Source organism: Dasypus novemcinctus, chromosome 11 (genome assembly GCF_030445035.2).
Source record: "Dasypus novemcinctus isolate mDasNov1 chromosome 11, mDasNov1.1.hap2, whole genome shotgun sequence".
Taxonomy (NCBI): Eukaryota; Metazoa; Chordata; class Mammalia; order Cingulata; family Dasypodidae; genus Dasypus; species Dasypus novemcinctus.
In genome coordinates, this window is record NC_080683.1 from 14,107,070 (window position 1) to 14,376,254 (window position 269,185).

A 269,185-nucleotide genomic window follows, 5' to 3' on the forward strand; every position below is an offset into this window, starting at 1 on the left:
GCCGCAGAGGAAGAGCCACTCCGAGGTCTGCAGTCGCAGTGGAGTGAAAGTCTGACCATTCCTTCTCCCTTTATACCCCCCTGGAATCCCCAGTGCCAGTTTCTTTGCCCTGGGCAAGCATGACCCCCAACCCCTGGGGTACCCTGTGTTCCAGGCAGCAATTGCTTTTGTGTACTTTTCCCTTTGGAGGGTGGCCGCCAAGGACATTTCATCTTATTGACTTTTTAATATAAGCTCTAGGGGTCAGAGGGTGCAAGTGATAGGAAAGAACAAAGGTGCTGTAAAATGGAATGGCAAAGATTACTTTTCATCCAGGAACCAGGAGCATGATGGCTTTTTTTTTTTAAGGAGGTACCAGGGATTGAACTCAAGACCTCATACATGCGAAGCGGGCACTCAACCACTGAGCTACACCCACTCCTGATGTGAGCATCTTCCCCGACCCCCCAAATGGCTCCATCGTCTATTTGCTCACTGTCTGCTCATTGTTTTTTCTTGTTGTCTGCTCATCATTTGTCTTCTTTAGGAGACACTGGGAACCAAACCCAGGACTTCCCATGTGGGAGGTGGTTGCTTAACCACTTGAGCCACATCTGCTCCCTCCTCATTTGTTTTTTCTTGTTGTCTGCTCATTGTTTGTTGGTCTTCTTTAGGAGGCACTGGGGAACCAAATTCGGTACCTCCTATGTGGAAGGTGGGTGCTCAGCTGCTTGAGTCGCATCGCTCTCCTGTGGGCATCTTTGAAGTGAGGGACAGAGAAGACCAGGGGCAGGGTGAGGGGCCTGGCTTCTATAGGTGTCCCAGCCTCAGCGCGATGGAGACTTTGGGCTGGATAATTGCTGTGGGCACAATCCTGTGAACTGTAAGGTGTTTAGCAGCATTCCCTGCCTCTACTTTATAGACGTCAGCTGAAGCCCCCCTCGTTGTGACAACCAAAAATGTCTCCAGGCATTGCCACATGTCCCCTGGGAGGGCGTCCTGGGTCCCGGCACCCCCAAACCCTAGAGCATCTGGGAACGATGGGGTCAGTAGCTGTGATGATGGTGATGACAGTGGGGTGATGAGGGTGGTGCTGGTGGCGGACCTGGGGCCCCATGGCTGAAGTCAGAGCTGTTGAGGGCAAGTCGAGGGGCTCTCAAGAGCAAATGGGGGCATTTGGAGAAATTGTTGTCCTATTGGTTTTGTTTTTATTTTAAAGATTTACTTTATTTATTTGTTTGTCTACCCCCTGCCCCCTTTGTTGTTTGCGCTTGCTGTCTCTTCTCTGTGTCTGCTTGTCTTCATTTCAGGAGGCAATGGAAACCGAATCCGGGACCTCCCACATGGGAGGGACGTGTCTATTGCTTAAGCCACATCCACTCCCTTCCTGTTGTGTTTCTCATTATGTTTCCTTGTTGCATCATCTTGTCGCATGAGCTCACTGTGCCAGCCCATCAGTTAGCTCGCTGCCTTGCTCTTCTTCTTTAGAAGTCTCTGGGAACCCAACCTGTGGTAGGTGGGCGCCCAACTGCTTGAGCCACATCTGCTTTCCTCATATTGGTTTTTTTTTAAGATTTATTTATTTATTTATTTTTATTTCTCCTCCCACCCTCCATTCCCCCCATTGTCTGCTCACTGTGTTCATTTGCTGTGTGTTCTTCATCTGCTCATATTCTCATTAGCCGGCTCCAGGAATCAATCCTGGGACCTTCCGGAGCAGGAGAGAAGCAATTAATCTTTTGTGCCCCCTCATCTCCCTGTTCTGCTACATCTCTTATTTTCCCTCCTCTGTGTCTCTTGTTGCATCATTTTGCTGCACCAGCTCTCCACATTAGCTGGCACTCCTGTGCAGGGCCGCATTCCTGCACGGGCCAGCACTCCGTGTGGTCCAGCTTGCCCTCACCAGGAAGCCCTGGGCATTGAACCCTGGACCTTCTATATGGTAGGCAGGCACCCAACTACCTGAGCCACATCTGCTTCCCTCATGCTGTTTTATTCAACAAGTGTTAAGGACACATCTGCAATGTAAGCTGCACCAGCATCAGGCTGAATCTGTCTTACCTGACTGGAATGACAAGAGGCTGGGGACAGGGCCATGAGAAGAGGGGACACACCTGCCCCTTGCTCTGTTTTTCATTGTCTCTCTTCTCCTGCCCCTGTCTCTAGTTCTAGAGTCCCTGTCCCTCCGTTATCCTCCCAAGCCCTTGTGTGCCTTTTTTCCTGCCCCCAAGTGTGGCTTATCCTGTCCCTCCACTGTCATCTCCAGGTCCTGCTTCCCAGCCACAAGCTTCCTGCTTCCCAAGGTGACCTGGAGCCGACACAGCACCCACTACCCTGGCACAAGAGAACTCTCCATTTTGGGGTGAGCGGAGAAGCCCCCTTGCCCAGACCCTCTCTCCCACCTCCTACTCAGGGCCCAGGGCTTCTGACGGGTGGTGAGGCTCGCAGGCCCCAGGAGGAGGGCGGACCAGGACCGCCAAACGCCAGTGTCATCCAGCCACTGGGGGGTTTTCCACGCTGGCTTAGCCACCACGGCCCAGCCAGAGCCGCGGGGTCTCCCCCAGCCCTGTGCTCGGGGAGGAGGGCAACAGGGGCCTAGAGCTTGGCCTGGGGCTGGCACAGAGCAGGAGACCTGCCTGATTGGGTTCAAAGCCAAGCCAGCTCCCCTTGCTCCCTGCAGTCCCAGGGGCATGTGGGACTCTTACCTGGTGGGAGGGGGAGGGGGCGTCCCTACGTGTGGGAGAGCAGACAAGAGAAAGGTACAGGCTCTTTGGGAACTTGCCACATCCTAGGATTACAGCAGAGTTTCATGGATCCCATAAAATGAGACCTACCGGCCTCCCGAGCACGGGCCTCCAGGGACACCGTGCCCCTCCTGGTTCCAGGAGCAACCAGTCTGACGGCTGCCAGGCTCACGTTCCCAAACCCCAGTCTCACCACATCCCTCTGAGTGTCGCTGGCCTGCCGCTTCAAGCCAGGATCCCTGCGTGGCTGCCAGGCCCTTCAGTCCCTGCCTCTCCAGCCTGATGTGCCGGCTCCTCAGTCAGCCTCCCCGGGTCCCCCAGGCCTGCCAAGCCCACTCCTGTCTCTGACCTGCCCCATCGCCAACCAGCCCCCCATACCTGGAAAGCCCCACTTCTCTCTCTTCTACTTGTTCAAGTTGTGCCCGTCTTTCAAGGCCTCTCCTAGAGCCAGCCAGCAGTCCACAGAGGTCAAGGGTTCTTTCTTTCTTTATTTTTAAACATCTATTTATTTCTTTTCCTCCTTTCCTCTCCTCCCGCCCTGCTGTTTTTGCTGTCTGTGTTGTTTTCTTTTCTCATTTTTTCTCCTCTAGAATTCACCAGGATTTGATCCTGGAGACCTCTGATGGGGAGAGAGGTTCCCTGTCAATTGTGCCACCTCAGTTCCTGGTTTCTGCTGTGCTTCACCTTGACTCTCCCCTTATCTCTCTTTGGATGCGTCATCATCTTGCTGCATGATTCACTCACGCAGGCACTGGCTCACCATACAGATGCTTGCACTCACACTGGCTCACCGCACAGGTACGCCTATCTCCTCTTTCTCACCAGGAGGCTCCAGGGATCAAACCCGGGTCCTCCCATCTGGTAGGCGGAAGCTCTATCACTTGAGCCACATCCGCTTCCCTCAAGGGCACTTTAGAAGTCGTCCAGGTCCGCCTCCTACTGAGTGTGGACGCTCCAGGAGCCCGCCTGCTGGCTCCCACCCAAGTTCATCGTCTACCCCTATGCCCAGTGCAGTGGGCCCCCACCCCTTGGCGTTGGATCTCACACTGCCTAGGGCCCCTTTCCAAATGTTTCCAGAGTATGTGACCTCCCCATACACTAGAAGATCCTAGAGGGCAGAGACTGGGACAGCTCCAGAACTCTGGAAATCCTGAATGGTGGATGGAGCCCATGGGATTGTTCGCCCATACTCCATTAACCCGGGACTTTGATTATTACCACCCCACACCCCAAAGGGCTGTTGTCAAAATCCAGGGCTGGATGGTAATGTTTGGATATACTCATAGTGGCAACAATTAAAAACTACAGCTGGGGGGGTACTGGGTTCCTGGCCGGTGGTGCTCTGTCGTGGTCCCTAGGGGAGCAGTGACAGTCTCCCAGGTGCAGCGGCAAGGACCGGGAAGGAATGAGAGTCCAACAGTGAGCCCCTGACGCTAATGACTATGCTTGTGAGCTGATATGCCTGAAATAAGAACAAGGCCTAGAGCAGCATTGTGCCTGGGAATTTCCTTCTGACAGCCTTCATTTTACTCAAATGTGGCCAGTCTCGAAGCCAAACTCAGCATGTAAATGCAATGCCTTCCCCCCAGCGCGGGACATGACACCTGGGGATGAGCCTCCCTGGCACCGAGGGATCACTATCAACTACCAACTGATGATGCAACTGGAGAATGACCTTGAATGGAAGGTTCAATGCAGATCAGCAGAATATCCCTGTCTACATAAAATAACATGACTTTAAAATGCCGTTTGACCTAATATAAGGGGGAAATGGAAAGGAGAAATGAGTTTATATGGCTATGAGTCTCTAAAAAAGAGTCTGGAGGCTGTCAGAAGGATTGCCCTTATGCACAACTGAGCAGAGTCTAAGAGACAGATAAAGTAGATACAACCCCCAGGTATTGGTTCCTTTGAGGGCTAAAGAGGCCCATGGGTGCTATGGTCATGGCAGATGGGGTTAACTGCCATGTCAGATGGCCCTTCTTTGGAGCTGGTGTTTATGTGTGATGAATCTGGACTCAGATGGGATCTCTCTTCATAAGACTTTCATGCTACTGTGCTGGAGTTGTAGTTGGTGTTGGGGTTTAAGATATATTTAGGGGATCTGAATCTCTGGAGTGACAATATGATAGCCAGGCCCTGAGCCTCAATAGACTCCAGCACCTACAATCTGATTTATTGGACTCACCTCACTCAGCTAAGATGGAGTTGAAGAAGGACAATCACCACACCATGGAGCCTAGAGTGCCTACAACTGAAAGCGGGAGGATTGCATCCAGCATCCATGTGGAATCTGAGCCTCCTCTTGACATAGAGGTGCAATGGACACAACCAATCCAAGGTCCACAGAGAAAAGGTGGCATTGGAGTGGGAAAAGTGGACATGGTGGCTGATGGGTATGGGGAATGGCAGGAAGAGACAAGATGTGGAGGCGTCTTAGGGACTTGGAGCTGCCCTGGATGGTGCTTCAGGGGCAATCACCGGACATTGTAAATCCTCCCAGGGCCCACTGGATGGAATGGGGGAGAGTATGGGCCATGATGTGGACCATTGACCATGAGGTGCAGAGATGCCCAGAGATGTACTTACCAAATGCAATGGATGTGTCATGATGATGGGAATGAGTGTTGCTGGTAGGGGAGTGGTGGGGTGGGGGTGGTGGGGTTGAAGGGGTCCTCATACATATTTTTTTAATGTAATATTTTTACAAAATCAATTTAAAAAAAAAAATCGAGGGCTGGGATTCCCCTCCTGGCGTTGGTCTTCTAGGAAGGAGGCATTTCCTTCTGCCTTCTAGTCTAATTATTCACCACCTGCCTCAAAACTCATCCAAGACTCCCTGCGGCTAACTACAGAAACCCTGACTCATCACCCTGGTACCCAGGACGCCCTTGATCTGGCCCCCTCTGATGTTTCCAAGCTCATCTTCTCTTCTACACCAAGCTCTATCCTCTACCCATAGTTTCCTCCTTGCTTTCTCCTAAGGAGACATGTTATTTTCCAGCCTCCATGCCTTTATCCACACTATGCCTTCCATCTGGAATATGCCTCCCAAGTATCTCCTGCCTTCAGAAATCTCATCCTTCAATATCTCATGCAAATGCTACAAAGTTTTCCCTATTATGCTCACCTACCCTCATATTGTCTCCTATTGTGGAAAACTTTGTTTTTCCTCCACTTAAGATATTTGTTTCATTCCAGCTTATATCCCAGTGACTTGTCCCAAATCTTACAGGCTGTAACCAGAAGAAGAGGTCTCTTCCTGCATATAGCTCCTTAAATAGCTCATTCATCTGTCAGAGGTCTACAAAAGTGAAGCTGGGAGTATCTCTAGAAGAGATGGCAATTACGTAGTATGCACACCGTCCCTGCTCATCCTTCACCCAATGCAGACATCACTAATCTATCATGTCATTCTCTCACAGTGCTTAGACATGACCTTAGACTCCTTCCCGATCTAGTGCTCTGTGCATCCATACACCATCAATGAGGAAATGACAATTCTCAAACTCTTTCATGGAGTTGTTTGGGTTGTTTTTTTGTTTTTGTTTTTTAATCCTGGATATTAAATTTCTTTTAAAATTCTGTACATATGCCACTTTAAGAAAATCAAAGCAACTTGAAAGTACAACTATTTGTACTGTTCAGAATTATCGTCCAGCTCTTATTGTACCCACATAGATTTTAGCATAGCTGTAATCAGTGTGTAAATGCAATTTCTGTTCTGCCTCTGTATCTTAGGATTACTGCATGTGTTGAGATAGGTCACATTCTTATCACTCTCAGTAGCCACACAGTGCTCTTTCATCTTGGTACCAGGGATTACTTAGCCCTATTCATTTGGGCTGTGTCCAGTTTCTCACTGCTATCAATAGCACTTGGACTCACAAACCAAAAATAATCCAAAGGAGGGAAGCAGTGCTCCCCTGACCAGAACTGTTCAAGCTGAGGCTAAAGAAGCAGCTTTTGAGGGGTCTCTTGCGGTGGGTTGGCAAGGAATCTGAGTTTTCCCTTTATATTCTGACCCTTAAGATACGTTCACAGCTCTGAAAGCCTTCCCCTCAGGTCTCAATACGCCTTCCACCTCTGGCAGCCAGCTGCATCAACTGTAGTTACAGGATCAGCTATTGTCTTGTTTTCAAGTTTTTACCTTAAATTTTGTATATTGTATTTTATACTGACAACATTAGTGCAACCAAACCCAATGGGGCACCGTGGACCTGAGATTCTCCTTTGAAGTTTTTATTTTGACGTAATTTTATACCTACCGAAAAGCTGCAAAAATAGTACCAAGTAATCCTGTATTCCTTCCATCCAGCATTCCCTAAGGTTGACATCTTATTTAACCTTTGTACAAAGAGCAACCCCAGGAAATTAATCCTGACGTCATTCTATTAGCTTATCTACAGATCTTATTCGAATTTTATCACTTTCCCCACGAATGGGCTTTTCCAGGTCTGGGCCCCACATCTCATCTAGTCTTCATGTCTTCTTAGTCTCCCATCTGTGCCAGTGCCTCAGTCCTTCTTTGTTTCTGTGACCTTGGTAGTTAGAGTGCAGAGGGCTGATCAGTTATTTTGTAGCGTGGTCCTCAAGGTAGGTTAGTCTGATGCTTTCCCCTGATTAGACTGAGGTCGTGCTTTTGGGGGAAGTTGCCACGGAGGTGGCACCCTTCTCAGTGCATCAGAGGGTGCCCGATGTCGGTGTGCCTTACCAGGGGTGCTTCACCTTGTTCGTTTGGCTAAGGTGGGCTCTATCCAGTTTTCTCCACTGAAAAGTTACTGTCTTTCCCTCGGCACTTAGTAAGTATCTTCTGGGAGGCTCCTTTGAGACACGCGAGTGTCCTTTCCCCTTCCTTGCTTCTCTCTTCTCTTTCTCTGGAGCCTGCCTTTCTTCCCAGGGCTGACAAGCAGCAGCTGAGTTTTACATTTTCAGAGAAAGACCAAAACCCAAATCCCCAGGACAGTTCTCTGACGGCCCATCTCGGGGCAGGTACCCACCCCTGGGCCAAGCAAATGCGGCTAGCAGGCAGGGGCCGGTGGGAACTTGGCAGCCCATTCAGGAAGCATTTTGAAGAGTATGGGGAAAGGGTAGTGCTCAGAAAATATTAGGGGTATTTCTGGGCTAATAACCTGAGGGTTGTCCATGCTGATTGATTTCTGATTGACATTTGGGCCCTACCTCTAAGCCGTCATCCAGCCCCCTTGCACATATCGAGAAATGTGATACGTGACGTGCAATTCACTTGACTCTAGAAGCCCGGTCTCCACCACTTAACTATGTCCTTGTCCCCCCAGTTCACCTGAGTTTTCTTGACTGCGAAATGGAAATAATAATACCTGCCTGTCGTAGCTTCCTAGAGCTACTGGGACAAAATGGCTTAAAACAACAGTTCTGGAGGCTAGGAGTCCCAAATCAGGTCCTCCAAGCTATCAACTGGGTCTCAATCTTTTCCTTTAAGTCGGGGAGGCGGGTGGAGGTAAAGGATGAAAAGGGAAAAGGACCGCTGGGGGTTGCTGATAACATTCTATTTCTTGATCTGAGAACGGCTTGTGTAAATCTGTTCAGTTGGTGAAAAGTCAGAGAGCTGTGTACCCTCAGGATATGTGCTTCCTTAAAAAGTATTTTAAAGCCACCTTTTCAAAAAAAGAGTAAGAAGGAGGAAGAAGAGAAAGAGAAGAAAGGAGGCAGCACTCTTGCCCTCAGAAAACTCCAAGGACAAAAGGTGGGTAGTCCCTGCTTTTGGGGTGTCCCTGGGCTGAAGGGGATGGTATACATTCACCCATAATAATGTTTCCCAAAATGGCAGAGAGAACTTGAGATGAGAAAAGGACAAACATTTCTTCTCTTAGCAGCAATGTTTTTATTCCGATATATTTTAGCAGAAAGATAAAATAGACAGATCACACGCAAGATGGATGTATTATGGTTTAAAGACAAAGCCAGGGAAGTGGATGTGGCTCAACTGATAGGGCGGCGCCTACCATACGGAGGGTCCAGGGTTCAAACCCAGGGCCTCCTGGCCTGTGTGGTGAGCTGGCCCGTGTGCAGTGCTGCAGCACGCGAGGAGTGCCGTGCCACGCAGGGGCGTCCCCCATGTAGGGGAGCCCCACATGCAAGGAGTGCGCCCCGCAAGGAGAGCCGCCCAGCATGAAAAAAGCACAGCCTGCCCAGGAATGGTGCCACACACACGGAAAGCTGATGCAGCAAGATGATGCAACAAAATGAGACACAAATTCCCAGTGCTGCCTGGCGAGAATGCAAGCAGACACAGAAGAACACGCAACAAATGGACACAGAGAGCAGACAACAAGGGGAAGGGTAGAGAAATAAATAAAATAAATCTTAAAAAAAAAACCAACAGGCCAAAGAGGGGTTCCTAGCTGAGGAGCATCAGCAGGAAGCAGCAGGTGTGCAGCTGGCTCCTGGCGCTTGTCCCCTAGGCTGGAGTGGAATGAGGAGAGCACACAGTCACCCAAAGAATCAGGGCCCCCAGCCCTGGGTCCCGTGGGGAAGGCCAGTCCCCTAGGCCATGAAATCCAGCCATGACGCCCGGCCTGTCCCCTTACCAAGGCACTGCCAGGCCAGGGGACCTCCAGCTGACGGACAGGACAGCTGCCTGGGTGGGGCTCCACGGCTGTGGCTCTGTCGGAGCGCTCAGCTTCCTTCCTGGCTACTGTCCTGCTTGCAGACATGGTGCCTTGCCCAAGCATGAGAGCGTGGAGTGAAGGCTGGCGCTCTGCCCCCCATCCCAGCAAGTCGGCGGATTCCGACGGGGGGTCCCGTGCCGATCGTGCAGCGATCACGAGGGAGGTGCTTGAATGCCTTCACCTTGGGACCCCTTGACCCACGTGGAGTGCACAAGGCTGTCGCCTCCTGTCAGCTCCCCAGCCAGGGAAGCGGCTGTGGCTGCATCAGCTGGGCTCCCGTCTACCATACGGGGGGCCCTGGGTTCGCGTCCCGGGGCCTCCTGGTGAAGGCAGGCTCGCCCCCACGCCGCGGAGAGCCGACTCAGCAAGGTGGCGCACCCAGAAAAGGGAGACAAGCGAGAACACAAGAGCCCGCAGCGAATGGACACAGAGAGCAGACAGCACGCAAAAAAAAAAAAAAAAAAAGCTGCCGGGGCTGGGCTGGGATAAAAAAACAAAAACAAAACACTCCCCAGCCACCCGCCTTGTGCCCCAAAGCTGGAGCCGCAGTGCTTCTCTGCTTCGAGTCTCCAGATGGCAGGATGTGCGAGGTGAGAGAAGGCTGGGGTCTCCCCTGCCCTGTGAGTCCCAGAGACCCGGAGGCTGGGGGCTCCCCAGACCAGGGAGAGGCAGAGCCGGGCTCCACAGCAGAGCCGAGTGCAGCCTGTTGTCACCCACGCCACCGGCGGAGTGTAGACCTGAGGGGGACGCGGGCCAGGCCCCCGGGCTGGGCGTCAGCAGGTCAGTCTCAGCGGCTGCAGGAACGAGCCGTGGCTCTCCAGTCCAGCCCCAGCCTCGCTCTGGTCTCTGCGTGACCTCGGGCAGGTCACAACCTCGCGGAGCTCCAGTGCCCTCATCCAGAGGATGAGGGTAACACGCCCAGTGCTGGGCTCTGCCTGCTGAAGAGGAGCGAGGCAGGTGGAGAGAGTGAGGAAGGGACTTCCCGGCAGGCGGAGCAGCAGGTGCCCGGGGAGGGCGAGGCGAGGGGCTGGAGGCTGGTCGTAGGCGAGGGCGCAGCAGGAGCTCCACCGTGGGGCGCTGGGGCCTGGAGGCTGCGCTGCTCACAACCTACAGGAAGAAAGAGACCTCAGGCGTAACTGCAACACATGGTGTATAATTCAAACCAGAACCTCATCCCCCGCGGATGAACAAATTGTGGAGGAGACGCACGATGGAATATTACGCAGAGGTAAGAAGAAATGAAGTCGTGAAACATACGACAACACAGATGAACTGGAGGACATTATGTTACGTTGAGTGAAGCAAGCCAGACACAAAAGGACAGACTGTATGACTGCAATGAGCCGAATATATTATATGAAATATAAATATATCGTGAGATATGAATAGGGGTAGAATTGCATATGTAAGACCGTTTTTCTTTGAAGCTGAACAAATGTAAGTTAATAGTACAAAATGTTAATATCAGACAAAACGGAAAACAAAAAGACACACTAAGGGAAGGAGACCAGAGCACTACATATTATTGATTCCATTTACATAAAATGTAAATATAAAACAATTTATAGAGATGAAATGAGATTAGTGGTTATGTAGGTCTGAGGAAGGGTTGCTAAGGGCTGTGGAGTCTTTCCTTTTGGAGTAATGAAATTGTCCTAAAATGTGTGAGATGATGAAGGTACAACATTGTGGTTATACTGCAAGCCATTGACTACACACTCTGGATAGAAGAGCCAGAAAGAGCAGCCGTGTACAGTGGGGAAAGCACAGAGGGGTTAAGAAGTGAGGAATTTTCTTGTTTGTTTTTCTGTTTTTTGTTTATTATTATTGAAATAATGAAAACGCTCTAATAACGATTGAAGTGATGAACGCACAATTATGTGATTATAGCAAATACCGCTTTGGATGAATTGTATGCTTATTAATATCTATCAATAAAATTGATTTGTTAAGAAAAACTCTCATCCCTGATTAAAAAATCCTCACCCCTAGTGTATGTGAAGCACTCTAAAATTTTCTATTCTTTTTGTAAAGTGCTGGTTGCAATCAACTAACTTAACTTCTAATAGCATGCAAGCCACTTTGAAAAACGCTGCCGTGCCTGGTATTGGGCACGTGTGCGCGTGTGCCCTCACACACACACCCTCATGCGTAATCTTGCACTCTTAGCTGTCACTTCACACCAAGGGACTGATTGCAAGTACTTGGTGTCTCGTCCCGTGTCGCCCACAGAGGGGTGCCTGAGGAAGCCCAGTGCGTGGCCACGCATCAAGAGCAGGGCCGAGGAGACGCGGCGGTGGCTCAAGTGACAAGGCCTCCCCCTACCACATGGGAGGACCCAGGTTCCATCCCTGTGGCCTCCTGGTGAAAACGAAGAGAGGACGCCTGCGTGGAGAGCCGACGCCCTGGTGGCGAGCTCAGTGCCCACACGAGAGCGCAGGTGGTGAGCTGAGGGCCTGCGCAGTGAGCCAAGTGCCCGTGCGGCAAGCCGAGCGCCCACACGGTGAGCCAGTGCCCGCGCAAGGGAGTCACGCAGCAAGATGAGGACACGTGGAAAAGAGAGACAAGGGGAGTGTCAAGGCGAAGCGGAGCAGAAACCAGGGACTGAGGTGGCACAATTGACAGGGAACCTCTTTCCTCATCAGAGGTCCCCAGGATTGAATCCTGGTGAATCCTAGAGGACAGAAAATGAGAAGAGAAGACAACACAGACAACAAAAACAGCAGGGCAGGACATGACACTCGGGGATGAGCCTCCCTGGCACCGAGGGATCACTACCACATACCAGCTGAAGAAGCAACTAGAAAATGACCTTGAATTAAAGATTCAATGCGGAACAGCAGAATATACCTGTCTACATATAATGACATGACTTCGGGAAGCTGTTTGACCTAATGTAAGGGGGAAATGGAAAGGAGAAATGAGATTATAAGGCTGTGAGTCTCTAAAAAAGAGTCTGGAGGTTGTCAGAAGGAATACCCCTATGTACAACTGAACAGAGTCTAAGAGACAGATAAGGTAGATACAACCCCAGGTATTGGTTCTTTTGAGGGATAAAGAGACCTACGGGTTCTATGGTCATGGCAGAAGGGGTTCACTGCCATGACAGATAGCCCTTCTTTGGAGCTGGTGTTTCTGCGTGATGGAATTGGACTCAGAGGGGATCTCTTTTCACAAGACTTGCATGCTACTTTATTGGAATTGTAGTCGGTGCTGGGTTTAAGATATATGTAGGGGATTTGAATCTCTGGACTGATAATATGACACCCAGGCCCAGAGCCTCAACAGACTTCAGCTCCTACACTTTGATTTATTGGACTTACTCCACTCAGCTAACATGGAGTTGAAGAAGGTCAACCACCACAACATGGAGCCTAGAGTGTCTACAACTGGAAGCGGGAGGAGTGCATCCAGTACCCATATGGAATCTAAGCCCTCACTTGACATAGATGTGCAATGGACACAACCAATCCAATGTCCACAGAGAATGTGGAATGGGTGTGGGAACAGTAGCCATGGTGGCTGCTGGGTGTGGGGAACGGGAGGAAGAGATGAGATGTGGAGGCGTTTTCGGGACGTGGAGTTGTCCTGGATAGTGCTTCACGGACAATTACGGGACATTATAGATCCCCCCAGGGCCCACTGGATGGAACGTGAGAGAGTCTGGGCTATGATGTGGACCATTGACTATGGGGTGCAGTGATGCTCAGAGATGAACTTACCAGGTGCAATGGATGTGTCATGATGATGGGAGAGAGTGTTGCTGTGGGGGGAGTGGGGGGCGGGGGCGGTGGGGTTGAATGGGACCTCATATTTTTCATAATGTAATTTAAAAATAAATAAATAAATAAAAGATTAAAAAAAAAACAAAACAGCAGGGCAGGAGAAGAAGTGGCAATAATAAATAAATAAATTTTTAAAAAAATCTTCCCAACAGCCCAAAGCGGGAGGCACTGTGTTTTTTCTTCTTTACATACATGATAAAAGTGAGGCTCAGAGAGGTTACATATCTTCTCTAGGTCACACAGCAAGTGGCAGAGTAAGGATTCTAACCCTGGTGCTGTGTCTGTTTCTCCATATCGGCCTCCGCCCCACTGCCAGTATCCCCATCTTAGAGGGACCGGGGCCCCAGACATGCCAGGGGTGGCCTTGTGCTTCCCCTGCTCTCTTGCGCCCCTCCAGTCCTGGCCCAAGGCTGGCTCCCTGGAAGCCCCTGTCCAGTGATTGACCGGCCATTAGAAGGGCAGAAGAGGAGCTTCCGGGGGCGGCGTCTTCTCACCTGGCGAGACAGAGGCTGGGCACCGGCCCTGGGACCGGGTTCTGCTGCTGGGGCCGCCTGTGACCGTGGGGCCCCAGCCGCGGAGGGGGGGGGCAGGAGAGGCCCTCCATGCCCCCCGAGCTGACGCCTTCGGAGGTGGCGGCCACACTCGCAGTGGGTGGCGGTGGGGGTGGGTGCTCTGGGGCCCACAGTGGCCTCCGCAGGCTCCGGGGCAAGAGGGGGTGCTGGACACTCGCCGCCCACGGCCGTAGCGGGCACTGCCGGGAGATGGGGCTGCCCCCGCAGGACGAGGGGGCCTCGTGGGGCAGGGCGTGCGTGTGTCCGGCTGTCGGGGTCGGGGGCGGGGACGGACGATGGCCAGGACCCCACCCCTGCCGTGGGGTTGGCGGCCGGCCTGCCCCTCTGCAGAGGTTGTGGGGCGCACAGGAACCCCGCCCTCCTCTCTGTCCTCGTGGCTACGCTCCCGGGAGGTAGGGCCCGTCCCCCAGCAACGGCCGTCCACCCCTTCTCTGGGGCCCACGTGGGCCGGCCGGTCCCAGTCCTCGGAGGGCGCCCGCAGGCAGGGCCTGGGTCACCGAGGACGGGGCGCTCCGAGGGGCTCCCAACGCCCCCCTCCCTGGAGCAGCACACCTGAGGAAGGGGGTTCAGTCGCTGACGGGGAGCGGGGCCCAGGCTCAACCACCCACCCGTCGCCTCCCGCGCCGCCCGCCAGCGGCGCCTGGGGCCTGGCTCTGCCCTTCCAGATGACCCGACCCCCCGCGTCCTCACGACACCTGCCCGCAGCCTGGGCGCCCCCGCCTGCTCCTGGGCGCCGTCGGGAGCCCCGCAGGCTGGGTGGGGGCCTTCAGACGGCCGCGAGCACCCTGTCCTCGCACAGTGACTGCCGCCAGCTCTTGCGTTTTCCAGGGGATCCCAGGAGGGTGGGGGTGGGGGTTGACTTCACTCACAGTCCAGTTCCTCTCGGGTCCAGCCAACCACCAGGTGAGACCTTCCCCAGCTGGCGCGACAGTCCCTCTGCCTCTCTGTTGGTCACCTCCTGCTGCCATCGACGAGGTGTTCAAAGGGGAGACAGGGTCAGGCCTGGGGTGGGAGAGGGAGACGTCTGCCCTGTCCAGGGGGCGCCTGCAGCCTGGGAAGGGAGGGGCTCTTGAGCTTCGGTGGCTTCCAAGGCCAGGCCTGGGGACGCTTCCTCTCCTCCCTTGACCCCTCAGCAGTGCCCGCCCCAGGCCACGTGGGGACACGCCCGACGGCCCTTCAGAAGGGGGGCAGCCCGTGAGGGCCCACCTCCACCCCAGCCACGAGCCCCGGAGGTGCTGGGCCAGGGTGGGTGGGCCAGGGTGGGGTGCGCCTTTGTTGGCGAAGGGATGGGGAGGCTGGGGGGCGGGGAGGGCAGCCCCAGGCAGGACAAAGGGGGGCCACATGGGCTGGGGAGAGTCTACACTGGATTGTTGAGGTGCGGCCCTGAGAGCGGCCCCCGGGGAAAGGCGGGGGTCCCTGGGTGCCCTCAAGGCTGCAGAGCGCAAGGCCCTTAGGCCGGGCGATCTGGCCAGGGCGCCAGGTAACGTGCAGCCGCCTACGAAAGGGCGGCCCTGAGGCCCTGACCCCCGTCGGGAGGGGGTGTCGTGCCAGGGCTCCCTGCTGGCTTCCATTTCCCCCGCTCCCCACGTCGCATGTCCCATCACGGGCGCCCCTGTGCCCCGCACACTCCGCGCCCGCACGCCTCCCGCACAGGGCCTTTCAGGGCGGGTGTGGGGGGGTCCAGGACTTGGCATAAAGCAGGGCCAGTCATTAGGGGGGCGTGATGTTAATCTGGCAGAGCCTGATGAGGATTTCTTTTTTTAAATGCTATTGACTATAGAGTAGACAACGTCAGAGAGCGGCTCAGCGGAGTCGTCTCCGCGTTACCTGGGAGCCTTTGCCCTGTCTGTGTGCGCCTTCGTCCTGTGCCGGGATATAAACCGCCCCAAGCACCCCGCTCTCCCCGGCCGGGACGTGCGCTGCAGACCTCCGCGCCCTCGCAGGCCTGCGCTGGGGCGCACGGTGCCCACGGAGCCCGCGGGCCGCACGCCAGCTCGCGCTCCCCCTCGAGGCGTGTGTCCCTGTGGGGGGCGGGAAGACTTCCCCAGCCCTCGCCTTGCCTGTCCTCCTCTCCGTCCTCCTCCCAGCCGGCCTCCCCCGTCCCGGCGCCCCCAGAGGCCAAGCAGGCCCCCCTCCCCTGCCCGTCCAAGCCCGGGTGTGGGGGGCTCAGGACCTGCCCTCGGGTGGGGCCTGGGTGGGGAAGGCGGCAGCCAGACGGAGACTATTGCCCAAGGCAGAAGTGGGGACCAGCGGCCTGACTTTAGCACAAGGTACTTGGCATCAGGCCAGGCCAGGCAGCCCCGTTCCTGGGATCACCCGGGGGTCTGCACAGCCTCCCTCCGTTTCTCCCCAAGTGGCCTTCTGGGCACAGGGGCGGGGGACTTGGAGGGCCCACAGGGCTGTCCCCGCCGGGCCAGGAGGTGGGGCACAGCGTGTCCTTCGCAGCCCCTCAGGGCTGTGGGGGCGCAGCAGGCAGAGGCGGCGGGAGGGCTGCGGCGGGGGCGGGGGGCGCGCTTGGACTGAGCTGACCTTCCTCGGGTGTGCGAGTGGGGCGCGCTGGGGGACTGAGGCCTGGGTGGCAGGAGGCGGAGCCCTGCGTCCCGCTCTCAGCCGTATCAAAGGCCAGAGAATCTAATCCTCCGGCCCTGGATAAGAAGCAGGAACCGTCAGGAGCTGAGCTGGATAAGCGGCAGCAGCAGGACCCATTCCAAAGCTCCAAACCAAACAGTGATAAAGGGCTCCGGAGGCTCCTGCCCCCACCCCTGCCCCGCTCCCCCTCCCGTCCCTCAGCCCCTAATCAGGCCCGAGCCGGCCCTGGCCACAGGCCCAGCCCGGGAGCAGGCGGCCCAGCCCAGGTCCCGGCCTCCCTGCATGGGTTCTGGGAAGTTGTGCCAGCGCGTGCAGGGCCGGCTGCTCAGGCCCCTGGGGGGACCCCTGGGGTGAGGTGGGGGCCAGAAGGCTGAGGGTGGGCCGCCTTAGGAGGGAAGGCAGCCACACCTACTGTCCCCACCCTCCTGGCGGCCCCAGGGCCTGCTGTAGATGGGAGCGGGCAGGGGCCCTCAGCCTCCGCGGAGTCCTCAGCACCTGCGGGGAGGGGCGGCTCAAAGGCCTTCCCGTTGCTTTTGCAGATCTCAGGGGCATCTGGGAGGCCCCGGGCACCGTCTGCCCACCCGTGCACCCTGCTCACTGGGGTGTCACCCTGAGGCCGGAGGAGGATTTGGGAGGGTCTCCCCTCCGTCCCCTTTGCAGGAGCTTTCTTGGGAGGAGAGGGTGTGCCCACTGCTCAAGGCCAGGCCCCTGCTCCAGCGCCAGTCCCCCGGGGAGCCTCCGGGCAGACCTGCCCCAGGCCCGCTCGGTGCCTCAACGCCCCTCTCCCGGCTGCACAGAGGCCTCGCTTCCCCAAGCCCCAGGGTGTGACCGGCACTCCCAGGAGCCTCCCACTGCTCTTAGAATAAAATCCCAAAGCCACGCCCGGCCCCCGGGGCCCTGGGTGGTGGGAGAGCCGCAGCCTCTCCCCCTTTCAGCCCGCTCCAGCCTCACCTGCTTTTCCTTGAACCCTCCAAGCCGCCCTCCCTGCAGGGGCATTTCCCCACCCGGCGCTTCCGTCCCCTCAGCCCTTCGCTCAGCTTTCTCCTTAGCGCCCGCATCCCCTCTCCACCGCCATGCCTTCACAAGACCCCTTTTGCCTTTTCTTTAAAATGATCTCTTCCCTTATTAATGACATTGATCGAATGAACTGTTCATTTCCTTAACTTACTAGCCAACCAATTTCACCCTCAGAAGGATGCACGTTCACGAGGGCAGGCGCCTCGTCTCCTGTGATGCCTGCTGGGTCCCTAAAGCCTAGCACAGTGCCTGGAACACAGCAGTGCTCAGGAACGCTGACCACCGCCACCCGTCTGAGCCCTGCGCCTCCACGGGGCTCAGCCTGCCCCTCTGATCCACACGGGCACCCAGCTCCACTGTGCCCAAAACATGCCGCTGCCGCCGCCTTCCCCAACCATCTCCAGTCCAGCCCCTCCAGCCGGGGCCCCAAGAACTCACCTTCTCCCAACAGCCCAGTTTCCCCCCGCTCCAGGACAGCTCCTTTGGGCCACACTCCCCTTTTCTTGCCCAAATCCTTCTCATCCTTCACGGTCCACCTCCTTCAGGAAGCTTCCCCACACCACCCAGCTATTACCATGACAACCATAACCGGGCCGTGCTTGGGCTCTGTGCCAAGCACGCACAGAGTACTTTATGTATGTTTTCTTTTTTTTAACTCTGTCAACGAAATTTTGAGTTACGTATTATTAGTCCCAATTAATAGAGGAAGAAACAGATTCAGAGAGGTTGAGTGAGCGGCCCCAAGTCACACAGCTATCAAATGGCAAAGGCTTGGGTTCAATGATCCTGTCCTGGGCGAGCCTCCCTTCTCCAAGTGCTCTGGGAGCTTCTGGCAGCCGGGGCTTTGTCAGGGCTCAGCCCGTAAGACCCGGATTTTCTGTTCTAGACCCGTTGGGTCCAACGTAAGTTTGGAAAATTAAGGCCACTGTGGCGGGGTGGCTGTGCACCCTGCCCTCCATCCTGATGTATGAACACGTTGACCTGTTCCTCAGGGCCCTCAAACCCAGAGGAAAGAGGCGGCTGATGCCACTGTTAGGAGCCGCACGAACACCTGGCACTCTGCCCCACCCCAGCCCGGTGCCCTCCGTGAGCGTCAGTCAAGAGCCAAGATTAGAAAGTTCGATTGCGTTTATATTCCTTTTCCCCAGAGTCAGGACCTCCCATTTCCCCCCTCACCCCCCACACCTAGCCCCAGCCACACTCTTTCTGGGACTCTCTCCCCGACAAGGGGAAAGGGTGGCAACAGGGAGGGGCCCCCAGGGGACCGTGTCCCCCCAGCCAAAGGGCAGGACAGAGGGAGGGGGCAGCTGAGGAAACACCCCTTCAATCGGCAGCCCAGGGTGGGGCCAAGAGGCCCTCCCGTGCCCTGCTCGTTAGCTCAGTAATTACCTTAATAACCCCTTACGTGTGACATATGACAGCTTGCACCGTGCATGCGAGCGTACCCTGGCCTGGCAGCCCTCCACAGGTAGCTCTGCCTGGGGGCTGTGGCAGGAATGTCCATCCCCAGAGCCACCAGGAGAGGAACCCACCAGGCGAGCAAGAGAAGACCCTGCAGACACCAGGGAGGCTTCTTCCCAGCCACCTGCTGTTGGGATCGAAGCTTCCGGAAGAGGCCCCGGGCACTGGCTTCTGCAGCCTGACCCCTCGTGCCCCGCCCCCGTCTTTACTCTCCATCCACCTGCATGTTTACAGAGAGCAGGTGCCTCTCCACCCCGGGCAGACCCAGGCCAACCAGAAGAATCGTCAGCTGCGTGGAGGGACAGTTTGGATTTTGGCTTAAAGGTCAAGGACTCTAACACGAGATGGGGCTTAGGGGCGAGGGACGCTGCAGGGGTTTATGTGGCCAGTGAAGTGAACGCTAACTGGGGCTGCATTCGCAGAAGTATAACGTCTAGAACACGGGAGGTGTTGGGCTGAGGTGGCCACCCAGGACTGGATACTGCACCCGGTTCTGCAGGGGGGTGGACACAGGGTCATGCCAGAAGCAGCCAGCTAGCTTCAGGTGACACGAGCAACTGCCATTAATTGAGCGTGGTATATGCCGGAAGACACTCTGATTTCGTCCTCACAATCCCCGGTGGGAGGGACTGTTATCCCTCCCACGTGGCACAGAAAACTGAGGCGCAAAGAAGTCAAGTGGTCAGTAAGCGGTGATGCCAAATTTCAGAGCCGCAGCCTGGGCCGAGAAGCTGGATTAGCTGAGCCTAGGAGCAGAGCTAGAGCGCGGCGGGAGGGCAACTCGGGAGGCGGCGTGCTCCCTGGGCCTGCGCAGGTTTGAGCAAGAACCGGTGAAGTCTTGCGGGGAGCCTCTTGTGGGCATCCCGCGTGGGCTCCAGCTCAGGTGACCGGCCAGCCCCCAGACAGACGCTGTCCTGGCTTCTGGGACCCTGGAAATACACAGCCGGGGTGGGGGTGGGGGCGGGGCGGCCCTCCCTGGCCCCGCCCCGGCACTCCGGCCCCCTGCGGCCTCCCCTGGCTTTTCTGGAAGACAGAGGAGCCCTCTTTATAAACAACTCCACCTCTGAGTTGACCTCATGTGATAAGGTGGAGAAACCTCCCGAGCTGACGGAGGGAGCCTCCCACGGGGGCTGAGACCCCCACAGGCGAGGGGGAGGGTGAGGTCAGGCCTCTTCCCGAACCAGCTGAAGAGCAGAGGGGGCTGGGAGGGTGGGTGGGCTGTCAGGTGGGGAGAAGACTCGCCTTGGAGTTACCCCAAGGCCCAGGCTTGGAATTCCAAAGGCTTCCCGCAGGGAGGTGCTGGAATGTGGCCCCTGCTGCGACCTGCCCTGCTCCTGCAGGGGGGGGCTGCAGCATACTCTCCCTGCAGCCCCCCCCCCCCAGGCAGCCGAGGCCCTCAGGCCAGCCTGGACTCCCTCGGGGGAGAGACACACAGCTGGCCGCCTGCCCCAGCTCCCACAGCTCAGCGCTTCAGGGCCTGCCGTACGGCTCTTCACCTCTGGCGGGTTTCCTGCGCTGCCTGCGCTGCGGTGATAACAACCCTGCCCGCGTGCTCAGAAAGAGATAAAGGGCTTCTGAGGCCGAGTGGAAGTGCTGTCATTACCAAAGGGTGTCATTGGGAAGTGCTGTCATTACCAAGGGGTGGGCTTGGCGAGGCCCCTCTGGTCTGACCTGAAATGAACAGGATGCTGCCTCCAGGCCTTTCCCGAGGGCCGTCCGCGGGCTGGGCAGCGCCTGCTTCCCCAGGAGAGAAGAGCAGTCCTCACAAACATGCCAGGGTGGTGCCATCTCGGGGCCACGGTGGTGATGGAAACTGATCGCATCTGCGCGCCACTCCCTGACGTGGGCAGGACCGGCTCAAACACGCGAGCAGGAGTCGCCCTCCTGGGCAGTGCTCCCACCCACCCCTTCCTGCCAGGAAAGCCGCCCCTTGCACCCCACCCTCCCCACCGGAGGGAAATTCCTGCAACAGACCTGGTGGGTCACAGGCAGTGACCTGGGGAAGGGACAGGGGAAGGGACAGGGGAAGGTTGGGGCCTGCCCAGATGGCTCTACCTTCCAAAGGGTGTCCCTTTCCTCATCTCGTTGGCTACTTCTCACAACTAGCTCCACATTTTTTAAGTGCATAAACTGAGGCCCATTTGGAGGGGCCAAATGCTCAAGAGAGTGGAGACGGTGGCTGAGTCGGGACGGGAAACCGCGTCTCTGGACGCAGCCCCCAGCTCCCCCCAGCAGCGCCTGTCCACGGGGGAGGCGCCCGAGCAGGCCCACGACCGCAAGGCCAGCAGGGCCCCAGGGCCTCGGCCTGGCACTGCCATGACTGCCCCCCACTGTGACAGTCCCGTATGCAGAGACCACCGCTCCCAGCCAAAAAGGGGGACAGGGGCGGTATGCAAGGACATCCGTGCCTCCCACCGCCGCAGAGAGGAAACAAATGCAATGAATCCAGCCTGCAGGGAGCCATAAAAGCACAGGGGAGAAGGCGCTGATGCGGGCTTTGGGGTTCTGGCCGCTGCACCCTGGGGTCCTGTGGGGCCCCAGATGAGGGGCGTCTCTCACATCCTTCACTCGTAGGTGCTCCCCCAGGTCCGGGGTCTTGGGAGCTGGTCAGTCCAACCCCGCTCAGGGACTGAGGTGTGGGCAGTGGTGTCTGGACAGCAGGGAGTGGCGCTGGGGAGGGTGAGCCCGGCCCTGCCCTGTTTCCTGGGTGAGGAAGGCAGGGCTGCTTGCTGGACCTGGTCCAGGGATAGATAGAGGCGAAAAGGCTTTTCCCTAAGCCTCGAGTAGACGCCCCCTTCCACTCCCCACCCGGCCCCTGAGTGACTTATCACAGAAAGGGATTTCCTCTGGATTAACCGTAAAGGGGCTGAGACAGAAATGGAGACTTGGAGGAGGAGACACCGTGCTGTGGGAACCTACCGCTGAGCTGGTTCACAGCAACTGGCACCCGACGTGGGGCATGAAGGACAGAAGGCTCACAGCACCTGGTACCCAAAGTGGGACCTGAAGGGAAGAAGGATCGCCTCGAGCGAAACTGAAGTGGTTGTGGTGGCACAGAGCCCCGAGTGGTGTGGAAGCCTTCCAAGTGGAGGGTTTGCTTGTATTTCCCCAGGAGACGGAGCGTCCTGTGTGGGTGCCAGCTCGTCGGATAGAGCCGTACCATGAACACCAAGAGACGACGAAAGCTCCTGTGGGACCCAGAACCTCCGGTCGTGCAGATGGAGAGACTGACGCTGGAAACTGCATGACTGAGTCTCATTCTAACCCTAGAATGGCTTTACATCAAAGTATCTAAACTACAGAACTCGTTCATCATAAAGCAAATATGGCTTGGGGACAGAAAGATTAAGAAGGAAATTGAGAGGAGGAAAACTGGAAATGTTGAATTATAAAAGGAAGCAATGAAGAAATTCTAGAGTAATAGATTTGGAACTGCTTTTCTGTTTGTTCAATGTCAGTGTGTGTGTTGTAATTGTTTCTGTGTGTGATCAAAAAAGGAAAAAAGAAAAAGAAAAAAAGAAAGGAAAAAGGAGAGAAAGGAAGGAAAAAAGAAAAAGATGGAAAGAGGAAGAAAGAAAAAAGAAGAAAAAAGAAAGGAAGGATAAAATGAAAGATGTAAAAATTAAGTGAATATTGAAAAAGGTAAAAAGTTTGTGGGAATATTGAAATAGGTATAACATGCTGACATGTTATAAGGTATATTTTGTCCTAATATAAAATCGTTAATATGGAGATATGTGGGACATATAGCATATAGCAACTTGCACATAGCAAGTTGTAAAAGTATTGTGGTAGTGTTCAGTGAGATGTGTTTTGTAAAACAAGCCTGAATGAACACAAAAAGTGCAAAAACTGTGTGGAAAAGTCTGCCAAGGACTTTTGCAGTTCAAGGCTTTCTGCCCTGGCCTGATGGCAATGAATCTGGCTGCATAGAAGAAACCTGTGGCAGTGACCCTACTGAGAAACATCAGAGACAATGGTATTTTAAGGGCCTAGAAGAGGCAAACAATTGGGACAAGCTGAAAGGTCCATGCTGCTCAATCAAATTCTTAAATGTTTGGGTAAGACAAAACTATATTCTCTGCTGTAATTGGTAAATACAGTGTTTTCTCATGGTAATGGAGTTTGTGTTGACCTAGCCTGTGAATTGGATGTGGCCAGCGCTAGTATCGAGTACTGGCCTATATAGCCTGGTGAGTTAGGAATCTGAAGCCTATGAGAAATGAGAGACTACGCATTAAATGTCTGCGAGTTGGAAGTCTTATTGTTTGTTGTTGTATAATCTACAGTAGTTATGGATTATGTATAAAATGCTTGAATACTAATCAGAACTTTAATAATGAAACATATTGTGTACTTAAGTGATTTGATGAACTGTGATATATAAATGTACGTTGATGTAAATCTCGTTTTAAGTTTAACAATCCTGGGACTGAATATGTTGAGAAAAAAATTTAATGAGTATTGTTCAAACCTAAAAGTGAAAATATCATGCAGGAAGCTTTGTTAATCAATGAAACGTCATTTGCGTAGGCTTTGTAAAAACAAAAAGGGGTAGTATTATGGGAAACCGGCTTACCTGTTGCTTATTGTAAATGTTACACCTGTTCTATTGTAGAATGTTGCAGTTGTTCCCTATTATAGATGATGTTGCAGTCCTAATAGCAAACAGCTGCTTGGTAGTTTCCAATAAATACGAGGTGGAAACTAGGGTCGCGGCTCTCAGTCCCAGAAGCTTTTGAGTTCCCTGGTTCCATCTTTATTTCCTCTTGCGTCTCTCTCTCTGTCCCTTAGTTTGTAAGGTTCTACATCGCCCTCCCTTCGAGCCAGCCTATCACTGGGCTGGTTCACAGCAAGCCGGGGAGAGGTGGCCTCAGGACAGGAAGGGGCTCCCGGGCAGGCAGCACCAGGGCAGGGGCCCACGCCCCCGTGCACTCCCCGGGTTTCCAGGAGCGTGTTACCATGTGGGGCTCTGTGAGGGCCCTGCCGTAGGGTAGGGGAGGAGGCGCCCAAGGGTCCATTCCTGGGGGACAAGTCTCTGGGAAAGTCATGCTGTGCCAGCCAGATGATGCGGTTACACATTACACAGTGTTTTTCCCTTCTGCTCTCTGGGCTTTTGGTAAAGTCCTGTTTAAAGGTTTCCAGCCTCAGCACGGGGGAGGGGAGGCAAGGAGGTGTCCACCTTTGGGTCAAGGTGATAAAGAGAAGCAGCAGCCGGGGGGCAGAGGGAGAGCCTGTGAGGGGTTCTAGAGAAGGTGAGTCTTATCTAAGCCCTCCTCCTACCCATGGCCAAACTCAGAGGCCCAGGGCTTTATTTCACTAAACATTATTTCAGCCAACATTATCCCACCTTTGCTACTTTACGTCAACACAGCAAACATCCCTGGCAACTTTAAGGTCTGGGTGAGGGCCTCACAGAGGAGAAAGAGGGACCATCACAGACTCATCACAGAAACCAGAACTGCCCCGGTTTCCCAGATTGACCCCCCTAATTCTATTAAGCCGCCTCTACGTCCACCCCAGAACAATGCCAGAAAAGAGTTCATAAGATGACATCATCCATTGAGCCAGAATTTAAAAATAATTATAATATTAATAATAAATATGTTAAATTACATTTAAAACAATAAATAGAAAAATAAACTGATAAATAAAACCAACAGGTACAAAATGTTTCAAAATTTCAACCCAAAAACAAAACAAAACAAAACACACAGAAAGACGACAGACAAACAAATGGACGCCATGGTGCTGAACGCAACGTGGGGACCCGACGCGGAGTGCGTCTTGGCTTGCTCCTCCCCTGGCCCGGCGCACTCTTTCCTCCCCAGCCTGGAACCCAGGACGCTCGGGGACTGACATCTCTGGGGCCCCCAACTAGCTCCAGGAAGCATCCGGTCACATCTCCATGTCCTTCTGCAAAGGGACCCTAAGCCCTGGGGTGGGTGGGTTCGGAGGACCGGAGCGAGAGGTGGCCGCGGGGCCGCGGCGGGGGGCGGTGGCGCGCGGTGGCGAGGGCGGACGTCCCTACAGAGGCAGGTCGGTGCTGTTGTGCCGTGTTTTCCTGGCGGTGCCGTCGTCTTGGGGCAGAGCCCTCTGCAGGTTGGACATGGCCACGGTCTTTTTGAGGTCGATCACGGCGTAGGAGTCTGAGCTGCGGGCAGGGTGGGTGGTGGGCACGGGGGTGCGGGGGGCCGAGGGGCTCTGGGGCCCCTTGGGGCAGTCTCCAGCCCAGCCCTTCAGCTCCACCTGGATGTAGTTGAGCTGCCTGGGGGGCTCGGGGCCCGGCCGGCGGAAATCGAAGTTGAAGACGCGCGGGGACCCGCGGCGGCGGGTCAGGGGCACAGGGAAGCTGCCGTGGCTGCGGGTGGCGGCCCGGGTGCTGGTGGGCTTCTGCAGGGGCGTCTCGTCCTCCTCGCCGTCGGGGAAGCCGTTGGAGGAGGGTGTGAGCCCGTCCCTCGAGTCCCCGTCGTCGCCGGCCTCCTCGCCCGGCTGCTGGGCCTGGCTCTCCCACAGGGGCGGCAGGGAGGGCAGGTTCTCGTAGTGCAGCAGGGCGGCCCTGCGCTGGGCCAGGCCGCTCCAGCCCGGCTCCTCCGGGCTCAGTCTCCAGCCGGCCCCCCGCCGCGGCCCCCCGCGGACGTTCTCGTAGGTGCACTTGGGCTGCGCGGGGCACTCGGAGGGGCCCTCGTTGTTGTTGTGGTGGGCGGGGTCGCGCAGGCCGGGGCAGAGGCCCTGGCACTTGGGCACGTGCCGCCGAGCGGGGGCGGGGCCTAACACGAACTTCACCTGGCCCGGCTGCAAGAACACCTGTGGGTCCCGCTGCTCCAGGCCCTGGGCCTCGGCGGGGAAGGGCGCCTGGCCCTCGGGCAGGGGCTGCAGGCAGTGCCGGCTCCTGCGGGGGCCCTCCTCGCTGGCTGGCGTGTTGACGTAGGTGTGCGACTGGGCCGGGAGGGCGTAGAGAGGGAAGAGTCCAAGTGAAGCAAGGAGGGGCCGAGGGCAGGGAGGAGGGAGAGAACGAAGGGTCAGGAAGAAAGAAAAGAAGAACAGGGAAAAAGAGCTGGCGTTTCCACCTCCTCCTCGTCCTCCAAACCTTCCTGCAAAGCTGCCTCCCCTTTTGGGACAAGGGACCCCTCCCGACCTTCTCCTCCTCCCCCTACTGGGAGGGGGCAGCCAGTGTCCTGATCCCGCATCCCCACCCAGGACACCCAGGCAGGGGCACGGCAGCTGCTTGCTCACCTGCTCGTCGGGGGCAATGAGGACATGGGTGGCCTCCTCCCCGAGCGAGGGGTGTCGCAGGCTGCTTGTCGAGGGGCGCCGGGGAGCTGAGAACCGCGGGCCCTCTCCCGGGCAGCCAGGGAAGCCGTTGGAGAAGCTGGAGACAGTGTAGCCTAGAGCTGCACAGAGGTCACAAGTGAGGGTCATTTACACCAACTGACAGCCCCCTGTAACTGTGTGTGGTGTCCTGGGACTGCTCCAATCAGAGCGAGGCACTCTCAGGGACCCCAAGAGGGCACTGAAGGTTAGCCCAGCTGAACTTGAAGCTCCTTAATATTCTCCACCTTCTCTCTGCTCTTTAAATTCTGCCCTTCCTCTCAAAGCTCGGCCTGGACCTCACCTTTCCCATGACATTCGTACCTGAAACATCCAGGGCTCACCGACATATTCACTGGGCTGTCCCTCTGCCTTACTCTGCCTCTCCCAGTGAACCCCAGAGAAGCTTCTCAAAAGCAGAGGCTGTGTTGGGATGCGGACTTGGCCCAGTGGTTAGGGCGTCTGCCTACCACATGGGAGGTCTGCGGTTCAAACCCCGGGCCTCCTCAACCTGTGTGCAGCTGGCCCATGCGCAGTGCTGATGCGCGCAAGGAGTGCCGTGCCACGCAGGGGTGTCCCTGCGTAGGGGAGCCCCATGCGCAAGGAGTGTGCCCCATAAGGAGAGCCATCCAGTGCAAAAGAAAAGTGCAGCCTGCCCAGGAATGGCACCGCACACACAGAGAGCTGACGCAACAAGATGACGCAACAAAAAGAAACAGATTCCCATGCCGCCGACAACAACAGAAGCGGACGAAGAAGAATAAGCAGAGAATAGACACAGAACAGACAACTGGGGGGGGGGAGGGGAGAGAAATAAATAAATAAATCTTAAAAAAAAAAAAAAAAGCAGGGGCCGTGTTTTCTGACCCCCACAGGCCAGGGAGGACAGATGCCAGAGCAGAACTCAGTAGGGACTCAGTGAATGAACCAGGAGAAAACGTGGGAACATCTCCAGAAAACGATCATAGCCAGAGCCGCCTTCACCAGCGGCAGGAAAGGGATACGGGTAGGACCCAGTAGACAGAAGGAAGCAAAGAAGCCCACACTGCCATTTCCATGGAAACCCAGTGTCTTCCTGTCTGTTCCCCAAACCATCGGTCAGGACAGGGCCCGGGACCCCACAGCCTCAGCTTGAGTCACTGGCTTGGTCTGACCAGGACTTCTCCCACCCAAGGGTGGTTCTGAGGAGGGACCACTGTCCCAGAAGGGGGCTCACGCTGCACGCCCCCTGCCTGCTGGACTCCGGTGCCTCCAGGACGCGTGCTTCCTGGGTCTGTGCGTGGGGGTGCCCACAGGTGTGTGCCCGGGTGCCCGGGACAGGAGTCCACTCACTGTTGGGAGGCTGGGGGCCCCGGGGGAGGTCGAGCTCCGCGGGGTGGCTGTTGCGGGTGATGATGACTGGCTCTTCCATCACACTGATGCTGTTGCACTGCATCAGATCCTGCAGGAGGTTGAAGATTTCCTCGGCCCGGGTGCACCTGAACGCAAATATCCCTAAGGAGGAGAGGAGGAAATGAGGCTCCTTTGGCCCTGGGCCCCTTTGGGAAGGGGCAGAGGCGCTCAGGGGCACAGAGCTCGGGAACCGTCCCTGAGCTCCTCATCCTGAGAGCTCTTCCAGTTACACCCTAGAATCCCAGCCTCCTCCAGGAGCGACCTGTACCCAACACATGCACTAGCCATTACCATCATCTTAAGTCCAAATGTGGCAGCTTCTCACCCTTCTTGAGGCAAAAGCACTTTATCAAGGGTGTGCGTGTCAGGCATGGGGGAAATAGAAGTAAACAGCAGAGCAGAAAAGGCTAGTACTAGATGAGTGCCCACTCTAACCTCACGTGCTGCCCCCCTCTTCCTCTGCTCGCTACCTACTGTTCCCCAGAAAAGTGAGCCCCAGCCAGGGCACCAGTCCTCACCCTATGACCAACAGTCTCAAAGCTCTTTGAGGGCAGGAAAGTCTGTCCCTTTCATGGCTTCTTCAGTGCCTGGCCACAGGGTGAATGCCTACTGTGCAGGTGCCTGGCCTCAGGCAGCTTGAACTCTAGTGCAGAAAGGAAGGGCAGGCAGATGATCTCAAGGACAATATAATGGGGCAACCATGTGGCTCCTCAGTGCAGCCAACTTTAGAACTCCTCAAATGACAATGCAGCTCCTCCAAGTCCCTGGGGACAGCGGGGCTGGGCTGAAAACCTGCGACTCAGGGGATCCAAAGATGCCCTTGGGGAGTTGGGCCAGCCTGGGATTCCGTACTCCCTTTTGCAACAGTGGGAGCTGGGACTCCAGGGAGGCTACTTGGGGTATGCATATGTGCAGACAAAGACAAGCAATCTAGGCCTGGGTATGGGGCCACTGTGCTTTGCAGAAATGGGATAAGAAAGATATAGGGGAGGCAGATGTGGCTCAAGCGATTGGGCTTCTGCCTACCACATGGGAGGTCCTAGGTTCAGTTCCCGGAGACTCCTGGAGAAAGGAAGCTGGCGCAACAAGACGGTGCAACAAAGAGGAAAGACAACGAGAGACACAGTAAACCAGGGAGCTGAGGTGGCTCAAGTGATTGAGTGCCTCTCTTCCATATGGGAGGTCCCAGGTTCAGTGCCTCCTAAAAAGATGAGCAGACAGAGAGAGAACACAGCGAATGCACACAGAGAGCAGACAGCAACCTCAAGAAACAAGGGGTGTGTGTGTGGAGAATAAATACATAAAATAAATCTTAAAAAAAAAAAAAAAAAAGGAAGATATAGGGGAAGAAAAAGAACTATTCTGGCAAAGCACGTCAAGGCTAGAAAAGGCTGGGAAAGCCTGGAGTTTAAGAAGAAACTTGTTGGGGCCTTGGGCAGCCTCTTGGGAATCCCCAGTGTCCACCAACCACCATCAGGAGCAGGGACGCCGCCTGCCCCCCACCTCTGCTCGCCCAGCATCACCTGGCTCTGCCTCATGAGCTCTATGGGTAGGGTTCACAGAGGGGGTGGCTCCTCCAGCCAACACAACCTGAGAGACTCATGTATTGTGGTGGCCTCGTCACAAAAGCCCATTTATACCACCTCTACACACCATAATCCCAAACTGCAGTTAAGCCACGCAGGACCCCTTTTGCAGACCTTTGTCTTGCTCCTAAAAGATAAGCCCAGACCCTGCCACCCCTTCAAAGAGCCACGGCTTGACGTCATGGATGGCCCGACCACGACGGCCTCTGGCTGGGGGAGAGAGGAAAGAGAGAACACATCACAGCCCGCTGCCCACAGGCGAGAGGGGACAAAGAGGCACCTCTTTGCAGTGCAGACACGAGGGACCTCCGAACCCAGCCCCCCCGACCTATCATCGCTCAGCTGGAGCCTCCCGCCTGACCTTCCACTCTTCACGGGGTCCCGGCTGTCTCGTCCTGGGGCTCAGGAGGAAGCCTGGAACTACTCGGGGCCACAGGGACCCTTGAAACTGGAGTAACAGGAGGGAAAGAGTTGCTTGCTTTCACCAGGCAGGCTCTAGCCTGGGAGCACTGGCTCTTTCTCATGGGCTGCGCAATAAACTTAAGTCAGGTGGAAAGGGACCTAGGCCAGAGCTTCAATGACTGAAGAGAAAGAGCACTGGCCTAGGAGTCCATTTAGTTCTGCAAGTGACAGGCTGTGCCCCCTCAGCCAGGACCCTACCCCTCTCTGGGCAACCCCTGTCAAGTCTGTTGGCGGGTTAAATATTAAGGGACATGCTCAAATTCCGTAACGGGCTTTGCCACAGTCCCTGTGCCGCACCTGTCAGCCCCAGGCCTGCCCGGGGTGCCTGAGGCCCTATTCCAGGGTGGGGCAGGTGCTGGTACTCACCCTGGCCCGTCTGACACCGGCGACCACTCTCGAAGGAGAAGAGGTTGGAGTCGTAGCCATAGCGCCGCAGGCAGAGGTAGGGCCAACGCACAGCCTCGCGCTGATGCAGGTGCAACACCAGCTCGCTCTGCGTCAGCTCCATCACCCCAGAGCCCAGCTCCAAGCCCTCGTCATCTACATTCGTCACCTGGGGGTGGGGGCGGGGAATGGAAGAGAAGGGTCAGTGAGTGAGTGAGACTGTGGGTCCCGGAACCACTGGGAGGCAGGACAGTGCAGGGGTAGTGCGGGGGCAGTGAGGGGCTCGCCTGACCACTCTGGTTGCTGGGAAATGCGCAAGGCAGGACCACCGACCCGCTGCAGTTCTCTGGGCAAATCCCTTCTTTCTGGGCCTTACTGTTCTCATTTAGACAGTGGGGACAGGGACGATTAGATGACCTCCCAGGTTGATGGTTACATGACCAAGGCTACATGACGTTGGACCACCTGTGGCTTAGTGTCCAAGGACCAGACGTCAGTGGGGGTAGGGGTTCAGTTCCAAGTTAAAAATCTTAAAATCCTGGGGATGTCAAGCCCAAGACAGAATAGCTATGTATCATCTTCACTGCCTTCCCCAACCATGTGCCCTTGCTAAGCGCTCCCTCTTCTGGTGGGCAGGAAAACCTCTGCCTGAACACGCCCTGGGGTGAGGAGGCGGCTCCCCCTACCGGGAGGGAAGAGGGAGGGGTGGGAGGCAGAGGCACAGAGTTTCACTGGGCCTGGCCTTAGCTTCCCAAAGCAAACAGCACTTAATACAGTGTTACCGTGTGCTAAGCACTGTTTTAAATATTCTACGTATAACAACTCACAAATACAGACTTTTGTCATTTTTTCCCAAAAAGTTACATGCAAAGGTGCAAAGATATACCGACAGGGGTGAACGTTGTAAAAGCAGTTTTTGCTACTGTATTATGTCATTTTGTCATTCTTGGGGGTACCAAGAGCCTCAAAAGCGGCAGTGGCCTGGGACACCTCAGAGGCCAGAGTCTGAGACGTCTAAGGAGCCTGCAGCCCCAGCCTGCCTTTCACCTTTTCCAGGGAGGCTGAGGCCTGAGCCCAAGAGGCCACACAGGGAAGGTGGAGAGGAGGGGGCTGTAGGTACCTTGAACTTGGTGGGGTGGTTGTCTGGGACGCTGTCTCTGTTCAGGCAGCTGCAGCAGCTCCCCATGGTGTCAGAGCAGCCAGCCCACCCTGAGGAAAAGGATAAGGTCATCAGGAGAGCCCTGCTCTGGGAACTCTAGCAGAGCCACTTCGTCATCATCACCTACTCTCTCCAAGGAATTCACGCTGGGCAGACATGAATTCAAGTCAGAACGTGCTAAGGATGACTGACAGCTTCTCCGGGCCTGGAGAGGGACAAGGAGGGTGATGTCCGTAGAGATTAAGAGATCTAGGCGGCAGGAAAAGCACGGGTGAAAGGAGGGATCTGGAGACGTGATGCGCAGCAGGTGGAGGCGGCCACCAGCCCGAGGCCCTCACCCGCGTTCAGCCAAGATGCTGAAACCTGGCCTTAGCTTCCCAAAGCAAACGGCACTTATACAGTGTTACCGTGTGCTAAACGCTGTTTTAAATATTCTGATTTAAATCTGGGGATCCCAAGCACTCTGGCCTGAACCATTCTTTCCTCCCCACATCTTGACCCATCCCACATCATGCAAGGTTACTCTTCTCCCTCACCACAAGCCCAGCAGCCGCTTCAAATTTATCTTTCTGAGGTTCTCGTCAAAGGTACTACACAATGGACACAAAGATACATTCAAAAGATGAAATATTTAAAAATGGAGCACGAGTCTTACAGCCTTGTTTAGTGTTTCTTCATTTAAAGTATTTTCAGTGTGTTCCCCTTTGTCCAGAGGGGAGACCAGAGGCCTTACTCTGGTTTTTCCCTCCAGGATTACGGTGCTCAGATTACATTCCGCAACAGTCACACCCGGGCCAAGGAAGGAGAGGACACCACCAGGGCCTCAGTGCTCTAAGGGAGCAAGCCAATGCCTGGACCCATCTCAACCGGAAGTTAACGAACGTGTTTCAACTCAATGCCAGAAATGAGTCTGTAAGATTAGGTGTCTTTCTAGAACCCTTGCTGAATGTGTAAAGCCTTGAACAAGTTAGTGATCTACACCCTCCTGTCTTCCCAATGCAGAAAACTCCAAAACACTGGCTCCTGTACACAGCTCTTACCTTGCCCAGGCCATTGGGGAGCTGACCATGGGGAAGGACCCCCAATTTATTCCCCCTGTCCTGGGTAGGGCATCGTGGCAAGTAGTCTGCAGAGAAGTCCCCTGGATCCCTCTGAGACACGCTTGGGGCTCACCTAGCATAGAAGACAGAGAACAAAGGTGAGTGGAAACCTTCCATCCTCACCCCTAACGGTTAATGAAACTGGCCGCTGCCAGTCCCTCCTACTCGGATATCTTTTCTAGGTTCTAATGGGACAGAAACACCAATGAATAAAAAAGATCAAGGGCAGGAGAACTATAAATTCCAAACCCAGAGGCCCTGAGATGGAGAGACACCCCAAGTATCAATGAGTCTGAAGTCTGAGGCAGCCCACAGCTTTTAAAAAATTCTCCTCTAGGTCCCCTCTGAATGCTGTACAACCAATGTCAAAAACACCACCTTAGCTTTGCAGTGAATTTTAACTCTACAGAGGGCTTTCTCTGTTTTGTGTCTACTACGGATCTGGGAGACTGCCAAGTCAGTCCCCCACCACATCACACACATATGTACCCCAAGGCCTTAGGTTTTCCATATGAAATATCTGTATACTGGTATACTGTGAAGCTTCTAGCTTGAATAACGTTCCTGCAATTTCACATTTGGGAGCTTGATTGACTTTCTGTACCCCAAGCACTGAAAGCCTTACAATTTTAACATGCCAACAATAAACCAAAACGTCAGGGCACCTGATTCCGAGGCAGACAGATCAACAAGCCAGGACCCTGGAGACCCATGAAATTCCACCCCCCTGCTCTGATATAAACATCAGTTCCCTCGGCCTCTTTGACCCTGAAGCCTTGAGCAACTTCCCAGGAAAAAGGATCCCCACTCTCTTGGTCTGGTTTATTCTCTGGGAAGGAAGCAGCAGGCTGAGGGAAGTGTGCATGGCCTAAAGGCAGGTGGTTGGGAAAAATACTGAGGCTTGAGCCATCAACAGGACGCCTGGGGAGGAAACCAACAACTGCAGGGTGCACCCTTTCCTGTTCCCAGTCTCTTCTTAAAAGACTTCAGGACATAACCTCAGATTACTCAATGAGGGGGTGCACTGGGCAGGACTGGGGTAGGGGTCTTTGGTCTGGGATACCTGTGCATTGGAGGTCGGAGTTAAAGGCCTCAGGGGGGCTCAGAACGTTCGGAAGCGCTTGGGAAGACGGGGACAAGATTTTTGGATTTGGACATGATGCAAGGAGAATGTAGGTGGGGGGAATGCAAGAAGGTGGGTGGGTGAGTGTGAAGGATCGGAGGAATTTCTGAACGTGGGAAGGGCTTGGGGACATGCAGGACAGAGGCGTGGGCTCGGGGAATTCGCAGAATGAGTGAGGGGATTCTGAGGGGCCCCAGAGAGATGCGAAAATGTGCCAAGGGGGTGCAATTTTCTGGGGAGTGAGAGGCAGATTTAGGTTTTGGGGTCGTCAGGGGTATTTGTAGACACAGGGAAGGAATGCGGGGGAGTCAGGGCCGCGCGTCGTCTCTGGATCCACCGCCCCCAAACATGGGGCTCCACCGCCCGCCCGCCCGGGGCTTCCTAGAGAGGGAGCGGAGGTTGCGACGCGGCGGCCGCCTGGTCCCCGCCCCGCTGCAGCCCGACTCACATCGCCCCGCGGCCCGGGCGGCGCCGGGCCCCCGCTCCCGGGTCCCGCTGCAGCAGCCGCCGCCCGCCCGGAGCGCAGGCCTCCCCGCCCCGCCCCGCAGCCGCGGGGTCGGAGGTCACCCTGCAGCACCAACGAGATGCTGCGGGCGGGCGGACCGGAGTCGGGGCGACTGGTGCGCAGCCTAGAAGGTCCCTTTGGAGGACTTTGCAGTCGGGAGCAAGGAGCATGCGCAGACGCCAGAGGGCGCTCGGGGCCAGCGGCTTAAAGTGAGCTTTCCCGGGGCGGGGCGGGGCCGGGGAAGGACAGGGCGGAGCCTGGGGAGGGTGAGGCGGGGCCCGGTGAGGAGGCGGGGCCCGGTGAGGAGGCGGGGCCCGATGAGGGGGCGGGGCCCGATGAGGGGGCGGGGCCCGGTGAGGGGCGGGGCCCGGTGAGGGGGCGGGGCTCGAGGGTGGCAGTGAGGAAACCAGAGGGTGGGGGCTGCTCCGCGGGGCGGGAAGGGGCCGGGTTAGGGGGGGTGTGTGCTAGAAAAACACAAAAGAGAGGGGAGGAGGCCGTAGGGACGGAGGAGAAGAGGGCTGGGACGACAGGGGCCCTGGAGAGGGGAAGGGCCGGGGGGGACGACTGGAAGACAACGGGAATGGACCGGGGGAGCTGGCGGAGGGGGGCGGGGCTAGGGCACTCGAGGGAGGGTCTCGCGGGAGCTGGGAGCACCTGCGGTCGGGCAAGCGGGCGCCGGAAGGCGTTTCCGCGAGCGGCTAAGAACCTGGCGCCCCCGCGGCTTCCGGGTGGGTGCGAGGCGCTGGCGGGGTGCGGTCCCCGCGCTAAAGCCCTGGCAGGGGGCTCCTGTCACCTCGAGACCCGCCTCCGCGGGTCTCAGCTCCACGCCCCTCCCCGAGCCGTCCCTCTCTTCCCGCGGGCGGGTCGCCGGCACAGGGGCGTGGTGGAGGAAGGGCCGCGCCCCCGGGGCGGGCGCTGAGGCCCGGGGGTGGGGCCCGGGTGAGGGTCCAGACGGCCGGGTCTGTCCAGAACGGCCTGGACACCGGTGCGCGGCAAGGGTGAGCCCCCCATTGCCTCCTCTCAACTCCCAGCAGCCAGACTGGGAGCTACTCTGCGTCCTGCCCGGGGGTGCGCCCGCGAAGTCCAGGAAAAACTGGGGCTCTTTCTAGAGGTCGGAGGAAGGTACTTGGCGGGACCGGACACTCCCTGCCTCCTGCCATTGTCCCGGGAACTTTCCATCCCTCCTCCTCCCCAGTCCCCAGGGTCTCCAGGCTTTAGCCTCTAGGGCCAGGCTGGGCTGGGTGAGTGGAGCTCCTGAGCCAATTGCACAAACGCGGGGGCAGGGGAGGTGGGGCCAGCCTTCTCGGTTATCTGCGGTGGGAGGAGGACGGGTGTTCTGGAAAGGTTCTGGCAGGTCAGTAAGATGGGCTCACATGCTAAGTGGAGGTAGCATTAGGCGGGTGTGAGGGATGGAAGGATGAGCGTTGTTTCTGCGTGGGAAAGTTCCATGTAAACTAGGGCTAACCTGGAAAAAAGGGTGCAAATCCCATCTGGAACTGCAAATCCCACCCACCGCCTCCTGCGGCTCCCCACTCTCCTTCTAAGCATGCCTCTTGCTGCCTGGAACAGGGGCGGTGCTGCTAAGGACAGTGGCTACACCTGGCTCTGAGTGCCAACAGCCCATCCGGGCCTCTTTCCACAGGAAACCAGACCCCAGAGACAGAACAGGAAGGAAGCAGATGGGTGTGGAGCCAGGAAGGGGGTGAAAGGTGGCACAGGGCATCTGAAAAGTGTACTGGAGGCTCAGGGCTGGGAAGGGGTATTACTGTCATGGTCCAGCCCCTGGTTCCAACCCCAAAGCTGCGTCTTATGGAGGTGAAGAATTTGGTGGTGGCCCTCCTTGTGTGCAGCTCTCACATAACCCTTCTAAAGCTTCCCTTAGCTTTCTAATGTGACCTTGGTCACATTAACCTCAAGGTTTTTTTTAAAATGTGAAAGGGGATCATGAAAAGGACCTCATTGGCCTATTATGAGGATAGGTTATATTATATGAAATGCTAGAATAGTCCCTGAAACAGAGTAAGCATTGTAGAAAAGTTTTCTCTGATTATTTGTCTTCCCAGGCTGCTGGGTATATCTGCCAGAGCTCTGACCCCATTCTTCATTGTTTCATTTTTGTCTTCCCCACTAGACTGGGAGCTCCTTGAGGGCAAGCCCATCTCTTCTTCACCTCAGTAGTCAAACCCTCCCCCAGGTACCATGGCATATCAGAGCTTGCCCAAAAGAGGACTAAAGAAATGGGTTTAGAATTATCCAATGAAATTGCTATAGACAGAGGATACATAAGATTCTCCTCTGCCCTTGAGGAGCTTATAGACTAGATGAGGCACTGAGAGAGAGAGCAATGAAAGAAACGTTTGTTGCTAAATCTTGGGGTACTGGCTGTTCTTGCTTCTGGAAGATTAGGGAAAGGAGAGCTGGTATGGGCAGAGATACTGAGGAGGGATTTCTGTGAGGTGGTCCTTTAACGAGGTCAGGCAGGGAATACTGGGAGGTGAGTGCACTATGAGAAATAGTGAGAATTAAGGCTGGGGAGGAGAGAAGGAAGAGGCCAGCCAGGCTACAGGCTCACCAGAAAGGCAAAACGTCCTTTTCTTCCTTCCACTGTGGGCCTCTTCTTTCTCCATCCCAATCTTGTAAGCTCTGGAGCAGATAGGCCTGGCCTCAAGACTGGCTCTGCCACGTATTAGTTGTGCAACCTAGGACATACCATTTAAGCTCACTGAGCCTTAGTTTGGCCATCTGTAAAATGGGGATAACAAACAATACTACCTAACGCATGGAGTTGTTGGAAAGATTGAATGAGGTAATCCGCGTAAAGCACTAGCACTGCCTGGCACATTGTAAGGGCCTGATAAATGGGAAGTGTTCTTATTGTCGTTGGGCAGACCTTGCCACCGATGTCAGAAGTGAACTGTGGCTGGCCCCGTGGAGGGGAGAGACCCACCCCCAGGGAGCTGGGCCCACGAGCCAACTCAGACAGTCACCAGCCAAAGCGGGACCCAGAGGACACCTCTGCTCAGGTAGTAAGAGCCTGCCCTGCCCTCTGGGCCCACAGGCCCTTTTTCCTTTGGCTCTCCTTCCTTTTCCCTCACCAAGAGGCAGTTTTCCTTTGGGCCCAACCTCTTCTGGCCCTTTCCTCTTTTCAGGAATCCCCGTCTCTCAAGGCATGCCAGTTTGACTTTAAATTCTTTCACGTGAATACAGTTCCTCCTAAGGGGCCTGTGTCTGGGAAAGGAGACCCAGAGGCAAAGAAGGCTTCGGCTCCCAGGCGCGAAGCGGGTGGTTTCAAGCCTAAGAAGGGAGGCTGTTCTGGGTGTGGGGACTTCCCAGCCTCCCTCAACTCACACCACAAATGCAGGAGGCCTGCCTTGCCCTCAGTGAAGGAGGGTCCTCCAAACGGGGGTGGGCGGCATCGGAAGTGGTTTTAGAGTAGAGGAAAGGTGTCCATAAGGAGGGAAGGCGGGCAGGGGAAGGAAGGAGAGACCTCGCTTCACTCCTCCTTCTGCCTTTTCTCCTCAGGATCCTGCACTTCTGAGCGTGGGGCCTCCTCACCTAGACGCCAGCAGGCCCGGGCTCCGGACCCTTCTGCAGCAGCTGCCTCCCCAGGACAGCGATGTGGGTCTCCCTCTCCCCAGCTCTCCCTCTTCCCACTCTCTCCCTTTCTCACTCTCTCACTGTGAAAAGAACCTTGGTTTAGAATTCAGGGGACATGGGTTCAAGGGCCAGCTAAGCCGCTAATTGGGGACCGTCACCCCTACCCTAGCCTGAGTTTCCATTTCTACATAATGGGTGCAGTATTTTCTATGCTGCCCACCACAATGCTTAGTCTAAGATCAGATGAGAAAATGAACAGGAACGAGTTTTGAAACTGACAATGGAATGTACAAATGAAGAGAGTATGGTTGTTAAGTATTTATTGAGTCCCTATGTGTGCCCATTGTAAAGGCTTACAATACATTTGCGGAGGCAAGACAGGAGTATAAGAAATAATTAGAGAAAACACAAGAGCAGGAAGTGATGTTGAGCTATAGCTCATTGGGAGCAAAGAGTTAAATTCAAGGTGACAGGGCTAAGTGCTGTGGGGCTGTCACGACCAAAATAACGAGTCTTCCTGGGGAAGGTGAGACTGAAGTGGGCTTGCTGGAGCTCCTTTCCCTTTTCCTCTCCTCAATGCCTCGCTATGCTGTTACCTCCTGCACCTCCCTGAGGTTCCACAACCCTCCTCCAACACAGCTGTAAAGAGTCTTTGTACAATCAAACTTCAGCCCTTCCTGCTGGGACTCTCCCAGTTACCCTAGAGACGTGTTTCTGCAGGAGCGCTACTTCCTGGCCCTTGGGGAGGAGGAGCTGGCAGAGCTGCGGCTTTTCAGTGCCCAGCGGAGGCGGGAGGCTCTGGGACAGGGGGTGGCTTGCCTGGTGCCTCCCAAGCATGAAGGACACACCTGTGAGAAGGTATGGTGTCCCCCTTCCCACACACATTCCCTTTCCTCTACTCCTTGCCTTCTCATTTCTGCAGAAGTATTTCCTGGGACTCTAGCAGAGAAAGGGGATATGGGGATTGGCTATTTGGCTAACATTAGGAGAAAGGGGAACCAAAGTTTGGGGTTTCTTGGTGGAACCTTGCTGGGGTATCTGGAGAATTAGGTTGGGGGTGAGTTGGAGGCGTGGATGAGCCAGGTGGGAAGCTGGAGGGGTATTGCCAACTCTGATCCGCTCAGTGCCCCCTGCCTGACAGTGCAAGGAACCGCTGAGGCCAGGAGAGTATGCTGTGTTCACGGCCCTGGCTGGGAAGCAGCGCTGCTGGCACCAGCCCTGCTTTGCCTGCCGGGCCTGTGGCCAGGCCCTGATAGACCTCATCTACTTCTACCACGATGAGCATCTCTACTGTGGCCGTCATCATGCCGAGCTGCTGCGGCCGCGCTGCCCGGCTTGTGACCAGGTACTGCAGCGAGGCAGGCAGGGGTGGTGGTGTGTGCCCAGGGTCCAGACTGGCAAGATGTAAGGGAACATCCCCCTGTGCTGCAGCCTTTCCCAGTACAGAGGAGGGAGGTAGGAAGAACTAGGACCCAGTTGGGACCTCCCTGTTCCCTGTGCTCCAATTTGAGCTCTGGGGATGAGACTGCTGCCTTTATTTGGACCCTCCCCCATGGCAAGCAGAGTCCCCCAAATTTTCTCCGGCTCTAGAATTTCTCAGGTGTAGGGACGCTATCCAGTTCTCACAAGCCAGGTGCCCAGCGCTGTACCTGAGCATGCTAGGAGCACCTTAATGTCAGCATGAGAGGCAGCGCCAAGCCCTGGGTTGGGATTCCAGGCGGCCAGGCTCTCACTTAGGGCTGTGCCACCAGTTAGCTGGCCCTTCCTAGCCAAGCTAATCAGCGCCCCCCCATCCTAGAGTGGTTGGGGAGATCAAATGAGAATGTCTGTATACGTGCTTTAGCATTAACTGGCTCTAAGGCATGGTTATTGTAGAAATGGATGAGTGAATGAATGAGTGAACAGTTCCCCTCTCCCTCTCCCAGCTGATCTTCTCCCAGCGCTGCACCGAGGCCGAGGGGCGGCGCTGGCACGAGAATCACTTCTGCTGCCTGGACTGCTCCGGGCCCTTGGGTGGGGGACGTTATGCCCTGCCCGGGGGCGGCCCCTGCTGCCCCAGCTGCTTTGAGAGCCGCTACTCGCTTGAGGGCTCCAGCCCGGGCCCGGCCCTGGAAGGAAGGGCGCCCCCAGGTAAGGAAGGAGAAGGTGCAGATCAAAGGGTAGAGGGCGTCGGCTTGGGCTGGGCAGAAGAGTGGGCCCTCTTCCCAGCCCACGCCGACCCATTTCTCTAGAGCCCCCGTTCCCTCTCCGCAACCCCCAGACCCGAGCCTCGGGGCCCGCAGCTCTCACCGCGCGTCCCTGGCCGCTGCGCTCCAAGGGCCTCCCGAACCCACCTGGCGCCGCCGTCCGCGGTTGCGGCGCGGGACTTGCTTCCGGGCGGGGCACGCGGCCGCCCTCTGGTGGGCGGAGGCGGGGAGCGCAGTGGGAGCCCGAGAGAGGACCAGAGCGGGAGAGGACCAGCGGGGTGGCGACGCGCGGCCCAGGGGCGGGGCGGGAGGCTGGTCTCCCACTGTTGCTGGCTGCAGTGGGGTGCCCCACCCCTGGATCTGGGAGACGGCGACTCAGGGTTCAGAGAAGGACACTTCTGACCCCGCCTGGAACAGGGGAGGCGGGGCTCGGTCGGGTTAAAGGAGGGGACCGCGTGCCGCTTTACGCGGTGACCGTCTTCCGAGCAGCTCTTCTCCTTGCAGCTGCTGGCTGCAGCCCGAAGATCCAGACAGGGCGGCTTGGATCCAGCCCTGAGCAGGAGAGCCGAGCTGGGGACGTGACGGAGGCACCCAAAGGGTGGGCGCAGGGTCGCCTGGAGACGCCCCGTGATCCCAAGGAGGACGCCCTCTGCCCCACCTGCTCCTCCTCTTCCGACTCGGAACCTGAGGGCTTTTTCTTAGGACAGCGCCTTCCTCGGCCTGGGGAGACCCCCGTCAGCTTCCAAGCAGGGGACAGCGACACCTCCGGGAAGTCATGCATCGTTTGCTAGTGGTGCAGCCCAGGGGTGGGCGGTCTCTGAGGCGGGAGAACGAGTTTCTCCTTCCTCTATAAAAATCCTGGACTGAACGCAATCAGGCGCACGTCAAGAGTTTGGCGGCGAGATGGTTTTGGGAAAATGTGGGATGCTCCCCCTTCAGCCCAAAGCCAAAATGACTTTTGATGGACCCTTTCTCGGAGAACCCTATTCTCCAATGCCTCGCGTGCCCTGCTGAGCCAGCTCCTACCCCACAGGCTAAGACAGCCCCGTCTCCCCGCCCCCTCCTCCTGAGCCAGTGGAAAGACGTAAGCATGACCGCGACCGGCTGGAGGGCCGGAGGGCCAGAGCAAGCGGGAGCTGGAGCCCTGAGCAGGTGAGGACGGAGCTGGACCACGCTCCTCCCCTTGTGGAGCTAGTGGACGCACAGCTCCGGAGTTCTCACTCTTTCCGGGACCTAGTTCCCAGCTCAGCAACGGCGTCGTCAGACAGGCCGTCGCCAGCGGAAGTGCCAGGCCGGAAGTTGCGTGTCGCCGGGGCCAATACGGTGCGACGTGCTTGGCCTGTGAGCAGCCGGAAGGTGCGACCATGGCTTCCAGCGGGGTCGGCGTAGGCATTGTAGGGTCAGCAAATGAAGCTCCCGAAATCCCGGACAACGTAGGAGATTGGCTTCGGGGTGTCTTCCGCTTCGCCACTGATAGGAATGACTTCCGGAGGTAACCGAATTCGGGGTGCTTGGTCTCTCCGCACTCGTATACACTTTCCGTGTAGCCCCTTTGCGAAACGCCCACCCCCGTTTGTTTTTTTTAAACCGTGCCAACATTGTGGCCATTTCGTGGCTCCAGCTGTGCCTTGCTGAGGTCCTTGATCAGGAGAGTTCCTTTCGGCACAACTGATCCTTTCTACCACGAGGTTTTTTCTGGAGACTCTTAACTCTGACCAGGGGAACCAGGGAAAAGCTCTTCGGCCTTGGACTAATATTTAGTTGGCTTTTATGGCTAATCCTGCCCTTTGAAACAAGTCCCCACATGGGCTCGGATCATTATCATCTAATGACCAGCGCCCCTTCAATTCTAGAACAGTGCTTTTGCCTCGGGAAAGTGGTTTTCCTAGGATGGTTGTGCTAAGTCTTTCACCCCGGTATTTTTCTTAAACATTTCTTTTCCAGGAACTTGATCCTCAATTTGGGACTTTTTGCTGCTGGAGTTTGGCTGGCCAGGAACTTGAGTGACATTGACTTAATGGCACCCCAGACAGGGGTGTAGCAAAGTAAGTAGTTACTGCTCTGTATGTCTTAAAAGGCCCTAGAAACCAGGAGGAGCAATGATTTATATCAACTGTTAATGAAATATAGGGAAAAGACTTGATGTAAAACCTTTGGTTAATACTAGTTAAATGTGTTTCCAGATGTTGAAGGTGATTAATTTCCTTCCCATGTTTTTTACATTTCTAATGCCTCCCTTTGTCCTGATTGCAGACACATGGGACCCTGTGCTTCAGGAGCCTTCTAAAACAGTGTCCAATTCTGTGATCACCACAAGGCTTGCCCTGATGCAACTGAAGTTTGGTTCAGATGAGCATCTTTCCTTCCTTGCCTGGTTTTATTTCCTTCCTTGAGTCCACTCAGAACGCCATTCTCTGGTCAGCAGTGAGGCTTAAGCTAAAGTGTTGCCCTCTCTTCTGTAAAGTTCTGTATATAGTTTAAGTTTCTGCAGGGGGAGGTCTTTGCTGTTGTTTTGAGAAATCATCTAATGGTGTTTAACAAATATTTGAAATAAAGACTGAATACAAAGAGCCATTTTATTCTTTTAATAAGAAATTTTAGCTTACAAAAACAAGGTGTAAAAAGTCAAGATTTACAAAAATCATAAAAATGTAATTTATATCTCACACTCAAGAGAGACAAGAACAGGCCTCAAACATGAATTGCAATGGAGGTGGCTTGCTTTGTTGTAAGAGGGGGGAAAAAAGGTAAACTAACCACCATATATATTGATAAGATGGAGTTTATTCTTAAGAAATTGCCATTTTTGAGCAGTTTTACTGGGGGTAGAAGCCATTTGGTGTTGCATAGGATTTTAGTGCATGAGGTGTGTTTTCCAGGCACCAAAGAGGCATTGTTGCTGTCATAGAGTGGGATTTGGTGGCAGAAAAGAGTACAGTGATTTACAGACAGGAGCAAAGTGTAAGTATACCTGGGTATTGGGCACTAACATGACTGCCTGAGGAAGCTGCATCTTTCACAAAGAAGTAGATGTTTTTTGACCCCTAAATTGATAGTAGTGCCACTGTCCAGGAGCTTTGGGTTCTTTGGAAATAGAGTATATAAGGAACTAGCATAGAAAGACTCATGTAGTCTTAGAAAGAGGTGGAAATAAGAGTAGAGCTGTTTGGTTCAAAATTCCAGCTGCTCTGCCCTCGTCATAGATGGGTATTTGATTATGTCCTTAGTTCCAAAACAGGTTCCCCATGGCAATACTTTTGTTGTCTATTTACTAGGCATTCTTTAAAATACTGCTTTTGTGTGCCAAGTCTTCTATGGAAGAGTTAAGGGATTAAAGGATATGCATTGGAAAGGAGAGTCAGTATAAATGCACCACAGTAACCTGATGGGATTTTTGTTGTAGCTGACAGATGTTGTCTTAAGCAATCTATTCACTAAAAATAAACAGGACAAGATAGTCCCTTTTTTGAGCCTGCTGGCTTAAATCTCATTAAGAAAGTTGTTTGAGAATTAGATTTTTTAATGTTAAAAAAACAAAAAGCACCATTTTCTTGTATTAGGTCCTATCTGATAGGAGGAAGGAGCCATGAACTTGGTAAATTCAGGTATGGTTTAACATGAGGCTGGTTTAACATGAGGCCAAGTCCCTTTAGAGTTTACACTGGGACCACAGATGCTGACAAGTTCATAAATTACTAAGTGTTAAGATGAAGAAAGGTCACATACATGAGAGCAAGGCTCAGGTTTGAAGCCATCACCCACCAAATGATGATTAAAACCAGGGAGGAAGCTTAAGCAGTAAACCTTAAATCCTTAAAGTCTGCTACCAGATCTACTCATAACTGTGAAACAGTCTATTTGATTAAAATTCCAATGTTGAAAATAAAAATCCAGCAAGAAATAAGATGTCAGCTTCCTAAAGCAAAATTCAAATTTCGCTCAAAATTTAGTGTCATAGTGTCAAGTAGTAGTGTTTTTACTGTTGGTTGATTTTTAAAAGCCATAATGCTGTTTAGACAAACTTTCACTTAAACTGGTTTAATTCCTAAAAGTTCGAAGAATTTAGCAAATGCACCTACCAAATGTGTGGTTTCCAAACATTGTGATGAATAATCATTCTGTAAATGAAAGTGCTCACTTTCACCATTGCCAACACTTAAACATTCTCCCCAAGGAAATCAATTTTATATCATATCACACTTCTCAGCCCTGGCTAGTTAACATAAGAGTTACACTAGCTACTTAGATTTTAAATGGAAACATTCCAGCAGAAGAAAGCTTGGAAACTGGTTACAAAAATGACCACTTGCCTCAATGCTATAGTAACTAGGGTATCTAGGGCCACATGTGGGTTGAACAAGTACACAGTGGTTAAAGTCAAAGCCCTAGACCAAGACAATGGTTAATTTAAACATGTAAAATATAAGTTAAACTCACAGTCATATTTAGAAGGCGCTTTTCAGCTTTAGTGCTGACTTTAAAAATAATTTGAACCACCAGGGAAATGCTTACTTACCCAGTAAAAAACTTAAATGGCCATGAAGGGTTTTACCCCAAAGGGTTTTGGGGTAAAACTGGCAAACTAGCCAGTTACTAGACTGAGTGAAGGACCCAATTATCAAGTGTATTTCAAGTGGTGAGCCTTTGGTGTGAAGTGTCACAAGCTCAGTGGAAACTTAAGGTTGGAGTAAAAGAAACATGCAAGTGAGAAGACTGGGTCGCAGCACCTCCATTCCAGAGTCACTTAGCACCACCCCAGCTGGTACCTGCCAGGGAAAAAGGCTTGGAGGCTGGGATAGGGTCTTTGAAACTTCTCTTGCATTATTCCCTGTGTATACTAAACAGTGCACTGGCTGACCTTACAAACTAAAGGTTCACATATGGATTGTTTTCCATACGACTTAATGAAATTTTGTGCTGAAGAACTTCAAAGCTAATGAAAGTACCACTTGAGGAGGAACCATTTTTGTTTGACTTCTACCATATATTGCCCAGCATTAGTCACTGTTTTGATAAAAACAAAAGGGACTTTTCTGAACACTTGTGCTCTCCAATCAACTGGAAAAGCAATCCTTCCATTCACAAGATATAACCCCAGGATCCTCATAGGGGCAGTATGTGCTTAGGAAGGGGTAGCCCTCCCAGCCTGATTTGAAAAGGTATGGGTTAACATTTGGAACATAAGCGCAGTGGTGATAAAGAATGGGGTTCATAGTCTGCCTTGAAAAGCAGCCATCTGATGAATAAGCAAGAATACAAAGATTTTGGACATTATAGAAAATTTCTGAACTTGCTGGTAAGAATAATTTGCATTCACACGTGAGATAGGAAAGGCTTTTAAAAAGTCTGTGAAACCAAATGACCTTTACACACTACAAATACCCATTTGTCACTTGAAATAACAATCTTTTCAATCCCATGCAAACCATTAATTGGGTACAAGGCACCAAATTTTATGAATTGTATAAAATAGTTCACAAAGCTTTATCAGCAAGTAAAACAAACTCCTTTTCTCCCTTGCCCATCCACCCCCCTCCCACCCACTACCCCCAACCAAGTTCTCATTCTGTACTACTATGGACCTCTCCTGGGCTTACACTGGGGCAAGGTCAAGGCTGTGCCCCACTGCCACCCAATCCACCTCAGTGGTTCTTCCCTTGCACTTGGATGAAGCTGTAAGCATAACCGGAGTTGGGAACTTATACAATCAATGACTCTAGAAGCCTTGCCATTAAGAACAAAAATAAACTCTGCTATTGAGTCCATAGGACACATTAACTCTTCTACAGCTTTCAATTTTATTCATGACATTTTAAGAGACATCTAGAAATTCTTTACAGTGTGACACTGCCCTCCTTAGCCTGAGGGGGGGGCTGGATCAAAGCTGGCAAGAGCTCTGCTTGGCTGCTAAGGGCATTCCTAACTTTTTATTTTTACACACTAAAATGGATGCTGATCTCAGAAGCAACTGCAAGTATAAGGGTCAGGCTAGAATGAGGTAAAAATTCATATTGGGGCCAGGGTGCATTCATCTGGGCTGGCTACAGCAGAAAGTAAACACGCCAGCCAAAGAGAAAGGGTTCCCAGAACAGGACTCACTAACTACTTGCCCTGGGAGAGAAGTAGGCTCATCAGGTTAGTTACGAGATCTTCATTTGGCAGCATCTAGTCCAAATCAAAAACCAGCAACTTCTATCTGGTTCTTATTTTCTTCTCTTTAGAATGTCTCAATTTTAGGTAAGATGCAACTGAAAAACTCATCTACTTCCAAGGCATAACTATATCAAAGACAAAGTGACATTTTCCTCAAAAACAGCCAATGGCTTGTACAGCAGGGAACTCTTGAATCAAAATTCCTTAAATAGTAACTTCTCAACAGCAGCTAGTACTGATGCTTCTAGGTACCCATAGCACCCAGAATTGCAGTGGGCACTGTCATGAGTGGGTAGCTCAGGGGGGATTCTGATATTGGTTTCTATTTCATCTCATTTTAAATGATCTTATTAATTTGATAGACGGTACCCAGTACTTATTTTACACAGTCCTTAATCTGCCTAATAATCCTTATAATATTTGGTATAAAACTATTTTTAAAAATTAAATTTGAAGATCTTTTACTTTTCCATTAAATGTTTATTTTTATTAATAAGTTTCCCCCTGGACAGCCTGAGGGATGAAGTAGATGCTCTATTAGTTCTTTTCCATCTCATAAGTTCTCTTTTTCTAGAATAATAAATATAAGGTTCAATGAAAGATGAGGCACAGTTTATATTTTCCTCTCTTTTTTGCTCTTAGTTTTTTGTTTTGAGTTAATGGGCTTTTCTGTCACCACAGAAAGTCATCACCAATCATGCTGCTTTAAAACGTGGATCTAATTCTAGACATTACAACTTCACATCAGAGCCTCTGGCAGCATGTGCAGCTGTGACACTTTAAAACAGTGTCCAGAAGAGGGTGAGCCTGGGGCAAAGCCTGTATAAAGAAGCTTGCAGTAGACGATATACACCAAACAGCATAAAAAATGCCATACGCTATTGCTTCCAAATAAAAGCTAAATATTACAGAAACCTCACAGTGTTGGAAAAAGCAAGTTTAATTTAAATATAGTCACTCCCCCCTTCCCTATCAGGGTAAGCCATTTTCTGTCGGGATTTTCTCCTTTCAGTGCTGTCTGGCAGGTCCTATAGGAGAGGTCATCTCCAAAGAGGTCAACAGCAAATGCTACAGATCTGCTCAGGAAAAGTGGCCTATCGGCATCGCCAAAGCTGCTACCTTCATTGTTTGGCCTCTCTTTCCCTACTCCTCTCCCTCCCCAAACTCCCTCCCACATCTACTCCCTTTAAGTGACAACTGTACTTCTACCTGAATTCAAATATTAATATGATATACTCAGTCAAAAGATGAGCATTCATAGTGACAGATGGAGGCTCATGGCAGCAACCACCACTTAAGAGTTACTGTTTGCCATTTGCTTTCACTGGGGAGTCTAGAAGGATTGAGAAGGTAGACTCAGTGGTGCCTGATGGCGAGGAGGGTTTCCATCTGGACAATTTCACTCTCTTTAGAAACTGATCCAATTTTTAAAAAAAGATATATTCTACTAGCCTTGGGGTTGGATTGAGTGTGGTAAAGACACAGTAGGATTAGCAGATCTGGGTGGAAACAGGACAAGGCCATCAGCAATAAACTGTTCAGACATGGAGGTGGCAGATTCCTCAGCAATTCCCATGCTCTAGGAAAGCAAAAGCTCTCAAGCCTTGCAGTCAACACCAATATTCTAGTTCTCCAGGTGCAGGAAGGAAGCTGTAGGCTAAACAGCTGCAAGCTGCATTCAGATAAGCATTGAGCTGCCAGCAATCCCTGACCATCCTCAACTGAGTTCAGAGAAAGCCTCAAGATAAATGATCCAAGAACAATTTAAACCACACCATGTGCTTGGCCTAGACCTGAACCAAGATTTGCTTCAGAACTGGGATAGGTTTCAGGAATGACTGTGGCCCAGCATGCAACAAATAATGGGCACTAGTCTATTGCTTCCCCACATGAATTGTCCCTACTACAGAATGATGGGATGTTCATATCAGTGTCAGAAGTGTGGATTAAATGCAGCAGCCAGGGACGGTATAGCATTTGAAAAACCCCCCATTTTGCATGGGAACTTGGCTCCATGCATTTCTCTCTACTCTTTAACTACTATCCCCTAAAACAGGAAGTGTACAAGTTTTCAATCCTTGAGGGTTACTCCCTTTGTGGAAATAAATCTTTAGACTTCATCTCCCCCAACCCTACCCAGCACACTGCTGGCCCAGGGCCCGTCATCGTGGGTTCCATCCAGGGCTGTTCACATCTGACAGTTCTGGTGCTGCTAGAAGGTCCTTACTGGCAGGGAAATCACATAAGGGAGAGAAAAGGTGGCTTTCTCCTAATAGATAGAATTAATTTACTCCCTCTTTCCTCTACCTAGGTCCCTCTATATTCAGAAGCAACTGATGAATCTTCATAGAAAAAAAATCCTTTTGATTTTTTTTTATGAAAGGAGGGGATTTCCAAATCCATTCAAAACAAAGTGACTAAAACTTTTATAATAGGCATGAATCACCTAGCACCTTCTACTCTAGACCCAGTGAGGCAAACCTAGTAATCTGTTCCTGCAGTAAGCCTTATTTCCTACAAGAGGAAAGATGTTTGGACACCAGTAGTTTAAAAACAAGCCAGTTCTTGATACACGCCTCCCATTCAGGGGAATGTCCGTGGTCTGCCCTCATCGATGTTGCTGGACTGCACCTGAGCTTGGAGTTGGGTTTCTGAGAGTCTTGCATTGCCCTGCACTGTTCTTTGAGTGTAAAAAAGGATGTAGGCCTGGGTTTTGCACACTTCCTCGACACTGCATACATTCAGCTTTGAGTCATTGCAGTGGACCCAAAAACCTAGGAAACCAAAGGAGAGAAAGAGAGAAAATGACTTATACATTTTCAATCAGCAGGCAAAACCAGGAGATGAAGAAAGGGGCAGAGGAGTTCTGAATATAGTTAGTCTTTGATTATGTTGGGGGAAGAGACAAACAAACAAAACCAGAAGAGTCTATAAGACTTCCCTGTAACCACTGGCTTTAACCCCCTTCACACCAAACCCCACCACAATACTGATCACAATATTGATTGGCTGTAAATTCTGTCATTTTATTCAGGTCTCTTCATTGCCCATTAGGGCCTTCAACAAAGCCAGCCAGGAGATTGGGAGATAAGAGATGGGAAGACAAGGAGGAGGAGGAAAGGGGAAATGGAAATAGAGGAAAGTGATAAAGGATGGTTTAGAAGGAAAACAAATGATTTGCCTACAGGTTCTTGCTGCCCTGGGGGCTGAGGGGTACAATATCTGTACACTGCTGAAAACACCACTGCAGCCCACCTGCCTCAGTGCAGTAGCTGAGAGGCTTTCTTCAGGATGATGAGGACTCAAAATTCCTTGTGGGGGGCCAGGGGGGGGTTTCTAGCCCCACAATTCCCATGGTGTCCAGGACATAGTAAGTGCTCAGGAAATGTTCTCAGCTTTATATGAGCTGAGGATAATGAGATTCATTCAATATCTTATAAAGTTCAATTGGTACCATTGTTTCCGCATAACCGAGATCTGCAGAAGTAGTATTAATAACAAACATGATAACCTCCAACCATAACTGAGCAAGCAATATGTGCCAGGACAGCTCTAAACACTTTTCCACGTGTCAGCTCCTTTAATTCTTGAACAACCTTATATACTGTTACTTAAAAAGTGATCTATCCAAAATTTGAATTCAATGTTCATAATTCTTTCTACTGGATTTTAATGAATGTAACTTCCTCCTAGAGATTAACCGTGGGATTGAAATAAAAGAAAAGCAATAATGTGGACAAATGAACCCTTTTCCGTGTCCCCCACCCCACAGAGTAAAGCGCACGCACCTCCCTCTGTGTTGTAGCAATAGGCTGTATAGTGTCCTGAGCCAAACCCTTTCCCGTGATGCATGACCACTGCGGAGAGATCATAGGCAAAGGTCTCTTTGTCAAGAGAGGAGAGCATGTCCCTGCAGCAGTAAGGTTCCATGGTTAATACCTGGTCAAAGACGACATGGACCCCAATCTTCTCTCGATGATTACGGCCAGACCACCTAGAACATGGATATAAACTTCTTACTAGTTAAACTGGCTTATGTGATCATAGATACAAGTAGGTAAAGTAGGGAACTGAGAAAACCTAACCTTCCAGCTTTGGGTTTCCCATCAGTAAAGTGGTGGTAATCATTGTCCACATTATTTGTTGGGAATGTTTCACAATGTACTCTGAAGCTAAAAATCCCTAAACAAAAAGTCAGTTAAAATCTTTTGTGGTTTACTGCTTGCCCTTTAACAGGTTATCTTATATCTTCTCCTGGAGATGAATTTACATTATGTCCAAATGAGGCTAAAAAATCTTCACTCAGTGCCGGTTAGCCAATTAAAAAGGGGTCCTGCTGGGTCCCATCATCAACTTCCCTCGATGGGCATAAAAGATTTAATCTCCGTGGAAAGCACAAGGTCTTAAGGGTCCAGGTTTCCCCTCCTAACACCAAAGAAGACATCTGCCCTCACCAAAGCCTCTGAAGCAGTTATTCCCATCGCTCACAGTCACTTGGGACTCCCAGAACAAGCTCACCTGAATCTTTTAAGGTGCAGCCGGAGGACCTGAGGTAGTCTGTAGATCATTAACTGCTTTCTAGCTTCACTCAGAACAAGGGGTTTTGGATTGGATTTTCGTCGTTTGCCTATACGGTTTGGGAAGGTATAAGACAGATTGTCAGGAGTCTAGCTATGGCAGAGACAATTATGTGCCACTCAATATGCACTTTCCTTAAGTTCTCAGTAGCTGGACCTCAGTTCGTTTTTTTGTTTTTAGGAGGTACCAGGGATTGAACCCGGAACCTTGTATGTGTGAAGCAGGCACTCAACCACTGAGCTCCACTCGCTCCAGTGGACCTCAGTTTTATTTGGGGCAGCAATGTGATCCTCTGTAAAGACTGCATTTCCCAGCCTCACATGCTTGAATGCTGTAGCCAAGAAAGTTCTGGCTATTGAAACTGATGAAAGGAATGATGGTGTGGAATTCTTGAGATGGCTGTTTAATGAGAGCTGACTCAGTTGCAAGGTGCATCCTTTGTCATTCCCACTGTCTACAACTGAAACTCCTCTTGGACTATGAGATAACCTTGAGGATGGAAGTCATGCAGTAGGATAGTAAAGCAGAAAGACAGAAGGAGCTTGGGCATGAGCCACCATGCCAGCCCCTGCAAGTCCTTCCTACTTCTTTTTTGTTTGTTTTTAAACACCATTCACTCATTTAAAGTATACAATTCAATGGTTTTTAGTATATTTGCAGAGTTATGTAATCATCATCAGTCAATTTTAGAACATTTCCTTACCTCAAAAAGAAACCCCATATCCTTTAGCTAACTCCTTCCATCCTCTCCACCCAGTAGCACCCCTCTTTCCCAAGTAAATTTCCCTGTTCTGGACATTTCATATGAATGGAATCATATGCTATGTGTTCTTTTTGTGATTGTCTTCTTTGACTTAATATAATGTTTTTAAGGTTCATTCATGTTGTAGTATGTATCAGTACCAAATTCCTTTTTGTGATTAAATATTATTCCATCAGACTTCTTTTATACAATAGAAAAATAAAATCATATCTCATTTTAAGTCACTGTTATTTTGGGCTGACTGTTGAAAGCAACCAAACCTAATCTTTACACATACTTTAAAATTTTTGCCATCACCAACTTCCAAAATTGGCATGGTAAGTTTAGGATGCTACAGTACTGACACTGAAGATTTATTAATGGAAGTCCACTGAAACATCATGTACACAGAAGTATGTAATAAGGTTCTATGCCTTTATATATGGGCTTTTAACTTAAATTATGAAGCACTATATTATAACTTTTTTATTTTTTAAAGATTTATTTACATTTATTTCTATCCCCACTATATTATAACTTGAAGGATTTTTTTTCCCAAAGGTAAGTCTAATTCCATTTCCTCTTCACATGCAACTGGACAAATTATGTAATTCTTTGAACCTCAGTTTCCTCACCAGTAATGGGGATAATACATATATTTTAGGATTAGGGAAAAGAGGATCAATAAAGAATAGAGTACTCTTCTGGCATGGTTTATTTGTGGCAAATACAAATATTTAGATTTATTTAATCCCCACCTCCCATGTTATTATTTGGCTCACTGTTTGCGGTTGTGTGTCGTCTTTTTTTTTTTGTTTGTTAAGGAGGCCCCGGGAAACTCAACCTGGGACCTCCCATGTGGGAGGGGAGGCACCCAATGGCTTGAGCCACCTCCATTCCCTACAAATATGTAGAAAAGAAATTCTGCTACTACTATACTTTCATACTGTATCTAGTCATTGAAACATATCTCTTGGATAAAAAAACACTCCTGGACATACAAGCCAAGGCTGACAGGCGGGCTAAAGAGTCCCTGTCTGAAGAACCAGTCCTTACTCTCCAGTTTTGTTTTGTTTTTTTTTTTTTAAGATTTATTTTTATTTATTTAATTCCCCTCCCCCGGTTGTCTGTTTTCTGTGTCTTTTTGCTGTGTCTTGTTTCTTTGTCTGCTTCTTTCGTCGTCAGCGGCACGGGAAGTGTGGGCGGCGCCATTCCTCGGCAGGCTGCTCCCTTCTTCGCGCTGGGCGGCTCTTCTTATGGGTGCACTCCTTGCGTGTGGGGCTCCCCTACGCGGGGGACACCCCTGTGTGGCAGGGCACTCCTTGCGCGCATCAGCACTGCACATGGGCCAGCTCCACACGGGTCAAGGAGGCCCGGGGTTTGAACCGCGGGCCTCCCATGTGGTAGACGGACGCCCTAACCACTGGGCCAAAGTCCGTTTCCCCCTCCAGTTTGTTTTTGAAGCTACTGAATTGTGGGGAGAATGCATTTCTACATGTCAGGAAATAAATAATCGAGATAAAGTTCTTTTAATTTCTGTCAGAAACTGTCTCTATAACCACTGACTGACAACTGCTCTGTTATTATATTAATTAAATCAGGAAATCGATGGAAATATAAAATTCGTCGTCCACTTTGGGGCCTGCTGATTGTCTTTGAGCTACTGAGATCATGGTCTTAGCGTCTGAAGAGCTTGGCATCTGATTCCAAGTCCTGTCTGTACCACTCATGAAAGGTAGCAAATCACAGCCAGGTGACGTAAAACACAGCTTTCTGTACAATAGGATATTGCTTCTCCTGATAGATTGCAGCAGAATGAGTATGCCATAGCAGAAGCTTTTATCAGAGCTAGCAGTCATGAATCATGGGGGCAGGATTAGAAACAGAATTCAAAAAGGGGGCTTGGCCTTATTTTACATTCCTAGTCAACAGCAGATTTTCAAAATTTATTGCAGCTCTGCCTAGGAGCCCTAGCAGTGACTGACACCCTCAGTAGAGGGAGTGTGTGAGCTAAGATGAAGACAATATAGAATCTGGCTTTGTTTCCCAAAAATGAAATTCACAAAGAAAAAGAAATTACTGATTCGACTGAGATTGATCAGTTCTGTCTCTGTTTGATTAAGCTGGCTACACAGAGAGATAGAAGATTGACAGTTTTGAAACTACAGGAGAACAGACCAATGTATCTTGTCCGCTCACGAAAGCTTTCCTTATCCAAGCCATTATTTGCAGTTGCCTAGAGAAATCCTGATAAACTGGCATCTTTGGCACCAGAAAAACAATCCTTTTTGCAAAACTAAATAAAAGTATTTGCCTAACCTATCATATATGAGAACAACGGAGTTAAAGCTGTTAACATCCTTTTGTTCCTTATAAGTAAAAAGCTTTATGAATCACTATTCTTTAAAAAAAAAAAAAAAAAAGCCAGTTACTGCTACTATTCTAATAAAATAATTTAACTTACCTGCCTCTGTATTTCAGTATGGAACAGGACAGGTGGATCAACAATTAACAAAGTAGAGAATCTCAAGTTTTGTTTTAAAATGGTAAAATGATATCAAGCATGCAATTTGATTTTTTTGTCCTGATTATTCCAAGAGCAGAACAGGCTTTCTCATAATTTTTTACTTTTAAAAGCCATATGCAAATATATTAATCTTAAAAACCATGTAGTTCAGACTATTATATGATGGCAAATTGAATTCTAGTTCACTGCACAATTCTTTAGTTTTATATTTGTAGTTTTCAAATCTTTATTTGCCAAAAAAATAAAAGATGAGCTTCCAAGTATCTGCATTTCTTCTGTCCATGCTAGGTTAGCAGAAGCATTAAGCGTTACTGTTAGAGCAAGGCAGAAGGGCCCTGCATAGGAGAGCCATGTAACCATATGGAAAGAGTTTCACTTTAAAATTAAAGCCATGATAGAAAAATACTTCCTTCTGACTCTCTGAAATGTGAAACTTTCAGGAACATGAAAAAAAAAAAAAAACGAAACAAAATATTCATGAACTGAGCAATGCACTTCAAGACTTCTTTTTGGTATAATTGTACCAATGTTTAGCATTACTTCTGACAGACTTTAGCATCTACCAATTCAGTCAAAAGCACACCTTTCTGATACAATAGCTCTCAAACAGGCTATGCCATCTGATTTAGACTAAATAAATAAGAACAATCAGACTTCACATTCATGGATTTAAGCAGGGCCACCACAGCATGAAACCAAGTACAACATTCTTAGAGTCCCAATTTTAGGAACCATCCTTTCACATGTTCCCCAAGATAACAATGTCAACCAGGAGGAATCAAAGGATGCACGACTTCTAGGTTTTTTCTTTTGTTTGTTTTTTAAAATTATCTATTAAAGTACTGTAAAGGTTTGGAGCTATATGTACCTTAGAAAAACTTGTTCTTAAACTTAATCCATTCCTGTACTGTGAACCCATTGTAAGCTGGACCTTAAGGTGTGGCCCACCTCGATTAGCCTTAATTCTATTACTGGAGTCCTTTATAAGCAGACAAAAATTCAGATAGAGAAAAAGCCATAGGAAACAAGAATCTGAAATTCAATGGAATGCAGAAGGGAATGGAGAAGCCAGGAAAGGCTGCCATGTGCACTGCCATGTGACAGAGGATCCTAGGATCAAGGATCACTGGCAGCCAGCCCCAGAATGACAGTCTTCGGAAAAAAGCATTGCCTTGATGACACCTTGATTTGGACTTTCTGTTTGCTGCAAAATTGTGAGCTAAAAAATTCCCAATGTTGGGAAGCAGATGTGGCTCAGGCAACTGGGCTCTCACCTACCACATGGGAGGTTGCTGGTTTGGATACTGGTGTCTCCTAAAGAAGACAGTGAGCTGATGCAAAGAACAGGTGTGGTAAGCTGACATAACAAGAGGCATAGGAAGAAAAAAACATAATGAGAGCACAACAAAGCAGGAAGCAGAGATTCCCAGTGCCTCCTAAAGAAGACAGCAAGCTGACACAACAGGCAGATTCAGGGGGTTGACGCAACAAGAGACACAGGGAGGACCATAGTAGAGACACATAAAGCAGGGAGTGGAGGTGGCTCAAACGATTAGGCACCTCCCTTAAACATCAGAGGTCACAGGTTCAGCTCCCAGTGCCTCCTAAAGAAACAAGATGAACAGACATAGCAAGTAAAAAACAACAACAGGGTGGGGAGAAATAAATAAATAATAAAAATCTTCTTTCAAAAGTTCCCTTTGTTTAACCCATTGCATGGGATTTGCTTGAGCAGTCGAGGAAACTAAAACAGGTTCACATGCTTGTTTTCAATAAAATGGGAGAAAAAGACTTTCTTTAGAAGATGCTTTAGAACTACTCAAATATCGCTGTTATTATTATTATTATTATTTTTTTAACTAAAGGAGCAAAAGAAGCACCTTAAACTGGTATTCCAGGTGCACACCCTCACTTCCCCCTATTCTCCACACAGCACTCACTGTTACACTGGTCACAAGCGTAGATTCTCCCTTCCAGGGCCTCTGTCTCTGTGAACTTGGCCAGCATCTCAGTGAGCAGGCACTCTCTCTGATTCAAGGGAACAAACGCTTTTTCTATGCAGTGATAGCGTTCAGGAAATTCCAGGGAGAGATCCCAGAAGGGCTCAATGGTATTGGATTTGTAATTGCATGATACACACGTGACCTAGAATGAAAAGATTTACAGGTTATATAACTTTCATGCTTCCCATATACATTTTTGCTCTCTTTTTATAAGGCACATAACTTGGCCAAACTTGGTATAAATATATAATTTCAAAGAATATACATAACTTTAATGAAAGTAATTAGATACTAATACCTCTGGTATATACTTTGAACTATTTGATGTGAGCTGGAATTGGAAAAACAAGGGCATGGAGATCATCGCCGATATACCTCTTTGCCTTTCTCCTCCCAAAGCATGCTCTCCCTACCATTCACTGCTGCAGTAGTACTCACTGGAAGTTCCCATGAAATTAATCAAGGAATCCGTCTGAGATGGAGGGTTTTCAGGTCACTATCTGCCTCTCACTCACACACTCCTCCTCCTGACTTTGCTCCTTCCATTCAGTCCAACTTGCCCTCCTTTTTGCCCTTCTTCCTTGAAGCACCCCCTACACTGATCCCTGTGTCTTGCAGAGCTTCAGAGCACTGTGTGATGAAACCTGCGCTTCCACTATTTCCTTCCCAGAATGCACCTTTCTTCCTATGGACCCTTAGGGGTGGAAGGAGAGCTGACAGATTCTCTCCTTTTACATGGTAAAAATCAAAAGCCTAAATAAAATTTCTTCTCCCATCCCACTCATCATTCTTTATAAAACCCTAAAAACCAAGATACAAAACCTCAAGAGCATAGTGTAGAGGTTTTTTCCTGAATCTCTTAAGTTTGCTCCCCACTTCCCCTTTTTTACTATGAACATTCTTTTTCTGCCTGTTCTCACAAGGCCTTATCTAGGAATCTCTGCTTATGTCCCTAGGCAGCTAAAGATCTGAGAAATGGAAGGTAATGGGGAATAGGAAGAAGACTTGCTCTGGCCTTTGGCATCCTCCTGGCCATCTCCCTTGTTTGTACATAAAGAATACTAAGAAGACCTGGAAAGGAAAAATGCTCTTTCAGACTACTTTGGAACCAGGGTTACAGGCAAACTCTTCAATTTCCTAAAATGTATCAAAGGATGGCATGCCAACAATAGGTACCTAATTATAACAATGAAAATATTTATTACTCATATCATCATTAAACACTAAAGACATTCACTGAAAACAAAACAATATGGCAAATTAAACTAAAAATCTGGCCAGAAAAAGACAAGAAGCAAGTTCATCAACAATGCCATCAGTGCAATGAAAGGTACAAAGGCCACCCTCAAGTATGAATAATTATAGCAAATACTGGCCATCCTGGTTAGTAATTTTGGAGTAAAGCACTCACAGGAGGCCCAAACTCTACCATACAAACCTCTCCATTAGGATGGCCAGGGTTGGGGTGAGGGTGAGGCGCACCTTACCTGACTGAGTAGCTGCCCGTGGAATATGGTATTCACCACTTTTAAGACCTGTTTGGTGAGCTTCCTCTGGGAGAAGGGGATGAGGAACCGGTGCGTGGTACCTTCTGCCTCGAGTTCCTGCTGCACCTTGTGCAGCAGCTCGCAGAGAAATTCCTGCGCGTCCTGCTGGTCGTAGCCGCGGAAGGCAGGGATCAGGCTCCACACCGAGTGAAGCATGGCAAATGGCGACACCAGGGCCCACTTTCCAGACCACATGACTCGGAAAAGGGTGTGCAGTTCGTGACAGAGGGAAATGTGCTTGGAGCTGGGCTCCTTGTTCTGGATGAGTTCTAGGCTCCTGTTGACGGAGGCCCCGCCATTCAAGCAGAGGCCCTCTGCGTCGCACCACTCCGCCCTGTCGCTCCTCGCCGACACTTCATGGGCGGAGCTGCTGGCCGGCTTGCCAGAGAGCTGAGCCTTCCCGTTGGTCGCTTTGGGAAATAGTTGCTCCGTTTTGGAAGGGTCAAGATTCAAAAAACATTCTCGGAACTTCTGGAGGTGGCTGAGAACCTGGAGGATGGAGTTCATGTAGCAGGTATTCCCCAGGTTCCGCAGGCCCGTGACGCCCGGGGTCACGGTGGGCTTGCCGCGCTGCTTGAACTGGCCGCCCGGGGCTTTCCTTGAGGTAGGGAGGGTGGCGGGGCGCCTCTGCGCGGCGGCTGCGTCGCGGGGCGCGTGCAGGAGCAGCCGCGCGCTCTTGCGCGGAGGGGCGCTGGCCAGCTCCTCCAGCAGCCGCCGCTTCACCTCGCGCCGCCGCTGCCGCGCCTCCTCCTTCTTGCGCTCCAGCGCCTCCTTCTGGCGCTGTTGTTCCAGCTTCGCCTGGCCCCGGGAGCTCTTCTCGAACCAGAGCCGCAGGGTCTTGGCCAGGAGGCGCTGGCGCCGGTACCACAGAGCCGTCAGCATCTGCGGCTGTCCCTGAGGAGTGCGCTGCGGCTGGACCACGACCTCCCCGGTCGCCATGGAGCGCAGCGTCCGCCCGCTTCTCACCGACTGGTCCTGCTTCTGGCCCCTGACCGCCAAGAGGGAGCTTCTCAGCAGCTTCAGGTCCCCTTCCGGGTTATCATTGAGCACGTAGTCCTTGCACAGGTAACAGAACACGTAGAGATCCCGGACTTCCATGGCTAGCGGATGTCCAGTCTCTTCGAAGTGTTTAAGTGCATGATCCTCAATGTACCGACCGCAGGCCACATGGGAGCACTTCAGACAAGCCCACACAGACTCGGTGGTGGTGCACTCCATGCAGCGCCATTTCTGAGGGTTCAGGATGGAATGGTCCTGGGCAAGTCGTAACCGCCCTACATGTTTGCATCTATCCATGTCTTATAGAAGTCTCCACTCTGTTAACCTAGCAGGATAGAGCCCCCCAAAAAGAAAAAAATCTTTCAGCAAAATATTTCCCAAGAAAAGGGCTTGCAATTGCATTTTCAACTCTAGACTCATTGGTTGTCAATTCAAAATTAGTTCCTTGGAAAGTAAGTTTAGAAAAATGCAAGCAAAACAAAACAAAATAAATTTAAAAAACACAAAAACAACAACAACAACAAACATGGTGTGTGTGTGTGTGGGGACTTGGTATAAAGACTGAAAATAACAGAACAATTAAATTCCCTAAAAAGGATCATAAAGTACTACGTGTGGGACTTTCCCTTAGTGCCAATGTGAAACTTTGCATTCCCTAAGTCTGTTTAAATTCTTGAATATTGGCTCATTTTTATGTGAGGCTGATTTGTGTTCCTTAGGAAATATCTCTACCCTTATTTCACATTGTACCCATCTGGTCACCAAGGGAAGGCAACTTCTATTCTGAACCATCTCTGAACTGATGATGTCTTGGAAGGTGAAAGACTATACCTCAATACTGATCACAACCCTAGTTGTGTGGAGAAAGGGACAGGGGAGAGGAAAGAAGAGAAGAGAGACCCAGATGGTGTTTCCAATGCAATCTCAGATTGGTTTCAATGTATTTCTAAGTGGAAATAACAGGATAAGGCAAAGATATGAAAGTCCTCCAGAGTACGAAGTATCATTTTTATTTTCTTGAGGTCAAAGGATCTAAGGGGGTAAACCATAAGCCTCAATCTAAATAACATTTTGTGTGTGTGTGTGTGTGTTTTCAAAAAGAACCATTATATCTTGTAGAAATGGTGGGAAAATTTTCACCTTCTTTACTGAAAGGATAGAAAAGTAAAGACTTGGATAAATCTCTTGGGACAAGAGGTGGAATGGCTATCAGAATTACTGTATTTAACCAAACTATCAAGACAAAAGAAAAAAAGCAATACATCTTTGGCATGATATATGTGCAAATGTTTTTTCATTCTTTAGAAGCCCGACAGATTCCCACACCTCAGACCAGCATTTAAAATTTCCTAAAAGTGGGAAACGGACTTGGCCCAGTGGATAGGGCGTCTGTCTACCACATGGGAGGTCTGCGGTTCAAACCCCGGGCCTCCTTGACCTGTGTGCAGCTGGCCCATGTGCAGTGCTGATGCGCGCAGGGAATGCCCTGCCACGCAGGGGTGTCCCCCGCGTAGGGGAGCCCCACGCGCAAGGAGTGCACCCCGTAGGGAGAGCCGCCCAGCGCGAAAGAAGGTGCAGCCTGCCCAGGAGTGGAGCCGCACACACGGAGAGCTAACACAACAAGATGATGCAACAAAAAGAAACACAGATTCCCATGCCGCTGACAACAACAGAAGCGGACAAACAAGATGCAGCAAATAGACAGAGAGAGCAGACAGCCGGGGTTGGGGTGGGGGGGAGAGGAGAGAAATAAATAAATAAATCTTAAAAAAAAAAATTCCTAAAAGTTATTCCATTTCTGCAAATAAATGTAGTTCCATGATTTTGGTGTCACCCAAAGAAATTCTGACTCCAATGCACTCTGAATAGCCTCATTAGTTGTTCGTTTGTTGGGTTTCCAGATAACCTCTTTGGCCTAGCCCTATTGCTCAAACCCACAAATAAATATATCACAGGAAACTCCCCATTTGTTATTGCCCATTCCAGATGGCAGAGACCATGCCACCCTTTGTAAGAAACCCTCAAGTCACATAAAGGAAAGCAACCTAGGTTATCCCCCACCAAACTGGATCATGCTTTTCCTTTGAATTCCTTTCCTAGAATTTAATTTCTACCATATTATTTTTCTAAGTATTGATTTGTTGCTAAGTGCTCTTTAAGTCATTTCTCTGTATGAAGGAGGTAGCCCCCTTCATAAGTGATCATGTCCAAAAGAACTTTCTACGATGATGAAAACGTTCTGTATCCCTGCTGCCCAATACTGTAGTCACTAGCCACATGTGACTCTTGAAAACCTGAAATGTAACTAGTGAATTGGGGAATTTAATTTTTTATTTTATTTTAATTAATTTAAATAGCCACATGTGGCAAGTGACTACAGTATTATTAGCATAGACAGACACACCAGGACATACTTTCTTTAGCTCATTCAGCTTTTCTTTTACTTTCCTTCAAAAAATTCAGCATTCACTGAATCATATCGGATAGCCTCTTTGAAACTCAAAAACCTAATGCCTTGGAAAATCTCTATTTATCCAATAGGAGCCTCGAGTCTTCAGGAATTTAACTGCTACCAAGATCTTATTGCATGAAATATAGCACAGCTTCAGATTCTACAAAGACACAGTATTTTTGTGAATAGGAAAACAGCAACACAACACCCAGAACACAGATGCCTTACAAAATCAATTCCTGTACTAGGAAAAATATGCTGGAACAACCAAAAGCCAATACAGAGAAACACTAAAAAATCATTCCACACCCTCACCATGGAGAGCTGTCAAGTGGAAAGGGCACTCTGGAAATTCTTTCTTCCGATTTCATTTTCTGATCTATAAATCTGCTGATCACGCACATCCTTTCCTGCAGTCCTTTTCCCATTACAATTCTGTTGTGGCAACTCACTAGCCTGCCATATGGCAGAGGAAATCCATTCAGGAAAACACAGGCTACTTTGCACCTCACCACACTGAGCTTTACAGACCAGCTTCTCCTAGAGGGAAAACATATCTGATCAGAAACTGGAAATTACTCAAAAGTGACACAAAAGAAAAGAACCACCTTGACTGACACACAGTAGAGAAGGAAGAGAACACAATCCCAAGTATATTCCGTTCAAGAACAATGTGCTTAACTCACCTCTCATTATACTCTGACCACTCTTTATTGCAGAACAAAACCTATCACCCATTGGCAGAGAGAATTCTATTTTACATTTTTCCTTCATATTCTCAGAGGTCACAAAAATCCTAACATTTGCACTTAAAATATACATCACCCAGTATGACAAGTCAGGGCACAGAATTTCCAAAACATAAACTTGCAGTATAATTGAGAAAAAACAAGATATGTCTTAACAGTTCTACATCATGAAGTAGATTAGCTACTTTAAATAAATGTTCTGCACATCTTAGATCGATCTGCATATGGGGAAAGTAAACTTGACAAAATATTATCTTTTGCTATATATATATATTAATATATATTTTTGGAGGTACTCGGCCCAGGGATTGAACCTGGGACCTTGTATGTGGGCTAGTGCTCAACCACTGAGCTACACTGGTTCCCCATGCTTTTTTAATTACCTGAATCTGAAATCTGAATCAACTGGAACTGTAAACCATAACTGACATTTTAAAATATTATAGATAATATCATTATAAATATTAAGTTAAAAGAAGACAGTGAAATCTTTTCGATTCTTGCCTTTGTTCTGACAATAAATTTTGATTTCTCACACCATTTTTTAAGTCTCCACATGAGAAATGACTGAACATTATAATCATCTTTCAAAAATCTATAGCTTGAAAAAAAATCAATAGCTTGAAAATATGATTTGTCTTTGGACTATTCCAATTATCTTCAAACAGCAAATTTCTTAGCAGCGATCCTAAATGCATAACTGTATCACCAGAAATAAAATCAACAAAAGCAAAAAAATCAACAAAAATAAAATAGGAGAAAATAAATCTACTTTTGGGAGATTTCCATCTCCTCTCTCTCGCTTTGTACTGATTTCTTCTCAGTTCTTAACTAAGGACTGTGGAATACTCCTGCCTGGTCTCAGTAAGATCAAGTGGCATAAATTCCAGTTTGAGCAAGAGTAGACACTATGGTGACATGCTGACAGCCTTCATTTACATAAAAGAATACTAATTACGTGGTAGCATCGACATCTGCGATTCTGCTCACTGCCATATGCGACAGCTCTGAGTATTTTAACCCTTCAGATTACTAAGTGCACCCAGAGTTTCCGCTACCATAAAACCTGTGAAGACTGCTTGAAGAGACACAGCAAATACATTTTATAAATAACTAGTGTTAAAAATGAATATTATTTTCTGCTAACATTTTCTTCCAAGGGATACAATAAAATATAACAATACCAATAGGTAATTAATAAAAAGATAAAACCGCAAGGTTAAAATCACTTTAAGATAAGTTAATAAATCAAAAGGGAAGAGTGCTACTTTCTAGAGTATTATGTAGGGTTTTAAAAGGCTACAGTATAATGAAACTAGCCTTTGGAATTTTTATATTATGGCCAAGACAAAAACAAAAAGTAAAGGCAGAGACTGAGGAGGTGGTTGTTAGGGAAACAAACAGTTCAGAAGTCCTTTGCTAAGGGACAGTAGGTGGAACACATAGGATGTCCTTTCCTCTTCCCCCTTTATTACCATTCTCCCTAAAGGTGGGGTGGGATAGGTAGGTGAAGGATAACCTAAGGGTCAGATCACGGCTCAGGGACCTCTGGAGAGGCCGAATTATTGAGAGGGGTTTGGAAGCTTTGACTAAATAGTTCAGCTCTCTGACTGTGAAAGCCAGAACATCCACTTACAGCAGGAACTCGGCTACAATGTGCTGGGTGTGTGGAGCCCCTTCTAGGGTGTGCTATCGCTCATATTTCACCAGTAATAAAATGCTGATGTTCAAGAATGAGTGTCCCTGGTCATGGGTTATGGCAGATTTACGGTTATACCAGCATGACAGTGTCACTCTCACTTACATTAGGATCTGCTTTCTTCAATCAGAAGGGAATAGAGAACTGGACCTGGCACACAACACTGGTTTTTCCATGAGATGGGACCAAAACTGCCATCATGCAGGGCAAGGACAAAGACAGAACAACCAGCACAGTACAAATGCTTTGCTCCACACTGAGTACCAGCTTCTCTCGTAGTTAAAGCCAAATTGGGTCAAAACCCTCTCTACCTTAATTCTCTGCTCTCTCTTGCTTGCCTCCTTCCTCTCGAGCTACAAATATACATAAGTCTCTTTTATCCACAGAAAGAGAGATACAGAGACAGCAGTTTGCCCTGTCTCTAGGCTATCATTGATGCTATTTTTAGGCCCTTTTTCCTTCTTCTATTTTATTTCTGGCAAGAATAAATATACAGTTTCATCTTACTCACAATTTACTTGTTAATATCTCCATTTCATGCAAACTATTTTCTTAGAGGTCACTATCAATTTTTTTTAATAGCTAAATTTATTAGTCATTTCTCAGTCCCTATTCACCTTTATTTTGCATCCTGCTACTAAACATCCATTCTCTCCAGAACTGGTTACTCTTCTAGTCTTCTTACTACGCCTGTAATCACACCTTCTCTATTTGAACATGTTTCCTTCCTCAAAATATAGGCTTTCCTTAAGATTCTGTCCTTAGCTCTCTTCTCAGTGATTCCATCTACTCCTGTAACTTCAAGTATAATCTCTATACAGCACAATGTCTTTTTTTTCTATTTTATTTCTTTTAAGATTTTTTTAAAATTTATTTTTCTCCCCTTCTCCCCTCCCCCACTCCAGTTGTCAGTTTTCTGTGTCCATTCGCTGTGTGTTCTTCTGTGTCTGCTTCTATTGTTGTATTGTTGTCGGCAGCACCAGGAATCTGTCTATTCTTGTTGCGTCATCTTGCTGCGTCAGCTCTCAGCGTGTGAAGAGCCACTGTGGGCAGGCTGCACTTTCTTCCGTGCTGGGCGGCTCTCCTTACAGGGCGCACTCCTTGTGCGTGGGGCTCCCCTATGCGGGGGACACCCCTGCGTGGCACGGCACGGCACTCCTTGCACACATCAGCACTGTGCATGGGCCAGCTCCACACAGGTCAAGGAGGCCTGGGGTTTGAACTGTGGACCTCCCATGTGGTAGGTTAATGTCCTATCCGTTGGGCCAAGTCTGCTTGTCTTTTAATTCCCACAAAACTTGAATTATAATTCACATCCCATAAAATTCATTGATTTAAAGCATACAGTTCAATGGTTTTTTTGGTATATTTAGAGTCTCACAACTAAACAAAATCTTTCCATTTTATTGTAGAGACTCAGGCTCAGGTTGAATTTTCACATACTGATACGTTCATTATGATAAACTGCTATTAATAACAATCCAAGATGAAGCTACTGAACATCTTTTACATTTTCTGTTCAGTAGCAAAATCATCATGCACTGAGCTACACACCCTGTTTCATCCAGGTCTCCTGGTGATCAAGATTTGTGATGACTGATAGGGGGTTAAGGAGATGCTATCTGTGGAACAAAGCTAAGGGAGCTGGACTTCAAGTAAAAACACTTTTTTTTTTTTTTTTTTGGTAATTAGAGCAGTTGTAGTAGGTTTACAGCAAAATCACAAAAAAGGGATAAAACTTATTGATTCATTAACCTAATAATCTTGCCAAAGAGGTCCATGCCTGAAACTTAACCCCTTTTCCAGGAGGATAGTGGATTGGGGGCAAAGTGACCAAAGAAGACTGCTCATATTAAATTCAGGGAAATTCTGAACACATTGGGAAAAAACACACACAACATATAGTCTTAGAAATATTAGCTCTGATCCTATGCAGAGAAGTGGCAGCCAAGAGTGGAAGAGAACTGTTTATGTCAGGGAATCATTCAGTGCTGAACGTAGGCACTGCATGCGTTTTGAGCTCACCAAGGGTCCTGCCCCTGATCTCTCCCACTGCTCAGGACCTGCTCAAAAGCAGTCCCCTTACCAAGCCCAGGAATCAGCTCTGTCCACACCTTGGTTGGATGTCCCAACTCCCTATGAATCCCAACATATGACCATTCCAACCAGAAGAAAGATATCACTCACAAGCCAGGATTTTACTTAGGCCAAAAAAGGGTGATTCTGTGCAACAGAACCCTAATCTGCCAATTTGCTATCTCTTCTCCTTACTGAAGATGTGCATTGTGCTCTGTCTTCAGCCATACTAGATGCTAACACATATGCAGATCAGCTCCATTATGTGTGGCAGAAACCTTACTTCAGCACATGTGCAAATGGGCAAAAGACTGCACAATACAAACTATTCCTTTGTTTTATTATGCCTGGTATTACCACATTGGTATTAAGATTTCCTGTGAAGTAAAAGGGGAAAAAAGTGGATGGGAATAATTTTCCTTTTAAAAACATATTTTTGAGATATGTATTTTGTGCTTTTGAAATGAAATAGGAAGTCAATTGGGTAGAGGAGAGAGAAACAAGGCTAGCTTTATATAATAAACCTTGGAACAGCAAGTGCATATCTACAAGAAGGCAATTAGCATATCTGTACAATATAATCTGTAAGGGGAAACCAAGAAGTTACTCAAAAGTGTTTTTTGTTTGTTTGTTTGCTTTGTTTTACAAAGCTAGTGACAAAACAGGTCCAAATCAAAGGTTCCCTATTATACTCTACTGCCACATGAATAAACCGTCACTACCAATGAATCAAGGTTTTACCCTTCAAAATATGACTACAGGAATCATGGTTTGTCCCTGCGTATCCCTCCCAAATATCATGTTCTATATAGCATTCAGGCAGTCAGTCATCAAAAATGTAAACATATGTGTGTGTATATGTTAAAGTATATCTATTTGTCAAATATTCTTATACTGTACACTTTAAATTTGAACAGTTTATTGTATGTAAATTACACTTCAATACAGCTGTTAAAAATTACACACACACACACACATTTTCATTTTCACATAAACAATGTATCCCTAATGAAATAGGAGAACTAGGTAGTAGCTCCTGTCAGAAAGCTGACAGGAAACTTTATAATGATGGTTAAGACTGACAACATCTGATTCCACTGATCAATTTTACCTTAAATTTAGGATAACCATTCATCACATGCCTCCTGATATGATGCAATGAGAGAGTCAGAGCAACATCACCAATAAAGTACTTTTGTTAAAAGAACTGAACCTGAGTCTAATGAAGCCTGTGGAGCTCTCATCCATGTAACAGGAAATATGGGAGGTGGGAACATGTCAATACAAACGTGCATAGTTAAATCAGAATGTGACAAATGATACAGGATCAAAGATCTGGGGTTTTTAACAAATATATGGCACGAAAGAAAAAAAGAGGGGTGGGGAGGAATGGATCTGCTATAGATTATAGAAACCTAAAAGACATATCGACCAAATGCAAAGTGTGGCTCTTATTTAGAGACTGATTTGAACAAACTATAAAAAGACACTTTTGAGACAACTGGGAAAAAATGTTTTTAAATACTGTCTGCCTCTAGCTACATGACTAGTTTTTTTTAACAGCTTTATAGAGGCATAATTAACATATAATAAACCATACATATTTAAAGTGTATAACTTGATAAGTTTTGACATATGGTACATACTTGTGAAATCATTACAAAATAACGAATATGTCCATCCTTCTCAAGCTTCCTCATGCCTCTTTGTAATCTGAATCTCCAGCCTCCCTTCCCACCACCTCCAAACACAACTGGAGAAATCTGAATACAGACTTAGTATAAAATGACAAGTAATTATTAATTTGATGTGATAATGGTATACTGTGGCTATATTTTTTAGCCTTTCTATGTTAGAGATAACTCTAGAGTATTTATTGGTGAAATATTATGATGTATGGAATTTGCTTTAAAACATACCAGGAGAGTAGATGAAATAAGAATGGCAATGGGTAGTGGATGTGGCTCAAGCAATTGGGCTTCTGCTTCATGGGAGGTCCTGGGTTCAATTCCCCATGCCTCCTGGAGAAGGCAAGTTGGCATGGCAGGCAGGCACACCAGGCTGATACAACAAGATGATGCAACAAGAGAGACACAAAGAGGAAAGACAATGAGAGACACAACAAAACAATGGAGCTGAAGTGGCTCAGGTGACTGAATGCCTCTCTTCCACATGGGAGGTCCCGGGTTTGGTTCCTGGTGCCTCCTAAGGAGAAGACAAGCAGACACAGAAAATGCATGGCAAATGGACACAAGAGAGCAGACAGCAACTGCAAACAATGGGGGCAGGGGGCTAAACAAATCTTAAAAAAACAAACAAAATAAACCCTTGGTAACTGTTGAAGCTAGATGATGGATTTATTATACTATTCTCTTTATTTTTGTATATCCTTGAAAAGCTCCATAAAAAATATTTTAAGACAAAAAGCAAAGAGTATATTCTGATAAAGAAAACGCTGGGATACAAATCGTTCACAAATTAGACAAGTTATGAGATACCTCTTCATTTCTTACATCAGCTTACCATCATTTCCATCATGTTTTAAACACACCTTCCTCTGACCCCACACACACCAAATCAGTGTGATTTTTCTCAGCAGTATTAGTCACAGAGTTTACCTGCACAGTTCTTTCTGTATGGACCTCAAGTTTGCCCTTCAGACCTGGGTGGCAGCACCCCTACAGCCCTTCAAAATTTCTTCTAGAAACTTCACCAGATTTTTAAAATAATAATTTCCTGAGTATCCTCTGTCTTTTGGGAGCATAAATCCACTTTAATCAGTTGAAATGCCTTCGCTTAGTTTATTGTGTCCCTCCTTCTAAAACTTCCTCCTTTACTGGGAAAGAAAAATCCCTATTTCTTTCCCCATAATTTTGCTCCTTCATTAATTCCAATCATGCAGGTGGCCAGTTTTAACATATTTGCAAACATTAACCAACAGGTTGTTTTCCAATAGGGACTGTGAAGTATATTTTCTCAAAGAAGCAATGTTATGACTGGCACCTGTCCAGTTATAAAAACCTACTGCACCCATGATGTATCTACAGTATAGTACTAGGATCTAATGCTACCACTGTGGACACTAACTACCAAAGGAAGCAATTCTATTTTATGATTTCTGTTAATTTTCTCTGGGAAAATTAATTCAAAGTTTGAGCCGCCAAGAATTGCTTTCCCAGCTGCAGCCCAGGCAATGAAACTGGGAATCTCCCTGCTCCTACTTTCCCCACATGGCTGAGGAGGGCTCTCCACACATGGTCATCTGAATGGAATAAGTTAGGAACTACCTGCCGAGAAAAAAAGGGAAAAATTTATTTTAACAGAAAAGAAATCTGACAAGAATCAACAAATGGATCCTCAGGACTATATGACAGCATTGGTTGTTTTACTCGCTGTCCTAAGAAATGGGAACCCTGCCTTCCTGATGTCCTGTTTCTTAAAATAGTAGTATGTTTAGTCCTGTGATTTCAACAACATACCAAAGCATACCCTTCAGGACTGAGGCCCATCATATTTTGCATGAGTGGAGACACAATTTTCAGAACTTTTTTCTTTCCAAAAGCAAAGAAGATAAATGTCCAATGTCCAAAGCAAAAGGATCAAATACAAAAGGGGTATTAAATGAATTCAAAAGAAACCTGAAAGAACACACAGGCACTTTAATAGGGAACAGGTTAAATAAAATAAAAATTAGCCATATGAGAGAAAACACCCAGTAGTTTAAGAAAAATTGTGTACAATTAAAATACGGTGTTAAAAAAAAACAATTAATGCAAAATGTTAATAATTAGGAAACTTGGGTGTGTGTACATGGGAACTCTAATTTCTGGATGTTTTTTCTGTAAACCTACAACTGATCTAATAAAAAGAAAAAGAGAAAAAGAGGAACGGGTATAGCTCAGTGGTTGAGCACCTGCTTCCCATGTACAAGGGTCCTGGGTTCAATTCCCAGCCCCAGTACCTCCTAAAAAAAAACCCAAAACAACAATGCAGAAAAAAAAAAAAGGAAACAAAAAACAAAACAGGATAAAAAATAAAAAGGAGAGATGTGACTCAAGTAATTGGGCACTCGCCTCCCACATGGGGGGATCCGGGTTCAGCTCCTGGTGCCTCCTAAAGAAGACAAGCAGATGCTGCAACAAGCAGGGAGCAGAAGTGGCTCAAATGGGCATTCATCTCCCACATGGGAGGTCCTGGATTTGGTTCCTGGTGCCTCCTAAAGAGGAGGAGCAAATAATGAGCAGAGAGATGAGGGAGCCATCTTGGGGGTGGGTAGGAATGAAAAAAGAAAAAGAAAAAACAAAAACAACAAAAATGTATCTGAAAAAAGCAGAGGGGGCAGATGGGATATATAATATACTATCTATCATAAGTGTGAAAAACATAGGATACACACATACACACACTTTTATATGCAACTAGGAGGATAAAAAAACGGAGACATGCCTTGTAGAGAGAAACTGGGGATAAAGATATAAAGGAGACTCAGTTGCCAGCCTTTGCACATTTGGGAAATCATGTGTTACCTTTTAAAAAAATTTTTTGGTTTCTGTTTTTGTTTTTTTTTTTAATTATTATTATTGTTATTATTTTGAGGTACTGGGAGCTGGGGATTGAACCCTGGACTCGTATGTGGGAAGCTGGCGCTCAGCCGCTGAGCCACATCAGCTTCCCTGAGTTGGTTTTTTCATTTGTTTTGCTTGTTTCTTTTTCTTTTTTTTGGTTTGTTTTGCTTGTTGTTTCTTTTTCTTTTTTTTTTCAGGAGGCACTGGACAAACCCAGGACCTCCCATGTGGGAAAAAGGCACTCAACTGCTAGAGCCACATCCGCTTCCCAGGTTACCTATTTTTAAAAAGGTCATGATACTAAGGAAATGCAGTGTTCCAACAATCTTAAAACTGCAGGCATCAAAAAAATAAAATAAAATTCAGGCATCAGCCAGATGACTGAAGATAAGCCCAGAACATATATACCTACTATGCTTTTCATTAGGAAATAAGATTTTGAGAGACAGGCAGTCTGATGATACAGTGTATGGAGAACCTAAGAAATTATATCCTGTGCCACTCATCATTGCAATAGGATCTTCTCACCCCTTCTAGCTACTGGCAAAGTACAAACCTCTTCAACTTATTACAGTGTCAATATAGCAGAACTTCAGCTGGTCAAGTGTCAATGATTTGATATTTCATATCACCCAAGGTACTGATGTAATTTCTACTCTACTTCCCTGGGGGTCCCTATGGAAAACTGTCCATAGAAGTCAATTTGTGGTGGCAGATTCTTTCCTTCCCCCAACTCTCAAGAGATCTTCCTTTCCTTTATGGAACAGCTCCCAAGGTTATTCCAGTTCACTGGTCAGCAAAATATACCTCTCAACACGCAACCAACCTCTCCAAAGGAGTGTGACTGTGTATGGGTTAAAGGACAGGAAAGGAATCATCTGAATGGTGGCATACACCCCCTGCAATAACATTCCAGGGGCAAAAGGTATGCTATGACCCTCAGTTTCTCAGTCTATAAAATTAGGGAGCAGTAACACCTACTTTATAGAATTGTTCTGAGGGAAAAGCAAATGAAATAAATGACCATATAGCAGTACGATGAAAGCAGTTAACTCTAACCAAAGCACTGGCCAACTTTGCCAGCCTTGTTACAGAAAGTAGACTTCTACAGTCCAGTAATTTTTGCCTTCATAGAGCCTAAAGTAGGGCTAGCTGATTGAAGAGCTGACAGTAACTGACTTTTCTGGTCTTGATTTTATCCAGACAGTTTTCATCTAATAAGGAATTCATAAGATATTCTTAAACAGAAAATTAGAGGATACTTTTACATTAAAAATGAGCAAAAACAGCACCTTTTCAGAGAAAATTGAAAGGTTTTCCTAATACCTATTTTTCTTAGGTCTTCAAAAGTTGTTTTTATTATAGCAACATAGTGTCAGGATTGTAAAAATTCAGTTAAGCAAACCCAGAGCATCATAAAAGCAGCTGAATTAAAGAAAGAGAATCCGCTTCAGCTCACTTTCAATTGGGATATGCCCATTGAATACTTAGAGGTCCAAAAGAATGTGCTGTGTGGCAACAATATAAAAGGGGGCCTTCTTTCAAGTAAGGGATAGAAGGCATTTCAAAGACGTGAACTATGCACGAACCCTCATCCCTTGTACAAGAATAAAACAGAAGTACTTCTGGGAACTCAACTATAGTTGAGAGAGCACAAGAGGTGCGAGGACTGGGTCCTAACTCATGCAAGAATAAAACAGGCTCATCACAAAATGAAGGCCAGTGCACACCCAAGCAATGAACTTCATGCAGTTTAATCCCACAAATCCCAGCCGCAAATGTTTCTATTTTAAAATATCAACCATTTTGGCCTGCCAGTGAGTCCCACAATTTGCAATAAGGTATTAAAGTCCCCATTAAAGGCAAATATGTAATTTTACAAGGGAAAATTAATCCAGTCAAGCACTAATAACTAAATGTAGATTAATTTAGCACAGTAGGAAGTGGAAAGCATAGCTCTCAGGAACAGGATACTCTACAAGTAAATGTTGACAGTGAGAAAGAGACTAAAGACGAAAAGTAAAGTATGACTCCCTCTGAGACCTCACAAGTAGAAGATCTGAGCAGTTAAGAGGTAACAGACACCAAGGAGGGAGGTCACTAAAAGACACATATGAGAACATAAAAAACAAACCTCACTAAGGTAATTTTATTCCAGCCTCCCTTCCATGTTGCCTGTGCTGTGTCCACGCTGTACATGTCAATCAAATTATAATATCAGTGAGGTATATTTTAACAAAAATAAATAATGAAAAAATGATACATAGTAGTAAGTATAGCTTTTTTTAATACAGAAGAAGAAATTTTATCATCTCAAACACTGGTGTATAACAAATAACAAGCTTCATCAGAGGAGGAGACAGAGGGAAATGTCAGATAAGGAGGTGGATTTCTGGGCAGGTTTAAAACCTTTAAAGGTTGATGGCAAATTTGGTCATATAGTCTTTTCCTTAGTTCAAAATGTATGACATTCTTTTACCTGACAATTTCTACTAATGGTTCTTATAATACAAAGCTCAATTAAAGTTCTTTGCCTGTCAGTTAAATGAAAAATACAGGGTGAGCAAATCAGAAAATTTCCCTAGACTATAAGGGTATTTGAAATTGTTTTTGTATTTTCATATAGATTTTAGTGCCTACTTTTTTTTTTTTTTTTTTTGTACTGGGGCCAGGGATTGAACCCAAGACCTTGTATGTGGGAAGCCAGCACTCAACCACTGAACCACATCAGCTTCCCTGAGTTGGTTTTGTTTTGTTTTGTTTTTGTTTTTTTCAGGAGGCACCAGAAACTGAACCCAGGACCTCCTGTGTGGGAGGCGGGAGCTCAGCCCCTCAAGCCACACCTGCTCCCTCAGGACATTCTTGAAAACAGGTTTCTACAGTCCTAGGAACCTTCTCCCTTTTCTTTCCTAAAGATTCTCTTCCTTTTTCAGGACTGTGCAGTCACTGCTCTATTCTCTTCTATTTTCTATCTGTTGAAGGTCACTCTCACCAGGCCTTGTATTGATCTGTGGGTCACTCTCTTGATGAAGTTTGGACAGCACAGACATTTTCAGTGAGCATTTTCAGCAAGATATTAAGTAGAGCTTTCTTTAATAGGTATGAATAACTAGAAATATAATTATTCTAAAATTAAGCTTTTAGGTAATGAACAATGTTTTGTCTGAGCCTGACTTCTCAATAAATTTTAATTTATTATTTCTAAATTAATAATCACTAACAACCTATAGCAAAGGTAAATAAATAATAATTAGCTTGTTTGAAGATAAGACAAAGGTCCTCATTGTACCACCTAACTCAGCTATAACCAACTTATCAAGATATACACATCACCAGTATACCTAATATGTACACAAGAACTTACCAGAACTAATAAGAACTAAACTACTTTGGGGAAGCGGATGTGGCTCAGGTGACATGGGCAGTTGCTGGTTTGGATTCTGGTGCCTCCTAAAGAAGACAGCAAGCTGGCACAGGCATGTACAGCAAGCTGACACAACAAGAGACACAAGAAGAAAAGAATGTAATGGGAGACACAACAAAGCAGGGAGCAGAGGTTCCCAGTGCCACCTAAAGAAGACAGCAAGCTGATGTGATAGGCAGGCATAGTGAGCTGACCAAACAAGATGATGCAACAAGAGATGTGGGGAGCGGGTTCTATGGTCATGGCAGAAGGGGTTCACTGCCATGACAGATGGCCCTTCTTTGGAGCTGGTGTTTCTGCGTGATGGAAATGGACTCAGAGGGGAACTCTTTTCACAAGACTTGCATGCTACTTTATTGGAATTGTAGTTGGTGCTGGGTTTAAGATATATGTAGGGGATTTGAATCTCTGGACTGATAATATGACACCCAGGCCCAGAGCCTCAACAGACTTCAGCTCCTACACTTTGACTTATTGGACTTACTCCACTCAGCTAACATGGAGTTGAAGAAGGTCAACCACCACAACATGGAGCCTAGAGTGTCTACAACTAGAAGCGGGAAGAGTGCATCCAGTACCCATGTGGAATCTAAGCCCTCACTTGACATAGGTGTGCAATGGACACAACCAATCCAATGTCCACAGAGGAAATGTGAAATGGGTGTGGGAACGGTAGCCATGGGGGCTGCTGGGTGTGGGGAACGGGAGGAAGAGATGAGATGTGGAGGCGTTTTCGGGACGTGGAGTTGTCCTGGATAGTGCTTCACGGACAATTACGGGACACTGTAGATCCCCCCAGGGCCCACTGGATGGAACGTGAGAGAGTCTGGGCTATGATGTGGACCATTGACTATGGGGTGCAGTGATGCTCAGAGATGAACTTACCAGGTGCAATGGATGTATCACGATGATGGGAGAGAGTGTTGCTGTGGGGGGAGTGGGGGGCGGGGGCGGTGGGGTTGAATGGGACCTCATATATTTTTTAATGTAATTAAAAAATAATAATAATAAATAAATATTAAAAAAAAAAAAAAAAGAGATGTGGGGAGGAAAAACAGAATGAGAAATATAACAAAAAAGCAGGGAGCAGAGGTGGCTCAAGCAATTAGACAGCTTCCTCCCACATTGGAGGTCCTGGGTTCAGTTCCTGGTGCCTCCTAAAGAAACAAGTAAGATGAACAGACTCAGCAAATGAAAAACAACAAGGGGGAGGGGAGGAAAAAAACAAACTACTTTGAAGGAACTATCAATAAGAAACAAAATAATAGATATTACTTATTCTAAAAGACCAATCAACAGATTTATAAGGACTATCTAATGCTTTACTAATTCTAAGAGGCTATCTTAAAAGTTTACCAGTATGGGAGCACATGTGGCTCAAGCAATTGAGCCCCTGCTTCCCACATGGGAGGTCCCGGGTTCAGTTCCCGGTGCCTCCTAGAAAAAACAAACACAAACAATAAGCAAAAAGTTTACCAGTAAATAATGGATGGTGGTGATGGTAGCACAACATTATGAATGTAATTAACAGCTCTGAATTATATTTTTAAGTGTGGTTAATATGTTATTAGAACACGGTATAGAAATTTTTTAAAAAAACATAGGAGTGAACCCTAATGTAAACCATGGGCTATAGTTAATAGTACAGTTATAAAAATGTTCTTTCATCAATTGTAACAAACATATCACACTAACAAAAGGTGTTAATAATAATAGGGCAGTGGGAGTGGATATGGCTCAAGTGATTGAGTGCCTGCTTTCCACATGGGAGGTCCTGGGTTTGGTTCCTGATGCCTCCTAAAAAGAAAAAAAACAAAACAAAAACAAATGAAAATAACCAATTTGGGGGAGCCAATGTGGCTCAGTGGTGAGCACTGGCTTCTTACATACAAGGTCCCAGGTTCAATTTCCACCACCTGATACCTTAAAAAAAAAAATAGGGCAGTATATAGGAATTCTGTATTTTATGCATGATTATTCGGTTATTCAGATTCCTCAATAATTTCCTCTATAAGATCATATACATTTATTTCCTGGATATCTTATAGTTTTATAAGGCTATTAAGAAACTATATTTTTTGAAAATATATTGTGAAAATATATTTTAAATATATTTACTAGTTATTGCTAGTGTATAGGAATTTGATTTTTGTATTAGGTTGAATCATCTGAAACTGCTAATATTTTACAATTTTGACCTACACAAATTATACTCTCATATGGTTCAATTACAACCTTGGGAAACTCTGTTATTAGCTCTAATAATTTATGGATTCTCTTGAATTCTCTATGGAAAACCACATCATCTTCAAATAAAGACAGCTTTTCTCTCTTTACTAACTCTGTTTTTCTTCTCTCTATTATTAACTAGTGATTCCAGTTCATTACTATAAGAAGGATGATAGTGAGCACCATGCCCTCTTTCTAACTTTAGAGGGAATGGGCCTAAATTTAACCGCCATAATAACCGAAAAGAAAGTATAATAATATACACAGAAAAAAATAAAGGATGCTAAAGAATTCACTACAAAAGATCAACTAAATACAAAAGTAGACAATTATGGAAGAAATGAGGAACATAAATGGCACAAGACTTACAAAAACCAAATAACAAAATAGCAGAAGGAAGTCCAACATTATCAGTAGTTCCTTTAAATGTAAATGAAGCAAACTCTCCAGTAAAAAGGCAGAGATTGGCAGATTGGATAAAAAAAGCATGAACCAAGGCAATACTGTTATAAGAGTCTCACCTTAAATTCAAAGACTCAAACGGGTTGAAAGTGAAAGAATGGGGGAAAAAAATTCCATGCAAATAGTAACCAAAAGAGAGCTAGGGTGGCTATACTCACATCAGATGTAAAAGACTTTAAGTCAAAAATGTTATAAGGGACAAAGAAGGACAGTATATACTGATAAAAGGGTCAATTCACCAAGAAGATATAACAATTATATATGCACCTTACAGCAGAACTCCAAAATATATGAAGCATATATTGACAGATTTGAAGGGAGAAATAGATGGTTCTAAATTATGAGTATGAAACTCCAATACCCCACTTTCAATATTGGACAGAACACCTATACAGAAGATCAATAAGGAAATAGGAGACAAACAATACTGTAGACCAACTAGACATAACAGACATATATAGAACAATGCACCCAGAAGCAACAGAATGCACATTCTTCTCTAGTGAACCTAGATTATTCTCTGGGAGAGACACGTTAGGTCATACAACCAGTCTCAATAAATTTAAAAGACTGAAATCACACAGAATATCTTCTCTTATCACAGTGAAATGAAGCCAGAAATTAATGACAGAGAACTTGAAAATTCACAAATATGTGTAAATTAATCAATTCACCCTAAAACAGCCAATGGGTCAAAGAAGAAATCACAATAGGAATTAGGAAATATTTTCAGAAAAATGAAAACAAAAACCCAACAAGGGGAGTGGATATAGTTCAGTAATTAAGCACCTGCTTCCCATGTATGAGGTCCCAGGTTCAATCTCCAGTACCTTAAAAAAAAAAAAAAATTGGTACAACAAAACAAAACTTATGCAGCTAAGGCACTGCTGAGAGGGAGATTTATAGCTTTAAATGCTTACATTAAGAAAAAAGATCTCAAAACAACAACTTAACCTCACACCTACAGGAAGTAGTAAAAGAAGAGCAAACTATACCCAAAGTGAGCAGAAGGCAGGAAATAAATATTAGAGCAGGGATAAATGAAATAGGAAACAGAAAACAGATTCAACAAAAACAAAGCTGGTTCTTTGAAAAGATCAACAAAATTGATAAACATTTACCTAGAAAGACAAAGAAAAAAGGGAGAGGACACAAATAGCTAAAACCAGGAATGAAAGGGTAAATAACTACTGTCCCCACAGAAATTAAAAGGATTATAAGATAACCTATATGAATTATTCCTCAAAAAAACAGAGATTACCTAAATTGACTAAAGAAGAAACAGAAAACCTCAACAGACCAGTAACAAGTAGAGTTCAAATTAGTAATCAAAAACCTCCCAATAAAGAAAAGGTCAGGACCAGGTGGCTTCACTGGTGAATTTTCCCAAACATTCAAAGATTTAGTGCCACACCTTCTCAAACTCTTCCAAATTTTTGAAAAGGAGAAAAGGAGGGTATACTTCCTAACATCCTATGAGGCCAGCATCAGTATCATTCTAATACCAAATTAAATAAAGATATGACAATTTCTTGGACCTTACATCCAAAGCACAAGTAACAAAAGAAAAAAATGGGACCTCCTCAAAATTAGACACTTTAGGGAAGCGAATGTGGCTCAAGTTATAGGGCTTCTACCTGCCATATGGGAGGGCCTGGGTTTGATTCCTGGGGCCTCCTGGTAAAAAAGAAGCAGAGAAAGCGTGTCTGCACGGTGAGCCAGTGCCTAAATGGTGAGCCGAGTGCCCGCACGAGTGCCTGTGTGGTGAGCTGAGTGCCTGCGCAAGTGCCTGTGCGGTTAACCAAGTGCCTACATGGCAAGCTGAGAGTCCGTACAAGTGCCCACATGGAAAGCCAGTGCCTGCGCAGCAAGTCAGTGCCTGTGTAAGTGAGTCATACAAGAAAATGATGACACAACAAAAGAGACAAAGGGAAGAATCAAGGTGAAGCACAGCAGACACCAGGAACAAAGGTGGCACAATTGACAGGGAACCTCTCTCCACATCAGAGGTCCCTAGGATCGAATCCTGATGAATCCTAGAGGAGGAAAAATGAGAAGACAAAAAGATAAACAGGTACAGAAGATCACACAGCGAATGGACAGAGATAGCAAAAACAGCAGAGCGGGGGGAGAGGGAGGGGAGGGGGGAAGTAAATCAATCTTTAAAAAAAAATCAAAACACTTTTGTACCTCAAAGGACTTTGTCAAAAGGGTGAAAAGGCAGCTGACTCAATGGGAGAAAATATTTGGGAATTATATATCCGTTAAGGGTTTAATATTCATGATATATAAAGAGATGCTACAATTCAACAATAAAAAGACAAATGACCTTATTAAAAAATGGGCAAAGGGAAGCAGATGTAGCTCAATCAATTGGGTTCCCGTCTACCATATGCGAGGTCCTGACTAAGGCAGGCTCACCTGCATGCCACGGAAAGTTGCCAGCCTGCAAGCGCCATGGGGTGCCACCCAGTCCACAAGCACAATGGAGAGCCAACTTGGCAAGGCGACACAACAAAAAGGGAGACAAGTAAAAATACAGAAGAACATGCAATGAATGGACACAGAAGAGCAGACAACAAGCAAGCCGCAAGGGGAAGTGGGGATAAATAAAAATAAATACAGACACATAGAAGAAAGCACAGAGAATGGACGTAGAGAGCAGACAGCAAGCAAGCCACAAGGGGGGGTGGGAAATAAAAAAAAAATCAGCAAAAAAAACACAAACAAACGGGCAACGACTTGAAGAGACATTTGTTCAAAGAAGAAATATAAATGGCAAAAAAGAACATGTGAAAAAATATTCAACACCATTAGCGATTATGGAAATGCAAATCAAAGCTACAATGAGATATTACTTTACACCTACTAGAATGGCCACCATTAATAAAACAGAGAACTACAAATGTTGGAGAAGTTGTGGAGAGACAGGAACGCTTATTCACTGTTGGTGGGAATGCAGAATGGTACAGCCACTGTGGATGATTGTTTGGCAGTTCCTAAGTTGAATATAGATTTGCCACATGACCTGGTAATACCACTATTGGGTATATTCAGACATGAACAGATATCTGCACACGAATGTTCAAAGCTACGTTATTCACAATTGCCAAAAGTTGGAAACAATCCATATGTCCATCAACCAATGAATGCATAAACAAAGTGTGGTGGAAGCAGATTTGGCTCAATGGATAGAGCATCCACCTACCACATGGGAGAGACAAGGTTCATACCCAGGGCTTCCTGACCCGTGTGGAGCTGGCCCATGCGCAGTGCTGATGTGCGCAAAGAGTGCCGTGCCACGCAGGGGTGTCCCCCATGTAGGGGTGCCCCACGGGCAAGGAGTGCATTCCATAAGGAGAGCTACCCTGTGTGAAAAAAGTGCAGCCTGCCCAGGAGTGGGGCTGCACACACAGAGAGCTGACGCAGCAAGATGACACAACAAAAAAAGAGACACAGATTCCTGGTGCCACTGACAAGACACAGAAGAACGCACAGTGAATGGACACAGAGAGCAGACAACTAGGGGGGTAGGGAAAGGGGAGAGAAATAAAATAAATAAACAAATAGTTGCTGAGTTTAAAAAAATGGTGTATTCACACGATGGAATATTATACGGCTGTAAGAAGAAATGAAGTTGTAAAGCATACGACAAATGGATGAACCTGGAGGACATTGTTGAGTGAAGCAAGCCAGACAAAAATGGACAAATAATGTGCTATGAACTAAATATATTTTGTAATCTCATGGATTTAATAACTTGAATATGGGTCACCAGAAAATAGAGTGAAGTTAGAGTATAGAAAGCTGAGGATTAACTTGTGCAGAATTGGTAAAAAGGATGTGTATTACTCTTTGGAAATGAACAGAAAGGGTGAAAGCCCAACATAACGTTTGTAACCAGCAATACCATGATGTGGGTATGAAGGTGGTTAAAAGGGAAAGTCTAAGGTCATGTATATAACTAAAAAGAAAGCTTAAAAATGTAACATAGACCTGTATAGCATAGTAAAACCACATGTGAAATTTGAACATGGTAAAATTACTATATAAGACCATTTTTCTTTGAAATTGAACAAATGTATGTTAATATTACAAGATATTAATATCAGACAAATATCTGCTAATTCAAAGAAACCAGACACAAAGTACTATATATTGTATGATTCCATTTATATAAAATGTAAATATAAATCAATTTATAAAGATGAAATTAGATTAGTGGTTATGGAGGGCTGGGGAAAGACTGCTAAGGGTGTGAAGTTCTTCTTTTTAGAGTAATGAACTTGTTCTAAATTATTTTTTTGTAGTGATGAATGCATAACATTGTGATTATACTAAAAGCCATTAATTATATACTTGGATAGATTGTATGGTATGTGAATATATCACAATAAAACTGCTTACTAAATACAAAATTGTGTAAGAATAGCCAGAAAGAGCAGCTATTTACAGCAGGGGAAGAATAGAGATGAGAGGTAAAGAATTTCTTGTTTGTCTGTTTTTTATTATTTGAAATAATGAAAATGCTAATAGTGATTGAAGTGATGAATACATAGCTATGTGATTATACCAATATTACTTATGGATACAGATGCACAAATCTGCTACAAAATATCAGCAATCCAACTATATAACCTTAAAAGGATTATAAACCATAACCAAGTGGAATTTATTTTAGGTATGCAAGGGTGATTCAATATAAGAAAATCAATTAATATCATATAACATTAATATAATGGAGGGGGAATTAAAAAAAAAGACTACCTGATCATCTCAATTGATGCAGAAAAGACTGACAAAATCCAGGACCCTGTCTAGATAAAAATATTAAGAAAACTAGAGATAGAAGCAAACTTTCTAAACACGATAAGGGCATATATGAAAAACCCACAGCTAACATTATACTCAACCGTGAAAGACTGAAAGCTTTCCCCTTAAGATCAGGAACAAGATAAGGAAGCCAACTTTCATACTGGAAGTTCTAGTCAGAACAATTAGGCAGGCAAGAAAAAGAAATAAAAGCCATTCATATTGGAAAGGAAAAAGTAAAACTTTTCCTATTTACAGATAACAGAATCCTATAGATAGAAAATTCCAAAGAGGCTACAAGAAAGTTACAAGAGCTAAAAAAAGAATTCAGCAAAGTAGTGGAGTACAAGACCAACACACAAAAATCAGTGATGTTTCTACACCAGCAATGATCATTAAAGGGACTGGGTCTACAGTTTTACCATTAAATTAATAAAGTTCCCTTTTATTTCTAGCTTGGTAAAAAAAATTTTAAATCAGACTAAATATTAAATTTCATTTAATGTTTTCTTCTGAACTTATTAAAAATTAATGGTGGGTTATATCAATGATGACTTTTCTGATGTCGAACCATCCTTACATTTTATAATAATAAAAAAAAACATTTCGTTGTGATGTGTTTTTATTTTGTTCTTTTTTTACTACAATGACAGCTTTTCTTTTCTTTTCTTTTCTTTTCTTTTCTTATACTGTTATTCTCAGTTTTTGTATTAAGGTTATACTAACCTCAAATAATAATATGGGTCGCTTACCCTCTTTATCTCTTCTCTGAAACAGTTTAATTCTTCTACGGTTTAATTATTCCATGAAACTTACCTGTAAAGCTGTCTTTTCTAGGTGTTCTTTAGGATTGTTTTAGTGGTGGATGTAGCTAAATTCAGAGTAAGACCTACATATCATCTCACTGATCAGAGCTCTCTAAGCCTTGGGAAAGTTTGTCTTGGTAATCTAGTATCCAGCAATTCAAATTTTGCAAAATGTTATGAAGAACCAGTGCCAACTGGCCAACAGCTTTTTATACACTGGTGCTTCCTGTGCAGGATGATTTACATTGAGTGTGTGCTAGGTGCCTCTGAACAAGATATACTTACATTATCACTATAAAAAGTGATTTTAAAAAGTGGCACTATACAAAAGTAGCTTTCCTTCACTGGGGGAGGGGATGCAAACTGTTACAGCCATTTTGGAAGACAGTCTTGCAGTTTCTTACGAAGCTAAACATAGGCTTACCATATGACAATCATGCTCCTAGGTATTTACCCAAAGGAGCTGAAAACTTATGTCTACATAAAAATCTGCACATGAATGTTCAAAGCAGCTTTACTGATAATTGCCAAAAATTAGAAGCAAACAAGATACTCTTCCATAGTGAGGATAAACAAACTGTGGTGCATCTATACAATGGAATATTATCCAGTGATAAAAAGAAATCAGCTATCAAGCTATGACAAAACATTGCAGAACCTTAAATGCACATTGCTAAGTGAAAGAAGCCAAAATACAAAGGTCCATACTATATGTATGCCAACACTGTGGAAAAGGCACAACTATAGAGAAAGTAAAAAGATCAGTGGTTGCTACAGGTTCAGGGGGATGGGAAGGAGGGATGAACAGGTGCAGGACAGGGCAATTTTAGAGGAGTGAAACTATTCTGTATGATAGTGGAATGGTGGATACATTACATTATGCATTTCTCAAAACCCACAGAACTGTACGTACAAAGAGTGAACCTTAATGGAAACTATGGACTTTAGTCACTAAAAATGTATCAATATTGGTTCATTAACTACAACAAATAGACAACACAATTGTAAGACTTTAATAATAGGTAAAACTGTATGTGTGTGAGGGAGTGGGTAGCAGAGCTGGGGTATACAGAAAATTTGTACTTCCTGTACAATTTTTATGTAAAACCAGAACCGCTCTAAAGTACACTGTCCCAATAAAATACCAAAAAAATCTTTTTAAAAAATTTGAACTAAAAAAAACACAAAAAACATTGTCAGATATGGATGTGGCTCAATCAGTTGGGCACCCCTCTACCACATGGGAGGTCCCAGATTTGGGTCCCGGTGCCTCCTAAAGAAGATGAGCAGATACCATGCCTGCCACAACCTGCTGCAACAAGCTAGACACTGCAAGCCAGCAGATGTCACAGTCTGTGGGGAGCAGAGGCCATTGGGCACTTGCCTCCTGTGTGGGAGGACCTAGGTTCAGTTCCTGTTGCCTCCTGGAGAAAACGAGCAGACAAAGCAAGCAAAACAATGAGCAGATAGACAAAGGAATCAAAGGCCGGGGTGGGGGGTAGGAAGGAGATAAATAAATAAAATAGTAACATTGCCAGATAATAAAGTTTGCCTGGACAACAACAAAAAATAAAAAGTGGCGCTATTATTTTTGAAGTAAATTGACCATTTCTCTTCATGACTAACTCTTGTGATTATTGAAATTCACACTTAACGTTAAAAATTAACAAAATTTAAAAAAAAACAGAAACAACCCATAGTGACCATCTTTACTGGCTTGCTACCATTCATACGATAAAGTTCCAGTTCCTTAGCCAGGCTTTTAAAAGTATTCTACAGGGAAGCGGGTGTGGCTCAACTGATAGAGCGTCCACCTACCATATGAAGGGTTCGATACCCAGGGCTTCCTGATCCATGTGGAAAGCTGGCCTACGTGAGTGCTGCAGCACACAAGGGGTGCTGTGCTACGCAAGGGCACCCCCACATAGGGAAGCCCCACGTGCAAGGAATATGCACCACAAGGAGAGCCGCCCTATATGAAAAAAGTGCAGCCCACCCAGGAGTGGTGCTGCACACACGGAGAGCTGACACAGCAAGATGATGCAACAAAAAAGAGATGGAGTTTCCTGGTGCCGCCTAACAATGCAAGCAGACGCAGAAGAACACACAGCGAATGGACACTGAGAGCAGACAATAGGGGGGAAGGGGAGAGAAATAAATAAAGAAAAAAAGAAAAGAAAATGGCCTTAAAAAAAAAAAGTATTCTAAGGGGGAGATGTGGTTCAAGCAGTTGCATGCCTGCTTCCCACATGGGAGGTCCCAGGTTCAGTTCCTGGTGCCTCCTGAAGACAAAAGCAAACAAAGAAAACAAACGGAAAAACCAACTCAGGGAAGTTTATGTGGCTCAGTGGTTGAGGGCTGGCTTCCCAAATGAGGTCCAGGATTTAATCTCTGGCCCCTAATACCTCAAAAACAAACAAACAAACAAACAGTATTCTACAGTCTGATCCTAAACTAGGGCTAACTTTCCACCCTTCCTTTGTTTACTTGCAAACAACCAGCTAGATTGGTCTACTCACCATTTCCTTCAAAGTACTGAGAAGACTCAATTTCTTGGAATGCTAATCTTCTCTTACTTATTGGCTTCTATATTAATCCTTCAAAGCCCAGCTTAGATCCTATCATCTCCCCATAGAACTTTTCCTGACTACTCTACTGCACAGTGAATCTCTCCCTCAAATAATGCCTCAATGCCCACAACCCATACTCCAAGCTCCTTAAAGCGAATACCATACCACTTTTTATTACTCCCCACCCAGAGATCTTAGTATAGAGAAAAAATAAGAAATTGAGCCCAAATCTTTCCTGGATATCTTTTACTCTGGGTAGCTGCCAGTCTTAATTTCTAATCCTAGGTAGAGTTCTTCCGCTGTGATAAACTGAAACGTTTGGCTTTAAACAGAGAATTGACAATTATCTTCTGAAATTCTGTGATGACTGTGCACCTAACCTATTCTTCCCCTGTTCCAGCTCCTTTGCAGGTAATTTATAGGACTGTCAACCTTCCCTAGCTACATATGTTTCTACTGGCAAATGTCTAGGTCCTAGCATAAACAAAATTAGATTATGTGCAGGCAAAAAGGCAAAAGTTTAAAAAGAACTGGCTTCCTAAACAGACTACATACCTGGTGTGTTCCTTGCAAAAAGAGAAAAAAATAAGTATAGTGAGGATGCGTTTTTGGTTGTTCCCAACAAAAGACATATTTAGAAGAAGTTAATTTCTTTTCACGAGAAATGGTTATTATGAAGACTGTGTGTCAAGTTTCCATAAAAGGATATTTTTGGTAACAAGCACTTTACCAGTAGAAATTAATTTAATCAATAAATATTTACTGGGGTGGGGTGTGGAGTATGTGGAAACCTCTTATATTTTTTAATGTAACATTTTTTGTGATCTATGTATCTTAAAAAAAAACAGTTCAATAAAAAAAAATAAAAAAATAAAAATTTACTGAGAGCCCACCGATGATGTACCAAGCACTATGCTTTAGACATAGAAATCAGTCAAAACAGGATTAGACATCACAAAATCTCAGTTAACGAAAGTGATTACTTTGATGTCTTAAAACACTAGAATAAACATAATCCAATATTTCTTTTTTGTGTGTGTTATTGAGGATCTTGTGGTACTTTCAGCTACCTATCATTGGTTTTTGCTCTTGCTGTTTTTGTTGTTGTTGCCTTTGACTTAAAATCTAAATGAAAAATTTAGAACTATATTTCTGGAAGGAAATTTTTGTTGTTTACTAAACATAAAATGTCTCTTCAGTAATGCTCATATATGAAAGATTAATAATTTGAGATTATTATATAGTAGGTGACAAAATGACATGCAACATTATTCCAATGGCTTCTTCCATAGTCCAGCAATAAACAATTTTTTAAAGTGGCTCCAGTTTGATACTCAAAACATAGTACAGGGAAGCGGATGTGACTCAACGAATAGAGTGTCTGCCTACCATATAGGAGGTCAGTACCCAGGGCCTCCTGACCTATGTAACGAACTGGCCCATGTGCAGTGCAGCTGCACACAAGGAGCGCCATGCCATGCAGGGGTGTCCCCCGCGTAGGGGAGCCCCATGTGCAAGGACTGCACCCTGTAAGGAGAGCCACCCACGTGAAAAAATCGCAGCCCGCCCAGGAGTGGCACCGCACACACGGAAAGCTGACACAGCAAGATGACGCAACAAAAAGAGACATAGATTCCCAGTGCTGCTGACAAAAATGCAAGCGGACATAGAAGAACACACAGTGAATGGACACAGGGAACAAACAATGGGGGGGAGGGAAAGGGAAGGGGAGAGAAATAAATAAAAAAATAAATCTTTAAAAACAAACAAACAAAAAAACATAGTACAAAAAATTCCACCTGAAACACCTACTATTTAGTTTCCTAGCTGCTAAAACAAATACCATACAATGGGTTGGCTTAAAACAATTTAATGGCTCTAGGTTTCAGAGGCTAGAAGACTGGCTTCCTCCAGGGTTGGTGTCTTCTGGTTGGTTGGCAATCTTTGGGGTTCCTTGGCTTTTCCAAGATGGTAGCATCTTCTCCTTTCTCTTCTGGGTTTCACTGACTTCTGGCTGCTACTGGTGGCTGCTTTTTCTGTGTCCAATTTCCTTTGCTTATAAGGACTTCAGCCATAGTAGATCCTCCCTCATTCAGTCTGGGTACACCTTCACTAGTAACATCTTCAGAGATCCTACTTACATGTGGGTTCACACCCACAGGACCACATGTTAGGACCTGAACATGCCTTTTGTGGGAGACATGAATAAATTCCCAATTCCTACCAAGGCTTCTCACTAGTTTTCATTGATAGGAGGGATATAGATAATAATTCTTTTTTTTTTTTTTTTTAGAGAAGATGTTTATAGAAAATTCATACATAAAATACAGGGTTCTCATATACCATGTTAACACCTTGTGTTGGTGTGTACCTTTGCTACAACTGATGAAAGTACATTTTAATAACTGTACTATTAATTATAGTCCAAGGTGTTTTGTATTTTTTTAAAAGATTTATTTTTATTTACTTATCCCCCACTCTTGCCTCTTGCTTTTGCTGTCTGCTCTCTGTGTCCATTTGCTGTGCGTTTTCTGCTTGTCTCCCTTTGTTGGGTCATATTGCTGTGCCAGCTCTCCATGGGTGCAAGCCAGCTTGCCTTCTAAGGAGGCCCTGGGAAGAGAACCTAGGGCCTCCCATATGGTAGACAGGAGCCTAATCACTTGAGCCACATCTGCTTCCCTATAGTCCATGGTTTAACTTAAGAGTTCAGTGTTTGTGTTGTACTATTCCATGGATTTTTAAAAAAATTTATTCTAGTAGCATATATACAACCTAAAAATTTCCCTTTTTAACCACATTCAAATATATAATTCAGTGCCATTAATTATGTTCACTAAGTTTTGCTACTGAAGCAGGCTAGTAAAACAGGGAATTAATAGACAGATCTGGAACCTATAAGAGAGTCCACGTGGACATCAGTAACCCCCAAGATGGCTGCTGGAGGACCCCACCCTCAAGATTCTGCTATCCAGAACAAAGACTTCTTCTGGGAGTAAGGAAAAGCCCCGGATGTTCCCTAGGGACCTTATCATTGAGTCCTCACTAGAGGATTGATGGGTGGGGTGATCAATCAAAACAGCAAAAAGCTGGAGCCCCTCCCCTGCCGTTAGCAAAGGGGTGGAATAATTCATAGTTTATAAAGCAAACCGCGGGGCCTGAGCGCACTCTCACCCTGCTCTCTTGCCTCTGGACCCCTTCCGGTCCTCTGTGCACCACTCTTGTCATTTTTCCTCTGCCTGGTCATGCAAGTAAACCTGGGGATTTATAATCTATAATGGGGAACTGTAGCTATAAATGGGCCCTCTTTATCCCTTTCCACCCCCTTCCTCTCTACCTGGGACCCCTGCTCTGTTATTTTCTCCCATTTCTCTTCCCTCCCTACCTGAATAAATTACTGTCCTAACTCACTTGACATGCTCTTGAAATTCATTTCTGCAGCATAGCTAAGAACCTAGATAAAATCTGGTAACACTACCATCACCACCATACATTACCAGGGCAAGAATTCCTTATAACTGCCATATTTCCCAGGTGAGGATCTAGGCTCAAATAAGGTATAGGTGGACCAATATATTTGTAAGGGAAATATTAGAAATTATAGCAAGATTTCCAAACCCCAGAAAGAGCCAAAGTGATGAAAAGTGTGCTGACCACTGATCTGAAAAACCCATTAACCTATCCCAGGCAATTCAGTTATCTGACTTCAAAATGTATCTTGTTAGTGTCTCCCAAAAGGCTGTTGTTGAATTCTGCCATTTGCCAATGCTAAAATAAGCATAGAACAAGAAAAATGTGTTAAGTACATTAGCAAGTCCACAGGCATATCAACAAACAGAGCTTTAAACTCAAGATGCCCAGACGCGGAAATGGCTCAAATGACAGGGCACCTGTCTACCATATGGGAGGTTCAGGGTTCGAACCCAGGGCCTCCTGGCCCGTGTGGTGAGCTGGCCCACGTGCAGAGTTGCTGCATGCAAGGAGTGCTATGCCATGCAGGGGTGACTGCCACATAGGGGAGTCCCACACACAAGGAATGCATGCTGCATTGAACCACCCTGCTCGAAAAAGCACAGCCCACCCAGGAGCGGCGCCAGGAGCGGCTGCTGACCCAGCAAGATGACCCAACAAAAAGAGACACAGATTCCCGGTGCCACAGAGAATGCAAGAGGGCACAGAAGAACACACAGCGAATGGACACAGAGAGCAGACTTTGGTGGGGAGGCAGGGAGAAGAGGAGAGAAATAAATAAAATAAATCTTTAAAAAATAATAATTATAAAATAAATTCAAGATGCCCAAATAGTTGAATAGCTAAGAACACTGGGGAATACATGTCCGTCACAAGAAAGAATTCAAAGTGGGTAACTAAAGGAAATTTGTCCTATGTTAGGTGTTCATGAGTACCTCTACAATTTGGAGGCATTCTTAGATTTTTGTTCTAGATCTTAGATTCTTAGATCTTGAAATGACTGACCCACAATTCTCAATACAACTTCATTCTTAGGATTTCCATACTTGCCTCACTCTCTCATAACATTGAACTGTCTGTCTAAGGCAGCTCTCATGCTGTTGAAAAAACGGAAACAGCAGTTACACAATAAAAGCAATAGTGGGGAAGCGGATTTGGTTCAATGGATAGAGTGTCTGCCTACCACATGGGAGGTTCAGGGTTCAAACCCAGCATCTGCAGACAAGTGTGATGAGCTGACCCACATGCAGTGCTGATGTACGCAAGGAGTGCTGTACCATGCAGGGGTGCCCCCACGTAGGGGAGCCCTGTGTGCAAGGAGTGCACCCTGTAAGGAGAGCCGCCCAGCGCAAAACAAGTGCAGCCTGCCCAGGAGTGGTACCACACACAGGAGAGCTGACGCAGCAAGATGATGCAACAAAAAGAGACACAGATTAGCAGTGCCGCTGACAAGAACAAAAGTGGACACAGAAGAACACCAGCAAATGGACACAGAGAGCAGACAACTGGGGGGCAGGGACGGGGAGAGAAATAAATTTTAAAAAATAAAAAATAAAGTAAAAGCAATAGTGATTAGTAAAGTACACCAAGTGTCAAGTATTTTCCACAACTTGTCTAGGCCTAACACAAACAGATACTATTATACTTTTTATAGATGAAGATCCTGAGGCTTAGAGAAGTTAAACAACTTTCTCAAGATCACACAGCTAAAAAAGAGCTGAGCCAGGCTTCAAACTTAGTACTGCCTATCTTCAGCTTTTGTAATATTTGGCTATATTCAGGAGATAAGAAATTTTGAAAGGAAGGAAAAGTATTATAACAATAATAATGGGGAGAAGATGGTAAAGGAAGAAAATGGTGGTGATTTTTGGGGAAATGTGCCATTTTGGCTCCAAAACACCACTGAAGTCTCCAATCTGAGCCTCTGCCCACTGTCAAGGGAAGTGACCTCAGGCTAGGGAACAGGCTTACTGAGATAATTATCTGGGGTCTCCCAGAGTGGCAAAGGCTTAATCATTCCTTTTGAATGGGTGGATAAGTAGATGGAAGGATGACAAAATACACAGTTAGCATGCAAAGGAGGCTTTAGCCAGCCTAAAGAAATGGTCATGCCCCTAATACTTCCATTACACGTAATGTTTGTAATTCAGAATTACATCTTCAGAATTCTGAAGATCCAGAAATGCAGTCATGAAACCAACTCGATTGCAATTTAATTTCTCTAGGTTACTCAAGTGTGGAAAATGGAAGGCTTTAAAGAACCAGAGAATGCAAGCTAAAAAAAGGTTGGCAAAAAAAAGTTTCTGGGCAATGTAAATTACGAAGGTAGATAGGAAGCTAACAGGAGTAGGCAGAGTGTCTGGCTAGTGGCCGAGAGAGAAGATCATGCTTTTGGCTCACAAAGAATAAGTCTTTCTTAACAAAGCAGTAACCAAAGATCTTGAAACTAAAACAACAACAACAACAACAACAAAAAACCTTGATTAATAAATATGAAGTATGTCCTATTAAAAAGAAACACAAAAACACTTCCATTTCCTTTTCTCCCCATTTCCTTGAGTACACACCATCATGTCCCCAGTTAACCAGGACTGTGGAGTTCTGTTTTTTATTTTATTTTAATTTATTTAATTTAATTTAATTTATTTATTTATTTATCTCCCCTCCCTACCCTGCCCCCATTGTCTGCTCTCTGTGTCTATTTGCTGCATGTTCTTCTGTGTCCACTTGCATTCTTCACTGAGGAACCGGGAATTTGTGTCTCTTTTTGTTGTGTCATCTTGCTGTGTCAGCTCTCCATGTGTGCGGCGCCACTCCTGGGCGGGCTGTGCTTTTTTTCATGTGGGGCGGCTCTCCTTACAGGGCGCACTCCTTGCGCATGGGGCTCCACTATGTGGGGGACACCCCTGCATGGCATGGTACTCCTTGCGCACATCAGCACTGCGCATGGGCCAGCTCAGCACACAGGTCAGGAGGCTCTGGGTTTGAACCCTGGACCTCCCATGTGGTAGGCGGATGTTCTATCAGTTGAGCCACATCCACTTCCCTCTGCCTTATTCTGAACAACTTTGTCTTTGCCTACTGTGCACCCACATCAAGCCAGATGCTCCAATCTTAAAAATTCTCCATTCACAATGGAAAACAATTTCTATCCGATCTGATCTTTTAATTTATAAATCTTTCTGCAAAGTCAAATAGTGTTAGTTTTCAGGGCAGGTACCATTTCTTAATCCCTTCAATATTAAGCAAAGCACTTAAAAATTTTTTTTATAGCATTAAAACATTTGTTCAATGCAAACAAAACCTGTGACCTCAGAGTTTACAATGTCATATAGAAGATGAGAAATGAACACAGAGAACCTGAACAGGTTAAGGCCATCTCAGGGTACCAATCAAATATTAAAAGCCTTACTAAGAAGCAGGGTAAACTAAAGTTCAACTAATAGTTCTTTTTTTTTTTTTTTTTTAATTTTTTTATTTTTATTGACTTTGTAATAATATTACATTAAAAATATATATGTGAGGTCCCATTCAACCCCACCACCCCCCCCCTCTCCCCCCCCCCCAACAACACTCGTTCCCATCATCATGACACATCCATTGGATTTGGTAAGTACATGTTTGGGCACCTCTGCACCTCATATACATTGGTTCACATCATGGCCCATACTCTCCTCTATTCCATCAAGTGGGCCCTGTGAGGATTTACAATGTCCGGTGATTACCTCTGAAGCACCATCCAGGGCAGCTCCATGTCCCGAAGACGCCTCCACCTCTCATCTCTTCCTGCCTTTCCCCATACCCTTTGTCCATTATGTCCACTTTTCCCAATCCAATGCCACCTCTTCTATGTGGACATTGGATTGGTTGTGTCCATTGCACCTCTATGTCAAGAGGAGGGTCAGATTCCACCTGGATGCTGGATGCAATCCTCCCATTTTCAGTTGTAATCACTCTAGGCTCCATGGTGTGGTGGTTGTCCTTCTTCAACTCCATCTTAGCTGAGTGTGGTAAGTCCAATAAATCAGATTGTAGGTGCTGGAGTCTGTTGAGGCTCAGGATCTGGCTATCATATTGTCAGTCCAGAGATTCAAATCCCCTAAATATATCTTAAACCCCAACATTAACTGCACCTCCAGCACATTAGCATGAAAGTCTTATGAAGGGAGATCCCATCTGAGTCCAGATTCATCACACATAAACACCATTTCCAAAGAGGGGCCATCTGCCCTGGTAGTTAACCCCATCGGCCATGACCATAACTCCCATGGGTCTCTTTAGCCCTCAAAGGAACCAATATCTTGGGGTTGTATCTGCTTTATCTGTCTCTCTGACTCTGCTCAGTTGTGCATGAGGGCAAACCTTCTGCCAGCCTCCAGACTCTTTTTTAGAAACTCGTAGCCATATAAACTCATTTCTCCTTTCCATTTCCCCCTTACTTTAGGTCAAACAGCATTTTAAAGTCATGGTATTTTATGTAGACATGGATATTCTGCTGATCCGCATTGAACCTTCCGTATAAGGTCATTTTCCAGTTGCATCATCAGTTGGTCAACTAATAGTTCTTGATTGTGCTTCTGACTGATAGGATGATGCCATCACTTCACAGTTCATTCTTCTCCCAAGGTAATTTATCTAAATTAAAAAAAAATTTAAACCCACCAGTCCAGATGAATGAGTTCTCCAAACACTAATCTTCAAACCAATAATTTCACTGGCCAGGGTAATTCCCATCTGGTTTGTTCTTGGGAAACACTGTTCTTTATTAAGAGATTATATTTCTCCAGCATTCCTGAAATAATCCTTAAGTGTTCCTTTTCTTCTGATGATGATAGTAGAGAGTTTTTTCTGATGATAACAGACAGTATTTTGGGTTAGTGTGTATGTGTGTGTTTTACAAATCTATGAAATCCAAAAATCTGGGAACCACTGTTTAGATAAAGTCCTCCTAACAAAGCCCTGGAAAGCCTTTTAACCTTAAACATCTGTGATTCTAAATGTCATAGCTCTCCTTGGTAATTGCCAACAATAGTGTTGGGTTCTTATGGTATATTTTTCTTATGTATTGTACTATTTTTATAATTAAAAACACTTTCAGGGAAGCGAACTTGGCCCAGTGGTTAGGGTGTCCGCCTACTACATGGGAGGTCCGCGGTTCAAACCGTGGGCCTCCTTGACCCGTGTGGAGCTGGCCAATGTGCAGTGCTGATGCGCTCAAGGAGTGCCGTGTCATGCAGGGGTGTCCCCCATGTAGGGGAGCCCCACGAGCAAGGAGTGCACCTCGTAAGGAGAGGTGTCCAGAACGAAAGAAAGTGCAGCCTAAGAATGGCACCGCCCACACGAAGAGCTGACACAAGAAGATGATGCAACAAAAAGAAACACAGATTCCTGTGCTGCTGACAACAACAGAAGCAGACGAAGAAGATGCAGCAAATAGACACAGAGAACAGACAAGGCAGGGGGGGAGAGAAATAAATAAATAAATCTTAAAAAAAACACACTTTCATTACTTCATTTTCTGCTCCTTACAGCCCTGTAAAAGAGTTGTGGTAGATATTTTTAATCTTTTATTTACAAATAAGCTGAGAGGCAGTATAACATATTGGTTAAAAGATCTAGGCAGGGAAGTGGACGTGGTTCAACTGATAGAGCGCCCATGTACCATATGGAGCGTTCAGGGTTCGATCCCCAGGGCCTCCTGACCCATGTGGTAAGCTGGCCCATGCGCCGTGCTGCTGCGCACAAGGATTGCTGTGCCAGGCAGGGGCGACCCCGTGTAGGGGTGCCCCACACACAAGGAGTGTGCCCCGTATGGAGAGCTGCCCTGCGTGAAAAAACGCAGCCTGCCCAGGAGTGTCACTATGCACACGGAGAGCTGACACAGCAAGATGACTCAACAAAAAAGAGACGCAGTTTCCCAGTGCCTCAGGATAACACAAGCGGACACAGAACACACAGTGAATGGACACAGAGAGCACAGAGAGCAGATAACAGAGGGGAAGGGGAGAGAAATAAAATAAATCTTAAAAAAGAAAGATCTAGGCAAGCTGCCTGGATTGAAATTTCAGCTCTGTTCCTTATTGTATATGTACATGACCTTGGGCAAATAATTTCTGTGGGCCTCAATTTTCCTCATCCTTCAATGGGATCCATAATAGTTTCTACTCATAGGGTTGTTGTGAGGAGTAAATGAGTTAATGCATGTAAAATGCTTATAGCAATGCCTGGCACAAAGTGAGAACTCAAGAAATGATAGTCGTTACATACAGTGATCCTGACTTGCACCATATCACAGACACTGCTAACAAAGCTAGGACTAGCTTGATCCCTGCTGAGATTCTTCCACTAGGTCTTGAAAACTCACTACGTTGTTGGTCAAATATAAAGGGAATTTTTGGGCAAATTGTTATTCTGGGCTCTTATTAGTCACCTCGTCAAGTAAAACCCAACTGCTTAATTCCACCCAACCTGATCCTGCCATGTTAATGCTGGAAATTTATTTATAAATTTTAAACTATCTTCAGACCCCCTTTTTGCTTGTACAAGTGGAATGACATACTTTAGCCTTTAGGAACTTGCAACATTAATAAGCTCCAACACTTCCACAGCCTCTCTTCTCAAGCATGCTTTCTGAAATTCACTGCTTTGAATTTCCAAGTAGCTGCTGTGCGATGAGATGAACAGAGATAACTCAAGCATAAGAGACAAAAGAAACACACTTTGAAGACACACTAAAGTGCAACTTTATGTTACACAGCACTGCTGGGGACCCAGAGAAATCGCTGATAGATAAACCTAGGAAGCATCAACGAGCACCTTAAGTATTTCTTTCAAAAAGAGGATAGGCTCTCTTCCTAGAGGAGCGTGTACCAAATCTCCGTGGGTGTTTCTGTCCTTTTCTCTCATTTCTCAGCAAGCTATTCTTTCCCCCTATTTCTCAATCAATTCTTTTTACTGGCCTAATAAAAAAAAAAGGGGGGGGGGCATGGTAGGTATAAACTATGACAAACTCAGAGCATGGAGTTTGCAGCTAGGAATCATGGATAAGTGTGACCAGCTAGTGGGGATCCACTGGCTAGAGAGCAATTAATGGTCAGTGGCTATCATCTTCAACTACAAAGGACAAGGTGTAGATCTTGACATCTGCATTCTTCAACGGGTTATTTCTCTCCTTGCTAAAGGACAGCTGGCCCTGAGGTATATATATCCATCTGCCTAAAAAATAAAAATGGAAAGAACCATACACAAAGGGAAAACCCATAAAAGGCTTAAAAATCTGTATGGAGCCATATGAGATGTTATCTCCTTCCAACCCTCTCTGAACTTTACTATTAATATAAGAAAGCCCTAAAGAGTTTTAATAATACCTTCCTTCTCATGCACATACTTCTAACCCACCCATTCTTTGACCAGCCTCCATCTTTTTCTCAAACTGGCCTAAGCTATTTAAGGTTTGTTTCTTGCCATCACAAAGGCTCAAATCAGAACATGTAGATGTGTTCCATGTACCATGGTGGATCTGGAAAGAGACAATGGGTTAGGGATGTACCACATGCAGGGAGTGCATGGGGCAGGGGTGGAAATGTTCATTCATTCGTTTGTTTGATCAGCAAACATGTATATAGTGCCTGGCAAAGTCCAAGCACTTTTACAAATATTAAACCACGTAACACTCACAACACTCTGAGCTAGGAACTGTTTAAGATGAGGAATCTTGGGCACAAAGTGGTGAAGACCTTTCTCCAGTCAAACAGCCAAGACTCAAGCCCAGGCAGTCTGGCTCCAGGGGACCTGCTCTTAACCACTATCCTCTGCTGCTCTGTACACAGGTACTTAATTAGTGTATGGGGGGTGGGGGGAGGAGGGGGTTGGGTTCGGCTGGAAGAATGAATAGGATTAGGGAAAGAGAGGGGCAAATGTGTCCAGGCAAGTGGAATAGCATGTATGGAAGCAAGAATTACCTCTCATGAAGGGAATGCTGTGAAGATGGAAGGGCTGGCTGGAGAGGGGCATCTGGTGTCATGAAATGCTCAAAGGAATGGAGGACAGTCAGCATCCTCCTTTTAGTTGGTAAATAAGAATTTGGACTGGCAATCAGACTATTGCTTGTGAGCTCTCTTCTGTAGATCTTCCTAATTCTCCAAAATTGGTGGTAAATCTTGTTTTGTGAATATTTTGTTTTTATTTTTATTTTCTAGAGCAGTGTTGTATGTGCGGTTTAATTACTAAAATCAATTAAGGAAGCAGGTGTGGCTCAAGCATTTGGGCACCTGCCTACCACATGGGAATTCCAGGTTTGGTTCCTAGTGCCTCCTAGGGAAGACAAGCAAGACAGTGAGCTGACCCGACAGACTGACCTGACGGGCTGACCCAACAGGCTGGCACAATGGGCTGGCATGGTGAGCTGATGCAACAAGATGACACAAAGAGAAAACACAATGGGATACATAACAAAGCAGGGAGCAGAGATGGCTCAAGCTATTGAGTGCCTCTCTCCCACATGGAAGGTCCCGGGTTCCATTCCTGGGGCCTCCTAAAGAGAAGACAAGCAGACACAGTGCACAACAAATGGACACAGAGCAGACAGATTAAAGATTCATTAATCTTAAAGAAAAGGTGGAACAGGTGTAGCTCAGTGGTTGAGCACCTGCCTCACATGTGAGGTGCCAGGTTCAATCTCTGATACCTCCTTGAAAAAATAAAAAAAGAAAAAGGATTAAAATTAATGGATAAGACAAAAAACGAAAAGAAAGCCCTTAAAATCTGGGAACTCAGGTTAGTCAGCTAAGTTTTCAGTGAAGTCTGACAGTACAAGGTTTTTTTAATGCTGAGTATCCATTCCTCCTCTACAGAGTCATGTGCTTCAAAAGAAGCTGACTTTGCAGGTTTCTGAAGAATCTAAACCAGTTTATGTATTGTATTCCCTAGCACAAATTGGTCTAGCAGTTGAGTATATGGCCAAGACTGACCAATCAAATTGAAGGACAAGGCATAACCCATGTGTAAAGGAAAGGTTTTTTTTTCCCCCGCTAAGCAGAACAAGGATGCAAGTAGCCTGACTGCTCCTGGCAGTTATTTTAAGACATCAGCTTCCAGTTACATGAGATAATAAATTTCCTTATTGTTTAAGCCAAAACAAAGGAACATAAAAAACAACAACTAGACAACTGGGAATGTATGTTTGGTGGATATGGAGTTTATACAAATAAAATTAACAATAATGAATAAAAAAATAAAATCCAACACCCAAAGGCCAAAATGCTGCCATTCATGACACTGATACTCATACAACCAAACCACAACCAGAAGGAAATTTAGGGGGATAAAATTAATTTCTAAGGCCACCATGGCTCAACCAGGCCTAAGGAAATACACCTTGGGTGTGGAGGCTTATTGATCTTTTCGATTTTCTCATAATATTATTGTAACTTCTACTCTCTGAGCAACCACAACAGAGAACCAAGAGCATAAGCTAAGGATTCATGCAGATCTGAGTTTGAATCCTAGTTCCTATATATCATTTCTGTTGTGAAAATAAAGATAATGTGCAAGAAAATAATTCAGACTTTTTCTTTTTACTTTTTTTATTATCTTTATTTTTAAAGATACATAGATCACAGAAATTTAGCAGACTTTTGCACATTATAAATAATGTTATTTTTGTGGCAGTTTTTTACATTGTTTGCATCCCTTTTAACGCATATATATATTTTTTTCTGAACAAAAAATTATCCACTTTGGTGAAAAACAGACTGTGAGTGGCTTAATAATTTGCATGAGATCAACAAGCAGCTGGCCCATAAGATTGGCAGCCATGAAAAAAACAGTAGAATACAAATGCTGGAGAGGATGTGAAGAAAGGGGAACACTCATCCACTGCTGGTGGGAATGCAGAAGGATCCAATCATTCTGGAGGACAGTTTGGCAGTTTCTCAAAAAATTATCCATAGATTTGCCATATGACCCAGCAATACCACTGCTGGGTATATACCCATCAGATCTGAAAACAAGGACACAAACCAATATATGTACACCAATGTTCATAGCAGCATTGTTCACCATCGCCAAAAGTTGGAATCAATCCAAAAGTCCATCAACAGATGAGTGGATCAATAAAATGTGGTATATACACACAATGGAATACTACTCCGCTGTAAGAACCAATACACTACAATCGCACGTGATAACATGGATGAACCTTGAGAATCTTATGTTGAGTGAAGCAACCCAGGCATTGAAGGACAAATACTATATGACCTCAATGATATGAAATAAGTTAACTGCCTCAAAGAGCTAGAGTCTGGAAAAGTGGCTTACTGGAAATCGGGGGGTGGAGGAAGGCTGTGAGTTAATGTCTGTAGGGGTGGAATCTGTGATGAGCTGGGGGTAAGTATGAGCACAAAGAAGGGACAAAATGGGGGCAAGGGGTTACCTTCGGGTGGGGTTTTCTGGGTTTGAGGGGGGCTGGGGATGGGAAGAGGGGTAATATGGCCCAAGAAATAGGTGGGAGGGAGGGTCAACATACAAACATGGGAGAGTGCCAGAAGTTCATTGAGAACTAAATGTTGAGTAAAACGTATCAAAGTATAAGTAGGAGGGTTACCTGGTTAGGACGCTCAGGGGGTATGGTCTGATACGGGACGGACTCCGGAGGGAATAGCTGAAGGCTCATTTTGCCAAGGTGGGTTCTACCATTGGGTGGGGTGGACCCATATCCTGGGGAAGACTAATGCCGTCGAATAGAGAGAACTGTATCTCTCGTGAGAAAGGACGGCTCCCAGGGCATTAGATTGGCAGGCGTTGTGGGCCCTAAGGGGAGGGGAAAATGGACGTGCAATGGATGGAACAAAGGTAAATAAGGGGGCAAAAGAGGAGTTATGTGAGAGTACACGAGGATGAATATAAAACAGCTAATATTACACCAAAAACATATAGGGGACGACAGACTAATAATGAAAACCATAAGACAAAACACAGGATAACTAAAAAATTTAGAAAACTGTACAACCTAAAGTATGGACCACATAGTAAGCACAAATGTTACCTTGTTTGAAAACTATAGTTTCGGAATCTGTACATCAGTTTCAGGAAATATGATATGAATAAGTTAAAAGATTATTGCTGTGGAAGGGAAAAGGTTTTATGGTGGATCTGGGGAAATACTGTATATTGTATATATGAATTTTGGTGATCTAAGACTCTTCTGAAGCTGACATTATGTTGGGATTCACTTTACGGGAAGTTTTGGATCACAGAGTGGTTCAACAATGGCAGCGGAGGAATACTGATATGGGATGTTATTGACAGGATATATATGGTTGACAGGGAGTTATACAGGGCATATGCCCAGGGTATATGGTAATGTCTATATATACTCATAGTGGAAACAATTAAAAACAACAGCTGGGGGGGTACTGGGCTCCTAGCCGGGGGGTCACTGTTGTGGGCCCTGGGAGAGCAGCGGCAATCCTCCAGGTGCAACGGCAAGAACCAGGAAGGAAGGAGGGCCCAACAGTGGGCTCTTGATACTAATGGCTACACTTTTGAGCCTATGCACCTGCAATAAGAACAAGGCCTAGAGTAGCATTGTGCCTGGGGGTTTCCTCCTGACAGCCTTCTTGTTACTCAAATGTGGCCACTCTCACAGCCAAACTCAGCGTGTAGATGTGATGCATTCCCCCCAGCGTGGGACACGACACCCGGGGATGAGCCTCCCTGGCACCGAGGGATCACTACCACATACCAGCTGAAGAAGCAACTAGAAAATGACCTTGAATTAAAGATTCAATGCGGAACAGCAGAATATACCTGTCTACATATAATAACATGACTTCGGGAAGCGGTTTGACCTAATGTAAGGGGGAAATGGAAAGGAGAAATGGGATTATAAGGCTGTGAGTCTCTAAAAAAGAGTCTGGAGGTTGTCAGAAGGCATAGCCCTATGTACAACTGATCAGAGTCTAAGAGACAGATAAGGTAGATACAACCCCAGGTATTGGTTCTTTTGAGGGATAAAGAGACCCACGGGTTCTATGGTCATGGCAGAAGGGGTTCACTGCCATGACAGATGGCCCTTCTTTGGAGCTGGTGTTTCTGCGTGATGGAAATGGACTCAGAGGGGATCTCTTTTCACAAGACTTGCATGCTACTTTATTGGAATTGTAGTTGGTGCTGGGTTTAAGATATATGTAGGGGATTTGAATCTCTGGACTGATAATATGACACCCAGGCCCAGAGCCTCAACAGACTTCAGCTCCTACACTTTGACTTATTGGACTTACTCCACTCAGCTAACACGGAGTTGAAGAAGGTCACCCACCACAACATGGAGCCTAGAGTGTCTACAACTAGAAGCGGGAAGAGTGCATCCAGTACCCATGTGGAATCTAAGCCCTCACTTGACATAGATGTGCAATGGACACAACCAATCCAATGTCCACAGAGAAAATGTGGAATGGGTGTGGGAACGGTAGCCATGGGGGCTGCTGGGTGTGGGGAACGGGAGGAAGAGATGAGATGTGGAGGTGTTTTCGGGACGTGGAGTTGTCCTGGATAGTGCTTCACGGACAATTACGGGACACTGTAGATCCCCCCAGGGCCCACTGGATGGAACGTGAGAGAGTCTGGGCTATGATGTGGACCATTGACTATGGGGTGCAGTGATGCTCAGAGATGAACTTACCAGGTGCAATGGATGTATCACGATGATGGGAGAGAGTGTTGCTGTGGGGGGAGTGGGGGGCGGGGGCGGTGGGGTTGAATGGGACCTCATATATATTTTTTAATGTAATTAAAAATAATAATAATAAATAAATATTTAAAAAAAAAACAAAAAAAAAAACAAGCAGCTGGGTCACTGGAATGTAGTTATGTCTGAATCATTCATACCACTACAGAAATAACTGGTAACAATAATAATTGTTAAAATTATGATTTGTAAGTTACATATCATGTGGCAGGGAATATACCAGATGATTTACATTCAAATTGTTATATAAACCTAACAACAATCCTAAAAGTAAGTTATTATTATACCTCCACACCTAAAAAAAATATAAGGAAGCTGAAGCTGAGAAGTTACAAGATCACATGGAATAGGTAGCTGGTTTTGAAACCAATTCTGACTTTGAAGTTCATGTTGTAAATTACGGTACTTCACTGCCTCATAACTGATAGACAATATTTCCCAAAATGTTGGTACATTAGATAATTTTAGGTCACGAAGGAGCAAATATTTATATTTTAAGTTCAGACAATAAGGTTGACTTTGTGTATTCAGTTCTATGAATCCTAACACATGTATAGATTAACCACTACCACAATCAAGATATGGAACAATTCCATTACCCCAAAAACTACCTCATGCTACCCTTTGTAGTCACATCCTCCTCCCACTCCTAACCTCTGACATCCACTGTCACTACAGTTGTCTTTTTGAGGATGTCATGTAAATGGAATTATATATTATGTAAACTTTTGAGACTGGTTTTCACGCAGCATAATGCCTTTGAGATTCATCTAAATTATGTGTACAATTTGCTCCTCTTTATTATGTGTAGTATTCTATTATAGGGATATACCACAGCTGATTATCTCTGAAAGGTATTTGAGTTGTTTCCAGTTTGGGGTGATTATGAACAGATGTGACAGTTTGAATTTTGTGAATCCCAAAAAGCAAAAGATTGTTTTAAATAAATCCATTCCTTTGGGTGTGAGACCTATTTGACTGGATTACATCAGCGGGGTGTGATTCATGTTGAGTCCCCGCCTCCCTGCTGTGTCTGACATAAACAGCCACAGGAATAAGGGAGCCAGCATATTTGATTCCACAGTGCGAGAGAGGATTGCTTAAGCACGAAGCCCCCAAGAGGCTGCACCCATGGAGCAGCTCAAAAGGTATCAGCCCTGCTATATGCCTGATAGCTTACAGTTGAACTTGGGAAGAGACCTGAGCAGCCAAGACTGACAGAAGGCCAGGAAAGATACAAGGCTTATGTCTAGCTGCTCAAACCTGAGCTCCAAGAAACAGTAGACTGGAGGGGAAGGCAGATTCCTCTGCTGAGATTGGCGGCCATCTTGCTTCATCACATGGCAACAACATTAGGATCAACAGTAGCTGACTTTGATGAGAAAACACCTCTTACGGTGCCTTGAGCTGGACCTTCACGGCCTTGGAGCTGTGAGATTTTACCCCAAGTAAATACCCTTTAGAAAAGCCAACACATTTCTAGTACTTTGCATCGGCAGACCTTTTGCAAACTAAAACAAGAGCTGCTATAAACATTCACATATAGGTTTTTGGTGAACCTGTTTTTGCTTCTCTAGGGTTAATACCTAGGAGTGAGAATGCTAGGCTACATTAAGTGTATGTTTATTTTCCAGAATTTTGCATTTTCACCAGCAATGTATGACAGTTCCAGTTGCTCCATATCCTAGTCAGCACTTGGTTTTGTGTTTTTTTATGTTAGCCTTTCTAATAAGTGTGTAGTGGTATCTCATAATGGTTTTAACTTGCAATTCACAAAACTTGGGGAGTTTTCAGCTGTTAGCATTTTGAATATCTTCTTTTTTTTTTACGTTTCTTTTTTTCTTCAAATACTTTTTCTGTGCCACACTTTCTCCTCTCCTTTTGCAATTTCAATTACATAAATGTCAGATCTTTTGTGATTGTCCCAAAGGTTCCTAAGACTGTTTATGTTTTCTCCAATCTTCTTTCTTTCTATCATTTAGACTGGATACTTTCTATTGATCCATCTTCAAGTTCACTGACTCTTCTCTCTACTTTCCATTGTTAAGACTACCAAGTGAATTTTTATTTTGGCTAATATATTTTTCAGTCCTAAAATTTCCATTTGGTTCTTCCTTATATCTTCTATCTCTTTACTGAGACTTTCTTTTTTTTTTTTAATTTTATTCATTTTGTAAAAATATTACATTCAAAAATATGAGGTCCCATTCAACCCCACCACCCCCACCCCACCACTCCCCTACCAGCAACACTCACTCCCTTCATCATGACACATCCATTGCATTTGGTAAGTACATCTCTGGGCATCTCTGCACCTCATGGTCAATGGCCCACATCATAGCCCATACTCTCCCACGTTCCATCCAGTGGGCCCTGGGAGGATTTACAATGACCGGTGATTGTCCCTGAAGTACCATCCAGGGCAATTCCAAGTCCCAAAAACGCCTCCACATCTCATCTCTTCCTCCCATTCCCCATACCCATCAGCCACCATGGCCACTTTTCCCACACCAATGCCACCTTTTCTCTGTGGACCTTGGATTGGTTGTGTCGGTTGCACCTCTATGTCAAGAGGAGGCTCAGCTTCCACATGCATACTGGATGCAATCCTCCTGCTTTCAGTTGTAGGCACTCTAGGCTCCATGGTGTGGTGGTTGTCCTTCTTCAACTCCATCTTAGCTGAGTGGGGTAAGTCCAAAAAATCAGCGTGTAGGAGCTGAAGAATCAGAGTGTAGGAGCTGAAGTGAGACTTTCTATCTTTCCATTCATTTCAAGTATTTGCCCTTACTTTTTGGAGCATTTTTAAAATATCTGCTTTAAAATCTTTGCCAGATAATTCCAATTACCAGTATCATTTCAGTGCTTGACATCTATTGGTTGCCAACTCGTGTTGTTCCAACATAAGTTGAGATTTTTCCTGGCTTTCTGTATGCTATGTTTAGACTGTACCCTGAATATTTTGAATATTATGAGACTCCAGGCCCAGTTTATATCCTGGAGAATGTTATTTTTATTTTAGCAGGCAATCAACCTGGTTGGATTCAGTCCACAAATTCTGACCAATCTTCTGCAAGTTGTGATCTAAATGTCAATTCCATAATTCAAAGCCCTCGGAGAGCTATTTGGATCTGTCTGGCATAAGCATTACCCAGTGGCCAGTCTGGGACCTGGTCAGTGATTTAGCACATGGTTCAATTTTCAGGGTTTTTTACATGCTGTTTAGGATCAGATTCAGCATATGCAACTTGGAGATAAGCCCAGGAGAACTCCTTTATGGGATCTTTTTTAGTTCCCCCCTCTCCACTGTTTCCCAAGTATTTTCTGTTTCCCTGGAGCTCCCCCTTTTCTGTCCTCCAGCCAGGAAGCTGGGGTTTCATTTACCTCACTGTTACATACTTTAGGGGCTATGCAGTAGAAAAACAGAGAAAGAGAAAACATGAAAGAGAAAAGAAATAAGATTGTGTTGGGGCTGAGGCACAATAAATCAGGCTAAATTTCTTCAAGTAGGGAATTTCCCCCACTTTCTCTGAATGTTATAAGTATCCTTTTCCATTCCAGCCAGAATTAAGAGGGTTTACCTGGTGTCCACTTCAGGTTTTGAGCTGCCTAGAATCCATACCAGGGAAACTCAAGGCTGCAGTAGTAGTACCACAAATCCTGGTCTCTATATACTTTGAGTCTTCAAATAGTTGCTCCACACATTCTGTCCATGCTTTTAGCTGCACTCAGTGAGAGAGACTGGGCAGAGTGTAATTACTCTTTCTTACCCAGAACTAAAATTCTCCAGGGGAAAATATTTTAAAATTTAGTAGCCACATATTATTATTTTTTAAGATTTTTATTTATTTATTTCTCTCCCCTTCCTCACCCCCAGTTGTCTGTTCTTTGTGTCTATTCACTGCGTATTGTTCTTTGTCTGCCTCTGTTGTTGTCAGCAGCCTAGGAATCTGTGTTTCTTTTTGTCACATCATCTTGTGTCAGCTCTCTGTGTGTGCGGCGCCATTTCTGGGCAGGCTGAACTTTCTTTAGCACTGGGCGGCTCTCCTTACGGGGGCACTCCTTGCGCGTGGGGCTCCCCTACGCGGGGACACCCCTGCGTGGCACGGCACTCCTTGCGCGCATCAGCACTGCGCATGGGCCAGCTGCACATGAGTCAAGAAGGCCCTGGGTTTGAACCGCAGACCTCCCATGTGGTAGATGGATGCCCTAACCACTGGGCCAAGTCTGCTTCCCCCATACTTATTATTTTTAATGTATTTTATAAAGTAACAGTAACTCCATGGATTTTTTTTAGAATGAGGTCAAGTGGGTTTTTGTTTTAGTTTTCCTGAGCTGCTCAAGCAAATTCCATGCAATGGGATGGTTTAAACAATGGGAATTTATTAGCTCATGGTTTTGAGACTAAGAAAAAGTCATCAAGGCGATGCTTTCTTCCTAAAGACTGGTGTTCTGGAGCTGGCTGCTGGTGATCCTTAATCCTTGGCTCCTCTGTCACATGGCAATGCATCTGGTAGCTTCTCCTTGCCTCTCTGTTCTCTTTTGGGTTCTGCTGAATTCCAGCTTCTGAATTTCTAGCTCTCAGTCTGAAATTCCTTATAAAGGACTCCAGTGATAGGATTAAGAGCCATCCTGATTGAGCTGGGTCACATCTTAAATCATGATCAATGGGTACACACCCACAGGAATGGATTAAATTTAAGAAGATGTTTTCCTGGGGTACAAACAACTCCAAACCACCACAGCATTTAAGCAAAATTAAAATTAAAATAATAATAATAATTTAGTTTATAGGAAAAAATTAAGTAAATCTACAGATGTTATAGAGTACAGCAAAAACCCAAAAGTGGTATACAAATGACAAAAGTTTGAGAAATGCTGTTCTACAAGATATAAGGCACTTTATTTTTAAAGTGCCTCTTAGCTGAATTTTTATAACATTATTACTTTTAATTTTTTTAAAAGATTTTATTTATTTCTCTCCCTTTCCCCTCCCACCCCGGTTGTCTGTTCTCTGTGTCTATTTGCTGCATCTTCTTCTTTGTCCGCTTCTGTTGTTGTCAGCAGCACGGGAATCTGTGTTTCTTTTGGTTGCGTCATCTTGTGTCAGCTCTCAGTGTGTGCGGCACCATTCCTGGGCAGGCTGCACTTTCTTTCGCACTGGACACCTCTCCTTACGGGGCGCATTCCTTGCGTGTGGGACTCCCCTACCTGGGGGACACCGCTGTGTGGCACGGCACTCCTTGCGCGCATCAGCACTGCGCATGGGCCAGCTCCACATGGGTCAAGGAGGCTCGGGGTTTGAACCGCGGACCTCCCATGTGGTAGACAGACGCCCTAACCACTGGGCCAAGTCCGCCGCCCTACTTTTAATTATAAATACAAAATTAACTCATATGAACCTGCTCATCTATTTGCCTTCTATTAATTGATCTTGTAGTTTCCCTCAAAATACTGAGAAAGAATAAGGAAGATTACCCAGGGAGCCATAAAGAAAGCTTTCCTTGGGAAGATGGAACTAGGGACTTAGAAAGAAAGACACAAGGTAGAATTAGGCAGTAAATGAAGAAGCCATGAATTCAGAAGTGATCCTCTTCTTTTAAGTCTGCCTAACTCAGCCTAGAGTTTAAGGAACTCTTCCTTGGTATTCCGATAATACCTTCTTCACACCCAATATTATGGCATGCCTAACTGTAAGCCTTGGTTTCCTTCATCCACTTGATTAGACTCTGATGCCACTGTCATCTCTACAAAGACTTAGATGGATCCACCTATTCAATGGATAGATGAGTCTCCTGAAACCATGTTTATGTACCAGCACAAAATCAAAATGACTGCTGTCTCAGAAGCGTTGCTATAGTATTTAATTAGGTTAACATCAACCAGAAAAACAGCAGGTATCTTTTAAAAAAAAAAATGCTGAGAGAAAACAACAAGGCATGGGAGTTGGTGGGAGTTTTGATCCTGGAGCCTGGGAAGTAAACACACAGAAGATATGTGATGAAGGAGAGAAGTCTCCATTAAACAAGGCAGAGGCCTGAGGGAGAAAGACAGAGCCATTTGCCTGATCGTCTACAGCTGGCCTCGTGAAAAATAACAGAGCAGCTGTGCCCAGAAAGAAACAAGTCCTGGGAAGAGAGGAACCCAGGGAGCAAAGGTCAGTGAGGGAAGTAACTTACACTTTATGGCCTGGTAATTGACATCACCCTGAAGATGCAGTTTTTGAGGCTTCTTTGGAGTTTCAGGGACCATCATGAGAACAAGTACCTGCTACTCAACAATCAGGAGCTGAATGAACTCAGTGCCATCTCTCTCAAGGCCGAGGTGGAAGCCATTCTCAACACTGACAGTAGTTTGGTGTGTGAAGGGAAGAGGGGCTTATTAACTTATCTTCTGCAAGTCACGAAGAAGGAGCCAGCAGTCATTTTTCAGGTTTTGGCAAGCCTGAGCTATGGAGAGTTTCCTCCGAGGAACCACCTCCTATGCAGACCAGATGTTCCTGCTGAAGGGAGGCCTTTTGGAGCACATCTTGTACTGCATTGTGGCCCACGAGTGCAAGGCAAGGGATGTGCTCCAGAGTTACTTTGACCTCCTAGGGGAGCTGATGAAGTTCAACATTGACGCGTTCAAGAGATTTAGTAAATATATCAATACCAATGCAAAGTTCAGGTGTTCCTGAAGCAGTTCAACAGTTTTGCTGGTGGACTCCAACATACTGGTACACTGTGCCTCTCTGTCCCTGGACCGTTTTGAAAACCAGATGACATGAAAGTGGCCGAGGTACAGTCCAAGTACCTGCTTGCCTACATATCCCAGGTGCTCACGATGATGTTATTCCTCTTCCACCTCATCAACATATTCAATGTGCAGACACTGATCCAGGAGAACGTCAGCTGCCTCAATGTCAGCTTGGAGATCCTGATGCTGGCCTGGCAGGAAGAGCAGCTAACCCTGTACCTCTGGCTTCTGCAGTGGATGGAGTACAGCAAGAAGTACCCAGCTTTCCTGCTCAACACCTTCCACAACCTGCTGTGCTTTCGGCAGCAGCACTACCTGCACAAGGACAAGAACAGCACCTGCCTGGAAAATAGCTCCTGCATCAGCTTCCCATATTGGAAGGAGACGGTATCTATCCTGTTGAACCCAGACCACCAGTCTCGGACTTTGTCAGCTACACTGAGGAGACCTACATGGACACAGACAGGGACTTCACTGAGGACTGACCATGCGCCAGACCTTAGGAGGTTGCTGGGCCAGGGCGAGTGTGGGTGAGCGTGGGTACATGTGCCACGTGCCCTGCCTGACTCCGCTCTTCCCTCCCTGCTGTTCTCAACCTCCTCCCCTGATCCTCATGTACACACTTGGGGGTCAAGGGCAGTGTCCTAAGCCCTTGGGCCCTGTGCTTGAGGGCCCCAGGTCACTGGGGAACCTCAGTTCCCTCAAGAGCCCCATGATGGTAAGGGCAGTTGGCCAGCCCTTCCTTCAGAACCCTGGGGCCCTGGCCCACCCAGAGCCAAGGGGGTTTTTATTTATTTTTTTATTTTATTTTATTTTTTTAAATCTGAATTTCCTTAACTTTATTTCTTTTTTTTTTTTTTAGCATCTTTTTAAAGATTTTATCTAACTCTCCCCCTCCCCCGGTTGTCTGTTCTCTGTGTCTATTTCCTGCGTCTTGTTTCTTTGTCCGCTTCTGTTGTCGTCAGCGGCACGGGAAGTGTGGGTGGCACCATTCCTGGGCAGGATGCACTTTGTTTCGCGCTGGGCGGCTCTCCTTACGGGGCGCACTCCTTGCATGTGGGGCTCCCCTACGCGGGGGACACCCCTGCGTGGCAGGGCACTCCTTGCGCGCATCAGCACTGCGCATGGGCCAGCTCCACACGGGTCAAGGAGGCCCAGGGTTTGAACCGGGGACCTCCCAGGTGGTAGACGGATGCCCTAACCACTGGGCCAAGTCCGTTTCCCAACAACTTTATTTCAAATTCACAAAAATGAACAGAAAAAGGCAGCTCAACAAGTTATGGAAACCTTACTTCTAAAAAGTTCATTTTCAGGCACTTTTATCTCATCTAATTCCAACTACTAATGCAGTTGTTGCCCAAGGGGGCTTTTAAAGGTAGCTCGGTCTGAGGTCTTGCCCAATTTCTCAGTTGTCAGTGCTGGGATAGGGAGGAAGATGCAGGCACACTGTCCTCCCTGCCCCTCCCCCCAACCTGTGACCAAGGCTTGCCCTGGCCTTTGGACTCAGGCAAAGGCTTCTGAGTCCCTGGGTGGAGGCAGGGGATATCAGATGTGTTAGTCAGCCAAAGGGGTGCTGATGCAAAATACCAGAAATTGGTTGGTTTTTATAAAGGGTATTTATTTGGGGTAGGAGTTTACAGATACCAGGCAATAAAGCATAAGTTATTTCCCTCACCAAAGTCTATTTGGAGCAAGATGGCTGCCAACATCTGCGAGGGTTCAGGCTTCCTGGGTTCCTGTGTTCCTGGGGCTTGCTTTCCTCTGGGGTCAAGGTTCTTTTCTTTCTGGGGCTGGCGTCTCTTTCCTCTGTGTGCTGACTTCCTGGACTCCAGCCTAAGTTTCCAGCATCAAACTCCAACATCAGAAAACCCTCACCTCTGTCCTTTGCTATGCCTTTTATCTGTGAGTCCCCACCCACCAAGAGGTGGAGACTTAACACCCTAGTCCTAACTTGATCATGCCCAGGTACAGATCAGACTACAAACAAAATCCAATATTTCTTTTTGGAATTCATAACCATATCAAACTTCTACACCAGAGAATGCCACCTTCCCCCAAGCCTGGCCGTATGTTTCTCCCTTGTTTTCCTTTAGCTCTTCTGGTTGTTTGCTCACTGGCCACTGTGTTCCTCCCAGGGGGTGCCCCAGAAGTGGGGCCTTTCCCCCCATCCCTTGGGGGATGGGGCAGCATCTCCTGCCAGAGCCCAAACACAGGAACCTGACTGGGAGCACATCCCTGGCCCTGCCTTGTGTCGCCAATTTATTAAGAACACATAAAACAATTAAATGGGGACTTTTAAAGAATTTTATTTTAAAGCAAAAACAAAAACAAAACAAAAAAACAAAACAAAATAAATAAATGTTTATTTATTTATAAGTACTGGACTGGGGATTGAACCCAGGATCTCCTATGTTAGGAAGATGGAGCTCAACCCTGAGCACTGGCTTCCGAGTTGGCTTTTTTGTTTGTTTGCTTGTTGTTTATTTTCCTTCCCCTAGGAGGCACCAGAAACCGAACCCAGGACCTCTCATGTGGGAAGCAGGCACTCAATGGCTTGAGCCACATCTGCTTCCCATAGCATATATCTTAAAGACTAGAATACAGACAAAATGCAAATCGTGTGTGTGTGTTTGTATATGTGTGTACATACAGACAGTTTTCAGTATCCTAAGGGAGCAATTTTTGGTATTCTAAGGGCTCCATCCATACCTCGACTAGCACTGTTACTCACCATTCAGGCACTCTCCTGTCTACTGAACAGTTAAATCTGCCCTTAAATAGAGAGCTACAAAAAAAGAAGGAAAACACATTCTGTGGTGAGACATTCTTCTTACTTCCTAATAGGTATCATCAATATTACCTCCTCTTCTTTATTTTGCATAATAGGTATCTAAGCTTGTTGCTCCAGCTGATTTATTTTGTTAATCCAAGTCAAAATGTTCATGTTATGAGATCACTTGTTAATATCATCACATGTAAGTTGACTGGTATGAAAAGGCAAAGAATACATACTGCTGTTGACTTAAAGACCAGTTCCATGATGACTTAGTAAATATTTGCTGAGCATAGTTTATCATATTGTCTGATAACTGCCAATTTTATAGCTCCAGTGTAGATTATTCTCCTAAACTCATCATTCTACTGACAACATGTCTGCATATCCAAAAGTCAACTCTTTTTCCACCCCAATCAAGTCTCCTCTTTCTCTTGTGTTCCTTATCTCTGTGATCAAGACTTTCCACCACCTCCTACATCCTGAAGTCCTATTGATTGTTCCTTATGAAGCTTGAATCTTTCTTTCCATCATATCTTTACAATCACAAATAAGGTCCTATGTGATCAGATCCCCTTATGCCTCTGACTTCATCTCCAATTTTTCTTCCCCCTCACTTTCCAGCCACACTGACCTCCTCGCTGTTCCTCCAACACATCAGGTAAATCTCTCACATCTCAAAACCTATGCAATTCTGTTTTCTGCTTAGACTGTTCATCCCTCAGCTATCCACATGGCTTGCTTCCTCACTTCATTCAGATGTGTGCTCAAATGTTACCTTCTCAGGGAAGCCTTCCTGGTCAATCAATATAAAATTGTTCCCTCTCCCACTTAACACTCACTCACTTCCCTCTCATATTTAATTTTCTCCCTGGCAATTATCAGTATCCAAACACAGTGTATTTTTTATGTATTTTTCTTGTTTATTGTCTTTCACTCCCCTGGACAATAAGCTCCATGAGGGGAAGAAGTTGTGTTCATTTTGGTCAATGCTGTAGCCCAAGCTCCTGGAACAAGAGCACCTAGTAGAATACAGGTGCTCAATAATTATTTTCTGAACAAATAAACAAAACTACCTCCATTGCCTCTAATCTAATTTAAACCACTCTCAAGTTTAGCCTACATTATCAAAGCTTTTTTTTTCACCTTTAAAGATTTTTCATTTTGGTAAAATACATTTATAATATTTGCCATTTTACCATTTTTAAGTGTACAATTCAGTGGCATTAATTACATTCACAATATTGTACAACCATCATCACTTCACCACTACCTATTTCTTTTTTTTAATTTTTTTAATATTACATTAAAAAATATGAGGTCACCATATACCCCCCACCTCCCTCTCCCCACTCCTTCCCCCATAACAACAATCTCCTCCATCTTCATGAGACATTCATTGCATTTGGTGAATACATCTCTGAGCACCGCTGCACCTCATGGTCAATGGTCCACACCATAGCCCACACTCTCCCACATTCCACCCAGTGGGCCATGGGAGGACATACAATGTCCAGTAACTGTCCCTGCAGCACCACCCAGGACAACTCCAAGTCCCGAAAACGCCTCCACATCTCATCTCTTCCTCCCATTCCCCACACCCAGCAGCCACCATGGCCACTTTCTCCACACCAATGCCACATTTCTATTACTAAAACAATAGTTCATGAATAGAATATCAGTAAGTCCACTCCAATCTATACTCTATTTCTCCATCCTACCACTACCTATTTCTAAAACTTTTCATCAACCCAAACAGAACTCTGTAATGTTAAGCTAAAATTCCCCATTCCCCCCCTACCCTCAGCTCCTGGTCAACGCTAATCTATTTCCATCTCTACAAAGTCTCTTATTCTAGATACTTCATATAAGTGGAAACATATATTTGTCCTATTGTGTCTGCTTATTTCACTTAACATTGTTTTCAAGGCTCATTCATGTATCAGAACTTCATTCCTTTATCTATGGCTGAATAATATTCCATTGTATGTATATACCACATTTTGCTTATCCGTTCACCTACTGATGGACACTTTGGTTGTTTCCACCTTTTGATGACTGAATAATGCTGCTATGGATGGTGTTTTACATGTGCAACTTAATTTTAACAGATCTTCCTGAACTCAGCCTAACACCCAAATATAACATTCTCAAGCTGCAAGTGCTCCCCAATGCCTTCAGAATAAAGTCCAAACTCCCTTACACGGTTCATCAAATCTCTTGTGGTCTGACCCTGCATACCTCTCTAGCCTACCCCTCTTTTTCATTCTGCTGCTATGCTCTAGTTATTCTAAATTATTTTTAACCTCCCTGAGGAACTTCTCTTACTTCTGGGCCTTTCTACATGCTCCCTCCCTAGAATGTTTTCATTATTCCCCTGGATACCCTCTCCTTCCTTAGGCCAGCTTGCTCTTACTTATCCTTCACATCCTTCCTCCAAGGGGCCTCTCTGCCATCCTCTGAGACTGGGTTAGGTATACCTGCTATGTGCTCTAAGAGCACGCCATACTTTCCCTTACTCAGCAACTAGAACATGGCACTGTAATTACCTGTTACAACTATCAACCTAAGGCAGAGAGGGTGCAAGGAACGTAGCAGGTACTCAACATACTCTGTTTTTTTTTAAGATTTATTTATTTCTCTTCGCTCCCTCCATTGTCTGCTCTCTGTGTCCATTCGCTGTGTATTCTTCTGTGTCTGCTTGTATTCTCATTAGGCGGCTCCGGGAACCGATTCTGGGACCTTCTGGAGTGGGAGAGAGGCGATCATTCTCTTGTGCCACCTCAGCTCCCTGGTCTGCTGCATCTCTTTTTTTTTCCCTCACCCCTTCCCTCCCCACCCCCAGTTGTCTGCTCTCTCTGTCCATTCGCTGTGTGTTCTTCTGTGTCTGCCTGTATTCTTGTTAGCGGCACCAGGAATCTGTGTTTCCTTTTTGGTGCATCATCTTACTGCGTCAGGTCTCCGTGTGTGCGGCGCCATTCTTAGGCAGACTGCACTTTCACGCTGGGCGGCTGTTCTCCCGGGGCACACTCCTTGCACGTGGGGCTCCCCTACGCGGGGGGGCACCCCTGTGTGGCAGGGCACTCCTTGCGCGCATCAGCACTGCACATGGGCCAGCTTCACACAGGTCATGGAGGCCCAGGATTTGAACCACGGACCTCCCATGTGGTAGGCGGACGCCCTATCCATTGGGCAAAGTCTGCTTTCCATGCTGCGTCTCTTATTCTCTCTCCTCTGTGTCTTTTTCTGTTGCACCATCTTACCGTGCCAGCTCTCTGTGTGGGCCAGCACTCCTGCATGGGGCAGCATTCCTGTACAAGGCGATACTCTGAGCAGGCCAGCACTCCACACAGGCCAGCACTCCACATGGGCAAGCTCGCCACATGGGCCAACTTGCCTTCACCAGGAGGCCCTGGGTATTGAACCCTGGACCTCCTATATGGTAGATGGGAGCCCAATTGCTTGAGTCACATCCACTTCCCTCAACATACTCGGTTGAATGAAAAACTGACTAAACAATTCTCTAGTTACTTCTTTGGCAAATTATTAATATAGTTCAATATTCCCTTTAATATACTCCCAGAAGAGAAAAAAATATCCTGATGAAAACTGAGAAAGTGGAAGTAATTTTTAAACTGTGCTTTGAAAACAAGATGATCTACCTAATCAAATAGAGTACTTCAAACACCAAGATGAAAGGGTCCAAAGAAGTAGGACACTGATGGAAATAGTTGCATACAATACAGAACATGAGAATATTTAAAATAACCTGTACCTAAATGTTGTATACGCAGAATACTTAATATACTGGCAGATGTCATTCTAGAGCCACTAGTTAATAGTTTAATTTGTAAAAGACTTATGAATTAATGGACCTAGGCAATGATCATTAACAGCTACTAACATTACAATAAGAGAGACAACCAGACATTATGTACGAGTTGACAGAAGTGTACACTATACTTAAAGATTTCTTCCAAAAAATAAAACCTGAGTCTAATTATAATTAGTCTGTAGATTTACTCTTTTTAAAGACTGTATCATAATATGGGGTATGTATTGCATAATTCACTTAACTAGCCCCTCTTTGAGTGGAGAATTATGCTGTTTTCAGTGTTTTATTATAAACAATTCAATAGCTGATATTCTTATGCATTTATCATGACACACTTACACAGTATGCCTGTAGAATAACTTATAGAAGTTATCGCACCCCCTCCAGTAATACTTGAGAGTTATGTATAGAAGTTATGTGTAGAAGTTATCCCACCTACCCACCTAGTAATATTTGAGAGTGTATGATATTTTCCCCCTCTCAGTCTGAAGCAGAACAAACATCACCATCCCCAAATCCTCAAGATTGGGGATTGAACAAACATAAGGGGGGAATGCGACCATGGACCAAAGTAGACATTATTATTGTAGTAACTTGTACCATTATAAAGCGGTCAGCAGAGGTTCTGAGGGGAGGAAGAGGGAAGAACAGGTGGAATACAGGGCATTTTTAGGGCACTGGAATTGTTCTGCATGATACTGCAGTGAAGGACACAGGCCCTTAAACATTTTGTCAAAACCTATAAAATTGTATGGTGCAAAGTGTAAACGATAATGTAACTACAAACCACAGTGAGGAGCAATGCCTCAATATCTGTTCATCAATTTTAACAAATGTACAACACTAAAAACGTAAGATACTATTAAGAGGGGTAAATGTGAGAAGGGGAAGGGTGGGGTATATGGGAATCCTCTATATTTTCAACGTAACTTTTCTGTAATCTAAAATGTCTTTAAAAATAAAGTTAAAGAGAGAGAGAGAACATACATGTTTTTCCTCATCCTTGCCAATACTGAGGATTGACACATCTTTAAATAATTTTCAACATGACAACTGAAAAATCATATATATATATATAATAACACAAACACAGTGTATTTTTAAAATATGTTTGCATGCCCTTATTATGGTGAATATTGATCTTTTTTCTCCTTTTTATTGAACTATCAGTTCATATCTTTTACACTGGGTTCTTGGTCTTTTAAAATTGATTTGCGGGAAGGAGACTTGGCCCAGTGGATAGGGCATCTGTCTACCACATGAGAGGTCTGCGGTTCAAACCCCGGGCCTCCTTGACCCGTGTGGAGCTGGCCTGCGCGCAGGGCTGATGTGCGCAAGGAGTGCCGTGCCACTCAGGAGTGTCCCCCTGCGCAGGGGAGCCCCACACGCAAGGAGTGCGCCCCGTAAGGAGAGCCCCCCAGCGCGAAAGAAAGTGCAGCCTGCCCAGGAATAGTGCCACACACACGAAGAGTTGACGCAGCAAGATGATGCAACAACAACAAAAAGAAACACAGACTCCCGTGCCGCTGACAACAGAAGCGGACAAAGAACATGCAGCAAATGGACACAGAACAGACAACTGAGGCGGGGCGGGGGGGGGGGAGGGGGGAGGAAGGGGAGAGAAATAAATAAAATAAATCTTTAAAAAAAATTTTGATTTGCAACATTTTGTATAGTAATACTGAAATCAGAGTACTTCCTTTTAAAAAGGAACAACATCAATGAAAAGGAATGACCCTTAGGGGAGTGGGCATAGCTTAGTGGTTTGAGTGCCTGCTTCCCTATACAAGGTCCCAGGTTCAATCCCTGGTATCTCCTGAAAAAAAACAAAAAGCAAACAAAAACACTGAAGATTGACTCAAAAATAAAATGTGGCTTAATGAAGTCCACTTTCTGTAATAGCATATAGTATGATTACTGTATACTACAGAAGACAACATGCCAGATGTTCATATCATCAAGCAACCATGAAGTCCATATGTAACATTGTTTAAATTTACTCATTTCCCCTAATTCAAAACTTCTTCTCATCCTTCCCCATTCATGAATATGTCACTCCTGCTCACCTGGTTTCCCTGACTGAAAACTTGACATTCTCTTTAACTTCTTATTCATGTCACAAGGAAGCTAGTTACCAAGATCTACTAATTTATTTAATTTGTATTCAGACATGATAGTACCAGGTCCTGTTTTAGGTTCTTTGTTACACTAGCTCATTAAGAGAACAGATTCAAATGCTCCCTGGGCTTCTTGAACTTAGTTGTCCTCCCCATTTCCACTGCTATTCCTTCTCCCCAAATCTAGGATCTTGACACCCCATGTCTGCAGTATTACTGCTTTAACTACAAGTTGATCTTAAGCCACCTATCTTTCTGAATCTACTTCAACAGAACCTAAATATTATCACTATATTAAACAAAAACAGCATTTTCATCACTTACTGTAGTCCCCCGTGTCCTGGTTTGTCTTTTGTGGACCCCAGAAAACTATGTTAAGTTAACCCAAACCTTTACCTATAATATAGCAGTATAGATGGGGCCTTTTGATTAGATTCAGTTAAGGGACCTTTGATTATATCTTGATTAGATTACCTTAGGGCCTTTGATTGGACTACATTAGTGAGGCGTGACATAGGTTGAGAAATGAAAACAGAAACACACAGAGAGAAAGACAGCTGCCATTTTTACCTGGCCATGTGAGAGAGGCCTTGAGGATCACTATCAACCAAAGCTGAAGAAATAAGGCACCCAAGAGGCTAAACCATGGAGCAGCTCAAAACTGAAGAGATGAGCCCTGCCATGGACACGACTGACCACAGCTGAGCTAAGGAAAAAGCAACTTGGAGGAGAGAAGGCAAGGCCAGCTACCACCTTGCCTTGCCACGTGGCAGGACTCCAGGATCTTCTAGTAGTCGACCTTTGGTGAGAAAGTGTCTTTGATATGCCTTAATTTAGACATTTTCACAGCCTCAGAACTGTAAGCTATTACCCTAATAAATTCCCTTTATGAAAGCCAACCCATTTCTGGTATATTGCATTGGCAGCCTTTGGCAAACTAAGACACCCTACTAAAAACATACAATAGTCATCGAATATCCAAAAGGTAGTTGATATGGGTATGGGTATATAATAGAAAGCATATTTATTTTGTAAACCTCTCTCAAATCTGGCACTACATTTTACTTCCATGTAACTTGTTTCCACATACATTAAAATGGGATATAGCATCTGTATGCTGATGTAATGACTGAATGAAATAATTTGTGATAGTGCCAGGCATATAGAAGATGCTAAAAAAATATGAGATGAATAACATTAATAAGAATGAATTTGCTAAACCTCTTTACAAATAGAATTTGAAGGGATTTTAAAATTAGAGAAATAACCTAGTGTCTAACACAATTCCTCATATGTTACATGCACTCGATATATTAAACCCTGTGCGTCCAATAAAATGTGGAAGAATGAATATACATGTTTACCTTCCTTCTCTCTCAAAATCCCAGTAAAGGGGAATAGATGTGGCTCGAGCAGTGAAGCGCCTGCTTCTCACATGGGAGGTCCCAGGGTCAATCCCTGGTGCCTCCTTAAAAAAAAAAAAGCAAACGACAAGCAAAAAAAAACCCCACAAAAACACAACTCAGGGCAGCTGATGTGGCTCAGTGGTTGAATGCGGCCTTCCCACATGTGAGGTCCAGGTTCAATCCCCAGCCCTGCTACCTGAAAACAAAACACCAGTAAAATCATAATAAAGGAATAAATTCCTAAGGACAAAAAGAATGGGAGATGACACAACAGCAGATGAGAAATATCATCAAAATTTTGAAAGCTAGAAAGTAAATAGAAGAATGAAATCTGTAACAACAATAGCATGCTAAAACTTACCTTCAGCAAGGCGAGGTACATAAGAAAGCCATATAAAACAGAAAGAACCTGGAAAGACTCAAGAATTGGAAGCTTCACATACCTCTGAAAGGGGAGGTAAGGTGTGGGACACCCCACCACCACCAAAAGAAAAAAAAAGAAGGCTGGGCTGAACGTCCTTAAAAGGATCATCACAAATTTCCCCTCCTCAGCTCTGAACACAGCCAAATAACTATGCCACTTCCACTTTGGCAGAGGACTGGGGTTTTATTTGCTGGAGAATTTGAACCTTAGATGTTATGGTCTTTGGTATACTGGGCACAGTCAAGGATGGGGGTCATGTCAGGTAGTAATGCTGAACAGACAGGAGCCATTTGGTGCATTCTGATTAGGACACTCCTTTCATACCTTGAAAGAAGAGAAGGTCCAAAGGCCACCCAATAAAAAACAAGCTTCTATTAGTGTATCTCAAAATTAAAATGACCCTTAGAAAAAAACTTTGATAATTCTCATTTTGAATGTTATGTTTCTTTTCCCATTCATATTCTAATGGTGTTCCCAAGTGTCCACACTTGGAAATGGCTGATGCCAGTGAGTGATTAGACAGACATTTACCAAGTGAGCAGGAGTCTGATGGCCACATTTGTTAACCTTGAAGTTATTATTAAATGATTCAATCTAATGCGCCAAGTAATCTCTTTCTACATAAAAGTCTACTAAGCAAATTCTATGAGGTCGGCATTTCCACGATACCAAAGCCAGAAAAAGACAGCATAAGAAAAGAAAATTACAGACCAATATAACACACCTTACAGATACAGATACAAAAATTCTCAACAGAATACTGGCAAACTGAATCCAATAGTATATTAAAGGATTATACACCATGACAAATGGAATTTATTCCAGGAATGCAAGGATGATTCAACATAGGAAAATCAAGGTAATATACCACATTAATAGAATGAAGGGGAAAAGAATACGTGATCATCTAAATTGACAGGGAAAAAAAAAAGGCATATGACAAAATCCAGCATCCTTTCATGATAAAAACACTCAGAAAACTAGGAATGGAAGATAATTTTCTCAACATGATAAAGAGCATTTATGAAAAACCCACAGCAAATATCAAACTTAATGATGAAAACCTTAAAAATTTCCCCTTAAGATCAGGAACAAAATAGGGCTGCCAGCTGTCACCACTGTTATTCAACATAGCACTGGAAATTTTAGCCAAAACAAGCAGGCAAGGGAAAGAAATGAAAGGCATCCAAATTGTAAAGAAAGATGTCAAATTATCTTTCTCACAGATGACATGATCCTATATACACAGAAAAATTCCAAACAGTCCACAAGAAAGCTATCAGAACTAATAAACAAATTCAGCAAAATTGCAGGATATAAGAAAAACATGCAGAAATCAGTTGAGTTTCTATACACCAGTAATGAATGATTTGAAAAGGAAATTTTAAAAAATTTCATTTACAATAGCATCTAAAAGAATAAAATACCTAGGAATAAATCTAACCAAAGAGTTTGTGGTGGTTTGGAGTTTTATACCCCAGAAAAACATGTTTGTAATCTCAATCCATCCCTGTGGGTGTAAACCCATTGTAAATAGGACCTTTTGATGACGTTTCTTAATCATAATGGGTCTTTTTTTTTTTTTAAGATTTATTTTATTTATTTTTTCCCCCTTTCCCCCCATTGTCTGCTCTGTGTCCATTCGCTGTGTGTTCTTCTGCGTCCGCTTGCATTACCAGGTGGTACTGGGTATCTGCATCTCTTTTTTATTGTTGTTGTGTCATCTTGCTGTGTCAGCTCTCCATGTGTGTGGTGCCACTCCTGGGCGGGCTGTGCTTTTTTCACATGGGGCAGCTCTCTTTGCAGGGTGCACACATCTTGCACTTGGGGTGCCCCTATGCGGGGGGCGCCCCTGCATGGCACTGCACTCCTTGCATGCGGCAGCACTATATGTGGGCCAGCTTACCACACTGGTCAGGAGGCCCTGGGGATCAAACCCTGGACTCTCTATATGGTAGATGGATGCTCCATCAGTTGAGCCACATCCGCTTCCCCAGAATGGGTCTTAATCCTATTATTGGAGGCCTTAAAGAGAAGGCCACAGAGAGAGAAGCCATGAACAGGAGCAAGAAGCCACAGGGAGGAGCAAGAAGCAAAAGATGATGACACTGCCATGTGTACTGATATGTGACAGAAAATCCACAGACAAAGGAGTGCTGGCAGCTAACCCCAGAATGCCACAAACTCTGGGGAGAAAGCATCACCCTGCTGCCTCCTTGACTTTGGATTTCTTTTTAAAAAAATAAATTTTATTGGTACATATTAATAAAACATATAATCCATCCAAAGTATACAATCAATGGTATCTGACATAATCATATAGTTATGCACTGATCACTTCAATCACCATTAGAACATTTTCATTATTTCAATAATAATAATAATAAAACAAACAAAAAAATTCATCACTTCTTGAACTTCTTTGGCCTCAATTGTGAGCTAATAAATTCTCATTGTTTAAGCCAACTCATTGTATGGTTTTAGTTTTAGCAGCTAGGAAAATAAAACATAGGCGAAAAACCTGACACTGAAAACTATGAAAAACACTGCTGAAAGAAACTAAAGAACACCAAGTAAATGGAAAGACATGGACTGTGTTCATGGATTGGAAGACAATATTTTTAAGATGTCAATACTGCCTAAAGCAATCTACAAATTCAATGCAATCCCTATCAAAATTCCAGCAGTCTTTTTTGTGGAAATGGAAAAGCTGTCCTTGATACATATAGAATTGCAATGGGCCCAGAAAAGCTAAAACAATCTTGAAAAAGAAGAACAAAGTTGAAGGACTCAGAGTTGCCAACAGTATGGTACCTGCATAAAAACAGACATATAGACCAATGGAACAGAATTGAAGAGTCCAGAGATAAATCCACACATCTATGGCCAGTTGATTTTTGTCAAGGGAGACAAGTCCATTCAATGGGGAAATAACAGTCACTTGAATAAACGGTGCCAGGAAAACTGAAAATCCACATGCAGAAGACTAAATGTGGACCCCTACCTATCACCATTTGCAAAAATTAATTCCACATGGACTAATGATATAACTATTAGAGCTAATACTATAAAACTCTTATAAGAAAACAGAGAAGAGTAAGAATGAGAATGAGGCATAAATATGGGGAAGCAAAAGAAAGCAAGGAAGTATGCAACCAAGAAGCAAATTTGTAGTCTCAGAGATCAGAGGCTTAAAAAAAAGGATAGATTAAAACCTAAAAAGAAAGAAAAGAGAGAACCCAACAGAAGGGAAAAGTGCCCTAACACCCTTTCTGCTTATTTTTCCAATGTAATAGACAGCGGGGTCCACCTTACCTATCCTGGTTGATACTAACATTAGCGACTTTTCCATTAAAGCCAAACTGGATTTAGTGCAGTCAATAATGGGCTGTTTGGGAAACGGACTTTGGCCCAGTGGTTAGGGCGTCCGTCTACCATATGGGAGGTCCGCGGTTCAAACCCCGGACCTCCTTGACCCGTGTGGAGCTGGCCATGCGCAGTGCTGATGCACGCAAGGAGTGCCGTGCCACGCAAGGGTGTCCCCCGCGTGCGGGAGCCCCACGCGCAAGGAGTGCGCCCGTGAGGAAAGCCGCCCAGCGTGAAAAGAAAGAGCAGCCTGCCCAGGAATGGCGCCGCCCACACTTCCCGTGCCGCTGACGACAACAGAAGCGGACAAAGAAACAAGACGCAGCAAATAGACACCAAGAACAGACAACCAGGGGAGGGGGGGAATTAAATAAATAAATAAAAATCTTAAAAAAAAAAAAAAAAAAAATAATGGGCTGTTTATAAACAAAGTGTATCCCTTATGTAACTGTGTCATGGCTGAAATAGAGAAACTGGGAGAGAAGTACTGAGTGGCTCTAAGAACCACCAAGGATCTAAGATTTGAACGATTACCATGCACATACAAAGGAACCTATGCAGATTACTGCTTAATACAGAGAGCAACTCAGCACAATGTTATATTTTGGCCATGGTTGACTTGGCCACAACCAAGCAAAGAACACGAAAGATCCCTGGAATTCCTACTGTGTAGATTTCTAACCATAGGTACAACACCAAACGGATGCCAGACGATTATAGAGCCCCTAAGTTCCAAAGTTTCTCTGTCTTCTGTCTTCCTTCTACTGACTTTCTCTCTTACTAGTTCATTAAACATGCTCTGTTATGAGCCAACTGAGTGTCATTAAGTGCACTTACATTTTTTTTTGCACTCACTTTTTGATCCTGTTTTGAAAATCATATTTTGTACAAATTAAAAATTTGTTGCATTTTTTTAATAAATCAGATGCTTGGATGATTGCTCAGATTACTTAATGGTCTTTGTTTTATATCTGTTTATTCAACAAATATTTATTTAGTACATACAAGGTGCTTAAGTTATGGTCCTGCCCTCAATATTATGGTGGGGAAGAGGAACACATGAATGAATAAATACAGTAAAATAGTGTGCTAGGGTAAAAGTACGGAAGGGTAGGATACGGATACATAAACATGGAAAGAATGATTTCTTTATACTTGGTTGGGATGGTAGGCAAGAAAGACTAGATGTAGTGGCGTTTGACTTAATCTTTAAAATAATGCATCAGAGCTATGTTCAAGTTCTCTGTGTAGGGCTGTTACTATTTTTGAAACTGTCCTGTAACTTTAAAATTATTTCAAAATAAAAAAGACAACAGGGAAATATTGTTAGGACCTTCTAGAAGGCAATGGATTTTTAGATTTTATACCAAAAGCACAGCAACAAAAGAAAGATACAAAGGACTTCATCGAAATGTAAAACTTTTGTGCATTAAAGGACAAAATGAGAGAAAATATTTGGAAACTGTATATCTGATAATGGTTTACCATCCAGAATACATAAAGATCACTATAATGCAACAACTAAAAGACAACTCAATTAAAAAATAGGCCAAGGAGAAGTGGATGTGGTTCAAGCGACTGGGCTCCCATCTACCATATGGGAGGTCCAGGGCTCAATTCCAGGGGCCTCCTGGTAAAGGCAAGCTAGCCCTTGCAGGAGTGCTGGCCCACTTGGTGAGCTGGCCTGAGTAGAGAGCTGGCTGACGTGAAGTACTGGCCTGCACAGGAAGCTGGTCCAAGCAGAGTTGGTACAGCAACATGAGGCAACAAAAAGAGACACAGAGGAGAGAAAATAAGAGATGCAGCAGGCCAGGGAGATGAGGTGTCATAAGAGATTGAGCACCTCTCTCCCACTCTGGAAGGTTCCAGGATTGGTTCCTGGTGCCGCCTAAAGAGAAGATAAACAGACACAGAGGAACACACACTGTATGGACACAGAGAGCAGACAAGGGGCAGTGGGGGGAGGTTATAAATAAATAAATAAAATAAATAAATAAACCTTTAAAAAAATTAGGCCAAGGATACTAGCAAACTGAATCCAACAGCACGTTAAAAAAATTAAACAGCATGATCAAGTGGGATTTATCCCTGGTATTGCAAGGGTGGATCAACATATGAAAATCAATTAATATAAAAGACCACAAAAACAGAATGAAGGAAATACCACATGATCATCTCAACTGATACAGAAAAGACATCTGACAAAATCCAGCACCACAAAAAAACAAAAACAAACTTAGAACATTAGGAATAGAAGGAACCTTCCTCTATTAACATTCTAGTGAATGGTGAAAAACTGAAAGCTTTTTCCCTCTAAGATCAGGAATAAGACAAAGATGTCCACTGTCACCACTGTTATTCAACATTGTACTTGAAGTTCGGCAAAGTGGCAGGGTACAAGATCAATACCCAAAAGTCAGTAGTGATTCTATACACAAGCAATGAACAATGAGAAGGAGAAATCAAGAAAAGAAAGTCTATTTACAGAAAGAACTATAAGAATCAAATACCTAGGAATAAATCTAACCAAGGATGTAAAAGACTTGTACACAGAAAACTACAAAACATTGTGAAAAGAAATCAAAGAAGACCTAAATAAATAGAAGAGCATTCTGTGTTCACGGATTGGAAGACTACACATTGTTAAGATGTCAATCAAGCCAAAGAGATTTATTGATTCAATGCAATCCCAATCAAAATTCTAACAATGTTCTTTGCAGAAATGGAAAACCAAATAATCAAATTTATATAGAACGGTAAGGGGCCCTGGATAGCCAAAGCCATTTCGAAAAAGAAGAATGACATTGGAAAACTCAAGGACCCTGATCTTAAGACTAGGTACAAACAAACAAACAAAAAAACAAAACTCATCACAAAGCCATAGTAATCAAAAGAGCATGGTAAGGGGAACAGGTATAACTCAGTGGCTGAGCTTCTGCTTTCCATATATGAGGTCCTGGATTCAGTCTCTAGTACCTTCTTTTTTTTAAAAAAAAGCATGGTAGTGGCACAGGGACAGGTCATTGAAATTGAACTGGGAGCTAAGAAATCAACCCTTACATTTATAACCAACTGATTTTTGACAAGGGGGCAAAAACCACCAATTGGGAAAGAATTGTCTCTTCAACAAATCATGCTGGGAAAACAGGATCTATATTTGAAAAAAGACCAAAAACACCTCCACAAAAAAACAAGAACCCCTACCTCACACCTTATATAAAAATCAACTCAAAATGGGTCACAGGCCTATAAGAGTCAGAACTATAAACTCCTAGAAGAAAACATAGGGAACCATCCTTAGAATCTTGTATTAGGCAATGGCTTCTTGGACTTTATACCAAATGCCTAAACAACAGAAGAAAAAAATAGATAAATGGGACCTCATCAAAAGTAAAAACTTTTGTTCCTCAAAGGACTTTATCATGAAAGTAAAATGACAACCTATACAATAGGAGAAAATATTTGAACACCACATAAAGGATTAAAATACAGAATATAAAAAGAAATCCTTCCACTTAACAAAAAAGACAAAACAACTCAATTTAAAAACAGGCAAAAGACTCAAATAGATATCTCTCCAAAGAAGATATACAAATGGCCAGAAAGCATATGAAAAGATGCTCAACATCATTAGCCATAAGGGAAATGCAAATTAAAACCACAAAGAGATACCATTTGAAACCCATAAGAATAGATGCTATTTAAAAATGAAAAATTATGAGTGTTGGAAACGATGCGGAGAAATAGGAACACTCATTTATTGTTTGCGGGAATAAAATAGTATAGCAACTAATGAAGACAGTTTGTCAGTTCCTCAGAAAGTTAGGTATAGAATCACCATATGACCTGGCAATCTCACTACAATGTATATACCCCAAAGAATTTAAAGCAGATACTCAAACAAATATTTGCACACCAATGTTCATAGCAGCATTATTCAAAATTGCCAAAAGATGGAAGCAACCCAAGTATCTATCAACCAATGAATGGATAAACAAAAGTGGTACATTATTCAAAATGTGGTATATACATAAAATAGAACATTATTCATCCATAAAAAGGAATTAAGTTCTGCTACATGTGACAACATGGATGAACCTTGAAAACATCATGTTGAGTGAAATAAGCCAGATACAAAAGGACAAATACTGTATAACCTCACTGCTATGAAATGATAATTAGAATAAGCAAACTTGTAAGAGTCAGAATCTAGATTACAAGTTACCAGGGAATGGGGTGGGGAATAGGGAAAGGAAAGTTAAGGTTTAAAATGTATAGGTCTCCTATTTGGAACAATGGAAATGTTTTGGTAATGGATAATGGTGATGGTAGCACAACATGCAAACATAATTAATAATACTGAAACGTATCTGAATGTGGTTAAAAGGGGAAATGGTAGATTGTATGTATGGTAATAGGAGTTTTAAAAAAGTGTAACTACTACACCGTGATCCCTAAGTTACCCAATGCATTGCAGTTAATAGTACAGTTATAAAAATGTGCTTCTATCAGTTGCAACAAATGCTCCACACAAATGTAAGGTATTAGGAAAAGAGTGGTATATGGGAATCTTATATTTTATTCATGACTGTTCTGTAAAACCCACAGAGTCTCTACAAAAAAAAGTCCTGCAATCAAAGACCTAACTGCACACTTGGAGGAACTCTAAAATAAGCAGCTCTACTGAAGCAATAAATTAGAATAAACTTAACATTAGTTTTTTTTTTTTTTAAGTTAAATTTCTTGAAAAACTTGACTTGCTTTGAAAACAAGCAAGATTAAAATATCCATAAGGGCAAGTGGATGCTCCCGTCTTTATTGTTATATTGGGCTCCCAAGTAAAATTTGAAAAATTCTGAACCATTTGGTACCTGTATTAGTCAGCCAAAGAGGTGCTCATGCAAAATATCAAAAATTTTTATAAAGGGTATTTATTTGGGGTAGCTTAGTTACCAGGCCATAAAACACAAGTTACGTCCCTCCACAAAGTCTATTTTCACATGTTGGAGCAAGATGGCTGCTGACATCTATGAGGGTTCAGTCTTCCTGGGTTCCTCTGGGCTCACCACCTCTGTTTTCTCCATAAAGTCAGCTGTAGACTATCAGGTGAATGGCTCTGTCTCTTTCCCTGGGGTTTCTGCTATGTCTAAGAAGCCGTCTCTATTCCTCTGTATTCTTCTCCTAGCTCAGGTCCTATCTTCCCAGGGCAAGCTTCTCTTTCTTCTGCATGCTGACTTCCTGGGGGCCCAGCTTAAGACTTCAGCATCAAACTCCAGCATCAAAACTCAACATCAGAAACCCTCAGCTCTGTCCTTTACCATGTCTTTTATCTGTGAGTCCCTACCCACCAAGGAGTGGGACCTCAATGCCCTAATGACGTGACCCAATCAAAGCCCTAATCATTACTCAATCATGCTCAGGTACAGACCAGATTACAAACATAATCCAATATCTATTTTTGTAATTCATAGCCATATAAAACTGCTACATACACATTCTCAGAGTTAAACCATCTTGTATAAGGGTTTTAAAAAAATTTTTTCATGAACATCTTTTTTGCTTCATGCTTCATTTCACTTAGATCATGCTGTTAGACTATTACTCCATATATTAAGATATATATGATGCTTATAGATATATATGAATAAATAACCATCTTCAGTCTATTATAATTTCATCTTGCTTGTAAAAGTTGTATCCACTGTCAGAATAGGATGCATTATTCTCATATTTCTAGATAGCTGGGTCAAATTTTCAGTTAAATAAGATTCCTTCAGTCTATTTGAAGGACAAGTCATCTTGAGTTTCATTTTTCTTTGATGTCTATTTAATGGCTTATAAGCACTTTCTAAGGTGGTGCAGGCAAATACCTATTTTAAGGAAGGACACTGAAACAGTCATCTCTGTATTATTTCCCTCCTGAATTTTCCATTTACTCGATTAGATTATTATGGTTTGTTCTATCTGCTATAACCACTGTGAGGCTCTTTTAGAAGATTCATTTATAAAAACAAAAGTTAACATTTGTTGAATATGTATTTTGTGCCAGGCAGTATTTTAAGTGCTTTACTTATTTATTCATTATCTCATTTAATCCTGTCCTCCACTTACGAAGTTGATACTGTTATTATCTTCATTTTACAGCTGAGAAAACTGAGGCAAAGATTAAGTAACTTGCCCAAAGTCACACTGCAAGTGGCAACTTCAAGATTCAAACCGAGTCCCTATGCTCCAGAGCATGTGCTATTGACCAAGGTGTTGGCCTGAAGTCTTAAAGGTTTGATTAGTGCCTAACAAATAACCTGCACTTGCTAAGATTAACAGAATCCCCATCATGAAACTAACATCACATCAGCTGGCAGTATCTGGAGAAAAATGAGGGGTGGGTAATTACTCTTACAGGTCATAACAGACACAGTCTCTGTCCAATCACCAATAAGCTTCAAACCCCCTCTAGGCAGGGTTTTAGTATATTTGCTGGTCTCCAGGTCCTACCTTTATCTTCAAATACAGCTGTGCTCCTTCCTTGTTTAATTCAGGTTACTAAAAACTTGACAAGGGTGAGAAGGAAGAGGTGGTAGGATTTCAGAGCAGGAATACGGCAAAGAACAGTCATTGATCATCCCCCAATAGTCCCAACTCTGGCCACCTCCTGCAGATTGGCCATACATAAAACAGATGTTACAAATTATTTCATTAATAGCTTTTTATTATAGTTTTCTTTCTTACCCATTAAACAGCTTTTTCCCATCTTCATCCATATTATTCCAGAATCATTGGTTAGATTTCCACTTTTCTGTTACCTATGGGGAAAACAATCTTTAAGATTTGGCTAATACAGGTCAAGAGAAAAGCAATTGCATGAATTGTATTTACAAATTCAATAAAAGGATCAGTACCACAATGTAACTGAATGAACTCCCTGCAAGTCCTCAGAATTAATGTAAAATAGTAAAGCAAAACCATGATCTTGTTTTGAGTTAAGAGTGATCTAAGATTCAGTCACTTAAAGACTGGCCAATAATTAGTAGAATTAAAGGTTTTAAAAATTAGAACATTGTTTTACATAGTTCATTTCCTGACAAGAAGCCATCAGAAAAAAAAAATCATGGTAACAGTGTGATTATGTACCTCAATTTAGACATGTTCTTAATCCACATCCTTGTAGGTGTGAACCCACTGTAAATAGGACCTTTTGAAGATGCTTTTCATTAAGGTGTGGTGAACTGACTCAATCTGGATTATTGGAGGTCTTATAAGGAGAAGTCCATGGGAAGATGTAGAAAACCAGTGGAAAGCAGGGACATTGCCATGTGACGGGAAAGCCAAGGAAGCCCAGGACTGGCTGCAACCAGCACCAAAATGCTAGTCTTCGGGGAGAAAATAACCTCGTCGATATCTAGATTTTGGACTTCTAGTCTCAAAACTGTGAGTCAATAAATTACCATTGTTTAAGCCAACCCACTGTGTGGTTTTTGTCACAGCAGTCTGGCAAACTAAGACAGTAACAAAAATACTGAAGTATAAAAAACTAAAAGTGAAATGTCTAATAATGAAATAAGGCATCTTCTGGACTGGGTAGGTTCATGACTTTTAGGTAAGGAGTAAGTTTCTTTAAAAGCAGAATATGTCCTATACACAAGAACATTACATTAGTCAATGATATCTAGATATCTAGAGATTTGTATAAATTGCATGTACAATCATTTTTTAGGTTTCTGACACTTTATTTAGGAAGCAGGACTCAGTTTGAGACTGGTACGCTGTGAGCTGCCATATAGCAAGATGAAAATTTCTCTAATTTTGTCTCCTAATAGCTAACACAAGAATTCCTTTTGGAATGAAATTTGTGAAAATATGTTCCCTCAACATGGACCCCCCACATACATATACCCCTCATGTCAGTCCATTAGTGGTGGGTGGTTCCCTGAACAATAGCTATCAAGACCCGAAAAAGAAAGGGAAATTGCTCTGCATCAAACAAGGGGAAGAATTTAATATTTTATCTCTGAAAAGAACAAAGAGAAGAATGATGAAGAGAAAGAAATAGAAGAAGAGAAGAGTTAGTATAATGGAGCAAAATTGCGATTAGGTTGGGATGAAGCTCTCAGGTCACGAAAGGTCAAAAAACATTTTAAGAGTGGGGATGCCCCCAATTCATCAGTTAGGTGTACTAAGCCCACAGATTTTCAGGGCCTTTCTGAAATTCAGAGAAGGACCAAGTTTCATATCTGGGTGCACCATGTCAAAAAATTAGAGTCATGAGGAAAGAAAACAGTGGTCCAGGAGGCTGCAAGATCATAAAGCTCAGGAAAGGCACAAATATTTTTAGGATAAGCCCTGGGTTGGGAGTCTGAGACAATCTTACCTAGGCTAAGAAGCTCAGCTGACATTGTATGGCGGGGGTTTCACATCCACCCATAAAATGTCTCTCTCTACTACCCAATAATAATATAATACTATTATTATATTATTATATAACATCACAAAATTAAAGTTAACGTAATTATATCTAAATTCAAGTTATTTGAACTAATTCTGAACGTTCCACAAAAGCTGACCACAATAATCTGTTCTATACTAAATAGTACCTGGGATATAGAACCACATGGAGTTTAGCCTAACAGCCCCATGAAAAGGCAATTTATTTTGAAGAGTAATGACTTTAATAATTATGACTGGCAATTTTGAAAACTTAGAAATTATAAGAAGTTAAAATTTAAAAAAAGAAGCTAAAATATGAAAACTACTAAAAAGGCTTCAGACATTCAAATATTTCCTACCTAGGTTCCATTTACAAGATTTTAACTACTGCAATATACTTTTGAATGGGGGCGCGGGGGGGAGATGTGGGATCAAAGACATATAAATCACTACATTGGCACAAACTAAAAATGTAGATGACATCTCTTTAAATGGGCATTAGAAGTAAAGTCCCCAACAATCAGGAAAGTATATTCCAAGCTTACCTATTAGTGAACCATGCTGAAACCTCAGGCTTTCTGGTGTCATGAAAGGCAAGAGTACAGGATTTGAAGTAACAGAGATCAGTTATCATCATGGTGTCCATTTATTAGTATGAGACCTTGCACAAGTTACTTAACTTCTCTGAGCCTGTTTTTTCATCTACTTCATAGCACTGGTGTGAGGATTAAATGAAAATGCAGATAAAAGGCTTAGTACATTGCTTAGCACATAGCTGATGATCAACAAAGGTTTAGTTTCCTTCATCTTTCTACGTTTAGTTTAGAGCAATTTTCAGGGCTTGAAAAAGAGAAAATTCACTCTGGAAACACCCAACTTATTCTTATACTGCTAAATAGTTAATAGCAACAATGATAATGAAGATGATGATGATGATGACAGGAGCTAATACTTATATAGTTCTTAATGTGTGCCAGACATAGATCTGAGAACTTTTATATATATTAACTTATTCAATCCTCAGAACAACTATGAGGTAGGTATTATTTCACATATGAGGAATCTGAGGTACAAATAAGTCCCACAGCTGATCAGTGGCAGAACTAGGCTTCAAACCAGGGTTCCTGCTCATATGAAATAATAGCACTGCAAATCAAAATCACAATGAGATATCACTTCACACTCAGTAGGATAATTATAATCAAAAAGAAAAACAATAAAACGTTTGTAGAGGATGTGGAGAAATTAGAACTCTCACGTGCAGCTAGTGGAATGCAAAATAATGCAGCCAAACCCTTACAACTCAATAACGAACAGAAAAAAAAAAATTTTTTTTAACTGGCAAGGGACATGAATAGACCCTTTTTCCAGAGAAGATCAAGCACATGAAATGACGCCCAACATTATTAGTCGTTAAAGAAATGCAAATCAAAACCACAATGAGATACTTCACACACATTAGGATGGCTTTAATAATTTTTTAAAAATTGGGAAGCAGATTTGGCTCAACTGATAGAGCGTCCACCTACCACATGGGAAGTGCAGGGTTCGATCCCCAGAGTCTTCTGACCCGTGTGGAGCTGGCCCACAAGCAGTGCTGATGCGCACAAGGAGTGCCATGCCACACAGGGGTGACCCCCACATAGGGGAGCCCCATGCACAAGGAATGTGCCCCTCAAAGAGAGCTGCCTCGCGTGGAAAAAGTGCAGCCTGCCCAGGAGTGGTGTCGCACACACGGAGAGATGACAAAAGCAGCAAGGTGATGCAATAGAAAAAAGACACAGATTCTTGGTGCCACTAACAAGAATACAAGCGGACACAAAAGAATACACAGCAAATAGACAGAGAGCAGAAAAGAGAGCAGAAAAGTGGGGGTGGGGGAGAGAAATAAAAAATACATCTCTAAAGAAAAAAATTTTTTAATTGTTAAATACCAAGTGTTAGTGAGGGAATGGAGAAACTGGAACCCCTTGTGTATTGCTAGTGGAATGTAAAATGGTGCTACTGTGGAAAACAGTTTGGCAATTCCTCAAAAAATTAAACAGAGAATTACCATATGGAAATGTTGACAGGACAACTTGCAGGAAGTTGACAGACTAGAAAGACACGGGACTCTCTTCTCTCCAGAAAAATAGCTAGAGGACAGGCAGAAAAAGCCTGTCCAGGGAAAAAATCTTCTAGGGTTTAGGATACCAGGGGAATGCTGAACACTGCCCAGAAGAGAGAGAGACAAAGGAAAAGATTCACAAAGGCAAAACTGAGTTAAAAGTGGAAACTGCTACTGCTGGCACTCTCACCCACACTAAGGACACTTTTGAATTCTCAGGCCAATGGGCTGGTGGCAAGAGACAAGCCCCCTGTGTCCCACAAACCCTTCCAGGCCAGGTGAGACTGCACATTGTTTGCCTTGAGAGCCAGCTCAGGACTAAAGAGATCCAACCCTCTCAATCTCCCTACCTACTAACCTGGACTGATTGTTGAGAACACAGTGGGGAGTGGAATTATTCCTACCCCAGAAAAGGAAGGGGGCTGCCAGTGAAGGTTGGAGAACTGCCTCTGAGAAAGTTTGAATTACAAGGCTCTTGGCCTCCAGGCAGAAAACTCTATCACATTGATCCAGTCCTTGCTGCAGCAAACACACTCTGACCAGGCATTGAACTGAGATGACTGTCAAAGAGCGCCATCTACTGGCAGCCATAGGAAGTGCATGTGAGAAAATTAAAAGTAAGAGAGACTTTTCCCAGATTTTACAGCCTCCTTTCCCAAGGCCCTAGGAAGCGGGTCTACAACCCATTACTACATCCAGACCCCAGTTTTGAGCAACTAACAGGGACAATCCTAATAACCCAGGTTGAACCAAGAATCAAAGAACAGCAGGGGAAATGGATGTGGCTCAACCAATTGGGCTCCCGTCTACCATATAGGAGATCCAGGGTTCGATGCCCAGGGCTTCCTGCTGAGGGCAAGCTGGCCCATGCGGACTGCCGGCCCACACGGGAATGCCACCCTGCACAGGAGTGCCATCCTGCATGGGAATGCCACCCAGTGTGGGAAAGCCGCCCGCACAGGAGTGCCAGCTGACGTAGAGAGCTGGAGCAGCAAGATGATGCAACAAAAGACACAGAGGAGAGAAAATAAGACGACGTACCAGAACAAGGAGTTAGGGTGGCACAAGAGAGTAATCATCTCTCTCCCACTCTGGAAGGTCCCTGGATTGGTTCCCGGAGCTGCCTAATGAGAATTCAAGCAGACATAGAAGAACACACAGTGAATGGATGCAGAGAGTAGACAATGCAGGGAATGGGGCTGGGGAGGGGGGAATAAAATAAAAAATCTTTACAAAAAAACAACAAAAAACAAAGAAAAGTAGTAACATACAACCTCCTGCTACTAAATCCCTATGAGAGAGAAACTGAACATCTGAGTAAACTCACCATCCTAGCCAGATGCCTAGACATCAGCAAAAAATTATAAGCCATGCTAAGAAAATGGAAGATATGGCCTAAGAAAAGGAATGTACAAAGCTCCAGGATTTAAGAAAACTAATTAATGAGATGCATACAAATTTCCAAAGTCAAATTGATGAGATGAAAGACAATATGACTAAAGATATAAACAACATCAAAAAGACAATGAGCAAACACAAAGAGAATTTGAAAACCTGAATAGAAAAATAACAGAGCTCATGGGAATGAAAGATATGATAGGTGAGATAAAAAACACATTAGAGGGAAGCAGATGCAGCTCGAGCACTTGGGGGCCTGCCTTCCATATGGGAGATCCCGGGTTCCATTCCCAACACCTCCTAAAGACGATGAGCAAGACCGAGCTGCCACGATGGGCTGGTGCTGCAAGCTGACACAACAAGATGATGCAGCAAGCTGACATAATGAAGAGACACAGGGAGGAAACACAACAAGCCAGGAGTGGAGGTAGCTCAAGTGACTGGGGGCCTCCCTCCCACATGGGAGGTCCCAGGTTCGGTTCCCGATGCCTCCTAAAAAGAAGACAGAGAGCACAAACAATGGGAGGGAGTAGGGGAGAAATAAATAAATAGAAATAAATCTAAAAACAAACAAACATTAGAGGCATACAACAGCAGGCTTGAAACCAAAGACAGAACAGCTGAAACTGAAGAGAGAAAAGGACAGAGAGGAAAGAATGGGAAAAATTGAGCAGGGGCTCAGGGAGTTGAATGACTACATGGAACGCAACAACATACGTGCCATGGGAGCTCCAGAAGGAGAAGAGAAAGGGAAACAGGCATAAAAAGTATTTGAGGAAATAACAGCTGAAAATTCCCAAACTCTCATGAAAGAAATGAACTTACATGTCCAAGAAGCACAGCATACACCAATCAGAATAAATCCAAATAGACTTCCTCCAAGGCACATACTACTCAGAATGTCAAACATCAAAGATAAAGAGAAAATTCTGAGAGCAGCAAGGGAAAAGGAAACCATCACATGCAAGGGATGCCCAGTAAGACTTAGTGTGGATTTCTCATCAGAAACCATGGAGGCAAGAAGAAAATGGCATGATACAATTAGGACACTGAAAAAAAAACTGCCAGCTGGGAATTCTTTATTCAGCAATATTGTCCTTCAAATATGAAGGTGAGTATAAAATATTCATAAACAAAGAGAGTTCATAAAAAAGAATCCCCCTTTGCAGCAAATATTAAAGGAAGCCTTAGGACCTGAAAGAAAGACAGTAGAGAGAGGTTTGGAGAAGAGCACAGAAGAAAGAACAGCAGAAAGAATAACCAAAAGAGTAAAAAAGGAGATGAAAATAAGATATGACATATGAAAACCAAAGAATAAAATTGTGGAAGTAAATAATGCATTTACAGTAATATCAATGAATGTGAATGATATTTAAATTCCCTAATCAAAAGATATTGGCTGGGAGTGGATGTGGCTCAAGCAACTGAGCCCCTGCTTCCCACATGGGAGGTCCCAGGTTTGGTTCCCAATGCCTCCTAAAGAAAACAAAAACAAACCACAAGCAAAACAAATGAAAAAACCAACTCAGGGGACTGATATGGTTCAGTAGCTGAGCACTGGCTTCCCACATGGGCGGTCCTGGGTTCAATCCGTAGTCCCTCAAAAAAAAGATACAAGCTGAAAGAATGAAAAAATATATATATATGAGCCATCCATATGCTGCTTACAAGAGACTCACCTAAGACCCAGGGATACAAACTGGCTGAAAGTGAAAGGTTGAAAAAAGATACTCCATATAAATAGTAACCAAAATAGAGCAGGGATAGCTAGAAAAATAGAGGACAAAACAGACTTTAAATACAAAAAAACTATAAGAGATACAGATGGCCATAATATATTAATAAAAGGGACAATCCACCAGGAAGATTTAACAGTCATAAATATCTACGCACTTAACCAAGGTGCCCTAAAATACATGAGACAAACTGGCAAAACTGAAGGGAGAGGGAAGCGGATGTGACTCAAGTGATAGGGCTATCATCTACCATATGGGATGACCTGTGTTTGATCCTTGGGGCCTTCTGGTGAAAAAGAAGAGAAAGCATGCCTGTGCAGCGAGCCAGTACCTGCATGGTGAGCCAGTGCCCACGCAAGTGAGTCATGCAGCAAGATGATGACACAACAAAAGAGAGACAAAGGGGAGAATCAAGGTGAAGCACAGCAGAGACCAGGAACTGAGATGGTGCAATTGACAGGGAACCTCTCTCCACATCAGAGGTCCCCAGGATCAAATCCTGGTGAATCCTAGAGGAGGAAAAATTAGAAGAGAAGACCAAAGGAGAAACAGATACATAAGATCACACAGCTAATGGAGAAACACAGCAAAACCACAAGGTGGGGGGAGGTGGGAATAAATACATCTTTCAAAAAAAAAAAACCATATGGGAGGCCCCGGGTTCATTTCCCAGGGCCTCCTGGTGAAGGAAAGCTGGTCCACATGCCGCGGAGACCTGATAGCCCACACCACCGTGGAGAGCTGATACAAGCAAAGGGAGACAAGTGGACACGGAAGAATGTGCAGTGAATGAACACAGAGAGCAAACAGTCAGCGCAAGCAGCAAAGGGGGTAAATAAATAAAATAATTCTTAAAAAAAAAAACTGAAAAAAAAAAAACTGAAGGGAGAATAGACATCTCTACAGTAATTGTTGGAGACTTTAACACACCACTCACATCATTAGATAGAACAACTAGACAGAAGATCAACAAGAAAACAGAGAACTTGAACAATATGATAAATAGTTAGACCCAACAGACATATACAGAACATCACATCTAACACAGCAAGTTATACATTCTTCTCAAGCGCCCGTGGATCTTTCTACAGGATAGACTACATGTTAGGTCACAATGCAGCTCTCGATAAATATAATGGGAAGTGAATGTGGCTCAAGTAATTGGGCTCCCGTCTACCATATGGGAGGCCCAGGGTTTACTTCCTGGGGCCTCCTGGTGAAGGCAAGCTGGCCTACACAGAGTGCTGGCCTGAGGGAAGAGCTGGAGCTGCAAGATGACGCAACAAAAGGAGACACAGAGGAGAGACAATAAGAGACACAGGAGACCAGGAAGCTGAGGTGGCACAAGATATTAAGCACCTCTCTCCCACTCCAGAAGGTCTCAGGATTGGCTCCCAGTGCCACCTAAAGAGAAGACAAGCAGACACAGAAGAACACACAGTGACTGGACACAGAGAACAAATAACAGGTGTGTGTGTGTGTATAAATAAATCTTTAAAAAAAAAAGGAACAAAGAAATGAAATTGAGAACAACAACAACAAAAACAGTAGAGAAAATCAACAAAACCAAAAGCTGGTTCTTTGAGAAGATGAATAAAATTGACAAACCCTTAGCTAGACTAACAAAGAGAAAAAAGAGAGAAGATGAAAAGAAATACAATCATTACCAGCTGGGCCCTGAGCCTCAGCAGAGTTGCAACTCCTACTCTCTGGTTCGTTGGACTTATGCAGGTCAGCTAACAGGGAGGTGAAGATGGTCAACCACCACACCAGGGAAACAAGAGGGCCTACAACTGCAAGCAGGAGAATTGCATCCATCAGCCATGTGGAATCTAAGCCTTCTCTTGATGTAGAGGGGGACTGGACATAACCATCCCAGAGTCCACAGAATGGAGGAATAAAATATGGATTAGAGTGGACTTACTGATATTCTACTATAAAACTATTGTGACTAGTAATAGAAGAAATTGTATCACTGATGTGGAGAAAGTGGCCACAATAGTTGCTGAGGGCAGGGAGAAGGAAGAAGAGATGTGATGAGGGGGCATTTTTGGGACTTGCAGTTGTCCTAAATGATATTGCAGGGTCAGATGCTGGACATTATATATCCTGCCATAACCCACTGAATGTACTGGGGGAGAGTGTGAACTACAGCGTAAACTATTATCCACATGGTGCAGCAGTGCTCCAGAATGTGTTCACCGAGTGCGATGAGTGTGCCGCAATGATGGGGGAGGTTGTTGGTGTGGAGGGAGTGGGGTGGGGGAATAAGGGGTATATGGGAACCTCTTATGTTTTTATAATGTAACCTTTTTTGTGATGTATGTATCTTCAAAAAGATACAATTTACAAAATGATGGGGTTGGGGGGATGGGAGTGGGTTATATGGGAACCTCATGTTTTTTTAATGTAACGTTCCTTAACTTTAATTTTAAAATGTGTTAATAAAAAAAATAAAAAACAATCAGAAATGAAAGGTGGGAAAGTTATGACTGACCCCACAGAAATAAAAAGGATCAAAAGAGATTATCATGAGAAACTGTATACAACATAGATGAAATGGTTTTAGAAAGGCACAAACAACACACACTGATGCTACAAGAAATATAAGAACATAACAAACCAATCACATTTAAAGAGATTGAATCCGTCATTAAAACTCTCCCAACAAAGAAAAGTCCAGGTGAATTTTACCAAGTATTTTGAAAAGAATAAACACCAATCCTTTTATAAACTCCTCCAAAAAATTGAAGAGGAGGGAAAATTACCCAACATATTTTATGAAGCCAATATAACCGTAATACCAAAGTCAGACAAAGACAATTCAAGAAAAGAAAATTAAGACCAAGCTCTCTAATGAACAAAGATACAAAAATTCTCAACAAAATACTTACAAACTGAATCCAACAATATCTCAAAAGACCTATACATCACGACGAAATGGGATTTATTCCTGATATGTAAGGCTGGTTCAACATAAGAAAATCACACATTAACAAACTGAAGGGACGGGAAACGGACTTTGGCCCAGTGGTTAGGGCGTCCGTCTACCATATGGGAGGTCCGCGGTTCAAACCCCGGGCCTCCTTGACCCGTGTGGAGCTGGCCATGCGCAGTGCTGATGCGCGCTAGGAGTGCCGTGCCACGCAAGGGTGTCCCCCGCGTGGGGGAGCCCCACGCGCAAGGAGTGTGCCCGTGAGGAAAGCCGCCCAGCGTGAAAAGGAAGTGCAGCCTGTCCAGGAATGGCGCCGCCCACACTTCCCGTGCCACTGACGACAACAGAAGCGGACAAAGAAACAAGACGCAGCAAACAGACACCAAGAACAGACAACCAGGGGAGGGGGGGAAATTAAATAAATAAATAAATCTTTAAAAAAAAAAAAAAAAAAAAAAAAAAAAAAAACAAAACAAACTGAAGGGAAAAAAAACACATCATCATCTAAGTCGATGCCAAAAAGGCACTTGAGAAAATCCAGCATCCTTTCTTGATCAACACTTCAAAAGACAGGAATAGAAGGAACATTCCTCAATATGATAAAAGGTATAATGAAAAACCCAAAGCCAGTATTGTATTCAATGAGGAAAGGCTGAAAGATTGCCCTCTAAGATTGGGAACAAGACAAGGATGCCCCCTGTCACCACTGTTATTCAACACTCTACTGGAAGTTCTAGCTAGAGCAATCAGACAAGGAAAAAAAAATTAAAGGCATTCAAAAAGGAAAAAGGAAGTAAAAATCTATTTACGGATATGTGATCTTATATTTAGAAAATTCTGAAATGTCTACCACAAAGTTACTTGAGCTAATAAACGAGTTCAGCAAAGTGGTAGGATATAAGATCAACATGTTAAAATCAAGTAATGGGGAAGCGGACTTGGCCCAGCGGTTAGGATGTCTGTCTACCACATGGGAGGTCCGCGGTTCAAACCCTGGGCCTCCTTGACCCGTGTGGAGTTGGCCCACGCGCAGTGCTGCTGCGTGCAAGGAGTACCGTGCGGAGTGCACCCCGTAAGGAGAGCCGCCCAGCGCCAAAGAAATTGCAGCCTGCCTAAGAATGGCGCCGCCCACATGGAGAGATGACACAAGATGACACAACAAAAAGAAACACAGATTCCCGTGCCGCTGACAACAACAGAAGCAGACAAATAAGACGCAGCATATAGACAAAGAGAACAGACAACCGGGGTGGGAGGGAAGGGGAGAGAAAAAAATAAATCTTTTAAAAAAATCAAGTAATTGTTTTGTACACTCAATATTAAAACAATCTGAGAAAATCAGGGGAAAAAATTCTATTTACAACTGCAACAAAAAGACTCAAATACCTAGGAATCAAATTTTTTTTAAGTTTTATTTTATTTGTTTCTCCCTATTCCCCTTCGTTTGCGCTTGCTGTCCCTTTGTCGTGTGCTCATTTGCTGTGTGCTTGTTTGTTGTGTGGCTTGAGCCACCTTTACTCCCTGCTTTGTTGCATCTTTCATCTTTCATTATGTCTTCCTCCTCGTGTCTCTTGTTGCATCATTTTGTTGTATTGCTTGCCACGCCAGCTCACCGTGTCAGTTCACTGTCTTGTTCGTCTTCTTTAGGAGGCACCAAGAACCAAACCCAGAACCTCCCATGTGTTAGGTGGGAACTTGATTGATTGAGTCACATCTTCTTCCCAAATTTTATTTATTTATTTATGTAAGAAGAATCAGAGATTGAACCCAGGACTTCATACGTGGGAGGCAGGTGCTCAAACATTGAGCTACATCTGCCCCTGCCCCGGGAATCAATTTAACCAAAGAAGTACAGAACCTACATGGAGAAAACTATAAAAAATGCTAAAAGAAATCAATGAAGACCTAAACAAATGGAAAGACATGCTGCATTCCTGGATTGGAAGACTAAATATAGTGAAGATGTTAATCCTACCCACAATGATTTATAGATTCAATGCAATACCAATCAAAATTCTAACAGCCTGGGAATCAGATGTGATTCAAGTGACTGGGCTCCCACCTACCACATGATAGGTCCATGGTTCGGTTCCTGGTGCCTCCTAAAGAAATCAGTGAGCTGGCACAAGGGCCAGGTGCAGCAAGATGACACAACAAGATGGCACAACAAGAGACATAAAAAGAAGAACATAATGAGAGACACAACAAACAAGGAGCAGAGGTTCCTGGTGCCTCCTAAAGAGGACAAGCAGGACAGCATGCTGGTGTGATGGACAGGTATGGCGAGCTGATGTGACAAGATGACACAACAAGAGACAAGAGGAAAAACATAGGGACACAACAAAGCAGGGAACAGAGGTGGCTTAAGCAATTAGGCACCTCCCTCCACATTAGAGGTCCCAGGTTCAGTTCCCAGTGCCTCCTAAAAAAACAAAGACAATGAACCACCACAGCAAGCACAAACAACAAGGGGATGGGGAGAGAGAGATAAATAAAGTAAGTCTTAAAAAAAAAAAATTCCAACAGCCAACTTTACAGAAATAGAAAAGGCAATGACCAAATTTATTTGGAAGGGAAAGTACTCTGAATAGCCAAAAGCATTCTAAAAGAGAAGAGCAACATGGGAGGAATTTCACTGCCTGACCTTCAAACATATTACAAAGAACAGTGGTCAAAAGAACATGGTACTGGTATAAGGACAGACCCATAGATCAGTGGAATAGAATTAAGAGTCCAGAAATAAATCCTCCCATCTACAGTCAACTTGTTTTTGACAAACCTACTAAGTCTATGTTAATGGGACAAAACAGTCTCTTCAACAAACAGTCCTGGGAGAATTGGATATCTATAACCAAAAGAAAGAAAGAGGACCCCTTTCTCTATCTCTATACAAGAATCAACTCAAAATGGATTAAAGACCTAAATATAAAATCTAGGAACATAAAATTACAAGAAGATGTAGGAAAATATCTTTAAGACCTTGTGGTAGGTGGTGGTTTCTTGGTCCTTTTGTCCAAAGCACACCTAACAAAAGAAAACACAGATAAATGAGACCTCAAAATTAAATACTTTTGTACCTCAAAGGACATTGACAAAAGGGTGAAAAGGCAGCCAACTCAATGGGAGAAAATATGTGGAAATCACATATCCAATAAAGAGACATCAATAAAAAGACAACCCAATTTAAAAATGGGCAAAAGACATCAATAGATATTTGTCTAAAGAAATACAAATGACAAAAAAACACATGAAGAAATGTTCAACATCACTCATGATTAGGGAAATGCAAATCAAAACTACAATGAGGGAAAATAGATACGGCTCAACCAACTGGGCTCCCATCTACCATATAGGAGGTCCAGGGTTTGATGCCCAGGGCTTCCTGGTGAGGCCAAACTGTCCCATACAGTAAGCTGGCTCACGTGGAGTGCCAGCCCATGAGGGAATTCTGCCCCACGCAGGAGTGTCACCCTGCATGGAAATGCCACCCAGTGTGGAAAGCTGCCCCGCACAGGAGTGCCAGCTGACATGGAGAGCTGGCACAGCAAGATGATGCAACAAGAGACACAGAGGAGAAAAAAGAAGAAAACGTAGCAGAACAGGGAGCTGAGGTGGCCAAGGGAGTAATCATCTCTCTCCCACTCCAGAAGGTCCCAGGATTGCTTCCTGGAGCCACCAAATGAGAATACAAGCAGACACAGAAGAATATACGGCAAACAGACACAGAGCAGACAACAGGGGGAACAGGTGTGTGTGTGGAAGAAATAAACAAAATAAATCTTTGGGAAAAAAAACTATAATGAAATATCATTTCACACCTATTAGAATGGTCACTATTTAAAAGACAGAGAACTACAAATGTTGGGAAAGAATGTGGAGAGATAGAAACACTTATTCACTGTTTCTGAGAATGCAGAATGATACAGCCATTCTGAAGGACTGTTTGGCAGTTCTTAACAAAGTTAAATATAGATATGCTACATTACCTGGCAATACAACTACTAGGTATATGCCCAGAAGAACTGAGAGCAGTGACAGGAACAGACATCTGCACACTGATGTTCATAGTGGCATTATTCCCAATTGCCAAAAGCTGGAAACAACCCAGGTGTCCATCAGCTGATGAATGGATAAACAAACCGTGGTATATTCACACACAGCTCTAAGAAGAAATGAAGTCGTGAAGCATATGACAACATGGATGAACCTGGAGGACATTATGTTGAGTGAAGCAACCCAGAGAAAAAAGGACAAATACTGTATGATTGCACTACTATGAACTAAATATATCGTGTAACATATTGGATGATTCCACTTATATAAAATGTAAATATAAATCAATTTATAAAAATGAAGTTAGATTAGTGAGTTACATAGGGCTAAGGAAGGCATGCTAAGGGGTGTGGAGTTTCTCTTGGAGTAATGAAGTACTTCTAAAATTTTTTGTGATGATGAATGCACAACATCATGATTATACTGAAAGCCATTGATTATACACTTCAGATAGATCATACAGTAAGTGAAAATATCTCAATAAAACTGCATAATAAAGAAATGTGTGAGAATAGCTGCTATGTACAGCAGGGGAAACAGATTGAGATGTAAAGAATTTTGTTTTTTTAATTAATATTCTTATGAATTCTATGCTTTATTAATATGTATCAATAACATTGATTTTTTTTTTAAGTATTATCATATGACCCAACAAGTCCACTCTTTGGTATATACCCCAAAGAACTGAAAATAGACATTAATTTACTTGCACATAAAGATTCAGGGTAGCACTATTCACAAAAACTAAAAGTTGTAAACAATTGGGATGTAAAGAAATTGGCCTCCAAAAAGAGGTCTGGCCTTCACTCTAGCTCCTGGTGGGTAATTTCTACAATCTTGGAATTTCCCATGATAGAAATCTGTTCTCATGGTGGTCCCCAGACCACATATGCCAGTATTTGTGATCTGGATAACTCAGATCACTCCTAGCTAGCTATACCAGAAAGACCATCCATGTGATTAGGGAGTTGGAGGTTTGAACATCTATCAGTCTGACCTGGGGGAGGAGAGGAGACCGCAGACTGAGTTCACATGGACAATGATTCAATCTTGCCTATATAACAAAACCCCAATGAAAATCTCTGGACCCCGACATCTGGAGAGCTTCCTTGCTTGGTAATACAATTGATGGGCCAGGCAGGTGACATGTTCTGAATCTACCAGGAAAGGCACAAAGTTTAGCATTTGAGACCCTCCCAGAGCTTGCCTTATGTATCTCCTCTTTTGGTTTCTTATTCATATCCTTACTGTCATGGTGTATAGTACTCTTCTGAGTTCTGTGAGTTGTTCTTAAGAACCACTGAACTAGAGGTAGGGTGGGAATTCCAGAATTTGTAGCCCGTTGGTCAGAAGCCTGAGTGGTGGGGAAACCTCCAAATCTGTGGCTGGTCCCTGAAGTAAGGGCAGTGTTATAAAGGCCTGTGCCCTTAACCTGTGGAGTTTGATCTAATATGAGTAGTTAAAATCAGAATTGTATTACAGTTGGTGTGGGGAGTTAATGTACAACCCAAAAGTCTATCACAAATAAAGAGATGAACAAAACGCATATATATTCATACAATGAAATATTATTCAGCCATAAAAAGAAATGAAGGACTGATGCAGGCTAAAATTTGGATGACATGGGAGGTCCAAGGTTCAAACCCAGGGCCTCCTGACCCATGTGATGAGCTGGGCCACGTGCGGTGCTGGTGCGCACAAGGAGTGCTGAGCCATGCAGGGGTGTCCCCTGCGTAGGGGAGCCCCACGCACAAGGAATGTGCCCTGTATGGAGAGCCGCCCAGCGCGAAAGAAAGTCCAGCCTGCCCAGGAGTGGCACCGCACACATGGAGAGCTGACGCAGCAAGATGACGCAACAAAAAAGAGACACTGATTCCGGTGCTGCTGACGAGAATACAGGCAGACACAGAAGAACACACAGCGAATGGACACAGAGAGCAGACAACTGGGAGGGGTGGAAGGGGAGAGAAATAAAATTTTTTTTAAATCTATAAAAAAATAATAATAAAATAAAATAAAATGTGGATGAACCTCAAAAACATTACGCTAAGTGAAAGGAGCCAGACAAGACAAAAGGTCACATGTATGATTCCACTTAAATGAAATATCCAGAATCAGTCAATCCAGAGACAAAAAACAGATTAGTGGTTGCTTCAGTATAAGCAGGGAAGGAAATGGGTAGGGGTTTCCTTTTGAAGTGATGAAAATGTTTGGGAAAACTAGAGGTCATAGTTGTACAACATTGTGAATATAGTAAATGCCACTGAATTATATGCTTTACATATGTCCACACAAAAACTTGTACATAAATGTTTATAGCAGCTTTTTTCATAATAGCCAAAAGGTAGAAACAACCCAAATGTCCATCAACTGATGAATGGATAAATAAAATGTTTTATATCCATACAATGAAATATTATTTGGCCACGAAAAGGAATGAAGTACTGCTATATGCTATAACATGGATGAAATCTTGAAAGCATTAGGCTAAGTGAAAGAAGACAGTCACAAAAGACCACATGGTATATGATACCAGTTTTATGAAATGTCCAGAATAGGCAAATCTACAGGGACTGAAAGTAGATGAACACTTGATTCTGGCTGGTGGGTGTGAAGTGAGGTTAAGGAGATAACAGCTAAAAGGTACAGTTTTCTTTTTAAGATGATGAAAATGTTCTAAAACTGACTGTGGTAATGGTTGTACTTATCTGTAAACATTAAAAACAATGAATTGTACACTTTAAGTAGGTGAATTGTTTGGTATGTAAATTTTATCTAAATAAAGTTGTTTGTTAAAAAAAAAAAACAGATTCCCGTGCCACTGACAACAGAAGCAGACAAAGGAAAAAGAACATGCAGCAAATGGACACAGAGAACGGACAACTGGGGCAGGAGAAGGGGGGTGGAAGGGGAGAGAAATAAATAAAATAAATCTTAAAAAAAATAAAAAAACCCCAAATGTATCTACAACTACTATGTAAGGAAACCACCTATTAAATTTTTTTTTTCTTTTGAGGTACCCAGGGCTGGAGACTGAACCCAGGACCTTGTCTGTGAGAAGCCAGAGCTCAACCATTGAGCCACATCAGCTTCCCTTAGTTCAGGGATTCTTAACCTTTTTTGTTCCATGGACCCATTTGCCAGTCAGGTGAAAACCACAGACCCCTTACAAGACTACACTATCCTATGTATTATTTAATAAATACATCACACCTGCACCAACATATCCCCACAAAAGTAATGTTTTTTTGAATTTCAATTCAAGCTCACAGACCCCTGGTTAAGAATCCCTGCCTTGTGTTTTGTTGTTGTTTATTTTGCTTGGTGTTGTTTTTTTTTCCTTTTAGGAGGTACCAGGAACCGAACCTGGGCCCTTCCATGTGGAAGGCAGATGCTCAACCACTTGAGTCACATCCACCCCCCGCCTATAAAATTTTAAGGAAACTACAATTAAATCTCTCTTGGCTGGTAAATTAGGAAGCCCAGAGAAAACCAGTGGGAAGAGAGTTAAACTAGTTATCAGGAAACCTGGGTTTCAGTCCACACTCTGCTCATGATGAGCTATGTGATCTCAAGTACTGTTGAAATTTAAAATTCTAAAATTGTGTATATATCACCCAGAGTAAGTAACAATGCAAAAAGAAATTATAACATTTAGACATTTAAGTGCACAGCATGGACAGTATAAACAAAAGGCTTAAAAAGATCTGCTGACTTTCCTGTTGTTCCCAAGTTATTAGTTTGCCATGGGTTTTACCCATTAATGACTCTAAATAATAGTTTAAGTTCAAATGCAGGGCCTCTACATTGAAACTGCAAAACAGATCAATGAGTTCTTATGAAATACAAAGGGTGCCAGGATTGCCCTTACATACTTCTGACTGTGATTCCAAATAATTTTGGTGGTAATACTGCTGTCCACTTGCCAAATGAATTAATAATTTCTTATAAACTGTCTATTACAATGCTTTCTCACTATAAAAAGAAAGGCAGTCCAAGGTTTAATGGACTGTGTTATGTAGTACACGTGGGCTGGTAAACTAGACTATGAGCTCCCTCATGTTTTTCACTCATCTTTGTGTCCTGTAGACATAGTGGAGTACATGGCACAAAGGAGGTTTGTTGAGTGAATCACTGATCAGAGGACCTATTTTTAAATTAATCTGTCTCAAATTTTACTTCTTGGGCAAAATGCTGTCTAGCATTTATAAAATATCTATTTTCAAGTAAAAACTTCACATGGCATTTACCACTCCACAGTAATTTTATCAACTTTCCACATGTATATTTTAATCGAAAAAAATATTGTTTTAGTCTTCTTAAATAAAAACTATTTAGGATCAAAACAATGATGTATAAGATAAGAGATCTAGAATCTCAGACTGAAATATAGTCAACCTCCCACTTTAGAAATTTTCTTTCCTAAAAATGCCTTCATGGTGAGTAGGATCAAAAAGGTTTTAGGGAATCCATTTGCCCTGCTGCCTGACTACTATTACTAATAAGTAATAAGATACTAAAATCTAATAAGACACTAAGGGAAAGCAGATGTGGCTCAAGCAATTGGGCTCCCACCTACCACATGGGAGGTCCATGGTTCAGTTCCCAGTGCCTCCTAAAGGAGAGAGTGAGCTGGTGCGATGGGCAGGAACAGCAAGCTAATACAACAAGATGACATAACAAGAGACACAAGAAGAAAAACATAATGAGAGACACAAGAGACACAAGAAAGCAGGGAGCAGAGGTTCCCAGTGTCTCCTAAAAGAGGACAAGCAGGATGGTGAGCTGACACGATGGGAAGGCACGGCAAAATGACACGATAAAATGACTCAACAAGACACATGGGGAGGAAAAACATAACGAGAGACACAACAAAGCAGGGAACAGAAGTGGCTCAAGTGATTAAATGCCTCCCTCCCACATCAGAGGTCCTGGGTTCAGTTCCTGGTGCCTCCTAAAGAAACAAAAAAGATGAACAGACACAGCAAGTACAAACAACAAGGGGGGAGGAAGAGATAAATAAATAAATTTTTAAAAATTAAAAAAAAAAGACCCTAAGTAGATATGTTAATTTATAAGGGGCATATGGGAGAGTGTGACCTTGGAGACTCACTAATATCTTGGGCCTCTAATCCTTCATCTGTCAATGAATATAAAATCAGCTCTCCTCCCTTCCAACAATGCTACATAGATCAAATGTGTATGTAAGTGTATTGTAAACTGATAAGAGCTGTACATGTGTTAGCTATTCTTTCCTTGTTACTAAGGAAAACAAAGAATTTAAATCATTTTTCTGGTGAGAAAAAGACACTGCTATGCAAACATCCCAGCGGTTTTGGGGTAGGCTGAGATAAAAAGAATCCTAAAATGTGTTTGATATCTGGGTCTTAATTTTAGTTAAGTAACATCCTGGTCTCAACTGACCACTTTTAAATAATTAAGGACACAAGATCCTAGTCAGAAATCTGGGCATCCCTTCTCACCAAAAAATAAAATGAGCTAAAAGCAATGACATAATATGCTTGCATTCTCCCTAGTCATCCAAGTTAAATAAATACACAAAAAACCAATGCCAAATCCTCTTATGTTTGTCCATCAGCAGTCAGCCAAAAAGTACCTTTCATATAACATACCCAAAAGTTGTGATTTCACCACTCTGCTTAAAGCTAATTCTGCTTTTTATACTCCTCATATATGAAATATCATTAATTGCTAGCCCAGTGTACCAGCATAGTTGAAACCATTTTAAAAACATTAATTCTGTCATTATCAAGCACTTTTTATAAAAACTATACATCAATTTACAACAATTTTGTCAGCACAGAGCAGGAGTTTTAATATTGAGGGGACAATTATGGACATTTATTATATTCCGACTAGTGCCATGCTGTGTGAGGGTATAGTCATATACATTTGCTCAGTTAATTCTCACAGTGAGGTAGGTGTCAGTGCCCTTTTACAGATGAAACAATGAAGGCTCAAAATGTTTACTGAATGTTGGCTCAAAGAGCGAAAGAAGGGAAGCGGACTTGGCCCAGGGGTTAGGGTGTCTGTCTACCACATGGGAGGTCCGCGGTTCAAACCCCGGGCCTCCTTGACCCGTGTGCAGCTGGCCCATGCGCAGTGCTGATGTGCACGTGCCACGCAGGGGTGTCCCCTGCGTAGGGGAGCCCCACGTGCAAGGAGTGCGCCCCATAAGGAGAGCCGCCCAGGGAGAAAGAAAGTGCAGCCTGCCCAGGAATGGTGCTGCACACAAGGAGAGCTGACACACCAAGATGACGCAACAAAAAGAAACACAGATTCCCGTGCCACTGACAACAACAGAAGTGGACAAAGAAGAACACGCAGCAAATAGACACAGAGAAAAGATAACTGGGGCGGGCGAGAGAGAGAAATAAATAAAATAAATCTTTAAAAAAAAAAGAGCAAAAGAACAGCATCACCTAAGCCCAAGATAATTACTTTGAATGTGCACAATTCCAGTGACTGTACATCAGTGGCAAAGCATGAGGTTTATTTAAGTAAAGTTATGTACCTGTGGTAAAGTTTAATTTACAGTTAGTAATATACTGAAGCAGTTTATATCCCTTGTTGAGATATTTCTGAACTATGACTCTGCATTTCTTCTACAGAAACTTTAAAATTCAAACTAAAGACTTGTCAGACAGCTAGTTGTCTTCAGGGAAAAACACTGAAAAGGGAAAAAAATAATTCACTAAATAACTATCAATAACTTTGATAAAGAAGACACCTCTTGGAGATCATACCTAAATAATTATCCAAAACTACTTCTTTCTTAAAAACTTGAATATATTTTAAAATCAAAATTCTGAGGTACTATATAAGAAAAATGCTTCCTAACATCATAACTCCTCCTTTAAAAATAAGTCAACTTTATCCTATAGTTTCATCTATAGTGTAACCTAAAATATTGTTGGTTTTCCAGGAAAATTGCCATTTAAAAAGCCAAAATTTATAAAATAAACATTTTTAGAAGAGTTCAGAAGTAGGTAATACTAAATATACAAAGTTTACAAAGGTTCAAATTGATGGATTACATATTTGTGTCAGGCAATAAGAAGTTAAGAATATTTGGAGAAGATCTAAAACATGGACAGCTTTCCAACTAAATGTTCCTAGCAAGAATAATACCAGATATGCTGAATGCACTGTTATAAAATAATACCCTAATCAGATATAATGGTTATGAGATCATATTTAGGAACTAGACTGCCTGGATTAGAATCCCAGTAGGGCCAAATTATTAGCTACATAAATTCTCTGTGCCTCAGTTTCCTCACCTATTTCATACAGTTGTTGGGAGGTTATGTATAAAGGGCTCAGAAGAAAGCATGACATGAAATAAGTACTCAATAAATGTTAGCTATTATTATCCTGTGTAAAGCAATCACACATATATGTAAAAATACTTAAGGTCAGGGAGCTGAGGTGGCTCAAGCGATTGAGCGCCTTTCTCCCACATGGGAGGTCCCAGATTTGGTTCTTGGTGCCTCCTAAAGAGAAGACAAGTAGACAGCAAGCTCAAACAATGGGCAAGGAGAATAAATAAATAAAATAAATCTTAAAAGAAAAAGACTTAAGGTCTTTCATTATTGAGCAAAATTGCTTTCAAGGGGAGTGGGCTTAGCTCAGTTGGTTGAATGGCTACTTCCCATGTACAAGGTCCCAGGTCCAATCCCTGATGCCTAGAATCTAAACTTGATAAAGAAAAGCAAAATCCTAATTTTCATGATAATCAGGATAGTAGTTACTTAGGGTGGAGCAGAGGGATGATCACACAAAAGAACATTTATTTTTAAAGGATGGTTATAAAGCTTTTGTTTTACTAGTTTTTAAAATGTCAATGTTTTCAAATATATTTTACAATAAAAAAATTAAAATTGGTCTTGTACAGATTAAGATGGATAAGTATGACGTTTCAGGGCTCTACCTACCCTGGCCACCCCGCCCCCAAACACCTTGAACAACAAACAAGACCTCAGAGACACAACTTTTTCAAAGTTCCAGAAAATAGTTAAAGGACTGCAGGAACAGGGCGAGTGTCAGAATCAAGAACAAGGCTACTTGAAAGCAGTAGGATCTCCTGGCACCCTGGCCAGCCCCTCTCCAACCCTTCACCTGTGCTCCCAGCACAGATATCTGACCCCAACTCCAGGGAAGCAGAGTAATCCTTGTGCACATACTGAGAGCATGTATGTCTGGCCCAATCTGTCTGCTGGTGGCCCCAGGGACTCGCCCTTTTAAAAACTTGCCCAGAACTTGCCCTGCAAATAGAAGGCAGCTGACTAAGCTCTCCTACAGAAGGCCTTGGGAGAGCAGTCAAGCTGTGCTGCCTGAAGCAAGGGATTGCTGGCTGCAGGACATACAGAACAGTGCCTGGAGCCATTAGGAAACTGCAGAATAGGGAGGAAGTGAATTTCCTAGGGCGACTCGCCTAGAATGCCCAAGACAAAAGGCATGTGCAGAAAGTACCAGGGAGGCCTAGGCCTTGGTTTGAAGTTATTCACTCATTGTATGGTTAAACCCTGAAGGAGAGCACCTGCACAGGTTAATCTACAAAAACTAGGAAAGGTGTTTTCTTCTTTGTTTTTGGTGGTGGTTGTTGTTGGCTCCTGGCATTCAAGAAAGTTCTATCATAAAGCTAGCCAGATGCAAGCTTAAGGAGCAGACACATCAAAGTCTAAATTCCAGAGATAACACATTAAAATATCAAAATACCGAGGTTTCAACAAAAGGTTACAAAACACAAACAGAAACAATGGCCCAGGCAAAGGAGAAAATTAAAGCATTAGATACCATCAATGAAGAGGAACAGATGTAGAACATACCAGACAAATACTTTTTAAAAATGGTCCCAATATGCTCAAAGAGCTAAAAGAAAACATGGACAAAAAAACAAAGGAAATCAGAAAAATAATGGATGAACATAAAGAGAATATCTATATAGAGATGGGAATTATGAAAGGAGACCAAACAGATGAAGACCAAAATAACAGAAATGAAAAGTTCTCTAGAGGGGTTCAACAGCAGATTGGAGCTGGCAGAAGAAAACAGAACCTGAAGAAAGGCCACTGAAACCATTCAGTTTGGCAGCAGAAAAAGAATGAAGAAAAGCGAACAAAGCCTGAGGAACCTGTGGGACTCCTGTATATGCACTGTGGGAGGGAGGGAGGAAGAGAAGAAAAAAAGAGAAGGAAGGGAAGGAAGGGAGGGGCAGAAAGAATATTCAAAGAAACAATGGGGAGCGGATATGGCTAGTGCCTCCTTCCCACATTGGAGGTCCTGGATTTGGTTCTCGGTGTTCTTAGAAAACAAACAAAACAAAAACCACAAGCAAAATAAATGAAAAAGCCAACTCAGGGGAGCTGATATGACTCAGTAGTTGAGCTCCAGCTTCTCATGTACAAGGTCTTGGGTTCAATTAATCCCCAGCCTACGGTACCTCAAAACAAAACAAAAAGAAAAATGAAAAGAAAAAGAAATAATGGCTGAACACTTCCCAAATCTAACAAAAAAGAGGGCTATACACATCCAAGATGCTAAAAGAACTCCAAGCAAGATAAACCCAAATAGACAGATGCCACGGCCTATTGTAATCAAACAGTTGATTGGCAAAAAACTGAGAGAATCTTGAAATCCACAAGAGAGAGGAAGAACAGTGGTGCAGTGGATAACGCGCCTGACTACAGAGCACAAGATAGAAGCAAAGTTTCATGTTCAAGGATGCCCCAGTAAGATTAAGTGCCAGTATCTCACTGGAAACTATGAAGGCAAGAAGGCAGTAGGAGAGCTTCTTTCCAACAAGTTTACTTTCCAGATAAAGGAACATTACACAAAGGAAGGGGCAGAAACTTTTCTTTAAAGTGCCTTGTAGTCAAGAAGTGAAATTTTATCAGCTGTCTGTTAAGACCTAATATGTACCCCAAAGGAGGAACATAGTACCACACTTAAAGCACAACTGCATATTTGTGTAATTGAACATACAATTTACAGAGAATATGAAAAGGCAATTCACAGAAGAAAAACAGCTAATTAGAGTATGAAGAAATGTCCAGACTCACTAATTAGAAAATACAAATTAAAATGAGACAGTACTAACTGACAAAAATTAAGAAATGTGGACAATACCATGTGTTGGTGAGGTTACAATGCTTATAGGGTATATAAACTGATAAAGCCAGATGGTGGGGAACAGATGTGACTCAAGCAGTTGGGTGCCCACAACTGCAGCTGCTTCCCACAAAAGTGGTCCCAGGTTCAGTTCCTAGTGCCTACTGAAGAAGATGAGCAAATTCTACAACCAAGAGAGGTGCAACCAACAGGGAGTGGAAGTGGCTCAAGTGGTTGAGCACCCACCTCCCACATGGGAAGTCCCAGATTTGGTTCCTGGTGCCTGCTAAAGACAAGCAGACATACAAGGGAGCCATCCTGGGAGGGGGGTGCAAATAAAAAAAAATTTTTTTTAAAGCCTGACCATACTTATGCCCCTCTTAAATCTATATCCCAGAGAAATTCTCCAATATTTTCATAATGGACATGTACAAGACTGTTATTAGCAGTATTGTTTAGGTATCCTAGGTGCCCATCGCTATGGGAATGCATACACACCACAGAATAGAATGCTGCAGTTTCGAGCAATTAGCTAAATGTACATCCAATTATACACACAGATCTTAAAACACAGTGCTGAGCCAAAAAGTAAAAACCAAACTTAAGATCTTATACATTTTTACGAGAGAATTCTATAGCCAAATTCTACAACAGTGTGGTTAAATGAGCATTTATGTAACTAAAGATAACATATACAAAAAACATCACTAAGTGTTTTACAAAGATGCATACAGAATCAAGAACATGTGTCAGATGCGCTAGAGAGGATGCCTGTGGGGTGGGAGAGGAAATAGGCATGGGAATAGAGTTTGAACAAAAGGCCTTTATAGACCAATGCTAGACTGTGTCTAAATCAGGGAGTATAAAGTCCAAATTCAGAGAAAAATTTTTCATTCATACATACACTAACTTATTCAATAAAGTCACCGAACACCCCATAAGTGCCCAAGTGATGTGCTTAAATATAAACCTTTTTTGTTATTTCTGTTGAATAATTTTTTTGCCTCAAAAAGATATGTTTTAACAAAGTGGAAGGGAAAAATAACTTCCATTAAAATATACATACTATAAAATGAGATTCTCATTCTTAAAATAGCATCTTTATAAAACACATCTCATTCATTATAAATATACCCTGAAGTTCTCTAAATAATAGCAAGTAAAAATACAAAAAGAGATTTAAAGCCCTACTAATTGTATACTGCCAATCTCAGTCCACAGGTAAAATACCTTTCTTACGGTTTTCAGTGGTCAAACAATACTTCGTGCAGGAAAAAATTTTTCTACTATATTTGATCTACATAATTTTCCCCCCAAAAGATATTTCAACTGTTCAGGAACACTTCCTACCAGATCTCTGTTTTCTGAAAGATTTCACAAACAGACTGCTGGCTACCAATGTAGGTATTGTAGCTAATATGCTCCTTACATTACACTGCTATCAAAAACTGATCAACACATTCCTGCAATGTGACATATCTATTCCACATTCCATGAGCATTAAAAAAAGACATTTTCCAAAAAATTACCTGTCTCCCTGCCCCTTGTTTTAATGTCTCATAATAAAATGCCACAAACCCCAATGTTAACTAGTATATACAATAATATTGGTAAAGAAAACAGAAAATTATCATTACATATCTATAAGGTTCTGAAATTACAATACTTCAATATTTTGGGTATGTTTAGTAAGTATGAGGATCAAAGATGAAGGACAGGAATATTAGAGCAACCATCAATTCGACCTAAAAGCTTCAACTACATGATCTGTAAGTAGGGTAAGTAGACTCATCATTGCACACAATAAATGACAACACATAAACTTATACTGGTTTACAAAAGATAATGTAGTTTTCATTCAATAAAATAGCTAATATTGAGCACTTAATACATATCAATCACTGTTCTAAACATTTCTTAAAATTTATTTGCGTGCATTTATTTATCCATATTTTCATTCATCCTTGCACACTAAAGAGACAACATTTTGTACTCTATATTTTTTGTAAACAAAGTGATTTTCTAATTCAGTAAAGTCTGTATAATTATGTTTACAGCTGAAGTAAAATAACCTAGAACTTGAGCAACATATTAGATTTTTCAGTAACAATTTTGAGTGCTTACAAATTTGGAAGTATAAATCTATCAAAAAGAGCTGACTCTCATTTATTAATATTTACCACAAAATGCAGCGTGATGTATTCCCAGATCACTTCACAATCCAACATTTAAAAAACAACAAACCATTTGCCCAAAATATGAATTACCAGGTGGATTTTGTGTTAAAGGGTACTAGACAGAGGTTTTGGGTTTTTTTTCCCCACTCTGGGATTTCTGATGGGAAATCCAGCTGAAGATTTTCTACTATGATATTAGGATTGATATCTCCTCAGTATCAGAACTTTAATGTTGACTAAGATATAAGTAACACTGATGATTTTCTTTCATTTATGACATTTGTTTTATAGAGTATGAGTCCTTACATACTTTACCAGAGTTGCTCTAAGAATAAAAGAATTCCCATATTTATTTCTCTGAATGCCTTCTCCAGTTTGAATTATCTGGTATTCCTAAAGCGACTCAAACTTCTGGTAAAGATATTCTGTCTTATTTCCTATTTTAGGATTCTTCCTATTCTGAGTTTTCCTTTTTTTTTTGTTTTAAAGATTTATTTTATTTATTTCTCTCCCCTTCCCTCCCGCCCCCACCGTTGTCTGCTCTCTGTATCCACTCACTGGGCAGACTGAACTTTTTTTTCACACTGGGCAGCTCTCCTTGCAGGGTGTACTTCTTGCACGTGGTGCAACCCCACTCAGGAGGACCCCTGCATGGCACGGCATTCCTTGCATGCAGCAGCTCTGCATGTGGGCCAGCTCACCACACAGGTCAGGAGGTCCTGGGAATCGAACCCTGAACCCTCCCACATGGTAGGTGGACGCTCTATCAGTTGAACCACATCCACTTCCCTTTTCTGAGCTTTCTTGTGCACACAAAGGCTAGAGTCTGCTGATTGTTTATGTGCAGTGACTCCAGACTTAAAAGTTTCTCTCCAGTGGTGTTGACTCATGTTATTTAAGGATATATATTATAAATAAAAGTATTTCCACATGGATTAAATTGATATAGAATTTCTCTCCTGTGCATTTTTGGGTTTGTTTAAAGGTTAGTGCTAGGAAGAAGATATGGCTCTAGTCTACCTAATGGGAGGTACTAGGTTCGGTTCACAGTGCCTCCTGGAGAAGACAAGCAAGACAGGAAGCTGGCACGACAGGCTGGCATGGCAAGCTGAAGCAACAAGATGATGGAAAAGGAGACACAAAGAGGAAACACAATGAGAGAGACAACAAAGTGGGGAGCAGAGGTGGCTCAGGCAACTGAGCACCTCTCTCCCACAGGGAAGGTCTCAGGTTCGGTTCCCAGTGTCTCCTAAAGAGATGAACAAACACAAAGAGCACATAGCGAATCAACACACACACAGAGCACACAGTGAATGAACACAGACAACACGTGCAAAAAACAAAGCAGGGGGATAAATAAATAAAAATAAATCTTTAGGAAAAAAAAAAGGTTAGTGCTGTGGCCAAAGACTCTTCTGTAATTGATACATTCATACAGTGAATCCTCTCGTCACATTAGAGATGAGTTTTGACCAAAAACATTCCCATACACACGCCATTCATATGGTTTCTCTCTGGTGTGAATTTTCTTAAGTTGACTGAAAGATGAAGGAAAACTGAAGGCCCTTCCACACTGATTACAGACAATGGGTTTCTCTCCCATATGAATTACTTTGTAGGAATACAAGCCAGAAATCTAGTTAAGTACTTACATGTTCACTAGATTTATAGGGTCCCTCCCCACTGTGAGTTCTTTGGGGTTTATAAAGGTGACTGCTCTGGTGATCATTTATTCCATATACAAGTTTCTCTCCACTGTGAATTTTTCCCATGATGTTTAAGTTTAGAGCAATAACTGAAGGCTTTCCCACAGATGACACTCATGTAATTTACCTCCAATGTGAATATGCTCAAACTGATTAAATGATAAGTCATTAAGGACTTACCATACTGATTCATTACATAGGGGTTCTTAAACATGAGTTAAATATAGATGTTGGATCAATGGGGAACTCTGAGTGAAACCTTCTGCAAAATCATTATATTTCAAAGTGCTCCACCCCAGTGTGAGATCTCTGTTGTAGGTGAGAGGCTTTTAAAGATTGGCTTACTAGCCTTTACCATTAATTTCTCTACATACAAATACTAGGCTGATCATTTAGTGAATCTCCAGTTAAAATATTTCCTAAGTTAGTGACATCTACATGGTGAATTCTGCCCTGCATACTCACAGATTTTCTCTTTTGTAGCAGCTCAACTGCAAAACTATCTGATTTTCAAGACTACATTATGTTCCAAAGACTAGGCATATGGACCCACACTTACGTAAATATAATTTAATAAGAACTCGTTATAATTTTGAGCCCAGATTAATTTCTTCCCTAAATGTGAAATATTCAATAGTTTCTCCTGGGACTATTCCCTACTCTAATTGCAGTCAGATGACTGTGCTGAATCCATGGCTTACCCCGATTTGGGTGACCAGTTTTCACACCCATGACACTTACCATTGACATGATGGTGGATGTGATCTTCCTGCAGATATTTTGTATCGATATCATTTTCTGTTTTTCAAGCCCTTTTTCCCTGCCCGAAATCATTTCAAAAAATAATTTGGTAGATTGTTATTAGTGGAATGGAAATGTCAAAAAAGAACCAAGGCTGAACTAGCAAGATGGCAGTGGAATAAAGAGCTCCTAGAGTCAGCTCCTGCTACAGGGCAGTTAGTAAATAACCAGAGCTATGTGGAGCTAGCTGAAGCATGTTTGGGGCTTCCAGGAGACCAGAAGAGCATCCTGCCACATCCTTGAAGGAATGGAAGGAGACTGCCCATCTACAGAGAAGATTTGTAAGTACAGCGCTTCACACCCCGGAGGCTGGTGCCCATCTTCCACTGGAGGCACAAGCTGCCTCAGGAGCTGTTCCACAGATGGAACTGAAAGCTCCACTTCCCAAAAATTGGAGGAAGAGATGGTTGGGCACCAACTTCAGCTACTGAGGAATAAATTCAGGGAGCTAAAGCATAATCCTGAGACCAGCTAAAGTTTGAGACTATCCAAGTCAGAAAGAGGCCAGTAGCCACCATTTGACTCCACCCCCAGCCTGAGGGGAAGCCCAGGTGACTGAAAATCACAGTGACAGTAGGAACTGGTTTCTTTCACCCAGACAGGCCTGCAGCCCTAGCCTAGGCTTCAGCCCCACCTCTGGCAGGTAGGAGACTGGCGGGCCCTGTACCAGCCTATCCAGGTAACTGCAGGTACCTTCAGCTGGCAGACTAAATAATCAGAAGTATACTGGGGAAACTACAGTCATATTGGACCCACACTGCATAGACTGCTGCCCACACCTACAGCTCCATCCCTGCCTCAGGCAGGGGAGAAAGGAGCGTGAAGTCTCATCAGTCTCTCTGGGCAACTACGGTCTAGGCCTGCACAACTTGGATTATTTCACACAGCTGTGACTCCGTCCTACCCCTGGCAAAGGAGAAAGCTGGGAGAAGCTTCATTGGTCCCCTGGGCAATGAGGGCAGCTTGAGCCTCCACAGCTTATAGCACCAATTATATCTTTGGCTCCTACTACACAAGCAAGGGAGAAAGGGCAGGAAGCCCTAAACTAAAGAGAAAAACTGCACCCAGAATACTCTAGTAAGCCAGATGCCAAGATACCAACAAAAAAATTACAATCACACCAAGAAACAGGAAGATATGGCCCAGTTAAAGAAAAAAGGTAAGCCTCCAGATGACATAAAGGAGTTAAGACAACTAATCACAGATGTTCAAACAAATCTCCTTAATAAATTCAATGAGATGACTAAAGAGATTAAGGATATTAAGAAGATATTGGATGAGCACAAAGAAGAATTTGAAAGCCTACATAGAAAAATAGATCTTATGGGAATGAAAGGCACAATAAATGAAACTAAAAAAACATTGGAATCATATAATAGCAGACTTGGGGAGGCAGAAGAAAGGATTGGTGAGCTTGAAAAAATGGCCTCTGAAAGTGAACATACAAAAGAACAGATGAAGAAAAGAAAGGAAAAAATTGAACAAGGTCTCAGGGAACTTAAAGACAGTAAAAGACATGCAAACATACGTGTCATGGGTATCCCAGAAGAAGAAGAGAAGGGAAAAGGGACAGAAGGAATATTTGAAGAAATAATGATAGAAAATTTCCCAACCCTATTGAAGGACATAGATATCCATGTCCAAGAAGCACAATGTATTCCCATCTGAAAAAAATCTGAATACACCTACTCTGAGACACATATGCACCAGAATGTCAAATGCCAAAGACAAAGAGAATTTTGAGAACAGCAAGAAAAAACCAATGCATAACATATAAAGGACACCCAATAAGATTAAGTGCTGATTTTTCACCAGAAACCATAGATGCAAGAAGATAATGGTATGAAATATTTAAGATACCACGAGAGAAAAACTTGTAGCAAAGAATCTTATATCCAGCAAGATAGTCTTTCAAAAATAAGGGTGAGATTAGAAAATTCACAGATAAACAGAAATTGAGAGAATTTCTAACCAAGAGACCAGATTTTCAGGAAATGATAAAGGGTATGTGTAGCAGTTTGATGTGGTTATTAATTCCAAAAATAGATATTGGATTATGTTTGTAATCTGGTCTGTACCTGAGCATGATTAAGTTATGATTAGGGCCGTGATTGGGCCAGGTCATTAGGGCACTGAGTCCCCTCACAGATAAAAGGCATGGCAAAGGACAGAGTTGAGGGTTTTTGATGTTGGAGTTTTGATATTGGAATATGATGCTGAAGCCTTAAGCTGGAGCTCCAGGAAGTAAGCACACAGAGGAAAGAGAAGCAAGCCCCAGGAAGAAAGGAACCCTGAACCCAGAAAGAAGCAAGACCCTGGAAGGGAGGAACCCAGGAAGCCTGAACCCTTGCAGCAATCAGCAGCCATCTTGCTCCAAGATGTGAAAACAGACTTTGGTGAGGGAAGCAACTTATGTGTATGGCCTGGTATCTGTAAGCTCCTATCCCAAATAAATACCCTTTATAAAACCAACCAATTTCCAGTACTTTGCATTAGCATCCCTTTGGCTGACTAATACAGTGTGCTAGAGCCTGAAAAGAAAAGACAGGAGAGAAAGGCCTGGAAGAGAGTCTAGAAACAAAAATGGATCAAAAACCTAAAAATAAAAGCAAGAACCATAAACCTTCTAGAAGAAACTGTAGGAAAATATCTTTAAGACCTGGTGGTAGATGGTGGATTCTTAAAGGAGATAAGAGGAGGACTGGGATGGACTACTGATGTTAAATATATGTACAAATTCTAATTAGCTTTAATGTAAAAATATGGAAATGTATAGAGTGGATGGTAACAAATAGTAACAGCTAGTTTATAAACACAGATGTGGCTGAAAATGGTAGTCTAGGTATGTAAATGCTAACTGACAGAATGCTAGAGAATAATCTAGAAAATGAATAGCACAGTAAACTAAGGTGGATGAGAACTGTGGTTGAAGGTACAGATGCAAGAGTGTCCTCTGCGAAGAGCAAATGTACATCACTCCTGCAGGTTGTTGGGAATGTGGAGCAGCCAAGCATCTATGCCAAAGATGTACTGTGTTGATAATGGGGCAGTATGGAGAATGTGTGACAAATGTACACTGTGGACATGGTAACAATCAGATTGTATTATTTTATCTGTAACAAATGTTCCACCACAGTGTGGTGTGTTGATAGATAGATGTTGTTTGGGAATTCTGCGCATGTGCATGATTATTTTATAGTTTACAACTTCTGTCATAAAAAAATATATTTAAAAAATAATAATAAGGTGGGTTAGGGGAAAAATACACCAAATGTAAGATAAGGACTATAATTAGTGGTAAGATTTTGACAATATTCTTTCATAATCTGTAACAAATGTCTCATGACAATGCAAGGTGTTGGGGGAGAGTTGACGTATGGGACCCCTGTGTAACGTTATGCATGTTTGCTTTGTAAGTCCACAACTTTTACTATACACTTACTGTTTATATAAGTTCATATATTAATGATAGAAAGATAATGATAATAGGGTGGGTTCGGGGAAAATACTTTGGTTAGTAGTAATATTTTGACTATGCTCTTTAATCATTAGTTTAAAATGTTTAATAACAATGCAAGGCATTGGTGGCAGGGTGACTTATGAGGGTCCTGTATGATACTATGTATTTATACGTTTGTTTTGTAAGTTCACAACTATTACTATACATTCATTTATGTGTGAGTGGTACACTTCAAAATTTTTTTTAAAAAATGAAAAAAAAGTAGGTACTATTTGAGATGAATATGAATAACTGATAGTGACAATCTCAGACAAAATCTAGCATAGCATCCACATGCAGAAGAAATGTGACAATAAGGCCCAAAATAATAATTCTCTTTTTACAAAATATATGTTACATGTATCAGCCCAAGGCTGTGGGTCAGACTATCTGCATTTGATTGAGATTCTGCCACTGGCTCACTCTGGGCCTCTCAGCTGTTCTCTGGGCTTCAATGTCATTCAGAGACAAGGTGGACCCTGAGGTAGATAGACTCTAAGAACTGTGTTAGTAGGATGTACATAGTAAAAAGCAGAGGGGATGCCTACAGACTAATTCCAGGAGGCACAGGGAATTGCCTGCTTTAAGTTCCACTTTTTTAGGCTCAGGGACTGGGAAGCAAAGACTGCTTGTGGACCTGCAGGTGGGTATGGCTGGGGCAAATAGGAACAGACACTTAATCTCAAGAGAGTTTGGAAAATTTACTACCATAAAATTATTTTGGTCCTTTTAAACCACGTTATTGTAAAATGTCTATGAAATTCCTAAGGAAAAAACAAGCTTGATCATTTCCCATATTTCCAGTGGTATTCTGGTCAAGTCTGGTCTGCACAGGCACTATGGTGTTATGGCTGAGGATGAACATCGCCTGGACTTCCTTCTATTGTTCACAGGGGGTCATCTGCTCCGCTCCACCTCCCATCCTTCTGGGACTTTGATGTCCTTGGTCTCATATTCTAGAATGTAAGCTCCACAGGGAAAGGGTTTTTTGGTCTGTTTTGAACATGTATGACTGCAAAAGCATGGAGGAGGAGACCTGGCACATAACAGGCAACCAATAAATGCTTACTGAATTAAAAAAAAAAAACAAACCCCAAGGCTTATGCAAGTATATTTCAAACATTGGCCATTGTGATGGTTAATTTCATGTATCAACTTGCCTAAGACATGGTTTCCAGTTGTTTAGTTAAGCAAGTATGGCCTGATTGTTACTGTGAGGGTATTTCATAGATGGATTTGCATCTATAATCAATTAATTGTATCTATCTTGCTTGACTGTATTCACTATCAACCACGGAGACTGAACCCAGCAAAGCGGGGAGTCTCCTCATCCAATGAGATGGAGTTCTTAAAAAAGGACTGAGGATCTCAGGAGTCAGAAAGAGGTATTTTTTTTCATTGTTTTTTTTTTAAGATACATAGATCACACAAAAAGAATTTTTGCCTCTACTTTAGGTAGCCAGTTTCTTCTGGCTCACAGTTATCATTTTCCAGCTTCTAACCTGCCCTATAGAATTCAAAATTGCCAATTCCCACAGTCGCATTAGCTACTTCCTATAACTAATACCTTAATCTTTATCCTGTTAGTTTTGTTTCTCTGGAGAATCACAAATGATACAGCCCTGGACTCCTGCCTTGGAGAAATCCTTTTCCCTCCTCCTTGCTCTGATAGAGAAATCTCATCTGATTTGCAGAACTGATACTCTGTACATGGGTTGTGAATTCTATGTTAAGAGGAGTACATAATCTTCAAGTCCAGGACTGAAGAGACCAGATCACTGATGTTTTCCAGCAGTACATCTCTGAACAGCTTTCTCTTAGATCTGCCCAGCAGGGGCCACTTTTCCTGGTTGAAATCTATAGCTACATCATCAAAGGTCACTGATTCCAGAACCCAAAGAGAAGGAAAACCCAGGGACACCAGGTCATTACTGAGGATACTGCCACCACATTCCAGAGCTCAAAGCTCCAAGAATTTTTTAGCTCTCTATTCTAAACAATTATATATATTATTTAATGTACTCCTCATGACCTCCCCAACAGATGAGGTACTATTATTATCTCCATTTTACAGATCATTTTTCAAATCAAATGCAGGCTCTTAAAATCTCCACCAAATGGCCTTAACTTCTACTATAGCCTCCCTTTTTGCCATTCTAGTCCTCAGTCCTGACTCAAAATCTTTTACTTGACTGATGTATCTCATATGAATAGAACAGTTCTCCCCTTGGGCCAACCTATTTCTCATCTCTTGAACTACTATAGATGTTTCATTCCTTCATGAAGATGTTCTCAATTAACTCCATTCTCACACGCTTGTTAAAATTAAATACTGTAGAAATACAGAGAGTAAACAAGTTAATACCTCTTTCCAAAAATTGAACACCCCTATCTCGGACCTTATGTTTACAAAAACAGGAATATACACATATTGTTCTATAACATGGTTGTTTTTTTTTTTTAAACTTAATAATGGTCATCTTGGGAAACGGACTTGGCCCAGTGGTTAGGGCGACCGTCTACCACATGGGAGGTCCGCGGTTCAAGCCCCGGGCCTCCTTGACCCGTGTGCAGCTGGCCCATGCACGGTGCTGATGCGCGCAAGGAGTGCCGCGCCACGAAGGGGTGTCCCCCGCGTAGGGGAGCCCCACGCGCAAGGAGTGCACCCATGAGGAGGGCCGCCCAGCGCGAAGGAGAGTGCAGCCTGCCCAGGAATGGCGCCGCCCACACTTCCCGTGCTGCTGACGACAACAGAAGCAGACAAAGAAACAAGACACAGCAAATAGACACAGAGAACAGACAACCGGGGGAGGGGGGGGATTAAATAAATAAATAAACCTTTTTTTTAAAAAAAATAAATAAATAAATAATGGTCATCTTTCCATATCAGCAAATGGAGATCTACTGCATTCTTAACAGGTAAGTGCTATACCACTTTGTGGACCTATCATAAATTATCCCATCCCTTACTGATGGACATCATTGATGCTAGTCTTTTGGTTTGTTTTTGTTTTTAGTTAGGTTTGGCCTTTTGCTATAACTAAAAATTGCTGTAAAGAATAGCTCTGTAGTCATTTTTCATGCAAGTGTATTAATATATCTGCACTGCAAATTCCTAGAAGTGAAAATGCGTATCACAGGATATGCACATTTTAAACTGACAGACATCGCTTAATTTACCACCACAAAAACTTACATTCCGTAAGACAAATACAAATAATTGTTAAAAAACAAACAAAAAACTTACATTCCCACCAATGGTGTGTGAGAAGTACAACTTCCTCATGTTCTCACCTAGTTCTAGCTATCAAGTTTTTCATCTTTGTCAATCTGATGGGTGAAAAGTGGTAATTGTATGTTCTACTTTATATTTACTTAAATGATTAGGATTACTGACTTTACAGCTTAAATAATTTTTAAATTTATTATTAGTTGTAGGTTAAACTGAACTGCCTAAAGAGAAAAATTTAAGAAACACATTAATAGTAAACTGAGGAGAGTGGTAATGTTTAATCAATTTTGGGTTTTAGCATAGAAAATACAATGATGTCAACCACAAATGAGTCTGATCTCTTCATTTACCTTTCACCTGAAATACTTTAACGGTTCTTCAAGTTGTACCATATATTTTGGACACTTTGTTTCTTTTAAAAGAGCATATTTGGTTCCAGAGTTATATATTCACTTGCTCATCTTCACTTACAACACCTCTCTGTGTAATCAGTCCACTTTGATATTTTACTTTTTTATGTGATATGTGATGTTGCTTATTAATCTGATCTTTGACCTCTTTCAAATATTAAGGTACAAGAATAAAATTAGTGTTTAACCACCAACATCCTGAATAATTAAGACATTTGATGTAAGTGGTGACATTAGAATATAGGGAAGAGTAAAGAGAAGGAAATATAAGCAATTCCTATCCATGGACATTCCAGGCATTCTGGTTTATAAACACAAAATACTTTTTAACCCAGCACCACATATTCTATGCATGGTCTCTGTTCATGAATACTGACCTGCTGTCAGGGGCTAGTTGCCTGATTATATTGCTAAGAGCAATGATGGCTGAACTGAGTTATTTACACATTTTCTTACCTAATTTTCTTTGCGGCCACCTTCAGGTAATAATTTTTGTTAGGGAGACTCTAGCTAGCTTTAACAGGGGCTTTGACCTTATTATCCTGGTCAATTAGTATCCATAATTATATCAACTGCAGAACTAAGTACCACAAATTATCTGGCTTTCTAGAAAGGTTTAATTTCAAAACTGATAACTCTGTAAACCCTTCTGAACCCTTTAATTTTCAACTAAAATTTACAGTCTTCACAAAAACAAAGTGATCCTTAAGATTTTATTTCAAAGTCAAAAGCTCTTGTTACTTTAATACACACATGGTTCATCCAAGGGTACAGATGAGAAATACTATACATCTTTCCATTTCAGCGACTGAAAGGACAAGAGAAAACTTATAGCAGGAGGTAGGAAAGAGCAGAGCACGGATGTGACAAAGTGCATAACCAGGCTATAAATTATCTTTTGTTCATCCATGCCTGCATTTGGAAAAAGCTGACACAACGGTAGGGCTTATCCTTCCTTTGGAGGGGTTTAAGTGTCATATAAAAGCGTCTTCCTGACTAACTTGCAACAGTGCTGCCCCACCGTCCTTCACCTAACTTGCACAGCAAAGGAACTGCTCGGTTCTAAAGACAATGACAAGAAGCTCTGTATTCTAATAATAGGGAGCAGTGAAGACCAGCTTCCTGGGTTCCAAACTATGCCAGACTGCCTTGTTATCTTCCCCAATCCTGAAACATTTAATTCGGGGTGGGAGACAGAATAGAAAACAAATTCAAAGTTGAATCAAGGATGCTAGCTCTGGTTTACAGGAGGTCAAATCGTTCCTATTTGAATCAGCAGGCTAGGTGGGGGGAGGTCACATAGAAAAGACTGTACATTTATAAAATCACAACACAAAAATGAATTTTACCCCTGATTCTTCTGATGTGCTAAACAACATCTGCCCCCAGTCACTGCCAGTCCTGGCTTCAAGGAAGGAACAGAGTAGCAGACATTTTCACACAGTGAGGCTAGAAGAGATACGACCGGAGTGTAAATTACTAATTAGCTCAATAGAAGACAAAGAGAGAAAATACCTGTCACAGAATGCTGTTTACAACTTGACGTATAATAAAAACAACCGAAAATTTCAGAAGGGAGCCTTACTTTCCAGATTTCTAATAACATGTAAATGACAAAGAAACAGTGTTATATATAGTCTTTAAAAACTGCCTCTGTCTCAAACATTAATATGTGACTGGAAAGAATGCTCTCCAAATAATTTGTAATTTTCTCATCCTTATGAAAGTCAAGTGATTTTAATTATTACAATCAGCTTTAATAAGGAGCTATATGTCAAAGCATTGATGATCTTTAAAAAGGGGGGGGGTGAAAAGGAAAAGAAGCCCACAAGTGCCTATTTTACATTTGTCAGGGCACAGTTAATATTCCTTTCACTTATATCAGGCCTTATTTTGTAGGTCATACCTTTATTACATCAACAGGCTTATCATTTTACTAAAGATTAGGAATGAGCTGGAAAGTGGCGGGGGGGCAAATTAAATATCTTTAAATGACAAGAATTGAAAAACCTCCCAAAATTTCGTTTTAAGTTTTTGAGGTAATGAAATGTTAAGATATGTATGTTTATCTCTTTACCAGAAGTCAAACCCATTTATATATTAATCCCAAGCAGTAATTTTGTACATTTTATCTTTCCAGCTCCTTGAAGCTACATAAAGAGCTTCAAAATATATATTTCATCTAAATATTTCTTAGTGATGATGATGAAAGTCCCTGTGTGGCTCCTGTTTCACTTCATAATCACTCATACATCATCAACAGCTAGCATGGCCTGAGCACCCACCCCTGGAGGCTCCCATCAGAGGGGTTCTTAATGACAGAGTCCTTGCATATGAGGGGAAAGGCCTACAACTAGTTGTTCACAGCTGAAAGAAATTTGTTCAGAATGTTCTGAAGATAATAGACCAGAAACCTCAATGTCCACTGTAAATACAATTTTGAGATTTTTTTTGCTTTGAGGGTTTGACTAAAATAAAAAACATGCCAACTTGCTGTAGTACTTAAAACATTCCTGTTTTCATAAGGCCTTTGTATGCATTTTCTTCAAATATACTTGTTTAAAAATACTTGTCAAAAGAAAGAGTAAATTGGGCAAAATGAAAACCATCAGTGAATTTGAGAAAGTGTACATGGAGTTCACTGTACCATTTTTGCAAAATTTTCTGTAAATCTGAAAAATTGTAATAAAAAAAACCCCAGAGAAATAACAGTAGAAGCTCCCTCACTGAGTTATTGTGAGTTCCAAATAGTTCACGTACTTAGCTCATGCTAGGCACTTAGGAAACACTCAGAATATTTTAAAAAATGAGTGGGTCAATGTTATTTCACCAAATTAAAGCATGGATAAATGTACTTAGTATATATTACACAGGCACATGTAAAAAGATACTAAAAAACCATCAAGAGTCTAAACAATTTGCTTACGTGTATCACCCTGAAACCTAAGTTCCATTTTTCCTCAATAGCCAGTAATACCTGAACTGCAAACATTTAACAGTATATACAAAGTCCAAAGCCTTTTTTAGCTAAAAAGGTAGAACAGTAAGCCTTAATCTGCAATTCAGTAAGACATTTTTTATTTGGTTTTGTTTCATTTTATAAATATAATTTTGGAATGAAATAATAGTAAGAAATTTGATGTAATCTTTGCTGTATTAAACGTAACCTTACAGTGTCTGTCCCAGGTTCTCCATTTAGAAAGGAACTGAGAAAAGGTTAATAACAGATCCACAGAGACAATGTAAGCATTGGTGAACAAGACCCATTAAGAGATGAAAAGGGTAGAATTCTACCTTAAGAATTTAAACAAAGATTAAATATATCATGAGGTTACTGTTGAACAAAAAACATCATTATTTGTTCTGAAAAATGATCAATTATCAAACTGTCTGAATACAGCCTTGGTCAAGTCCTTTAATCTCAATGAGCCTCTGTTTTATCATATGTAAAGTAAGAATAATAGTGCCCACCTTGTAGATTTGTTGTGAGGAGTAAACAAATTAGAATTTGCAAAGCACTTATGGCAGTGTCTGGCACAAAAGCACTATATATGGATTAGCTACTATTATTAACTTTATGAAGGACTATGGTCTCTTCAATACTAAGGTAAATAGTTTTTACTCAAAAATTGAGAATGGGGCAAGAGGAAACAAATACAAATATAACAGTGAGTACGTACTGGTTAGATAGAAGACAGACTCTCCTGATAAGGAAAATAATTTTAAAATGCCGGAAAATCACATCTACAAAGGTTGCCATATTACCTCTGAAGGTTTTTGAAAATAGGATAAATTTTTATCTACCTGGGATGATTTATGTGGGATAGTGACTGAAGTTGCAGGATAAACTAGAGGTCCTTTCAAGGTCTCTTCCCATCCAAAGAATCTACAATTAACCAGAAAAACATTTAATAATGTGCAACCTACTCATTCTAATCTGAAAACATGAACTTAAAAGACATTTTATGTATGTATATTTATCCAAAAGTTATACGGGGTAGAATTCTACTTGATGAACAAATGGAAATAAAGCTTAGATTTATATGGGAGTCCTTATTGATAAACAGCATTATTTGAACTAAAAGATTACCAATTTTCAAGCAGTTTTAGAAATATCAACTGAGAAATAATAATTTATGATGAGAATCTGTGATCTAGCATACTTTGGCAGCATTCAGAAACAAAAGGCAAGACCCAAATAGACTCTTTCCTTTTATCTTAGTTTATATATATTTTTTATTATCTTTTTTTAAAGATACATAGATCACACAAAATAGTTTATATTTTCTTCTTCGACAATATCGAATAAGTCTAAAATAATTTTACATAAAGATATAAAATATAAAACAATTACAAAACAAAAACAAAAAATAAATAAATAAAACACTTTATAAAGCAGGCAATATCATACCTGGAGTACTGCCTACTACTAAAGCTAGCCAAAACACATCTTAAAAGCAAAGGAATGTACACACACATCTCACAAAAACAGGTGCCGCATACCTAAGTTATTCTTCAGCTTGAAAGTTAAAAATGGAGTAATCATTTTGAAATTCAGCAGCAAAAATAGTAAAATTTTTAAAACCCTTTGTTAAATCACTAAATGAATCTAGTCACCTTGAATACCTGCTTACCAGAATCCAGGAAACAAACTGAACTAAACATTACATTACCATCATAGTAGCTGAATCCATAAAGATTTAAGAGTCTAAATTATTCATACGTATTAATTAGCAGTGATTCTGGTGTTCATGTAGCAAAACATAAAGTTTGTTAGCTATTACAAATCCTATAAAAACTAATCTTTGCAATTTATACAAATATCCAAAAACAGTGATAATTCAAAATTTACATAACTTTGAAAAAATGGATCTTTGTGTATCTGAATGTACACTAATGAAATAATCCCAAATAAAATTCTCAAGAACAGTTTACATTTTTTCCAAAGTAAATTATGTTATTCTTTGACATCAAATGCAAACTGAATAATCTTTTTCATATTTGTAAGCTAAATGTAAAGTCTTCAGAAGGAAAACCAGCAAAACAAAATAGTGAGTGAGAATAAACTTTTCCCCAATTTCTCATCTTGCTTTTAATTTCCAAAAGTGTCTTAAAAATCAAAAGGTATAGAAAATCATCTATTAACCTGCCCTTTATGCAAAACCACAAAACAAGCAAAGCAATGGAGCTGTCCAAGGCTCTAGTTGCAGTGGTATCTTTTGGAGAGTTTTTAATGATAAAAATTACTCATAAATTCACTATTAACAGATAAAAGGTAAGATATAAAAGATAAGTTTACCATTCTAAAATCCTCCACTACTCTAAAATCCTCCCTCTTTTTATTCCATTTTATTAAGCCAGTGAGTTACCTACTACAGTATGAAATGTCCCACACAAAGCTTATAGTCAGCTTACAAACTGAAAGCCCTCCTACCCTGATTTAATTCTGTCCCTCAGTTAACTTTACTGGTTGATTATTTGCCTTTCTCTGAATGATTTCTCAATATTCTCCAGTCACTGAAAACAAGCAGATTGGATGATTATTTGAAACAAAAAGAATTTAATTTCTATTCCAACAAGAGTACACTCTCCACTGAAAATGGAAATGCTGTCAATAAAGCATGCTGCCCAGCGCTTGCAGGACAAACCTGCCCAACACCAGTATTGTCACACTACAGCCACACTGTAAGTAAATACAACCCATTTTCCCATTATCACACCACTAGAGAAATAAAGAGATTTTCAGCACGCAGAGAGGGAGCTTTATCATTCATACAAGAACTAAATCAAATCAAAATGGGTCTGATCTTTTCAAAGTGAACATGAAACGCGAATCAAAAGCAATGAAGGATGGAAGCAGATTCAAGATTCCTTGAAGAGAAAAAGGTTTCTGGAATTTCCTACTTTTGGGGACAAAAGGACTCAGTTTCAACACACAGTTCTCTTTTCCACAAAGAATTCCTTTCCACCCCAACCCTTACTTTTTAGTTTTTCCCCCTATCTCTAGGTCCCCTTTACTCACCATGGTTCCTCCTTTTCTGCACCAGAGGCTCCCTACACTTGATCCTACACTTAAGGCTTTGTGCCCTGACCTTTCCAGACTTTCTGGAGTATCTCCCCACAACATGCACATTTCATTCCCACCCTTGTGCAGCCTGCCCCAGTTGTATACGCATCAGGACTCCCCTGGATTTCCTTAATTCCTTTCCCTTCCCTTCCTCCCTATCTCTTCCTTTAAATTCTGGGGTCCATCTCTTCCTTGCTCCTCTCACCCTAGGCTTTTAGCCCTGTCTCTTCACCTCACTGTTTTCACCATTCCCCAGTTACCCTTGTCCCAGACCGCCATCGTTTCTTACACCCTTACTCTATTTTCCTTTAAGCTTTTCTGGTTCCCGAATCTTCCTACTAACGCCCCATTTCTCATAGCTATTTCCTTTCATTTCTTCCACTTCGCGCCTACTCCTCCCTCCAGCTGGTTCTAGTTCAGGATCTCATTCACCCTCCCTCACTTTCCGAAACTGACACCCATTGCCCACCCTTTACCCCATACCTTTCTCAGAACCTCGCCGGTAGTTCCCACCCCACTGCCGGTCCTTCAGCTCATCTCGCTCTGCACTAGTTCACACCCTTGTCACGTCTGGTTCTTAATCACTCTCTCTCCCCTACTCCCAAGTATTACCCAGTTCTGTCCCTCCGTGCCTTCCACTTCCAACTCTCACCCCAGCACCACCCACTCCAATACTATCCCCTACAAAGGTTTCCCCTTCAAATCCCTGATCTTACACCTAACTCCTGGTTCCCTCTTCCCCAGCTCTGGTCTTCCTAACCTCATTCCCGGCCCAGCTTCCCTAACACCCACCCTGGCTTTTGACTCCTTCCTAGCTCCTTACTAGCCTTTTCTCACTCCTTCCCTAGCCTTCTAACCCTTTCTCCTCTTAATCCTCCTAATCTCATTCTTAGCCCGGTCCCCCCCTCCGGCGCTCCCCAAACCTCCTCTCTCCTATCCCCTCAAGGCTTATACCCCAAACCCAGCTGTCGCCCACCCAGCCAAAATAAAGCGCCCGCGCGCCCAGACTCCCAGCTCTCGCCTCCCGCCGGCCCCCCGCCCCGGGCGCCCCCAGCCCTCCCGCACCGCGGTCCCGCCCCCTGCCGCCGCTCCTCCCGCCAGCGAGGCGCGCACCGCCTTTGTCGCCCCTCACCCGGTGTGTGAGGATTTTGCTTCTTTAAAGGGGAGGGCTAGTGTGCCGGAGACTCCTGTTCCCGCCTCCAAGTCTTAGAATGGGCTCCCCTGGCCGTCGCCGCCTCCCCGGTCCCCGTCCCCCAGCCCCTGGCGCTACCCCCTTCACTGCCTCCCCATCTCCTCCGCCCCCTCCCCGGCCCCCCTCTATTTACCGCCATCATCAGCACGCGCGAGCTGTCACCAGGGCGCGAGACAACCGAACTCGGCCCCGCCCCCTACCCGCCGATTGGCCCGCCCGCCGGAGCCCCGCCCCTCCGTCCCCGCACTGCGCCAACGGCGCAGCGCTGGGCCGCGACCCCGGCACTTGACACTCTCTCCGAGGTTTGGCGCCGCGGGCGCAAAGTTTAGGGTCAGCCACAAATGTGTAGCCGATTTGAGCCTGGCGTAAGGGACGGAGGCGTAGAGGGGCTTTGTGAATCGCAGCTCGAAGTTTGGTTGAAGCACAGGAGGGTAAAGAGGAGGTTTCCAGACAAAGAGACTCTTAAAGGTACCGAGGTTTATGTCTGCCCCTCCTCCTTAAAGGGCCAGGGACTCTTCCGAACCCATGTCCGCCCCCTTCTCAGCCTTCAACCCCGAGAACAGTAAAGGAATTTTACATTTACTTCTCCACACTCTTTTTGGAGCACCTTTAACATCTCTCAGCTGGGAGCAGTGTGATGCCTGTCTCACTATCCAGTCTATATGCCTTTGTTCTTGTTGTTTTGTATTTATTTTTAACTGTGTCGTTCCTAAAGCAACAGCCTCTGGACCGTGGGGTTTCCGGAGGCAGCGTCTGCAAAAGTTACTATTGGCTCCCAGATGGGCAAGCACGTGTCCTCCTTTTGCCAGTGGTGACCCAGGCCAGATTCAGCTGTTTTGTGGATCCTCCCCCAGGGAAGTTCAGTGGATCTGAGGCTTGCGAAATAAACCAGGCTAAACTGGTAGTGGCCCTAAGGACTTGTAGTAGAAAGGGGATAGAGACCTTATGAAAACAGAACAGCATCTATTCAAGTCTTCCTGCCTCAGAAAAGGCTTCCTCCCTGAGCACTGTCCTGACATAACTTGCGGTGGGGTGACATTATCCAAAAGAAGACTAATATTGTTATATCACCCAACACAAGACCAAGGCAGGGAAAAGCTTAAATTTAAATATAAGGACAACAAAAAGACACAAACAAAAACACCATGCATTACCACCTACAATGGCTCAAGGCTACACACCTGTAAATATGAACTAAGGAAACACAAAGGACAGAGGGGGGCAAATAGGAAGAGAAAAAAGCAGAATGTGCATGTATAAACATAAAACAACAATACCTAGAGCTATGCAGTTAGTTTTGAAAGGATTTCTAAAGGCAATTAAAAGTTGGACATTTTAAAGAGGTTTGATAGGAGAGGACCTGAAGGTTTTTTTGGTCAGGATCAGTCCTGTGGATCAAAAGCGAAGAGTTAGATCCAGAGTTTAGCACTCCCTTTGTCATCTACCACTTTTTTTTTTTTGAGGGGCCAGAGGCCAAGGACTGACCCTGGGACCTCATATGTAGGAGGCAAGTGCTCAAACACTGAGCCACATCAGCTTCCCTGAGCTGGTTTTCTCGTTCATTTTCCTTTTGTTTTTGTTTTTTTTCAGGAGGAACCAGGAACCCACCCAGGACCTCCCATGTGCAAGGCAGGAGCTCAACTGCTTGAGCCACATCTGCTCCCCATATCACTTTTACTATAATTCTCTTTAAGCAATTATTACATTATAACTGCTGACTTATCTCCTCCTCTTCCTCAACCCCCCAGTAAAAATCTTGGAGAGGGAAGCAGATTTGGCTCAACTGATAAAGTGTCCACCTACCACATGGGAGGTTCAGGATTTAAACCCAAGGCCTCCTGACCCGTGTGGAGCTGGCCCACAAGCAGTGCTGATGCATGCAAGGAGTGCCACGCCACGCAGGGGTGTCCCCCACATAGGGGGACCCCACGTGCAAGGAGTGTACCCCGTAAGGAGAGCCACCCCACATGACAAAAGTGCAGCCTGCCCAGGAGTGGTGCCACACATACGGAGAGCTGATGCAGCAAGATGACACAACAAAAAGAGACACAGATTCCCGGTACCACTGACAAGAATACAAGTGGACACAGAAGAACACACAGCAAATGTACACAGAAAGCAGACAACTGGCGGGGGGAAGGAGAGATAAATAAATAAAATAAATAAATAACTCTAAAAAAAAATCTTGGAGAAAAAAACTATCTCATTCAACCATAGCACCTGAAGTTAGCGCCTGACACATGGTTTTGTTGAATCTTTCATATTGAATGACGGATTCTGAAGCTACCTAAGACTTCTGATGGAAGGGAAGCTCTCTGAACAGCAATCCAGGAGGGAAAAGATTCCCAGTGTTGTGAGAAGCTTGTATTAATTAGATCACTGGGTTTCCAAAGTGCAGTTTGTGGCCAATATTATTTTCATAAAAATACTTAATACTAAGTGATTGCTTGCCTTTGTCACTGTGATGACATTTGCATTGACAAGGCAAAAGGAAGAATAGGTACAATTACCGATGCCTTAGCACAAATCAAGGCAGGGACACCAAATTGTACCAATAGTCATGGTTTTCTTCACTACCCATTCACCATAAAACCTAACACCTATTTCACGTAAGAAAGTCCTTGATAAAACACTAAAAATTATTGATTCTATTAAATACCAACCCTTCAGTAAACAAATTTTAAATAATAATATTCTATGTGATGAAAGGAAGTATAATAAAGTACTTTGTACCTTACCTAAGTACAGTGGTTGTCTTAAGGAAAAACACTTGTGCAACTGCTTGAGTTTTGAGCTGCTTTTTTTCATGGAATACAATTTTTACTTGAAAGAAGAGATAAACTATAGTTATTCAGGCTTGGATATCTGGCAGACATTTCTTGAAAATAAAGTGAACCTGACAGTATTTATCAGCAATGATAAAATTCAAGCTTTCAAGCAAAAATTAGCATTTTTGCTTGAAAACTTATGTCTGCCATTGTGAGTTTGACAGCTTTCCAAGACCTTTTTTTTTCTTAACTGAGACTGGTGGTGATATTAACAAATTTGCTATTTTGATACTATATAATGAAATGCGTCAATATCTGGAAGAGCTGCAATATTTTCCAAATGACCAATATATGATGCCACAAAATCATGCATAGGTAAAAGATTCAGTCAAACTGAGAAACCAATGAATGTTAATATAACACAGTATGAGATGTTCCTTCACAGTTAAAGACTCCACGTTGCAACTAAGCTTTTGTGAGTTCTGATGCAGTATCAAAGAAGAATATCTGAACAGGGTATTAATATATTCCCTCCCTTTTCCAAGTAAACATCTGTGTGAGGTTGGATTTTCTTCATATTCTTCAACCAAAACAACATATTACAAAAGATTAAATGGAGGGTAGCAGGTACAGTTCAGTGGTTGAACACCTACTTCCCCATGTATGAGGTCCCAGGTTCAATCCCTGGTATCGCCTAAAAAACAAAAAAAAATTAAATGGGGAAGCAGATTTGAGAATCCAGCTGTCTTCAATGAAGCTGAGTCAAGATATTTGAAAAAATGTAAAACAATGCCATGCTTTCCAATTTTTTGTTCTTAAAAAATTATTTTTTATCAAGTGTACTGTATTTACATGTGATAGGTTTATTGTGAGTGTTAAGTGAATTGATAAAACCTTTAATTTTTTTCATCTTAAGTTTTAATAAGGTAAATATCAACAGAGAAAATCTACACAAACAAAATCTCATTGGGATCCTCAATAAATTTTAAGAGCATTGAATGGTCCTGAGACAAAGTTTGAAAACCATGTATTAGATAAAGGCAGACAGAAGAGGAAGAAGGCTATTTATTTAAGGTAATTAAAAAAGAAACAAGCTATGTGGGATGGCTAACAAAAAATTTCACTTTAGGGTTAAGAGCTTAAGTAGTTCATCAATGAGGAATAAGAAAAAGAATTCAGAATATTGAAATTTCTTTGAAGACACAACCATTATGAGTGCCATAATATACACAGCTTCAAAAAACAGCTTGAAGCCAGGCATGACTACGGCTTGGGGGTGAGGGGAAATGCACATGGATTTTTTACACATAAAAAAATATAGTCACGCTAGTGGATGTGGCTCAAGCAGTTGAACGCCTGCCTCCCACTCTGGGGGGAAGGGGGACAGGTTTGGTTCCCAGTGCCTCCTGAAAAAAAACAAAAACGAACAACAAAACAAACAGAAAAATTAACTCAGGGAAGCTGATGTGGCTCAGTGGCTGAGCAAAAGCTTCTGACATACAAGGTCCCAGGTTCATTTCCCGGCCCTGGGTACCTAAAAAAATATATATATATATATTCTTTAGACCCTCTTTCTGCACTGCTTAGGCTCTACTACAAAAACACTCTGTGCTGAGGGAGAATTTCAACCTGCCACCAAGCAGCAATGACTCCCTAACTTCAAACACCAGTACATTTAGCATCATTAAAAAGACGTAAGAGCAGAAAGGGCATCTCCTTGCCTACAAAGCACTTCTCCTTTGAGAACCCTATGGTATGGAAAATAGGCAGTTATTCCACTTCACAGATGAGATCCAGTGAGACCAGTGTGACCAAAGTTACCTAGCAAGTTAGGGACAGACAGGGCAATGGCTACAACTTAACCATCGTCACCCACCGCAGTGTTCTCTTCCCTCTAACAGGCTGCCTTAGAATATCTGTCACCCCTACATCCCTAGCCTTGCCATCCCTACACACACGAAGAGATTTCCAATTTCAGATTCTGGCTTTGCAACAATCTAGGATATATATATGTGGTCCCTAAATTCTTTTTTAAAGTCTCTAGAGAAAATTCAGTGGAGTTCATATTAACTTTAAGAACAGGTCTCTCCTATCTGACGGTAGGGATACATTGAGACATAAAATAGAGAATGCAAGAAAATTAGGAATCTTTGCCCTAATAGTTTCAGTAATTTTTTTTTTACTTGCTAATTTCACCACAGAGGCAAGGCACTATTTCCTGCCTCATCAATCACCTCATTCTGAAGAGCGAAAATATACTCATTATGCCAAATTCCATTACAACAGAACAATTTTCAGATCCCATGGAGTGTGTCATAATAGAAGAGTAACTCCTGGGGCCACAAAGCTATAATGATTGCTTCAGATATATTTACTCCCCATGTTTAAAAGGTTGTGTGTGCGTGTGTGAGTTTTTAGAGACAAAAGGAGAAAGGGAACTTATAAGATAAGAGCACAAGCATGGTCCATCTTCCCAGAAACTGAGTGAAAGGTCTGAAGGACTACAAAATGAAGAAGGAAAATCCCATGGATAGGAACCCAAATGTAGGCTCCAAAAGGCAGGGTGAAGTCTTGCCCACAAAAAGCCAGCTAGACATACCTCAAGCCTGCATTAACTTTGTCTTCCCCTTCAAACCCTGTTCAGCCTTTACAGAGATGGTTTTTGGGCAGTTATAGATCTTATAGATTCCTTAATAAAACCTCTAAGTCCTATTCCCCACAAATTACACATATATGCAAAATTCTATGACCAGTTTCTGGACATCTTAGGCTTCTTGATGCGTCCCTAAGCAATCCATACGTGCAGGTAAAGAGCCCCTGCTTTAGTCATAGTCCTCTTATACTGAGCATGAACTAACTTTTTAAAAATAAAATTCCCCCATAAGCACAATATTGTATATAGTCTCTCACGATCCAGGAGGGAAAACTGTTTTGTTTTATTTTCCCTCAGAGTTAATGAGAAAAGAGATCAAATACACAGGGAAGGGATTTCCACAGATGAGGCCAAGGCAAGGCCAAGGCAGGACATGTTGGAGGGATGGCATAAAGAAGATTCAAGCAGTGAATGACAGTCAGACTAGATGACCTTAAGGGTCCCTTTTAACAGAAAAGAAGCATTCAAGAATGCTCTGAGACTTACCGTGGAGAGCAGCCCATCCCCAAGAAGTCAAGTGTTCAATGGCCAGAGAGCACAAACCCCCAGGAGAGGTCTAAGTCTGTAATACAACTGATTTCAGCCATTCCACACAGAAATAGTGATCGGGGACTGCAGCTTAACAGCAACACAGATGGGAGGGAGGCCGTGGTAAGGGAAAGGCAGTATTTAGAGTTACAGGTTTGGGTTTGGAGACAAACCATGCATTGGTACTTCCTGGCTCTACATCTAGTGTGAATGTCCTCAAAATTGCCCAGCCTTTTGGCTTCTTCTATACTTGTATTTCTAAGAGTCTCAACTTTTGATACCTAGAAGATGTGCTTAGGGAAGCAGACTTGGACCAATGGATAGGGCATCCACCTACCAAATGGGAGGTCCGCGGTTCAAACCCAGGGCCTCCTTGACCCATGTGGAGCTGACCCACGCGCAGTGCTGATGAGCGCAAGGAGTGCCATGCCACGCAGGGGTGTCCCCTGTGTAGGGAAGCCCCACGTAGGAGGGGTGTGCCCCGTAAGGAGAGCCGCCCAGCCCGAAAGAAAGTGCAGCCTGCCCAGGAATGGTGCTGCACACACTGAGAGCTGACACAACAAGATGATGCAACAAAAATAAACACAGATTCCTGGTGCCGCTGATAAGGATAGAAGTGGTCACAGAAGTGGTCACAGGGAATGGACACAGAGAGCAGACAACTGGGGGGGGAGGGGCGGGGGAGGGAAGAGAAATAAATAAAAAATAAATCTTAAAAAAAAAAAAGATGTGCTTAGGGAAGAATTTCTTTTTTTTTTTAATTGATTTTGTAAAAATGTTACATTAAAAAAATATATATATATATATATAAAATATATATATATATATGAGGTCCCATTCAGCCCCACCACCCCCACCCCACCACTCCCCCCTCAGCAACACTCACTCCCCTCCTCATGACACATCCATTGCACCCGGCAAGTACATCTCTGGGCATCTCTGCACCTCATGGTCAATGGTCCACATCATGGCCCATACTCTCCCACATTCCATCCAGTGGGCCCTGGGAGGATTTACAATGTCCGGTGATTGTCCCTGAAGCACCATCCAGGGCAACTCCAAGTCCCAAAGGTGCCTCCACATCTCATCTCTTCCTGCCACTTTTTTGGGGAAGAATTTCTATCATTCCCCTTATTCAGAATTAGGGGAGGAAAATCTTACTAACTGCCTCACCCTGAAGTCTCAGGAATGAATACTAGGCATACTGGGTTGGGGCAGATCTGGTGGTAGAGAGAAGTGGTCAGTCTCTATAGATATTTCCTTCAGTAGAATAATGAAACCAATAGATGGGATGGGGAATGTGACTACCTGGTACTTAGTTTTCTGCTTGGATTCAAGATGTGAAGCCAGTAAGCAGGAAGCAGTATGGGAACAGGAGTACAGAGAATCAGAAAAGCATAAAGGCACAAGAGAGCACAGGCAGAGCAGGAACCACCAGTGGATACAGGAAATGGACTAGACACAAAGTAGGACACCGTGTTTCCCAAAATTCTAGCATTTGCTTTCTGTCACAACAATTTTCCATTTGCATGCATCAGCTGCACTTAAATTGAATAGTTCCCTTTAAATCAGGGGTTTCTGGGAAGCGGACATGGCTCAACTGATAGAGCGTCTGCCTACCATATGGGAGAGTCCAGGGTTCGATCCCGAGGACCTCCTGACCCATGTGGTGAGCTGGCCCACGTGCAGAGCTGCTGCGCACAAGGAGTGCCATGGCATGCAGGGGTGCCCCCACCTGGGGGTGTTCCCCATGCAACGAGTACGTACTATAAGGAGAGCCGCCCCATGTGAAAAAAGCACAGCCTGCCCAGGAGTGGCACCGCACACACAGAGAGCTGATGCAGCAAGATGATGCAACAAAAAAAAACGAGACTCAGTTTCCTGGTGCCACTGAGGGTACAAGTGGACAGAGAACACACAGCAAGTGGACAGAGAGAGCAGACAAGGCGGGGGGGGGGGGAATAAATAAAATAAATCTTAAAAAAAATAAATCAGGGGTTCTTTAGAAAGATTTCAGGGGGTGGTAAGCTTGAATTGAAAAAAGTCAACTTATCTTTATTTTCTCTGACCTCTAACTGAAATCTAGCATTTCCTTCACTTATGAATGTATGCAATAAATTACAGTAGTATTCATTTCATATCACATTATAGTTGTTGCATATCTCGAAAAATCACGCTCATCCATACTTTAAAATTACGGTAGTTGTTAGACCTGACACTAGTTGAATGTCATAATACTATCTATTGATACATTCAGAGAAGGGGTCCATGGTTTTCACCTGACTGGCAAAGGGGTCCATGGAACAGAAAAATCAAGAAACCTGCTTTAAATGGAGTTAAAAAAAAAAAAAAAAGTACTCTCATCCTAAGGAATAATGTGCCAGCTATACTCTTCTCTAATATATATAATAGAATGAGACATAAATACTAATATAAAAATGTTATCCACATTCTATCTAAGATCATTTGGCACCCCAGAGAGGTCAGGTGCCACACTTTGGCATAAGTCTTGAGCCTGTAAGTTTGGTTCTGACTCCATCTTCATCTTCCTGCATGAACTCTCTGGGAGCCACAGCCTCCCTGTCTTACAGTGAAAGAGAATCAGATGAGCTCTAAAGCTGCCTTCCATAGCTCTGGCAGTCAAGATGATCAGATTTCTGTGTGGCTCTGGCAAAGATTCCACCAAGGTGGCATATTGGCAGAACCCTAGCAGTCTCCCAGTATCTACAGATGGAGAAGAGTATAAAGTGTCTTTACGCAGAAAAGAGGGAAAGGAAGACAATCTACTATAGAAGAGAGAACATCAGATTTAAACCAAAAATCATAGCATCTCCAATTACTTAGTTGAGCTTGAGTTTCTATCATTAGTAAAATGGAGTAATAATGATATTTTTTCTTAAATGTATTTATTTATACAAATAGTCCTCAACTTTCACTGATCCTGAACTTACAAACACTATACACTGACAACCCAAGCTACTTTTGAAAGCCCCATTCAGACTTCTCAGATGAATACAGGCTCACTCAGCCTACACCGCATAGGAAAACTACCCCACTGAGCCCACTCAATGCACGGAACTATGGAATTTGATAAATCATTGTTTTAAAAACAAAACAAGTAAACCAATCCTGCCTATATGCTGTCTCATTCCGTAAAAGATTTGACGCAGCCAACAGCAAAATACAAATACATCTGGAAAAGAGTAAATATGAATCAGAAAGCCAAAAACGTAAGATTTGTGTATTTTTGTGTGTATAACATTCCTAAAATAGACCTTAATTTTTAAAAGGGAAAACAAGCCAAAAATGGGAAAATGAGGATGAAAAATGCAGATAAGAGATCCTGAAGCTACAAAACTGAATTAATCTTCCTGCCAAGCGAAGCTAGAAGGGAAACATAACCAGTCCCTGATTCTTGATGTCTATGATGAGAAAACATTCTTGATGTCATAGGTACGTTTTCTTGATGGACAGAGGCCAACAGAGTAGCTAACAAAATATTAAACTTTCATCCTGTGGAAGTCCTACTGTCTCAAATAAAATGACAAATATCTCTGGAATACATAAGCCATGCCTAACAAAAGAAAACAAGGCAATAGGCCAAACCCTTGACCTTAATGCTTATACTTATGAACCTTATTACTATAAAAATGAAACTTAGCCTAATTATAATTAATGCCTAAGAAATACCTCCTAGGTTGAAACCTCCTTGTTACTCAAATGTAGTCTCTCTAAGCCAAACTCAGCTGATGAACTCACTTCTTCCTCTCCCCTCCCAACCACCCCGATGTGGGGCATGACTCCCGGGTATGGGCCTCCCTAGCACCAAAGGATCATTACCAAGCACTAACTAACAATGCATTTGGAAAAAGACTGACCAAAAGGAGAAAACAATTAAATAAAAGAGAATTTTTATGGCTAAGAGATTTCAAAGTGAGCCAGGAGGTCATTCCAGAGGTTATATTTAAACAGGTCTCCAGCAGATTTCACTAACTGCCACAGTAAACAAAACCTCAAACAAGAGTGCTCCCGGGGGATCTACGGATGTCTGGATACCAGAGGCAAGGCATATAGCGCCATGAAATCAACAACTCCTCAGCAGGCCCTACTGGATAATATATGATACTCTATTTCCCCAATATAACATAGTTATACTCATTTATAATTCCCCTACTCATGGTTCTCCTACTCCTTTTATTTGAACCTCTTATTCTCAATATACCCATTAAAAATATCTCCTAAAGACTTCAATCTGTGGATTGTTCATATGCCAGTTGAGCACTGAATCCCAGCAGAACTGCAGCCAATTCCTACTCTCCAGTTCTCCAGGCTTGCCCTGGACAACCAACAAAATGATGAAGATGGACAAGTCCCATCCCAAAAAACAAGATGTACAACTGCAAGCAAAAACAATTCCTTCCATCTGCCTAATAATATCTAAGTCCCTCTCAGCCTTAAGTAGTTAAGAGTGGACATCATCCCAAATCCCACAAGATTCATGAACAAACATGAGGGAGTGCAACCATGGACCAAAATAGATTTATTGCTATTGTAGTTATTATCTTGTGTTAATGAAAGAACTTATGACATTGATATGATGATAGTGGTTGCCAAGGGTTCAGAAGAGAGAGGAAGAGATGAACAGGCAGAATATAGAGCATTTTTAGATCAGTGAAATTGTTCTGTGTGATACTGCAATAACAGACACATGATATTATACATTTGTCAAAGCCGATAAAACTATACAGCATAAAGTGTAAACCATAACATAAACTATAGACTTTGGTTAGCAGCAATGCTTCAATATTGGTTCTCAATTTTTACAAATGCACCACATTAATGTAAGATGTTAATAACAGGGGAAACCCTGTGTGTATGGTGTTATACTTTTGATGTAATTTTTCTGTAAATCTAAAACATATCTAAAAATGCGGGTGACAGATCCTGTCATTATGAACCTGAATTAAACTTCCTGCCAGTCAAAGCTAGATGGGAAACATGACCAGTACCTGATTCTTGTTGTCAATTATGAGAAAACATCTTTCCCTGGTAAAGGAAAAGCTCCTCTGAATACCTATATCTATCTGATAACAATTTCTCTTTAGATGCCTTCAGTGAGGGACAGATTCCCTTGGTAACAAAGCTATAGTGCTTACATTAGTGGGTTTCCTAAGACCATTTCCAACTGAGTATGCAAATGTTAACCTGGCTATCACTGGTAGTGGGAGTGGGGTGGCCAGGCAATGTGGGCCAAATGAGCAGCTACGAAAAACTGTTCAGGAAGCCATAACGCACAGTGTTAAGCGTTAGGGTCAGCTCTTCTGATAGTAACAAGAGTACTGGAAAAGCCCTGATGTAGATGTTAACTTTGAAGGCTGGGGAGGGCTGAGACTTAGGCAAAGGGTACAGAATTGACTTCCTAAAGTGACTAATCCAGCTCAACTGGAAGTGGCTCTGGGTTCAGTCCTTATCACAATCAACTCATAAACAAATGCCTCCTTTTTCTCTTCATCTTTTGGTTACAGAACCCCCTGGGTTTTAACTGGGCACATGACCACCCAGATAAGAGGTTATGTCTCCTAGGATTCCTTCAACAAAATGCAGATAACCACAGTGATCTGAGCAACTCCAGTTCATATCCTTTAAAAAAAATAGGTTTTTCTCTCTTTTCCCAGTCAATTTGAACTTGTAGATAAGGCCAACATTCTGAGTTCTTGGATGATCTTGTAGTGTTAAATGTGCCCTGGACCACCTGCCTACCTCTAGACTATTAGATAAGAGAAAAATTAACTTCTATGCAGTAAAATCACTGTACTTTCGGTTCTCTTTGTTATAGCAGCTTAGCCTGTGTCTTAGATATTAATAACTTGTGACAAAATGGGAAAGATGTCAGAGGGAGAATTAAAATAACTCAGGAAACACCCTAGGAAAGTCAATTAACAACTCACTTCAGCAAACAGGTCTAAAAATTATAGCATTCAAACAAGTTCTGCCTCCCATCCCAACTCCAGACAGAAGCCCAGCCACGTCCTTTGCAATAAGGAAAGAGAACTTTATTACAGCATAGCCCAAACACAAAATCCTCAACAGCTGGCAATATAAACTGCTCTTCCCACCAATACTAGGCAGGGACTTCCTTGTCCTACCTTTTCCCCTAAAGCAGGAAAGGTCCAAACTTCTCCGCTCTTCATAATTACTGTTCTCAAGGGCAGGCCAAGTCCAGAAAGGCCTGGTAGAAGACAGCTGTTTGGGGTCTGTGTGTGAGTGTCAGGGGAAGAGAGTCCAGAGCCCCAGAACAAAAGCCATTGCTAAGAAATGGAGAAGAGAAGCCTCCACATCTGCCCTGAGTTTCTGGGGTCCAGGGGCATGAGGGTGCAGCACCTGCTCCTCCTGTGGAGTCTCCCTGATGACAGTCACTAACGAATCCCAGCCACTGGCACCTGCTGCTGCTTGCGGATCTTGTTGAACAATTCCATGTACTGGACCATGGTATCTGCTGGGCCATATACTGCATCATGTCTACTCCCAAACACTGCAGGAGCCCCTGGTGTGTGGGTGCCTAGAAAACTCTGTAGGAACTCAAGTAGCAGGCTCCAGCAGTCACTGGCAACCACACACGGGCCATACTCCACCTGAGGGCCAAAAGAACAGAGAATAAGCATGAAGGCAAAGAAGAAGTCTGCTTCTTTTGCCCCCTACTCCCATCGTCCCAGTGTTGGTCCACAGAAGTACTCAACCCAAACAGCAAGGATTCCCTTTAGGCATCTTCTTTGACACTCTCATTCTGGAATTGTGCCAATCCACAGCCCTTCCTATCAAACCCCGAGGGAGATTTTCAATTATCTCGGTCTAGTCCCTGATATGCTGGGTGAAGATTTAAGGAAAATCCTGAGAAAATGGAAGAGGTGTGTTTGTGTGTGTGCATGTGTTAGGGGGGCAGAGTACACCCATATGCCCATCAGTCTCTTCAAGACGAAACATTACTCCCAAGGTAGTTCTCACCCTGGGCTCTGACCCTAAAACAAAGGATATATATCCCTACATGAAACATGGTTTTCTCATTACTCTCTCCTAATTTTTCACTGGAGAGAAAGCATGGAAAATTACTCGTAATCATGAAGAAAAACAAGTAAAAAACAAAAAATAAAAAATAGTTGGGGTGTGTTTGTACTAAAAGTTGGAAATGTGAAAGATAAACAGTCGGTTGTCAGTCTCAGCAAATACTTGATGTATCACAAGGTGAAAAGGATTATGCAATTGGCTTCTAGATGTCCCTGGAGTTTGAGCAGTAACTACCACTAATGCCCTTTTCCCTGCCTCAGATGCCTCCTAGGTCTCAACTATCTCCACGTCTCTACATTTTAAGTCCCTACTTGTATGCAACATCTCTTGAAGCACCACAATCCCCAAAGTCAGCAGTGATCTTACTGGTCTCTGAATTCCCAGAATAATCTGCAACTCTTTTATGCTATTTTTTACAGATTAACTTCAAATACAGTTTATGTGTTTCAGCCTTGCTTCTCTTACTAAATCATAAACATTCAAAAGGCAGGCCCTGTAGTAACTTTTTATTTTCTTCCTTTTTTTTCTTTTACACTGTGCAATCCACTTCAGTGCTAAGGCTTACGGACAAGGCCAGGCAATGGTTCGGGGCTCTCGCATGGGACACTATGAGAGGTCAGGGGCAAAGGCCTGTCATAAATCCAAGCCCATGGATTTTTTAAATTTCTTTTTAAGATTTATTTTATTTATATCTCCCCACCCCCTTATTGTTTGCACTTACTGTACCTGTTTGTCTTCTTTGTTTCTTTAGAAGGCACCGAACCCAGGACCTCTGATGTAGGAGGGAGGTATCTAATTACTTAAGCAATTTCCATTTCCTAGCTTGCTTATTGTTTTAATCTCACACAATGCTGGGCACATGGTAGATTCTGGACTTCCACTGGTCCCACTCCCTCTTTGCCATTTTTAATACATTCATTTAGCTAAGCTAAATAGATAACGCATTCATACACACATACACACACACACACACTTTCTACAATGTAAGCAAACAGCATGTCAAAAGAAAAAGTATATCTTTGCTATCTGACTATTGAAACCTATCTTAAACCTACTAAGGAGAGATATATGATACATGTGACTAAGAGTTCACATGTATCCATATACCTATGTACCAAAAGTCAGGCTGGGTGGCTCCAGTCCTTCCTGCAATGGTGACTGGTACCTTCACATCCTCATTTACCTGCTTCCCTTGATTGTCTTTTTCCTTCCCCAGCAAGCCATTCTAAGCTTTCTACCTGCTATGAACCTGGCTTCCCATTTCCCATCCTGGGCTAGAAATTCCCTGAGAAACTGAAGAATGGGTAAAAAGAAGCAGGGACAAGGAGCACAGAAGCTCTAGAAACAAGGATCAGGTAGCTATATCTGTTTGAATTCAGAGGGACTTGGAGATCTTCAGAACACTTTGCTGAGCAGCCCCTTCAGCACATCCCTGCTCCTATTTCATCAAGGTCTTACCTCCACAGAGATGCCCCGGGCGCTGGGTCCCATTGTGACTGTGCCCACCTTCACTAGGAAGTCACAGTACTGGTAACGGGTACCCCGGGTCTCAATCTTGCTGGCCTTGGCACTCTGGAAAAAGCCCTTGAGCTTTACCATAAGCACATCAAAGTTGGTATCAGCAATAAGGCAAGGTCCATTCTCAAAGAGGGCAAAACAGCTCAAAGGGTACTCTGAGTTGTGCATCACATACATCAGCTTCCCGGCCTGACCTGAAAGGGACAGAGAAACTGTTCATCAAGACTTGTGTCAGCAAACCTTAAAATAGAGTTGAATGCTTGGAACAAGACCAGATAGCAATCTGGCATTATCTCAGCATTCTCTGGATGAGGAGGTGGAATCCCTACATTAATGGGCTTTTCCAGAAAGGAAGGGGGAGGAAAGCAGGTAAAGCAGTGTGCAGTAAAACCTAGCCCTCAGCCTGCTCTATAGAAAAAAAGTGAGGGGTACACAAAAAATGTCAATAAGGATAATGGCTTGGTTCTTAAATTGTGTGATAAGCTCACAAATGAATGCTTAATTTTGGTGATTAATAACTCATACATGAAAGTGGCTGTGGTTCAATCAGTTGGGCTCCCATCTACTATATGGGAGGCCCTGGGTTCACATCCCAGGGCCTTCCTGTGAAGGCAAGCTAGCCAGCGTTCCACAGAGAGCTGACAGCCCACGCCCCGCACCACAGAGAGCTGACACAGCAAGATGATGCAACAAAGGGGGACAAGCAGACACAGAAAAAATGTACAGCAAATGGACACAGAGAACAGACAGCAAAACAAGCCGCAAGGGGCGGGGGGGAAGACGTAAATAAATTAATTAAAAATAATAATAATAACTCATACACTTTACAAATATCTCTTGTATTATATAATAAGTTGAATGAAATGAAAATAGCATCATTTAGGCATGCCAAATGAAGCAACTGCTCTGTTTTCTATTTTTCCCTACCTACCCTCATAGAGATGTAGAAAACGGTTCCACAGAAGGAGAAGACTTGAGCATGAGGGCTGGAAAGGTAGGCCAAATCGAAGTACTGCTAAGTCTTGTCTACCATGCCTCAAGAAGTCTGGACTTCCTCCTGAAGACAATGGCAAACTCTTGGAGAGACTGAAGAAAGAGAGCATACTAGGGAAGCAGCACACTACAGCAGAAAGAACTCAGGATATGGGATCAAAAGATTTAGTTTCAAACTCCAATTCATCCCTTCCATTCTCTGAGAAATGAGTTTTCTCACCAAAATATAGGTTTTCTGCAGGGAGGAGGGGAATCTACATATTCAGGTAAGTGGAAAATGGAAGAAGGCAAGAAATGGAAACCCAGATCTCTTCCTGATACACTACAAGAGGTAATGGATAGATTGCCACAATCCCAAATATTTAAGTACTTGAAATATCCCCAACACTGTGCTAGGATTTAAGAGACATGGAAGGAGAAGACTAAGGCCCTAATCTCAAGAAGCTGACAATCCCACTAGAGAAAGAAGCTAAAAACTTAAAAAGAAAACAAAAAAAAGAGAATAAAATAAAGCAAAAATAATTAAGTGGAATAGATCAGAAGTCTTCTGGAAGGAAAGACATTTTAGGCAGGGATGAGGGTAGCAATGGAAAAGATTAAGAACATAGGCCTAGAGAGGAATAGAGGCATTAGTTATTCCTTAATCAGGCCTCCACTCTGCTGTCACTTCTGGAACAAAGGCGGCTCTATACATACTTTCAACTCCATATCCCTCCTGACTCCTTGTTGCCATTTCACACCTTTCACCTCCTTCTAAATCCAGTTCGAAGCATTTCAATCCTCAAAACAAAATAAAACAAAAAACAGCTATCCAAAGATCTCTCATCATTCTATCCTCAAGTCTACTCATTGTAATGGCATAACTTAATTCACACTACATGAGTCTGGTTATTACTACCTTGAAAACATACTGAGAGTCTAAGTTTTGTTTTTTTAAAATGAAGGTGGTACTTTCAGTTCTTTATAGAAAAAGTACTTTCATATTTGCACAACTTTGTGAAGTAAGCAGAACCTGTGTCACTGGCCCCTTTTACAGGTGAGGAAAATGAAGCTGAAAGAAGCAACTTATCCAAGGACTTCTCAAAGTGAGATCAGCAGCAGCAGTAGCACCACCACCACCACTACTACCTGGGAACTTGCTAAAAATGCAAATTTCAAGCTCTACCCCAGACCAGCTGAAGTCAGAAACTCTGGGGATGGGGCCCAGGAGTCTCTGTGTTAACAAGCCCTCCAGATAATGCTGATGCTGGTCAAGTATGAAAAATCACAAATCTAAAAGCACAAAACCAAGAAGCAGCAGAACAGGAATTCAAAGCCAAGCCTTCTAACTCTTCTAAATTTATTGCTCTTTCCATTCTATCCCACTGCCTGCCACAATGTGCTGTCTCCCCTATTAGACTGTAAATTCCTTAAAAGTAAGGGTCCGACCAGGAAAACAGAGCCCACAGCAGGTAGTTTCACTAGAAGTAGTATGCCACCTTCCGTCTGTATACAAATATCTTATTTTCCAAATGCTACCATAACTAGTATTTCTTTTGATACTTACATTCTTTCTACTGAAGCCAAAACAAACATTGCAATTCCACCAATAATGAAACGCTGTACAATTATCAGCTACCATTTATTAAATATTTATACAGGACAATCTCAGAAGTATTTTCCATGTATCAACTTAATTACCACGACAATACTAGGGATATATACTATTACTCGCTTTATTTTATACATGAAAGAACTGTACTGGGAAGGGTCCAAAAATAAGCCCAGGACAGACAGTTTCAATAAAGGGAATTTAATAAAAAGAACAAAATACATGGGTTGGAAGAACTGAAAAAGAAGTAAACAGGATGGTGAGCTAGCCCAGAGATTAGCAACACAAGAAGCCACTACCATTCCTGAGCTGCAGAGAAAAAAACATGTGCTGTTATTAGCCAGGAAGTGGGGCTATCTAGCAGGAGCTAGAGTCAAGGAGACACCGTCATGGCCAGAGACACCATCCAAGGGAGAGGGGGTAAAATATGTGTGGTCACCCTTACTCCAATCTTCCCCCTGTGCCTCAGATTGGCTGAAGATAATCTGAAGTGGGCCTGGAAAATACAGTTTACAGGGGAACTACAGGGAATGGATCTAAATGGAAACAGGCAAATGACTGGAATGAAAACAGTCATGGGTGCATTATGGAACTTTATCTAAAGTTGCAGTTATTCAGCGGCAGTGCCAGGATTCAGGGTTTTGGCTCTACAATCCCTGCTCTTAATAGCTATGCTATGGAAACATCCAAAGACGTAAATAGCAAGTTAAGGCAAAGCCAAGACTAAGAGAACTCAAGTTCCCCAATTCATATTCAAAGATCCTCTTCCTCACCCACCACCAATACTACCATCCACACCCTAGTCTTACTATCACTATACATTCAAGACCAGAGTTGATTCAACGGTCAAGGTCAATGTTACACTAATGAGATGGCCAAAGCCACTGGCTAGCTCAGGGAAACAGGAAGCTTTCAGGCAGAAAGAAAAAAAATTTTTTTTTTTCCACAAAGACTTCTGAGCCTAAAAAGAGGCTTCCTCAAACTTTTGAGTGCAAAGGTCATCTAGGGAACTTGTCAAAATGTAGATTATGTAGCCCAAACAAGTAATCCAGGTGATTCTGATGCTGTTGATTAGCAAACAACTCTTTAGGAAACACCCCTTTAAAAGTTTCAACTGAAAATTAATTCCGAAACACGTCTAGATCAGAAAGACTTCAGTAAACACAAATGTCTATCAACTCCAACCCAGGTTGTAGCCATCCTACCGAGTAATCTCACTGACCTTGGCTGCCAAGGGTGGAAGCAGCTGTATGGAAGGTCTCACAGTCCACACAAAATGTTCCTTGTTTCTCTGCTCCAAGCATCTCCAACTTCCGGGTAAGGAGCTCCACAGTCTGCTGGACACTCTTGCCCTCAGCCACAGGCATCTGGGACACACTGGAAGGAAAGGACCAAATCATCAGCATCCAGAGATACACATGCACTAGCTCAGTCATGCAATCACTCACAGCATCCTTCAGAACTAGAGCACAGGTTTGAGGACTCACACCAGTGCAGTGAACTTCCCATCACACCAGCATTTCCTGACCCTGACTGTGTCACCAAGCAAGAGAAGATGTTAGGTAGTACACAGACTGAGCAGTCAATAATATCAAATCATATAAAGAGCAAGGGATTGCCACTGCAGTTTTTTCAGTTCCGACTATATCAAGGAGAAGATCTCAATTTGGGGTTAGTACATTTTTACTAACTCTATAACACACTGAACTTTTTCAGTATAGTAGCAATGAGCCACATGTGGATATTTAAATCAATGAAGCAAATGCAATGAAAAAAAATCAGGTCCTCGGTTGCACCACCCACATTTCAAGGGATCAATAGACACATGAGGCTGGGGGATAGTATATCAGAGAATATGCCATTATCTCAAAAAGTTCTATTTGACAGCCTTGAACAAAGAGAAAGCAGGCTTCAAATTTATAATCTTTGGGAGTGGGGAGCACCAGTATCTACAAGAATTTAATCAATACAGGAAAATGAAATGTTATTTCAAATTTCCCTCTACTTGAGGGTGAGTGAACTGGCTTCCCCTTTAGAGTAATATATAACAATTACCAAGTACCTACTACATGCCAGGCAGTATTCTTTATATGAATTAACTTTTCAAGTCCTCACAAAAGCCCTGTAAGAGGGAAGTGGATTTGGCTCAACTGATAGAGCATCCGCCTACCACATAGGAGGTCCAGGGTTTAAACCCTGGGCCTCCTGGCCCATGTGGTGAGCTGGCCCACGCACAGAGTGCAAGGAATGCCAGGCCAGGCAGGGGTGTTCCCCACGTAGAGGAGCCAGATGCGCAAGGAGCGCGCTCCTCAAGTAGAACCGCCCCGCACGAAAAAAGTGCAGCCTGCCCAGGAGTGGCGCCGCACACACGGAGAGTTGCCACAGCAAGATGATGCAACAAAAAGAAACAGATTTCCAGTGCTGCTGACAAGAATGCAAGCAGAACACAGCGAAAGGACAGACAGAGCAGACAACGGGAGTGCAGGAGGGGGAGAAATAAATAAATCTTTAAAAGAAAAAGCCCTATAAGAGGTACTATTATTTATCTCCTTATTACAATTGAGAAGCCTGAGGTACCCAGAGATTAAATAACTAGCCCAAGGTCACATATTCTAAGAATGCTGTTGTCTGTTAAAAAAAAAAAAAAAAAACTTTTCAAGAAATAGATTTAAAACAGGGGTGCTTAACAAGGGGTCCGTGAGCTTGAACTGAAATTCAAAAAAAACATTCTTATGGGGACATGTTGGTGCAGGTGTGATATATATATTAAATAATATACAGTATACTGTAGACTTAGTAAGGGGTCCATGGAACAAAAAAGGTTAAGAACCCATGATTTTTTAAAAATTGTAATAAATAATAGTACAGGCGTACTTAGCTATGGCAAATCATGAAGACAGTCATATGTCTGAACTTTGGGATTATTTTATAATCCATCAATTAAATGAAGCTATTAAGTTCGTACTGTTACTAAAAACTGTCACTACTGTCTCATAAATAGCAATGATGTGTAATGGTGATGTGTCTTATTTTTACACAAAAGAGGACCCCTAAAAACTAATGCTACAAGGGAAGGAAGTTCTAAGATTCTGAAAAAGATGGTAAGGGACCCAACAGACAGAAAGCCCTTCCCTCTGGATGCCATCTGTACTGAAAGACAAGGGATTTCCAGGGTTTAAAGTCTGTGTGAGCAAACTTTTCATTCCCATCCCTCACACACTAACTCTACAGGACTTTGAGGAAGATGATGATGTCAACTGTGGGAAGCATGGGCAAAAAAATCACTGACAAGCCTGTAAGAACCTGAGAAAAAGTATTTCCCACAGGTTTTTATAAAAGAAGCCTTGATGCCAATGACTTCAGATATCCCAACCTCCAGCTCTCTCTGGAAACGTTTAAATCTAATTTTTTTAATGTCCCAAAACCTAGCATTCTGGAACTAACACCTCCAAGAGCATTAGGCCCACACCTCTCCCTACCACCTTGTCTTCTTCCAATTGTGACTTACAACATGTTAGAGATAAGAGGCCCACAGAAAGAAGAGGAACCTTACAATTTAACATAGCTGGAAACACGTCCTGAAGGGTGACGCAACTGGAACTTCCGAAGAAAAAAGGAATGAGGTACAAAACCACTGACAGACTTTTGGGATTAAAACCTCTTACCTACCGCATTCCGGGAGAAAGGAGCGTATCTCCGAAGAAAAAGGCCCGGAGAACCCGCAACCCTCACGGTATCCCCTCACCCACACAACCCGGTGGCATCTTGCTCAGATCCCCGGAGGAACGGAGAACCCTAGTCCCGATACTCCTTCCCGGGTCCACGCCGGGCTCCAAGGGCCCTTCACGATCCCAAAACCCGCCTCACACAATCCCAAACGGTCCTTGCAGTCCTACCAAGTCACTCCCATAGCGTCGGGAAACAGGGTGGAGGATTCAAACAGTTGAACGACGGAACTAGCTGGCCGCCCGCATTAAATGAAGACTCCAAAGGCCAGCTTCGGTCTAGCGAGACAGCGCCGGAAGTGACGTAAATATAGAGCGCCCCATGGGCGAGCGCAGTGGGTTATGGAGGCGTGCCCGGGCGGCCTCTCGGTGGCGTCCCTAGTGATGTCATCCATCCTACTCTCATCCCCAGGCTTGCTATTACGGAAATTTCCATTTGGCTGGGCTCCCCATCGTTGGGTCCATGATGCGAAGAAAGCGTGGCTCGGACTGCCACCACTTAAAGCGGTCATTGTTAGGGCCTGGGAGCTCTTTTAGAGGTTACTGACGGCACTTCTATCCTCCGACCTCTTGGGGGCACTGTACTCCCCACGCGGCCTCTTACGACCTGGGAGTTCACTGCGCAAGCGTATTCTGGGCTGTTCGTCTCCCGTCCCCACGTGTTAATCACCGCGACAACTTTTTCGAGAAAAATGCCTAAATTCAAGGCGGCTCGGGGGGCCGGGAGTCAAGAAAAACATGCGCCCCTGGCCGATCAGATCCTGGCTGGGGATGCCGTGCGGGCCGGGGCCCGGGAAAAGCGGCGGGGCCGCGGAACCGGAGAAGAAGAAGAGTATGTAGGTCCCCGACTGACCCGACGGATTTTGCAACAAGCGAGGCAGCAGCAGGAGGAACTGGAGGCCGAGCATGGCACTGGGGACAGGCCCACAGCGCCGAGGGAGCGCACCACACGGCTGGGTGAGCTGCCGGGAATGGGGCGCGCAGAAGAGGGTAGATACATGGACGAATGGCTGAAAGGTGTCTGGCAGAGGAGTAGTTGGGAATTTTAAAAAAGCGGTCCATATTACACTCTTTAAAAAGTGTCGGAGGGTGGAGGGTATATGGGGACCTCTTATATTTTTTTAATGTAACTTTTTTTTTAAATTAAAGAGAGAGAGAAAAAAAAGTGATGGAATGGGAAAACGAGCCCTGGAGTGGATTTAAGTGGTCAGCGCCTCACCACACCCACTCCTCGTTAGGCCTTCGTCCTAGGCACTCCTAAGGCCAACAGGTCATGGTGGCTCATTATCCACTAAACTGTCCTGATATTTATCTGTTTGTTCCACACATATTTATAGGGTGTCTCTTGTGTTCTTCCCTTGTGCTAGAAGTTTGGATAATTTGTGTACAGAAATAAACACGATAAGATACTTGTGCATGACTTCAGGACCTTACAGTCTAGTTCAGGAGAGAGACAATTAGAGAAATATAAATGTACGATTTTTCAGGTATTGAAGAGCACTTGTTAAGAGTTTCTCCTTTGCAAGGTTTATAATTAACTGATCACAAGGTTTACAGTGGTTGACAGTCACTTGCATTCCCGTGACATAGAGCACCTCCCCATCCAGAGCCTCCATGATTGAACAAGCCATAGCCTCTGTGCTCAGATACAGCTCATTTCCTCACAAGAATAGACAAAGGAGCCACATGGCACCACCAACTCCTCCAACCTCCCGAAAATTCACTACCCCTAGCCATACAAGAGAAAAAATTCACCTCTACAGTTCCCTGTTGGCCCTCAGGTCTTACCCAAGCCCCAACCCCCTCCCACTAACTAAGGATCTTCCTGCCTATAGATGTACTGTATACATTCATGACTGCCTCTGTGGGGGGCAGGCTGAGGTCTATTTTTCAGACCCCCTCCTTTGGGAGAGCTTCCCAGTAAACTTTCTGCCTGTAGTCATCAGTCTCCACGTCCTAATGAGTGCCATTTTTCTGCTACAGCAGTAGTCTTCCTGGTAAGGGAAGTCTATCCTGATCCTGTGGCTTTTAAGCTGAAACCTGAAAAAACGAGTAACTAAGGAGTGGGGTGTGTTCAGGTGCAACACAGTCTGACTACCAGCTGAAAACAATTCAGCCGCCCAGGAGGAAGAGGGATTAATTGAAGGACATTCAATATTTTTCTCAGTAGAGTAGGAATATTGACCTTTAACTTGTTTAATTCAATTACTCAGAATAGCATTTGACACAATTGATACTGGCCTCTTGACTACATTATCTTTACTTAGCTGCCAGGACATCACACTCTTTTTACTACTACCTAACGTCTCAGTCTCCTTTGCTGACTCCTTTTTTGTCCCAGCCTGTTATTGAAGTGTCACAGGGGTCAGTACTTGGTCCTCTTCCTTTCAAATGCATTCACTTATCTGTTGCTGTAATCAGGTTTCATGGTTTAAATATCACCTATGTGATGACTACTCCCAACTTTATATTGCAGCTCTGGTCTCTTCTATGAAATTGAGATTCTTAGGTCAAACAGCCTACTTGGCTTCTCCAATTGGAAGTTTAATAGACATCTCAAATCCAGCATGTCCAAAACTAGAATCCTGACCTTCCTGTCCAAACCTAGTCCTCTGACTGTCTTTCTCCTCTCACTAGCATGGTGGCCTTCTACTTGCTCAAGACAGAAACCTTGGACTCCTCTCTTTCTCGCTCCACATCCCATCTGTCAGGGAATCCTGTTGACTCTACCTGTAGAATATATCCAGAATCAGACCACTTCTCACCACCTTGGAACACCACCCTCTTCCAATCCACTATGATCTCTCACCTGGATCATTGCAGTAGCCTCCTAATTAGTAGCCTATACTCCTACACTCCTCTTGCAACTCAACACCTAGATGATTACAATGATCTACAAAGCCCTATAAAATCTGTCCCCTCTCCCTCACTGCTAGTCCAACCTCTTCTACAACTTTCCCCCCTAGGTCTCACCACTCCACCCCACCCAGCCATCTAGTTTCATTGGTCCTTAAAGTTGTCAGGCTAGGGCCTGGTTTTTCTCTCTCCTGGGGACATTCTGTTCCCATACACCTGGAGGCTTACTTGCTTAATTCTTCCTTTTCACCCAGGCCTGTTCTGACTATTTAAAATTGCAATGCCCCCATCCCCGTCTCCACAATCCCAACATCTCTCCTGACCCCCTGCCCCTTTTTCCATAGCACTTGTCTTCTTTTGACTCAGTACATATATTTTTTAAAGATTTATTTACTTTATTTCTCTCCTTCTTCCCCCCCCCCCACCCATCCACCCCAGTTGTCTGTTCTCTCTGTCTATTCACTGCATGTTCTTTGTCCGCTTCTGTTGTTGTCAGCGGCACGGGAATCTGTGTTTCTGTTGTGTCAGCTCTCCGTGTGTGCGGCGCCATTCCTGGGCAGGCTGCACTTTCTTTTGTGCTGGGCGGCTCTCCTTATGGGGTGCACACCTTATTTTTGTTAGGTTTATTTATGCTCTGTCTCCCCCAATTAGAATGCACAGGACATTCTACAAGTACAAAAAAATATTGTTTCTCTTGTTCATTGATTTATTCCCAGCACCAAGAACAGTGCTTCAAATATAGGAAGAATCACTGTTTGCTGAATGAATGGATTAATGAATGATGACAAGGTAGGTAGGAGCCAAGTCTACAAAAGACCCAGAGTCCATGCCAGGGATTTAAAGCTGTCTAGCCCTGACCAAATCAGATGTATGTTCTAAGCTCAGACAGGAAGATTTGAGATCTAGTCTGTGAGGCACGATCAAAGAGGACTTGGTAAATGATTGGGTTTGGGGGATGAGGATGCTGAACAAGGCAGGATTTGGAGGCAGTCACCACAATAAGGGGTGCAGACTTGGGAAAGAGAAGTTTACTTGGTGACAGATAAAACTGAAGTGTCCTGGATCATCCAAGAGTACAGGAGGTGATTGGAGTTAGCATCTGGACCTAAGCAGAGAGTATGGATTTAGGAGTTTTTGACATGTGGAAACAAAGGGTCTTTGTGTGCTCCCCCGCCCCCCACCTTGTTTTTTAGTTCTTTTATCTCATAATGCCTCTTATTTTTAGTGGCCCATTCCTATGTAGCATTTTATCTCCCCACTTGGATTAATGTACCTCCTCCCTGATGTGCACCAACCTCTAACCTTTCAAAAATCAGTTACTCAAATTGGTTGGTTGATTGAAATAACTGCTGCCTAGCTGTCAAAGCTCGCCACAGCCTGGCCTCAGTTTACCATTGGAGCCCTGTTTCTTGCCCCTGCCTAACAGACACTCTTGTAAGAAAGTCCTTTTGCTAGTGTTATCACCTGGGTCTGAAATACCTTACTCTAGCTCCAAGACTTTCTAGATCCTAGTTGTCCTTAGCATTTATCTTCTAAATGCCTATTGGGAAGTGGATGTTGCTCAAGCAATTGAGCTCCCACCTACCACATGGGAGGTCCGGTGTTGTGTTTCCAGTGCCTCCTAAAGAAGACAAGCATGACAGCAAGCTGACATGATGGGCAGGCACAGCAAAGTGATGTAACAAGAGACACAAGGAGGAAAACATAGTGAGAGCTCGACAAAGCAGGGAGCAGAGGTGACTCGAGTGATTAGACACTTCCCTCCCACATCAGAGGTCCCAAGTTTGGTTCCCAATGCCTCCTAGAAAAACAAGGAAAATGAACAGCACAGCAAGTGCAAACAATGAGGGTGTGAGGAGAAATTTAAAAATAGATCTTTTTAATAAATAATGTCTGATGTGTGCAGTCTCTACCACTCATTTTGGCATATAATCAAGCTCTCCCGTGTGTATAGAAGAATGGGTATATACAGACTCAAGACCTAGTTTACCTGCCCTAGGCAAATTATTTAACTTTCCTTTGCTTCTATGTGTCCCTCTGAAACTGGATATAATAATGGTACCTACTTCTTGGGGTTCTGAAGTTTAATCAGTTAACATAATAATAAGTACAGTGTTTAGAACAGTTCTTGCAAATAAAACTAAGTATGTTTTGTTAACTATTATTTATTGGTATCACTATTTCATTGTTTCAAATGTGTGTATTTTTTTTCCTTAGGCAAAAATAGAAGCCCCTGGGGACAGGAACCTAAGGTGTGCATCAGCTGTCCATTGCACACATCAGTATCTATTCAGAGCACTTGTGAGGCTTAAACTAGATACTTGTGGGGTATTTTTGTTTTTGTTTTTGTTCTTAAGGAACCCCCTTCCCCAGATGGCTCCCTCATCTGTTTGCTTGTTGTTGTTGTTTTTTTGCTCTTTGTTTTCATCCATTGTCTACACATTATTGTGGTTTGTGGCTCTTCTTGTTTTGTTTTGCTCGATCTACTCTGTTTTTGTTTCTTTAGGAGGCATCGGAACTGAACCGAGGACCTCCCATGTGGGAGGTGGGCGCTCAACTCCTTGAGCCACATCTGCTCCAGACTAGATACTTGTTAAAGTTGAATTGACTCTAAATCCCTCATCCTTTCCATGAGACACCCATCCGTCTCATTTCCACTCTTTTAGGTCCAGGAGTGCCACAGGATGGGTCAGATGAGGAGGATGAGGAGTGGCCCACCCTGGAGAAGGCTGCCACAATGACAGGGATAAGCCACCAAGCAGAAGTGGATGTGGATCCTGAGGACGAGCGTGCCATTGAACTGTTCATGAACAAGAACCCTCCTGCTAGGTAGGGCTGGCATATCCTGAGATTTGGGGCAGCGGATCCTGGTGTAAAGTTCCCACAGGGAAACAAGTGCCCTTGCAGACTTTCAATTCCCTACCTTTGGAAGGGGCCTGAGCATTGCCAGTTGTGGAGAACCACTTTGACAGAACTGGTCCATCCTCAAAGGGAATGACGCAGACGTGGAATACATCATCCATCTCTGTCCACCTGTTCTGCAGGTGTCCCAGCTACCTAGGATATAGCTGTGAGGAAATCCATCCCATTGTATTTGGTCTTGGTATGCTCAGTTTTCTTAGTGGTGAGCTCAGTTTCCTTGGACAGACCTCTTTTATATCCTCAGCTTCGTTTAACCCAGGATTTTTCTACCTTAGCCCTGTTAGCATTTTGGCCAAACCATTCTTTGTTGTAGGGGTGATCCTGTGCATTGTAGGATATTTAGCAGCATCCCTGACCTTTACCCACTAGACATGAGTAGCCACTTTCCTCCTAATTGCAGTAACCAAAAACGGAAGCAGCTGAGCAGGTGTAGCTCAGTGGCTGAGTGCCTGCTTCCCATGAGCAAGGTCCTGGGTTCAATCCTGGTAACTCCTAAAAAAAACAACAAAGAACCATGCAGACATTTAGGCTGCCTGTGGTCAAACTCCTAAGCCCGTGGATCTTGGCTCAGCTGGTGGTGGGGCGTTGTCTAGAATAAAGCTCTCAGTCAGCTAATTCTGACGCTGTGATGCCAACAAGATGTCCTTGGTTCTTCAGGCTGTCTGTGGGTGATACATCTCTCATTGCTAATCAAGGTGTGAAAAGGCAGGGAGGTGACATGATGAGTTCAATGGCAGCTTATTTGATAGCACAGAATGAAGACCTGGATGCTGGGCAGCTGAAATAGAGTCACAGAGTATGTGTGTTTGGGCTTGTATATTTGTCCCACCAGAGTGCCTCTCGGGTTCTCACTCAGCACCTTATAATTCCCCGCTTCAGAGTTAATTCAAACAAGTCTAGAAGAACAGTATTCCAGCCTGCAGTAAACAGAAGAGGAAGGCTGTGAGAAACGGCCTCCTGACTGTCTTGAGAAAGGACGGCCGACGTCTTCAGAAAGCAAGTGTGGACCCAGTGAACTAAGTAATCTGAGGCCATTTAGTTTAGAACCTGAAAGACCAGGGTTTGAATCTTTTTCCCCTGCTTCTGCTGTAAGACCTTGGTGAGGTAGCTTCTTTGAGTGTCAGTTCCCACGTCTGTATAAGGGGGATAATAATACCACCAATAGGTGTTGCCCAGACTGCGTGAGAATATCTGGCAATCCCTATACACAGTGCCTGGCATTGAGTGCATCCTCAGAATACAGGAACCTCAGCAACCTATGAGGACACCATTATACCAGAGCCCATTGTAATGTGAATTCTGAACCATTAAAATTATGTTTCTTTATTTTTTTTTAGAAAACAGTAATTTTACAATTCATTTAATGGCAACTGGTAATCAGAATTTTCCCTACTTTAGAAATAACTCTGCAAAATTAACACTGGTTATTTTCGAAGTTATTGTAATTGCTTATCTCTTAAGGTTGACCAAAGATACTTAGAGTTACAGTCGTTTCCCATACAGGGTGGCCATATAATAAATCAGTCTTGGTTTATCACCAGCATTCTAAAAACCAGACCTAGGGAGAAAAACTAGACCTGCGGACACATGCATGGTTTCTAATTTAGTGAATGCTTAGCCTACCCTGATTGTCACAAAATCAGGAAGATTATGTTTGATGGAGGCCAAGAATTTAATCAATTTTATAAAGATTTCCAAAATAAATTTAAATGGGGAAAAGTTTGTGGTATAGTCTCTCTGAAGATCCCAGCTACTTGAGAAATCTTGGTATATGAGATGTCTGGCACTTTGAAGGGATCAGAAGTGGATATGTTTGGAACAAGCAGCACTTAACTATACACTTGCCATGTACTGATAGTTCCAAAATAAATATATGTACTAACACATTTAATCCTTCCATTAAGCCTATGAAGTAGGCTCTGTTATTATCCATTTTACAGATGAGAAATTGAGGCACTGAGAGGTAAAGAAACATGCCCAAGGTCCCATAGGGAGTGAACAAGTCAGGATTTGAGCCCGGGCGGCCTGAGTCCAGGTTCTTACTTCCCATGACCGCCCGCTTTGTCCTGAGTTGAATGACTTTCAGGTCTTTCTGCTCTGTCCTGAGTCCGTGGTGTGTGGGTGGGCCCAGACGGGGGCAGAGGCTGCACGTCCCAGTAGGATCACAGGTTTGGTAGAGCTCACGAGGGAATGCGTGGGATGTCTTCCTGGATTGTGGCCACAGCACCTGCTCTCTTACCTCTTCCTGGCCTTCTAGGCGCACCCTGGCTGACATCATCATGGAGAAGCTGACTGAGAAGCAGACGGAGGTTGAAACAGTCATGTCAGAGGTGTCTGGCTTCCCTGTGCCCCAGCTGGACCCTCGGGTCCTGGAGGTCTACAGAGGGGTCCGGGAGGTAAGAGCGGAGAGGGAGCCACGATGGATGCCCCCTTGCACAGACTGTGGACTCCCCCCTAAGGCTTTGCCCGCTTACCTCTCTCATACCAGGTATTCCCTGGTGGCAGAGAGCAGACTTAGGAGAGTGCCCTTTAGTGACTTAGTGACCTTTTATAAGTTACTTAAGTCTCTGGTCTTAGTTTCCTCATCTATAAAGTGAGGGTAACAGTAGCACCTTCTTACAGGGTTGTTCTGAGGATTGAATGAGTTAATATCTGAAAAGCACTTAGACATGCACCTGGCACTCACTGATGGTAGAGGATTAGTCTTCCTTCCTCCCACCCAGGTATTATCTAAGTACCGCAGTGGGAAACTGCCCAAGGCATTTAAGATCATCCCTGCACTCTCCAACTGGGAGCAAATCCTTTATGTCACAGAACCTGAGTCCTGGACTGCAGCTGCGATGTACCAAGCCACCAGGTAGAGTCGAAGGGGGCTAGGGTGGCATTGGGTCTGCAGGGGAGGGCTGGGGTTCGCTTTCTCATTCCCTGCCTTCGCTATTGTATTTTAACTCCCCTCTCCCCCCCCCCGCCCCAACACACACAGCTTTGTTTTGTGTTTCTTTGTATCAACATTTTCTCAGCTTTTTCTGTCTCATTTTTTGGACCAAGAACTTCTTGGGAATCCCCTGTGATGAGATTCCAGGGGAGAGGTTCTTAACTACGTGGCTTCGACCCTGGAGTGTCAAGAGTGACCTCGGGTCTGTGGCTCCCAGTTGTGCTGAGGTGCCTCGTGACCAGCATGGTAGAGAGGGCCTATGACAGGGAGAGGAAGGTGCTGAGTGGCCATCAGCTCAGAGGAGCTCTGGCTCTCCCAAGACGGACAGTACCCAGCCTATTTCAGTGTATCACGTTGCCCTTCCTGTTCCCTCTCTAAACTGACTTGGGCATTGCTTGCACACGGCTCACACACTGACCAACCACAGGGATATTTAAAGGGCCAGGCTCCAGATCCTCATATGACCTGGAAACATCCACCCCCCCCCAACACCCAACTAGGATTTTTGCCTCTAACCTGAAGGAACGCATGGCCCAGCGCTTCTACAATCTTGTCCTGCTTCCCCGAGTACGAGATGACATCGTTGAATACAAACGACTCAACTTCCACCTCTACATGGCACTCAAGAAGGCCTTGTTCAAGCCTGGAGCCTGGTTCAAAGGTGGGAGCCCAGGAGGCAGGGAAGAAGGGGAGGGTCTGGAGCTCAGCAGCTGAAAGCAGCAGTCAGACAGCTGGCTTTGAACAGCTGTCTGGGGCCATGTTCCAGTGGCTGTCCTGGGGAACAGAAAGTACTTGCTGGTTTACCTCCTTTCTTACACGCTGGGCCCAAAGTGACTACCCCTCTGACCCTCCCCAGGGATCCTGATCCCACTGTGCGAGTCGGGCACCTGTACCCTGAGGGAAGCCATCATCGTGGGTAGCATCATCACCAAGTGCTCCATCCCTGTGTTGCACTCCAGGTAGTGTTGGTGGGAGGTGGCGGAGGACTGGTCAGTGAATATCCAGATAGTGGAATTGCCAGGACTTGGGGAAGGGAGGCAGGGTAAGGAGGGAGCTAAGAACAGCACTGGGTTTGTGTGGTATCACGACCTCACTAGAATGTAAGTTCCATGAGAATAGGATTTCAGTGCCTGACACCTAATAGGTGCTAAGTAAATACTTTGAATGAATGTGTGAATGAACAAATGAATAGGGAACACAGGAAGAAAAACAGGTTAAGGATGGAGGTGTTGTAACGTTTGGAGATATTCTAGTCAGATAATGGGCAAGAATTTTGAGCCAGAGGGAGGAATTTGGGATGGAGCCACATAATGATGGTAACTGGAGTCTGATAAGACTGGGTGTGAGAGGAGGAGGCCTGAGATGGCTGCCTTGGGAATACCAGATAGTGAGGGCCAGCAAAGGAGAAGAGGGAGAAATAGGATTTCCCTGCCACTAAGCCCATCCTACTTCCTTTTTCCCCTAGTGCAGCCATGTTGAAAATAGCTGAGATGGATTACAGTGGTGCCAACAGCATCTTCCTGCGACTGCTGCTAGACAAGAAGTACGCACTGCCCTACCGGGTGCTGGACGCCCTGGTCTTTCATTTCCTGGGTTTCCGGACAGAGAAGCGCCAACTCCCTGTGCTGTGGCACCAGTGCCTCCTGACCTTGGTCCAGCGTTACAAGGCAGACCTGGCCACAGATCAGAAAGAGGCCCTCCTGGAGCTGCTCCGGCTACAGCCCCATCCACAGCTGTCCCCTGAGATCAGACGTGAGCTCCAGAGCGCAGTCCCCCGAGATGTGGAAGATGTCCCCAACACCATGGACTGAGGAAACGGACACCTATTCTGACCCAGTGGGCCTGGGGGGACAACAGGACCCTGTTGGTGGCTAAAAATGACACCAAGCCTTTACAGCCTGGAGACTGAAATGAGGACAGGGCTGGGTCACATGGACATCTATTCTCCCCTGTCCTGGACGGGGAGGACTGAGGGCCTGGTTGGCCCTTCCTTGTATTTTAAGTCTTCATCCCTGCTCAGTTCTGAGACCCCACTGGAGATGTGAATCTCCCCCTTCCCATCTGGGGCTTGGGTAACTTTTCTCTGGGACTCCTGTGTAAAGTCAGAGATGTGGATAAAAACCAAAAGGCAGGTATTTATTGAATGCTGTGCTATGGTGTAGTCAGTGGAGTTCTTCCTGCTTTCCGTCTTCAGCCAGACATGGGGATTCTTCCTTGTTCCCATTTCAGAAGTGGAGCCTTACCCGGTTTACTAGAAGGCTGTTTGTTCTCTGTTGGTTTCTGTAGGCTGTACCCACCCTGTTCATGCCCAGAGGGCAAGCTGTCTACCTAACACTGGCTACCTGGCCTGCAACCTGGCGAGGGTAGTTCTGAGAGCTGTCAGGTCTCAGCTATGGATGAAAGGGCTACAGCAGAAATCCCCTCCTCAAGGAAAGTAGAGAAGCAGGGGACAAGAAAGGTCAGTGAGTATTCAGCATCCATAAATGAAAGTTTATTAGAAGACAGCCACACCCATTCTTACTTATGGCTGCTTTCAGACTCCAGCTGGTAGAACTGAGCACAATCCTGTTATAATCCTTGCTACTTCCATTTGAAAACGTGAATTTTTTCCCAACCTGATTCTTTTATTTGGCAACAATTTGGTTATAACACAAATTCCATGTTTGATAATGTGCAGTTTTGTCCTTGAGAAACACTAGGTGAACACAGAAAACTGCATCCAGTTGGACTGAGCAAAATGCACGAAACACCTTGAACATTCCCCAGCCATCTCAGCTCATGGCACACACTGGGAGCCACACCTGACCACATCTAGTATTGAAACTTTCTGATTTCAGATCACACTTCTACCTTGTCACAGTAATTCACAAGCTGCAACCCTTCCCACATCTGCAAGCAAACCTCCAGTATCTGCCAAGATAATGAGCCATATATAGTGCAGTAGTTGTGCTTTCTTAACCATTTGATATGTGTAAAATTGCTACCTCTAATTTAGTTTCCATTTTTTAAGAAAAGTCACTACAATCTTGAGTGTTGTGCCTCCAGCCGCATTTTTCCCTTAAGCCCTATTCAGATTCCATGACTGTGCATAGTGCAGTGATTGTTCTGGAACACCTGTCTCATTACAGCAGAACTGACGATTTGGGTCAGAGACCATATAGCCCACAGTGCCTACAACCTGGCCCTTTAGAAAAGAGCTAGCTGATCCCAGCTTAAGTCCTTTATCTCAATCCATGCCAGAAATGGGCCTTTGCACACACCACTCACTACCCAATCCAAGAAGCCAAGGCCAGTTTTTTTCCAGAATCTTTATTAAGGTAACGTGATGGTCCTGGCCACCAGCCTGGACCTTTTGGCCATAGGAAAGACCTGTGTCAACAGGGCTTGCCTCCCTCTCCAAGACAGTGGGCTCAGTCACCTCCAGGGCATCCCTGCTTCATCCCCACGGGAGGAGCAGAGGGCCAGTGGGAGAGGAGGACGGCATGGCCCCACCCCAGGCTGTAGCAGCTCCTTGGCCACAAAGATTCTCTAGCAAGTAGCAGATGGGAGGGGATAGAGCAACCACCAGGGTTACCACCACTTGTAGGGTACACTGGCCCCACCACACCCTCTTACAGTTGTATACAAGCAAATTAATAAATTAACCTCTTCCTTCAGCACTGACCCCTCTATTACACAGGAGAAGCTGAGCAGAAGCAAAGCAAGGAGGAATTCGTTGGTTCTGGCCCCTCTAGGAGCAGCTGTGAGCACAGCTTATGCAGGTGCTTCCAAAGTGTGGTGAGAGGAGCCATCCAGACTACTTCCCCTCCATGTATCTATCAGAGTGTCTGAAATTTCATCTTTAGAAGGACCCCCATCCAAATGCAATAACCCTAGAAGGGGCAACACCTTTGAAAGGCACTGAGGCATTGTGGCAGTTGAGAACTTGAGAACCCCAGAGAGGAGCCTCAAAAAGGAATGCTGGTATATATATTTTATCTACTTCAATTTTGTCCTTGACCAGCCTGGACCACCCCTAGCTAGTGAGAGAAGGAGCTGGTCAGAGGCAGGGGTGGGGGTGGGGGGGCCTGACTTACCACCCAAATGCAGCTGGTCTGGCCCCTTAATGCACAATGCAGGGATGGGCAGGACCTGGCCCCTTCGGCTTTGCAAGGGGCAAATAGGAGCCCGCTCAGGCTTCAGACATGGGTGGCGTGGTTCATTCCTGGAGGGCAGAGGTGGGGGTGGGAGGCGGTGTCCCCTCCTCTGCTCTTGGTGGCCACTTGAGGGGCCCTTTCCAGGGCTACAGGTGGATAGCTGTGACATCTGTGGGAGTGCTGGTCTGGCTGGGCCCCTGGCTGCTGGAGCCCCTGGGGGCTTTGGGCACTGGACTGGAGCTGGTCTGGGCGGCTTCCCTGAGACTCTCTCTGAGTGCAGCTTCAATCTGCTCCTGGCAAGCCCGCAGGCAGTCCTGGGAACATGGAACAGTGAGGGACCAGCTGGGTGGAACAGAGGAAGGGCCACTTCCCTCCCCTCCCCCGGAATGAGTGTCTGACAGCAGGTGCAGGGGACGGACACCTTCCAGTGCACAGGGAAGTTTGGGGAGGTTAGGCCACAGCCCAACCCCAAAGATCGACCTTCAATTCTCAGAAACTGGCAAGAGGATGTGGCAAGAGGGTGTGAGAGCAGCGCTGCATCCGACACCGAGTCCCCCACCCCCATTCCAACAAACCACTTGGCAAAGAAAGAGCATCCAGGAACAGTGCCCTTAACCCCACCCAACACACGAGGTCGTCTTCAGAGTGAGGCAGGAGATAAAAAGCCACACAAGCCCCATGCTTTGGGGGCCTGAAACCAGGAGTCAAGTACGGCTGGTGGTGGATGCCCCCTCTGCTGGAGACTGCGGGTATAGCGCCCGTACACTAGTGGACCAGCTGCCACCCAGCGCCCCCAGCACTCACCACTTCAGTGCCCGTGATCCCTGCCAGCAGCTCCGTGAGTTCGTCTCCAGATATGGAGCAGGCACCCAGGCCTTGCACCGCAGCCCCGATGCTGCCTGTTGCGATCATGGACGGTGGGTACATAGCAAAGGTATAATCTTGGAAAGAGTAAGAAGGAACCATGAGATAAGAACTTCAAGTACAACCGCAAACATAGATTTCCTATTCTCCAGAAAGTGCCAAGCAGCATGGACAGAGTGGGAACATATTGGAAAAGCCCAGCAGGGGGTGTTGTAAGACATCAGCAAGGGAGGAAGGCAGGAAAGGGCCTCTTTCCTAGAGCTCAGCCTCAGTGCCATCCTTCCTTAGTCCAGGGCCGCCCACAGGTTACCGGCCAGGGCTCAGGGACTGAGATCCTCCCTGGTGTAGAAACACAACTAGCTAGGGTCGAGGAACCTGGGTTCCGCTCCCACCTCGCTGAGACCTGGGGCGAGACACAGTCCCTTCGTAAGCCCTCGGTCTCCCCATTTACATGAGATCCTATATGGCTCTGATTATGTTCTGCTGCTTTTCCCTACTGAGTCTGGGGTTCATCGAGGATATAATTTTCCCAAATCAATTTTGAGAGGTATATAAACTGGAATTTCCTAGTTATTTCACCCTTCCAAGTCTTCTGATTTTTTGATTTGGCAGAAACCGACGCAGGGGTCTTACCTGTAGCACAGAGGGCCAAGAAGGTCTGGGCATGCTTTTTGACCAAGGCCTGCCGCTCATGGGGCAGAGAGAGCCGGTGCAGAATCAGGGCCAGGAAATCATGGGCAATCACAGCAGCCAGGTCCCACTTGAGCTTCCCCAGGACCAGCACCTCCCAGTCCTGGGGTTTGGAGGAGAGGGTAAGGTCAGTGGCCAAAGCAGGGAAGCAGAGGCACTAAAGCCCAAGTCTCACAGGGAAGGAAGCCCAGCAAACTTGAAGCTCAGGACCCCAGCAGTTCTGTTTCCGGGCTTAGGGACTGGTACTGCAGGGGGGGCGTTCAGGACAGGGAGGAGCTTTAGGCATCTACGGGTCATTTACTAGGTGTCAGCACTTAAGGGCTGCACATGGATAATCTCTCTTAATCATGTTTGGTTATCTCTTGGGGGGTGGCAGGAAACTAATCATCCATGCCTTCTCCAGATTTCATTCAGGGCTCCAAGCACTTCTACAAGAGGGCTGAAAGACAAGCCTGCAGCAATAGCATCATTATGGACTTGAGGATCCTCTGGGATAAAACGGAAAGACTCCATAACCCCAAAGATTCATGAAAGGGGAGAGCACTGGTAGCCCCTCTCCCAACTCTGCATCCCAGCTGAGTCCATACCCTCTTGAAGAAACGGGATGGGCATGAGACCACATCTCCTGTGACAGAGCCACTCAGCCTCTCCTGAAGTTCCTCAAAGGGAAGGTTGCCCAACCCAACCCACATCCCTTTGGTGGGACATTGGGGGTGGGTCCTGGGGTATAGTACCCTGCCCCCTTGAATAGGAACCCAGAGAGTGCTCACTGTCAGTTGAGTCTCAGGAGAGGTAGAGGCCAAGCCAGACAGGAGGGTCGGGATGATCCCGGAGGGACCAACCTCCATCCCCACCTGCTCAAGCCTATAGATCGTGGCTTAGTCCTGGACAGAGGCTGGGAGCCCCACCCCAATCCACTTGTCTGGGGTTCCCAGCCCTGGCCTCATTTCCGAGTTGCACACATGAGGATTTCTTCACTGTTTTATCTCAGGAAGGAACTCGTGGGCTTGACTCCTTACTGAGCAGAACTGGCAACCCCACCCAACCTCCTCCAGGCCCCCAGCCACAGCTGTTCGCCTCTTGGCCCAAGCCTAGAGGTCATCCTCCCAAATCAGTCCCAAACCCCTCACAGGGCCCACAGTGAACAGCTTGCCCTTGAGCGAGAAGCTGAGCAAGGAAGGTAAGAGGTCTTGTCTCAGTGGCCAAACTCCTAACCCAGGAATGAACAGGAAGCATCCAGCCTCCAAGGAAACATCTGGAAGGCAACGCCGAGTGGGGCACCTTAGGGGTCCTGGGTGAAGGAGGGCGGACACCCTGCCCTGAAGCAGAGGCAAGCCCTGAAGATCCCAATCCTAGCTTGGCAAAGAAATACCCCTGTGAGCACTTAGCAGCAGTGGCTGGCAGCTTCTATCATATCCCTGGCCTTCAAAGGCAACCTGGCATAGCTAGAAGACCCATAGTCCAAACGCATCTGCTTCAGTGCAATGCTCAGGCAGGATACTTCCTTCTTTGGGCCTCCACCTTTTCTGCTGCACAAGGATTTGGACTGCCTGGAATTCCCCGAGGTCCCTTCCAAGTCTAACCTTCTAGGAAGTCATCTGCACACTCCACTCCCAGCTCAGCCAGAGGGAATGAGGCAGAAGTGCTTCTGCCTATTCTGAAAAACTTCCCTCACACAAAGACACGTATCATCCCAGTCTTTTCACAAAAGGGAACTCCTCTTCTACCTTCCAGCCCAAACCCCTCCAAAACATCTTGCTTGCTGACCCTAGAAACCAGCGCCACCTTCAGACTTGCCAAAAACGACCAGATTCATCACAAAGAGCAGTGGGGCCTCCCGGATTCCCGACTCTGGCCTCCTACTCCCATCTCTGAGAACTACTTGGCAGGAAGAGGAATCCTGTTCCTCGATTCACAGCAGTCAGAGGCCCCAGTACCCTGGCTTCCCAGCCAGCCAATCACAGCGGCCTGCAGGCTGCCCTCCTCCCCGGGAGATGGGGCCCAGAGACTTCTCTCAGGGTCAGAAGACTTGGCCAGTCATAGAGCCAGGTGGAAGAAGGTGCCAGCTCACCCCCCCTCTCCACCGAGCCCCCAGGAAATGATCTATACACCCTAAATAACCTCTTCCAGATTCAAGCAGCTCCCCGACCTCCCCCCCGCCCCCAGGCTCAGCAGGGAAAAAGAACTGGGTGACTCTCCTGCCCAGTCTCTGGAGGCGTGCAACCCCATTTATCAGCAAGAGGCCCAGGGAGCCACTTCCCAAACCACAGGGGTGACAGCAGCTCCCCACAGGGTTATGAAAGACCTTGGTCAGAGTGGGTGGGCCCGGGAGGGGGCATCATTATCACATCGGAAGCAGCTGCAGCTCGCCTCCCTGTCTGTCCCTCAGCCCAGGCCTCTGGCTAAGGGAGAAAGGGGGAGATGTTTCTACCAGGCTCAGAGCAGCTGCTCAAGTTCCTCAGAATGAGGACAGAGAATGGAGGGTCAGCAAGGAGCTGTCGTCATTTTCTGGGATTGAAGGGGAAGGAAAGAAGGTGGGATGAAGCACCTTGACCCATACTCCCGGAGCAATCAGGGTCTGGCTTTAATCTGCTCTGGGAGGCTTTTTTATCAAAGTCCACACCCCGATAAAGACTCGACCAAGCGGCCCCTCCCCCACACGGAGCACATTCCGCCCCCCTACTCCAGAGGGGGTGCGCAAGCAAGCACACCCTTCTGCGGCCAATAAACAACTGCTGGTGCCTACACCCAGAGGTGAAGTACTGCAGTCTGAAGACAGGCAGTTTTACTCACCCTACTAGGGGGAAGACCAGAGAAGAGTGGCGCCCCCTGGAGGTCGGGAGGAGGGGGCTGGTTCCTGGTGGCAGCCCAAGCCCCGGCTGAGGATACCCTGACCACCATCCACTGCCCCATCTCTCTTTGCCACCGGGAGTTCTTCCCAAAACTAGCCTCGCCTCAAAGGTTTTACTCCCTGGAGGGCTAAAAGCCTCAGGTCTTTTGCTCTCCTCTCACTGGTAAGTGGGAAAGTAGTGGGAGAAGGGGAGGGCGGGGAGGGTACCCACCCGCAGCTGGCGGGGTGAGACGGAGTGGTCGGTGTAGATGCACAATTTTTCGATGGTTAGGGGCGTGGTCTCACGCAGCTTGGAGGCCAGCAGCATGCAAACCGCACCCAGGAGCTGCAACTGCGCCTTACAGGTGGGGACGCAGGACAGGTAGCGATCCAGGTAGTTCATGGCCAGGGGGAAGACTTCCTCCTCGCAGCGCTGCTCCTCACACACCTGGGGGAGGGCGCACAGTCACTACGAGGGCAGGGGTGAAGAAAGGCAGCTGCGCTATGGGGGAGGGGCGCGGGGGGGTGAATGGGGAGCAAAACTGGGAGGGGGTAAGGTCTGTACAGTGATCACCGGGAGCAATACAGAGGAGGCTGCATCCTCCCCAAGGCGTCGCTCCTCATTTCCTCTGCGTGGCCTCCTCCCCCCTCCCGGAGGGGGAGGCCGGAGGAGCCCTTCTTTCAGTGGGTCCCTTTCCTAAGACTCCGACCCGAGGTTCCCCTCCCCCACAGCGAGAGAGAACGGAAGAGGCACCCACGGTCGCCGGAGAGCTGGGACCTTCCCCCAATTACCATCACCCACGGCACACACCCAAAGGAAGGGAGGAGACTCCTGCCGCTGTCTCCCGCACTTTTCGTTTCCCTGTCGGCCGGAACAGTGCGCGCGCCACCCCCACCGCCTTGCCCGCCAGAACCCCGCGACAAGACACAGGAACCCGCGCCGGGGCGGGGGCGGACGAGTCCAGAGTTTTCCAGACTCGCTCTCCCGAGGAGACCGAGCGGGGGAGGGAAGGAGACACCGAGAGAAGAGCCGGAGGGGAGCGGATGGCCCTTATCCCGCCCTCCGGGCCCGAAGAGACGAGGGTTGGGGAAGTCGTCGGCAGGAATCGATCATGGCTGGGGAAGGGAAGGGAACACCACGTAGGTGGCCGGCTAGGGTGCCGGAGTGGAAGGCCAGGCCCCAGAGGTCTGGGCCGCCGAAGCATCTTCCCGATTGTGGTTGTGACCGAGAGACCCCACCAGGGCGGCCCCCGGGACGCCGGGAGCCGAGGGTGCGGGGGAGGGGGAGGCCTGCCCGGGAGGTACCTCCAGCATCCAGTATGCCAGCATCTTCCGCATGTGCGGCTTGATCTCCCTCTGCACGCACTGGAAGTAGGAGGCGCGGGGCACGTAGCGCTCCTCCAGGCGGAGCAAGCTCTGCAGGACACGCTGGTCCCCCAGCAGCCGCGGGTCCGGCCCGGCCCGGGGCGCGTGCCGGGTGCCCTCGCAGCACAGCAGCTCCATTCTCGGGCAGCACACGGGCAGGGTGCTCGCGAGCCAGAACGCGGGCGGCGGCCGGGAGAGCGTGGGGCGCGGGTCTGGCGCTGGCGCTGGCACTGAGCGGCGGAGCCCCAGCCCGCGCGCCGCCCGCCCGCGCGCGCGCCGCTTCCCTGACAGGCGCCCCGCCCCTCGCGACGATGTAGCAACCGTGGAATGCTCCTCCGCCGCGACGCCCCAGGAGGCGGGGCCGCCCGCGCCCCCGACGCGAGCGCCGGGCCGGCTCCCCCGCCCCCTGCCCCGGCGGCAAGGACTTCCGGGCGCCCCAGGCCCTCCGGACCACCCCGGGGAGAGAACTTTCTGGGAGGTGGGCCTCTTCCCCTTAACGGGGCCTTCTCGTTTTTGCTTCTCAGACTCTAATCGTCAAGGAGAGAACTTGATCTCCAAAGGTTGCTCATTCATTCCTGTATTCATTCATCTTACCCTACCTTCACCGGCTGCGTGCTCTAGGAACTAGAACAGGTAATAGTTCTTACCGAATGCGGTTGTAAGCACTTAACATGTAACATCTTATTAAATGCTCACGAAAACTCTGTCAGGTAGTATACTTATAGACGAGGAAACTGAGGCACAGGGCGGGTATTAAAGTCGAACAGCCCGTGACAGAGCTGGAACTGGAAAGCCAGCCCTCTGGCTCCAGAATCTATGCTCAACACCACTGCTACTCAAAACTGTGGACCCCAGACCAGAAGCACCAGCATGACCTGGGGGCTGGTTAAAATGCAGACTCTCAGGCCCCACCCCTGATCTGCTGACTCAGAATCTGCATTTTAACAAAATCCCCAGGTGATTCCTGTACCCAAGAAAGTGTGAGAAGCCTGGTCTAAATCAGCTCATTATAAAAATACAACAGGGTGGAAAGGCCTCGGTTCAAGGCCTCACCTTGGCATTAAGTTGGCTGAGTAGCCTTGGACAAGCCCTTAAAGTCGGTCTTAGTTTCTCTTTTGGTGAAAACGTGGGCAGAGGAAATAGATCCTCACGGAGGGAGTTTCTTGTTCAGACTCTATAAAACCTGCCAGTTGCCATTTCTTCTCCACCTCCCAAACTTCGGGTTACTTTGTTGTTTTCTCCAAAGCCGGATTCCACAGGTCCAAGACCACAGTCCCCCCATAATGCTCCACATGAGAGAAGTCTTTGGGGATCCCTGCCTTTCCTGGGGACCCTCATCACTTAGGAGACACCAGCAAAGTGAGTTATTAGAGAAATGACACTGTAGAGGAAGTAAGTTCAGTGCAAAGCATTTTCTCTATGAATAATTTTTTTTATATAATAAATTCTATTTTTCATGTCATGGAAATATTCATTTGCATTGTAGAAAACTTAGAAAATACTGATTAGCCACACAAAAAAAGGGAAAATAATAATCACTTGTAATTTCACCATCCGGAGATAATCCTTTAAAATGTCTGTTTATTTTTCTAATCTTTGTTCTAGGAATAAACGCACACATATTTGTAAAAATGGGATCATCACAAACTGCTTTGTAAGCTACTTTTTTCATTTAAAATAAACCGTTAACACTTTTCCATGTCAGTAAATATCATAAAACACCATTTTTAAGAACTACATAGAATTCCATTGGGTGAATGAATCATAATGTATTTTGTCAAATGGATATGTGTATTGTTGGAAATTTAGGGTGTTTCTAGTTCTTCCCTATTAGGAAAAGAAAGTACTGTAAAACATTTCTGCAGTAATGTCTTTGTGCACACTCATGATTATTTCTAGAAGTGGATTAATCTCTAGAAGTGGCATTTCTCAATCTAAGGTTATGAAACATGTTAAGGCTTTTGATACAATTCTTAAAGATTACCAAATTTCCCTCCTGAAGCGTGAACCAGTCCACTCCCACTAACACTAGATACAGGCGTGCCTCCGATATATTTCGGGTTCAATTCCAGACCACCACTATAAGGCGAATATCACAATAAAGCAAGTCACACTCATGTTTTGTTTTTCCAGAGCATATAAAAGTTATGTTTACATTAAACTATAGTCTATTTAGTGTGCAATAGCATTATGTCTAAAAAACACTACATACATACTTTAATTAAAACGTGACAGACATGAGGTGAGCACGTGCTGTTGGGAAAAATGACACCGATAGACTTGCTCGAGGCAAAGTTGCCACAAACCTTCCATTTGTAAAAAACACGACATATACGAAGAACAATAAAACGAGGTATGCCTGGGTGTCTGTAAAATATCTTTGCCAAGTGGAAGAGCAGTTTATTAGTAATAATAAATATATTTTGATATTATTAGACTTATGGAAATTAATTACATATTCATGTCCTCTGCTCATTCTTTTATAGGGATATTTGTTGTTTCCTTATTGATTTATAAACTCTGATTACATTTTAACAGTATTAACCCTTTGTCATATTTTTTTCTTTATCATATGTCTTGCAAATTTTTTTAGTTCATCGCCATTCACTTTTAGTTCACGGTGGATTTCTTTTTTTTAGCAAAGAGGTTTTTATTTCTGCTCTTTAAACCTTTCCTTAATGATGTCTGCCTTTGAATTCTGCATTCCCCACCCTAAAATATATAAGTACTAGAAGAAAATGTAAGGGATATTTATAGAGGATTTTTTTTTTAAATCAACAAGGGTGCTTATTGAAAAAGGAGATTCCTGGACTCCTCTCCAGACCTCTCTTCAAGTCTGGGATGAGGCTCCATATTCTGCATTTTCAGAAGTACATACAAAAGAAGTTTTTCTTTTAAACATGTAACTCTTTACTTATTCAGTGTATCTTTTATTTTTTTTTAAGGTTTATTTGTTTGTTTGTTTGTTTATTTCTCTTCCCTTCCCCCCTCCCAGTTGTCTGCTCTCTGTGTCCATTCGCTGTGTGTTCTTCTGTGACTGCTTCTATCCTTATTAGTGGCACCGGGAATCTGTGTTTCTTTTTGCTGCATCAGCTCTCCATGTGTGTGGTGCCATTCCTGGGCAGGCCGCACTTTCTTTTGTGCTGGGAGGCTCTCCTTATGGGGCACGCTCCCTGCATGTGGGGCTCCCTTACCCGGGGGACACCCCTGCATGGCAGGGCACTCCTTGCGCGCATCAGCACTGCGCATGGGCCAGCTCCACACGGGTCAAGGAGGCCCGGGGTTTGAACCGCGGACCTCCCATGTGGTAGGCGGACGCCCTAACCACTGGGCCAAGTCCACTTCCCCAGTGTATCATATTAACTGGAACTCTAGCTTTATTTTTTTCAAAAGATTAGCCAGTGTATCCCATGGCACTAATTTACATGCTCTTCATCTCACTCATCTCCCTGTTATAATCATCCCCAGGCTTGAGTCTTGCATTTTAGATGATGCCTTATTTGGATCCTTCACAGTCAGACTTCCACTGGGAATTAACCCTCAGAATTCCTGCTGCTTTTGTCTAAGGAACCTCATCTGGTCTTTACCCCGATATGAGGCACAAATTGCTAAGGAAGACGCCAAAAGCGCCTTCAGTTTCAAATATTCACTGCCCTCCATTTCTAGAGGCCTTCAACTACAGCAAGAGGGATGGAAGTAAGATAGGAGAGAAACTCCAGTTAGACAATGATGTGGGAAAAAAGAAAGAGAAGCCGAATTCCTCTGCAGACTGTTAAAAACAAGGCAAGGGGGAGAGATCATAACAGGGCAGGTCCTCTCATTGCCCTCCCCATCTCCTCAATCCACCATTGGTTACTTCATTTTCTCCACCTGAAGCATCCTCTCCACTCAATCTATTTATTGATGCTTTCAGATGCAGCTGGGGTCCCGCCTCCTCCAGGAAGCCTTCCCAGAACAGACCCTCTGGCTGTCAGACTCCTGCAGATCCCACTGTAAGTGCCTTGGTTCTGGATATGTTTTCTCTTCCCAGCCAAAGGGTAAACTCCTGGAAAGGGGAAGACAATCCACATGTATTGAGATGCAACTTTGTGCCAAGCACTGGGCATTTGCAATCCACCATCTCATTTCACTCATCCCAACAACCCTCTTGGGGTTGTTTGTTTTCAGGTGGGAAAACTGAGGTATAATGGAATTAAGTGACTTACTAGAGGCCGATTTAGTTCCTCCAAACCATAGCCACTATAGTGCTATTCTGACTCCCCCGTGTGCTAATTGCTTCTGCCTCCTCTGCAGGACCGAGCACTGTGCCGTGGCCACCAGTGAGAAGAGCAGCCTTTCGTGTTGTGCTTGCTATGTTCCAGGCTCGGAAGAGACCTGATAACGCAGTAAATCATCTCATCTTCACAACAGCCTTAGGAGAAGTATACTATTACTGCCCCCCATCTTAAAGAAAAGGGGACCAATACAGTGGCGACGGAAGCTGCCCAAGATCACGCAGCCAGGAGGTGGCTCAGGCAGGATTCAACCCAGGCAGCCTGCCTCCGGAAACCATGCTCTTAGCCACCTCCTGAGGCTGCCTCTCATGCTAGTCCCTCCGTGTGTGCTGATTTATTAACTGCGGAGTTATTAACTGACGGAGGGGCACGAAGAGGCGGCCCAGTCCTGGAAGGTGGGGTGTGTCCATACACCTGGGAGAGGGAGCTCCCGGAGAGCAAGTCTTCTTGAGGGATACCTTTGCCCCAACACCCTAGCCGGGGCTGCCATGCCTGGAGTTGGGCTCTCATTCTGGAGTCCAAAGTCCAAGGAGCCGGCTTTCCTCCAAGAAGGCAGGGAAGATGGACGAGGGCAAGGGCAGAGGAGCTCCTGGGAGGTCTACCAATTACCTTCACCCCAAAGGAATAAGGACTCCTCTTCCTTTTTTCCTAAAAGAAGAAAAAGACCAAGCAATGATCAGGGCCAGTAAATTGAGGCGTGTCTTCCCAGGTGCATTCAATTAGGAAAAGGTAATGAAATGTCAAGTTAGAGGAGAATGGAATGTTGCTGGCCAGATAAGAAGCCCCAAGGGGGCCCCCCCGATGCTGTCTTCCTCCTCCTTGGCCTTCTCGCACTCTCCTCTTCACACTGAAGTGTCCCCATCTGAGAACCAAAAGGGTGAATGAGTCAGAGGTGAGGCTCAGTTACCTTCAGACCCATTGAGATGGTAGGTAGAACCAAGCCAGCCTTAGGGCTGGTGGGGTTCAGGGGAGACCCTGTTGTCCCCTGAACAGGGGGGTGGACGAGGTTCTGGAGTCAGACTGCTTCAGGTCAAAGCCTGGCTCCACACCTCAGGACTTTGAGGAAAGTACTGAAAACTCTTGGTCTTCTCTCCTGTTCAATGAGGATACTAGCCCGAGCCCCATAGAAATGTGCTGAGGACTATACGAAGCAATGTCTGGGGAAAACATGTCACCCAGGCCTGGCACAGGTAGTTTCTGCTATTATGATTATTCCTTCTCTTGGGGAGTACCCTGTCTGCTCTGGACATGCACTCAGGACCTCTTAGAGAAAAGCAAACGATTGAGTGGCAGAAGCCCTACCCCTGGCATGGCAGTGCCAGCCAACCTAGATGACCCAGCTCACACGGTGAAATGCATGGGACAGGTGGTGGCGAACACTGCGGGGCCCGGGGCCACATTTTCTGCCACCCCCACCCTCACTGGCTATGTGACCTTGGACAAGTTACATTACCTCTCTGGACCTCGGTTTCGTTTTCTGAAAATAGAGATAGTAATAGCACCTCCCTCATAGGGTGGTTGTATGAAATGGGTTAATCTGTGTAAAATACATAGAAGTGTGCCTGACACACAGTAAGCCCTTTCAAAAAGTTAGGTGTGGCAGGTAGTTAAAAACATAAACTTCTTCATGTATAAAGACTGTTCATGGCAATAAATGTAATTCAATGGATATGAAGGTACCTGGAAAATAAAAAATCCCAGGGATTACCACTGTGGTGGAGAATATCTATGAAATCTTTTTTCATTGTATTGTATTTTTCTTCCCCTCCCCCACCCTACTGTTTTGCTGTCTGTGTCCATTTGCCATGTGATCTTCTGTATCTATTACTCTTTTTGTCTTCTTTTCTCGTCTTTCTCCTCTAGGATTCACCCGGAATCAATCCTGGAGACCTCTGATGGGGAGAGAGGTTCCCTGTCAATTGAGCCATCTCAGTACCTGATTTCTGCTGCGTTTCACTTTGGCTCTCCTCTTCGTCTCTCTTTTTGTTGCATCGTGATCTTGCTGCGTGACTCACTTGCACCGGCACTGGCTCACCACGCAGGCACCGGCTCTCCATGCAGGCACTTGTGCGGGCACTCAGCTCGCCATGCAGGCACTCGGCTCACCATGTGGGCATCTTGGCTCGCGACATGGGCACCCACGTGGGCACTTGGCTCGCTGTGTGGGCACTCAGCTCACCGCCTGTGCACTCGGCTCGTCACATGGGCACTGGCTTTCTGCACAGGCACGCTTTCTCTTCTTTTTCACCAGGAGGCCCCAGGGATCAAACCCGGGTCCTCCCATATGGTAGTACTTGCAGCTTCTCTGAAGGTTTGAAATATTTCAGAGTCAAAATTTGGGGACAGATAGTAATTTTATAGAGGTTTTTCCATTTCTTAGAAAACTAGGAAATCCAGTAATAGCATATCAGACCACTTTTGGTAAACTAGTTGTTTCATCAGCTTGAACTCTGTCTTCATCACCTTTTCTAAAGCAAAAGATTTGCCAGATGGGAAGCAGATGTGGTTCAAGTGATTAGGGCCTCTGCGCAGCCTGCCCAGGAGTGGCGCCGCACACACGGAGAGCTGACACAGCAAGATGACGCAACAAAACAAGACAGATTCTGGGTGCTGCTGACAAGAATACAAGTGGACACAGAAGATCACACAGTGAATGAACACAGAGAGCAGACAACTGGGGGCAGGGGGGGAAGGCAAGAGAAATAAAAAAAAAAAAAAGAGAATCACATTTGCATTTAGTTTCCCTCATTTTTTTTTTAAAAAGATTTATTTATTTATTTAATTAATTCCCCTCCCCCGGTTGTCTGTTTTCTGTGTCTTTTTGCTGCGTCTTGTTTTCTTTTGTCCGCTTCTGTGGTCGTCAGCGGCATGGGAAGTGTGGGCGGCGCCATTACTCGGCAGGCTGCTCCCTCCTTCCCGCTGGGCGGCTCTCCTTATGGGTGCACTCCTTGCGCGTGGGGCTCCCCTACGCAGGGGACACCCCTGTGTAGCAGGGCACTCCTTGCGCGCATCAGCACTGTGCATGGCCAGCTCCACACGGGTCAAGGAGGCCCGGGGCTTGAACCGCGGACCTCCCATGTGGTAGACGGACGCCCTAACCACTGGGCCAAAGTCCGTTTCCCATAGTTTCCCTCATCTTTAACCTCCCTTAATCTAGAACAGTTCCTGAGAACTTTTAAGTCTTAGATAATATTGCTACTTTTTTTTAAGATTTAATTTCATTTATTTCTCTCCCCTTTCCCCCCACCCCTCCAGTTGTCTGTTCTCTGTGTCCATTCACTGTGTGTTCTTCTGTGTCCGCGTGTATTCTTGTCAGCGGCACCCAGAATCTGTGTCTCTTTTTGTTGCGTCATCTTGCTGCATCAGCTCTCCGTGTGTGCGGCAGCACTGCTGGGCGGCTTGAGCTTTTTTCCATGCAGAGAGGCTCTCCTTATGGGGCGCACTCCTTGTGCGTGGGGCTCCCTATGTGGGGACACTCCTGTGTGGTACAGTACTCCTTGCACACATCAGCACTGTGCGCGGCCCAGCTCACCACACAGGTCAGGAGGCCCTGGGTTTGAACCGTGGACCTCCCGTGTGGTAGGCGGCCACTCTATCCGTTGAGCCAAGTCTGCTTCCCAATATTGCTATTTTTGAAAGCTTTTGTTTTATACAATGTGCCACAATTTGAATTTGTCTGATTGTTTTCTCATGACTAGATGTAGATTAAATATTTTTGGTAGAAAATATCACAGCAATGCTCTATCTAAATGCATATTTTATTTTTTTAAAATCAAGCATTAAACCAAACAATATAATTTTTTTTTCTATAAGGATTCAGGAGACATTTCAGGGCTTATGGTATTCTGAGTGACAATTCTGAGTATCTGTCATACTTGTACAATATTCAGAACAGTAATCTCCAAAATTTTTTGCTCACCCATTCCTGTCAGTAAAAACTTTCAGCACACTCTCACAATATATATAGAACACTTAATTTATAAACCATATCCACCTACTAATCTACTATATTGTATACATTATAGACCATACTAAGGAATGTTAAAAAGACAAAAATACCTTCAAATAGAAATCCTCATATTTTCTTGCCACACTAGATTTCACCATTACTTACCTCAACAGATCCCAAGACAGGCTTAATTACTGATCAGGAAGGAAACTCTTTCCCACTGAGTCTGCACAGGCCTTAAAAATCTCAACACAGCAGTCTAGGCCATGCTACAAAATCAGGCCTGGCCTGTCAGGTGACCTGGTGGCTGTTTCTGTGTTATGCAGGAGGTTGCCTTCTCAGCAACTTCACATGGATGTCTGATAAGCATCTTTTTTTTTTTTTTTAAGATTTATTTATTTATTTCTCCTCCCTCCCTCCATTGTCTGCTCTCTGTGCCCATTTGTTGTGTGTTCTTCTCTGTCTGCTCGTATTCTCATTATGCAGCTCCGGGAACCAATCCTGGGACTTTCCGGAGTGGGAGAGAGGTGATCATTCTCTTGCACCACCTCAGCTCCCTACATCTGCTACGTCTCTTATTATCTCTTCTGTGTCTCTTCTTGTTGTGTCATCTTGCTGCGCCAGCTCTCCACATGGGCCAGCACTCCTGTGTGGGGCAGCGCTCTGCGTGGGCCAGCTTGCCCCTCAGGCCAGCTTGCCTTCACCTGGGTATCGAACCCTGGGCCTCCTATTTGGTAGAGAGGAGCCCAGTTGCTCGAGCCACATCCGCTTCCCTGATAGGCATCTTAAACTCAACTTCTCCAAAACTGAGATCCTAGTTTCACCCCCCACCCACAACAGACCTGCTCCTCTCACGGGCTTCCCCATCTCAGAAAATGGCAACTCCATCCTTCCAGTTGTGCAGGACAAAAAACTTGGTGTCCTTCACTCCTCTCTCTCAAAAACCATATCCATCTATCAGCAAATCATAGAGGGTCTACTTTCAGAATAACTCCAGGATCTAACCTCTTTTCATCAACTCCACTGATGCCTCCCTGGTCCAAGCTCAGTTCCCCCTTTTCCTTACGGGTCCCCCACATCCAATCCCTTACCCATTTCTGGTTGGTTCTAAATCCAAAATATATCCCCAATCCTCTCCTTTTCTCTATTTTCCCTGCCACCACCCTGGACCAAGTGGCGTCATCTCTCTGCGGTGGTCGCTTACCGAGGGGTGTCCCTGATCCACCCCTGCCCCCCACCTCCAGCCTAGTCTCAACACAGTCACTCTCTCAGGGCTCCCCATTTCCTTCACAGTAACTGCGGAAATCCTCACAATGCCCACAGGGCCCGTGTGACCTGCACCCGCTCCCCCCACCCCACCTCCCACTACTCACTGCTCTCTCCCTCTCTGCTCTGGCCACACTGGCCCCACTGCTGTTCCTGGAACACACCAGGCATACATGTTCCCTTTGCATGTGCTATTCTGACTCCCTGGAATGTTCTAGCCCTGGATACCCCCCCTGGTGCACTCCCTCATTTGCTTTGGGTTTTAACTCAAAAGTTGCATTCCTAGTACAGCCTTTCCTGGCCAGCCCATCTGGATTTTTAAAATCAACCCCCAACCCGTACCCTTCCTATGCCCTTTCACTGCTTTCTTTTTCTGCTTACCACTAATCACTAACAAACTATATACTTTACTTATATGCTCTGCTTACAGGTTATCCCTTTTACTACCACCACCAAAGCAGAAGCTCCTTGAGGGCAAGGACTTTTTTCTTTTGCTATATCTCCAGAATGATACTTGGTTCATAGTAGGTGTTCAATAAAGCTTTCCTGAATGAACGAATGAATGAATGAAACAAACTGGGTATAAGAAAAGCACCAGCAGAAGCCACATGATAAATGGTAACTTGCCCGTGGTAAGGGGAAGGGCAGAGCGGGCACACTATACGGCACATGCCCCATCCAAAGACAGGAGGTGCTGCTTAAGCTCCAGCCTTTTGCTGCCCTGAGGTAACGAGTGTTGCAAGATATGCTCTTTGTTTCTCGGAGAAAATATTTCTTAAAATATAAAATCACCACTACTTCAATTTAAACTACATTTTTTTTTAAACTCTGTGAAAGCCACACACAATGTTCTCTGGGCTGGACCTGAGGTGCAGGGAGCAGTGTGCCATCTCTAGCTTGTAAGTTGCTTGTGAAAACCACTTAGGTATGGGCTTCTAAGTCTTTCAAGTGTCTTCTCATAAAATTAGAATGCAACCTGTTGATAGACATGTTTACTTTTTTCCCTCTTCCTGGCTGCTCAGATTCTAAATAAATGAGGTTTCCTGCCCCTTTATTCTGCTTGAAAGTCCAGTTCTGCAGCTAAGGGTGAGGTGAGCATCTGGATTTCAGGTGTGGGTGGGGAACCTGCTCCAGCAAATTACCTGGCAAAAAAGAGAGCTGTCTTTTGGCTCTCGGCCGCGAGGTAGGGATGCCAGCTTTCCTCACTCTAGGGACCAGATAGCCTTGGCATGGATAGCATAGGAAGTGAGAAATAAAACAGGAATGGAAGGAAGCCAGCGAAAGGTGCATCACTAAGTAACTGCCCCGTGTGGGCACCTGGAGCTCAGTCCAGCTACAGAGCCCCAGGAGACAAAGAAGAGAAAAGAAGAGACATGCCTCAGGGTCATCGCACCAGAGGGGAGCGCGAGCCGAGATCTTCATCCTCTCCCTGCCGGCAGCCCTTGGGTGAGGGCTGCTGGGGATGGCGGAGGGAGGTAATTCCCCGACACCTGCAGCCTCCCCTGTGGCAAGCACACAGTGCTGGCACAGAGGTGGAGGTGGGGCGGGGGTGCTCGGGAACAGGACGTGCCAAGAAGATCTGGCTGGAGCACCAACTGCATCTGCTACATTGGCCAGGCTCGGATTCAAAGCCCGTCAGGCTCCGGAGTCGAAGCTCTAAGCCTAATGAAATATATTTTTTAAAGTTTTGTGTTTGTTTTAAAGAAATGTATGTATATAAACTAGAACATTAAACCTGGAACTTTCTCAAATTTCCTTTTAAAATAAATTTATTTAATGTTAAAAAATAGTTGAGTAGGCAATAAGGGGCAGAGATCATACATGGGATCTAAGTTACTCCAGCCCAAATCATGATAATCTCAAGCCTGGATCAGGAATGGGCACTTGCTGTCAATCTGACCAATAAGGTATGAAGCCAGCCTGCTAAGGGGCTTTAAAATGGGGAATAAGACAGAATCTTCTCTGATGCTGGGCAGTTGGGTGAGAATGGAATAAGCATGCTCATGTTTACTGAATGCTTACTATGTGTCAAGCACTATTCTGAGTTTTTAAAAAAACCAGCTAATTCATTTAATCCATATAATATTAAATTTCTGGGAAGCGGATGTGGCTCAGGCAATTGGGGTTCCATTTACCATACAGGAGGTCCAGGGTTCGATACCCAGGGCCTCCTGGTGAGGGCAAGCTGGCCCGTGTGGCGAGCTGGCCCATGCGGAGTGCTGCCCCGCACAGGAGTGCTGCCCCGTGCCGAGGGCTGACCCATACAGAGAGCTGGTGCAGCAAGATGACGCAACAAAAAGAGACACAGAGGAGAGATAATAAGAGACGCAGCAGACCAAGGAGCTGAGGTGGTGCAAGAGAATGATTGCCTCTCTCCTACTCCTGGGATCGGTTCCCAGAGCCGCCTAATGAGAATACAAGCAGACACCAAAGAAAAGAACACACAGTGAATGGACACAGAGAACAGACAATGGAGGGAACGGGGAGAAATAATTTTTTTTTTCAATCTTAAAAAAGTTAAGTTTCTCAGATAAAGTACCATTATCATTCTGTTTTATAGAGAGGTTAAAAGCAATTTACCCAAGGTAGCAGAGCTATGGGATTTAGAGCCAAGTCTGACTCCAGAACCCATACCCTTAACCACTGCGCTAACCGTGATGCCGGGAGCAGCTGCAGCCATCTTACAACTCTCATGGTTTGATCTGAGAGTGACAGAGCAGAAAGAACAAAACAAACGTTTCTCTTGATGATGCTATTGAGTTGCTGAATTAACCAACTCTGGAACCACCTACCTCTGGGTTTTTTATGATGTGTAAGATAATGCATTTCCTTATTATTTAAGCTACTGTCATTCCTGAAGTAAGATTTCCTTTCTCTACTATCACCACATGATGGGACAATCTTCAAGATCAAAAAGGCAGAGTACTACCAGACATCCAAGAAAGAAGTAATTTCAATCTTACACAAACTTTTCCCAAGAATATAAAATGAGAGTTCACTTCCCAATTCATTTTTAGTGTAACTTTGATTCTAAAACTCAATGAGAACAGTACATGAAAATTATACTTCTGAACAGATAAAAAAATTCCTAAGCAAGTTACTAGCAACTGATTACAACAATATATGAAAAGGGCGATATAGTATGATTAAGGTGAGTTTATATAAAAAATCAATATAATTCATCAGACTAATGGATTAAAGGGGGAAAATTCTATGATCACACCAACAGATATAGGAAAAGCACTTGATAAAATTCAACACCCATGGGAAGCGGACTTGGCCCAATGGATAGGGCATCCGCCTACCACATGGGAGGTCCGCGGTTCAAACCCCAGGCCTCCTTGACCCGTGTGCAGCTGGCCCATGTGCAGTGCTGATGCGCGCAAGAAGTGCCGTGCCACACAGGGGTGTCCCCCGCATAGGGAAGAGCCCCACGCGCAAGGAGTACACCCTATAAGGAGAGCCGCCCAGCGCGAAAGAAAGTGCAGCCTGCCCAGGAATGGTGCCGCACACACGGAGAGTTGACACAACAAGATGGCACAACAAAAAAGAAAACACAGATTCCGGGTGCCGCTGATAAGGATGGAAGCAGTTACGGAGGGGCGCACAGCGGATGGACACAGCAGAGAGTGGATGGCTGGGGCGGGGGGGAAGGGGAGAGAAATAAATAAAAAATAAATCTTAATAAATAAATAAATTCAACACCCATTCACAATCAGAAAAACTCTTGGCAAAATAAGGATAGATGAGAACTTTCTTGAGCCAATACAGGGCATGTACTAAAGCCCTACAGAAAACAGCTTATTTAGTGGTGACACATCACAAGTAAATCAGGCAAAGCCCCAAATATGCCAGGCCTGTGGGCAGAACTTCTCGGGCCTTAACAAAGGATTTAGGAAAGACCAAGAGGTGCTGGTTCCTCTACTGTTGACCTGGCCAGACTAGCAAGGCCACCTATTCCTGATGTTCTAAAGGCAGGCTGTTATCTTCCCACCCTTTTCCCAAGGTGTACATTTTTATGAATAGCCCCATCTTTTTTTTTTTTTAAGGAGGTACCAGATTTGACCCAGGACCTCATATGTAGAAAGCAGGTGCTCAATCACTAAGCTACACCCACTCCCCTGAATAGCACCATCTTTTTTTAGAGTCATCAGACTTCAAACTCTGTTTTTTTCTTTCTTTCCTTGGCAGCCTGATTCCAAGCAGTTTCCTGGCCCAAAAAAACCACTCCCGGACACTTACTTAGAGCCCATCTTTCCTATTCCTCTAGTAGGCTTTTTACAAATTTCCCAATAAACTTCCACCAAAGAAAAACCTTTACAAAAGAGAAGAGAGAATGCATCTCTCCCAGGAATCTGGTAGCATAATCTAAAATTGCCTCTGCTAACCCAAAATTTATTGGAAGTCTAATATTCTCCCTTAGAAATGTAAACAGATTTTGGATTCTGGTCCATAGCTAGCCATAATTGTTTTAATATAGAAATCATGGTTTAAATTTCCTTAAGATTAGAGTGGATGTGGTCCAAGGGTTGAGCACCTGCTTCCGACAATCCCTGGTCCCAGTACCTCAAAAAGGAAAAATAAATAAACACTTAAGGTTAAGGAAACTTGAACGCCACAGAAGCTGTGTTTGTCATCTGACTGGCAAAAAGAGTTTCGATGGGGGTTTTCAAACCCACGTTTGACAGGCAGGGCTACGTTATTTGCCGTAGCCTCCGTGAGTCTTCCAGTCTTCCCTTCCACATCGACCCAGATCAGTGGCCCTGAGCCATCAGATTAATCTTTCTCAGACACTCCTTTCATCTCCAGCCCAAGGACCTGCTTATCAGGTCTAATTTAAAAATCAACTGGCCTGGCTTTCAAAGTTCCCCACAGAGAGGCCCCAGCCCCCACCCAATTTTATCTCCGCCCCAGCACCCTGGTCCATTTCAGGCCTTATCAGCCCCGGCTGGCAACCTCCACCTTTCTCCAAATTCAGCCCCCTCCCTCAAGGCTAAGCGCCTGGCGCACCTCTCCACGGGGACTCCAGGTGGCAAGATTTGAAGATCACAGAAATTCACGGGGGAAAGGATCAGGGAAGCCCTGGAGGAAGCTGGTTTGCCCAAGGGCACTCTGCCAATTCCTTTTAAACTATTCTCATTGTTTTCTGTGACTAAATCCTGTTTCCCCGCCAAAGACTGGGAACTCCTGGAGGCAGGTACCACATTTTTTAATCCCAAATTGCACAAAGATGTGTGCTTTGTTTCTTGCCTCCCTGCTCAGGCAATTCCCCTCTTTAGAAGGTCATCCCTCCATCTTTTGTCAGTCACTCACAACGGCAAAATCCAATTTAAGATCCAATTCCTCCAGGGAAGCAGATGTGGCTCAGCCAGTTGGGTGCCTGCCTACCACATGGGAGGTCTCAGATTCAGTTCCTGAGTCCTCCCGAGCAGACAGATGAGGGAACCATCAGGTGGGGGGAATATATTTTAAAATTAAATTAAAAAAAAAAAGACCCAGTTCCTCCAGTTGTAGACTATATACTTTTTTTTCCCTCCCCCTCACCCCTGCCCCTGCCCTGCTGTTTTTGCTATGTCCATTCGCTGTGTGATCTTCTGTATCTATTTCTCTCTCTCTCTCTTTTTTTTTTTTTTTTGACTTTTCTTCTCATCTTTCTCCTCTAGGATTCACCAGGATTTGATCCTGGAGACCTGTGATGTGGAGAGAGGTTCCCTGACAATTGCAACACCTCAGTTCCTGGTCTCTGCTGTGCTTCATCTTGACTTTCCCCTTCGTCTATTTTTGTTGCGTCATCATCTTGCTGCGTGACTCACTTGTGCCGGCACTGGCTCACTGCACAGGCACTCGGCTCACCGCGTGGACACTCGGCTGGCCACGTGGGCACTGGCTCGCCGCACAGGCATGCTTTCTCTTCTTTTTCACCAGGAGGCCCCGGGGATCAAATCCAGGTCCTCCCATGTGGTAGGTGGAGGCCTTATCACTTGAGCCACATCTGCTTCCCCTATATACTTTTTCATTTCTAAATTGCCTTTAGTGTTGTTCGAACACTGGGCAAAAAAACACATTCTTAGAAAAGATCCACACTAGTCCCACCCCCCAAAAAAAACCAAGCCAGGTGACTTCCAATCTCACTCTACATCCGCTCATTCATTCATTGATTCCACAGGTCCTTATTGACATCCTATCAAATGCAAGGTATTCCTGGGGCCCATAACAATCCAAAGACAAACAAGACAGTCTTTTTCTTGCTGAGAATACAGTCTCCTAGGGTGCTTTTGTTTCCTTCTTAATAATTTACCTTTACTCAATTCTTTAAGTGACAAGTATGTGGCCTTTTGGGCTTTGACTCATCATGTGACTACAAAGTTCCCTGAAATCAGGAATTGAATCTTCAGGTTTTCTGGTATCCAGGTAGAGTAAGGATGTGTTTCAGTTACTACCTGCTGACCTGGCATGATTATTCATGGTGTACTCTTTCTTTTTATTTATTTATTTATTTATTTTTTAAAATTTTTAAATTGATTTTGTAAAAATGTTACATTAAAAAAAAATATATATATATGAGGTCCCATTCAACCCCACAACCCCCACCCCACCATTCCCCCCCCCAGCAACACTCACTCCCCTCCTCATGACACATCCATTGCACCCGGCAAGTACGTCTCTGGGCATCCCTGCACCTCATGGTCAGTGGTCCACATCATGGCCCATACTCTCCCACATTCCATCCAGTGGGCCCTGGGAGGATTTACAATGTCCGGTGATTGCCCCTGAACCACCATCCAGGGCAACTCCAAGTCCCAAAGGCGCCTCCACCTCTCATCTCTTCCTGCCACTCCCCATATCCATCAGCCACATGGTGTACTCTTCCACTCACCCAGTTTGCCATAAGTGTTGGTGACGATGAGGAAGGATTGGTACCTTATACACTGCTGGTAGAACTAGAAAATGGTGTAGTCACTTTGGGAAACAGCTTGACAATTTCTTAAAATGTTAAACGCAGAGTTATCAGGGGACCCAGTAACTCCGTTCCTGGTATATTCCCAAGAGAAATAAAAACATATGTCCACACAAAAACTTGTATACCGATGTTCCTAGCAGCATTACTCATAACAGTCAAAAAGTAGAAACAACCCAAATGTCCAATAACATAAGAACAGATGAGGAAGTGGATTTGACCTGACGGACAGGGTGTCCACCTACCACATGGGAGGTCCAAGGTTCAAACCCCGGGCCTCCTTGACCCGTGTGGAGCTGGCCCATGCGCAGTGCTGATGTGCACAAGGAGTGCCCTGCCACGCAGGGGTGTCCCCCGAGTAGGGGAGCCCCACGGGCAAGGAGTGAGCCTCATAAGGAGAGCCGCCCAGCGCAAAAGAAAGTGCAGCCTGCCCAGGAGTGGCGCCGCACACACGGAGAGCTGACGCAGCAAGATGATGCAACAAAAAGAAACACAGATTCCCGGTGCCACTGATAAGAATACAAGCGGACACAGAAGAACACACAGCAAATGGACAGAGAGAGCAGACAACTGGGGAGGGGGGGGAAAGGGAGAGAAATAAATAAAAAATAAGTTTTTTTTAAAAAAAAGGAACAGATGAACAAACTGTGATATATCCATTGCAATATAACGGAATATCATCCAGCCATAAAAAGGTATGAAGTATGATGCATGCTACAATATGGATGAACCCTGAGAACACTGTGTTAAATGAAAGCCAACCACAAAAGACCATATACTGTATGATTTCATTCATATGCACTGTCCAGAAGAGGCAAACGGATAGAGCCAGAAAGTAGATTAGTGGTCGTTTAGGGCTAGGCATGGTGGGAATGCAAAGTAACTTCTAATGGCACAGGGTTTCTCTTTGAGGTGATGAAAATCAAATGTTCTAAAATTAGATATGACAATGGTTACACAACTCTGTAAATATACCTAAAAACACTGAATTGTGCACTTTAAATGGATGAATTCTATGGAATGTAAATTATCTGTCAATAAAACTTTTTTTTCAATTGTTCCAGTTTGGATAATAAATTACACGGCCACCGCTGTCCTGCTCGGCCATTTAGCATCCTGCCTGTCCTCCCCGCCCCTCAGTCCTGAGCCCCACCGTATACTGAGCCCTGGGCTGGGTTTCCTGGAAAGTATGGGGAAAAGTCAGGATCCCCCGTCCAGAGTTCCCTCCTCAGCAGCGGAGGCTGGCCACGGGTGGAGGGGCACTGCCCACACAGACCACACAAACAAGCCCCCGCCGGCCAGAGGTGCCCTGGTGCCTGGTGTCTCTGAGGAGATAACTCAGATGGCCGGCGCTGGGCTCCCCAGGGTGTGGCCTCCGTCGCCTCCCCTCGGACGCTGTGGTGTGTCAGTCCGTCCCGCCAGGCCTTCATGGAAACACTCCTGGCTCCTGTCAGCCTTGCCCGCCTTCTCCTCTGCAGCTCCTTCACCAGCTCCTCGCCTCCCACCAGCCTCCAGAACCATGAATATCCTCCAGGGCTTGAACCAAGCGGCCCTTGTCTTCTCCTCTCTCCCACACCTCAGAGACCTCCACTGCTGCTACTGCAGCCTCAGGTTCCACATTTTTCCAGCTCTACCCGCCCCCAGCTCACAAAACACATCCCCACCTGGATGTCACAGATGCTTTGAGGTCAGGATGCTCAAAGTCCGTCCTTTCTCATTTGTGTTATGTGTCAGTTCACCAGGATCTGTTGAGTCACTCAAGCTAACAATGTGGATGCCGACATCATTCTTTCTCAGATGCTACTGCTCCAACGCTTCCACATGAGCCTGTGAGCAAGTTCTGTCACCTCCACTCCCCAAACGTCTCTGGAATCTGGCCCTTTCCCTCCATTCCGCGCTTAGGAGCTCCCATTGAACGCTCGGACTGGAGCAGTGACCCTCCATTCAGAGGTCCCTCGGCCGCCACTCTCCCTCTGGAACCCAAGCTCCCCATGACTGCCCCACGAATTTCAGGAATGTACATGTGCTTCTTAAAACCTCAACACAGGATAAAATCTAGACCTTTCACATGAAGTGGACATTCAAAGTCTGCCATTAAAAAAAAAGAGCCTGGGAAGAGGATGTGGCTCAAATGATTGAGCTCCTACCTATCACACGGGAGGTCCCGGGTTTGGTTCCTTGTGCCTCCTAAAGATGAGCTGGCGCAGTGAGCTGACACAACACGAGAGACACAAGGAGGAAAACATAACGAGAGACCCAACAAGCAGGGAGCAGAGGCGGCTCAAGTGATTAGACACCTCCCTCCCACATGGGATGTCCAGAGTTTGGTTCCCAAGCATACAATGCACAGACAGTGAGTGCAAACAATGAGGGGGTGAGGAGAAATAAATAAAATAAATATTTTTAAAAATTAAATTTTTAAAAAGGCTACCATGATCTGACCCTACATTCTCCCTCCAGCCTTATCTCCCCTTCTGCATCCCCCCTTGCCCCTCCACACCCAATATACAGCTCCTCTAGCACCTAAACTCCAGCTCCACTGAACGGTCCAAGAGGGATGCTTTTGCTCAGCTCACACACTTCTTTCTGCTAAAACCCTTCCCTCATGTTTAGCTCTCTTGAAATTCTCCATGTCCTTCAAGGCCAGCTCAAATAACACCTCTGCAATGATGCTCTCCCCAATTCCTCCTGCTGAAGTCTGAAGGAAAGTGGGATGTGAGACACAGCGGCTACCTGCAGATGCCACCTGGATCACCGGCCAGCACAGTGCAATGTGCCTTGACCAAGCCCCGCTTTCTCAGGCTCTGGTCCTCAGCTTCGCAAAAGGACAGGCATGATTTCTGACCATGTCCCAAATATAGACATAATCTAATCGTCTAATAAAGGCCACAGAAACTAATACACAGAACAGGAAACTGAGCCACCAAATGAACCTAAATATCAGCCAAGCCACCCAGGCTCTCCTTAGCACAGGAAGCCAAACTCTAGCCAGAGGGCTGCCTGACAAACACAGAGTCTGGCTGCCCCTCAGCTAAGCAGCCACTGTGTCCCACGAAAGACAGTACAAAGCAATGGTGAACAGAGTGGGGCGTGACTTACAGAGGCTGAGTCGCTGTGGAAAAACAGGTTGGCAGTTCCTCAGGGAGTTAAACAGAATTACCACGTGACCTGGCAATTCCACTCCTAGGTATGTACCTCAAAGAATTGAAAATGGACTCAAACAAGTACACGCAGTTGGATTTTCATTACAGCACTATTCACAATAGTCAAAAAGTGGAAACAGCCCAAATGTCCATCAAAGGATGAATGGATACATTGTGGTCTGTACGTGCGATGGAATATCATTCAGCCATAAAAAGAAATGAAGCACTGATACGTGCTGCAAGGTAGCTGCAGCTCCACAACATTGCGCTAAGTGGAAACGGCCAGACACAAAAGGTCACGTAGGGCACGATTCCATTTATTCTACAACAGACAGAGACAGAACACAGACCGGTGGTCGCCAGGGGCTTGGGGTGGGTGGGGGAATGGGGAGAAACTCTTAATGGACATGGGGTTTTACTTTGGAGTGATGGAAATATTTTTGAACAAGATAGAGATGGTAGGTGCACAACGTTGTGAATGTACTAAACGCCGAGGAATTGTTCACTTTAAAATGATTAATTTTATGTTAAGTGAACTTCACCTCGATAAATTAAAAAATGAAAATGAAAAAAATAAAATAAACAACAGTTCTAAAGCCTGGGTTGGAAACCCAGCTCTGCCCCTTTGCGATGACTTTGGACAACTTGCCGACACTCTCAGTTTCCTCCTGGGGCAAATGGCTCACGGCCTCCCCGCCCTGGGCGCCTGTTCTGCCTGGATCACTCTGCCCTTCGCTAGCCACGGGGCTCGCTTCTTCACTCCCCTCAGGTCTCTGCTCAGCTTTCCCTTTTCAGAGATTTTCCTGACCTTCCTGGACAAAAGAAGACCGCCACGCTCCCACTCCAACACGCCCCACACTCCATATCCTGCCTTCGCCCCAGCGCCTGGCCAGAGGCAAGCATTCCACATGGTCAGAAGAAAGGATGAGGGGGAGATACCGTCCCCGAGAGCCAGAGCCGCGGTGAGGCTGTAAAGCCTTTGCAACTGCGCTTGTCTGCCTTACAGCTCCATAAATGTCACAACTATGGGAAAAGCCTCGGACCAGTAGCCTGCCACCATCAGGCACCCAGAGACGCCTAAAGGGGCTGCGAGGGGGTCAGTCTTGCACAGGCAGAAACAGAGGCCTGGGGCGAGGGGCATGTGCCCAGCCTGCGTGGAGCTCAGCGATGCTGCTGGACGAGGCCTGAGCTGCCTCACGGGTGGGAACGAGCCAGGTGGGTCGGCGGGGGCGCGGGAGGCAGTGCGGTGTGGGAACCAGACATGTGTGGTGTGTGGCTCAGCAGGGGCAGGGGGAAGGGAGTGAGGCGGGACGGGGGCAGGAGAGGGGGCTGGGCAGGTGGGGAAGGACCTGGCGGCGGCAGGGCAGTTTGAATTGTCTCCCTAGGGCAGCGAACAGCTATGGAAGGATGTTCATCTAGACATGAACCTGAGTAGAGGCGCGTGTGGGACGGGGAAGAGAGGTTCTTGTAATAACCTAGTGAGAAATGCCGAGGGCAACTTATGACAAGAGAAGAAAAAATCAGGAAGTGGGTGGCCATTTGATGGAGGCAGCGTCTAGGGTGATGGTAAGGTTTCCTGGCTTTGGCAACTTGATGGAAAGTTACTTTTATTTTCTCTGATAAGGAAGCCAGGTAAAAGAAAGAAGGCACTTGGAGAAAAGGACCCCCATTTTGAGGTACCCACAGACATTCAAGTGAAGCCCCACGTCAGGTAGATATAAGAAAGTACCATTTACAGAGTTCTTAAGTGGAATACCAGTGGTGTATTTGTATCCTCAGAACAATCATATAAGGTAGGCATTATTGTCCGATTTCACAGGCAAAGAAATGGAGACTAAAACATACCATGAAGGGAAGCAGATGTGGCTCAAGCAGGTGGGTGCCTGCCTACCACACAGGAGGTCCCAGGTTCTGTTCCCTGTGCCTCCTGGAGAAGAAGAGCAAGACAGCGAGCTGACAGGGCAAGATGATGCAACAAGATGACACAACGAAGAGACACAATGAGAGACACAACAAGCAGGGAGTGAAGATGGTGCAAACAATTGGGCTCCTCCCTCTTATATGGGAGGTCCCGCTTTAGGTTCCTGGTGCCTTCTAAAAAGAAAATGGACAGCGAGTGCAAACGACAAGGGGGGAGAGGAGGAGTAATAAATAAAACAAACCTTAAATAATACATATATAACATGAAGTAATAACTTCTAAGTCCACATCCACGAGCCCCTGTTGTCTGACAACAACTTCACCTGCCTTAACCTCGGTGCCCGAGCCCTGCGCACCCCTGGAAGTCCTCAGCACACGCAGCCGAGCCCCAGTGGTGGCTGCAGCCACCTACAGACCTTGGGGAGAGCCGAATGCAGAGACCACCAGGGTTTCAGGGGTTGGTGGAGAAAGAGGGGCTTCCAAAGGAACAGAAAAGAGAGGTGAGGTCGGAAAGGGCCAGCGGGTGGGTCAGGAAGCCAGGAGAAGAGTTCAAGCTAGATTACACTGCAGCCAGGGGGGTCAGGCCAGGACCCTCCCGCAGCCAGCAGAGGCCCACCGGCCCTCCTCCCCTGCACGGGCGCATTCTTTCCTTAGATATGTTAATAGAGGCCAGCGGGTGAAGGTCAGGCCTTCCTCGCCCTGGGAACCTTTGAAATTGGTTTGCATAGCTTTGCTCTGATCCACCATATATCTCTTCCATAGTTCACGTCTGAGTGGGCCATCCTCCTTTCAACTTTGGGGGAGGATTTCTCCAGGGTGCCTCCCCCAGTGTAGGATAGAGCAAAATGAATCAGGCCTTTGGGCTCAGGACTGAGGCCTCCACTAACGTATCGGCTCTGCAGGGCGACCTTGGCCAACTGACTTAGCCCTCAGTTTGATAATATATACTGCCCGGCAGGGATCATTGCGGGGCTTAGAAAGATACCTACTACGTGCGTGCCCTTCACAGCATGTGCTTATTACTCCTGCGCCTCCCTCTCCTGCTCAGCTTCACATCCTGCTCACCTGGCGAGCCTCCTGTGACTTCTGACGCCCCTGCCGCACTCCACGCCTCGAATCCCCATCTCCAGCCTGGGGCCCAGCCTCTACGTTTCATCACAGTCCCCAGTGATTCTGAAACACACCCGGGGCTGTAAACCTCAGACCCAGCCTCCAGCCAGGAATTACTCTCACCTTGCCCTGCTGTCGGCTAGTGCATCTTCCTACGTTAAATTACAGTCCATCAGGAACCCACCTCTTAGGAGGTATATCTGTCCATCCCACTGACCAGAAATGCTCAGGGGCCCACAGCCTCCTTGACTGGATGTGGTTCTTCCCAATAAACCGTCTCTTGAGTCATGTGTCTTCCTCCATCACAATAATCTCATTTTCTGAGGGCAACCCAAGCCTTCTGATTTATTAATTTATTCACTCATTTATAGTTGCCCCCTTAAATCCTCTACAGCATGAATAATAGAATTTACGAAAATTCTGGGAAGAGCCTAGAACAATGGAAAGAGAAGTATAGCACAAGTTCACCCCTTTCTCCTCCTGGTATTAATAACTGCCCCAGCAATCACAAGTTATATAGTAATTACTTTCTTCTAAGTGCTTCACATAGATTGTTTAATCGTCACATTTATCGTCTCCACTTTACAGATGAGGAAAGTGAGGCACAGAGAAGTTAAGTGACTTGCCCAATGCCACACAGCTAGTTAAGAGGTGGAGCCAGAATTTGAACCAAGATAATCTGGGTCCAGGATTAGGATTTAATGACCATGCTAAAGAGAATGGGGTTGGGTAGGCCCTGGCAGCCTGGAATCAGAAACTTTACCAAAGAGGAAGGTCTGATGCTGCCTCCAGGCCCAGGAGGAGGAGGGAGTAAGCCCCAGAGAAACCAGACTTGGGGTCAAGGCTGACCACAGGCCCAAGGCTTCCTGGATTCCAAGACAAAGGGATGAGCAACATGAAAGGGAAATCCCTCCCGGAAAAGAAAACATTTTTGAGGTTGCTTTTTTGGTGTGGTCTCATCTCTGACTTCAGACCCACCTTTTTTTTGCCGAGTCATGGAGAAGGACATTTTGAAAGGGGCAGGAGGTGGAGGAGGGGGCTCACCACTCCCAGGGCAATGGGGCCGCCAAGGCTGGACAGGCCTGGGGGACCCGGGGCAGCCCAGTTGCCTGCCCCAGGAGGGCCGACCCACCGGCAGACCGCTCCTTCCGCGCCCTGCTCTAAAAAAAGTCTGCCAAGAGGAAGCAGCTCTTCTTCCTCATCTCGCCGTGGGTCTCTTCAATGAATAAATAAAACCATTAATGAATGCTTGGATGAACAATTAAGTAATTCAACAGACATACTGATCCCCTACTGAAGGCTCCAGGATTAGACATCCCTGGATTTGATTCCCAGCTCTGCCACTTAGGACCCTGGACAAGTGACCTAGCCTCAGTTTCTTCATCTCTGAAATAGGAGCAACTGGACTTAGGCCCACATGCTCAAGCTCAGGACCAAATGAGATAAAAGTCACTCCCGAGATCAGGGGTTCTTTTTCTTTTTTTTTCCCACTGAGATGGGTCCCCCGTCTGTTTGCTCGTTGTTTTTGCTAATTGTCGGCTCGTTGTTTTTGCTCAATGTCTGCTCGATGTCTGTTTGTTTTTTTTATTTTTTTCTTTAGGAAACACTGAAAACCAAACCCGGGACCTTGCATGTGGGAGGTGGGCGCTCAACTGCCGGAGCCACATCTGCTCCCTGCTCATTTTGTTTTGTTTTGTTTCCATTTGTTGTTTGTTCATTGTTTGTGCTTGATGTCTGCTGTTGTTTGTCTTCTTTAGGAGGTACTGGGAACAGAACACAGGACCATCCATGTGGGAGGCAGGTGCTCAACTGTTTGAGCCACATCTGCTCCCCCAGATCAGAGGTTCTTAACATTTTTTGTTCCACGGACCCCTTTGCCAGTCTGGTGAAATGAATCCTACTGTAATTTATTTATAGCATACATTCATAAGTGAAGGAAATGCTAGACTTCAGTTAGAGGTCAGAGAAAATAAGATAAGAAGTTAATGTTTTTCAATTCAAGCTCACGGACCCCCTGAAATCTTTCCGTGGACCCCTGGTTAAGAACCCCTGCCCTAGATGGTACTTGCATTGTTCTGGGCACAGGAAATTGGAGATGGATACACCTCTGCCTACAGAAGTTCACAGTCCAGAGGGAGGGGAAAGGGACTGACTGAGTGGACGCAGTGGGATGCCCGCTAGAAGAGAGGCCAGGCCCCAAGGCTAAGGACATGCCCAGGAAGAAGAGACCAGCTGCTGGGCGCGGCACACCGGGAATCCCTGCTGAAGTCTCCAGTCCAGGGCTTCTTGACAAGGGGTCCGTGAGTCACTATTCCTGTGGGGCCGCGTTGGTGTGGGGTGGTAACGCTTATTAAACAATCCACAGGATAACGTGGACCTAGTAAGGGCTCCGTGGTTTTCACCTGACTGGGAAAGGGGTCCGTGGAATAAAAAGGTTAAGAAGCCCTGCTCTAGTCAAAGGTTTCTCAAGACAGGAGCCTGCCTGAGACGCACCTGGGAACCTACTTAAAATGCAGATTCTGATTTCCAACCAGCGCCCACAGCAGCAGCTGGTCCTCCACCCAGGAAGTGTGCTGCTGTTCCTGCTCACGGACTTCTCAATTAGCCTTGGTATCCAACTTAGGGTCACCTGCAGGGCCTGTGAACCACGCAGCTACCTGAGCCCCTCCCCAGGGCCCAGAGCCAAGTCTCAGATTCGCTGCGGGTGATTCTCACGCCCGCTCACGTCCATGTTCTCAGGAAGAACACATCCCCCAGCTCTAGCCAAATCTTTCCAAATGCATCAAATACTGTTGCATCTGGTATTTTGTAATGAATTCCCTTTAAAAGGTCATAGGTTTATGAGAAAGGAGTTTAATTATGAGTCTCATTAATGTAAACCATCTTCATTTCATGTCAAGTGGTAGGAGTGGGGAAGCTGTACTGGAAAAGATGAAAATTTCCTGCTGATTTGACACAAAATGCTGATACCAACGAAGATAACATTTAACTGGCAACAAATGGGGTGAGAAGTGTGGCCAGTTCAAAGATTATTTTAGGTTGACTCACTGCACCAGAAAACATGAAATGTCCTAAAATCGTATAACTCATACATGAAAGAAACCTGATGGAGGTTTTCCCAAACTTGACGACAATCCCAGTATCTATATGACATCATCAGGTATGAGTTGTGAAGCTTAAATAAACTTTTCCAAACTACTAATACTTTTTAAAATTTTCAATCAACCATGCTGCAGGAACAGAGTAATCTATTTTACTTTCTCTATGGAAAATATTACAAAATCATTGTCACATGAAGATGCAATCAAAGAGGATGCAGCCAAAAGACACAGGTAAAAGGTATGATAAAACAGTGTCAGGCAGCTAATACAAATATTGTTAATTTTTCTGGATTTTGCAGTATCTGTGGTACGTTTCAATTTTTAAATTTTCGTAGTATGTTGGCATTTCATTCAAAATCTAAATAAATATTCACTTTTATACCTTCTTTTATATTTGTGATTTTGTATTGATTTTCTTAAAGAGGGCCCCTCAAACTGTATAAGCTTCAGATCTTACAAAACCTCTATCTTCCTGGGTGTAAGGAAAAGCACAGGGGCTTTGGTGTCAGATCTGGGCTTAATTAACCTCCCTGAACCTCAGTCTTCTCTATCTAAAATGGGATGGTTATGTGGATCTTGTAAGTGTGCCTGGAGGATTAAAATACTGTATGTAAAGTGGCTAATATTATGTGGCTATCTCAAAGACTTTGTGGCAAAGAGAATTGAGACAGTGAGAGGGTTATTTGAGGTCACACGGCAAAGGGGATGTTATAGAAGTTATCTGGATTTCAAGTTCATAGTAACAATCTTATTTCCTCTCGATCTTCTACCCCTTTCAAGACAAGAAATAAAAAGCAATCCTAAATTTTCCCTGGTCCCAACTAAATCTAACTCATCCTCCACTCCTCACCAAAGCTAGATCATAGAGTGGGCCCCTCCACCGCAATCCGCCTCCAGATGGGGAAAGTGAAATGAGCACCCCTCTGATAATGTCTGTGAGAAATAATGAATCAGATGAAATTAAGAAATCCTTTGGCCTTTTGTTGAAATCATGTATTTGGCTACCAGTTTTGAGTTCTCTTTTTTCCACCAACTCAAACCACCCCAAGATTCTCCTTGTCTTTCCTCAAACTTGTACCAGTTGCTTTACAAGCTGTATGTCCTTTCATTCTTACTTACATATGGTAAGTATTTATAATCCCATTGTGCAGATAAAGAAACTGAGGCTTAGAGAGGTGAAGTATTTTGCGTAGATATGAGTCCATATCTAGTCAAAGCCTAGGCTCTTGAGCACTAGGCCATGGTGCCTCTCAGCTAACTGTCCTCTCCTCTAATTTTCTCTGTAGTAGAAATGGGAGGGGAGTGAATCAAGCTCAGTGGTTGAGTGCCTGCTTTGCATGGAAAAGGTCCTGGGTTCAGTCCCTGGTACCTCCTAAAAAAGAGGCGGGGGGGTGGGAATTAGGTATGTGCTGGAGAGGGGAATCAGGAAATCCTCGTGAATCCACACCTCCTTTGACCCCTGGCATTGCCAGGCCATGTCAAACAATTTCTACATCCCACTTGCCCAGCTGATTCATGCTTTTCTCCCAAGGCTTGGTGCAAGGTAGATCTACAGCCATCTACCTCTCTAGAAGCCAGAGAGTGGGTGTCCAAAGACACTGGTTTTATTCTGGCTGGGCTCCCATCTTACCCTTGGGCAATTTGGTTGATCTTTCTGGACCTCATTTGCCACAAAGCTCAAATTAAGTAGAAAAGAGGTATTTCAGGATCCTCTACCGTTTCAGCGTTCTCTATAAGTGAGCCCATTCTGTATATGCCGAATGCAGGTAATTGAATATGTTGTTCATAACTGAAGATTCCCCCCAAGCCAGAGTCTTCTGTAATGCAGTGTGCATTGTGAAGTTTGCAAAGTGAACGTGGCAGTTATCAAAACACGGCCACGAAGTTTAGAGAGCTCCATAGATGGCCTTGGGCAAGTTTGCAGCTCTTGAAGTTTCCTTCTCCTCCTCCGTAAAATGGTGGTTGCACAGCAGTCCCCATCACACAGGGTCACTGGGAGGATAAAATAGATGAGGACTGGGAATGGTGAGTATGAATGGGAGCCATTAGGGTCAGATGTGGGTGCAGGGTCCTGAGGCCTCCTTGTCTGTTCTTGACCTGGGAGGCAGAACCTTGAGGGGGTAATTTTGAAGGGGGACTGAGCTGAAGAGGGTCAGAAGGAGCAAGGTATATGGGACAAACAGACGGCATGATCATAGACGGCTGCACGTGGCTGAGCTGGAGAAGAGAACTGCCTTCCCATCTGCCCAGCCCCACACACGTGGATGTGGGCATTGTCAATGAGATGTTGGACTGGAAAATATTAGGAAACACTCAAATGGCCAAAGCAGGAATTACAAATATTTCTAAAATGCATCCCAAATTTTTTATCTCAGAGGGAAATGCCAAATCCCTGGGCTACAGCATTGTGCCTGCTCGTCCCTTCTTTCCATGCTGGCACCATTCCTAATCAGAATGCCATTCTCCACTCAACCAGTCAACTCAAAGGCCCCCATTCTTCTAGCCTCTGAAAACTCGGCCCATCTGCCCTAAACCCGTTAAAACAAACAAACTAATAAATCAAGTAACATTCACAGCATTTCTCTCTTTTCAAAGCAAGCCTGACAATTTATAATGGTGAAAAAATGAAACAACCTAAATATCCAACAATAGAGCATTCATCAAACTAATGATAACCTTCTAATAGAATATTATACAATAACAGAATATTGTACTATGTCATCATATGTTATACTTATTGAGTATTAGACCATAATATTTTATGATGGACTATTAAGAGCAACCATGGATGTAGAGTAGAGTGGTGGTAAGCTTGGGAGATGAACTGGCCTGGGTTGCGTTCCCAGAACCATTGCATGCCAGCTGTGTGACCTTGGCAGGTCTCCCTACCTTAGCTGTGCATCAGAAAAATGACAATAATAATAATAAAAAGAGCTCTAGTTTTACAGTCAGATTATTTCTCGCCTGGTTTAAATCCTGGTTCTGTCACTTTCTAATAGTTATGCCACCTTGGACAGGTTAATTAAGGCTTCTCTTCCTTAGTTTCCTCATCTATAAAATAGGGACAAAAACAGGATCTACCCTATAAGGATTATTTGGTGAGAATTAAATGAGATAATACACGTAAAACTCTTAGAACAGTGCCTGGCACAACTAATGTCATACTCTCGCCCCTCTCCCCACCCAGCGGCCTCCGACCTCCCAACTGGTTTCTAAATATAAATGTGCATCCAAGTCCCTTAGAGCCAGCCACCTGGAAAGGGAGCAGCTGAGCTCCTCCAGATGTGTAACATCAACAGGCATCTGGCTCAGACCGGCTCCCGGGAGCGGGCATCATGAGCAAGAACGGGTTAGCCAAGCGCTAACCCTCTTCCCTCAAACAGGAGTGGCTGGGGGTTGTGCGGGTCACTTTAGTCGGGTGGAAAAATAACAGCCAGAGCTCAGTGTGCAGCGAGCCACGTGACAGCGTGCACCGCCTGTGGGCTTGACTGGAAAATCAGCGGCTGTCTGCAGAGGGCTTCTGGCGGGGGGTCCCAAGTGCCCTGCCTTCCTCAACAACAGCCTGACTTGCCCAGGGTCACAGAGAGGCAGCCACCTGTTGAACCACAGCAGGGCTCGGTTCCCGTCTTGGTTCTTCCTCTGGGTAATCTCTGGCACCCTCAACAATTTAACTCTGAAAAGGGGTGGGGACGGTAGTCAATTTTTTTTTTGAGGTACCAGGGCTGGGAATTGAACCTGGGATATGTGGGAAGCTGGGGCTCAACTACTGAGCCACACTGGCTCCCCTAAGTTGGTCTTTTCATTTATTTGCTTGTTGTTTGTTTCGTTTTCAGGATGCACAGGGAACGATCCCAGGACCTCCCTCGTGGAAAAGAGGCGCTCAATCACGTGAGCCACATCCGCTCCCATGGCCAATCCTCTGAGCCTGCCAGTTCTCCACAGTTCTTGGCTTCCGATAGATTTAGGGTAATTCTTATGGCACATCATACTTTACAAGGAATTTATACATGATGATCCCATTTGAAAAATAATAGTCATAATCTACATGAACACGTAACTGCTAAAGTGTTTAAGAACATGCTTTCTCCCCCACTAACTGATTTTCTGCTTCATAAGAACAGGGAATGGCTGTTGGAGAATCTCAAGGGGAAGGAAAGGCCAATGGAGGTACAGGGGTGTGGTCTGGGGAGGTGAGCCCTGGGGCCACATGGGTGGAGTGACCTCAGCAAGGGCAAGTCAGCTTGGGACGACCCCTGCAGCCTAAAGCCTCCAAAACAGGACTTGCCAACATGTCCAGAGGGGCCCTGCCTCCTGGGGTGGACTCAAGATGACCAGTACCTGAGAAAGCTGCACACCCAACCCTGCCAAGTATAAACCCAGAGTGGGAAAAAGAGCTCTGAGGCGACAGGACGGCAGTACCAGGGCCTCTGGCCGGCACGGCCTCTCCCTGCAGGCCCTTCTTCTTGGAGTGACCAGAGGGGAATTGGAGGGGCTTGGTGGCGAGACAGCTGCACTAAGGGAGGCAGTCGAAGATGCCAGTGTTGGTGGCATGGCCAGGAGTGGTGCTGTGTCCCCAAGAGGGGAAACTGCCAGGCCAGACCACCTCTGGCTTGCTTGCTTTCCCCAGCCCCCCTCCCCCCAAGTTATCCAGGGCCAGTTGACCTTTCTTAGCAGCTACGGCAACTTTCCAGTCTGGTGACAATTAGGCGTCCTCGGTCTGGAAACCATGTGTCTCTTTAATCCCCTCTGCTCCATTCATTCTGATCGGATCACATCGTTCATCTTTCGGAGTCTGCTGCTTCTTTCCAGCTTCTGGGTAGGTGTGAGGGACATAAGGAGAGATGGATCTCTGTACCTTCCAGATAATATTTTTATACATGAGGAAACTGAGGCTCTGAGAAGTGGTGCTAACAAAACTGTCTTTTGTAGGTACAGGATATCAGGCTGTAAGCATCGGGGGAGCACAGCCTCCCTATCCAGAGCCTTCCGCACAAGCTCGCTGATTTGAATGCCTGGATGCTTGAGGCTGCTGTCTGCTGAGGGCCACAGGGCAGCTGTCCTTAAAAGGGACTGACTCACTGCCAGGAGGGGACCTGTGAAGAACTGTACGGTAGCTGCCGTGGCAGAGCCATGCTGATCCATTCACATTTTTACCCCATCCCCCATCCAAAAGCTACATTTATTTGCAAAATGACTCACTGGGAAAAGGGGTCCAGCGTGTGGCCATGAAATGAGAAACTCTCAGGGCCAGAAGGGGACTCCAAATCACCTAATTCAGCCTAACCCACAACCCTACTTCGTAGAAATTTACATTTCAAAGACCAATAAAATTTCCCCCAAAATTTTAGAGACCAAAAAGTAAGGTTGTTACCAAGTAAGGTTATTAGGGAAAAAACCTATAGTCTATATATAATATCCTATTTCATAAAATAAAGAATACCTGTACACCAAACCGTTAGGGAGGGCTCAGAATAAAGGACCGTATTTTAAAGGGAATGAAGTCAGTTTTAGTGAAAATTCACTCGATCATCTGGTGAGAACTCCCTCACCAGTCCCTGTAACTTGCAATCACAGTCCTGTACCCCAGCTCCTAAAATGGTCCACGCAGCCCTTGGGTAAACATCTCCATTGAAGGGAGCTCACAGATTCTGGGAAAGGCCAACCTAATTTTCAAAGAACTCTAACTGCTAAGAATTTTTTTAAATGTATAATACATAAATATATCCTCATAAAAAATCGAACTGTTAGTGATAATGCTTCAGTAAGCTTTGTCTATCAGCTCCACTCCATATTCTGCATCTTGTTTTTCTCACTCAGTAGTACCTTGTTGATCAATACAGACCTAATTAATTCAGATGGTGCATAGTATTCTACCTCAGTTTATTCAGTCTTTCCCTCTGCTGAAAGGACATGGACACCTTGGGTTGTTTTCCCTTTTTCTTTTCCTTTTTAAATTTTTTTTCCTGTCACAAACAATATCGCAATAAGAAGGCATATGAATGACTCTTTGGCATATGTTATAAGACATTTTTCTCCAGGAGAGATACTGAGTAGTGGCAAAGGGTTAGATCACTAGGTAAGAGCAATCTTACTTGTAACATACCGCCTTCCAAAGTAGTTGAACAAGTGCCAAAATTTGGCTTGGTTTGGTTTTAAATGCTGAGTCCAACCTGTCTTCCTCTATGTCCAACAGAGACTGCAAGGACTGTCTCAGGAGCCCCCACTCCTTGACTAAAGCGCAAATCCTCTCTGGTATGGAAAGGTGAGATTAAGAACTCAGCAAACCCAAAGGGTTTGTTTCTCAAATGGCAGGCCATTAAGTTACCCCAAGCTTCCACCTCTTGGTTTCTCCCTCCCTCTGGAGGGCTCAGGAACCACACCACAGGAAACTAGTAGTAGAGACAGATGCAGTGTTGGAAATTTGGCATGGGAGACTCTGGGAGACGCCCTCTATTCTTCAATGCTCTTGGGAAATAGAGCCAGATCTCAGGGGAGCCCTCACCTGATGCATTCCAGGCAGGGTGATCCACCTTCTACACCAACAAAGAAAAAACAGCGAATGTATTGAGTCCCTACTGTGAACTGAGCACTGTTTTAAGCAGTTAACCTATATTCACTCATTTACTCTCTAGAACAATTTATGGGGTAGTATGGTACTTTGAGGCTCCTATGGACCCCAAAAAGTCATGTCCTTAAAGTCTAATCTATTCCTGTGGGTATAAACCTATTGTAGGTGGGATCTTTTGATTAGGTTATTTCAGTAGGGTATGACCCTACTAGGGTGGATTTTAATCCTTTTACTGGAGTTCTTTATAAACCGGATGAAAACAAAGAGATAGCCTCAGGAGCTGAAAGAAATACAGAGGAAACCAGAAGCTGAAGGCAATGAAAACTGGAAGGGAAGGGAGAGCCCAGCAGACACTGCCATGTGCCAGAGGAGTCCAGGATTGCTGGCAGCCAGTATTTGGGGGAGAGAGCATTGCCTGATGATGCCTTCACTGGACATTTTTCTCAGCCTTGGAACTACAAGCTTACGACCTAATAAACCCCCATTGTAAAGCCCAACCACTTCTGGTACATTGCGTTTTGGCAGCCTAGCAGACTAAAACAGGTAGGTACAATTATTATTCCCATTTACAGATAAGGAAAATAAAGTACAGAGAGTTGCCCCAATAAATCGCCAAGCTAGGATTCAAATCCCCGCAGCCCGACTCCAGAGGCCATCTTCTTATCACCAAACTGGTACACCGTAATGCTTTCTTAGATTTCCATCAATAAGGCAATGGATATCTTTCTACTTCCCTCTTCCTCTCCCCACCCCTGCACTACGTCATCTTCTCCTTCCCTTTCTCCTGGATTACTGCAATGACCCTAACCTATCTCCTTGCCTCCACTCTCCCCATCCAATCTACTCCCTCCTCCAACTCTGCAGATACTTGTTAGTTTAAAAAACTTACCTTCATTATAAAAGTGACTATGCTCAATTAAAGAAAATTTGGAAAATATAGAAAAGTAGAAGGAAGAGAAAATATTCCCATGAAACAATTTCTATAAACATATTGATAATGCTTTTCCAGTTTTTGTTTTGTTTTATTTTTAAGGAAGTAAAACAAAAGTTTTACCAGGACTTCATACATAGGAAGCAGGCGCTCAATCACTGAGCTACATCTGCTCCCTAGTCTTTTTTAAACATATATACAATTTTTTAAAACAACACATGAGGCTTTTACAATTTTTTTTGATACTTGAGTTATATATTTTTTAATTTGCTCTAATCATAACATACCTATAATTTCAGTGAAAATTCTCATAGGAATTTTTAATGTTAATAAAATATAATGTAAAATTAAGCTCTATTATATCAGGTTTTGCTCAGAAACTCCACTGGCTCCCCCCATGTCTAACACATAAATTTCAAATTCCTTAGTTTGGCATTCAGGGCCCTCTGGGATTTGCCCCCGTCTGTGTTATCTCACATTTTCCATACCCGGCCCCAGCAGATATTCTTACCTAATGGGACACTTCCTGTACTTTTCACACACATCCTGGGCCTTTTCTGACACATGTGTTCTAGATTTTAGAGGACAACTCTGATTTTGATTGGTCTGTGGTAAAATTAAAGTCTTATTTTCCCTCTCAAACCTACTCCCACCCTACCCCAATTTCAAGATCTACCATTACTTGTAAGGACAAACATCTTGGAGTCATCTTTAGTCTCCTCTCCTGCTTGCACAGCATACTCTGTGGTCTTTACCTTTGAATATCTATCATGAATCACCGTCATGAATACTTTTCAGCATCTCCACCATGACCTCTCAAATTCAAGCCATCTGTATTTCCCACATGGGCTAATGCAATAGCTGCTATCTGCCCTCCACAAAAACTTATTTCCAATACAGTGGCCAAAGGGTCTTTTTAAAAGATAAATGAGAACCTCAAAGCCATCATGTTGAGTGAAATAAGTCCGATACAAAGGGATAGATAGTGTATGATTCCACTTACATGAAAAGACTAGAATATGCAAATTCAGAGAAACGGAAAGTAGCATACGTGTTACCAAGGTTGGGAGAGGAGGCGGAATGGAGTATAGTGTTTCTGTTAGGGAGACGGGAAAGTTCTGGTAATGGATGGTGGTGAGGGTAGCACTATAAGTGAATGGGATTAATCCCATTGTGTGGTATGCATGAGAATGGCTGAGCTGGGAAAGTTTATGTTGTATGTATGTTTCCACAATTAAAAAAAGAGAGAGAGACTTAATAAGACAATGGCGGAACAGATGTAGCTCAAGTAGTTAAGGACCTGCTTCCCACATACAAGGTCCTGGGTTCGATCCCCGACCCTGGTACCTGAATGTAATTAAATGTAATATGTGATCCTGGCCAGGATTTATTTATTTATTTTTATTATTATTTTTTATTTATTTCTCTCCCCTTCCCCCCCATCCCAGTTGTCTGTTCTGTGTCTATTTGCTGTGTCTTCTTCTTTGTTCGCTTCTGTTATTGTCAGCAGCACGGGAATCTGTGTTTCTTTTTGTTGCGTCATCTTGTTGTGTCAGCTCTCCATGTGTGTGGCATCATTCCTGGGTAGGCTGCACTTTCTTTCACGCTGGGCAGCTCTCCTTAGGGGCGCACTCCTTGCACATGGGGCTCCCCTACGGGGAACACCCCTGCGTGGTACATCAGCACTGCGCATGGGCCAGCTGCACACGGGTTGAGGCCCCGGGTTTGAACTGCGGACTGCCCGTGTGGTAGACAGACGCCCTAACCACTGGGCCAAGTCCGCTTCCCAGGATTTAATAATACAGGAGAAAAGGCCCAAAAGGACACTATTGGGACACATGAAAAAATGGAATATATACTATACATATCAATGTTAGACTGCTTGAACTTGATAGCTATACTTAAGGTGGCTACATAAAACATTTAGAAAATAGATAAAAAGGTAAATAGGCAGGCAGGCAGACACACATAAATGGAGAGATAATAGAGAATGACAAGGCCACCTCCTGGACCACCACTGCCCTTTTTTGGGGGGGGGGGATTGAGAGGTTTTTTTTTCTTTTCTCTTCTCTTTTTAAACTTTACTTCAACTTCAAAAAATAAAATAACAGATAAAAGGCATCTTAACAAATGGAAGCACTACTTTAAAAAGTCCTGTCCAGGGAAGCAGATTTGGCTCAACAGGTAGAGTGTCTACCAACCACATGGGAGGTCCAAGGTTCAAACCCCGGGCCTCCTGACCCGTGTGGTGAGCTGGCCCATGCACAGTGCTGATGCATGCAAGGAGTGCTGTGCCACGCAGGGGTGTCCCCCATGTAGGGGAGCCACACATGCAAGGACTGTGCCCCGCAAGGAGAGACACCCCGCACGAAGAAAGCACAGCCTGCCCAGGTGTGGTGCCGCACACACAGAGCTGACACAGCAAGATGACACAGAAAAGAGACACAGATTCCCAGTGCCGCTGACAAGAATGCAAGCAGACACAGAAGAACACACCGCAAATGGACACAGAGAGCAGACAACTGGGGTGGGGGGATTGGGGGGAGGGCAGGAAGAGAAACAAATAAATAATGAATAAATAAATAAGAAGTCCTATCCAGGCATATTTATCTTTTATTTTTTATTTTTTTGAGAAGGAAAAAATGATTTATTGACAACCAGCCAGACTCGGGAGCATTCTGTTTCAAACCTGAACCTATTTATCTTATTTAATCCTAAAAACAAACTCAATTGTTTCTCCAGTGTTTTGAAAGATGAATAAATAAGCACAGCTTGGACAAATGACATGACCAAAGTCTCCTTGTTAATGAAAAAAAAAAAAAGCTTGATCATATTCACATCTCATAAAACTAAATCCTATATTCTTCTATTTTTTTTTTCCTTTTTTGACCTTTGGCATTGATAGAGTACTAATGTTAAAAGTTGGTGGGGGTTATGCTGGAGTTCTCTGTGTGGGTTTTGTATTATTTTGCAACTGTCCTATAGGTTTGAAATTACATCAAAATGAAAAGTTAAAAAAAAAAAAAGTGTTAGGGACTCAGTTTTTAAAAAAGGTAAATCAGGGAAGCGGACTTGGCCCAGTGGTTAGGGCGTCCGCCTACCACATGGGAGGTCCACGGTTCAAACCCCGGGCCTCCTTGACCCGTGTGGAGCTGGCCCACGCACAGTGCTGATGCGCGCAAGGAATGCCATGCCGCGTAGGGGAGCCCCACATGCAAGGAGTGCGCCCCGTAAGGAGAGCCGCCCAGTGCAAAGGAGAGTGCAGCTTGTCCAGGAATGGCGCCACCCACACTTCCCGTGCCGCTGACGACAACAGAAGCGGACAAAGAAACAAGATGCAGCAAATAGACACAGAGAACAGACAACCAGGGGAGGGCGGGGAGTTAAATAAATAAATAAATCTTTTTTAAAAAAGGAAAGTTTAAAAAAAAAGTGTTAGGGACTCAGTTTAAAAAAAAGGGAAATCAGGGATGCGGACTTGGCCCAGTGGTTAGGGTTTCACCTACCACATGGGAGGTCCGCGGTTCAAACCCGGGGCTTCCTTGACCTGTGTGCAGCTGGCCCATGTGCAGTGCTGATGCGCGCAAGGAGTGCCCTGCCATACAGGGGTGTCCCCCGCGTAGGGGAGCCCTGCGCGGGGAGTGCGCCCCGTAAGGAGAGCCGCCCAGCGTGAGGGAGGGTGCGGCCTGCCCAGGAATGGCACCGCCCACACTTCCAATGCCGCTGATGACATCAGAAGCGGACAAAAAAACAAGACCCAGCGGGTGGACACAGAGAACGGACAACAGAAATCTTAAAAAAAAAAAAAAAAAAAGACCAGCACATTTCAAGGGCCCAGTAAGCACATGTGGCTAGTGGCCACATTATCAGACAGCACAACTCTGGACAGAGAGCTTTCTAGGCAAAACAAAGAGCAGGTACAAAAAGTGTTAAAACATGAATGTATTGGTGAGTTTAAAGTACCACTAAGAAGCAACTGTGGCAGGAGGGGAGTAAATGAGAGTGGGAATGTTGAGAAATGAGGTATAAGACATAACCAGGGCCTAGCATTTAGGATTTTATTCTAAAACTGATGGGTAGATATAGACACTCTTAAGTTATGAAACAGCTTACTATGATTTACCTTTTTTAAATTTTTTTAAGATTTATTTATTTATTTCTCTCCCCTTCCACCTCCCAACCCCCTGCCTCAGTTGTCTGTTCTCTGTGTCTATTTGCTGCGTGTTCTTCTTTGTCCGCTTCTGTTGTTGTCAGTGACACGGGAATCTGTGTGTCTCTTTGTTGTGTCATCTTGTTGTGTCAGCTCTCCGTGTATGCGGCGCCATTCCTGGGCAGGCTGCACTTTCATTTGCGCTGGGCGGCTCTCCTTACGGGGCTCAGGGCTTGAACCGCAGACCTCCCATGTGGTAGACGGACACCCTAACCACTGGGCCAAGTCCGTTTCCCAAATGTGTTGGTCTTAAATGAGATGTGCTTGTGAATATAAAATACACACCCGATTTCAAAGACTAAAGAGAAAAGAAAAAAAAAACAGTAAAAGCTCTGACAGATCATTTTTATATCGATTATAGGATTTAATGATAATATTTTCGATATATTGGGTTAAATAAACCATATTATTAAAATTAATTTCACCTGTTTCTTTTTATTGTTTGAAATATGGGTATCAGAATATTTTAAATTATATTTGTGGCTCACATTATATTTTTATTAGGCAGGGCTGGCCTAGACCACTGGTTCTCCATTCAGGTTGCACATAGGAATTACCCAAGGAATTTAGCTCACCGATCTCCCTCCCTGATAAAATCTTACCTCCAGAATCTAACTTTGATATTTCTGGAATAAAATAAGCATTGGAACAATAGACAGCAAAAGTTTTAAAAATACTCATATTCTCTTGTCACTTTTACTGAACCTGTGGTTGGGGTTGGGGTTGGTGTATGCTCAGGAGTCTTGAATCTCTGGGCTGTCCATATACCAGTGGTGTGATATTGGGGCATTTTCCAGACTTGGAGTTGTCCTCAATGATATTGGAGGGACAGATGCAGGACATTATATATCCTGCCATAACCCACTGAATGGACTGGGAGAGAGTGTAAACTACAAAGCAAACTATAATCCATGCTGCGTAGCAGTGCTCCAAAATGTACTCAACAAATGCAACGAATATACCACACTAATGAAAGAAGTTGTTGATGTAGGAGGAGTGGGGCATGTGGTAAGTAGGGTATATGGGAATCTCTTACATTTTTTTTTAAAGGTTTATTTTATTTATTTCTCTCTCCTCCCCCCCCCCGCCCCCATTTGCTTGGTGTTGTGTTTTCTTTTTGCTGCGTCATCTTGCTGCATCAACTCTCCGTGTGTGCGGCACCATACTTGGGCAGGCTGCGCTTTCTTTCACGCTGGGTGGCTCTCCTTATGGGGTGCACTCCTTGTGTGTGGGGCTCCCCTACGTGGGGGACACCCCTGCGTGGGGGACACCCCTGCGTGGCAGGGGACTTCTTGAGTGCATTAGCACTGCACATGGGCCAGCTCCACATGGGTCAAGGAGGCCCGGGGTTTGAACCGCGGACCTCCCATGTGGTAGGCAGATGCCCTGTCCACTGGGCCAAGTCTGCTTCCCTCTCTTATATTTTTTTAATGTAACATTTTGTGCGATCCATATATCCTTTTTTTATCCGCCCCCCGACCCCCCCCCCGCCCCGCTGCTTGCTCGCTGTCTGCTCTGTGTCCATTCCCTGTGCGTTCTTCTGTATGTCTGTATCTATTTTTATTTATCCCCCCTTGCGCATTGCTTGTTGTCTGCTCTCTGTGTCCATCTGTTGTGCGCTCTTCTGTGCTTATACTTGTCTCCCTTTTTGTTGCATCACCTTGCTGAGTCGGCTCTCCATGGCGCTTGCGGGCTGGGCAGGTTGTGTGGGCGAGCCTGCCTTCACAAGGAGGCCCCGGGACGCGAACCCAGGGCCTCCCATATGGTAGACGGGAGCCCAGCTGATTGAGCCACAGCCGCTTCCCGATCTGTGTATCTTTTCAAAAAAAAGGATAATTTAAAAAACACTCATATTCTTCTAGAAATCCAATCTAAGGAAAGTATCCAAATATTTACATTTTCTTGTAAAATCATCCCAAGATTATTAGAACTTTTAAAGATATACAGAAATTCTCACTATATTAAAAGGAAAAAAAAAAAGGAAACAAAAGTGAATAGAGAAGATAATTCCAACTCTATTCACAATGCATGCTTGTGTTTACTACATAACACCTATGATTTGTGTACCTGTTTTAGGCCCAGAAAGAAACACTCTAAAATATTGGTCATCTCCACATATGGGATTGTGGATGATTTAAATTTTTTCTTTAACAATATTATGTCTTCTATGACATGTTGTATTTCTATAATCAGGGGGAAAAAATGAAAAAAAATTTTTAAATCTCCTATTAGAAATGATTGTGGTTTATTATAGGTCTTTTTTGGGAACAATTTATTAATGGCATCAAAGCCTTTAAAAATATTTAAACCATACATAGAAAAAGTTTGGAAAAATCCACAGCAGACCATTAACAATGGCCAACTGTGTAGGATCTAGGAGAAGGGTGATGGGAAATTTTTCCTTCTTTGTGCCCATCTATAGAGTTTTTATTTATTTATTTACAAAGAGCATGTGCTACTTTCCAAATTATTAAATGAAAAAAAACAGCAAACCCTTGACCCAGGAATCCTACCTCTAAAAATCTACCCTAAAAATCTTGTAATGATACAATCATCTTGACTGTGGTAGTAGTTACACACACTACAAAGCTACACATCTTAAATTACACACACATACGCACTTGAGTAAATGTTTAAGCGGTGAAATCTAAATAATTTCATGGATCAAACAATGTCAGTTTCTTGGCCATAATATTTCAGGTACGATAGTTACGTAAAATGTTAACGTTGGGGGAGATTGGGTAAAGGGTGCGTGGACCCTCCCTCTATGTTTCTTTGAAACTTCCTGTGAATCTACAATTATTTCAAAATAAGTAAAAAAAAAAAAAAAAACAACTATCCTAAAAAGCCCAAATTAAAAAAATAACTTATGCAGAATGATGAACAAAGGAGTATTTATAATAGCAAATACTTGCTAGCAAACTTACAATCCAAAAGGAGGGAAATGGCTATATAAATCACATCCTATAATTTCTCAGTTATATTTATGAAGCATTTAGAAAAAACAGGGCAAATGCTGAGAAGTTGAAAAGAGCAGGTATATAACAATGAATATAACTATTTATTGCAGAAAGAATAAGATAATATACTGAAATGTTAGTGCTGATTTGTCTTGAGGTTTAAAATTGTTTTTTATAAAATGTGTATTCTCTTTATTGTACTACTCATTATAGAAGACATAATATAAATATAGAAAAGTATAGAGAACAGTATATAATCCCATCATCTGGAGATAACAGTGGTCACCTGAAATGACATTGAGCGTTTTTCTTTTCTGTATCCTAGTATTTGTAGAAAATCATATATACATATTTTTTTGAGACCCAAATTTCTTATTTGTTCATTTCTTGCATTTGAAATGTTCTTTGTGGACATCCATGGCCTGAGATTCTTTACTGTAGTCCTTAACAGCTCCGCAACTGCGACCAACCACTTTTCCAAGTGTTTCCTTCTCTGTTGATTTTACGGAGGTCCACCCACTCCCCTGGTTTTTTGTTGTCATCAGCCTTGATTAGGTTGCTTTGATGTCCAGAACCACGGGCCTCCACCAACTTGACAAGCATGGACTCATGCTTGGATGCCGGCACTCAGAAATGGGCCCGGTGCTTCTCTAGGGCTCTGGCAGCTTGCAGATTCCACAGTCCGTGGGCCGGGCCATCCTGGGCGAGGACAGTCTTCAGCACCTCTGCTAAGGCAGTGTTAGTTAACATCCATCACACCTCCAGCAGCCATGCCTTCCTCTGCTGTGGTGGTGGGTGAAGGCACCCCAGCCTCCACCCCCGCCCCACCCGGAAGCAGCAGGAAAAGAGCTCCAATATATATACTTTTTCTTTTAGGAGGTACCGGGGATTGAACCAGGGACCTCATACATGGGAAACAGGGCATCAACCACTTGAACTACATCCACTCCCTCCAATGTACTTTTTTTTGAGGTACCCAGGGTCAGGGATTGAACCTAGGACCTTGTATGTGGGTAGCTGGTGCTTGACCACTGTTTCTTTTCCTTTGTTTTGCTTGTTGTTTGTTTCTGTTTTATCAGGAGGCACCAGGAAGCAAACCAGGACCTCCCATGTGATAGGCAGGGGCTCAGCTGCTTGAGTCACCTCTCCTTCTCCAAAATACTTTTTAAAAGGTCACCATGAACCTCTTCATGGAATGTTCCCAAACCTGCAGTCTGAATGGATCTCTCATCCCTGTCTACACTGGTTTGTGTCTCTTTTAGCACTCGACTTAGTTTACTTTACACATTTATTAACTGTGCCCTGGCACTTCCCTCACTCCTTGAAGGGAAGGACAACTCTTACCATTTTTCTATCCTGCCCCCATGCCCTCCGGTCCCTAGCACAGTGCTCAGTGCTTATAAATTGACTGATCTAATGTCTTTGCCACATTTCCTCCCAACCCCCCACTTCGCCTTCCCCAGCCATCACAAGGGATGTGTAGAGAGGGTCTTTCTCTCTCTTTTTTTTTTAGGTACCAGGGATTGAACCTACATGGGAAGCAGGTGCTCAACCACTGAGCTACATGCCCCCCAGCGGTCTGTCTTCTTTTGGGTGAGGTGCATGGCCTGACTCTCTGCCCACTCCCTGGCTCAGATCAGGAGGCAAAGGGCGGGGGGCGTTTGCTCCAGAAGGCCCCCTGTCAACATGCATCTTTGTGCAAAGCCACAGCCTTTGCACCGGCTCCAAGAAGTAGAGGTATCCGCTTATCAGGTCAATCGGCTGGCACCTGGACCCACAAGTATCACCTGAGCCTGAGACAAATTACAGGAGACCTACGATGGGCGGGCGTTGGAGGGTGGCAGAGTGAAGACCTGGTGGAGAACAGGGTGAGTGTTCCAGGGTAGGAAAGGAGTGGGGGGCCAAGCAGGAAGGGGCAGGGCTGAGCTGGCAGAGCTCACGCTTAGGAGACTATTAAAATAAAGTTCACCTACTTTACCCAACAGCTTGAGGCCAAAGTCCAAGCCCGGAGGAGCTGGAATCCTCTGAGCCGGGCCTCCACCAAGGAGAGCCTGTGGAGCTACAGGGATTAGACACAGCCTTCTCTGAGGGCCCTTCCAGGCTTTCACTCAGATTTCAGGGGACCGTTTCTTTCCTGTCTTTAATAACAATATCCACAATTACAAACATGCCAGCTCTGTCTACGCTTTTCATTACATTAACTCACTTAATCCTAAAAATCCATCACTATCCTGATTTTACAGACAAGGAAAACAGGCACAAAAAGTCTTTAAAAAAAAATTAAATCTTCCCATCCCTAATTATCTGCCATTCAGAACCAGAACCGGCCTCCTCTCTCTCCCTGCTGCGCCATCCAAGAGCCAAGTTTAATTTAGTCTCACAAATAACTTCTAAGTCCTACCAACTTCCAGCGCCAATGGAATTCCTGCATTCAAAGAATTATTACTGCGTTCCTATAATGTGCCCTGGTGGCAGCACTGGTCTAGATGCCCAAATCAGTTTTTATTGACTGGCAGAATTATTTAAAGTGAACAAGATGGCAGAAAGAATTCGAGGGTCTCCTTAAGCAGGAATTGAACACCTGGGGCTACTGAGAAAGGACTATAAGTCAAGAGTGGCAGCTGTCAAAGATGTCTAAAGCAGTCTTTGCTAAAGCAGTCTTGGCTAACGCTGGTCAGAAGCCCCCCACGTCCTCTCCTCTGCCTGAGTACACAGGAAAACTACAACTCCCAGTTTCCCTAGGAGTTAGGCTGGGCCGCGCCACTGGGTTGTGGCCAAGGGGATGTGGGGAGCCACGGCAGCTCTGGCCAGTCCAGACTCTCAGGGACTTCCAGGCCCTGGACACTGAGTCACCACAAGATGCAAAGAGCCTGGATCTTTGAGTCACCACTCGGAAGTTATGACGTGAAGAAGGCTGTTCATTTTGTATAACCCAGTCTGTTGTGTTGAGAGAATGATAGATGAGGGTTCTGGTATGTTTGGCAGAAATGGGGAAATGAGTGTCTCCAGACCTGGGAGGCTTTCCCTGACTCAGTCAACCCCTCCCTGCAGGGTCTTCTGCAGAACGTCGTATGAATTTCCACAACGCTTCCAGCAGATGATTCATGGGTCACTCGCCAATACCCCACGAGCTCCTTAAGGGCAAGGCTTAACAGGAGCCCCCGCGGCTTAGGTGCCCCAGAAGCCAAAATTATTTTGGTGGGAAAATGGATGAAGAATTCAGTTGAGGAAAGAATGTTTTAAATAGATGGTAGAACCTGGAGCTTTGAGGGACATACATCGTTAAGTGGCGAGAATAAGAGTGATTGGTAAAATACTTCACAGGTTTCAGAGTAATTTCAGATACCTTAACTCATGTGATTCTCAAAACATGGTGGCCTGGGATAGGCAAGGCAGGTATTTTTACACCCATCTGAAAGATGAGAAACGTAAGATTCCAGGATGCAATTAGGACTAAAGTTGAGGTCTTCTGACTGTTGGTACAGTCCTCATGAAATGTATTGGTAGGAAAAAAACAATACATAGGCTGAGAGTAAAATGATGGAAAAAATATACTAAATAAATACTAACAGAAGGGAAGCTGATGCCAAATATTAACATCAGACAAAACAGGCACGAAGGTAAAAAGCGTTAAGAGATAGTCACGATATGATGATTTTAAATTTCGCTACAATAATAATTTATTTGACAGAACAATAATTTTAAATTTGTATAATGAAAATTAACAAAGGTAGAAAAAAAATTTAAAGCTAAACTTGACAAGCAGAAATCAATAAATCCATCATTGGAGGTAGGAGATTTTAATAAACCTTTTTTAGGAATCAGAAAGTATTTGGAAAATTTGAATGATGCCATTAAGAAATTTGATCAAATATTTATATTTATTGTATATATTTATTTGGTTTATATTCTTTTTTAAGCATACAAATAATATTCATTAAATTGACCATATATTTGGCCATAAAGCAAGTCACAAAATATTTTTTACAAATCAGGATCTTAAAGTCTATATTAAGACTATAATGTGGGAAGCGGACGTGCCTCAAGTGATTGGGCTCTGCCTACCCTATGGGAGGACCTGGGTTCGCTCCCTGGGGCCTCCTGGTAAAAAAAGGCATGCCTGCGTGAGTGTCCACACACTGAGCCTAGTGCCCGCATGGAGAGCTGGTGCCGGTGCAAGGGTCATGCAGCAAGACGATGATGCAACAAAAGAGAGACGAAGGGGAGAGTCAAGGCAAGGCACAACAGAAACCAGGAACTGAGGTGGCGCAAGTGACGGGGAACCTCTCTCCACATCAGAAGTCCCCAGGATCGAATCCCAGTGAATCCTAGAGGAGAAAAATGAGAAGACAAAAGGAGAAATAGATACAGAAGATCACATGGCAAATGGACACAGACAGTAAAAAAAAACAACAACCATAATGCAATTAGGTTAGAAATCAGCAACAACAACAAAAAAATCCCACACATGTAGAAATGTTAAAACATACTTCCAAATAACTTATAGATCAAAGGAAAAATTGTAATGGAAATGTTCTTAAAACTAGCTTAGGGAAGCAGATGTGGCTTAACTGATAGAGCATCCGTCTATCATATAGGAGGCTCAAGGTTCAAACCCAGGGCCTCCTAGCCCATGTGGTGAGCTGGCCCACACTCAGTGCTGCCGCACACAAGGCGTGCCATGCCATGTAGGGGTGTCCCCCGCATAGGGGAGCCCCACATGCAAGGAGTGCGCCCCTCAAGGAAAGCTGCCCCTCACAAAAAGCGCAGTCCACCCAAAGTGGCGCCACACACACAGAGAGCTGATGTAACAAGATGACACAACAAAAAAGAGACAAAGATTCCTGGTGCCGCCAAGAATACAAGTGGACACAGAAGAACACACAGCAAATGGACACAGAGAACAGACAGCGGGAGCAGAGAGAAATTTTAAAAAACTAGGATTAGGGAAACGGACTTGGCCCAATGGTTAGGGCATCCGTCTACCACATGGGAGGTCCGGGGTTCAAACCCCGGGCCTCCTTGACCCGTGTGCAGCTGGCCCATGCGCAGTGCTGATGCGCGCAAGGAGTGCCCTGCCACACAGGGGTGTCCCCCGCGTAGGGGAGCCCCACGCGCAAGGAGTGCGCCCCGTAAGGAGAGCCGCCCAGCGCGAAAGAAAGTGCAGCCTGCCCAGGAATGGCGCTGCCCACACTTCCCGTGCTGCTAACGACAACAGAAGCGGACAAAGAAACAAGAGGCAGCAAATAGACACAGAGAACAGACAACCGGGGGGGGGGGGGGATTAAATAAATAAATAAATCTTTTTTAAAAAACTAGGATTACATGATAATGAAAATATCTACCACGTACTACAATTTATGGGATTCCTACACTAAGACCCTGATGTTTCACTCTTGGGTACCTACCCAAAAGAAAGTAAATCTTATGCCCACAAAAGACTTGTTTTTTTTTTTTTTTTAAAGATTTATTTTTATTTATTTAATTCCCCTCCCCTCCCCCGGTTGTCTGTTTTCTGTGTCTTTTTGCTGCGTCTTGTTTCTTTGTCCGCTTCTGTTGTCGTCAGCGGCACGGGAAGTGTGGGCGGCGCCATTCCTCGGCAGGCTGCTCCCTTCTTGGCGCTGGGCGGCTCTCCTTATGGGTGCACTCCTTGCGCGTGGGGCTCCCCTACACGGGGGACACCCTGCGTGGCAGGGCACTCCTTGCGCGCATCAGCACTGCGCATGGGCCAGCTCCACACGGGTCAAGGAGGCCCAGAGTTTGAACTGCGGACCTCCCATGTGGTAGACGGACGCCCTAACCACTGGGCCAAAGTCCGTTTCCCAAAAGACTTGTATAAGCATGCTCATAGGTGCTCTATTTCCAAGAGCAAAAAAGTGGAAGCGAACCAAACATCCATCAACAGGAGAATGGATAAACAAATATTGCATATCCATACAATGGAATACTACTGGGCAATGAAAACCAATTACAAACACATTCAACATATATCCAGTGAGAAAAGCTGGACACAAGAGAGAAAATACTGTGTGATTCCATTGAGATGAAGTGCTATACAAGGACATGGATAGTCCTAACGCCGGTAAACTTTGGAGGTGGAAGGAAGAACTACCCAAAACGGGCCCCCTGGAACTTCCTGGGATGATCAAAGTGCCCTATATCGTGATCTGGGTGATGGCAACATCAATGTTTACACTTGTCAAAAACTCACAGAATTGAATTGTAGATTAAGACCTGTGAATTTTATGATATGTATATTCGATAATAAAATAAAACAACCTTATAGGATGCAACTAAAACAACACTTATAGGGAAATATATAGCCTTAAGTGCATCAAGTACAGAACTTAAGAAGCTAGAGAAAGAATAGCTGAATAATCCTAAGAAAGTAGAAAGAAAACAAATGAATGTAGAGAGAATAACATCAATAATTGAAGACTAATAAAATGGACAGAACTTAAGTAAGACTGATGAAGAAAAAGGAAGATATAAATAATGCTAGAGATTTAAAAGTGATATATTTAAAGTCACAGCAGAGTTTAAAAGATGAAAAGCTTTATGCAAATAAATTTGAAGCAGACAAAATGGACAATATTCTAGAAAAATGTAATTTACCAAAATTAACTCAAGAAGGAGAAAACCTATACAGTCCTAAATACAGAAGAACCACATATTTTATCATCCAAACCAGGATATTTTTTAAAGTGAAATGGAGAGCTCTTAATATATATGCCAGGATATTGTTCAGCCATGGAAAGGAACGAAGTTCGGAAACACACTACAACATGGATGAACCTTGAGACATCATGTTGAGTGAAACAAGCCCGACAAAAAGGGGAAAAGGTTGTATAATTCCACTTATGTGAATTACCTAGCATAAGCAATTCATAGAGACAGAAAACAGATTATAGGTTACCAGGGACTGAGGGAGTGGGGGAGAATGGGGAGTTATTGTTTAATTGGTAGAGTTTCTATTTAGGGTGATAAAGAAAAAGTTTTAGTAATGGAGAGTGGTGGTGGTGGCATAATATTGTGCCTAGAAGATCACTGAACTGTACACACAAAATGGTTAAAATGGGAAATTTTCATTTGTAAATAGGTTATCACAAACATTTTAATTAAAAAAAAAAAAGTAAATAAATAAATATGCCAGGACAACAGGCACAAGCTAACACTGGCCTAGGCTAACCAGGATCAATAATTTAAAATCTTCCTACAAAGATGATACTAGGATGAAAAGGTTTCACAGGAATGTTCTACTACATGTTCAAGAAAGTGCCAATTCTAATTTTATGCCACTGTTTCTAGAGATTAGAAAAGGAAGAAACATTCCTAACTCGGTCAAGAGGCTAGTAAAACCTTAATTGCAAACCAGCCAAGTATAATATGAGAAAGAAAAACGACAAGTTAATATCACTATGCTTTACCCTGTTCAAAATATAAACAAGCCAAACTGAACAGTATGTAAAAAAAGATAACACACATCATGTCCTAATTAGACTTATCCCAGAAATATAAAAAAGGTTAACACTTAAAAATTAATGTCATTTAACAACAAAATATAAAAAATAAAAGGGAACTTCCTTAACCTGGTAAAGAGCACCTACCAAAAATCTACAGCAATCATTATTGGTAGGTAGAAAAAAGTTAGAAGCATTTCCTATCCTTTTTTCCTTTCTTTTAATTTATTTTTTGAAGCATTTCCTTTAAATTCAGGAACAAGTCAAGGATGCCTGCGATTCCTGCTTCTGTTTGGCATTATACTGGAGGCTCTAGCAAAAGCAGAAAGAAAAGGAAAATAAATTAAAAGTATAAGGTTGGAAAGAAACAAAAATGTCACTATTGATGATGATATGATTGTCTAGCTAGAACTCCCAAACCTATAAATTATTAAAATTAGGAGAATGACAAAATTTTAAAAATTCAGAGTATCTCAGTGAGTCTTGGTTAGAGGGGTGGCACACGGTAAACCTCCATGGACTTGGTGATGTCATATTTCTTAAGTTGTGGGGTGGGTACATAATGTGTTTAATTTTATAATATACTTCATAATTTATATATGATGGCATTTATATTCTTTTGTATATATTTTCATGATCCAATTAAAATTTTAAAAATAAAATGCGTATATACTTTCTATATTACCCATTTGTGAGTTAATTCTTTTGCAATGAAAATGTATAAGTGTCTGTATTGGGGGGGAGGGTGAAATTTCAGGAGGGGTTGGAAAGCTGGGCTGGTGGGTGGCAGTGAGCGGCGGTTACGAAGCGTCAGCACAAGGGCTTAGTCAAGGCCTGAGGAGCCACTGGTCTATTTGGAGGAAAGACCAACGGCAGTGACCCTAAGAGGGCAATTTTTATAGACTGGCAGAAGGCGGGGCCCGAAGGCAGGGGTTAAATCATGAATGAATAAATAGCAAAAACCTGGAAACTACCCAAAGGCCTAACAATCAGGGCCTGGCTAACCAACCATGGCACCATTCATGGAAGAAATGATGTGCCCATACATAGACCGGCTTACAAAATTAGGTGACGTAAAAAAATGTCAGCACACAAAATAGCATTTGTGCAGATTACAATTATGAAAGGACATGTGTGTCCAGAGAGGAGCAGCAGGGCTTCGACACGATCCTCCAGGCATGCTCATGGGTGCTGTTCAAGTCTATGGGGTTTTTTTTTTTCCCTCCATTTTTTGGAATGTTGTCAATCAGCAAACAAAAAGCGTGTGATACTTCTTTAAAATAAAGAGTGGCTGTTGAAGAAGTGGAGGCAGCAGGTGAAGGCCACGCAGCGGGGAAATCTGACAGTCACGGAGGAATGAGATGGCTGAGCAGCTGGAAGGGCGCGAAGGGCTTGGGGCAGCAGCTGGGAGGGGGCAGGGGCCGCCAGGGAGAAGGGGCAGGCTGTCCTGTTTTCTTTGTTGCCTATATTTCTATCTTATTTGGCGCTTTTTTTTTAAGTTTAAAAAAACCACTAAGAATCCTCTCTTTCAACAAATTCAAACAGTTCAGAAACGTGTTTTTTTAAAGCAAAAGACACCCCACCCCCTAACAGTTCAGTGTGTCGCTATCCAGAGCTGCACCATTTTCTATTATTTGCAGTTCACGGGCATTTAAAAAAAAAATCTTTTTTGTTGAGGCTCCATATATGTAACACAAAATTTGTCATTTTAACCATTTTTAAGTGAACGATTCAGTGGCATTAATTACTTTTGCAATGCTGTGCAAGCATTGCTACCTTCCATTATTAAGACTTTTTCATCACCCAAAACAGAAACTCTGTACCCTTTAAGCAATAACTCCCTCCCCCCTCCCCCCAGTACCTGGTAACCTCTAATCTACTTTCTGTCTCTGTGAATTTGCTTATTCTAGATATTTTGTATAAATGGAACCATGCAATATTTGTCGTTTTGTTTTGCAGCTTATTTCACTTAGCATGATGTTTTCAAGATTCATCAATCTCTTAGCATGGTATCAGAACTTCTTTACTTTTTATGGTTGGATAGTATTTCATTATGGATATGACACATTTTGTTTTTCCATTCTTCTGTTGATGGAGGCTTGGGTTGTTGTCACCTTTTGGCTAGTGCAAATACTGGTGCTATGAATGTTGGTGTAAATTTACTGCCTTTTAATTACAAAGTGATGTAGGCTTGTTCAATATAGCATTAGAGAGAGTAAGTGAAATTCCCCATCCTCTTAAAGCTAACTGCCCAGTGGAGATATGGAAGGGGTCCCTCCAGACTTTGTGTCCATGTGCAGGTAAATATGTATGTATATATTAACTTATAGCTTGTGTTGCTTATTTTTACAAAAGCAGGAACAGGGAAGTGGATGTGGTTCAAGTGACTGAGCTCCTGCCTAGCACATGGGAGGTCCCGGGTTCGGTTCCCATGCCTCCTAAAGACGACAAGCAAGACAGTGTGAGCTGATGCAACCCAAGAGACACAAGAAGGAAAACATAATGAGAGACACAACGAAAAAGCAGGGAACGGACGCGGCTTAAACAATTAGGTGCTTCCCTCTCACATAGGAGGTCCTGGGTTTGGTTCCCAGTGCTTCCTAAAAAACAAAAAAGGAAGACAAGCACACAGTGAATACAAAGAACAAGGGGGTGGGGAAAAATAAATAAATTTTTTTAAATCTTTAAAAAAAACAAAACAAAAGCAGGAACATTCTTCACCTATAATTGAGCAGCTCCACTAACAGTATACCATGGTGAATCCCTCCAAATCACAGCAGAGATTATCCTCGTGCTGTTGAATAGCGCCCTAATCCATAGCATCTAGCTGAAAGGGAAAAGGTAACTTTGGGGGAACAAGGAGACTTCTCTTTCCCTGCAAACAGCAGGAAGGGAGCTACAGCAGCAAAAGATTCAGGATGGGGGAATTGCCTGCAGGGGCCTGGCTTTGGGGGTGGGGAACAAGACAGAAAAGGCCTTCCTTCTGCCCTCTTAAGCCAAGGCCCCATCCAGACCTAGCCAAGCCACAGAGAAAGCCGGAGGGAGGGCTGTGATTTGAGCCCGAGCGATAAGGCCCCGCCTGGGGGCTCCAAGTTCCCGGAGTGACCCGTTCTTCCCCGGCCTGTGGCTGGGCGGGTCCCACTTATCAGGGGCCTAAGGGGAGAACCAGCGGTTCTCAAACTGCGGGCCCGGCACCGCCCGCTGCAGCACCCACTGCAAACACTTTAGCAGCGCCAGCGCTGGGTCCCACCCGGTCCTATGCAATCAGCAAGTCTGGGGGTGGGCCTCAGCCGTCCGTTTAAGGAGAGGGGAAGCTGAGGTAAGCTCGACTCAGAGGACCCTGGCTCCAGATGTGGCCTCGAGTGTGAATCCCTCGTCCTCCCCCCAGGAGCGGAGGAGGGGCCAGCCCCAAGGAGGCGGGCTGACCCCAGCCGAGAGAGACGGGTCCTGTTTGGGGGCCTTAGAAGCTGTCGCTGGAGTGATCTGGGTAGTCCCTGACCGGCCCTTCCCACCGAGGCCACCACCTCCATCTCCCCCCACCCCCCAAGAAGGCCACTGAAGGGGTGGGGCGTCGCTGTCCACGGCCCCTTAAGGGTGTCCTCTCCCAGCTCAGAGCGCCCCCGCCCCCGGGGCGCTGCCCCGCCCGGAAGGAGGCCGGGAGGAGGAAATGGGATGTGGCTTCAGTGTGGCGGCGCTGGGGGAGGGAGCGGGAGGCGGGAGGGGGAGGAAGGGAGAGGAAGGACGTCCTCATTTCACCCAGCTGCGTCGGCCTGCACCTGTTGAGCTGAGGAAGGAGACCCACCCCGACCGTGAATGAAACGCAGCCCCACCCCAGCCCAGAGGGGCCCCCTCCCACCGGCCGTGGAGCTGGGGGTAACTGACAGGAAAACTGTGAATGGGTTCAGGTGGCCCCGGGGCTGGGGAAACAGCTGGGCAGCTCTGAGGGTGGGGCAACTGTCTTCTGTTACTCTCGGGCTCTCGGAGCTCCAGGCAAGGTGGGTGAGGGGACTGCGGGGAAAGCCGTTCGGGGCCCTGCCACTTTCCCTCTACCCTGAGTCGGACCTCAGTGCAGAGAGGGAGGCTGCTAAAGTAGAAACATTCACCCTTGCAGAGGAAGGAGGCTTCCCTATTTTAAGCCCCATAATGTTATTCCACAACGCCCATTAGTTACTCCATGGGCAATAGCCTTCATTTTTAAAGTCTCCCCTCGGTCTATCCTCCACAGAAACATAACACAGCAGTTCATCCAAACAATCAGTCACTCGATAGCCTTTTTTTAACCCCCCCACCCCAACATGCCGCTGTGTTCTTTGCACTTGCTGTCTGCTCTCTGTGTCTGTTCGTTGTGTGCTTATCTTCTTTTTAGGAGGCACCAGGAACTGAACCCGGGACCTCCAAGTGGGAGGGAGGGGCCCCATGGCTTGAGCCACCTCCACTCCTGCTTACTGTATCTCTCATGGTGTTTCCTCATAGTGTCTCTTTGTTGCGTCATCTTGTTGCGTTAGCTTACCATGCCAGCCCACCGTGCCAGCTCACTGTCTTGCTTATCTTCTTTAGGAGGCACCAGGAACCGAACCTGGGACTTCCCATGTGTAGGCAGCAGCCCAAGTGCTTAGGCCATGTCCGCTTCCTGATCCATCATTTTATAAGCATCCAAATGAGGGCTTTCCACAATAATTCTTCACCTTTAGTTGCATAAGACTGGGAAGTTTATTAAGAAGTTAGGCCCAAGGACTCTTCACCAGAGATTTACATTCAGGAGGTCTGGAGCGGGCCCAAGATTGTGTATTTTTGCCGCTCTCCCCAGATGTTGATACATCTGACGCCCTGGCCCCATGCTAAGAGACTCTTGGTGTAAAGTACAAGGGGAGAGATGCTTGGGTGGGGAGAGAGGAAGCAGTGAACCTAAAGGACCTGAACCCGCCTGAACTGAACAGCAGCGCACAACCCTGGAGGATATGGCCAAGCCCCCCACTTGCAAGTGCAGAAAGCAAGTATGGATCAGTGTGCGGAAGCAGGCGGACATAGCTGGTAAGAACCCTGGGGGTGGGGTGTCCCACAAGGGGGTTCCCTTCGACAGCAAAGATTCCAAGTGAGGAGGAAATAAACCAGGAAAATGCCATAGAATTGTCAGGCTTTGAGCAACCTTTTCTCATGGTGAGTCCTTGAGTAAGTTAACCTTTCTATGTCTCCATTTTCTCATCTGTAAAATGGGGCTCATGATGGCCCCTATCAAAATATCAAAAGGAGACAGAGAGGGGGAAAAAAGGAAACAACAACAACAAAAATAAAATATCAAAAGAGAGGGTTGGGAAGCAGATGTGGTTCAAGTGAATGAGCTCCCACCTACCACACGGGAGATCCCAGGTTTGGTTCCCGATTTCTCCTAAAAGAAGATGAACCAGACAGCAAGCTGACATGCGGGGCTGGCATGGTGAGATAATGGAAGAATAGGATGCAACAAAGAGACACAGGAGGAAAAACACAATGAGAGATACAACAAAGCAGGGAGTGGAGGTGCCTCAAGCAATTAGGCACCTCCTTCCCACATCGGAAGTTCCTGGTTCAGTTCCAGGGCCTCCTAAAAAGAACATGAGCACACAGTGAGTGCAAATGAGGGGGGTGGGGGATAGAAAGAAATAAATCTTTTTTAAAAAAGGGGGGGGGCGCTATGCATAAAGAGTTTAGAAGAGTTCCTGGCACATAACAAGCTGTAAGTAAATGAAAGTTATCATTATTATCACTGTCATTAGGAGAGAAGTCTCCTTGGCAGAGGGGAGTGGAGATGGCCAGAAAAAAAGCCGTAATATGGTAGAAAGGAAGTGTCCCCTTGGATTTTATGTGATGAACCATGCAGGAGTACTGTGGCACCTTTTTTTTTTTTAAGATTTATTTATTTCACCCTCTCCCCCATTGTCTGCTCTCTGTGTCCATTTACTGTGTGTTCTGTGTCTGCTTGTGTTCTCATTAGGCGGCTCCGAGAACCCATCCTAGAACCTTCCAGAGTGCCGAGAGAGGGGATCACTCTCTTGCGTCACCTCAGCTCCCTATTGTGCTACGTTTTCTTACTTTCTCTCCTCTGTGTCTTTTGTTGCATCATCTTGCTGCACCAGTTCTCTGCGTTGGCCGGCACTCCTGCGTGGGGTGGTACTCACTCATGGGTGGCGTTCCCACGTGAGGCGGCATTCCCGCCTGAGGCGGCACTCCTGCGTGGGCCAGCTCACCACTCAGGCCAGCTTGCCCTCACCAGTAGGTGAGGTAGTTGGGAGCTTGAGCCACAAGCTTGAGCCACATCTGTTTCCCTACTGTGGCATCTTGATAAATAACACAAAACCTTCTCCCAGTCCAAGCTGCTCACATTTATAAGACTTTGCTTAAAAGTGCTTTGCCCCATCTTGTATTATATGTATGATTGTTTTGTAAACTCATAACTTCTCTTAAAAAAAAAAAAAAGCTTTGCCCCTCTTGTAAAATTTCAGTATCTTAAAAGATGAAGAAACAAGAAAGAACCATTTCAGGTCAAAAGAGACTTACAGAGACACAATAACTGAAAACAAATTGTCACCTGGGAATTTTTTTTTTTGGCTATAAAGTCATTAAGACTATTGTGAAATTTGAATGAGGCCCTGTAGGTTAGATATTAGTATTATATCAATATTAATTTTCTAGAGTGTTTTTCTTTTTCACTTTTATTTGCATTTATTGTATGCCGAGGTTATTCCCAAGCCATACGTTTTTGTTTCTTCAGTTTCTTCTGGGGTATCTTTTCCTCTGTGCAACCTCTCTTCTGGTTTAGGAACAACCTGTTCTTTTTCCATAAGGATCATCTCAGTGTGGCAGGGGAGCTCATGTATGGGTGAATGTGAACTTGAGCTCTGTAAGTAGGACGGTGCATCTTGGGGGTTTTGTTCACATGAACGTGCTCAATGACCAGAGAATCTACAACTAAACCCTTAAGGTCAACATCACTTTCTGCATTTTTAAGCATGTGCAACAAAGTTCAGCACTGTTTTTGGGGCCACCAACCCTGTGTCCAGCCCCACCGTTTGGCCTGGGCGCACCTCCCAATGCCACCATTGTAATGGTGGAATGGCACACATTCCTTCTGCAAAGTGGCATCTCTCAGATACTTGGTATCTTTTTGAATATGCGTACCTTCGATGGCCTGGGCAGTTTCTCTTAAAGTGAACATGAAGATTTTAACCTCTTGATTTGCATGATTTTCTGGGGTTTTCTGGGTCAAGGGAATAGTGAACCATTTTCAGAGATCACCTTGGGCGGTTTACGGGAAGAGGACTTATTTTTAAAATCATTCTACTGGGGTTAGGTAAGAGATCTAGATTTAGGAATACATACCAAACTACTTAGGGGTAAAAAGGCATCATGTCTGCAATTTTCATTCAAATGGTTAATGAAAAAAAAAAGCATATATATTAGATAGATGGAGAAACAGAGTGAGTAAATGTAATGAAATGTTACTTTGGGAGAACCTAGGTGAAGACCTGGGAATTTTTTGTACAGTTCTTGCCACTCTTCTCTAAATTTGAAATTATGTCAAAACTAAACGTTTAAAGAAAATAGAAAGTTCACTGTCGAGAAGCAGATGTGGCTCAAGAGATTGGGCTCCCATCTACCATGTGGGAGGTCCAGGGTTTGATTCCTGGGGCCTCCTGGTGAAGGCAGGCTGGCCCATGCAGTGAGCTGGCCCAAGTGGAGTGTGGGCTCACTCAGTGAGCTGGCCAGAGCAGAAAGCTGGTGCAGCAAGATGACAGAACAAAAAAAAAGACACACAGAGGAGAGACAATGAGAGACGCAGCAGACCAGGGAGCTGAGGTGGCACAAGAGATTGAACACCTTCCACTCTGGAAGGTCCCAGGATTGGTTCCCAGTGCTGCCTAAAGAGAAGACAAGCAGACACAGAAGAACACAGTGAAACAATAGAGCAGACAAGGGGGGAGGGGGGTATAAATAAATCTTTTTTTTTTAAAAAAGAGAGAGTCGATTGTCCAGTCCTGTGTCTCGTTCTGAAGTTCCTGGAGCTCAGACCTAGACTCCAAACTAAAGAGATAAATAAGGGACATCTGGGAACTTCTGGTTTCTACATGTTGGAATTCTACTTATGCCCTTGGTGAACACTGGCTATTAAAATGTGGTTAATGAAGAATTATCTGCATTACAATTTATTTGTGGAAAATCCTTTTTTCGTCTTTCATGCATACTATGACCTGGAACTGAAAGAAGCCTTACACATTATTTATTCTAAACTTCCACCAGATGCATTATCCCCTCATTAATGGACTGAGACAGGTGAACATTCGGGCTCTTCAGAAATACTTCTGGAAATGGAAAATGCATCCTCTTTCACAATCATTCCATTACCAGTCAGTTCTGACCCTTAGAAATTCCTGGACCTTCTGTGCTGAAACCTACCTTTCTGGAACCTAAACCCATGAATGATAGTTCTGTCTTTTGGGTGGCACTACAGGACCCCTCATGACCTTGGTCATTCTCCCCTGCACAAGTTCCAGTTTGTCTATGTCCCTTTATTTAAACATCTCACCTTTTTAAAACTTCATACTGGCCCCTTCCCCAGTACCATCTCCCGTACCCAGCTTTATTTTCTTTTGTTCTGCCCACAGTGCTTATCACTTTTTTATAACCTTTATATATAATTTTGATTAATCATTTTGTGTATTGCTTACTGTCCTACCAGCCATGCCCCCTGCTATACAAGGAAAGGGATTTTTACCTGTTTTGTTCACCTAAGTATTCCAAGTGCATAGAAGAATGCCTGGCACATAGCAGATACTCTGCTGAATGAATGAATGGACATCGCGGCTCTGAACCCAGGAATGTATGTGACACCAAGATGAGTAAGACACAATGGTGCCAGCTGTTTACATGCCACCCATGTTGTCTCCCAAGTCACTAGTAAAAATGTGGACCCAGGACACACCCCCTCAAACAGCATCCAGCTGTCATTTAACTCCCTCAGTGTAGTCTTCCAACCACTAAAGAAGAAAACAACCCACATACCATTAACAGCTCTATTTTCAAAAAATATTTAATGGCATCTGAAAATGCACATTCTATATATACACTAGATCAGTGAGGAAAAGAAGGGATGCAAACTGTAAAATAGCACATGATCCCAGTTATAGGAAAACCGCTAACTACATAGAAACACGACTGGAAAGAAGTATATCAATATATCAAAATTCATTATTTCTGACTAGTGGGATTACGGTTCATTTTTGTTCTTTATATTTTTTCAAAGTTTCTTCAACAAGCAAATATTACTCTGATAGTGAGAAAAAGTCCAATATATGTGTTCTTATTGTCATAGTAATTATACCATCATCTGAACCACTCAGTCACACACATCCTGAGACCAGGGGAACATCTTCCTGAAACTGACCCTGTCCTCAAAAAGCAGCCAGCCTAGTTAATATCAGTAGGGAACACACATTCATTTTAATGCTATTACAACCTATGAGGAAGGTTAAGATTATTATCCCCATTTTATAGATGAAGAAAACTGAGGCTCCAGGGGGTTAGAGTAACTTGCTCAAGGTCACGTGTCTAGCAAGAAGCTGAGCCAGGATTTGAACCCCGGCATCGGCTGCAGGATGGATGCTCCTAACCACTCTAGCATGCTGCACAAACCTAAACTAGCTCTGCCCAACTAATGCGGGTCAAAAGGGTGGCGGTGAGGGCTAGGGGGGTAGGGATGGAGTTCTCATTTACTGAATGAGTACTATGTGCCAGGTGCTTGGCATATATTACCTCATTTAGTTCTTGCTACTACCTGGGTAAATGCTCTTATTTTCATACTCATGGTATAAAAAAGGAAACAGACTCAGACACAGGTTTGAAGCTCTGCTGTGATACTTCAGGCTCACTCACCTCTGTCTATCCTTCAGGTTCCTTCTACAACATGAGGATAATAATAGTTCTTACCTCATTGACTGATGGGAGTTATTAAGAGAATAGATTCAGAGCATTAATCACAGAGTCTGGTCTACGTTAAAGCTTCATAACTGTTAGCTGCTGCTACTGTTAATGGATTCCAAAGTTCACACTCCTTCCAGGACAGCAGGTTCACCTGCCAACTGAGCGCAGGAGAGGACTTCATTCCCACTGTCGCCACCAGGAGAGGCCTGATGGATGAATGGAGGAGGAGGTGCCCGTCGAGGGGGCCCTGGCAGAGCAGCGTTCGTCAGGCACAGGAGGGCAAGGCACACCCTGCAAACACAAGGGCAAGGTCTGTTCCATGCCCCGCCCGCACGCCCTGCACCTCTTTCCTGACTGTGGACTTCCAGGTCTGCCAGGGCCGCCGGCCTCAGCTGTCTCCGTAATCAGGGCGCCACAGCCTCTGCAGCAGAGGGTGGGAGCCCCTGGCTCTGGGGCCTGGGTGGGCCCCTGATAAACAGCTGGAGCCCTTGTTCACAGAAGCTGTCATCTCCAAAGGAAAAACAGAAATCAACCCCCAGAGCCAGGGAAGAAGGCTGATGAGGAGTCAGAGACGCTGGCGGCGCCTCCCATCCTCCGTCCTCGACCCTCGTGTCCCCCAAAACTCAGCAGAAATGCGTGCTTCTGCACAAAGCCTTCTCTGACGGCGCCACCAACCCCTCCCCAGGCTTCCACCGCACCGGGCACAGACTCCATTCCTGCCTTAATACAGTGCGTGAAACAGTGTGTGGGCTCAGCGGACAAGTCCAGAACCAGTGCTTAGAAAGGGCCTGTGGGGAAGCCAATGTGGCTCAAGTGACAGAGCTTCCGCCCACCATATGGGAGGACCTGGGTTCGATCCCTGGGGCCTCCTGGTGAAAAAGAAGAGAAAGCGTGCCCACATGGCAAGCCAGTGCCCGCACAAGTGCCCACGTGGTGAGCCAGTGCCCCGCGCAAGTGAGTCACGCAGCAAGATGATGACACATAAAAAGAGAGACACGAGAAAGTCAAGGTGAAGCACAGCAGAGACCAGGAACTGAGGTGGTATAATTGACAGGGAACCTCTCTCCCCATCAGAGGTCTCCAGGATCAAATCCCAGTGAGTCCTAGAGGAGAGAAAATGAGAAGAGAAGACAACACAGAGAGCAGAAACAGCAGGGCGGAAGGAAGGGAAGGGGGGGGGGAATAAATAAAAGTAAATCCTAAAAAAAAA

The 269,185-nt window shown here is 44.8% G+C and overlaps 7 protein-coding genes, 1 long non-coding RNA gene, 1 other non-coding gene and 3 pseudogenes across 25 annotated transcripts; 6 read left to right on the forward strand and 6 right to left on the reverse strand.

Moving 5' to 3' along the window:
• Window positions 1–24,365: 24,365 nt before the first annotated feature.
• Window positions 24,366–36,502, reverse strand: FRS3 (fibroblast growth factor receptor substrate 3). 3 transcript variants are annotated; one of them, XM_023590057.3, is made up of 7 exons: window positions 36,392–36,502; window positions 32,132–32,264; window positions 31,053–31,141; window positions 29,915–30,101; window positions 27,441–27,602; window positions 26,034–26,191; window positions 24,366–25,736 (listed from the first exon to the last, which is right to left on the reverse strand). In XM_023590057.3, the coding sequence occupies exons 3-7, from the start codon at window positions 31,116–31,118 to the stop codon at window positions 24,825–24,827; spliced, it is 1,485 nt and encodes a 494-aa protein (XP_023445825.2). In that variant the 5' UTR covers window positions 31,119–31,141; window positions 32,132–32,264; window positions 36,392–36,502; the 3' UTR covers window positions 24,366–24,824. The 3 variants fall into 3 exon arrangements, with proteins under 3 accessions (XP_023445825.2, XP_004462899.2, XP_012382360.2); XM_004462842.3 differs by lacking the exon at window positions 36,392–36,502 and adding an exon at window positions 33,763–33,833; XM_012526906.3 differs by lacking the exons at window positions 32,132–32,264; window positions 36,392–36,502 and adding an exon at window positions 33,763–33,826.
• Window positions 34,467–40,645, forward strand: PRICKLE4 (prickle planar cell polarity protein 4). Of its 5 annotated transcripts, none has more exons than XM_012526908.4 (7): window positions 34,467–34,547; window positions 36,708–36,842; window positions 37,342–37,437; window positions 38,137–38,274; window positions 38,558–38,761; window positions 39,342–39,546; window positions 40,107–40,645. In XM_012526908.4, exons 2-7 carry the CDS (start codon window positions 36,720–36,722, stop codon window positions 40,391–40,393), a joined length of 1,053 nt encoding a protein of 350 aa, XP_012382362.2. In that variant the 5' UTR covers window positions 34,467–34,547; window positions 36,708–36,719; the 3' UTR covers window positions 40,394–40,645. The 5 variants fall into 5 exon arrangements, with proteins under 5 accessions (XP_012382362.2, XP_023445831.2, XP_004462902.3 ...); XM_023590063.3 differs by lacking the exon at window positions 34,467–34,547 and adding an exon at window positions 34,584–34,941 and having other exon boundaries at window positions 40,020–40,645; XM_004462845.5 differs by lacking the exon at window positions 34,467–34,547 and adding an exon at window positions 34,588–34,941.
• A 195-nt stretch (window positions 40,646–40,840) lies between these two features.
• Window positions 40,841–42,172, forward strand: TOMM6 (translocase of outer mitochondrial membrane 6). The gene is made up of 3 exons (XM_071218449.1): window positions 40,841–41,094; window positions 41,547–41,647; window positions 41,856–42,172. The coding sequence occupies exons 1-2, from the start codon at window positions 40,967–40,969 to the stop codon at window positions 41,641–41,643; spliced, it is 225 nt and encodes a 74-aa protein (XP_071074550.1). The 5' UTR covers window positions 40,841–40,966; the 3' UTR covers window positions 41,644–41,647; window positions 41,856–42,172.
• On the reverse strand, window positions 42,173–170,922 carry USP49 (ubiquitin specific peptidase 49). Of its 11 annotated transcripts, XM_058306713.2 has the most exons (10): window positions 170,676–170,844; window positions 167,281–167,362; window positions 164,826–164,925; window positions 127,597–127,670; window positions 57,093–58,476; window positions 55,543–55,747; window positions 50,274–50,382; window positions 49,695–49,749; window positions 49,544–49,612; window positions 42,173–48,529 (listed from the first exon to the last, which is right to left on the reverse strand). In XM_058306713.2, exons 5-10 carry the CDS (start codon window positions 58,446–58,448, stop codon window positions 48,497–48,499), a joined length of 1,827 nt encoding a protein of 608 aa, XP_058162696.1. In that variant the 5' UTR covers window positions 58,449–58,476; window positions 127,597–127,670; window positions 164,826–164,925; window positions 167,281–167,362; window positions 170,676–170,844; the 3' UTR covers window positions 42,173–48,496. The 11 variants fall into 11 exon arrangements, with proteins under 11 accessions (XP_058162696.1, XP_023445822.1, XP_058162697.1 ...); XM_023590054.2 differs by lacking the exon at window positions 170,676–170,844 and adding an exon at window positions 170,869–170,922 and having other exon boundaries at window positions 49,544–49,749; XM_058306714.2 differs by lacking the exon at window positions 49,544–49,612.
• LOC101429502 (short transient receptor potential channel 4-associated protein pseudogene) lies at window positions 106,392–107,431 on the forward strand (annotated as a pseudogene).
• LOC101412071 (rRNA-processing protein FCF1 homolog pseudogene) lies at window positions 120,623–121,651 on the forward strand (annotated as a pseudogene).
• An 11,793-nt stretch (window positions 170,923–182,715) lies between the features above and the next one.
• Window positions 182,716–191,896, reverse strand: MED20 (mediator complex subunit 20). The gene is made up of 4 exons (XM_004462838.3): window positions 191,745–191,896; window positions 189,071–189,225; window positions 185,205–185,458; window positions 182,716–183,316 (listed from the first exon to the last, which is right to left on the reverse strand). The coding sequence occupies exons 1-4, from the start codon at window positions 191,756–191,758 to the stop codon at window positions 183,101–183,103; spliced, it is 639 nt and encodes a 212-aa protein (XP_004462895.1). The 5' UTR covers window positions 191,759–191,896; the 3' UTR covers window positions 182,716–183,100.
• Window positions 184,279–184,399, reverse strand: LOC111765244 (small nucleolar RNA SNORA42/SNORA80 family; annotated as a pseudogene).
• Window positions 191,886–202,430, forward strand: BYSL (bystin like). Its single transcript, XM_004462833.4, has 7 exons — window positions 191,886–192,530; window positions 197,096–197,258; window positions 199,609–199,747; window positions 200,075–200,208; window positions 200,787–200,947; window positions 201,143–201,245; window positions 201,752–202,430. Exons 1-7 carry the CDS (start codon window positions 192,266–192,268, stop codon window positions 202,095–202,097), a joined length of 1,311 nt encoding a protein of 436 aa, XP_004462890.1. The 5' UTR covers window positions 191,886–192,265; the 3' UTR covers window positions 202,098–202,430.
• LOC111765242 (small nucleolar RNA SNORA72) lies at window positions 198,881–199,011 on the reverse strand. Its single transcript, XR_002797640.1, has one exon. It is a non-coding gene; the product is annotated as a small nucleolar RNA SNORA72 (small nucleolar RNA).
• A 323-nt stretch (window positions 202,431–202,753) lies between the features above and the next one.
• On the reverse strand, window positions 202,754–210,463 carry CCND3 (cyclin D3). The gene is made up of 5 exons (XM_004462834.4): window positions 210,112–210,463; window positions 209,039–209,254; window positions 205,920–206,079; window positions 205,227–205,363; window positions 202,754–204,736 (listed from the first exon to the last, which is right to left on the reverse strand). The coding sequence occupies exons 1-5, from the start codon at window positions 210,307–210,309 to the stop codon at window positions 204,569–204,571; spliced, it is 879 nt and encodes a 292-aa protein (XP_004462891.1). The 5' UTR covers window positions 210,310–210,463; the 3' UTR covers window positions 202,754–204,568.
• Window positions 210,464–210,633: 170 nt separating this feature from the next.
• On the forward strand, window positions 210,634–214,533 carry LOC131280375 (uncharacterized). Its single transcript, XR_009187873.2, has 3 exons — window positions 210,634–210,804; window positions 214,085–214,163; window positions 214,465–214,533. It is a non-coding gene; the product is annotated as an uncharacterized lncRNA (long non-coding RNA).
• Window positions 214,534–269,185: the final 54,652 nt, after the last annotated feature.

Coding starts and splice junctions, on each gene's coding strand:
- PRICKLE4 (XM_023590063.3), top strand. CDS start 36,720: ATGTCAGAAGTGAACTGTGGCTGGCCCCGTGGAGGGGAGAGACCCACC. Junction 37,438..38,136: donor TGCCTCCCCAGGACAGCGAT/GTGGGTCTCCCT, acceptor GTGTTTCTGCAG/GAGCGCTACTTCCTGGCCCT. Junction 38,762..39,341: donor GCTGCCCGGCTTGTGACCAG/GTACTGCAGCGA, acceptor TCCCTCTCCCAG/CTGATCTTCTCCCAGCGCTG.
- MED20 (XM_004462838.3), bottom strand. Junction 185,459..189,070: donor TTCCACCCTTGGCAGCCAAG/GTCAGTGAGATT, acceptor TGTCCCTTTCAG/GTCAGGCCGGGAAGCTGATG. Junction 183,317..185,204: donor CCCGGGGCATCTCTGTGGAG/GTAAGACCTTGA, acceptor TTTGGCCCTCAG/GTGGAGTATGGCCCGTGTGT.
- CCND3 (XM_004462834.4), bottom strand. CDS start 210,309: ATGGAGCTGCTGTGCTGCGAGGGCACCCGGCACGCGCCCCGGGCCGGG. Junction 209,255..210,111: donor TGGCATACTGGATGCTGGAG/GTACCTCCCGGG, acceptor GCCCTCCCCCAG/GTGTGTGAGGAGCAGCGCTG. Junction 206,080..209,038: donor TCTCACCCCGCCAGCTGCGG/GTGGGTACCCTC, acceptor TCCAAACCCCAG/GACTGGGAGGTGCTGGTCCT.
- BYSL (XM_004462833.4), top strand. CDS start 192,266: ATGCCTAAATTCAAGGCGGCTCGGGGGGCCGGGAGTCAAGAAAAACAT. Junction 192,531..197,095: donor GGAGCGCACCACACGGCTGG/GTGAGCTGCCGG, acceptor CCACTCTTTTAG/GTCCAGGAGTGCCACAGGAT. Junction 201,246..201,751: donor ATCCCTGTGTTGCACTCCAG/GTAGTGTTGGTG, acceptor TTTTTCCCCTAG/TGCAGCCATGTTGAAAATAG.
- TOMM6 (XM_071218449.1), top strand. CDS start 40,967: ATGGCTTCCAGCGGGGTCGGCGTAGGCATTGTAGGGTCAGCAAATGAA. Junction 41,095..41,546: donor GATAGGAATGACTTCCGGAG/GTAACCGAATTC, acceptor TTTCTTTTCCAG/GAACTTGATCCTCAATTTGG.
- USP49 (XM_012526905.3), bottom strand. CDS start 58,448: ATGGATAGATGCAAACATGTAGGGCGGTTACGACTTGCCCAGGACCAT. Junction 55,748..57,092: donor ACGGGCAGCTACTCAGTCAG/GTAAGGTGCGCC, acceptor TTTTCATTCTAG/GTCACGTGTGTATCATGCAA. Junction 50,383..55,542: donor CGCTTGTGACCAGTGTAACA/GTGAGTGCTGTG, acceptor CAAACCGTATAG/GCAAACGACGAAAATCCAAT.
- FRS3 (XM_023590057.3), bottom strand. CDS start 31,118: ATGGGGAGCTGCTGCAGCTGCCTGAACAGAGACAGCGTCCCAGACAAC. Junction 30,102..31,052: donor ACCACCCCACCAAGTTCAAG/GTACCTACAGCC, acceptor CCCCACCCCCAG/GTGACGAATGTAGATGACGA. Junction 27,603..29,914: donor CCGGTGTCAGACGGGCCAGG/GTGAGTACCAGC, acceptor TCTCCTCCTTAG/GGATATTTGCGTTCAGGTGC.